Source organism: Cetorhinus maximus, chromosome 21 (genome assembly GCF_964194155.1).
Source record: "Cetorhinus maximus chromosome 21, sCetMax3.hap1.1, whole genome shotgun sequence".
NCBI classification, from domain to species: Eukaryota; Metazoa; Chordata; class Chondrichthyes; order Lamniformes; family Cetorhinidae; genus Cetorhinus; species Cetorhinus maximus.
In genome coordinates, this window is record NC_135899.1 from 69,404,093 (window position 1) to 69,651,735 (window position 247,643).

General features: G+C 43.4%; 2 protein-coding genes across 4 annotated transcripts; one reads left to right on the forward strand and one right to left on the reverse strand.

Annotated features, from left to right (window-relative positions):
* Positions 1 to 1,946: 1,946 nt before the first annotated feature.
* LOC144695970 (keratinocyte-associated protein 3-like) lies at positions 1,947 to 43,925 on the reverse strand. Its single transcript, XM_078567095.1, has 6 exons — positions 43,718 to 43,925; positions 23,998 to 24,182; positions 18,039 to 18,098; positions 17,325 to 17,516; positions 7,217 to 7,351; positions 1,947 to 3,361 (listed from the first exon to the last, which is right to left on the reverse strand). The coding sequence occupies exons 1-6, from the start codon at positions 43,728 to 43,730 to the stop codon at positions 3,275 to 3,277; spliced, it is 672 nt and encodes a 223-aa protein (XP_078423221.1). The 5' UTR covers positions 43,731 to 43,925; the 3' UTR covers positions 1,947 to 3,274.
* Positions 43,926 to 47,631: 3,706 nt separating this feature from the next.
* Positions 47,632 to 231,392, forward strand: LOC144695969 (calcipressin-2-like). Of its 3 annotated transcripts, XM_078567093.1 has the most exons (5): positions 47,632 to 47,705; positions 49,064 to 49,322; positions 164,888 to 165,061; positions 209,508 to 209,679; positions 222,969 to 231,392. In XM_078567093.1, exons 2-5 carry the CDS (start codon positions 49,107 to 49,109, stop codon positions 223,124 to 223,126), a joined length of 720 nt encoding a protein of 239 aa, XP_078423219.1. In that variant the 5' UTR covers positions 47,632 to 47,705; positions 49,064 to 49,106; the 3' UTR covers positions 223,127 to 231,392. The 3 variants fall into 3 exon arrangements, with proteins under 3 accessions (XP_078423219.1, XP_078423218.1, XP_078423220.1); XM_078567092.1 differs by lacking the exon at positions 47,632 to 47,705 and having other exon boundaries at positions 49,056 to 49,322; XM_078567094.1 differs by lacking the exons at positions 47,632 to 47,705; positions 49,064 to 49,322 and adding an exon at positions 107,978 to 109,083.
* Positions 231,393 to 247,643: the final 16,251 nt, after the last annotated feature.

Sequence of the window (247,643 nt, forward strand, 5' to 3'; positions counted from 1 at the left end):
TTTATTCCTTCTTGGGATGCCTGGGTTGTTGCCAAGGCCAGCATTTGTTGCCCATTCCTAATTGCCTTCAAGAAGGTGGTGGTGAGCCGTCGCCTTGAACTGCTGTAGTCCATTTGATGTAGGTACACCTAAAGTGTTGTTAGGGAGGGAGTTCCAGGATTTTGACCTGGCAAGAGTGAAGGAACAGCGTTATGTCCAAGTCAGGATGATGTGTGGCTTGGAGGTGAACTTGCAGGTGGTGGTGTTCTGATGCGTCTGCTACCCTTGTCCTTCTAGGTGGTAGAGGTCACAGGTTTGGCTGTCAAAGGAGGCTTGGCGAGTTATTGCAGTGCATCTTGCATATTATTTTTGTAAAGGCGGCCGAGTTGTATTATTAGTGATAGTGTTGATCTGTAGACACGTACTCAGCAGCAACTACACATGTGCTTTCAACTCCAACTCTAGCGCTACACTGACTGCTGAGGTAGCCCATGCTACTCTTCTATTGGTTACTACAGATCATGTGATCTCTCCTAACAAGTATTATTCTTAAAGGTACATTACACACTAAATAAAACCATAATTACTACAATGGTACACTGCTGCCACTGTCATTGGTGGTGGATGATGTGCCAATCAAGTGAGCTGCTGTGTCCTAGATGGTGTCCAGCTTCGAGTGTTGTTGGAGCTGAACTCATCCAGGCAAGTAGCGAGTATTCAATCACACACCTGACTTGTGCTTTTTAGATTGTGGGCAGACCTTGAGGAGTCAGGAAGTGAGTTGCTCGCCCTAGAATTCCCAGTCTTTGACCTACTGTTGTAGCCACAGTATTTATATGTCTTGTCCAGTTCAGTTTCTGGTCAATGGTAACTTCCAGGATGTTGGTGGTGGGGGATTGACCAATGGTAATGCCATCGATTGTCATGGGGAGTTGGTTAGATTTTCTCTTGTTGGAGATGGCTGTTTCCTGTCACTTGTGTGGCACTCATCAACCCAAGCTTGAATGTCACCCAGGTCCAGCTGCATAAGGATACGGACTGCTTCACTATCTGAGGAATCGTGAATGGTGCTGAACATTTTAAAATATCAGCGAACCTCCACACTTCTGACCTAATGATGGAAGGACAGTCATTGATGAAGCAGCTGAAGAAGGTGGGCCTAGGATACTAACCTGAGGAATTTCTGCTGCAATGTCCTGGGATTGAGATGACTGAACCGCAACAACCACAACCATCTTCCTTTGTGATAGGTATGGCTCCAACCTGTGGAGAGTTTCCCCTGATTCCCATTGACTTTATTTTGCTAGGGTTCCTTGATGCTACATTCAAGTCAAATGCTGCCTTGATGCCAAGGGCAGTCACTCTCACCTCACCTCAAGTTCAGCTCTTTTGTCCAAGTTTGGACCAAGGCTTTATTGAGGTCAGGGGCTGAAGTGGCCCTGTGGAACCCAAACTGAGCATCAGTGAGCAGGTTATGGCTGTGTATGTGACGCTTGATAGCACGGTCGATGACATCTTCCATCACTTTGCTGATAATCGAAGTAGACTTGATGGGGCAGTAATTGACCGTATTGGATTTGTCCTGCTTTTGCAAAAGCAGACAGAATCACAGAATGCATTCTACAAAACAACCAATTAAGACTACCAAGTGAAAAATGGAAATTGAATAATTTAGTTTCCAAATCCACTGACGAACCTTACATCATTTGCAAGTGACGTTATTGCCATGTGCAGACCTGCCCCTTCACGAATGGTGACTCACCCTTTTAACCGTTTGTACCACAAAATAGTGAGTTGTTTAGCATTACTGTACAAAGGCTTTGCTTCAGCATTTGTTTGGAATCAATTCTAATGCACTGATTGTAAACTTTGCTGCGGTAAAATACAATCCCCGTCAGCTTTGCAATCTGTTGGGCTCTGCAAAGTCCATTTTTCTGGATAATCAAATCATACAACAAAGAAGGAGGTAGTTCAACCAATAATGTTTATGCCAGTGTTATGGTACAGCGGATGGTAAATGCCGAGCTGCTCAAATCCCAGAGGGAAACGTGCAACTGCTGCCACAGCTGTTTTGCAGTTTGTATTTTATTTTTGAGTTGCGTGCCCTGAATTCAGAAGTGATAAGACTACCACGACCTCAGAGGTTTTAGAAAACTAAATAAAACATTTATTAACAAAAGTAAAGATTTTAAGCACATACATAGGTCTACAAATTACTACTATAATAACTCCTAAATAATCTGGCTTCTAGTTATACCTCCGTTAAAGCAACAATAAAAACAAATAGATTTAAACAGACCCAGGCAAAGCAACACAATACCCTAGACAATGATAATCAAAGTGAGTTTACTCAGCTTTGGTTCCTGTAGACGGCAACTTGATGCAGAGAGGCTGGAGGCTTTTCACACTTGTGTTAGATCTTAGAATTCCTTCTCCCCTTGCCCATAATCTCATCTCCTTTATACATGTTTCTCCCTTTTAATGCAAATTCCATTGTTCCTATATGTTTTTGCAACTTTATTTTTCTCATAAATCTTTTCATAGTACTAATTTTATTAGTAGCCTTTGGGAAAATTAAACACACTGGCTTGGCTTCTACTGGCTGGGTGTAACATCTTATCACCTCTTCGAAATGCCACTCTGATTTATCTAAAAACGCAAATTTTCCCCACACCTCACATTCTAAAACTGCAGCCATCTTTAAGTATTTAGCATTTCAAACCTAGTTTCTTTTTGATACATCAAAGCCCCAGACCAGCTGTCTCCAATTTGATTAAATCCCACACGCGCACACACACACACAATATCCAAACCCCATCATTAACCTACCTTTACAATAAATTACAATAATATTAAAATTATTATATTTTCATGACAGCCAGCTCTTCAAAAGAGCTACCCAATTAATCCCACTCTTGTCCCCAAAACCTTGCATTTTGTTTTTCAAGTCTTTATCCAATTCTCTTTTGGAAGTTACTATGGAATCTGCTTCCACCACCCTTTCAGGCAGTGCAATCCACATCACAACAATTTGCTGCATTAAAGTGTTTCATATTTCATGGAAAAATAATGTATAGATTAAAATTGAATATATCAAGAACAAATATGAGATTTAAAAATATCTCCACGTTCCGGTGAAATCTTTACCATTGTGCTTGTTGAGGCAGGCATAGAATGAATTTTAGAGAATATATTAGTGCCTGAAAATCCCAGCTGTCCTATGTTTGACCTATACTTCAGGAATGTGTGCTTTATCTTATCACAGCTGTTTATCAGTCAATCGGGTAGATTGTAGTTACACCCAGAATCTCACTGTAGTTTCTTCCAGAAGTTCACTGTCTTCATCCGCTTCCTGAATTTCTTCTAAAGTTTTTTGTCTGGCCTAAGAGAGACCAAAAAGACAAGCCCAGTAAGAAGTGATCCATGACAAGTTATCTGCATGGAACTCATAGGTTAAGCCCAACACAGTAACTTGAGTAAGATGTAGAACTGGGAATGATTACACATCTGGAAGGGTTTCCCACTTTCTTCAATGAGATATTTGCTTTATATTATATAAAATTCATTGAATTAAATATTAATACTAATTTATATTGTACATACAATATGCTAAAACGTAATTTAAGATTTTATTTTGCTTAGAGGGACGTACTGATGCATACCCAGCCATGTCTTGTGAAGGTTTATTTTCGTTAAGATTAGTGACACTCCTTTTTGAGGTTAAGGTGCCGCCTGGTGTGATTGAACAAATTGGCTTTATTTGAATATTTCTGTCACTGCATTTGTGGGATTGCCAGAGCCTGAAAATAAAATAGGGAGTGGACGTTGTTTTTAGGATACTGATATTTAAAGGAGACAGTGAGCCTATTTGTGCTCTGTTTGGTGCCTGATTGCTTTCTGAATTTGAAAACTGCTTTTAGCAAGTTTATATGTGGTCACTTTATTACCATGTATTTATAACATTTTTTTCAAACAAGAAATTTTATTATTAAAAATAAAAAAATATTTATTTATTAAACAAATAAACCAGAGTATCCTCAATCCAGATAATCATGTCATTGCCTCCTAGAAGCACTGGGACAGGAACAGCAGAGACAGCTTTCTCTTATGGTTATAGATTTGCATAGACATTTTGAATTTTTGAGTGTTATAAATTATTTCAATTACCACATTAACACGATGCATCTGAGATTACATCTCCAAAGAAAGGAACCTTTTAAATTGTACTGAAGTCTTTTAAACTGTTTTAATTTTCACACTTAAAATACCTTCGGGAGAAATTATTTTTTGCTTGAAGTGCAGAATTATAGTAAGTATCAAATCGCTGTTCTTGCGACTCTGACAGGCACTAATCAAAGAACAGTTCTCATCCGAATAGCACCACCTCCAATGATGCAGAGCTTCCTCAGCACTTCATTGGAATGTCAGCCTAGACTCTGTGTCCAGGTATTGGAGTGGGGCCCGAATTATTATCTGTAGTTGATATAATAGCACTAGCATGACCAGATGAGATGACAAGGTCAAGGGAAAGGCCATGAATATGGGATGGGGAGTTTACATAGAGGGAGAGATTTAGGGAGGATAAGAGGGCAGTGAACTCAGAGGAGAGAGAACATGATGAGTTGAGATGGAGGTTGAAATCACCGAGTATGAAAAGGATCATTCTCCGCCATTTCCACCAACTCCAGCATGATGCCACCACCAAACACATCTTCCCTTCACCCCCCTGGTTGCATTCCGTAGGGATTGTTCCCTCCGGGACACCCTGGTCCACTCCTCCATCACCCCCTACTCCTCAACCCCCACCTATGGCACCTCCCCATGCCCACGCAGAAGATGCAACACCTGCCCCTTCACTTCCTCTCTCCTCACTGTCCAAGGGCCCAAACACTCCTTTCAAGTGAAGCAGCATTTCACTTGCATTTCCCCTAACTTAGTCTACTGCATTCGTTGCTCCCAATGCGGTGTCCTCTACATTGGAGAGACCAAACACAAACTGGGCGACCGCTTTGCAGAACACCTGCGGTCTGTCCGCAAGAACGACCCAAACCTGTCGCTTGCCATTTTAACACTCCACCCTGCTCTCTTGCCTACATGTCTGTCCTTGGCTTGCTGCATTGTTCCAGTGAAGCCCAACGCAAACTGGAGGAACAGCACCTCATCTTCCGACTAGGCACTTTACAGCCTTCCGGGCTGAATATTGAATTCAACAACTTTAGATCTTAACTCCCTCCCCCACCCCCACCCCCTTTCCGTTTCTTCCCCCTCCCTTTTGTTTTTTCCAATAATTTATATAGATTTTTCTTTTCCCACCTATTTCCATCATTCTTAAATCTATAACTGTAATGCCCTGTCAGTCTTTCCACTCCACCCCCACTAGAGCTGTACCTCGAGTGTCCTGCCATCCATTCTTAATTAGCACATTCTCTTAGATAATATCACCACCTTTAACACCTCTTTGTTCCTTTTGTCTGTGACATCTTTTGATTATCTGCTCCTATCACTGCTTGCTTGTCCCTACAACCACCTCCCCCCCCAACTTCTCTCCCCCCACCTTAAACCAGCTTATATTTCACCCCTCTCCTAACTTGACTAGTTCTGCTGAAGGGTCATGAGGACTCAAAACGTCAACTCTTTTCTTCTCCGCCGATGCTGCCAGACCTGCTGAGTTTTTCCAGGTAATTCTGTTTTTGTGTTGAGTGTGAGAACTTGCTTAGTGCAGAGGCTGGGGAGGAAAGAAATAAGAACATTGGAGCAGGCGTAGGCCATTCAGCTCAACGAGCCTGCTCCACCATTCAACATAATCCTGGCTGATCACCCACTTCAATGAAGATTACTTGGTGAGAAATGTTTGATCATATTTGGGAAGGCAGAACAAAAGTATGGTTTTGAAAGAGAGGTAAGATGGGTGGAACAAGGTGAGATGCTCAAAGGAGGAGGAAGTGCCAGAGGAGTAGAGGGTCAGGAAAGGTGTGATCTGGCGATAAGCATCACACCACCACTGTGATGGTCTTGACGGGACAAGTAGTGAAAGATGTAGCCAGGTGAATGGACTTCAGTTAGGGGGAAGGTGTCATCACCCTTCAGCCGGGTTTCTGCTAAGGCCATGATGTCAATGCAATCATCTACAATAAGAGTTCATGGTGGTAAGGGCCATGTTCACCAGTGAACAGGCATTCTGGACAGAGATGGTTAGAAGTATGGTGAGAGCTGGTCCTCTGGCAGAGTCCACAGGGCCAGCAGTGGGAGAGGTGAGTTGGACAGGAAGATTAGCAAGGTTAGCTCGCAGTGGGTGGGCTGGGTGGATCGGTCGACGAAGAGTGGGATAGGGCAATTGGGGCTGCTGCTCGTAATGAGCCAGCGCCGAGTGCCTCGATGAACCCCATGGAAGATGCCAAGAGAGGCACAGAGAGATGCTGTATCAACTTATCTAATGGAGTCAAGCCTGAGATGGCAGCAGGAAAGCAGGAAGGTTGTGGAGTACTGAAGGGTTGGAGTCGGGAATTGGAAGGGCTAGAGTACCTGAGCGTGAGAAGTGAAAAAAGGCATGACAGTGCATGAGAATCTTGGAAAAGTAAAAGGGAGCGAAGTGAAAAGAAAAAAGAGCAAAATTGGAAATACATTAAAAAAAAGATAAAATAAAAAAGATAAACTGGGAGGAGTTTCCTTCCCCATAGGATATATAGTTGCAGATATAGCTTAGATTCTTATTTATGGCTTTGTTTATGAATGTTTAATACATTAATTTTTTTGGTCTTATTTAATTGAAGATTCCTTTAACTCAACATTAGCTATCTTTAGAATCATTTTATTAAGTATATTATAGAGGAGGCATTTTATTTCAGTTGACTCACATGATAGAACTCCAAGTAGGACGTGTCAGAAAAAAGGTCAGACATAAAGCAAACACACCCATCTGAAGGTGGAGGACTGTGCTCATTTATTTTGAACAATTAACTTAATTTAGCACTAAACAATTTTATGTTAATTCACCCCCAGATAATGGTGATCTAACCGAATTAAAACATTTAGTTCTACATAAATTTTTTAAAACTCTATACTATGTTAACATGTGCTAACCTTTTAACAACCACAGAACGATCAACACCAGGGAAGGAGCAGGATTTTTGATTCACAACAATCAAAGTATTGAAATGTACACAGCTGCTTTTCAAATCAAGTGAGGCTCACTCCAAATGAGTGAGACTGGAAGGACCTTACTGTTTGATTCTCTTACCTGTTTCCTGTCATATTTGAGTTGCTGCTTCTTGCCTCCCAGTAAGTTCATCGAGACAAAAAAACATCTAATAGACAGGAAAGCCTCCACACCAGACAGTACCAGACATGGAATCCACATCGCAAGTGTGGTATCCTGGGAGACAAAATATTAAATTAAATGTTGTCTCCTGTTAATATCTTAGCTGAATCGCAGCTACAAAATAAAATGTTGAGAGGTTGCAGTTGCACAAGTTAAGATTGACTGTGTAAGTGGTATCTGGCTTAATGTTGCTCTCTTTACTTCTATCTTTTTCTTTCCACTTGGGGCCTGTGTGTTCAACAGAAGGGAAAACTGAAACATAAGTGAGCTAGATGATAGTTTTTGCCCTCCCTCCACCCTGAACTCGCAGGATAGGAAGACCATATTTCCTTGCTGAGCTTAGTTTAAGTCTATGCTATCAGACAAATATACGCACCAACCCACATAAGGAGATATTAGGATGTGTGACCAAAAGCTTGGTTAAAGAGGTAGGCTTTCTGCAGCATCTTAAAGAACTAGAGAGGCAGAGAGGTTTAAGGAGGGAATTCCAGAGCTTAGGGCATAAACCTCTGATGGTCCAGTCACCAGTGTGGTATCAAGGTTCAGGGTTGAAAGGGTTAATGTGTGGGACTGGAGAAATAGTACCACCCACATGATGTAAGAGAGAGCCACATGACCAGGAGTCTAGAAGGAGAAAGCTTATGGCTCAGACTGAGTAATACCCATAGTCTTGTACATTTGTAAATAGTTGTGTTCCTACAATAAATCAGTTACTGTTCAGACATATCTATATCTCTGGAACCGTTCCTTAGCCAGTGACAACCAACATATAACATGGTGGTGGCAGTGCAGGGCCCCGAAAACTCCAAAAATCAACTTTTAAAAATGTTTGCAAGTCTGACAAGAGAACAGGCGCCAAAATTAAAGACTTTAGTAAGACAGTTGAAAAACCACCAAAAGAGCTCCATAGAAGAAGATGTGGAGGTTCAGCTGTTCAGCTTTACTAAGGGCCACATCATAGTACGTGGCGGCCTGTGAAAAATTCTGATCCAGCAGCAGAGTCAGGGAACCTGGTGATGATCAAGGAAGGATGAGCAAACCTTGAAAAAAGGTTTAAAAGCTTCAAATTAACGGTGCAGTAAGCAGGCAGCACTGGGAGAAATTCCATTTTAATGAGCGCAGGCTTCAACACAGCCTGCAGCCCGGGTCCGAGGTTGGCACCATTACACATGGCGACAGCATAGTATCGATTCAAACAAAAGAAAACACTGGCTGCTCAAAGCGATTCCGCAATGGGAGCAAAGCGGTGAACTGGGCTTCATCATTACTCCCAGCGACTAATTTCAAAATGCTGCGATGTTTGGGAATGGCTGCCAAAGAGGGTCAGTGACTGCAGCGGGTATCAGTAAAAGTCTGATCAGCACGGGAAAACTCCATCACTGCAACTGAAGTTTAAAAAATCCAGGCAAACCTCATACAAACTTAAAACAGCTATGGATTCCAAATTCACCTCGCCAGGCTCATGTGGGCACTTGGAAGGACCAGATCAAAGATCCAAGATATGCTTTCTGGAATGCAGACATTTGTGTCAATAGTCAGATCACTAATTTCAAACAGGATGCAGGAGCAAGTATCACAATCTTGTCCCATAAAGAAACACTGCTAGTAAAACAGTGCCTGCAGCCGTCTAGAGCCCAGTAATATGGCCCAGGAGGAATCATGCTCCAGGTCAGAGGTGCATTGCAAGCAACGCTCCAATATAAGAACAAACAGACACAAGAAACATATGTGCTTCACAATGAAGAATTTTCTCTTCTGAGTCCGAAAAGCCTGTGTCGACCTTAACCTCACCCAAAAGATCAAGGTGACCAACCAGCAAGGATCTGAGTTTGACTTCAAAAAGGATTTTCTAAAACAATTCACTGGGCTGGTTGACTGAAGACTGAATACAGCATAACGCTAAGAATAGATGCCAAACCTGTATGGTTTTTCACATCAAGAAAGATTTCACATCCATTCATGAAACATGTCCAACTGCAACTTGACAACATGACCAAGATGGGAATCACCTCTCCCCTCACTAATCCGATAGAATGGTGGTGCTCCAGGATGGTTCTGGCTCCTAATCCAAACAAATCCCTTTGCACCTGTGTCAACCTGGCTCAACTCAACAAATCATGGCGAGGGAAATCCACCCTATTGTTCCTAGTGGACAACAGCTTGACCAAGCTCTCCAAAAGTACAACTTTCTCAAAACTCAATGCTAACAGTGGTTTTTGGCAGGTACCGTTAGATAAAAAAATTTAAATTATTGACAACCGTTATTACCCCTTTTGGCAGATTTTGCTTTAATCATTTGCCATTTGGCATAATCTTGGCACATGAAATTTTCAGCCAATGTCCACTCTCTTGCAAGGCCTTAAAGGCGTAATCTGCCACATGGGTAATATCCTTGTCCGTGGAGCAACTGTCAAAGAACACAACCTGAGACTTAAAGCTGTCTTGAACTGCTTACAGGAAGCAGGACTGACACTTAATGATAAGTGTGAATTCTGTAAAACATCCATTCAATTGTAAGGCCACATTGTGAGCAGCAAAGGCATAATGGCAGACACACAAAAAACAAGGGCCATCAGTGAATTTCTGATCCCATCATCCATTCCAGGTCCTCAATGATTCGTGGGTATGGTAAACCAGCTGGCAAAATTCCTGCCAAATGTGGCACAAGTCATAGAGCCCTGGAGACACTTAAGAACAAAGAACAAGTACAGCACAGGAACAGGCCCTTCAGCCCTCCAAGCCTGCGCCGATCATATTGCCCGTCAACTAAAACATTTTGCACTTCCGAGGTCCGTATCCCTCTATTCCCATCCTATTCATGTATTTGTCAAGCTGCCTCTTAAACACCACTATCGTACCTGCTTCCACCACCTCCTCCGGCAGCGAATTCCAGACACTCACTACCCTCTGCGTAAAAAACTTGCCCCGCACATCACCTTTATAGTTTTCTCCTCTCACCTTAAATCTATGTCCCCTTGTAATTGACTCTTCCACCCTGGGAAAAAGCTTCTGACTATCTACTCTGTCCATGCCACTCATGATTTTGTAAACTTCTATCAAGTCGCCCCTCAATCTCTGTCACTCTAGTGAGAACAATCCGAGTTTCTCCAACCTCTCCTCATAGCTAATAACCTCCAGACCAGGCAGCATCCTGGTAAACCTCCTCTGCACCCTCTCCAACGCCTCCATATCCTTCTGGTAATGTGGTGACCAGAATTGCACGCAATATTCCAAGTGTGGCCTAACCAAGGTTCTATACAGCTGCAGCATGAGTTCCCAGCTTTTATACTCAATACCCCTGCCAATGAAGGCAAGCATGCCAGTGCCTTCCTGACTACCTTATTCACCTGCGTTGCCACTTTCAGTGACCTGTGGACCTGTACACCAAGATCCCTCTGCCCGTCGATGCACTTAAGGGTTCTGCCATTTACTGTATAATTCTTGCCTGTATTAGACCTTCCAAAATGCATTACCTCGCATTTGTCCGGATTAAACTCCATCTGCCATTTCTCTGCCCAAGTCTCCAACTGATCTATATCCCGTTGTATCCTTTGACAATCCTCTTCACTATCTGCAACTCCTCCAACCTTAGTGTCGTCTGCAAACTTACTAATTATCCCAGTTACATTTTCATCCAAATCATTTATGTATACCACGAACAGCAAAGGTCCCAGCACTGATCCCTGCGGAACTCCACTAGTCACAGCTCTCCATTCAGAAAAGCACCCTCCCACTGCTACCCTCTGTTTTCTATGACCAAGCCAATACTGTATCCATCCTGCCAGCTCACCTCTGATCCCGTACGACTTTACCTTCTGTACCATTCTGCCATGAGGGACCTTGTCAAAGGCTTTACTGAAATCCCTGTATATAACCTCCACTGCCCTTCCATCGTCGATCATCTTTGTCACTTCCTCGAAAAACTCAGTCAAGTTAGTGAGACATGACCTCCCCTTCACAAAACCTAGGGCCATCAGTGAATTTCTGATCCCATCATCCAGTCCAGATCCTCAACGATTCCTGGGTATGGTAAATCAGCTGGCAAAATTATTGAAGAAGGCCCAAGCATGATGCTGAGATGCACACCAGGAGCAAGCATTCTGACAGATTAAAGACATGCTGCTCTCACCAGATATCCTGGCTCACTACGACCCATTCTTACCGACCACAATCGCAGCAGATGCCTCATCTACAGGAATGGGGCACTCCTGTTTCAAGAGCAACTGAATAGGTGCCGTTGACCAGTCTATTACCAGTCTCGGGCGCTATCTGACACAGAAATGAGGTATGCAATTATCTTGTAGCCATGTATGCTTGTGAGAAATTCTCCAACTATATCACCTGATCTGCATTGGCTCTCCGAATGAGCATTTCACTTAGCGCCATTCTCCTGCCTTTCACCCTGCAATCCTACACATTGTTCTTTTCAAATAACAGTCTAATTCCCTTTTGAATACCTCGATTGAACCTGCCTCCACCACACTCTCAGACAGTGCATTCCAGAGCTTAACCATTCACTGTGTTGAGTGTTTTCTCATATCACTTTTGCTTCTTTTGCCAGTTACATTAAATCTGTGCCCTCTTGTTCTCGATCATTAAGAACATAAGACGTAGGAGCACAATTAGGCCATTTGACCCATCAAGTCTGCTCTGCCATTCAATGAGATCATGGCTGATCCGATAATCCTCAATTACACTTTCCTGCCTTTACCCCATAACCCTTTCATGAGGGGGAACAGTTTCTCCTTGTCTTCTCTGTCCAAATCCCTCATGATTTTGAATACCTCCATCAGATCTCCTCTCAGCTTCTTTTCTCCAAGGGAAACAGTCCTAACTTCTCCAATTTATCTTCAAAATTGAATTTCCTCATTCCTGGAACCATTCTGGTAAACCTTTTCTGCACTGTCTCCAATCCTTTCACACCCTTCTGAAGTGCGGCGCCCAGGACTATACACAGTACTCCAGCTGAAGCCAAATTAGTGTCTTATATAAGCTGAACATAACCTCCTTGCTCTTGTACTTTATGACCCTATTAAAAAAGCCTAGGAAACTGTAAGCTTTCTTAACTGCTCTCTCAACCTGTCCTGCCACCTTGAATGGCTTATGTGCATATACACCCAGGTCCCTCTGCTTCTGCACCCCCTTTAGATTTGTATCCTTTATTTTGTATTGTGTCTGCATGTTTTTCCTACCAAAATGAATGATCTCACATTTCCGCATTGAACTTCATCTGCCACTTGTCCGCCCATTCCACTAACTTGTCTATGTCTTTTTGAAGTTCTACACTATCTTCTCCACAGTTCACAATGCCTCCAAGTTTTGCATCATCCTCAAATTTTGAAATTGTGCCCTGTACACCAAGATCTATTTTTATACATCAGGAAGAGCAAAGGTCCCAGCACTGACCCCTCGAGAACTCCATTACAAACCTTCCGCCAGCCCAAAAAAAATCCACCAACCACTATTCTATTTTCTGTCACTCAGCCAATTACCTACCCATGTTGCTATTGTCCCTTTTATTCCAAAGCCTATAAATTTTTACATAAGTCTGTTGTTGGCATTGGATTCCAAACTGTTTTTTGGAAGTCCATATACACCACATCAACCCTCTCTGCTATCTCTTCAAAAATACATCAGCAAGTTAGTTAAACACAATTTTCACTTAACAAATCCATGCTGGCTTTCTTTAATAAACCCACATTTGTCCATGTGACTTAATTTTGTCCCGAATTATTGTTTCTAGAAGATCTCTCCCCCCCACCCCCCACGCCACCAAAGGTAAATTGACCAGCGTTTAGTGGCTGGGCTTATCTTCACACCTTTTTTTGAACAAGGGTGCAGCATTTGCAATTCTCCAGCCTTCTGGCACCATATAAGGAAGACTGAAAAATTATGGCCAGTGCCTCTGCGATTTCCACCTCTCACCTCTCTCAGTATCCTTGGATGCATCTCATCCGGTCCTGGTGCCTTATCAACTTTACGTACATATAGCCTATCCAATGCCACCTCCTTATCAAGTTTAAACCCTTCTGGTGTCTGAACTGCCTTCTCTTTCACCACGGCCTGAGTAGCATCTTCTTCCTTAGTAAAAAGAGATGCAAAGTATTCTGCCTCCATGTGTAAACCCCCTTTTTGGTCTAATTGGCCCTACTCCTCTTTTTGTTATTTATATGCCGATAGAAGACTTTGGGATTCCCTTTTATGTTACCTGCCAGTGCCTTTTCATACTTCCTCTTTGCTTCTCTTATTTGCTTTTTCACCTCCCCTCTGAACCCTCTATATATGACCTGGTTCTCAATTCTATTTTCTACTTGACATCGTTCATAAGCACACTTTTTCTTCTTTATCTTAATTTCTATCTCTTTTGTCATCCAGGAAGCTCTGGATTTGTTTGCCCTACCTTTCCCTTTCAAGGAATATGCCTTAATTGTGCCTGAACTCTCTCATTTTTGAAGGTAGCCTATTGTTCAGCTACTGTTTTTCCTGTTAACCTTTGATTCCAATTTATTCAGCCCAGGTTTGTCCTTACCCCACTGAAACCTGCTTTCCCCCCGTTATAATTTTTATTCTGAATTGTTCTTTGTCCTTTTCCATAGTCAGTCTAAGCCTTATGATACAATGATCACTGACCCTCAAACATTCTCCTACTGACACGTCACCTCCTTTCAGGAAGGCCCGCTGGTATTAAGTGCCACCATACTTAACTGGGCAGCAGTGGGCCTTCCCTGGGAGGTGGAGATCACGCCCGCCGCCCCCCCCCCCCCCTTCAAGAGCTGCCAGCCAATCAGAGACCGGCAACTGTGCATGGCTTGGCAGTGTCATTAGGAGTGGCGGATGCTGTAGGCAATGCACCCACCAGAGGCCCAGGATTGCCTAGCGACCCAGGCTACACACAGGTGGTGGTGGTGGTGGCAGGGGAGCGGGTGGGGGGGTGGGGCGGGGGGGGGGGGGGGGGGTGGGGGGGGGGGGGCGCGCACCGAGTGCCTTTGAACGGGGGATTTCCTGCCCATCCCGCTCCCCCACCCGGGAGCCCGTAAGCAACCTCGAGTGGGTTTGTATTTTGGGGTCCTTGCATGGTGAGTCGCCCGCCACTGGGTGAACGCCAGTGGCGGCAGGACAAGGTCCTTACTTGGACTCTAATTACCCATTAATGGCCTCGCTCGGTGGTGGGGCAGGAAGGCCGCCCACGAGCTTTCCCACTCTGCACTTAATCAGGGCAGAGGCAGGAAGGTGGCAGGGTTCCTATCCGCCACCCTCCCACCTGATTAAATGCCACCCCACTATCAAACACACCTCAGGGGAGGGCATTAAATTCTGCCCTATTTCTCAGCATCCCGTCACTGTGTCGGCTTGGAGTTGGAAGCAGGGTGGGACTTCCAGCAAGCTATTTTACAGTAAACAAACTCTATTTTACTGGGCAGAGTGTATTTTAACACCATGCTCCTGCAAGTAGTTTTTAAGGTCTACTTAAAAAAAAAGTTCTACAAACTAGAAACCAAAACTATTTCACCTGATATAAGCCTGGTGATTTCTCCATAAATTGCTGCGAGAGGAGGATAACATAAACAGAATGTGTAAAATCAACCCTAGTCATGGTGTCCAGGTCAATGTTCCCTTTAAAATTTGGTTGGTGTACCCAGCCAGTTTTCTCACATGTGGTCGCATGACATTTATTTTTGCGTGGCCGCGTGCATAGTATTTATAACGGAACATGTGCTGCGTGGTTAACTCCTGCTCTGCTGTACACCCATGTACCTTAGCAGCAACTAAGCTCCAAGTGTGATTGACAGGGGAATTCAAGCAATCGTCTCCAGGAACTGCATACAACCCCACAGCACATGGTGTTTGGTAACTTCTCGGGAACTCCTTGGGAAGTTTTACTACATTAAACAAATGCAATACAAATGGAAGTTGTTGTTGTGGTGGTGTATGAGGTTGAACAGCCCTTCTGATACTCACCACTCAAGTCCATGCACAAAGAATTGTTGCATTTTTGTGACCTACAGGAAAACCACTTTTGCTGACAATTAGGCATTTTCAGCCCTTGGAAAATGGAGGTAGATGGAGAAAATATGGAAAAGGGAAAAACGACATGACAGAAAGGAAAAACCAAGACAGAAAAGGAGTCACTGGTGTCAGCATTGAGCAACATAAGGTTGGATTATTGTTGGGTCCTCTCTGCATTCAGACATCGTTAACTGAAATGAATTACCTAAAATCATTGTCATTAATCGATTCTCAGTGGAGCAGGCAAGACAGGAAGATCAAACAGAATAGAAGCACAAACATGATGTGTGAGACAGGGAGAGAATCGAGCTACAACCGAACAGCACTTCACAACCAGCAGTGAGACAGATTCATTAACGATAAGGTACCTGGCAGCCTTAGAGAAGCTGTCTCCAAACAAAGCAGTGTTATTTGTTCCCATTCAGCTCTGACAATGTGTCACAGTCTCTCCCTTCGTGATTTTTTTCTTTGTTCTTTGCCAATTATTTTCTTCAACACCTCTGCTTCCCTCCCAGGATTAACTGCTAATTCTGAACATGTGTGTCAGTAGTCACCCTCCTTTGTCACCAGATCACTTTATGCAGGTTAACATCACCTGCTGGTCAGTTCAGACAGGTGAGTTTGAATAAAGGAGATTACTAAAACACAAACTGAATCCAATTTCTGCACAAGCAACAACAACAATTTGTATTTATATAGTGCCTTTCGGCTTTGTTAGCTGTCCCTCATTTCAAGGATGACATCTACTCAGGCTTGCAAGTTTCTGCCAGGGATCTTCATGCGACTGAGTAGACTGATTCTCAACTCTCAGATCTTTGGGCGCATGTGGCAGGATGTCCCATGAGGTAGTGGGATCTGGAGTTCAGGATTTGCATCCTTTTCTTTCTTCTCTGCCTCACCATTAAGACATTGCGACTCAAAGAATGATGCAGATTGATGGACAGGTGGTCGCCATTTTGAACAATTGGAGGCAAGCACCAGCCATTAATTTCAATGCTGCCGTTCTTCAAGGAGAGCTTCAGAATATCTTTGAAACTTTTTCTTTGTCCACCCACGAAATTTGAGAGTTGGAAAAACAGAACATGGCGGCGAGACACTTTGTGGCCACTGATTTTACAGGAGTTTTACCTGAATGCTTGGGGAGCTGGCTTCAAGGAGGACACTAGTGTTTGTTCTGGAGGATGCTACAGAGTTATTAATGTTAGAATTTTTCTAGCACTCTTATGTGTCACTAATATACAGTCCAGATCTCACTGCAGTACAGGAATGCGGTGACGACAACTGCTCTGTATATTAGGACTTTTGTTGACTTGCAGGGGCCGTTGTTGTCAAACACTTGTTACTGCAGTTTGTAGAAGGTTGGACTGGCACAGCTGATACAGTGTTGATCTCCTGGTCAATGGTGGCACTTTGAGAGAGGTGTTTGCCAAGCTATGGGAAGTACTCAACATATTCCAGAGTCTCTCCTTCAACATGGGTGGAAGGTATAAATATTTGGCTGACCAGGTGTGGACTGATACGAGTTTTGTTTTGGCAACATTCAAGGACAGGCCTTGTATAGAGAATTGAAGAGTTTGAGAGTGGCTTTCAAAATCTGTTGCAGAGTGGACAACTACACTGCATCTGCTTCAGTCCATTTATTACACAGTAAACTGCTGCTACACAATGTTGCATAAATATGAATACAATAGGAACATGAATGCATTTCCACAAAGTTTCACACTGCGAATCGCAACCAATGAAACTAACATGCCAATCCATTTTTAATTTGAAGTTGCTTTCACCAAATGATCTGTTCGGTTGAACTGAAATTGCAAACTCGCTGCCCGAGAACAATGAGCTCAGCATAGATCAAAACATGCCCTGTGCTGTTTTATTAAAGTTGTAGAATTCATAGTACTGGATAATTCCAATATTTTGAGCAAATTTGTTTTAAATGAATAGGAATAAATTGTAAATGGGTTCACATCAATTAGCAAATACACAGCAGGCATTCTTAGCATGTGTATTTTCAACTTACGTAGATTCTTGTTGGGTCAAATGGACATTCGTGTGTTACTTGTAAAACATCCTTAGTGGAGCTGAGATGACAAACTGTCAGCAACGTTCTTCCACCATTTCCAATGGTCACCACCACTGAGATTCCCAGACCAAGCATGCAGGCCATGGAGACGAAGGAATTGAACATACTACTTGTGAACACTATGTATTGCTGCATGATTAAACAAAAAGACATTCTTTAAACGTTTTTTGTTGCTGTACAGAGGAACGCGTTAAAAGTAAAAAAAAAAACACTTTCGCTTTTCTTCTTGAATCATCCTCATCTTTGTTTGCAAAGCCCTCTGCAGCAACATGCAATCTCATCTCCACAAATTTCTCCAATCTAATATCTCAGCTTTGATAGTCTGTACTCCTTGCTCCAGTCATCTCATTCCCTGTCCCTCTAATCTAGCATCAGTGGCACCATCTTCGCTCCTGCACTCTGGAATTCTCTTGTTAATATCCAGCACCTTGCTACTTTTCTTTCCGCCTGAAAAAAAAATCTCAAAAACTCTCTCTTTGTTCATCCTTTACTCCCCTCTTTTAATTTCTCTTGCCTGTTCAGTGTCCAATTCTCCCTTGTAAAGGGTTATTCCACTTTATTAAAGTTGCTGCATAAGTGTTAGCTGTTGTTGGAAAAGTGATATTAATACAGTACTAAATGAGACGCATAAAATGAACCAATTCTACTTACCAGTATTGTACGAGGCATGTTCCCCGATAATACAATCACTGCAATCCCACTACAAATAGTCTGAAATACAGATTTAGAAGTGAATTTACAGCCATCACCTGTTGGTTAGAACTCTGTGTTGGCAGCATTAAACAATTTCATGAATTGCAGAAAAGAAACCACTTAGACTGGTTAATTTGTAATGAGAACAATAATTGTGGAATACGATCAGGTGAGAGATGAAGCATCTGTTGAATCCATATCCTGGGGCAGAATTTTACCCTTGGCGAGCGGGCTCAGGCAGGGGGCAGTCGGAAAGCCGCCCGCCGCCCGCGACAGGCACGGCACCGCTATTTCACACCGGCGGGCCAATTAAGACCACCCAGCATGAAAGACGGCTGGGGAAGCTCTGAGAAGGGGCGGGTAGAGGTATGATGTCCACTGGGTCCAATGACGACCCAACGGTCGATTCAAAAGTGGCCCAGGCAGCCTCTGGAAGGCTGCCATGGAAGGACGCTGAAGTCCCGATGGATTCCAGTGCAGTTGGACGCGGCAGGTGAGAGGGCAGGTCGGCGGGGCGATTGGTCCCGAGTTTCTCTGATGAGTGCCTCGTTGCCCTTCTGGCAGTGGTGGGAGCCGGGAGGGAAGCCCTTGTCCCCAGAGGCAGGAGGAGGCCCCCGCACCTCACCAAAAAGGCCTGGGAGGAGGTGGCATCCAGGGTGAGCAGCCATGACTTGGTGAGGCGCACGTGGGTATAGTGCCGGAAGCGCTTCAACGATTTGCTGTGATCGGGAAGGGTGAGTACCATGTTGGCATAGGTTAGTGTGCAGAACAGTTAAGGGCTGGCCACCTCCCCCGTGGACCTGAGGGGCATTAGAGTGAGAGTGGTAACTGTCAATGACGCCGGAGCTGGCCATGAGGGTGAGTCCTGGCTTCTTGGACTGAGTGCCTTGCGGCTCAAGGGCCACGAATTGGCTGAGCCCTGCCAAGTGTTCCTCAGCTGGGGATGGCCAGGCTGCAATGGCGTTGCAGGTACAGGGTGCACTAATCAATGCTCCTTTATCCTTTCATGAGAAGACATCCCATAACAATATTGAGGGGTCGTGGACTGGCGGGGGCCCCCCACACCTCCTAATCCTGACAAGCTATGAGCAGGAGGCACTGGAGCTGGAGAGGCACCATGGTCAACCAGCCGCGGTGAGGTTGGGGTGCCAGACGAAGGTAAGAGTGCAGTGCACCAAGGTGAGAATGTCAGCTATTGCAAGCATTGTAGTGTTTTCTCTATATTGATGTGAGCCTCAAAACTGGAGTCCCCATTGATAATCAAAAGATGGGGGCACCATTATGCAGATATCTGCTGTCTTACCAGGGTGCCTGGCATGCACAGTGACAGCATCATGACTTAAACTAATGACATGTCCTTCTTCTCCTTTTTAAGGCTCACCAGCAGGCGGTCGCAATGAGGACCCTGAAGGCCCACCCCTGACCCCGGAGGACTACCATGCTGAGCACGCACCTGCATCACCCCCTCTCTGTCAAGCAGGCACCAGCGCAGATACCAGCACCTCGGTGAGCATAAGATCACCGTCTAGTATCTCAATGCACATTGGTGAGGGCACTTCACACTCGCTTGAGGTACAGGCAGAGGCAGAGGGTGCCCAGGGCGCTGGCAGTCGGAGGACTACTAGACACCAGGACAATGCTCAGTCGGTGGCTGATGATGGGCCTCTGGAGTCGTCCCTGAGGCAGCAGATCCTGGAGGTCCAGCAGGGTGTGTGGGAGGATCTGACGGAGATACATGAGGGAATGCGTGCCATGGCCTCCGTTTGGGAGGAGTCCCTGCAGAGCATGACCACTGCATTGACCCTCATGGCCGAGCATAGTGCCTCCTCCATGGAGAAGGTGGCGACTCTCATGGAGAGGCTACTCCAAGGACTCAATCAGGGATTCCTGGGGTTGCGCTCGGGTCTGCAAACTCTCACACCGGCAATGACCTCAGGTGGTCACTGTCAGCGTGGGTGATGGATGGGGCACCCAGTATCCTAGCTCGGTGCCCATCCATCAATGGTGAGCAGGGAGGTCCAAAGTGACCTCACGTTGGCGCACAAGCTGCCTGTCATCTCTGCGGGCTCCTCTCAGGGCACTCTGGATAATGACAGCAGATCCTCCGCCCCTCTGCTAGTCTGATGAGGCTGCGGCGACTGGGGAGATGCCAACCGTGGCACTGGCTGCTCCCTCCCAGGCTGGGCCTTCACAGGCTCCACTGGTCAGAGGACGACCGCCAAGGTCATCAAGGCCAACAAGACAGCAGAGTGAGCAGCCTGTCTCCAATGTTGCTGCCAGCGAGGGAGGAGCACCCCGATGTAGCACCCGTAAACATAAATGTAAAGCGCCTTAAGCACAAGAAAGCCTTAGCGTGGGTGATATATCGTTCCCTCATTGTGCTTTAACTTTTTTAATGGTGTGATTAAGAACACCGGTTAATGTTTCACATGCATAATTAAATGTTATTTTGTGATATTGGCCTCTGTATGCTTCATTTGTTCTGTAGGTGCAGGGTAAGCCATTATGTAATGATGGGCATGTGTAGCCTGAAACTTTATTGCACAGGCACAGAGTGCATGTTGTTGACCAAGGAGATGCTCCTCTCTGGGATCGAGTATGGAGCCTGCAGCCCTGGCATGTGTTGGCGGTTCTTATTTGGTAGGCTAACTGAAGGAGCTTTGGATCAAAGCATCCCAGGTATCCCTACCTCCCTGGAGGTTACCCAGGTCAGTGTCCATGCCCTCAGAGTTCTCCTAACTGTGCTCGTCCTCGGATTCACTACTGGACTCATCATCTGTGGCCTGCGCAGCTCTGTCAACATCCTCTTCCTCTACTGGGTCCTCCCTTGCCAATGCCAGATTGTGGAGAGTGCAGCATGCAACCACTATCAGTGACACACACTCTGGGGGGGTCCCATGAACAGTCCAGGCATCGGAAGTGCATCTCAAGAAGATCTATGGTTCTCTCTACAGCTGCCCTTGTGGAGGCGTGGCTTCTATTGTACCGCTGCTCGGCCTCTGTTCTTGGGTGGCCGAGAGGCTTCATGAGCCACCTTTTCAGGGAATAGCCCTTGTCACCCAGCAGCCATCCGTCCAGTCGGGCTGGAGCACTGAAGAGCCTCGGCACCTGGGAGTGTCTGAGGATGTAAGCATCATGGGAGCTGCCTGGGTACCTTGCACAGACTTGCAGAATATGCATCCTATGGTCACACACTATCTGCACGTTCATGGAGTGGAATCCCTTCCTGTTGACGAAGGCACCAGGCTCACCTGGTCTATGGCACCCTGGACACGGGGGAAGCCAGCAATTGCTGCAAAGCCTCTGGCTCACTCGGCCTGGCTGGCCTCATCCGTACGGTAACGAATGACAGTCAGTGCCCACCTGAACAGAGCTTCTATCGCCAGTGTGACACAGCTTTGGAGACTCCACACAGGAAGCCCACTGAGCCCTGGAAAGAGCTGGAGGCATATAGGTTGAGGGCCACTGTGACCTTCAGAGCTACTGGCATGGGGTGTCCACCCATACAGTTGACACAGAGCTCAGGGCCGATCGTCTGACAGATGGAGGTCACTGTCTCCCTTGAGAGACGGAGCCTCCTTCAGCATTGCACCTCGGACATTTTGAGGTAGCTGCATCGCTGCCTGTGAACCCTGGCAGCAGGATAGTGGCGTCTTCTGTGGCCCTTTCTGCCTTGCACAGTCAGCTGGCCCTGCCCCCCTTGTGCCTGCGCCTCTCCTCCCACAGGCCGTTCCCCAGGTAGCTGCACAGGGACACCTGGCCTCCTCTCCCTTCTGCCCCTCTCTTTCTCCTCAGAGAAGGTGCCTCCAGCGGAGACCCCAATCCCCATTACCAGGGTTATGGAAGGCTGTCTGACACCTGGAAGTGCACACACAGTGTGAATCCTCCAGGGGCCTGGAAGACACCAATGAGTCCTGAATTGAAGCCTAGAAATGCCCAGAATGCAGCTCTGAAGGAGATGGAGCTGTCCAGTTCACAAAATCAACCAGCAGCACATGATCTCCAAAACTCCTTACCACTCACATTGACAATGCTGCTGACCCTTCTTATCTTTCCCATGGAGGAGCTTTTGCAAATTGTGGCCTGTCCGTCTTGCCCATGCGACAGCTGAAAATTCGCACGGGCTACGTAAACTCGGAGACAATTGGTTATGTTAAGGGCCTTAACTGGCCTCTTAATTAATGGTGGGTGCGACTCCGTCTCCCTCGCACACCCACCTAGAGAAATATTGCGAGAGTGCACGTTGACATCAGCACACTCGGCCGACATCAACATGCGTCATTTTTTGCTGGAGTGGGTCAGGCACGCGCCCACCTGCCAAGCGAAAAATTCTGCCCCTGGAGCTTTTGAGCAATTGTCTAGAGGATTCAGGGTAAAATTTCAAGAGTTATTTTTGAGGAGATTCCCACTGTAGTTATTCACCACCTTCATCGATTTTAATGGTTTAATTTTGATGGCAAAAAAATACTAAAATTTAAAAATCTCAAACCCAACTCCAATTCATCCACTTCTGGTTTTCACTGAGTCAGGACAGGCGATGGGTAATCAAGCCACTCCCAGGAGTCAAGGTGGTTATTTAAATATGATGATGCCGAATGCCTCACATATAACAGTTTTAACCCTGGCCGGCCTGGTTTCGCACACCGTGGGAAACCTAGCAGCTGAAATGAGTCATGTTAGTAGCAAGAGAGTGATTTTGTATTCATAAACCACCAGTCACTGCATATTATTCTATTTAAATAATACATTCAAGAGAGATCTTATGGGACTCAATTACAGGTGTGGAGACTCATTAGGTGAGAGCGTGTTTACAGAGTGTAGTGTTATTGTCTTCTTGTTTCCCTCCATATTGTAGGTGGACATACAGCCTATAAATTTGAAGATAACGTGATGTAGTCCTAAACATTTTCTGGCGTCTGTTTGAGGCTGGAGGTTACAGAACAAGGTTGTAAAGCAAATCAGGACACAGAGGAAAATAAAAATTAGATCGGTTAGTCCATAGTGTCACTGCTGGAGTCATGTCCTGATTGCATTTTCTATCATCAAATTTGAAATACAACCAACATTTCTTTCAGGTGAACTTGAAACTCATGAATCACTGAAAGCCCTCCAGTGCTTGTCAATTGGAAGCATTGTCATGAAGAGATTATGTCCATAATGTTATTGGAAATTATTGTTTTTAAATTGAGTTTAGTGGTATCTGTCTATATGTGTGTATGTATTAATTGGATTATAGCCAGCTAGTCTGGATGCTTTGATGCATAGAAAGAAGTACGTTTAAAATGGTAATTAGATAAACATGGGGAGGTTTAAAAACATAGATGTTAAGGGGGTACATTTGCATTTGTTGAAAATTTACATTCAAAGGAGAAGCTAGGTATAAGCCGAAAGGAGTTTGTGTGTGTGTAAGGCAGAGGCATTTAAGGTCTAACCAGCCTGTGCGCCTGCAACTGTGTCTGCAAGGAACCTCATTTTGAATTCGTACGGTCAAATGTCCTTTGCCTGGAGTCTTTTTAAATCTATGAGTTTTATTGTTGCCTTAACAGGGTGTAACTGGGAGTCAGATTAATTAGGGGATTTTTGTAGTTACCATAGTGGTAATTTTGTAGACATATGTATGTGCTTACAATTTTTCTTATATTAATAAATGTTTAATTTAGTTTTATAAAAAACCACTGGAGACTCGGTGGTCCTATTACTAGTGAATTCAAAGCCTGCATCTCGAAACATACAAATTGCAAAAATGGATTATGACAGTTGTTTCAGGTTTCCTTCAGATTTGAACAACTCAGCCCTTACCATCGGCTGTCATAATAGCATATAGCATCATTCTAAAGCCTAAGCATATTCCTTCAAGTTTGAATAAAACACATCCAAATGTTTGAAAAGCTAGTTAATAGTACCAGTTAATAAGTACCAGTATTCCTGAGATTGCAGACATAATGGTGGTTACAGAATATTCAACAGAAATGCCGTCTCCTGGCAAAGTGACATGTCGCAGGACTGTGCCGTGGATAACTGCTCCCAGAATGAAGTTTAAATGTCCAGTTATAATTAAGGCGATTCCAACTTTCATCAACTGCTTTCTATCCAACAGATTATCTGAAACACAAAGAAATGGAAATACTTGTGAAATGTAAAAACGATGAGGAAATGTACGCACATTAGGCATTCCTCACTTTTGAAAAGCACTTGGATGCAGTGATGTGAGGAGCCAAACGACCTTTCTTATTCATATTCGTAAATGATCTTCTATCACACAATGCTGACCCACCTTCCGCCATAACATGGCTAAATGAAGAAGACCGTGTGTTACTTAATGAGAAGGTAAGTCTGGGGAGCAATGCTGAAATTTAATTTCATCAACTGCCTACACTCAGCTCCCAGACTGAAAAAAATATTTTACTTTGCAGCTTTCATCAACTGTGAGACTTTTTTTTTTTGCTATGTGTAGAGACAAGGCTGGCAAATTTCTCCTAGGGAGGAAAAATAAACTTCATTCAAAAACGATTACTTGATAGGAGATTATTGTTTAATATTTTCTATGTGGGATCACAAGGTGACTACAGAGGAGGAAGACCATTCATCCTATTATCCTTCAATCATCCAAGAGGAAGAGCAATGGGCAAACAAATGCTGGCCCACATTCCATGAAAGAATATAAAAAAACTCCACTTGTCACCCCATTCAACATGCTTTTGTATGACTTGCACCTCTGCTATGAAATGTTCTTGAAACTTTATTCCAAGTGTTCATTATTCTTTGGTTGAAGAAATCTTTTCCTGAACTAAGTGCTATGTTTGTCTTTCACCAGTTTGAATCTAATAAATGTGTACAAAGCATTGGTTAGGTCATCGTTAAGAGCACTGTATGCAGTTTTGGGTGATATATAGAAGGGATGTTAAAGCCCTAGAGACTACACACTGCAGATTAATCAGAATGGTCCCAGGATTGGGAAACTATAATTATGATAAGAGGTTTGAGTTACTGGGACTAATTCCACTACAGCAGAGAAGGCTAAGAGAAAATTTATTGAAGGATTTTAAAATCATCAAGGATTTTAGTATAGGGGACAGGGAGAAAGACCATTTCCTTCGGTTTGCGGTCAATGATGAGGGATCATCAATTTCAAATTCTGACTGTGAGGATAGAGGTTCTTTTTTTTTTTAACCTGGCTTGTGCTACATGTGTTTTATTGTTGCTAAGGTAGATTAATGGCCAAATTTTTGACTGTATACTAAACTCGCCTCCGGCTCTGACTGTACATGTGAAATCTTGAACATATCCCTTGCATGCCTAATTTCTCATTTGGAGTCAAATCTAATTCCTAAAAAAAAGTTTACATTGCCACAACCACCCTCATCACAGTGGAAAATGGAAAACTTTCGGCTGAGTGCTGACTCCACTTACCAATTTAACCCACCGACCAATCAGACAACAAACTTCGTATTATTATTTTAGATATTTTGAGAAAGATAAAGCATTCTCTAAGTGTCTAAGTGAAAAGCATGGTGCATTCTTTTCTGCCTGTGGCTGCAGTTTATGTCTAGTTTTCTGTTGCCCCCCTGTGTTTAAAAGTGAAGGTAATTTTCAAGTAAGTACCGCGAATGATAACCATTGTTGCATCCCATTTATCTAGTAATCTTTGTGAACTGGTGTGGTTTTTAAACATATCCATTTGCAAATGCCTGCAATGGAACACTGTACATTCTCCATCCCTGCAGTCAAAACAGTGCAGCAAGCATGCTGAGGTGATGCACACTGTCCAGATCCCTTTGGAGAAGGGCATTGATGCCTGGCTTTGGTATTAATATAATTGGTTAGTTTTCAGGTTGATGATGAGTCACCGTTTATTTATTTTTCTCAGCCTTGTGTTTTTTTCTTTGTTCAAACACATCAGGTGGCTGGCAGAGGCTCTTGCCCAGCAGGCAAATCAAGAATGTATAAGCCTCACCTTCATGGTAATAAGCAGGTTGAAAGGACAGAAAATACTGACATTTGAACCCACAGCAGTCCGACTGGAAAGCTTGGCTTCTCAATGCAAAAGAATTAAGCTGACAGAGCAAGATGGATAGAAATATTTGGTTCATTAAAATAGAAGCTTGCATAACAACTCGTTGGCTAAAAAAATAATACAGCAGGAAGTCTTACTGCTTCCTATCACACTATAGAGCCTTTATTCAATCATGGTCAGGTTAAAAAAAAGTAATTATTCTCACATTAAGACTTTATTGAGATGGTTGGAAATTCACCTTGGCAAGTTAAAATGTTCTCAGCTATCTTATTTGTTTCTGTCCTATACTATATCCCATGGATTAGACTGGAAGTGGGCGCTACCATGCGAGCTGAGAATCAGAGGGGCAGGCGTTTCTCTCCAGCCCTGTGGGAGTTACTTAGCCTTGACCCTGCACCTGTTCCTCATTGACAGGACAGGAACTTAGGTGGCAGTTTCCGATCACTTCGGAGGTGTCAGCTGTGGCTCAGTTCATTGCACCCTCGCCTTTGAATCAGAGGGTTGTGGGTTCATGTCCCACTCCCGGAAACCAAGAACTGTGATTGTACTCGAAAGAGTTGCAATTTGTGACTGTTGATAACTCGAAAGAGTTTCCGATCACCTTATGGCACATTTCATTGGGGCCCCACTGCCAAATGCCTTAAGATGTCTCTGAATGGTAAAGATGCTAGAACATGGATCAGTTGTTACTGGTGCTAACTTTTTTTTAAAACTTATTTTGGATTTATCTTATCCCTTGCCAAAATGTGATATAAACTTTATTAGTAATACTAATCAGTGCTTGGTGTGTTTTCTATGACAGTGCTGGTTACCTCACTGACCATATTTACTAAATAGTTTTGCCTAAAGACTTTAAAAACAGTAAAACATGATAAATAGATGTTTTGGTACAATCTAGATCATTAAAAAATTCTACATATTTTTATTGTCTATTTGTGTGATGTGGTTGATTACTTTACATGTGGTTATTCCAGTTTGTTTTTACAAATGCCGAACAAGGATACACATCACCGTCTTTATACAGAATGTCATTTCAAAAGTATTCCTATGCAAATCGGTTTCAAAGCAAGTAGAAGCCACTTAAACCACGATCTAAATGTAAAACAGTCTCCAAAAGTTTTTGCAATGTTTTGTACTAGTTAAGCGCTCGGATGAGGCCATTCACATCAGAATGCATCACAGCGTCACAAGAATTTTGCTGTATCGCTTACATGGCAGTTTGCAATGTATGGCTGCCCTCCCTCCCGAGGGATAACGATTTATTAGCATGGCTGCCTGCCACAGGTAGTTCTCTGATAACTGACTTCCAGTGTATGCTTGTGGGAGGAAAAAAATAACTAATCTTCCTATCACGAGATTATTGACATTTGGATGTGACAAAAACCGAAAGGTTTTAAACATTAACTCTCCCTCGTAAAACAGGGAAGTTATCAGTATGACCTCACTATCTCGTTAAACCTATCCAACAATAAACACGAACCACAGGCCTCAATTTTACCCTTGGTGGGTGCGCTCGATCGATGGGCCAGCCAGCATGAGAGGCGCACTGGAAAGCTCAGCACTGCCGGGGTGGGGGCAGGAAGAGGGCGGATGATGACGTTTCCGCGGGCGTGTGTGAGCTTTGTGAGAAAGCTCCCTGAAGGCAGGCAGAGGCCTCAGGGAGCTGCAGACCTGAAAACCTTCAAATAAAAACAAAAATACCTGGAAAAACTCAGCAGGTCTGGCGGCATCTGCGGAAAAGAACACAGTTAACGTTTCGAGTCTGCATGACTCTTCAACAGAACTAAGGAAAAATAGAAAAGGGGTGAAATATAAGCTGGTTTAAGGGTGGGGGGGGGGTGGGTGGGACAAGAAGAGCTGGATAGAGGGTGGAGATAACCAAAAGATGTTACAGACAAAAGGACAAAGAGGTGTTGAAGGTGTTATTATCTAAAGGAATGTGCTAATTAAGGGTAGAAAGCAGGTCGAGCAAGGTACAGATAGCCCTAGTGGGGGTGGGGTGGGGTGAAGGAATCAAAAAAGGCTAAAAGGTAGAGATAAAACAATGGATGGAAATACATTTAAAAAATAATGGAAATAGGTGGGAAAAGAAAAATCTATATAAATTATTGGAAAAAAACAAAAAGGAGGGGGAAAATCGGAAAGGGGATGGGGATGGAGGAGAGAGTTCATGACCTAAAATTGTTGAACACAATATTCAGTCCGGAAGGCTGTAAAGTGCCTAGTTGGAAGATGAGGTGCTGTTCCTCCAGTTTGCGTTGAGCTTCACTGGAACAATGCAGCAAGCCAAGGATGGACATGTGCGCATGAGAGCAGGGTGGAGTGTTGAAATGGCAAGCGACAGGGAGGTCTGGGTAATGCTTGCGGACAGACCAAAGGTGTTCTGCAAAGCGGTCACCCAGTTGGCGTTTGGTCTCTCCAATGTTGAGGAAACTGCATTGGGAGCAACGAATGCAGTAGACTAAGTTGAGGGAAGTGCAAGTGAAATGCTGCTTCACTTAAAATGAGTGTTTGGGCCCTTGGACGGTGAGGAGAGGGGAAGTAAAGGGGTAGGTGTTGCATCTTCTGCGGTTGCATGGGAAGGTGCCGTGGGAGGGGGTTTTAATCTTCAAATAAAGTTTTATAAATGTCCATGCATCACAATCAGGCACCCAAAAACATACCTGATAAATATGTCGTCCACAGATTTGTATTTTTTTTAATTTCACAACGGAAATCTCATCCTGCCCTTGGATGAGGCTTGATGATAAATGTAAAGGCCGCCTGGCTGATTCGCCCGTCCGCCAACCATAAGGGTGGACGGGCCACGAAAGAAACGAAGACAATTGCGCCATTAATGGGCTTAATTGCCTGCTTAATTGTTGGCGGGGGCGCTTCCGACTTTTGCGTGCGTTCGCTGAGCGAAATATCACGTGACTAAGCGATGACTTCAAGGCGCTCACTCGATGTCTTCATGCCCGATCAGGTTGGGCGCTCGCCTGCCCACGAGACATAAAACTCTGCCCACAGAGTCCAATTAAATACCAACTGTTAAATTTTATTGAATGAAATGCCAGTTCTGGCATCTTGACTAGAAGAGGATGGGAGTGGAATAGTGGGAGGTCTCACTAGGCTAATCAGTTCAGGAGTACCGTTTAAACCAAATAGGGGTTAATTTTGATTTAGTGCAATAGCGTTAAACAGGTGGCAGTAAAGTGGCAGCCTGTTTTACACCTCTCCTGAGAGAAGTAAATAAGGCTGCCAATTCGCTATCACTTATTTTACAATTGTTACACAGTCAAAATTACTCCCAGAGATACCAGTATTTATCTGTGCAAATGTTGAATGGTTGACACTCTGTAATAGAACCATCTGGACAAGTATGTTGTGTTGGAACTGTCCTTGTTGTGGCATCTTTATCACGTAAACTACTCAGTGCTATTATGATTGGCAAGACAGCCTCATGGTTAACTACTACAGATCTGAAATGTTCACATTAAATCCAAATATAACGGGCGAGCTATGCAGCATTAGAGCCCCAAATGAAAAATTACTAACTGGGCAAGTTTCTGGTGCCAATATGGAGGCAGGAATGGAGTCAGGCAGGGGTGGAATTTCCTGACTCCAATCAGCGTGCCGGTTCTCCATTGTCCACTGGGCCAGATCCCAGGCAACTTTCCTAGAAGCAGGGCCGGATGTGGATTGGCTATCCACTTGCAAGAGGCGGGCGGCTTGTTAACTCAATTCGCGAGCCAATTAATGCCGTTGACTGGATGACTGGAATTTTTCCGGTGGGAACTGCACCCTCCCCGCCCCGTGGCTGCCATGTCTACCTAGTTACAGCTGAGGTCACAGGCCAACCTGTGGAGGAGCTCCCACTCCAGAATGGTGGACTGGCAGCCGTGGCCATGGCTAGTCTTTCAATGGCCTCAATACGCCATTGACAGGTTGGCGGGCGCGCAGCTGACTTGGCTGCGCCCCCCGCTGACCTGAAAATGGAAATGATGCAGGGTGATGTCTGGAGTTCCACCCGACGTCATCCTGCGTCATTTTACGCATCAGCGAGCAGGCCTCGCCTCCACTCGCCAACGGGAAAATTCTTCCCGTGGTGTGGGGTTGGGACCCACACCGCAAAGGAAAATCCCGCTCAGCATTTTAATATTGGCACGCAGCAACAGAAATAAGATGCAAATACTGGAAAATACAGAAATCCTATGGATCGAAAGACAATATCCTTGTAGAAAAGTGGACCTTCTCTTGACCTCAGCTTTACACTCCATGATGGCTTAAAAAAAATACAAGTGAATCATTAGATTGTACAGGCCAGGTTTTCAAAGCACGGCTGGGAACTCGACGCCCAGATGAATTCCAGATGTCTACCCTGTGCCTGACCTGGATCAATCTCACAACACTATTGTTAGATTCAAATAACTTAATTGGCCAGGAGGCGAGCTCAGTGCCCAATTAGAGGGGCCTTGTGCCTCCAGGAGGCAGGAGCTGCCTAGTGCCAGCAGGCAGGCAGCAGCCATGTTGGCAGCTGCCATTGCCTTGCCATAGAGGGCAGGCAGCTCCTCATGGGCCAGCAGCATGGATGGGGCTGGAAAGGGGTCATGAAGGAAGAACACTTGAAGTGGTCCAAGTAGGTTCCGGAAAGAGAGGTTAAAAAAAAAAGCAAAGACAAATAAACTTTAACTGGCCCTAGACTTTAAATGACCCCCATGCACCAGACTGTTTAGGTTCGCAGGATTCATCGTTGAAAACCGTATTCTCCACTGGACAGGCTCCTTAACAAGCTTCCTCAGGAATTTAATGGGCTGTTAGTTGGCACTGAGCATGTTTCCTGTCCCCCCTCCCCCCCACCACTCGCCGGCTCTTTGAAAATTCCAAACAGTCCCGGAGATGTCAGGATCCTGGGATGACCTCCGAGACAGCAGTTTTGAAACAGCGCCTGCACCCAGTCCCGACCCCAGTGGCGTTTGAAAATCCTAGATCTCACTAAATTAGCCCCAACTTACATTTTTCACAGTTTGGAGATGCTAGGCATGAACTCTATGGCCGGAATTTTCAATTCCCGCTAGTGGCGGGAATCATAGTAGGCGGATGCGCTTAATTTAACAGGAGGCAAAAAATCTGTTTCCCGACACCGGGATAAACTGCAAATTTGTCCTCTCGACTTTCAAGGCGGGTTAAAGACGGGTCAAGTTTCCCCGACGAACGATATCAGGAACCCTATTTGCATTCATTAGTATCTCATGCATACTATTAAAAGGCCACCTCATCAGGATTAGGTTCATCTTCCAAATTAAATTCCCCGCTAGCGAGAATTTAGAACGTTCAGTTTTACAGTTATATATAAGTAGCGTGCACCTGACGAGCTTCACCTCTTCCACAACTTTGAAGTTTGTAGATGTTGCTTTCTCTTTCTTGGGGACCTCGCATAACTTTACTCGAGTGCCATCAGCAAACACTGCGCCCAAGGCTGGACAAGGGAGGCAAGCAAAGGCTGGAAAGGATGGATGGGGGGTAGGGTGAAAGGGTGGATCGAATGCTGGACAGGGGAGGCAGGCTTACATGGGAATGGTGCGGAAAGGGAGAATAAAAGGTGTTTGAGAGGGTGGGGTCAGTGCTGGGGTTGATGGTGTCGACGGTGGGGTTCTGGGGAGAGAACTCAGGGTACTGGTGATAGGAGGGAACGGTCACAGTCAGAGAGAGTAGTGGGATGCCACAGGGAGGCAGGTCCAGGTCGAGAGTCTGGTAAGTGAAGGTCTGATCAGGTGGGTCACAGAGGGGGACCAGACAGATGGCTCAGACAGGGTGGGGGCATGGGGGCAGGGTCAGGGTGGGCAGGGGGTGGGAATGGGTGTTAGCTCTGAGGGGAGGAAAGACATGTGGAGGTGGATCATGATAAGAGTCCAGGGTAACAGGGTGAGTTTCAAGGGTGACAGAGGGGAGAAGAATGGTGAAACTGAGCAGATCTAAGGGGACGATAAGAAGTTGGTGGGTGACAGCGAAAGTGTAGAAGGTAGTGGAGCGAGTCTGGAATGTAACGTGCACCATTGTTCCAAACTGAATAACTGCATGGTCAAGTTCAGTGAGTGAGATTCCTGGAGGGGGGAGGAGGGTCTTTGCATGTGGGTGTAGTTCAAGGGCAGCAAGAGTGGCTGTTTAAAGGAACATCCTAAAATTGAGGAACATCAAAGGTGCTCAGTTGTGTTCTTCTCTATGGTGAAGCCCACAATGCAGCAGGTTTGTTCTCAACTTATGGATTTTTTAACATCGAGCTCCCAGCAAGGTGTGGAGCTGTTGTTTATTCTGTGCCATTTAACATTGGCTGCAGTCAGAGGCAGGGGTGAAGGATAAGACGGAGGGAGGGAGATGGAATGCCTCCAAGGGCACGGCTGGTGGAGGGCAGTCAACTTGTGACTCCAAACCTTCCTCTTCCTGGGTGAAAGGTCCTGGCTGACAAGGGATCATCTGGCTAGTCTTTCTATGCTGCTAAGGCATTGGTCTCTCTATAGAGTTTCGAGAGTAGTGGAGACAAGCGGAAAAGTGTCTGAGTGAGGTTTCTTGCACATGGCTCTCATCACCCTGGTCAATGTCTCTATACACATTCATGTATGAACAGGAGGAACACCCATCTCTGGTCCTCCAGGATTTTCTTCACCTCGAAGGGGTATGGTAAGATGCCATGTCTAGACAGAGGCCAGGTGAATGGCTTGGCACTTGCCTGCTGGCTTTGGGATGGGAGGAAACTTGTAAAGGATATGCTCACTTAATGTTTCACTTCAATTCGTTCACAGATCCACTGGAGGAGCTGATGGTGCAGGCTGCAGGCAACCCTGCCTTCATAATGGTTCTCATCCAGTTGACACAGGACCATGAGGAGCATGGGCCCAAGCAGGAACAGGCAGTGGGGCCTCGACAAGGTCAAGATGCTGGCGAACAGAGGCCACTGCAACGGCGAGCATTGGCCCAAACACAGGTGCATCACTGGTGGTGCTCTTATCTAGAGATGTGCGAAAGGCAATGTTAGAGGTGGTTACTCACATTTGCAAACTTCTCCAGTACGAGCTGCGGCCACAAGGGCTCTGGAGGAGTAGTGCGGAGCTCCTGGCCTGCAGTGAATGAATATCTGTCCAGGTGCCATTTAAATATGGCGCCAGGACCTTTAACTCCATGAGGTAATGGCAGGGTGTGTGACTTCCTGCCCATTCCGCCACAAAATTCACCAAGCTCCTCGCAGATGTGTAATTAATAAGCTCAAAAGCGAAAGATCGCACGTATTCACTTGCCCCACCGCCCAGCGGGAATCACGCCAACTATCCCGTCCACCACTGGTCTCCACCATGGGAAATCCCGCCCTATAAGTTGCATTTGAAATCCATTTTATTACAAAATTCTGTCCCACAAATCTAATAGTTTATTCTAAATGTGACTCTGCTTGATGGAGTTGTTATTATTTGCTGTGATGAAGCTTGTAATGTATTTTAGGCCATTGAAGCAACGTGTGAAACATCAAAAGTTTTAATTTTCACAATACGCCTATCCCTACGGAATCCCTAGGCAACCCAGCCAAAGCGATAAATGAACATCACATGTTTTAGGAAATATGAACAGATCTACACATGCACATCCTTGGTAGTTACTCTTAAAGTACAATGATGGTGCATATTCTCTACGGGTTTTTAATTCAGTAAGTTTTTGGTAAAAGAATGTTGCATTTGGAAGACTTTTCCCTACATGATGGATTTACAATTTAGGTCTGAATGAGAAGGGAGTGTTTGCTGAAGTAAAAAATGTTATTGGTAGATCTGTGCATTTTTGTTCGTTGTGACAATTGCTAAGCATTTTAAAACCCTGAACCCTGAACAATGAAATAGTTTTCATTGCTTTAAATGTTATGTAAATAGTAATGGTTGCTGGCAGTCTTTAACTCATTTCAGTTAATTGATTTCAATTCCCTTTTATAATGCAGAGTCCATTACTGCAAGTGAACCATGATGTTTATTGCTTTTGTTTGTTTCTCCCAATTTCACATCTACACTACACACACTCGATACTATTCTTGTCCTCTATGGAGAAGGAATGAAGGCATGCGTGAGCGAGCGTATGTGTACAGGGATTGTTTATGTAATTTTGTAAAATGCAAGTGATGTACGTTTATGGGCACACATGATTTATTTACAGGGCATAAGGAAACTAACAGCTTTTAAAAAGTCCTGAAATCATCTGGTTTACCATGTGGTATAGCGCTGCACAAATACAATGATAATGACCCCCTCAAACATGTCAACTTTTTCTCCTAATTGTGTTCATTTAATCTTTGTCCCTGCTTTGCCCATTAATTTTGCATGCCAGCCAGCCTATCTCTACATTACGACATGTTGGGTTGATTCTATATAACTTAATGTGATATTCTTCTTTGTTTTTCAAATTCTGAAGCAGTAAAAAAAAACTCATAAAGTGATAAACACGTTTAAAACTTCAGGGGAGAATGTGCTGGGCAAAATTGTATTACAACAGAGTGTGAAACAGTTCACAACGTCGGAGCCCTTTTGAATCCTGAGCTGAGCTCCTGACTTCATATCCAGTCAATCACCAAGACCATCTACTTCTCCTTCCATCATACTGCCCATCTCTGACCCTACCTTGTCTACTGCTGAAACCCTCATCCATACTTCTGTTACCTCCAGACTCAACAATTCCACTGCTCTCCTGGCCAGTATTCCTCCCTCCAACTTTTATAAATTGAAGCTCAGCCAAAACTCTGTTGCACGTATTCTAAATTGCACCAAGTCCCACCCACCCATTACCCCCGTGCTTGCTGAGCCACCATGGCTCATGATCCACCAATGCCTCCATTTTAAAATGATCATCCTCCTTTTGAAATCGCTCTGCAGACCCTTGTTCTTTAAATTCCTTCAGTTCTAAAACCCTCCAAGAACTCTGTGTTTCTATGGCCTCTTATGCATCTCCTACTTCATTCTTGACACTATTGGCAGCTGTGCCAACATCTGTCTAAGCCCTAATCTCTGGAATTCGCTCCATAAACCCTCTCCATCTTTTTTACTTCCTTTTAAGATGCTCCTTAAAACCTACCTCTTTAGTCCAGCTTTGGGTTACCTGTCCTAATGTTTCCTTTTATGGTGAGATGAATCTTTTTTGTCCAATTATGGTCCAGTGAAGCATCTGGGATGTTTTACTATGTTAAAAGCCACTTGATAAATGCAAGTTGTTGTTGTTGTAACTAATGTAACAGCAGTCACCTCACAAAGTTGTACGTTCAGGTTCCAACACAACATAATTGAGCTGAATTCTGAAAGAGAATCATACTTGAAAGATTAACTCCATTTCTCTCTCCACAGATGCTGCCTGCACAGACCTGCTGAACTTTTACAGTATCTTTTGTTTTTTGTTTGTGATTGAACACATAATTTGGTTGACTTTTCAATATGATACTGAGGGAGTTCTACTGAAAAGACATTTATTATGATTCCTGTAGAGGTTGATAACTTTAAAAGAAATTTGAACTTCCAGTTAATAGCCGAAAGGATGACACAATTTGATGTTTTAAGACTTCTACTGTAACACCAACTAAAACACTATTGACTAAACACTATTTTTGTAGGCAACTTATACTTTAAAATAAACACAGAACTTCTCCCTTTTTAGCACACTGAAAAAACACACTTCATAGGAATACTTTATGATGTCCTTTAAGTAGACATTCAATTCTCACAGAATCAGTCCAAAATCAGTCTTAGCTCCTGAGGATTTACTTCCAATCTTTTCCTTTCCCAGACTGGAAACTTTTAACTCCAGAACTGCATCCCATCGTGCAAGTTCTCCTGCAGACTTCTTCCTCTAGCTAAAACTAGGCAAATCTTCCTGCCTCATTTTAACTCCTCATGAATCTAGTCTTTCTGATCTGAGCATCAGCTCCCACCCGCATTCCTGTGCAATGAATCACAATGTCTTGCTGCTTTTCGCTACTCTTCTACTCCTGGATCCTGGCAGATTAACCTGTCTGCGATAGTCAGTGATGTTTTAGGAAAGCCTCTAACCTGATATCACAATGGCTTCTTCTGCACATTTCCCACCTCAAAGCCTATCAATCATCATGACAAAGTGAATTACATGGGCCTTGTATCCAGGTATAGATGCTGATTAGCCATCCTTGAGACCCCAACTCTCTTTTATCTTGGAAGTAAATGGGCAGTTTAAAGCACAAGTGTTTACAACCCAACTTTCTCAACATTTTTCTGGAACCTTGGAGATCCACTGTTAGCACACAGGCCATAACCTCCAAATGTAAATACATTGCACCTTCTTCCCAGTAAAACACTCTGGGCCCCCTTTAATCTCTAACAATCAAATTACCCAGGCTTGCTGGCAGGCAGATTTCAGAACATTCATTTTACCTTAAATTAAAGACAGTCCTAAAACAAAACAATCTTATAAACCTCATAATTATAGATATTCTGTGCCTTTTTAGGTAGACTTTTTCCAAAGGATAGTTTGGAGTTCTCCTGGTATCCTGACCAACACTCATCCCATAACCAAAACAGATTAACTGCTCCTTTCTCTTGAGTGTGGAACTTTGTTTGTAAAAATTGACTGCTTCATTTGCCTTCAAAGTAACAGTGAATGTGCTTTAAAAGTAATTTGTTGGCTGTGAAATGCTTTAAGAAATGAAAGGCCCCACAAAGGCAAATACTTTAAGCCACAAATTAAAAGCAACTACTTAATAAAGAACATTTCAAGTAAGACACCGTCAATGCAGGTGGGAAGATATCCATCCTAAGGGTTTTTGGACTATGATAGGGTAGTGTTGTAATTTCTTTAGATGTGGAATGGTGAAAACATGTTTGTGTTTGCCACAACATGCAAAGGAAATGCAATGCTTCAATGGTGATGGCATGAAACAACTGCACACCAGGCAAGCTCAGGCTGCTACCACCAATGTTTTCCCACAATACATTCCTCAAATCAAATCCAGCTGACATAAACTGTCATCTACAAAATCAAGATGATCATTTAGCTGACTACTGCAATAATTTGGCCTAGTATAAGGCTGGCAATGCCAGTTCTTCTCCATGGAACTTTTTAACTCCTCCTCTGCTGACAAGAGCAGGGATAATTTCAACTTTTATTGTGGGGCAAAGAAATAGGTGATAGTGAATCAGATGCTTATTTTAAACCTGGCCTGATTTTCTTTTCCTGGCAAACATCAAACACCTAAACTGGAAAATCTGGTCATTTATGATGCTATGTGTGGGACCTTGCTGTGCGCAAACTGGCTGCCATGCTTCCTACATTAATTACAACTATGATAATACTTAAAAAATGCTTAATTGGTTGTGAAACATTTTGGATGTCTTGAGGTTGTGACAGAAACTATATTAATGCATATTTATTCTTCATTCATCTTGTCAGACACCTCCTAGAGCCGAACTTCATCTTTCAACTAGGAGAGCAGGATAGTGTTATCACTGATCCACTTTGGCTCCGCGTCAAGTAATATCATAATTTCAAAATTTTCATAATTGTTTTCAAATCCCTCCTCGGCCTCACACTCCCTTGTCTCTGTTATCTCCTCCAGCCCCACCATCCTCCGAGATCTTTCTGCTCGTCTAATTCTGGTCTCTCCAACTTGAGTCACTCCACCATTGGTGCCTTCCTTTGCCTAGGACCTAAGCTCTGCACTTCCCTCCCCACGCCCATCTGCCTCGCTACCTTGATTTCATCCTTTATGACATTCCTTAAATCCTACGTCTTTGAACAAGCATTTGGTCATCTGATCTTACATCTCCTTATGTGGTTCAGTGTCATGCTTTGCTTTATTACACACCTGTAAAGTGGACTGGGACATTTTATTATGTTAAAGGCATTATTGAATATAAGTTGCTGTTTTTCCTGGAAAAACTCAGCAGGTCTGGCAGCATCGGGGGAGAAGAGCACAGTTGACGTTTCGAGTCCTCATGACCCTTCAACAGAACTGCTGTTCTGTTGAAGGGTCATGAGGACTCGAAACGTCAACTGTGCTCTTCTCTGCCGATGCTGCCAGACCTGCTGAGTTTTTCCAGGTATTTCTGTTTCTGTTTTTGTTTTGGATTTCCAGCATCCGCAGTTTTTTGTTTATATATATTATTATTATTGCTGTTTTTCCTGTCTGACTTCTGCAAGACAGGTTCAATGCAATCACTTTTTCCCCTTCTGTTCCTTAAAATTGAGTTATGCTACATTAAGTTTCATTTAGAAATGGGAATGAGAACTGGTAAAACTTACCCCATGAAAATAAGCAAGAGTACTATTATGGTGGGTTAGGATTTGATAGCACAACCTTATGAAATAGCTTTAGTCAGAATTCTTAGGTAATTGAAAAAAATATACCTAAAATCTAAACCCAATCACAATAATAGATCAACAAAAGAAATTTGCTTGCAAAATCCCAGACTTCTATACCTTTGAATAAAGTTCATACCTTGAATAGTTGCAAATACACTTTCCCTGGATACCGATACAGCGGTAAATCAGTTAACATCATAGTGATGATTCTACTGTTGGTTTTTCATACTTTCTTAAGCACTCATCGAACATTGTCTGTTTTCTGTTAAACTAACACATGGAGTCCCAAATAGAATTAAGGTGAAGGACAGAAATATAGCCCTGATCTTGCTTCAGTTGAACCTCTGCTGGCAAAATGTTGAGCCCAGATTGTCCCATCCTCCAGACTGGAGGGCAATACACAACAAATAAAAGCAAAATATCTTTAAAAATCTAGATGAATTGGTAACTAATTAAGAAAGGGAATTGATTCTTCTGCACTGATCCCGATTATGATTATTATTCTGTCCTTGGAGAACACTAAAAAAATTCACACTGTCGTCCAGCCTGACACATTGCATTAGAACTTTTCCTTTCTCAAACCAGCCTTTCAGCATTTCACACATAGTAAAAGAGCTGTATTATTTCATTCAGTTTCACTGGATGATCAGGCTAAACAGCCTGAGTCCACAGTCTGACTTTGTTTCCCAGGTAAGCTAGTAAATGACCAAGGGGACTAAACCTTATGGCATAAAGCTTTAGAGTCAAGAAATTTTCTGTGTGTCAATAAAGGATTTTAGATGTTTGTGTAAAAGGTAAAAGAAGATAATTAGGAATATTCTATTATTTCTATCTCTTAATAATTATTCATCCCTGGGTAGGAATTCTTTTTATGGCTGTCCATTATGTATTTGCTAATTATTGGGGCTGTGACAATGTCTGAGTTCTACCACTTAGAAACAGTCTCAATAACAATAATCCAATGGTCATTTGGTAGCATAGAACTTGAGCATTGCTGAAAAAAAGAGACATGCCTAAGCTTTTCATCTTGCACTCATCAGGACACTCGCAAGAATACCAATATAAGGGGAAAACAACAATTTATACTGTATGTGAAGCTGCCAAGTGGTGTTGCCATGGAGAATGCACCCCTGATGGTCATAGAGTCATAGTCATAGAGGTCTACAGAACAGAAAAAAGCCTTTCGGCCCATCGAGTCTATGCCAGTCAAACAAGTACCTAACTATACTAATCCCATTTTCCAGCACTAGCCTTGTAAGCCATGGCATAGCAAGTGCACATCCAAATACTTCTTAAATGTTATGAGGGTTTCTGCCTCTACCACCATTCCAGGCAGTGAGTTCCAGATTCCCACCACCCTCTGGGTGAAAAAATTCTTCCTTACATCCCCACTAAACCTCCTGCCCCTTACCTTAAATCTACGCCCCCTGGTTATTGATCCCTCCACCAAGGGGAAAAGTTCCCTCCTGTCTACCCTATCTATGCCCCTCATAATTTCATACACCTCAATCATGTCCCCCCTTAATCTTCCTCTGCTCCAGGGAAAATAACCCCAGTCTATCACCCCTCAACCATCACCCTCTGCTTCAAGAGGGGAGGAAGGGCAATGGTGACTTCACATACAGTATAAATTGTTGTTTTCCCCCTTATAATGGCATTCTTGTGAGTGTCCTAGTGAGTGCAAGATGAAAAGTTTAGATATGTCTCTTTTTCAGCAAAAATCCATTAAACAAATCATTGATTTAAACAATTTTATTTGACTGAACAAAATTCAACTCTAAAGAGGTCAAAATATGACAATGTGCTGTAGGACAACAGATAATATCATGATTGTTATGACAGAATCATGAAATTGGACAATGATGCAACTAAAATAATCTAAAGGTCCTGAAAAATAGGGTGGAGCACATTGTACAGGACAGCTGAGATAGACCCCTGTTTGCCAGGGGATTTTTGGCTCTGGAGAGTGGACGTGATGCATAAGGTATCATAATTGTGTGCAACAGACTGGATGGAGCAGTAGGTCTTTTCCTTTTTGTAATTTTCTTATGTCAATGAAATGAAATAGTACTTAAATGGAGCTAGGGACCCTTGAGTTTAGGTCTTCCAATGCTGTACATTTTCTCTGAAGAATGAAAAATAATGTATTTGTACTACACATGTTGCACAAACTTTGGTTTTGCAGTAAACTAGTAAAAATAGCAAAGACCATCCTTATGGACCCATCTGTACCTAAACCAAATTACCACTATAGGTATATTGAAGTTTACATGAGGGCCAAACAGGGTCTGCAAGGATGTAATAGCTCTTAGCAGAAGAAGGAATAATAGAATATTGCTCATTTTTCCCCTTTGCATAAACACATTGTAAACATTGTGTCGATGTGCAAAAGACTTACATACTTTACTTGAGGATCTAATCATTTCTTTAAAACATATTTAGTTCTAGAAAGAAAATTCAGCTTTCTTTGAAGTTTTATAAAGAAACTTCCCATCTATTGTACCCTACTGACAATTACAGATGTTAAGCCCTACTGGAAGTCAAATTTCACGACCCGAAAGTTGTGTTACTTTGAGCTCAGGTTCTCTTCCTATAATAGCAATTATTTCAAAGTATAAATGAATATGAAGTTCCAGTTCACCAATTGATTGATTTTTATTCTTCCCTAAGCTATTCCATGAAAAGCTAACCAATCATTTGCAAAACAGAGGCTGCATTAACCGTTTGTATGAAACTGATTTGACTGATATTTGCAAAAAGAACTTTAAATAAAATGCAAATATGAAAAAAAAACTGTTGAATTTCTTTCCAAATCAAGAGCAAGTGGATGGCTTGGGTTACACAATGGTAAGTTGTCACAAATAACAAAGGAATATATGAAACAAAAACAGAATTACCTGGAAAAACTCAGCAGGTCTGGCAACATCGGCGGAGAAGAAGAGTTGACATTTCGAGTCCTCATGACCCTTCAACAGAACTGAGTAAAATTAGGAGAGGGGTGAAATATAAGCTGGTTTAAGGTGAGAGGGTGGGGGGGAGAGAAGTTGGGGGGTGGGGGGGTGGTTGTAGGGACTTTTGATTATCTGCTCCTATCACTGCTTGCTTGTCCCTACAACCACCTCCCCCCAACTTCTCTCCCCCCACCCTCCCACATTAAACCAGCTTATATTTCACCCCTCTCCTAATTTTACTCAGTTCTGTTGAAGGGTCATGAGGACTCGAAACGTCAACTCTTTTCTTCTCCGCTGATGCTGCCAGACCTGCTGAGTTTTTCCAGGTAATTCTGTTTTTGTTTTGGATTTCCAGCATCTGCAGTAGTTTTTTGTTTTTAAAGGAATATATGATCCAGCAGACTGGAGCTTTACGTTCAAGTAAAAGCTACTTTACTCCCAGATATCTGCACTCAGCTAATAGTGACCTCTTGAGCATCCCCAATTTTAATCATTCAACTACTGGTGGCCATGTCTTCTGTTGCCTAGCCCCTTAGTTCTGAAATTCCCTCCTTATGGGTGGAATTTAATGCCCTCCCCTGTGGCAAGTTTAGTGATGGGTCCACCGCCTTCTCACCTCCACCCCAATTAAGTCTGTGGTGGGACAGCCTGTGGATGGGCAATTAATGCCATTTAAGAGCCTCACTGGTATTAACCCAGTGTCTTGACATGCGGGAAGCACAACAAGGAAACTCACGAGGTGTTGCTTGCCAGCTCCCAGGGTGGTCCCTCATTCAAAGTCACTCAGTGTCTAAATCGAGGAACCTGACACTGGGAAGGGGCCACCCGCTGAGAGCCAACCCCCCCCAACCTTGCTGCTGATTCCCATCTCCTGTGATCCCAACCCACGATCTCCCTCCCTGGGAGGGGTGGGGTTGAGGGGCTGATGTCACAGGAGATGGGGTTCAGCAGCAAAGGCAGGGGGGTGACTCTGAGCGGGTGCCCCCTTCCCAACATCAGGACTCGCGATCAAACACTGAGTGCCTTTGATCGAGGGACCACATTGGGAGATGGCCCACATCTCTCAGCACGGTCCTTGATTCCAGGGAAGGCCCCTCAGTCAAGTGGCTCTTAATTCCATGGACCTTCCCTTAAAGGAGTGACACGGGGCTTCCACTGGCATCTTCACCAGCAGGGAGACCCCCATCATCTCCATTAAATACCACCCTATATCTTCTCTCTCCACCTTCCAACCTTGCTTTCCTCCTTTAAAATCTATCACTTTGACCAAGCTTTTGGTCATCTGACTTGGTATCTCCTTATGTCGCTCAGTATCTTATTTTACTTTATAATGCTCCTGTGAAGCACCTTGGGGTGTTTTATGTTAAAGATGCTATATAAATGCAAGTTGTTGTTATTTGCATAGCCTTAAATTTATTTAATATTTTCCTGTGTTATGTTAGTGCGTTTGACAAATTAACCCACACCTTTACCTTTGATTTTGCTGCTGAAATAGCTTATCATTAATGCAGCCCATCTACAATGAGCACCACCATTGCATCCACCTCACTATCTGGCTCCAAATGTCTTCTGGATGATGTGCCTTGACTCGATATTGCTTTCCACCCTTTGGCTAGAAAGTACAGCCAATATACTAAAAAGTACCGCCTGCTGTGGGCGTGATCTAAGTGTAGCCTGAGAAAATGAATGTTAGTTGCAAACAGCAAAAAGGCACAAGGTTCTTGCCAGATAGCATATACTTAAAACATCTTTGGATAATTTTGAACCTGCTGAGTGCAATCTTCATTCCTGCAGTAAGGTGTATTGGCAAATCAGACTTGAGGAATAGTTTAGTCAATCTGTCAATATAATCACTAACATTGTCCATCTGAATCTGAACGTAAAAATATAGATGATAACAAAAACTATACCTTACATAAAGATAGTGGGAGTGTTAGATTCACCAAAAGGCCTTACATTTAACCAACATTTGGTGTTGGGCAGTAACGTGCTGCAGTGTTCTAACTCTGGTAAGATCAGCGTGTTCGGCTGGAGTTTATTTGTTCAGGGTAATGTCCTCGTGGATCACTGTGCAGCACATTTTTCTGCCGGGGATTTTGTTAAATTTAACTGCGCATTTGTACATAGAGTACAACGAAGAAAAGATCAGATTTAACCAAGTTGCGGACCTCTTCGCTCTTTTGGAGCTAAGGGCGTTGGTTGCAAGTTTAGCTGCTCTGACTGAACATTTGCTTTGTTGGATCCTCCACTTTGCCTGCTGGTTTAGAAAACTTTGACACTTGCTTCACTCACTTCCTTAAATCCCTTTTTACTTGACGCTCACGAACCCCCGAAAGGAACCTTACCTATTCTGCACATCTTCAATCACAAGCCGCTGTGTTTCACTTCAATTGATTACCGGCTCCTTTCTTCAATGCCGAATAAAAAATCCATTGCGTTCCGGAGCCACATCAATTTCAGGGAATGCAGTCAAGCCACTCCCACTGTACTAACCCTTTCAGCACTGGCTGTTGAGAAATCCCAAAATAAGAATGCTAGATTTAGGTTTTATCTGTCCTTTCAGCTAAATAAAGAAGATTCTTTGGCACTCTCTGAAGAAGGGTGTTTTTCTTGTGTCCTGCTCAACATTTATCCTTCGACCAACACCTAAAAACAGATGATCTGGTCATTTATTTCATTGCTATTTGTGAGATTTTGCTGTGGGTGTAGTGGCTGCAACATTTCCTACATGACCAAAGGAGATCCTGTGGCACAATGGTAGTGTCCCTACCTCTGGGTGCAAGTCCCGTGCCAGCCACAAAGGGAACATTCATGACATGTTTTGATGGCTGAATACCAGCCCAGGAATCCTTTCAACACGGCCCCGCTATTCCCCAAAGGGAGAAGTGTGTGTGAAGATTTGCTCAAAAAAAGTGACCATGCTGCTAAAGTAGCTAATTGGCCGTAAGTGGACACCCTGAGATTGTGAAAGGTGCTGTATAAATACATCAAGTTGGATTTTGTGGGGCCAGGGGGGAACCTCATCAGTTCTGTAGGGGAGGCCTGACAGAATCCAGAGCCCTTAGGCCTCAATGGTGGAGAAGCCATCAATGCAAAATATAAGCCTGAAGTACTTGTAACAATCTTCAGCCAGAAGTGTCAAGTGGATGATCCACCTCGGCCTCCTCCGGAGGTCCCCAGCATCATAGATGCCAGACTTCAACTAATTTGATTCACTCCACAGCTGAAGGCACTGGATAGTGCAAAGGCTAAGGGCCCTGACAACATTCCGGCAATAGTACTGAAGACTGTGTTCCCTAACTTGCTGCGCTCCTAGCCAAGCTGTTCCAGTACAGCTACAACATTGGCATCTATCAGCTATGTGGAAAATTGCCCAGGTGTGTCCTGTACACAAAAAGCTGGACAAATCCAACCCGGCCAATTACTGCCCCATCAGTCTACTCTCCATCATCAGTAAAGTGATGGAAGAGGTCATCAACAGTGCTATCAAGCGGCACTTGCACAGCAATAGCCTGCTCACTGATGCCCAGTTTGGGTCCCACGAAGGTCACTCAGCTTCTGACCACATTACAGCCCTGGTTCAAACATGGACAAAAAAGCTGAACTCCTGAGGTGAGAATGACTGCCCTTGGCACCAAGGAGCCGAAGCAAAACTGAAGTCAATGGGAATCGGGGGAAAACTCTCCACTGGTTGGAGTCATACTTAGCACAAAGGAAGATAGTTGTGGTTATTAGAGGTCAATCATCTCAGCTCCAGGACATCATTGCAGGAGTAGTGTCCTAGGCCCAACCATCTTCAGCTGCTTCATCAATGACCTTCCTTCCATCATTTGGTCAGAAGTGGGGATGTTCACTGATGATTGCGCAATGTTCAGTATCATTAGCAACTCCTCAGATACTGAAGCAGTCCATGTCCAAATGCAGAAGACCTGGTCAACATCCAGCCTTGGACTGACAAGTGGCAAGTAACATTCGCGCCACACAAGTGCCAGGCAATGACCATCTCCAACAAGAGAAAATCTAACCATCGCCCCTTGACACTCAATGGTATTATCATCACTGAATCCACCCACACCCCCAATCAACATCCTGGAGGTTACGTTGACCAGAAACTGAACTGGACTAGACATATAAATACTGTGGCTACAAGAGCAGGTCAGAGGCTAGGAATCCTGTGATGAGTAACTTGTCTCCGGATTCCCAAAACCTGTCCACTATCTACAAGGCACAAGTCAGGAGTGTAATGGAATCCTCCCCACTTGCCTGGATGAGTGCACTCCCACGACACTCAAGAAGCTTGACACCCTCCAGCGCAAAGCAGCCTGCTTGATTGGCATCACATGCACAAACATTCATTCCCTCCACCACCACCACCACCAAACAGTGGCAACAGGGTGTACCATCTACGAGATGCACTGCAGAAACTCACCAAGGCTCCCTAGGTAGTACCTTCCAAACCCAGGACCACTACCATTTAGAAAGACTAGGACAGCAAATACATGGGAATGCCACCACCTGCAAGTTTCCCTCCAAGTCAGTCACCATCCTGACTTGGAAATATATCTCCGTTCCTTCACTGTCACGGAGTTAAAATTCTGGAATTCCCTCCTTAACAGCACTGTGGGTGTACCTACGCCACAGGGACTGTAGCAGTTCAAGAAGGCAGCTCACCATTACCTTCTCAAGGGCAATTAGGGATGGGCAATAAACGCTGGCCTAGCCACATCCCGTAAATGAATTTTAAAAATGGCCACTGTCGGGCCTCCCCCATGATTGAGGCCTCCTGCAGCAGGAGTCCTGCCCGCCAAGAGCTGCCAGCCCAGGAACGTTGTGGGGCCCCAGGACAAAAGTGAGAATAGGATTGAGGTCGCGAGACAGGAGGACAGGGGAGTCGGAGGCAAGGGCTTAAGAGAGACTTTCAGCAGCCCCCAATTCTGGGTACCCTGATCAGACACTGAGTGACTGATAAAGAGAGACCTCCTGGAAGGCCTGGTAGGGTAGCTGAGTGGCCTTCCGAGTGTGCGGAAAAGTCATACAGCTCCTGTTAAATCCTTGAGGCACCACTAAATTGTGGTACTCTCTGGGATAATGGGTGCCAATATGATTATTAATGAGCCTAATTGACATTCCACCACCAATGGCCAGGAATTCCACATCAGCCCCTCCCACCCTCCAACTTAATTAGGGAATGTCCTCCTGCCGACAGGGGACTGATGCGGGGTCTTCCCTGATTAAGTTGGCCCAGCTTCCATGTTTTCTGTTGGTGAAGGCTGCATTAAACCCAGCCCATAGCCTTTCATTTATGGAATATTTCAAATGCACTTGAGAGGGCAGGTAGCAACTCAATCTAACATCTCATCTGATATATGGTACCTCAAGCACTCAAGGCTGCATTATTTGGAGCGTCAGGGGATGCGCAGCTGTATTGTCACTGGGCTAGTAATCCGGAGGCCCAGGGTTATGCTCCGGGGACCGGGGTTCGAATCTCGCAGCAGCAGATGGTGGTATTGGAATTAATTAAAATCCGGAATTAAAAGCCTAATGATGACCATGAAGCCATTATCGATTGTTGTAGAAACCCATCTGGGAAGGAAATCTGTCGTCCTACATGTGACCCCAGACCCACAGCAATGTGGTTGGCTCTGCCCTCTGAAATGACCTAACAAGCGCACTCAGTTGTAATCAACCGCCAGAAAGTCACAAAAAAAAGGTACAGCACATTTGGGTGTACCTACACCAGGAGGGGACTACAGTGGTTCAAGAAGGCAGCTCACCAATGAATGCTGGCCCAGCCAGTGAAGCCCACATCCCATGGCTGAATAATAAAAAAAAATCAGGCCTACATGAAGTGCTCAAGTCCTGAACTCCCAACCTGTTGATTCAGAAAAAAAGTGCTACCATTGTGCCAGACTTCAATGTTTGTTCATGTTGCGCAGCAACTCGGTTACCATGCAAATGTTTCACACTGAAGGGGAAATGTAATCATGGCACATATTTTCAGTGGAGGCCATCACAACATAAGGGAGCAGCTCGAACTTCGCGGGACCATAGCCCAAGGAAGGAAAGTGACAGGAAAAGGAGGCTGAACCAACGGGGCAGCCGTTCAGGCAACGCAGAGAATGCTGCTGCTTCTCACCCGAACCTGCTACTTCCTGCTCCACCCCAGGGCCCTGATTCATCCGTGATGACATCATCAACACTACGTCCAACTTTCTCGCCCTTGGATTGGTTGAAAGTGTTGTCAATCAACTCACCAGTCACGTTAGGTTGTTCGCTAGCAACCAGAGCTGCGAAAGGTGCCGTGAGGGTGGTAACAAGTGGGAGCTGCTGCAGGTTTGTTTGTCTGGGGGTTAATTTGAAACCTTATACCTTCTGTTCCTTGTTTAATTTAATTGAAGAGTATCATTAGGAATGGGCAGTTGAGTTTAGTCCTAAAAAATGTATCTCCTATTTCCCCCCCCCCCTAATTTTTAGTTTAAACGTTTTAATTAATGTATGATTTCTGTCACAAATTGCATTTGAAATGCTGCACATGGGGCAAAAAGCATTTTTGTACTTTGCTTTTAAAAATACTTTTTTTTCTCAACCGTTATTTCAATTAGTTTCTGAGGGTTGTATGTGCTGTTCTGATAAGATCCAGAAATGGGTCCAACCGTTTTGAGTTATCCTCAAAAGAGACACTGCTGTCATGCACAATTCTTAAATTGTGTTGTAGTTTGCAACAGCTTCTGCATCAATCTGAAGGATGCATCCAACAATTCCTGTTAATAAATGTCCAGAGGTGTCAGCTGTGGCTCAGTTCATAGCACCCTCGCCTTTGAATCAGAGGGTTGTGGGTTCATGTCCCACTCCCGGAAACCAAGAACTGTGATTGTACTCGAAAGAGTTGCAATCTGTGACTGTTGATAACTCGAAAGAGTTTAATAAATGTCCACGGCACAGCTGTTGACCTTTTCAGGGCTGCAATAACTAATTGTTCCGAATAGTTTTACCTAGCTTTAATTGGTTTTAGAGTTTGTTTAATTTGCACAATGCTGTTTCACTTTTTTTTAAAAAAAATGATGCTACCTGGAGCCATGTGGATTGTGAATCATACAAGTGCACTGATGCATTTTGCCATGGAGTGCTACAACCTGTGCATTTTTGATCTCAGTATGAGCTTCCAGTAGAGACCAGGTGCTTTCTCTGAGGGAGAATGAGTTTGTGTCATAATAGTGATGTGCTTTAATCTTAGAAAATATCTTTACATGACCCAAATGGGGTGAGCTGTAATAGAGATTTGCAGCTATTATTAGACTAAAATCAATCAAATAAAATGCTTAGGTTGAAGTATGAATTTTGAATGTGCAAAATCTATTTCTTGATTTTGTGTTGTGTACCCATTTTTAATAGAAATGTTAAAAGAATTATCATAACTTCCTGCATGTTGATCTGTTTCATAGACACTTCCAAATACAATGTTAATTAGACATAATGTTGTTGTCACTGTGTTTAACTATATCGGAATTTAGGTTACATTGAATACTGTCTTATCTGACTTTTAATTTTGTTTTTGAAATAGCTTGGATAGAAATTGGTTTCTAATATAAAATTATTTGTGTAAGTGGGTTGCATAAAACACCTTCAATTTTAAGTAGGAAAAGGTTTGTCACAATTTTTACTCTTCTCTAAGTTGTGTTTTCTCTTTTTAGGTGGGTATTTTAAATTTGGTGCCTTCTTAATAAGGGTTTTTATATGAGAACAATTCAGCCAGTGACAATGATAAGAGAGAGTGCACAGATTTGGCCTGAGTCTTCAAACCACTCCAACCTTTGTGACAATGATCAAGAAGGTCTGATCTTTGAGAACTATGACAGTTTGGATTCCCAGGGTGTGGATTTGAGCAACCTTCCTACATCTCTGTTTGCTTGCTGTGTGCATGAAGCAGTCTATGAAGATGAAAAGCAGAAGGTAAGTCTGTAATATAGATTCAGTATATTATTTAATTGTAATCGTTCTTCAAGACCATGCCAAGAAAAGCATTACCAAAAGAGAATTAAAGACCCAGCAGTGGCCAGAAATTGGGGAGGGGTGTGAGGGGATGGGGATGGGGTTGGGAAGGAACATTCTGCTTATCTTAATAGTTTTCTCCTTTTTAAATTGCTCCTCTAAATATTAACCATCATACTCTTTCTTCAAATGTATGTATCTCATAGGCTAAAAGATTGTGTTTCATGCAATACAGGTATTAAGTTTTAATTTTATCAATTGCTCACATAAATAATTTTGTAACTCCCAATATTCTTTGCTTTTATTATTTAATCTCTTTCACTTCATCTAGATGGCTTGTAAATCTGAACTTCAGAATTATCTCAGTTGCTCCAAACTCACTTTCCATTACACCGATACCCTTGAAGCATGAAGGCAGTATTACCATTGTGGCCCATCAAAATAATTGTACAGGTTCAAAATTACATCCAAACTTGTAGATGTTATTCCATGTATGGCTTTAATACAGTTTAGCACTTCCTTGGTTTGACTGTCAAATACCTAGTTGCTTTAATATTGGTATCATTCTGCTCATTTCATGACCTGTACATTTTCACTCCAATATTCTTTTACATGTAAAAGATTCTTCCTTCCCAACATACCCATTTTGCACACCCAAGCAACCACCCAAAGAATAGGGTGTATCAGCAAATGTTTGACTGATGTACAGTGACATCACTGCCTGTAGTTATGTTGGAAACCAACTGTCCACCATGTTTTAAGAAAAGCAGTTGCTCATCAAGGATGTTGTTTTACAAAGGTGGCTGACACTCCATTCTGTTCATAGATGCATTAAGGTGACTTGGGGCTGTAACATGCAGTTGGTAACAACGGTAACTGCTGGGTCACTGGTTAGAATTCATATCATAATGCATTTTCTCATCAATTTATGCTTTTAATTTTTGGTGAACTGTCAGCCGTCAAAAATCCTTAGCCATCCATCCAACGAAACTGGTAAGTCTGGAATGAGTTGACTGTTCTAAGACAACAGCAACAGGCAGAGCTTTTCTGGCTCTAGGGTGGTGGGCTAGGAGGTGGGAATGGAGGAAAAATAGTGGGGAGCTATGCTGGAACACCTCCCTGACGCATTTCCGCTGTTGGGTAAGTCTCCTGAGGGCGGGGCATTGTGTGCATTGGCTTCCTGCTCAGTGAAGGTGGTAGCAAATTCAAATAATTGAAGCTCCAATCAGGGTGATTTTTCATAAAAGCAAAAAACTGCGGATGCTGGAAATCAAAAACAAAAACAAAAATACCTGGAAAAACTCAGCAGGTCTGGCAGCATCTGTGGAGAGGAACGCAGTTAATGTTTCGAGTCCGAATGACCCTTCAACAGAGCTAAGTAAAAATAGAAGAGAGGTGAAATATAAGCTGGTTTTAGGAGGGGGGGTGGGACAGGTAGAGCTGGATAGAGGGCCAGTGATAGGTGGAGATAGCCAAAAGATGTCACAGACAAAAGGACAAAGGTGTTGAAGGTGGTGATATCACCAGCTTCAACACCACCTTGTCGATTTGTCTGTGACCCACCACCTTCAACACCTCTTTGTCCTTTTGTCTGTGACCCACCACCTTCAACATCTCTTTGTCCTTTTGTCTGTGACCCACCACCTTCAACATCTCTTTGTCCTTTTGTCTGTGACCCACCACCTTCAACATCTCTTTGTCCTTTTTTCTGTGACATCTTTTGACTATCTCCACCTATCACCGGCCCTCTATCCAGCTCTACTTGTTCCACCCCACCCTTAAACCAGCTTATATTTCACCTCTCTTCTATTTTTACTTAGTTCTGTTGAAGGGTCTTTGGACTTGAAACGTTAACTGTGTTCCTCTCCGCAGATGCTGCCAGAGCTGTTGAGTTTTTCCAGGATGATTTTTCACACTTGCCTGCATTTCGTTAGCAGCGGAGCAGCCCCTTTCCTTACCCCACCCCCAGCCTGCGTAGCTTCATGGACGAGGCCTCCTATCAGCAGTTTGGAGGACCTTCGAGCCAAAGGTTCCGTTCTCCAAAGAGGGAACTGTGGGCAGGAAAGGCAGTGTCCATGACCCCAATGAGCCATCTAGAGGGGCACCTCCAGGAAAATGGCTCTGCTGGCCCGGCTCTTGACAAGAGCGGGCTGAAGCCCTTCATTGGTCCTGATGTCAGGATCTCAAAGCCTGCAGTACAATTTAGCCCACTGTTGCCATGACTGCTTCTGCCAATTACTTGTCTGCAGGTTTAAAATAAATTAATTGGGTTAATCCAGTTGAGACCCATAAAACACTTATGGTGAATTTAGTATCTTTATTGAAACAGTACTACTTTCCATTCCATCTTTCCCATGGCATCCCTCTCATGCCATATCCATCTGAATCCTTTCATCCCCCTCACATCATCCCCATCCCAGCCCTTCTTCTGATGCCTTCCCCTCCCCCGTTGCATACCTGCCATGCATTTTCCACCCTGCCCCCTGCCATGGTGTATAATGCTCCCCTGCTGGTGGGTTTAAAAGGAGCGGGGTGAGCACATTGTATTCAGTGGGTGCCTGCCCACCTACCAGCCTGCTCCTGTCTCTACCTCAGCTTTACCAGCGGTGGGAGTGGCATCAGGCAGCCTGCCTAACATAGGACAATTGAGGCCCTTAAGTGGATAAGTAATGCCCATTTAAATGGCTCATCCCCCACTGCAGTTAAACCAGTGGGGTGAGAGGCCCAAGCCAAGTGGGCAACCTAGGAGGATTCCCTGCGTGGGCATGGAGATGTCCCTCATTGTGGCCCCCTGGGCTCCTTGGTTGCCCCCCACCCCCCCGCAAGGTGTAATCTTCCCAGTGTCTCGTCTTCCCCCACCCCTCCCCTCCATGATTTCTAAAACCCCAGACCCCAGATACTTAAATGTTCCAATCCACTGCTGAATGTCGTCTCAAATTCTGAGTGCAGAACTGGCAGTGGCCACTGCTCATGGCAGCAGTACTTGAGAGCTGCTGGCTTCTGATTTGCCAGCAGCTCTCCGAAGCTAGATTCCTGTCCCTGAGGGGTGGCAATCCCACCTCCAGCCAATTGGCCATTAAAGGACTGCAGGACAGCTGTTCTTCCCAGGGCGTGGGGGAGCCAAGGTGCCTCATTTAATTCGGCCCCATGTGCACTGGTGTGCCTGATAAATCATTGAACTGTATTCTTTGAGCTGCCTGATCAAATGCCACACACAGTGGAAATGTCTGGTATCACCTTACTCTTTTCCAAATTACTCTATATTCACATTGTCTGTAGAATTAGGAATATCGGAACAGGGGTAAGCTATTTAGCCCCTCGAGCCTGTTCTGTCATTCATTGTGATCATGGCTGATTTATGACCTAACTCCATGAAGGGAATTTTCATGTTGGTGTGCGAGACATGAGTCAGGCCCTTTACCGACCTCCCGAACATACATCTGATTCTTCACTGACTTTGCCCAGGAATTTTGTGTTTTCATAACCTAAGAGATGGGATTTGGAGTATGCCAGTCAGCCTTTTGCACCTGCTCTGCCATTCAATAAGATCATGGCTGACTTAACTGTGGCCTTAACTCCACCTACTTGCCTGCACTCTTTCTCCTCTTCCCCCTCCTCCTCCTCCTCCTCCTCCTCCTCCTCCCCCCCCCATTACCTTTGGTTCCCTTGTCAATCAAAAATCTGTCTTCATTGCTTGTAGGAGAAGAGAATTCCAATGACCCGCTGAGAGAAGAAATTCCTCCTCATCTCTCTCAAATGGGAGACTCCTTATTTTGAAACTAGTTCTAGATTTCCCCCACGGGAGGAAGCATCCTCTCAGCATTGACTCTGTCAAGCGCCCTCAGAATCTTGTATGCTTCAATAAATTCAAGAGTACAGGCCTAACCTGCTCAACCTTTCTTCATGAGGCAAACCCTATATCTCAGAAATCAGCCTAGGGAACTTTATCTGAACTGATTACAATGCAAGTGTTTATCCCTCCTTAAATTAAGTTACCACTGTATTCTAGATGTGCCCTGTACAGTTGTAGCAGGACCTCCCTACTTTTATACTCCATTCCCTTTGCACTAAAGGCCATAATTTAATTTGCCTTTCTCATTACTTGTTGTACCTGTAAGATGACTTCTTGTGATTCATGTACAAAAACAGCCAGGTTGCTCTACCCGATGTTCTGCAGTCCCTCCCCGTTGAAGTAATATTCTGCTTTTGTATTCTTCCTGCCAAAATGGACAACATCACATTTTCTCACATTATTTGCCCCATCTGCCAATATCTTGCCCATTGACTTAACTCATCTATATACTTTTTGCAGACTCTTTGTATCCTCTTCACAACTTGTTCTCCTATCTTTGTATCATTAGCAAATTTGGCTACAATACATTTGATCCCTTCATCCAGGCCGTTGATATAGATTGTAAATAGTTGAGGTCCCAGCAGAGTTTAGGCTTGCAGCACCGTTTTTGAGCTGCAATGCAGCGCAAGGACAGTGTGGGTGCAGAGGCAGGCTAGCTGGAAGGCCCGCCTCAGTTCTCGGAGACAGCAGCCCAAAATTGTATCAATGCCTCCTAAATGTCACCCTCGCCTCCCACTGCCCACCCTTACCACTTCATACCTGCTCAGAACCCGCTTGCCCCTGCCCCCCCCCCCCCCCCCAGTACCCCCGGATATCGTACCTAGTCACTTACCGTTATCCACTCTGTACAGTGCTCAGGAGCCATACAATAACTATGTGAATTCTTTTAAATGCAGGTGTAAAAAAAAAATGAAACCTGTGACAATCTAATAAAACTCTCATTCAGAAATCTGTCATTGATACTGCAAAGAAAAATCTGTACTCCCACAGAAAAAGATTCATCCCCTTAATTGCATAAACAAACGGCCATGTACTCAATTGCACCAAAGGCAGAATGTTATTACAACCTCTTTAAACTGTCAGTCAATTCCTCTGAGTAGTTTTGTCAATAGTCCACCTGCTGAGCTGTGTTTGTAGCTTTTGAAACTCAGTCAAACATTCATAATGGGCAGAGCTATCAAAACAAACCATTACTGTCAAAAGACCCTGAAATTGAAAGAACAGATGGTGTTCCCTTTCCATTTTGAAACAGATTGTCTGACAATTAATGGGGAGCAGGTGCTTACTTTTTAAAGTTCAACAGCGGGCAGTGGTGGGGGTGGTGGTTTTCAAAGTCAGCTGTCTGTACATTTAAATCACAGAACCAAACATGACGGGAGGGTTTAACAACACATTTTTCCACATTCATGAATGCATTATGGCACTTTCTGCATTGAAAAAGTGCTCTAATGCATTGCAACACATGCACAATTCTGTAATGTAATGGTCAACTCACCTTTGTAGGACAGAGCCCTATGATGAGTCACTGCATTAAAAACACATCCACATTACAATACAACATCTCATAGTGACAATTTAAGATGTTAAAACATTTTATACTTACCTGCCAGCATATTCCTGACTCCTCAGCAGGCTTCCCTAGTAGTAACAATCTCTGCAAGGAGGTGCGTTTATTTTGGATGCACCAGGACATGAAAATAGTATGGGCAGGAAATACAATTTTTTTTGTGGCCCTCACAATGGGAACCTCTGAAGAGGTGCGTTTTACATTTTGCACCTGAGGCCTTCTCAACCTGCAAAAACACTACATGATAAGGGTGTGGGGTTGGGAAGGAATAGGAAAATTGCTTCTCCTGCAAAAGATAAAACTATATTCTGTGTTTTACGAGCCAATTCCTGTCTTTGAGGAGATGAAAATCCAACACATATCAACCTTTGTCTGATATGCCTTTAAGATGAACAAAAATGCCTCAATCTCAGACTTTAACTAACAATTGACCTAACATCAACTGCTGTTTGCAAAAGAGAGCTCTAAAGTTCTGTGTGTAGAGGAAAAGACCTTCGGTTAATTTTTAGACCTTGTCCTAGATTCACCAACCACCAGTAATTAGACATAAATACTATGACTGCAAGAGCAGGTCAAAGGGTGGGAATTCTATGATAAGTAACTCGCATCCTGACTCCCCAATGCCATTCCACCGCCTATAATGCACAAGCCTGGAGTGTGATGGAATACCCTCCACTTGCCTGCATGAGTGTAGCTCCAACAACACTCAAGAAGCTTGACACCGTCCAGGACAAAGCAGTCTGATTAATTGGCACCCCATGCGGCAGCTTAAACTTTCACTCCTGCCACCACTGGAGCACCATGTCTGCTTTGCATCATTTACAAGGTCTGCTGCAGCAACTTGCCAAGGCTTCTTCAGCAGAACTTCAAAAACCTGTGACCTCTGCCAACTAGAAGGCAGCAAGTGTACAGCAACATCACCTGCAAACCTCTCATTATCCTGACTTGGAAATATATTGCAATTCCTTCATTGTCACTGAGTAAAATCCTGGGACTCCCTATGAGCAGTGTGGGATTCACTACAAATACTGCGGCAATTCACCACTACCATTTCGAGGACAATTAGGGGCATTAAATGCTGATTTTTGTCAATGATGCTCACATCCTATGAAAGAATAACTTGCCTAAATCCATTTGCCATCGTTTTTTTTCTCCCATTCACTGCATCCATTAATATCTTTTTTTTTGTAATTCTATACCCATTGAGACTATTAGGAAAGCAAAGAATTGCCAAATGCCCCCCTTGTGTGCAGTAAACTTCAATTGTTTTCAGTCACAGAATCTGATGATTATTATTGTTTATCTGTTGCTATATAGTTTGAATAAGCTGTATTCTATTAATTGTTATTTCACAAATCTGAGAAAGCTAGTGGCCTATGCAGAATGCTAAGTAAAACCAGGATTTATGTTCAATCTGAGCTACATTTACATCAGTAGATAATAGTTACTTCAAATTACGCTGCCGTTTTAAGGAGTGGGTGGTTCTCATATGGGATAGTGTTTCGTGTTGAACTATCTAAGTAAATCCTCAAAACCATTTGAGAAGTTTGATAAATGTACGAATTTGGTGGGCAGAGGAATTTTACCCTCTGTATAAGGCATCTTGGGGGTTAAATGCAATACCTCCCAAAAATGGGCACAGGGATCATGATGTGTGATTAACCCACACCTGTTATTTGCCATGCAGGCAGCATGCTGCCAGTTCATTTCAATGATTTCAGCATTCAGCCAGTGCTTAACATGCTGTTGCTTGGCTGCGTGCATCAGCAGAGGACCAATATCATGAGTGGCTAGCACCATTTCGAGCCAGCCTGTACCTCTTAAAGGACAGGTAGGTATGTTATGAGTGCAGTAGGTGCTGACAGTCATTCAGGAAGTGAATTTGACATGGGAAACATTGAAGAATGGCACAATCACACGATTAAAATTTCCACTTTTATTTTGAGTATTATTAAGAATGGCACGATATGGGAGAGCTCAGGTTCCAAAGTTTTCTGTTTTATGTTCTTTCTCTAATTCAGGCTGTACTTCAGGCCTACTATCGTACTCATATCTGGCAGCAGCTGGTTTGTGCAGGGGTCCTTAAGTCAGCAAAGATTCCTTCTGCTTCTGCCGCACCACCCCCTGGAGACGCTTGGAACCTCAAACAACTGTACAAAGCACCAAACACTTGTGGGATTGAAGCAACAGCTAGAAAAAGAAATCAATTAGCAGCTACTTAGTTGATAACCCCTTTAAATAATGCTGGATGGGGTTCTCCCTGGCACTGAATACATGCTCAGCTGTGTGAGGTTGAGAGGTTGTCGGCTGGAGCAATGAGCTCCAAAATGACACAGTTGATGTCTCATCAGCTTTGCACGCTGATTGGCTGCTCTACATCTAGCAGAAGTTCACTGTGTGTAGTAATGCTCTCTCCAATATTGCATCTGCCGTGAACCATCCCACACGCCATGGATGCCATTTCACAGTCAATCCCAATTTCTCACCCCTTGTTTTTTTAAATAGTTTTCTACCTCATTGGAAGAGAATTTTGCCACTACTTCATTGTATGTGCTAAATGAGCATCCCACACGTTCTGTGCTCTAATAATTATGCTTTTATATTATTGGACATTATATTTTTCCAGCAGTAGCTCACCCATTGTCAGTGGAAGTTAGTTGTTGCAAAAGGTACTAAAGGGCATGAAAATTATAGTTTGTTTAAATTTTCTTCATGTAGATGTAGAACCTGGATCATAAAATGATATTTTTCTTGGCTCTGCCTTTCCCAACAAGATAATACTCCATCAAGATTAGAGATGGTAAACTGGAAATTTGAAACAAAAATTGAAAATACATAACTAACAACTGAAAGAAGGCTGGTTAGCGTATTGCATTGAGATTCTTCAGTTCTCTGTTTAGTGCAAGATATTTACCTGAATCTGCAGTGTGTCGAGCAGGCATTAAGCTCAATGAGTGGTAATGACTCGCATCAAAAAACAGAAGCTGGACCTTGCGTCTTTTAACTTAGTTGTCTATTGTTTCAAAATCCTGCAAAGCAATTAAAGGACAAATTGCCAATGGAAAACAAGTATAATTGGTGATTAGGATTTTTATGGGCATGATTTTTTTTTCCACATGCCCACTTAGAGTTTTGGGAATAGGCAGCAGTGCTTCAGTTTTTCATAATAGATATCAATGATTTAGATGAAGGACCAAGAGTTGTTTAAGTGTGTAGTTAATACTGAGTTAGGAGGCTTAGTAGTTTTATTAATAGGAGTTAGAAGTTACAAAGGGATATAGACAGATTAAGTGAATGGGCATAACTATGGCACATGAACATCAATGTGGGAAAGTGTTATTCAATTTCAGTTTGAGAAAGACAATTTGGAATGTTTTCCTAATGTTGAGTGACTGGAAGCTGGTACAAACAGTTCAATCCCATGGTACACTATGACTTTGATGGGTATGTGGCTAGATTAGTAACCCAGTAGCTGTGAGGTCAAATCCAACCACAGCACTTTATTATTTGAATTTGATAAAAATCTGTTGATTGTCATAAAAACACATCTGTACACAAGGTAATCGAAAGGCCAAGACCCCAATTGGCCTTATCTCAAGTAACTGGAATGCAAAAGTGAGGAAGTGAAGCTTCAGTTGTATAGAACCTTGCTCAGACATGAGTACTACAATCAGTACTGGGCACTGTAGCTCAGTGAAGATGTACTTGGCTTTGGAGGGGGTAGAGTACAAAGGATGATGGTTGCTGGAGGTCAATCATCTCAGGTCCAGAACATCACTGCAGGAGTTCCTCAGGGTAGTGTGCTAGGCCCAACCATCTTCAGCTGCTTCATCAATGACCTTCCTTCCATCATATGGTCAGAAGTGGGGATGTTCACTGATGATTGCAGTGTTCAGCACCATTCGAGACTCCTCAGATACTAAAGCAATCCATGTCCAATGCAGCAAGACCGGGACAAATATCCAGGCATGGGCTGACAAGTGGCAAGTAATATTTGCACCACACCAGTACCAGGCAATGACCATCTCCAACAAGGCAAAATCTAACCATCGCCCCTCGACACTCAATGGCATTACCATTGCTGAATTCCCCACTATCAACATCCTGGGGGTTACTATTGACCAGAAACTGAATTGGACTAGCCATATAAATACTGTGGTTTCAAGAGCAGGTGAGAGATGAATCCTGCAACGAGTAACTCATCTCCTGACTCCACAAAGCCTGTCCCACCATCTACAAGGCGCAAGTCAGGAGTGTGATGGAATACGCTCCACTTGCCTGGATTAGTGCAGCTCCAACAACACTCTAAGCTTGATACCATCCAGGGCAAAGCAGTCGCTTGACTGGCAGCCCATTCACTCCCTCCACCACCACCAAACAGCAACAGCAGTGTGTAACATCTACAAGATGCACTGCAGAAACTCGCCAAGGCTCCTTAGGCAGCACCTTCCAAGCCCATGACCGCTACTATCTAGAAGGACAAAGGCAGCAGATGCATGGGAACACCACCACCTGGAAGTTTCCCTCCAATTCTCTCGCCATCCTGATTTGGAAATATATTGTTGTTCCTTCACTGTTGCTGGGTCAAAATCCTGGAACTCCCTCCCTAACAGCATGGTGGTTGTACCTATACCACAGGGACTGCAGCAGTTTGAGAAGGCAGTTCACCACTACCTTCTCGAGGGCAAGTAGGGATTGGCAATAAATGCTGGCCTAACCAGCAATGCCCAAATCCTGTAAATGAATATTTAAAAAAATCACTAGAAAGATAGAATCATAGATCAGTACAGCACAGCAAGAGGCCATTCAGTCCATTGAGTGTGTGCCAGTGCAAGTAAGATTAATTCAGTTAATCCCACTCCCCCATTCTGTCCCCATATCCCTCCAGTTTTTTTTTCCTTCAAGCACTTATCGAATTACCTTTTGAGCATTACTATTGAACCTGCCTCCACCACCCTATCAGACAGTGCATTCCAAATCCTAACTACTCATTATGTCAAATAAGTTTTCCTTCATGTTGCCTCTGGTTCTTTTGCCAGTTGCCTTAAATCTGTGCCCTCTGGTTATTGCTCCTTCAGCCATGGGAAGCACATCTATCAAATCTCCTCTTGACTTTCGCTGCTTTAAGGGGAGCAACCCCAACTTCTCCAGTCTACCCATGCAACTAATCCCTCATCCCAGTGTCACAAAAGTATAATAATTCTCATAATGTTATTGTGATTTATTGTAAAAGTAGGTTAATAGTGGGGTTTGGATAGTTTGTGTGTGATTTTAATTGCATTTTGTAGCCAAGTAGACTGTAGGTTGAAGTTATCAAAAGAAGTAAGGTGTAGGAGTATCTTTAATATGTTAATGAGTAAACATGTTGGGGTCTTAGCATATAAAGGGAATTTACATTTGTAGATAGATGAAGGGGGATTTGGTTTTCAAAGGGATCTCAGAGTCTGTTGACAAACAGCCAAACAAGCAAGCTGAGGAATGTGTTTATTTTTCTCAAGGGTTATTGACAATATAGTCACAACATGAAAAAGATTTATATTATGAGAAACGTAAAGTTCCAAAGATATATGGGAACAATGGAATTTACATTAAAAGGGGAAAAACATATATAAAAGAAAATGAGGCTATGTGTCAGGTAAAGCATTGTAAGATCCACCAGAAGTTTGAGAAGCCTCCAGTATTTGTGCATTAATCCTGCTGTCTACAGAAACCGAAGCTGGGAAAAGCCACTTTAAATTCTACTCTCCAGGGTACTGTGTTAACTTGCTGGAATCGATTTAAAATCTATATATTTATTTTAACTGTTGCCTTAACGGGGGAGTAACTGGAAGCCAGATTAATTAGGGGCTTTAGGAGCTATTATAGTAGTAATTTGTAGATCTATGTGTGTGGTCGAGTCTTTTCTTTAGTTAATGTTTAATTTAGTTTTCTATAAAAAAAAAAATCTCTCGGTGGACTTATTACTTCTGAATTCAGGGCATGCATCTTGAAATAAATACAAATTGCAAAACTGGTATGATAACGTGGTCAAGTTTCCCTCGTGGATTTGATCTGCCTGGCACACATCTGCCGTGTCATAACACCGGTCAAGATTCTGGTAAATGATATTGGGGATTAAAGGGCTGCATGAACTTAGTTTTTATTTACTTATGTTAGATTTATTGAAGGATGGTCTAATTGCAGTGTTTTGAAATAATAATAGGATTTGGTAGTGGGGTAGTGGCATTGTCACTGGACTGGTATTCCAGAGACCCAGGGTAATGCTCTGGGGACCTGGATTCGAATCCCACCACGGCAGATGGTGAAATTTGAATTCAATAAAAATCTGGAATTGAAAGTCTGATATGACAATGAAACCATTGTCATAAAATCCCATATAGTTCACTGATATCCTTCAGGGAAAGAAATCTGGCCTACATGTGACTCTAGTGGTTGGCTCTTAAATGCTCTCTGGACAAGGGCAATTAGGGATGGACAATAATTCCCCTTTTGAGGGAATTCGGAACAAAGAGACATCATCTTACGATTGGAATTAGGCCAAATCAAATCAAAGCATTTTCTTTATACGATGGGCAGTGGAAATCTGGAACTCCTTTTTTCCCCCCAAAATATGTGAAAGCTAAGTCAACTGAATTTCTCAAGACTGTGATTAATGTATTCTTTGGTAACTGCATCAAGGGATTTGGAGCAAAGGATAGAATCGATCTATCAACAGATCAACCATTACCTAACCGAATAGCGGAACAGGTTCAAGGGCCTGTGTGGCCTATTTCTGTCCCTATATTCCCATGTTCCTACAATTACTGATTTTCATCCTTCCATTTATTGGTGTTGTATGGGTTGTTTTTGACCTGTATGAGGCTGTACTATTACTGATTACAGGCCAGCCACTTATAGTGGCAATGGCTATTTGAGACGATGAATAAGGGTTTCACGAAGGGAGTATATTGGTCCAGCATTGAAGTATATTGGCGTAAATGAAACTTTTTTTATTTTTTCCTCTCTGCATCTACGATCATAGTGATCATGGTCATATTGCAGTGCATAATTTTTACCATTGGAGGCCACTAGAACACTTCAATTGAGGGATGTGACTGAACGTTTGTTTCACTAGTTGGAGCTATTTTAGTAAAATTGAGAAGATCTGAAGTTTAGCAAAGCTAGTCTGAATATTGATATTTTTAAAACTATGCTTTTATAATGCTGAATGGAAAAAGTAAAATTTTATTTAAAAATAGCATGTAGTTTCAGCATTGACAGGTCAGTGGCTTTGATTTAAGTATAAAAAGAACTACATGTGTTAGACATGCAATGGCGTAGTGGTATTGTCGCTGGACTAAATCCAGAGACCCAGGGTAATGCTCTGGGGGTTCGAATCCTCCAGATGGTGGAATTTGAACTCAATAAAAATCTGGATTAATGATGACCATTGTTGTAAAAACCCATCTGGTTCACTAATGTCCTTTACCTACGTGTGACTCCAGACCCCACAGTAATATGGTTGACTTTTAAATGCTCTTGCTATGAAGTCTCAAAAAAGGAATGAAACAGGCGGACCACCCGGCATCGACTGGAAACGACAACGGCAATCTCAGCCCTGTTGACCCTGCAAGCCCCCCTTACTAACATCTGGGGGCTAGTGCCAAAATTGGCAGAGCTGTCTCTCAGACTAGTCAAGCAAGAGCCTGACAGTCATCCTCACGGAATCATATCTTACAGATAATGTCCCAGACACCACCATCCCACTGGAAGGACAGACCCAGCAGTGGTGGCGACTCAACATTGACTCCGGACCCCATGAAGTTTCAAACAATCGGGTCAAATATGGGCAAGGAAACCTCCTGCTGATTACCACGCACTGCCCTCACTCAGCTGATGAATCAGTGCTCCTCCATGTTGAACACGACTTGGAGGAAGTACTGAGGGTAGCAAGGGTGCAGGGGACTTGGGTGGGGGACTTCAACGTCCATCACAAAGGTGGCTGGGTGGCACCACTGGCCGAGCCCTAAATGACACAGCTGCTAGTCTGGGTCTGCAGCAGTGGTGAGGGAACCAACAAGAGGGAAAAACATACTTGACCTCCTCCTTACCAACCTGCCTGCCACAGATGCATCTGCCCATGACCGTATCGGTAGGAGTGAACACCGCGCAGTCGTTGTGGAGTCGAAGTCTTGCCTTCACATTGAGGATATCCTCCATCGTGTTGGGTGGCACTACCACCGTGCTAAATGGGATAGATTTCGAACAGATCTAGCATCTTGAGGCTGGGCATCCATGAGGTGCTGTGGGCCATCAGCAGTAGCAGAGTTGTACACAACCATAATCTGTAATCTCATGGCCTGGCATATCCCCCATTCTACTGTTACCATCAAGCCAGGGGATGAACCCTGGTTCAATGAAGGGTGCAGGAGGGCATGCCAGGAGCAGCACCAGGCCTACCTTAAAAAAATAAGATGTCAACCTGGTGAAGCTATGACACATGCTGCTTGGCACGCAAGTAGTCCTAAGCAGCAAGTGATAGACAGAGCTAAGCGATCCTACAATCAACAGGTCAGATCAAAGCTCTGCGGTCCTGTCACATCCAGTTGTAAATGGTGGTGGGCATTTAAGCAACTCTCTGGAGGAGGAGGCTTCACAAATATCCCCATCCTCATTGATGGGGAAGCCAAGCACATCAATGCAAAAGATGAGGCTGAAGTATTTTGCTACAATCTTTAGCCAGAAGTGCCAAGTGGATGATTCATCTCGGCCTCCTCCGGAGGTCCCCAGTATCACAGATGCCAGTCTTCAGCCAATTCGATTTACTCCATGTGATATCAAGAAACGGCTGAAGGCATTGGATAACTGCAAAGGCTATGGGCCCTGACAAAATTCCGACAACAGTACTGAAGACTTGTGTTTCAGAACTTGCTGTGCTCCTAGCCAAGCTGTTCCAGTACAACACTGGCAACTACCCAGCTATGTGGAAAATTGCCTATGTATGTCCTGTACACAAAACGCAGGACAAATCCAAGCAGGCCAATTAATGCCCCATCAGTTTACTCTCATCAGTAAAGTAACGGAAGGGATCATCAACAATGCTATCAGGTGGCACTTGCTTAGCAATAACCTCACTGACACCCAGTTTGGGTTCTGTCAGGGCCATTCAGCTCCTGATCTAATTACAACCTTGGTTCAAACATGGACAGAGGAGTTGAACTTGTGAGGTGAGAGTGACTGCCCTTGACATCAAGGTGGCATTTGATCGAATGTGGCATCAATGAGCCCTAGCAAAATTGGAGTTGATGGGAATCGGGGAAAGCTCTCTGCTGTTTTGAGTCATACCTAGCACAAAGGGGGATGGTTGTGGCTGTTGGAGGTCAGTAATTTCAGCTCCATGACATCACTGCAGGAGTTCCTCAGGGTAGTGTCTTTGGCCCAACCATCCTCAGCTGCTTCATCAATGACCTTCCTTCCATCATAAGGTCAGAAGTGGGGATGTTTGTTGATGATTGCACAATGTTCAGCACCGTTCGTGACTCCTCAGATACTGAAGCAGTCCATGTCCAAATGCAGCAAGACCTGGACAATATCCAGGCTTGGGCTGACAAATGGCAAGTAACATTTGTGCCACACAAGGGCCAGGCAATGACCATCTCAACAAGAGAGTATCCAAACATTGCCCCTTGATGTTTAATGGCATTACCATCACTGAATCCCCCACTATCAACATGCTGGAGGTTGCTATTGACCAGAAACTGAACTGGACTAGCCATATAAATACTGTGGCTACAAGAGCAGGTCAGAGGCTAGGAATCCTGCGACGAGTAGCTCATCTCTGACTCTCAAGCCTGTCCCACCATTTACAAGGCACAAGTCAAGAGTGTGATGGAATACTCTTCACTTTCCTGGATGAGTGCAGCTCCCACAACACTCAAGAAGCTTGACACCATCCAGGATAAAGCAGCCCACTTGAATGGCACCACAGCCACAAACATTCACTCCCACTACCACCAACGAATGGTAGCAGCAGTGTTTACAATCTACAAGATGCACTGCAGGAATTTACCAATGTTTCTTCGACAGCACCTTCCAAACCCACGACCACTACCATTTAGAAGGACAAAGGCAGCAGATGGAGGGGAACTTTCAGGTGGTGGTGTTCCCAACTAAGTCACTCACCATCCTCACTTGGAAATATATTACTGTTCTTTCATTGTCGCTGGGTCAAAATCCTGGAACTCTCTCCCTAACAGCACTGGGTGTACCTACACCACATGGACTGCAGCGGTTTAAGAAGGCAGCTTATCACTGCCACCACCACGACCTCAAGGGCAACTAGGGATGGGCAATAAATGCTGGCCCAGCCAGCAAAGCCCACACCTTGTGAATGAATGAATTAAAAACATACAAAATAATCAGAAAATACTAGAAATCCATGGGGCTGTTTGCAGTGGAAAAAGAACAGATGGGAAAGCAAATCAAGTGAAATCTCCATTACTTCTGTAGTTGGACCTGCTCCTTGTTTCTGATATTTTCTGTTAATTTTTTTTCTTGGGTGTTTTAGAAAATGCAGTATTGCACTTAAGGTATCTGCGCAATTGATCATGAAGCCTAAGCTTTTAGGGTTGGCATTCTTCAGCACGTCCACAGACCATTAGAATTCATTTATTGGAATAAACTATGCATTTGCATAGGCTAAAGCCATCAACGATCCTGTTTTGTGTGGGATAATTGACAGATTGGTACATCTATTACTGTCACTTACAGGGTACCATATACCCCAAACTATTTTAATTGTCACCACTTTCTCCACACTTTCCATCCATTGAATCTGAATTCACAGGTAGCAACAGTGATTAACTTCAATGACAGTGCCATGGCTCTGTTGCAGCTCAAGCCTATCAGTAGTGCAAGTACAACAATAGCTCAGATGACATCAGGAGTCTGTTTAGGATTGGGAACTCAAGTTAGTGTCCAGAGATTGGGCAGAAACTTACATAATTGAAGCTCTGGAAGAGGCGACGGCCACATAATAGGCTGTTCATAGGGGGATACACTAAAATTTGGTGTGTAAGGCAATATTGTGCATTAGTGTCAAGTGCTGTGAGGTGGAACAGTGCATGAAGCGTCATTGAGGTACAAGCTCTCTTCAGGGGACTGTGTGCAAAAGGCAACAAGTGTGTAAAATGCAAGATGAGCTACATGGGCATGCTTCACTGCAGCTAGATTAGCAGTTAAGAACTTAGCTGATAGCTTTTCCATCTTAGTTGGGTGCACTACTTAGAGGTGGGGGTGGGAGGAAGAGGTTGGGAAAGAGAAAAAAATAATGTCAAATTGAAGCATAATGTGAATGCAAAGAGTGTTGGACCATGAGTTGCATTGACTAGGTTGATATTCCCTTCTGTATAGAAGATTAAGAGTATTTTAAGGTGATAAAAGAATTTGGCAAGTTAGATAATGGGAAACTTTTTTTTTGTTTGGAATCTGGGCCAAAGGATGTTCGGGGTGATATCAGAAATAACGTCTTCATACAAAGGGTAGTGAAAATCTTAAACTCTTGTATTAAGGTGCGGTGAGTTGAAAATTTCATAGTTGAAATTGATGGACATTTGTAAGGGAATGATTTTTAAGGGTTACTGGAATCAAGATAGGTAGATGGAGATCAGTCAAGGCTCCTTCGATAGCACCTTATTAACCCAAGATCTCTACCACCTAGAAGAACAAGGTAACTGGCGCATGGGAATAGCACCTTTTTGCAAGTTCCCCTTCATGACACACACCATTCTGACTTGGAGCTATATCGTCATTCCTTCACTATTGCAGGGTCAAATTCCCAGAAGTCCCTCTCTAACAGCACTGAAAATGAAACTACACCACAAGGACTTCAAAGAAAGGCATCTCATCACCTTTTCAAAAGGCAGTTAGGGGTGGGCAATAACTGCTGGCCTTTCCAGCAATGCCCAAATGCCATGAACAAATTAAAAATAGCCGTGATGCAGCAGGCTTGAAGAGCTGAAGACCTACTCCTGTTCCTAGGACCGCAGCAACAGTATAAAGTAAACACAAAGCGAGCTAAATACTACCAGACTCTTACGACACTAGTTATCATTCTAACTTTAAGAAAAATTGCATGTCCCTCATAACTGCATCCCACTGGAACCAGGAAACCCTGTATAATGAATGGGTTAAATGCAGTGCGCTAGATACAGTGTGTGCACTTTGATTTATTCAAGTGGTTGTGCTGCAAATTCCTGTTGAGAGGAATTTTCACTCCAGATGAATACAAAGCAATCAGCAATTATGGGGAATGAACATAAGGCACTAGACTAGAAATATCACTGCATATAAATGGGTTCTAATGTAGATGCAGCATTTCCTTTAATGCTGCATAATGGGAGTGAGAATGTAACTCTGAAAACCATTCATTGTCAAAAAACAAAAATAGTAAAATATTTCAGTAATTTAGACTTCTTGTTCTCCATAAGAGTATACATCCATGTGAAAGATTTAAGTGATTGCACAGGTTAATTATTTCAATGTGCATTAATTGAAAATAAACTTAGGACCTGGGTTTTGCAGTCAGTGATGAAGGCCCGTGCTTGCCACTGACCTGGAAGAAAGCTTCCCACAAAGATTTTGTGAACTTTGTGGGATTAATTTTCCCCTCTTATGACATTAATTTAATTCTGGTGCCATCTCTCCTGGATCTACTGGTGTTCAGGAACAGTGGGTGGAATCTTCTGCTGCCGCTGGTGGCGAGCTTGAAGGTGGGAAGGGCGCCTAATTCGGCGGGATGGTAGCGTACCAGAACCTTGCTGCATCTGCCAGAGTTAGGTTCTGGGTGAGAAGGTCCACGGTCGACCTATTGAGGCCCTTAAGTGACCAGTTAGTGATCACTTACAGCCCTTATCCCGCCACTGGGTATTAATCCAGTGGCAGGCAGGCCTGTCGCCATGTGGCATGCACAGCAGCTAAAACCATGCAGCCAGCTTGTCATTTCCTGGTAGGGGGGTCCATTGATCAAAGGCACTCAGTGGGAGCTCCCACATTCTGCCCTTGCAACATATCTTTCCTACTATCTTTTATTGTGTTGATTAATTTATTTTCCAACTTAATTTATAATGTACCCTACTACTCCCAATCAACTTTACTACTACTACTAGTAAAGTTTACTAATTATAAAACATTACAGTTAATAATAAATTGCACAAATTTTCAAAGAAAAATAAGCAAAATACTCACCAATCAATCAGTTACCTGTTTCCACTCTCTCTCCCTCGCTCGCCACTCTCCCCTCTCGTGCCATTTTAAGTTTTAAGTGCCCGTCCTGACACCGAAACAAGATTCCACCCAGTGAAGTCATCAGGCAAGCTAAGCAGGGAATCGCATTGAATAATTCTCATAGATCACAAACCAAGATGTAAAGGGCACTGATTTATTATTCATTCTTTTAAACATTTTACAGAGTGAGATAAAGATTGGGGCACAAGAGATTAAAGCAGAAGATGAAATAGCATACATTAAAATAACTTTTATTTCTTTAAAAGATCTCTAATTTTTATTATGGAATGGAGGGATTGACACTGCAGACTTCTAAAATTAGTTTTCAGGGCCAGAGAGGTTATTCAAAAGTAACCAAGACTTAGTTTGCTGATTTTTAAAAACCCAGATACACCTCATTCAAAAAAGGTTTAACTTTTTTTTTAACAGCACAGAAAGTTGAATTCCACATAAAATCACTGAATTTTACACTGGGTGTATCTGTTCCCTACATAAAAGTCCGTGGCAAGCCCGTGTCAGCTTGGCCATCTTGCCCTGCAACCATTTTACAGCCGTTAGGCCTTTAAATGGTTTGAGGTGGGCCTTCTGCCCCAATAAGAAAGGAAGTCCTGATTCTGAGTGTTAACTCTCTTGCCTAGCACTGCTGGGAGCGGTGGCCACTGCTGGAACTTCAGGCAATCCTGAAGAGGAGATGCCGATGGAGACCAGACTTAAAGGTAACCTTGTAGGCAAATCTAACAATGTAGCTAAAATCCCTCCATCTCTGGAACCATTCTGGTAAATCTCTTCTGGACCCCCTCGAGGACTTTCACATCCTTTCTAAAATTTAGTCGTATAAAACATTTTCTACAGACTTTTAGCATTTGAGCTTTTCTTGACTTTATTCCAATGGTCGGACACCTGGCTCACTTTGGGATGTTCTTGCAGTCTTCAAGGTTATATCTGGAAACACCTGCTGTGTTTTATATTAACTTTTGTAAAGTTTCCTATGCTATTATATAGACATTAACTGCTAATATAATAATAAAGGGAGATAATTATTTCCTGGGGCTCTATATTTAATAGCACTAGCATTGCCATTGCATTTTAAATTGCACTTTGCAGGGTATTTTTCTCAGAAGTGTCATTGTGGCCCAGGATTCTCAAAATACATTAATGACTCTAATTTATTTTTAAATTTTCCAATTTGCATCAATTTTTTTCTATTATGTCTAAGATTGCCAAGAACAAAGATATAGAAATTGGAATGAAAGTAGATAAAATAAATTACTCACTTAAAGCATAAATTGCAAAAGACTTGTAAAATGGAAACCTAGGATTCATCTTTCAGCACCAACTGACTGCCAGAGCTCGGTATCTTCAATTTATGCACCAAGAAACTCCATAAGCCCCTGTGACCGATTCGTATTGAAAGAACTCGTTTGTCATTTATTTTTTTTTTCAAAAGAACAAGAATAGTTTTTTTTAAAGTCTTGTAAATGCTCAAATTATAGTTGGTTTTCCAGTACATTAAGAATCATTATCAATCAATATGATGAAACAAAAACTGTACAGGAGGAAAATAATCCCCAAAGTTCATATCTTTAATTGACAAAATTAATTAAAACTAATGCCAAGAAAGTGCATTTGAGAAAGTAAATGGTTTAGAATATTTTATCCTTTTAAGATTTTCATCTCACATGAAGCTCCTCTTAAGATCTGTCCAGATGGGATCAGAAAACAAGCTCAGCAAAAAATTCAAGAAATTATACCTTCAGGCCATTTAACTAATTTCTCTTGCTTCTGTCCCTCTTACTGAGCCTCATGTATAGTTGGTGATTGGAGTACTCCCAACTAGCAATTCTCCTGACTTCAAAGTAACACGTGCATCCTTTGGGGGCTTGGTGTCCTTGAGGCCTGTTCATCTTGCTGCTGCTTCCAATTTGTCATGAATTTTAAAATTGACCGCTTGTTGTCTCTCTCTTTTATTTAGAAGATGGAAATTGAACTCTTTCCAGATTCGTACTTAGTGGCCCGGGTTTTCACTAAGTCAGGATGACTTGGGAATCCTTTAAAAATGGCAGGGTGCTCCCGATTCCGGGATTCCCGACCAGATTCCTGGGTTGTTTGATTTTTGGGAGTGCCTTTTAAAGTGAGCGGGCTGGATTCTGTCAAAAGCCTGCACCTGGCACTCCCAACCTGCCTGGCTCCATTGCGGAGATAGGCATGTCCTACTCCTCCTCCACAGTTTTCATGGAGTTGGGCCAGGTTTTTAAAGAGCCGTGGTTCACGGTCTCTCAGAGGAGTCATGAACCCGAGTCTACGTGAGGCGACCTTGTAAAAAGGCAGATTCAAAAAGTCCTCCGCATGCCTTCTAGGCTAGGCTCTGCCATTCCCTTCATCCCCTATGGCCCCTCATGTCCACTATGCAAAGCTATGGCATGTCCATGCCAATTGACCCACTATACACTTCCTGGAACCAATGAACCTATATGTATGGTGATATGTCTTTAAAATAAAACTTTTTTATAAAAGTAATTAACTCATAACTTTCTCCTACGTTGAAAAGTCATTTCACTACAAGCTGATAAGTGTCAATCATCCAGATCCTTTAAAATATCAATAACAAAAACCACAAACCCTTTTTGTGTAAACAAATATTGTGAAATTGACAGCAGAGGTCAGAACCTGAGCTGTCAATTAACAATGTATTTTCTGGAGTGCAAGAAAGAGTTATTTTAGCGCTCTAATGGTTGTCTGGGCTCTCAGCCAAGCCTCATTATGTATGCTTGGCCATTTAACCATTTTGTCAACAAAGCTCATTGAAGAAAATAAAAGAAAGACTTGTATTTATACAACTTTCACAACAGCTCAAAGTGCTTTACAGCCGATACAGTGCTTTTTGAAGTGTAGATGCAATAATGTACATCAAACATTCAGATTTGGCAATCTGCTATTTGAAACTCACTTTCTGGCTCTTGCCAGCTGGTTAACAAGCTCCCACTTCGAAAATAGCAGCGCATCTTGGAGAGGTCTGCACACTGACATGACATTCGGAAGTGCTATTTTCAAAGCATGCCCACTCCTGTTCTCGTCCCCAGAGGCGATTGAAAGTCCAGCTTCCAGTGCCCACTTGCTGGCAAAATAGCTTGTTGCACTTTACAAGGTGATCCATTAAGCACATGGCAAAGCTTTGCTGCTTGCCTGACCAAGGGTTGCCACAGTCGATGAGCCCATCAGTCTACAGGGCAGCATGAAATTGCATACTATGAAAGTTCTGAATTTGAACCTGCAGGTGACGTGTGTAATTTCTATTGGTCAATGATGCCTTGCCATGGAATCGCAGCAGGAGAGAGCAAATCCCAGGACCTGTGACTGCAGGGAACCAATTCTGCATGACCCCAGCTGCAGCCGCCTCCCACCTGAATTCCCACTCCAGCCCACCAGCTAGGTAGCAGGTCTGGTGGGATTCCGGCAGGAGTCGCAGAATGTTTACGGAAATGAGGCCCAGCCATTCAGATTGGTCAGGCCTCCACACCCTGGACCACCCTACCTGTGGTGGCAACTTTTGAGGCTTGTGTGCACTGTACTGCTCCACCCTTAATTAAAATTAGACCATTGAATTGTATTAGTGATATTTTTACCTCTCAAAACCCAGGCATTTTCATAGAGGTAAAATTTGGCCCTATGACTCAGAAGCCATTTTGCTCATTATGCATGTGCTAGATCTCTAAACAGCTGTGCACTTAGTCTGAGATGTCTATACCTCCCATACCATTGAAGATTTTTCTTTATCTGATAATCTATAATCATTTTCTTTAAAAGATAATATTTCCACCACTGCTTCTGTTGGGGCATTCCATGTTCTAATGCCCCTTTTTTTTCCATACTGCTAAAGTGTCTTTTTTTTTGTCGTAAATGTACGGTATTTCATTGTCGACTCATTGGCCAGTGGAAATAGTTTTCCCCATTTACCACAAAGCTCTCATAATTTTGAACGCTATCAGATCTCTTGAGAGAAAATCTCTTGAGCCTGGGAAGAGCATCCTGCAGTCAGCATCGTGGTGAAGCAGCCTGGGAAGAGCGTCCTGCAGTCAGCATCATGGTGAGGCAGCCTGGGAAGAGTGTCCTGCAGTCAGCATCGTGGTGAAGCAGCCTGGGAAGAGTGTCCTGCAGTCAGCATCGTGGTGAAGCAGCCTGGGAAGAGTGTCCTGCAGTCAGCATCGTGGTGAAGCAGCCTGGGAAGAGTGTCCTGCAGTCAGCATCGTGGTGAAGCAGCCTGGGAAGAGCGTCCTGCAGTCAGCAACATGGTGAGGCAGCTTGGGAAGAGTGTCCTGCAGTTAGTTCTTGTTGAAAATAACAAGAGTGACATCACAAGATAGCACAAGAGAGCAGCGGAGATCAGAACCAGCGCGAGTGTGGCGAAGCTTCAAGAAGTAATGTCAGCACAAAGGTGAGAGCTGATTGGTGAGTAGTGGGTAAGTGTTTTTCTCCAGTTTAAAATAGATTAAGCTAAGGAAAAGTAAGAGTTCTAGTTTATATTTAAAGTGCATAAATAATTTAACTTTTTACTGTATTTAACTCAAAGTAAGGTGTTTTTTTCAAATAGAGGCATGGCAGGCCAGCTCAGTCCTGTTATGTACCGCCCCGGCTGCAACATGTGGGAAGTCTTAGATGCTCCTTGCACGCTGACCGACCACGTGTGCAGGAAGTGCCACCAGCTGCAGCTACTTGAGCTCCAAGTTTCGGAGCTTGAGCAGCAGCTGGAGGCACTGAGGTGCATCCACAAGGCTGAGAGTTTCCTGGATAGCACGTTTTAAGACGTGGTCACCCCACAGCTTACGGAACTGTAGACAGGGAATGGGTGACTATCGGTCAGAAGAAAGGTGTCAGGCAGTCAGGAAATCCCCAGGGGGCATTTCGCTCGAGGACTGTTTTTCCGTGTTGGAAAACAGTGAGAGTGACGGTTCCTCAGGGGAGTGCAGCCACGCTCATGGCTCTGTGAGTGGCTCAGCTGCACGTGAGGGTGGGGTTGAAGAAAAGAGGAGAAGAGCAATAGTGGTAGGAGACTCGATAGGGGAACAGACAGGCGTTTCTGCGGCAGTAGACGTGACTCCAGGATGGTATGTTGCCTCCCTGGTGCCAGGGTCAAGGATGTCACTGAACAGCTGCAGGGTGTTTTAAAGGGGGAGGGCAAACAGAGATTGTGGCACATATTGGTACCAACGACATGGGTAGAAAGAGGGATGATGTCCTGCAAGCAGAATTTAGGGAGCTAGGAAGCAGATTAAAAAACAGGACCTCAAAGGTTGTAATCCCTGGATTACTTCCGGTGCCACGTGCCAGTGAGTATAGAAATAGGAGGTTAGTCCAGATGAATGCGTGGCTGGAGAGATGGTGCGGGAGGGAGGGCTTTAGATTTCTGAGACATTGGGACTGTTTCTGGAGGCAGTGGGACTTGTACAAGGTGGACGGGTTGCACCTGAACCGGAATGGGACCAACATCCTTGTGGGGAGGTTTGCTAGTGCTGTTGGGGAAGGTTTAAACTAACTTGGTAGGGGAATGGGATCCTGAGAGGAGGTTCAGCAGGGGGAGATGCACAGCCAAAATTAGAAGAGAGGCAAGTGAGTCTGCAAGGCATAGAAATTATAGGCCAGTTAAGGCACAAGGGCGTTTGGCAAGGTTGGATGGTATTTATTTTAATGCAAGGAGTCTGACAAATAAGGAAGATGAGTTGAGGGCACAAATTAACACATAGAAGTATGATGTCATTGCTGTCACAGAGACATGGTTAAGAGAGGGGCAGGATTGGCAGCTCAACATTCCAAGATATAGGGTCTTCAGGCAAGACAGAGGAGGGGCTATCACCGTATTGATCAAGGAATCCATTACAGCAGGGATAACATCTTAGAAGGCTCCTCAAATGAAGCCATATGGGCAGAACTTAAAAACAAAAAAGGAGCAATCACATTGCTGAGAGTGTGCTATAGGCCCCCAGACAGTCAGAAAGAAATAGAAGAGCAGATATGTAGGCAAATTTCAGAGAAGTGTAAAAATAATAGAGAAATAACAGTGGGGGATTTCAACTTCCCCAACATTAACTGGGTTAGTTATAGTGTGATAGGCTTAGAGGGAGCAGAATTCTTAAAATGCATTCAGGAGAGCTTTTTAAGCCAGTAAGTAGAAGGTCCTACGAGAGAGGGGGCGGTCCCGGGCTTAATTTTAGGGAATGAAGTCGGACAAGTGGTAGAGGCATCAATGGGGGAGCATTTTGTAGACAGTGATCATAACTCTGTAAGATTCAAGGTTGTTATGGAAAAGGACAAGGATGAGCCAGAAAACAGAGTTCTAAACTAGGGGAAGGCTGATTTTAATAAGATCAGATATGATTTGGCCAGAGTGGACTGGGAGCAGCTACTTTTAGGTAAATCTGCATCAGAGCAATGGGACTCATTCAAGAAGGAAATAGGGAGAGTACAGGGCTAACATGTTCCAGTAAAGATAAAGGGTGGGACAAACAAATCCAGGGAACCCTGGATGTCGAGGGATATACAGGATTGGATAAAGAGAAAAAGGGAGGCTTATGGCAGATACTGAGGGCTTAAAACAGCGGAAGGCCTAGAGGAGTATAGAATGTATAGGAAAAGGAAATTAGGAGAGCAAAAAGGGGGCATGAAAAAGCATTGGCAGGTAAAATAAAGGAAAATCCAAAGTTATTTTACAAGTACGTTAAGAGCAAGAGGACAACTAGGGAAAGAGTAAGGTCCATCAAGGACCATAGTGGTAATTTGTGTGTGGAGCCGGAAGACGTAGGTAGGGTTCTAAATGAATACTTTGTGTCGGTGTTCACAAGTGAGAGGGATGACGTGGGTGTGGAAATCGGACAGAAGGACTGTGATATAATTAAAGAAATTAGCATAGAAAGGGAGGAGGTTCTAAGTGGTCTGGCAAGCTTAAAAGTAGATAATTCTCCAGGTCTGGATGAAATGTATCCCAAGCTGTTGAGTGAGGCAAGGGAGGAGATAGCAGGGGCGCTGGCAATAATTTTCAATACCTCTGGCCACAGGAGAGGGTCCAGAGGACTGGAGGACAGCCAATGTGGTACCATTATTCAAGAAGGGAGGAAGGGATAAACCAGTGAACTACAGGCCAGACAGTCTAACCTCAGTGGTGGGGAAACTATTGGAAGCAATTCTGAGGGACAGAATTAATCTACACTTGGAGAGGCAGGGATTAATCGAGGACAGTCAGCATGGCTTTGTTAAGGGGAGGTCATGTCTGACCAATTTGATTGAATTTTTCGTAGAGGTGACCAGGTGTGTAGATGAGAGCAATGCATTTGACGTAGTCTACTTGGACTTCAGCAAGGTTTTTGATAAGGTCCCTCATGGGAGACTGATAACGAAGGTAATAGCCCATGGGATCCAAGGCAATTTGGCAAGTTGGATCCAGAATTGGCTGAGTGACAGGAAGCAGAGGGTGATGGTCAAGGGATGTTTTTGTAACTGGATGCCTGTGTCCATTGGGGTTCCACAGGAATCGGTGTTGGGTCGCTTGCTGTTTGTGTTGTGTATATATAAACGATTTAGACTTGAATGTAGGAGGGTTCAACAGTAAGTTCGCGGATGACACAAAAATTGGTGGGGTGGTAAATAATGAGGAGGATAGCCTTAAATTACAGGAGGATTTGGAAAGGCTGGTCAGATGGGCTGATCAGTGGCAAATGGAACATAATCTGGATAAGTGTGAGGTGATGCACTTGGGCAGGACAAACAAGGCATAGGAATACATGATGAATTGTAGGACCCTAGGAAGTACAGAGGATCAGAGGGACCTTGGTGTATATGTCCACCAGTCCCTTAAGGTAGCGGGACAGGTGGATAAGGTGGCTAGGAAGGCTTATGGAATACTTGCCTTTATTAGCCGAGGCATAGACTATAAGAGTAGGGAGGTTATGCTGGAACTGTATAAAAAGCTGGTTAGGCCACAACTGAAGTGTTGCGTGCAGTTCTGGAATCTGCATTATAGGAAGGATGTGATTGCACTAGAGAGAGTACAGAGGAGATTAACCAGCATGTTGCCTAGGCTGGAGAGTTTTAGTTATGAGGAGAGATTGGATATATTGGGTTATATTCCTTGGAGCAGAGGCAATTGAGGGGGGACATGATTGAGGGGTGTAAAATTATGAGGGGGCATAGATAGGGTAGACAGGAAGGAACTTTTCCCCTTGGTGGAGGGATCAATAACCAGGGGGCATAGATTTAAGGTAAGGGGCAGGAGGTTTAGGGGGATGTGAGGAAGAATTTTTTCACCCAGAGGGTGGTGGGAATCTGGAACTCACTGCCTGAAAGGGTGGTAGAGGCAGAAACCCTCAATTCGGATGTGCACTTGCGATGCCATGGCATACAAGGATATGGGCCTAGTGCTGGAAAATGGGATTAGAGTAGTTAGGTACTTGTTTGGCTGACGTAGACTCGATGGGCCGAAGGGCCTTTTTTGTGATGTAGACCTCCATGACTCTGACTCTTAACCTCCTTTATTTCTGCCTGTCTCTGATCTGGCATAATGACTTCCTTTGATCTGTAAAATTACCCTAATAATTCCTTCTACTTCATCACTTTTCCTAAAGTGGGTGCCCAAAACTGGACATACTGGGCAGAATCTTCTTGATGTCAGGGGTCTTGCCTGCCGGCTACAGAGCCAGCAAGAGACCTGCGCTGCCTCTTTTCCAGAAGGCATGCCAAACCACAAGCCAATCGGGCAATGGCGAGGCCAGCAGCGGGGCTTCCTGCAATCAAGACGCCGGGGGTGGTTTTGCGGGCTGGGGGTTGTGGGGAGATGGGTGAAGGGGGTTGGCTCCGAAGCGCCCCCAGGCCCCCACCCCTTCCCAATGTCCAGTCCCTTGAACGGGCACTGAGTACCTTTTTGATTGATGGACCTCCCCGCCTGAAGGTGACAAGCAGTCCGTACAGATTTACCTGTTGTGCATAGGGACAGGCCCACCTGCAGCTGAGTTGATACCAGGGGCAGGCTGAGGCCCATAATTGGTTATTAATTGGCAGGACGGGAAGGTCGACCATGGGCCTTCTCGCCCAGAACTTAATTCGGGTGGAGACGGGAAAGCAGCAGGGTTTCGGTACACCACCATCCTGCCTAACTACATGCCTTTTCTGCCTCCAAGATCGGCACCAGCCAGAGCAAAATATTCCACCCACTATTTTAAGTGCAGCCCAACTAACAATTTCTTTAGAGGGAACATTACAAGTAAAATCCTTCTTTTTGTGCTCTTTTGCTTCTATTTATAAAATCCATGATCCTATACCTTTTTTCTCCAGTTTACTTGTCCTTCCACTTGTGAAGATTGGTACATCTGATTCCCTAAGTCTTTCTCCTTTTCTAATTCATGTAAAGCTTCACTGTTTACTTCCTATGCCCTATCCATTATTAACATTGCAAAATTTGTCACTTTACATTTTGCTCACATTAAGTTTCATCTGACATCTGGCTGACCTAACCTCTGCATGCCCTCCAAAATTACTTATAGTTCTCTTATGGTTAACCATGCTTCCTGATTGTGTTTTCAAATTTTGTTGTAGTTCATATACCCAAGTTTAGGTTGTTTTATGCAGGTATAAATGGAGAAATGCAATGGCACCAGTGTTGACCCAGAACAACAACACTCAGTCTGAAAATCATGCATTGATTAACCTCCTATTTTCTCACTTTAACTAACTTCCTATGCTGTCACATACATAAAACAGTGTTCCTTAATTTGTTACCTTCAAATAAGTTTCCTTTGCTGCATCTAACCAACGCTTCTTTGAAATGTTTTTGTTAAAATGTTTGTATTTCCTCACAGCATTCAATTCAGAATTTATTTTTATGAATCCATGTTCACTGTCTTTAATTGACCAATGTTTTTCTAGGTGGGTATGAGTTATTTCACTGAACTTTTGTTCCTGTCACTGTGGTGCATACATCTGTTTTCTGACAGATCTAACAGATGGTGACATCTTAGGAACAAACTCCTCCAGTTTAAGTTGTGGGTCATGAACCTATGTGTAATATTAACCCTTGATTTAAATATATGAAAAATAACACATGTAACTGTTACAGAGGAAGTCATTTAAAAGTCAAGTCTGTGCCGATTGGTATCCTGTCATCTTGAAGCAGTAGGTCTTGCTCTTATATACAATACACTTTTTTTTTTAACATTCTATATTGTAAATACTTCAGGAACAAGTTCTTTTTGTGTTTGACTTAAATTCTGTAACAGCCTTTGAGCTGACCAATTCTGTTCCTTTTGAGAGAATAGTCAAGATGCCATCAACCTTCTAAGGGTGTGATAGAATACTTTGTGTCCTCGTGGGAAGTTTTAAACAGCTTTCTTTGCTTACAATAGTCTCAATTATTAAAAATTAACTGTGATTATATAAGCAAAACACTGAGCATCTTGAGGTAAGAGAACACATCTCATTTGGGAGGGGTGCGTTGCAGGTGTTGGGTGTGATTGGGAAAACCCAGCAGTAATCCAAATAACAGTTTCAATTCTCTCTGACCAGCATAGATCATTACTTTATTGACTGATGAATGAATGGAGGAATGCAGGACGCTTTCAGGTACAATTTTTAAAGTTGTTAGAACAAAACCTTATTGATTATTGTTGTTTATCACCAACAACAACTTATAAGGCACGTTTAACATCATGAAACATCTTGAGGTGCTTCACAGGAGCATTATAAAACAAAATAAGACAGTGAGCCGCATTAGGAGATAAGGGGCCATAACTTCTGAGCTCCTCAGCGGCATATTTGGGGGGGGATACCCCAAAGATGCACTGTGGAATTCCCATCGGAGGTTCCCAGGCAATTGCCCAAAAGTGCAAACTTCTGCTGGGCAATTGCACTGTGCTGGGAACCATCCAAAAATGCAATTTAAATCGCAAACTTTGGATGGTTCCCAATGGGTTACACCAATAGTTACCCAGAAAAAGTTAGAAGGATCAAAGCCACTTCTAACTTCTGGGTAACTATAATACAGACCCAGACACCCCCCTCAAAATCCCCTGACTCTCTCCCCCCCCCAAACACCCACAGGGACTTCCTGCCAGGCCCAGCCCGAGACCCCACCCCCACAGGGGCCCAAGATCCGACACCCCCGACCACCCTCCCTGACCGCCTGTGACCTCTGAGATCTCACCCGCCAAATCCTATCCACTTACCTTCTCCCTGCCCTGTCAAGGACCTTAAAATTTCAATGAACCTTTTAACTTACCTGGCTTACGGCAGCTAGTGCCGTTAAAGATAAAGGGGGTCAAGGCCTCCTTCACTTCGATGGAGCTGGACTTTGACACAGGGCCCTGGGGATGTTCTGCACTATCTGTATCTCGCCCAGCCTGAGCCGGGAGGTCGGGCGAGATAGCATCAGAAAAATATTGACGTAAGTAATTGGGCACTCTTGAGGATGTTACAGCCCAATGGGTGAGATGAGCAAAAACGTGATGTAAGAGGTAGGTTTAAGGAGTGTCTTGAAGGAGGAAGGTGAGGCAGAGAAGCAGAGAGGTGTAGGCAGAGAATCTCCGAGCTTTGGGGCCTAGACAACTGAAGGCTGGCCACCAGTGGTGGAGTGATTTAAAATCAGGGTTGCATAAGAGGCCAGGTTTGGAGGATTTTGGGGCTGGAGGAGATTAGAGGTTGTGGGGTTTGGTGGGGGGGTGGGGGGAGGGGTGCGGCCACAGTGAGAACAAAGATGAGTATTTTAAAATCAAGATGTTGCTTGACTAGGACCCAATATAGGTCAATGAGTACAGGGGTGAGAGGGGACAGGACTAGGTGCGAGTTAAGATACAAGCAGCAGAGTTTTGGATGACCTCAAGTTTACAAAGATTTTATTCTATATATTGTACATTATTTCTCTTAAAACTTTGAAGTACTAGACTTCTGTATTGAGCAATGTCTTTATCAGCGTGTGCCACAGTAGTAGTAATATCTCGGCATCAAATATATATGTATTGTAGAATATGACTGGTTTATTAAAATGTAGGCTGGAAAATAGACATAACACAATGACATGTAGGTTCAGTATCTCAAACACTGCCCATTTATTTTTCTTTAAACTTGTATTTATATAGAAAATCTGGAAAATTAGCTTTATGACAGGTTCCCCTCTTTCCCCCTCCCCATTGACATACTGGTTGTATATTTTCTTAAGGTGCTTACTACTGTGGAAGCCAGTTGAGTGTACAGAATGGAAGCATGCAGTGTGACTGTTTTGCAGCAGTATGGACTGTATTCATGATGGTGGGAGGGGAAGAGTGATTGTTGGTAGGGTGGGGATTGGTTGGCTGATGTCATGGCAGGGTGGTCATGGCAGGTTCCCTTGAGGGGCTAGGGAGGTACTCCTGCATTTTATGGTCAACAAGCAGTGCTGGTAAACCACTTAGCTGCTGAATCTGACAATTCCCTCCTACCTTCAGCTGCCAGGTTTCCTGAACCCTGGGAAACAGGCTGGCAGCTGTTAAATGGAAATAAAATCTCCCAAAATCAGAGCCTCAATTAATTATGATAATTACCAGCCTGCCTCTGTAGAGCTCACTTTTTCAGATTTAGCTCTTGTCGCTCTCCCCCCTCTCTCTCTCTCTCTCTCTCCTATCTCTCTCGCTCTCCTATCTCACTCTCTCTCTCTCTCTCCTATCTCACTCTCTCTCTCTCTCTCTCTCTCTCCTATCTCACTCTCTCCTCGCGCTCGGCCCCCTCTCCCTTCCCTCGCACTCGGTCCCCTCTCCCTTCCCTCACGCTCGGCCCCCTCTCCCTTCCCTCCTTCATGTGGATCCTGCACTAATGCTTTGAAATAAAATGTATTAAACTGGCAAAACATTGGCTAGGATTTCCTGTACCGCTGGCATTGGGTGTGATTGGTGTGAACGGACAATATGGTGCAATCAGTTTCACAATGTGAAACGAGATCATAATCGTCTGCTCAGCCCACCAATGGCAGTCCGTGTTCTCTGCCAGCGGACATTGGGAACCTCACTGTAATACATCAGCATATCATTATTAGGCCTGCTCGCTGGAATTGTCCGTCCACATTGGCGGGAAAACATGCTGACATGTTTCACAACAGCACATAAGCAACGTGCATTTGGACTGCACTTTGCTCAGGACCTCGGTTTGTTTGCCTACCTTGTTTCAGTCAGCACTCGCAGTCGTCTGTGCCAGTCTTTACAGACAGCGCCACATCACTTTTAGGGGGGTTCACTTATCAAATCAGCCCTATGTGGGTGGCTTTTCAATGGCTGCAGGGCTAGGGCTCCCTTGGCATAGGGGGAGAAGTGGCCTCAGGCCAGGGAAGAGCCTGCAGGATGAGGGCTGTACTGGGGAAGGAGGGTAACTCAGGGGGTGTGTGGGGGCACATGTTGATCTATGCAAGTGGCCTCAAGATGGTGATGCCTGAGGAGGCAGTCTCCAGAGGAGATGAGGCCAAATGGACATGAGTGTATGTGTGTGGGAATGGGTGGTGATGTCCCTTGATCTGGCAGTGAGTGAGATGCCAATGAATGTGTGATGGGTTTGAGTGTGAGAGTTTAGAGTGATGAGAAGGTTGCCATACCCTGGCTGCACAGATGAGATCATTCAACCTCTATCTGCACTGGATGGCTAACCTGTTCTGTGCAGCATTGGCACTGAGCACCACTGTCATCGCCTACCAAGCCATAATGTTGTAGTAATGTTGCTGCCTCTCCTGTGGCCAGAGCGGGTCTAGAGGACATCACATGGCATGCAAAGGGTGCTTGAGAGCTGCAGTTGTCTTGTCTTTCGGGGCCATAACTTCTTTGCTGCAGTCCCGGGCTGGAAGCACTCAGCATGGCTGCACTTTAAACATGGTGCCTGGTGTGATGAAGCAGCGTGGTGACGGCATGCCAGGCGAATCAGCCTGCCTGCCTGCTATGGAAACAGCGTGTTTTCCGAGAATGCATTAATAATGTGGCGGGTTTGGGACAATGTGGTGTGAAAAGCCGCCATTGCGGCTGGCGGGTAAAAAGCCGTTTTACCCGCCCACTGACACACTTTGGGTAGAATCATGCCAGATTTGCACTTTCTCTCAAAAAATTACTTTAATAACAGTTGGTTTAGAATTCTGCATGTTTTCTCACTCTCCAGGAGCTTACTGTTTAGAATAACTCCCAATATAATGCACTCAATCCTTCTGTTTCTTAAACTGTTCTTTATACTTTCAACATCAAAATCGCAGAATGAGTTTTCATTTCTACCTTCTGAAGGTTTTCTACTCCATTGTTTCCAAGCACAATCAGCACTCTAGTTATAGTTCAATCATACTGGACTTTGGCCAAATCATCTCCTTTTTTAATTATAAAAAGCTATAGAAACACTGCAGAGGTATAAAACAGATGGCTGAGGACAAATTATCATAATGTATGTGGTCCCTTGTTGGTTTCAGCTTGTCACACATTGTACAATACACAACGAGCTTGAGATCATGCACACTGTTCTGCAGCTTCAGCCATCCGTTGTTCTTGAGCTGGTCCCTTTTTTTTATATCATAAAAGCAAAATACTGCAGATGCTGGAAATCTGAAACAAAAACAAAAATAGCTGGAAAAACTCAGCAGGTCTGACAGCATCTGCGGAGAGGAACACAGTTAACGTTTCAAGTCTGTGTGACTCTTCAGAACTAAAGAAATATAGTGAAACATAAGCCGGTAGAGGGGGGTGGGACAGGTAGAGCTGGATAGAGGGCCAGTGATAGGTGGAGACAAAGAAGAGATTGCCAAAGATGTCGTAGACAAAAGGACAAAGGGGTGTTGACGGTGGTGATATTATCTAAGGAATGTGCTAATGGTGACATTAAGGGTAAAAAGCAGGACAAACAAGTGGCAGATGGCCCTAGTGGGGGTGGGGTGGGGGGGGGAAGGGATCGGAATGGGCTAAAAGGTGGAGATAAAACGATAGATTTAAAAATAGGTGGGAAAAGAAAAATATATTTAAAAAATATAAATTATTGGAAAAAGGGGGATCGGAGAAGAGGTGGGGATGGAGGAGAGAGTTCATGATCTGAAGCTCTCTGGAGGAATAGCGCCTCATCTTCCGACTAGGCACTTTACAGCCTTCCGGACTTAACATTGAGTTCAACAACTTCAGATCATGAACTCTCCACTCCATCTCCACCCCCTTTCTGATCCCCCTTTTTCCAATAATTTATATCTTTAAAATATATTTTTCTTTTCCCACCTATTTCCATTATTTTTAATGTATTTCCACCCATTGTTTCATCTTCACCTTTTAGCCTATTTCGATCCCTTCCCCCACCCCACCCCCACTAGGGCTATCTGTTACTTGCTTCTCCTACCCTTAATGTCACCATTAGTACATTTCTTAGCTAACATCACCACCGTCAACAACCCTTTGTCCTTTTTGTCAATGACATCTTTGGCAATCTCTCCTTTGCCTCCAACTATCACTGGCTCTCTATCCAGCTCTATCTGTCCCACCCCCCTCAATCAGCTTATATTTCACCTCATTTCTATATTCCCTCAGTTCTGGTGAAGAGTCATACAGACTCGAAATGTAAACTGTATTCCTCTCCACAGATGCTGTGAGACCTACTGAGTTTTTCTAGCTATTTTTATTTTTGTTTCCAATTTTCAGCATCTGCAGTATTTTGCTTTTACCTTTTTTTTTATATCATCTGCCTTATTTATTAGACTGGGCTTTTAAATTATTGAAGATGTTTTGAGAAACAAATTAAAATAAAGGATATCAATTCATTGACTGCATAGTATCCCTGTAACAAAGTAATTGTTTCTAGGCCTGTACATTTCCTGTATTCATGAATGAGACTGGTGGTTTCCTAGAAATACACCACTAAAATTACTCAATGATATTACAGGCTAGGCTGAGAGATCTTTAATAGGCTTTAAGTGAGGGGTTTTATCCTAGTAAGTCACTGCTTTTTATCTTAAATTACCCAGATGTAGGTATATTTGAAATTGAGACCTGTTTAGAATTTATTAAAGTATATCTAATTGGTTCACAGCACTCTCTTCCTGTCCACACACTTGGGCTGATCTAGACTGTTCCCAACTTTGACATCCTGTTTGACTTGGAATTGATCTTCCCAACCAAAGCCACCTACTTCCGCCTTTGTAATAATGTTCATCCCCATCCCTGTTTCAGCCCATCTGCTGAAACTCGTCCATGGTTTTATTGCCTCCAGTCTAATCTATTCCATTAATCTCCTGGCCAGTTTCCCATCTTCCACCCTTTATAAAGTTATGCTCATCCTAACTATGCTGCCTTTTATCCCAACTCCCCTCAAGCCCCATCCACCCAATGTCCCAGGTTGTTCTGTATATGCTCCCGTGGAGTGTCTTGGGAACCTTTTACTTTGTTAAAGGGGTTGTCGGAGGTTAATCACACCAAGGCATCATTAATACGTAGAAACCCCATTTATTACTTGTGCACAAGGGAGACAGCACATAAAAGAACTACTGTACAGTCTCGTAGCAGAATACACACAGACCTGTTAAAAGCATTTTTACAGCCAATCAGTAAATTTGGCACAAACCTATCCGTTTATTTGCATAAGTTAACTGACCAATCCATATTTCAGTAAATTTTCATTCCCAGCACAACAGACATAGTGCTTACGCAAATGCTTATCACAATCCTGATTACATTGCCCTGAGAACAAAATGGAATGTCTCAGGGCTCATCCTACAACTGTGGTCAGACAAGATGGTATTGTTCTCAAGGTTGCAGTATTTTTCTCTTAGGCCTAGGCATATAATTCAACTTCTCCATTAACCCTTTTAGCACTAAATGGGTTCCCTATAGTTGCCTAGGCCACCACAGGGTTACATAAATACAAGTTGTTGTGATAGACAGACGATGTTGCATTTTATACTTAATCACATTTACGCAAGATATGACACATTAACTATTTGTTACCAAATGAAAAATACAAGAAGCTAAAGTTTATATTCTCTTGATGACCGAAGCCATTTTGTTTTCAGATTTTATCCAAAAAATACTTTGAGCCTCTTCCCTTCGGATATGTAATGTATTGTTAATTCTTGAAGCCTTTACGTCTAACAGGACGCCTATGAAAAATATTGGTTGCAAAATGGCCCATACAGACTGCCATGTTGTTAAAGACACTGGTGTGGCAGTTGCATGCAAGTGCATTGAAATGTGCATACCTTGTTGAGTAAGGGAGACTACACCTGAGTGAGTTGGAGACAGTGAGTACTTGGGAATTTGATTCAAAGTGGGAATTTTGCACGTAGGGTGTAAGAGGTGCTTTAGGTAAGTTACAAGAAGTAGAGCTTGCTGAGTTGGTAGTTTGGTGAAGGTGGGGGAGGAGGTGCTCCTTTCATATACTCTTTTTCAGCCTCCAGCATTTGATTTCCACTTTGGTGCAGCAGGAGGAGTAGGTTAATCAGTAGCTGGTAATTAACTGGAGAGGTCAGAGAGCTTAAAGCAGCAGAGCGAGGGAGAGAACTGCCAGTTTACAGATAAAATCTAAAAGTGATGTCACAGGAGTCCTGTAAGTTGATTGGTAAGTATAGGCGTCTCTGGACTCAGCACAGAGGAGATGATTTATGATTTGTTACATTGTACCATAGGGCAGAAATTTCCCCCCGTCGGGTGGGGCTGGGCGCGAACCCGAACCCGATCACCCCCAATTGGGCTTCCCTGAGTTGGGGTCTGCGCTCTTTCACGCATGCGTGCGAAAGAGCACCAAAATCTCCGTGAGGCACAGAAATGCCTCAGGGAGATTAGTTTAAGTTTTAAACATCTAAATAAAGAAATTAAAAATGTGTCCCCTCATGTGACAGTGTCACATGAGCTGGGACATGTCAATGAATTAAAAAAAAATTTTTTTTGAATTTTTAAACACTTTATGAAACCTTATCCCGCCCGTGGATGAGGTTCCATGCAAAATGCGAAGGCTGCCTGGGCTCTTCGCCTGCCTGTCAACCTTAAGGTTGGATGGGCAGCTTACTTTATTAGTTCAATTAGTTTATAAGCTGGCCTTAATAGGCCTTTGACAGTTCGGCTGCGTGCCCGCCAAACTTAAAATCTAAACGACATGCGGTGACGTCGGGACACTTGCCCGACATCTGCAGGAAGTGTCACCAGCTGCAGAAACTTGAGCTCTGGGGTTGCGGAACTCGAGCAGCGGCTGGAGTCACTGGTGCATCTGTAAGGCTGAGGATTACGTGGATAACATATTTAATGAGGTGGTCACACCGCAGCTAAGTAGTACACAGGCAGAGAGGGAATGGGTGATCTCCAGAGTATCTAAGAGAAGCAGGCAGGTAGGGCAGGAATTCCCTGAGGCTATCTCGCTCTCTAATCATTTTTCCATTTTGGACCCTGTGAGCGAGATGGTTCCTCACAGGACTGTAGCAAGAGCCAAGTTCGTGGCATTGTTTTGGGTGAGGGTGAACTGCCAGAGGTCGTGGTTCACATTGGGGCCAATGACATAACCAGGAAAATGGATGAGGCCCTGAAAGCAGACTTTAGGGAGTTAGAAAGGAAATTGAAAAGCAGGACCTCGAGCAGTAATCTCAGGATTACTCTCGGTGCCACATACTAGTGAGCATAAGAGTAGGAAGATTGAGCAGTTCAACACGTGGCTGGAGAAATGGAGTAGGAGTGGGGGCTTTAGATTTCTGCGACATTGGAACCAGTTCTGGGGCAAGTGGGACCTGTAAAAAAAGGATGGGTTACATGTTAACAGGACTGGGACTAATGTCTTGTGGGGAGGTTTGCTAGTGCTTTTGGGGAGGGTTTAAGCTAGATTTGCAGGGGGATGGAAACCAGAGGGGAAATTGAATGGAGAGGAGAAAAACTGGCCATGAGAAGAAAACTATTAACTGTTGAGGATATATCAGTAGTATCAAGGTAAATAGAATACTTGGAATGTTTGATAGAATTAGAGTAGGCAATAGTAAGTCACTAGATAGGATCAAAGTAAGGGGTAAAGTAGAAGAGCCTAAAGCAGGGCTAATGTGCACGTATGTGAATGCAGAGTGTGGTTAATAAGGTTGGTGAGCTACAGGCACAGTTGACAAATGGAATTAAGATATTATTGCTACAACAGAGACCTGGCTCAAAAAAGGGCAGGACTGGGTGTTAAAACACCATGTACCCAGGAATATTTAGGCAAGACAGGAAAGGACAGGAAAGGTGGTGATGGGGCGGGATGGAGGTGCAGTGGAAATGTATTGATTAAAGATAGCATTACAATACTGGAGAGGGAGGATGTTCCAGAGGGGTCAAGTTCAGAATCTCTGGCTAGGGGTAAGGAATGGAAAAGGTACAATAACGTTGAGTGGTATCGTGTACAGACCACCAACTAATGGAAGGGATGTAGAGAAATAAATTTGCAAAAACATTACAGAAATATGCAAGAATTATTGAGTAATTATAATGGGGATTTCAATTGTCCAGATATAGCCTGGGATAGGAATAGTGCAAAGGGACAAGAAGGGTGAGAGTTCCTGGAATGTGTTCAAGATCATTTTCTGCAGCAGTATGTTTCCGGTCTAACAAGAGGGCAGGCACTGACATGATTCTGGGGAATGAGTTGGCCCAAGTGGATCATATATCAGTGGGAGAGCATTTAGGGGACAGTGATCATTGTATCATAAGGTTTACTATGGAAAAGGACAAAGAACAATCCAGAACAGGGATAATTAATTGGGGGAAAGCCAACTTCGATGGGATGAGAATGCATCTGAGTCGTGTGAGTTGGAGTTAAATGTTGGCAGAAAAGAGCCACCTTCAAAGAAGTAGTATTGCAGGCAACATCAAGGTACATTCCCTTGAAGGGGAAAGATAGGACAAATAAATCAAGAGTGCCCTGGTTGACGAGAGAGATAGTGGTGAAGATGAAAAGGAAGAAGTGTGCGTATGATAGACGTTGGGTAGGAAATACGATGGAGAATCAGACTGAATATAGAAGGATCATAGAAACATAGAAAAATAGAAGCAGGAGTAGGTCATTTGGCCCTTCGAGCCTGATCCGCCATTCAATATGATCATGGCTGATCCTCTATCTCAACGCCATACTCCCGCTCTCCTCCCATACCCCTTCATGCCTTGAGTCTAGAAATCTATTTCCTCCTTAAATATATTCAGTGACTTGGCCCCCACAGCCCTCTATGATAGAGAATTCCACAGGTTCACCACCTGTGAAGAAGCTTCTCCTCATCTCAGTCCTAAATGGCCGACCCTGTATCCTGAGATTGTGGCCCCTTGTTCTAGACCCCCCAGTGAGAGGATGCCTCTTCCCTGCAACCAGTCTGTCCAACCCTGTCAGAATTTTATACATTTCAATGAAATACCCTCTCATCCTTCTAAACTCCAGTAAATACAGGCTTAGTCAGCCCAATCTCTCCTCATACAACAATCCTGCCATCCCAGGAATCAGTCTGGTGAGGCTTTGCTGCACTTCCTCTATGGCAAGACTATCCTTTCTTGGGTAAGGAGACCAAAGCTGCAGGTGTAGTCTCACCAAGGCCCTATATAGCTGCAGTAAGACATCCTTGCTCCTGTACTCGTGTCCTCTTGCAATGAAGGCCAACATACCATTTGCCGCCTTAACTGTGTGCTGCACTGCATGTTTGCCAACAGTGATTGGTGTACAAGGATATCCAGGTCCCTTTGTACATCAACATTTCCCAATCGATCACCATTTAAATAATACTCTGCCATTCTGTTTTTCCTATCAAATTGGGTAACTTCACACTTATCCACGTTATACTGCATCTGCCATGTATTTGCCCACTCACCCAACTTGTCTAAATCACCTTGAAGCCTCTTAACATCCTCCTCACCACTCACATTCCCACCTAGTTTTGTGTTGTCAGCAAACTTGGAAATATTACATTTTGGTTCCCTCATCCAAATCGTTGATGTGTATTGTGAATAGCTAGGGCCCAAGCACTGACCCCTGTGGTATCCCACCAGTCACTGCCTGCCATTCTGAAATTATGGCTTATTCCTACTCTTTCCTGTCAGCTAACCAGAGGGGAAGTGAAAAAACTAATAAGAAAAACAAGGGTAGAGCATGAAAAGAGACAGCTAACATAAAAGGGAACCCAAGGTTTTCTATAGGCATATGAATAAAAGGGTGGTAAAAGAAAGTGTAGGGCTGATTAGGAATAAAAAAGGGGACTTGCATGTGGAGGCAGGAGAAATAGCAGAGGTATTAAACAAGTACTTTACATCTGTCTTTACAAGAGAAGAAGATGCTACCCAGGCTGAGGTGAGAGAGGAGGTAACTGGTACACTAGAAGAATTTACAATTGAAGAGGAGGTGTTAGGCTATCTTTACTTAAAATTGATTAGGTACCAGCACCAGATGAGATGCACCTGAGGGTACTAAGGGAAGTGAGAGTGGAGTTTGCAGAGACACTAGTGATAATCTTCCAGTCTTCCTTGGACACAGGTCGTGCTAGAGGACTGGAGAATTGCGAATGTTACACCCTTGTTTAACAAGGATTTTATAACATTTGTTTACAGGATATGGGCTTTGGTGGCTAGGCCAACATTTATTGCCCATCTCTAAATGTCCTTGAGAAAGTGGTGGTGAACTGCCTTCTTGAACTGCTGCAGTCCATGTGCTGTAGGTACACCCACAGTGCTGTTAGGGAGGTTGTTCCAGAATTTTGACCCAGCGACAGTGAAGGAACGGTAATATATTTCCAAGTCAGGATGGTGAGTGGCTTGGAGGAGAACTTCCAGGTGGTGGTTTTCCCATGTGTCTGCTACCCTTCTCATTCTAGAAGGTAGTGGTCATGAGTTTGGAAGGTGCTGCCTAAGGAGCCTTGGTGAGTTTCTGCTGTGCATTGTGTAGACGGTACACATTGCTGCCACTGTTCGTCAGTGGTAGAGGGAGTGAATGTTTGTAGAAGGGGTGCCAATCAAGCAGGCTGCTTTGTCCTGGGTGCAGGGATAAAGCCTGCATCTACAGACCAGTCACTCTGACTTGAGTGGCCGGGAAACTTCTGGAAACTGTAGTTTGGGACAAAATCAATAGTCATTTAGACAAGTCCAGGATAATTAAGGAAAGCCAGCATGGATTCATGAAGGGGAAATCACGTTTTATTAACTTCCTGGAGTTTGTTGAGGAGACAACAGAGAAGTTTGATAAAGGAAACACTGTTGATGTGGTGTATATGGATTTTCAAAAGGCATTTAATACAGTGCCACACAACAGGCTTGAGAGCAAAATTCTAGCTCACAAAATAAAAGGGAAAGTAGGCACTTGGGTAAGAAATTGGCTGAGACACAGAAAACAGAGCAGTGATAAATGGTTTTTATTGGGTTGTTGGAAAGTTTGTAGGGGAGTTCCCCAGGGGTCAGTGTTGGGACCCTTGCTCTTCCGGACATATATTAATGATCTAGACTGTGGTGTTCAGGGCATGATTTCAAAATTTGCAAATGATACAAAGGTTGGAAACGTTGCCGACTGTGATGAGGATAGTCTTGAACTTCAAAAGGACACACGTGTGGTTGGGTTGGGCAGACTAGTGGTAGATGAAGCTCAGTGCAGAGAAGTGTGAAGTGATTCATTTTGGCAGGAAGAATATGGAGGGACAGCATAAAATAAAGGGAAAAATTCTAAAGGAGTTCCAGGGACAGCGGGACCTCTGTGCATACAGATAAATCCAGCAAGCAATGGTGTTGGACATGGGGTCAGTATCTGTGTCAGTGCTGGTATCTGAGTTTACCACTAGTCTTTGAGGCTACAATTGCAGTTCCCCTTGGGTTGCAGCATATAAGGGAGATGGAGCAGAGGCAGCAAAGAAGATGAGCTGCTTGGAGAGGAAGAAAGAGGGCTCTCAGCAGGAGGCCTTGCTCACCTAAAGTCTTTAGAGAGCATTTCCCTACTTGCACCCAAGCCAGGAGCAGTATGTTCAATGGCTGTGCTTCACCAAGGAGATGGTCACAGAACTTTGCCATTTCTTGGAGCCAAACCTTCAGCCTCAGAGCTGGACAGGACAACGTTGCCAGTGACTATCAGGACAGTGGCCCTGAATTTTTTTTTGCTAGTGGATCCTTCCAGGCTGGAACAGGAGATATAGCAAATATTTCGCAGTTCACCATCCATTGCTGCATTTGGGAGGTCACAAGCTCCACATACCAAGAGAAAGTTCAACAGCAACTTTGTATTCATTCACACTGCACAGAGGCACTGCTGCCCACCCCAGACTCCAGGCGGCACCTGAGCATTGCTATTACTCAGCTGTAGCAGGCTGCTGGACTACTGTGAGCCCTGCCTGTCCCTTTCAGAACAGGTGTCTGCAACCATGATGGCAGCAGTATGAGGCTGCATGGTGCTGAGTTGGACCTACATGGCAACAAGCTGAAATTTCATGATCTTAGCCTGAGCTTCCACGATAATGCACCATGATACAATAGATGCTAAGACATCAGCCATCAGATGCTACATCATGGTTGGGTCTGCAAGTGTTCTCATGAGCATAACTCCCCCACTGGACCAGCAGCCAAAGCACTGAAAATAGTGACATTTACAGAGCTGAATTTTACAGCTCTGCATGAAGCAGTGCTGTATTGAAACAAGACTCCTCCATGCTCCTTGACAGTGATGGTAGGCTCTCTGGTAGGCCTGCCTATGAACCAATCATTGCTGTGCGCATGTCCATCAGCCTTTTTTCTTTATGCCACCCCTCACCTGAATCCTCTGCAGCAGAACCAATGCTTCACAGAATCTTAGAATCACAGAATTTTAATGGCACAGAAGGAGGCCATTCGGCCGATCGTGTCTGCACCGGCTCTCCAAATGAACATTATGATCTAGTGCCATTGCCCTGCTTTTTCCCCGCACCCCTGTACATTGTTTCTGTTCAAATAATCATCTAATGCCCTCTTGAATGCCTTGATTGAACCTGCCTCCACCACACTTCCAGGCATTGCATTCCAGACCTGAGACACTCGTGTGAAAAAGCTTTTTCTCGCGTCAAATTTGCTTCTTTTGCAAATCACTTTAAATCTGTGCCCTCTCGTTCTTGATCGTTTTATGAGTAGGAACAGATTCTCCTTATCTACTGTCCAGCCCCTCATGATTTTGAACATCAATAGCAAATCATCTCTTCTCCTCTTCCTTTCCAAGGAGAACAGTCCCAAACTCTCCAATCTACCTTCATAACTGAAGTTTTTTATCCCTGGAACCATTCTTGTAAACATCTTCTGCACTCTCTCCAATGTGTTCACATCCTTCCTATAATGTGGCACCCAGAACTGTACATAATACTCCAGCTGAGGTCTAACAAGTGTCTAATATAAATTCAGCATAACCTCCTTGCTTTTGTATTCTACGCACCTATTAGCAAAAGCCCAGAATACTATGTGCTTTATTAACTGCTCTCTCTACCTGCCCTGCCACCTTCAATGATCTATGCACATCCATGCCAGGTCTTTCTGCTCCTGCACCCCCTTCAAAATTCCACCCCCTATTTTATATTGTCTGTCCATGTTCTTCCTACCAAAATGCATTACCTTGCACTTCTCTGCATTGAACTTTATCTGCCCACTCCACTAACTTGCCTATGTCCTTTTGAAGCTCTACACTGTCCCCCTCGCAGCTCACAACGCTCCCAAGTTTTGTATCATCCGTAAACTTTGAAATTGTCCCCTGCACAAGATCTAGATCATTAATATATATCAGGAAAAGCAAGGGTCCCAACACCATAGGAACTCCACCACAAACTTTCCTCTAGCCTGAAAAATAGCCATTGACCATTACCCTCTGCTTCATATATTTCAGCCAATTTGGTATCCAAGTTGCTACTGTCCCTTTTATTCCATGAGCAATAATTTTTTTCTCTCAAGTCTGCTGTGTGGCATTGTATTAAATGTCTTTTGAAAGTCCATGTACCCCACATCAACAGCATTACCCTCAACGACCTTTTCTGTTACCTCCTTCATAAAACTCCAGTAAGTTGGTAAACACTATTTTCCCTTTCGAAATCCATGCTGGCTCTTCCTTATCAACCCATATTTTTCCATGTGACCACTAATTCTATCCCAAATAATTGTTTCAAGAATCTTCCCCACCATTGAAGTTAAACTGACTGGTCTGTAATTGCTGGGCTTAACCTTGTAATCTTTTTTTGAAGAAGGGTGTAATGTTTGCAATTCTCCAGTCCTCTGGTATCTCCCCTGAGTCTAGAGAAGACTGAAAAATTATGGCCAGTACCCATGCAATTTCTATTCTCACTTTCTTCAATATCGTTGGATGCATCTCGTTCGGTCCCGGTGCCTTGTCAACTTCAAGCACTGACAGTCTATTCAACGCTTCCTTTTTATCAATTTTGAACCCTTCATCAATGACTTTCCTTCCATCATAAGGTCAGAAGTGGGGATGTTTGCTGATTGCGCAATGTTCAGCACCATTCGCAACTCCTAGATACTGAAGCAGTCCATGTTAAATGCAGCAAGAACTGGACAGTATCCAAGTTTGGGCTGACAAGTTGCAAGTAATATTTGCGCCACAAGTGCCAGGCAATGACCATCTCCAACAAGAGAGAATATAACCATCACTTCTTGACACTCAATGGCATTACCATCACTGAATCCCCCACAATCAACATCCGGGGGGGTTGCCATTGACTAGAAATCGAACTGGACTAGCCATATAAATTGTCGCGGAAATCGGAGTGAACACTCAGACCCAGGAGGTTTGTCTCGGAAGCCTTTATTAAATCGTGATATCATGGAGAGCCCAGCAGCATACAATGGAGCTAGCTGACACTCTGAGGAAGCATCAGAGCACACACGTATTTATAATAGAAGTTGTACATATCAAAGAGCTTGAAGGTGATAAGGCTGTCTAACTTTCAATGATCAATTACATTGAGAATCATTGTCACACAATTAGTCTATTCTAATTTATGACTATACAGGATATTGGGGGAAGCCCATCTGGTAATAAAAAAGTGAGACAGAGAATAGATAACCATGCTTGACCTTATCTTTAGTGCTAGGGGGTGTACACTCTAGAGAACAGATGACCATTGCTTGATCCTGTCTCTTTGTGTTGGGGGCAGACATCCTAGCCTTGTCTCAAGGATTCTAGGAAGCTTGTTTATGATACTCCTTTTCTCCTTTCCTGCTCAATTTGCTGGCAGCTGCAGGTGTACCTGCTAGAACAAAAGAGGGAACTGTGCTGTAGTATTCCACTATGGTTTTAACTGTTTAACCCTTAGTTGTCCTGTAGATGTATTTTATTCTTCCACATAAATACTGCGGCTTAAGAGCAGGTCAGAGGCTAGGAATCCTGAGCTGAATAACTCACCACCTGACTTGCCAAAGCCTGTCCACCATCTGCAAGACGCAAGTCAGGAGTGTGATGGAATATTCCCCACTGGCCTGGATGAGTACAACTTCAACAGCACTGAAGAAGCTTGATGCCATCCAAGACAAAGCAGCCTGCTTGATTGGTATCCAAAGAACAAAGAACAAGTACAGCACAGAAACAGGCCCTTCAGCCCTCCAAGCCTGCGCCGATCATATTGACCGTCAACTAAAACATTTTGCACTTCCGGGGTCCGTATCCCTCTATTCCCATCCTATTCATGTATTTGTCAAGCTGCCTCTTAAACACCACTATCGTACCTGCTTCCAACACCTTCTCTGGCAGCGAATTCCAGACACTCACTACCTTCTGCGTAAAAAAACTTGCCCCGCATCATCTCTATAGTTTTCTCCTCTCACCTTAAATCTATGTCCCCTAGTAATTGACTCTTCCACCCTGAGAAAAAGCTTCTGACTATCTACTCTGTCCATGCCACTCATAATTTTGTAAACTTCTATCAAGTCGCCCCTCAATCTCCGTCGCTCTAGTGAGAACAATCCGAGTTTCTCCAACCTCTCATCATAGCTAATAACCTCCAGACCAGCCAGCATCCTGGTAAACCTCCTCTGCATCCCCTCCAACGCCTCAATATCCTTCTGGTAATGTGGTGACCAGAATTGCACGCAATATTCCAAGTGTGGCCTAACCAAGGTTCTATACAGCTGCAGCATGACTTCCCAGCTTTTATACTCAATACCCCTGCCAATGAAGGCAAGCATGCCATATGCCTTCCTGACTACCTTATCCACCTGCATTGCCACTTTCAGTGACCTGTGGACCTGTCCACCCAGATCCCTCTGCCCGTCGATGCACTTAAGGGTTCTGCCATTTACTGTATAATTCCTGCCTGTATTAGACCTTCCAAAATGCATTACCTCGCATTTGTAAACATTCACTCCTTTCACCACAGACACACAATGACAGCAGTGTGTACCCATCTACAAGATGCACTGCAGGAACTCGCCAAGCCTCCTTAGACAGCACCTTCCAAACCCATGAGCACTACCATGTAGAAGGACGAGGGCAGCAGATACATGGGAACACCACCACCTGGAATTACCCCTCCAAGCCATTCACCACCCTGACTTGGAAATATATCGCCATTCCTTCACTGTCACTGGGTCAAAATCCTGGAACTTTCTAATAGCACTGTGGGTGTACCTACATTCTAGGAACTGTAGCAGTTCAAGAAGGCAGCTCACCACCACTTTCTCAACAGCAATTGAGATGGACAATAAATGCTGGTCTGGCCAGTGACGCCCATGTCCCATAAATAAATAAAAGAAAAAAGTCCTTTTCCCCTGGCCTGGCTGCAGCCCACTTACACCTGGTGACTCGCCATGTGTAAATCCCTCCTCTATGCTACTCTCTAAGGTTCACACAGTGCTGGTATTAGAGCTGCTGCCTGTGGGTGTCAGATCGAGTGATAATGTTTCGCTCCCCCTCTAGGCTTTCAGCCTCCCACACCACTGACTGGCCAGATGGTAGTTCAAGGGAATCTGAAAGCATAAATGCATAAGGGCAGGGTTGGTGTGAGACATGACAGGAAAGGAAGAAGTGTATGGTTACATCATCTGAAACTTGTACATCAAATCAGATTGCAGGATGAAGGTAAAATCTCAAGGGTGAAATGAGAGTGTGAATTAGGAACATACCTTCGTCCTCAATAACTTCAGCAACACCACTGGCTGTGGCCTCAGTGATGGCTGGCCCAGTTATTTCCAGCACCACCATCTCCGTGAGTCAGTACATGTGGCCGTGCCAGCTCCCTGCCAGTTAGCTGCTGCTGCTGTCTATTATGGGCCACCTTGTCCTGCAAAAGAGAGGGAAATATGTCAATGAGTGTGGTGCCATGTAGTTTACATAGGATTACATAGCATGTATAGCACAGAAACAGGCCATTCGGTTCAACCAGTCCATGCCGTTCATTATGCTCCACTTGAGCCTCTTCCCATCTTTCTTCGTCCAAATCTACTACCGTATTCCCTTCTCCCTCAAATGCATATAATGTAATGCTGCCCTTTAAATGCATCTATACGGTTCACGACAGGGAGTGATTGTAGTTGAGTTCCATGTTCGTACCATTCATTTGGGCGATGTGTCTGCTAAAGTGGAGTAGCTGGAAGTCGCAAGCTGTGAGATGAGTGTGTAGCTTGCGTGCTAAATGTCTAAGTTAAGGGCATATGAGTGTGAGGTTTGAATTGTGGTTGATGAGAGATTATTGGTAGGTGATTAGAGAGGGGGTGGTGTGATGAATGGAGCATTGTATGAGGCTAGTGGTGCAATTGATATGGTATGTAAGGATGCATTGACCATCCATTGTCTTTGCAGCACTTGACCGGAGAGCCTCCTGGCTCCCTGAAGAACAATAACCTCTTTTCTCTTGTCGACCTCCTGCACCAAGGACTCCACTGCAGCATCTGAAAATGCTGGGATATGAAAATTGGCTTGATGATCCATTTCTGTTCCTTCCTCCAGGTCTTCAAATCTTTTCCAAGCACTTTCAGCCCCTACTGCTGCCAAAATATACCCCAGCTTTAAGAGGTGTAGTCTGGTTTTAAGTAGTGCAGGCTAGCTTTAATGGGTGCTCATCTTGTGGGAAAAAAAAAGTGGGCCCCAGATGGAGGCGTGAGCCACTGAGCAACTCGTTCAAGACTGGGCTGCACGCCTCAATTATTATAATTAGCAGACAACAAAGTTTGCATTCTGCATGCAGCACTTTGAACGGCTGCATCCTGATCTCCTTGATTGTAAACTGGATGAGGAGGGCAGAGTTCACAAGAAAATGCAAAATTTGCAGGAAATAAAAATCTTATTAATGGTGCCATGTGTATTTACATTTGCAGAGACCTGGAGCAATCTGTGTATTTAGGTAACTGTGATACATACTTACCTAAGGAAAGCCAATTTTTTCATCAACTTCCCTCAAATAAACATTAGATGAGCATTTTCCTTGAGCTCATTTTATAGATGTTTTCTACTTTCTTGTTATCTTGAACATGTTACCATTTAATTGAATTTTGTGATTAATGTGCTCCAGGTTGACTGCTAATCTCATTGTTGGTGATACTACAGCAACACACCTCAAGACAGTGATGGATTGATTCTTCGTTTATTCAACTCACTTTCTAATATAAATATTGTACTCCTTTGGCTACTGTTTACAATCATTAATGCTGGAAGTCAAGGAAAGCTTTTTTGGATACCCACCGTGGTGGGGTTCTGAATCTGCAGTGATATGACTTCAGTTTTTCCATGGCTATACAGTAAATTGAGGACTGTAAGTGGCAACACCAATGAAAATACAGTCAACAATATCTAAAGCCATGTCATAGCTGCCTGTTTCAAGTTCTTCATTGTACCAGCAGTACAATTGTTTCACTGAATCTTTTCAGGACTGTTAGCTCTTTAGTAAACACTGTTTTCCCCATTCTGAAACAGTCCTTTGTTCACCCAGCATTGCCCAGTTAATAGCTGCTCTGGCATTCCCAGTGCAATTTCAGCTGTTTAAATGGATCATAATTGCATTTCACAGCTGATAGTCAGGATTATTGCTTCTTGCACTTCATTGGATGGCCCGTTTTGCTGGTGTTGCAGTGCATATTTTAGCAGAGCTACTGAATAATAAATTGGGACTCAACCAGCATGCTTAGTAACTCGAATTCTTAGCTCCTAGGTCTGATTTAAATAATATAGGACAGCCTCTCTCCTGAAATCAGAAGGACTGATATCTGGTTCAAAGTGGGCCGAGCGAGGTGTGTTGTGCAGGAAATTAGATTGGGAGCCCTGGATACAGGGAACCCAAAGGAACAGTCCTCGGCATTATCTGAGCACTGGGGAAGGGCTTTGGTGACTGATACCAGCTCTTAAGGGGAAAGGCAAGGCTGAGACTGGGAGGCCCAAGGATGCCACATAGGGGTCTCAGGAGAGCAGTATTGCACCTTCTGGCCCACAAGTATTTCTGACAAGGTATGTTTTAGAAAATGACTTTTAAGTCCCTCTGGCTGGTCAGTGCTTTTTGTCATGGTTTGGCTCTCTGGTTTTAAATCGGACTCCCCCCTACTTGTTGAAATCATGTTGCAGCACCAATCTTCAGGCTGCCATGTTTGAATTTAAGTCAGGCCCTCCCCTGTCTGTAATGAGAACCTTGGCCGACTTAAAAGTTGAAGATTAGAAACGAAGCGAACTGGGGCCGCTAAGTGGAAGCAGGCTAATAACCCCTCTCATGCACCATTCTCACCGCACAAGGGGGATTAAAATCGAGACTAAGATTATTGACATCATCAGCGATGCATTTCTGATTTTCGTCCATCAGTGGATAGCAGACTAGCTGACTGCAGATGTTCATGGTTCCAGATAAGAAGTAGCCATATGTGAAAAATTGAGAGTCATGGTGATTTTAGCAGTCATTGGCAGTGCTATATGGGTGTTGAATTTTGTTTGCAAGTCCTTTTGAGAAGACAACATAGATTTGTGATGGTCACGAAGCCAGGTTAGTGACACCTCTTCCATCATTCTCCAGTGTCTGCTTGACACGGTAAATATTTTGTGTGCCGGTCTGACCTGATGTGCATTTGTGTGTCCGTCTGACATCACGAGCTGCTATATTATGCCCTTATTACTGGTTCTCTGTCAAAAGCTGTGTTAGTGGAGTACTGAATCCAATCCCCATGGTACTTTAAAAAAAAATATAGATTTCATCTAAAATATGCAGCAGCTCATCTTCTAAAAACAGACTACAACCTGCGCAAAGTAGTCACGTGGCTTTGAAACCTTTAGCACTAGAATATGCTGCACTTTCCAAAAACCATCTATTATGTCAGCAATAATGTGAATCAGCTTCCCCAAACAAAAATATGCATGTAACAAACAGGTAGGAATTCTGTGGCCTACAGCAGTCCTAAAGTTACTGCTCATTTTCTGACAGCTAGTACAGATTTTGGCTTAATTCTAAAAGTAATTTCCTGACTTAAATTCCATATATTTTGTTTGTTTGTTTGTTTGTTTGTTTTAGTACAAGTTCAGTAAGGACTTTTAATCTTTCCAATCCTAATCTTTTAGCTCTGCATTTACCACCCTTGGTTGAGCACTTTCTGCTGCTGATATGATCTAGCTGTTGACTTTAAACAGTCTTGCTTCAGAAGTCTTGATCCACAAAATTACATTATGCTGCTGGCTTTTATTACATAATGAGATTTGAATTTTCTTTTGATGCACCATCCCATGAATGAATTAAAAAAAAAACAAAATGCAATGAACAAACAAAAATTAGGATCAAAGAGCAGTAGTGTACATTGAAGAGTATATTAATGGGGGAGGCATTGGCTGTGGATTTGGGATGGGGTGGCGTTAGTTGGGTGGTGGGGTGATCATAAGTTATTTACAATGTAAAAGTCCAAAGGCTTGGCTGCACTTGTGTTAATTAGCTCAGAATGCTGCTGCCAATAGCACAATAGGTAGTGACCCCCCCATTGTGAGTTTGGTAGCAAGGGACATTCAACCAGGTGGGACCCCACCGCTGTGCCGCCATTGCCCTGATGAAGTCACTGGTGGGAATGCCCGTAAACTGCCTGCCTACCCCGTCTCCCTTGAGGCCCTTAAGTGGGAAATTAATGGCCACTTAAGGGCCTCATCCCACTGCTACCGGTATTTGCCCAGTTGCAAGCAGGCACTCACCATGTGGGAAGCTCACATAGCAAAACCCTAGCTTGTTTGTTCACGGGCCTCTAGTGGGGTCCCTTGTTCCTCGTTCTCGGGTGCTTTGTGTCAGATCTAGGCACCCGATATCAGGAAGGGAGGGGCATGCCAAAGGCTACCCTCCTGCCCTTGCTGCCGTAGGCCCCCCCCCCCCCCCCCCCCCAACCGCCGGCCCTGCACCGACACCCCACCGGTGCCTGGGTGTATGGCGATCCTCAGCCTCAGGTGGGTGTAGTACCAGCAGTAATCACTGCAACCCCAGTGGAGATGCTGAGCAATGAAGAGCTTCCAGTCTCTGACCAGCATCTCTCGGCGGGTGGGACCTCCGCCCTCAGGGTGCTTGATCCTGGGGAAGGCAGATCTTCCTGTAAAGAAGTGGCACTGGGCTCTCACCAACTCTCCAGCCAGTAGACAAGACTTGTCGCCTCCATTAGGTACCATTGCGATGTTTTGTGTCAACACGTTGTAATTGCTATTTAAATAGAATCAGACCTTGTCTGAAAAGTGTTAATTCAAGATGCTGATCATGATACAGTAAAAAGCTTGTCAAATCTAGCTTTACATATTGAGGTGGTGGGTAAATTGGAGTTTTAAAGATTTTGGAGAAATAAGAGCCAATGCAGATGAACTGTAATGTTTATAAAGACTCTAATGAACACCAGGAATTTACTTACTCAAAAAAAATAGGCTGCACTGGATTAAAATAGAAATATTTGAGGATTTTATTTTATTTCGATACTTTTTGATCATTTTCGGAAGTAACACAACTGATTTGGGCAGAAGAGAACCATGGGTTCGTCTGTCCTTCAAAATGTCCCATCAAATTCCTTATTGTTTTTCTGGAATTAATTTTCTTGCATGCATTTTTATAATAGTAATTCATTCAGTTCTTTTTACAAGTCAGGCATTGTTGATATTCTTTTTCATCATCTGTTTCCAATACAATTTAATTCAAAACAAAACTCTTAGTTTAAATCTCTGTCCTCTAATCTTCAAACCCTGCACCTGACTGAAGAACTAGCATAGGTCCAGATTCCTCTCCGTGGAAGTTCTAACGGCCTCTGCTAAGTAACCCTTCCCGCCCTGAGAGTTCAGTTTCTGGAGCGACCATGGGAATAAAATTTGCCTTCGGTAGCAGTACAAAAGGTGCAATAGTGAATTGACAGTCCATATTACACCCAGTAGAAAAGAAAAATCTATTGGGCTGCTAAACAGCTGCCGATTTTGCTATTGCTCATTTTGTGTCTGTTTTGTTAGGTAAAAATACTCTGCCTTTTCTCCCCCCCTCTATAAATAGTCTCAGTGGACCAAAAATATTTTTCCCAACCATGCACATTCCATGTATTAAGTCACAATTGAGAATAATCATAAATGGTACTTTGGAAAATTCTTCTCTTCAGTTTGGCTTATTTCCTCCAGGTCCCGATAATGTCTTTGCAGGACCTCCATTCTGCACTTTTCTACATGTGTGGTACCCATGAGATCTGCAATCTCTGGTTCCTCCCTCTTGCTTGGTCAAGTTAAAATTATTCCTAAGGTTTGGAGAAGATACATATGTAGCTGCTGAATTTGCATGCACATTTTTCACATTACCTAGCAACCCAAGACACTTATTTTGGACAGGCAAATTGGTAACTAATTCACCATGTAGTAAAGATAGAAAATGTGATTTATGATGCCTCAATATTATCTGCACGACCCTAAAAAATGGACAGGCATTTCTCCCCAGTAGCTGGAAATGACTGTAGAAAATGGGCCCAGTACCAACATGGGTATATAGAATATGTTCCTATATACCCATGTTGAAATCGGAGGCCATTCAGTCCATTGAGCCTGTTCTGCCATTCAGCTAGATCAAGGTTGATCATCCATCTCTCTGCCATTTTTCCACACAATACCCATATCTCTTGATATCTTTAATATCTAGAAAAGTTCTAGTATCTAGTAGAGTTCTAGTGGAACAAATTTCAAGCCTACTTTTCAGTCCAGTCTACCCAACATACTGGCAAAACGTCTGCTGGTATGCTTCCTCGAACCACCAGCTACAAAGACTAAAATATAAGAACAATGCAAAACGAATGTCACTACTTGTGTAACAATTCTGATTGGATTTTATGACAATTTAATTTTTTACTAGATTGTGATTAATCAAAAAGAACATCTTCAGGTTTTCACATCGAGTCTGTAAAATACACTTTTCTTCACTCTTCCAAAGCTTTTCGGCAAATAAAGTATTGCTTTTAGCTCAAATGGATGGTTCAATTGAAAATTATTATTTAAACATTAGGCATATGATGTTGAGCCTGACAAAATATTAGGTACTTATTTTATAAAGATGAGAACTGAGTCGTTGTAGTAAGGAAGAGCTGCAATTATTTACCAAATCAGAAAAGTAAATAGCCTCTGGATATTTATAAACTGGAACTTTCGAGTGCCCTCTTGGTTAATATTACTTCATCCATACTTAGCTTTCTCTAATTGTATATTCATTTTAAGTGGGTGAACAGCTCTATTTAAAATAGAAAGAAGAATTTGATACAAGTGCAATAAATGTTTGTATGACAACATTTCTTTCAGTAATTTGTGAGCCACTTGAATAATAAATAAAAGACTACCCAGTACTCCAACTTCACCCTGTTTCAGGTAATTATCCCTTAGACAAAGGGCATTATCAAGAATAGTGAACAATGAACTTTTTTTTGATGGAGAAATTTCTTGATAATCTCTGTAGGAAGTACTCTATGCTCATTACAATGAACATATTTTAAAAGATTACCAAGTATATAGGGCAGAAAATGTTAAAACATAGTCCTTTTCTTTGTGTAAAATAGTACAAGTTTTTTCCTTGATCAATGCAATTGTCAATAATATATGATTATTGAAGGTCAAACTAATAATGCACTCCAGACCAAAAAACATCTTGTAAAAGATGCTGTTAGGGTTAGACAAAGTAGGATGGGAGGAGGCTCGTGTGGAGTGTAAACAATGGCAATAGGCCTGTTGGACCAAATGGCCTGTTTCTGGACTGTACTTTCTATGTCAAATAATTTGGACAATGTTTTTGAACCTCCCATCCTACTTACGTGAGCAAGTGTTAACTTTATCTGGTTAATGCAATAAGCTCCACATGTTAAAACTAATGGTACCATACAAACAAAGTATTTTCTTTATATATTTATATGACCTGTGATGTAGGTCTTGTTCACAATGAAATTAACCATTTTTCTCCCTACAATTTGGTTTATTTTTTTAATTACAATTACTTTTCCTCCCTTTTGACGGGCAGTTACTTATTTGGCAAAGGAAGAGATTGCACAATTCCTAGAACCAGGGTCATAGGTGCACATCAGTTCCAATTGAGAAAAAAAAAATGCAGGACAGAACACTTATCAGGTCAAAAGGCAACCAAGATGAGGAGAGACCAATGTGTGTAGAGGAGAAACATGAGTCAGGCTTCGAACAGAGAGATTAATCAGGATTCAGCCAAGAAGAGGAAGACTGGATAAAGGGAGAGATTGATGACCTGGAAATCAGCATTTTACAGTGGCCTACTGGATAAAGGTGCTGTCTGGAATAATACTAAGACTAACTAAGGATGTTAAGATTGTTAAAAGGTCAAAGGTTTGACTTGGTAAGCTATTTTAAAGTACTTTTTGAAAATGTATTTTGATTTATTGGCTCAACATATCATTCAGGAATTTAGAAAATGCAGTTTTGTTCATTGGTAAATTAGTTCATGCATTTTATTGTGAAGTTACTTAAATCTGGAAAAACAAAAATTAAACGTAATGAAATTTTTGTTTTACTTGTATCCCATTCACTGTCTTTGCTCCTTAGAGAATTGGGCTTGGATCTGCAAGATAAAGTTCTTGCTGATCATTTATGCAGTGCCTTTATTACAAACAGTTTCACATAACTTCTGCTCAGAGAGGGAGAGTGGGTAAACCAAGTAATTATAGAGCAGTCAACTAAACACCTAGTGGTTAAGATCCTGAATACCATAATATAGGACAAAATTAATACACCCCAAGAAAGATGTGAGAAGGTTAGCCAGCATGTATCAGTGAAAGACAAGACACATTTGACAAATTTAACAGAAGTTCTTTTGAGTGTATTAGTAAAGGAAATGCAATTGATGTTATGTATAATGGGTTTATAACAAGCATTTAAAAAGTTATTGCATAGGCATCAGCTTGACAGCAGTGCTCTCATCTTTGAGACAGAATGTCATGGATTGAAGCCCACTCCAGAGACTTGAGCATATTGTATTGTACTGAAATATCAGTCTATACTGAGTGTGTGAAAGGAAAATCAGATGGCCAATCCAATGTTGCCCGTTTTGCATTGTCACAACTCACTAGGGATAGTGCGCTGTAATATCAAGCCCCACTGTTCCCCGAGCTGCGACAAATGTGAAAGGTTTGACCAAACCACCAGATTGCCCCAATTCTACCTAACTGTTTAATTTAGGTTAACAGAATACAAGCACCAGGTTTGTAAACTTAATAAATAAGTAACTGTTTATTGAACAAACTGTCCTTAACCAGTGGCAAAGGAAAGAAATATGGACTAATTTCTAACTCTATAACCTAAACTCTACCCCTTAAATCCTTATACACACACATACAAGACACACAAAACATGGATATTAAGGGTGGGATAAATCAGTTCAACAGCACCAATTCCGGAGTACAGGATTCGATGGGTTGATTTTGATCAGTGTCTTCCAAATTCCTTTCACTTCTTATTGATGGCATAAGGTGGTCTTCCAGCACTTTCAGTACCTAGTTCACTGGTTGAGCACTTGCCTTTCAATGTCTCTAACAGTGATTTTCCCCTTTGCCTCTTGACAGGGGTTTTCAGAGAGAGAGCAGGTTATAGAGATATGAGGAGAAAAAGCCAGCTTGCTATTATCGGGGAATTACTGGAATCTTCCACACACAGGAGCAAGAAGTTTTGGGTCTTTTTCCTTTCAGGCTAGGAACTATTCTGCTGCACTGCCCTCACAACATCTGGTCAGGATCCAATTTAAAAAGTAGTTGCCAGGCAGCTCCCCTGGTCCAGAACTCCTTTCCGGCACCATCCTGTCTTTCCTGGCACACGCTGTTCCAGGACTGCAACATTGTGTATATATATCTCATCCTGTTACAGTGGACCTGTTCCAGTGGACATGTCTTTCAAACTGCAGCCATTGTAATTTTAATCCACAGTCTAACAGAAATAAAAAGATATGTTCCTTGCAGAATCCCCATCAAATTTCTGACATACGGGGCTGGATTTAATGCAGCCCATTGCGACAGGAACCATGGCGGCTGAGCCCACTTAATTGCCAGAGAGGCCCCATGTTACTCTCCCGGTGATGGGAGAACCTCCCCCGATTAAGTCAGAGGGCCAGAATGGGTTGACGAGGGATTCCCGGCCAGTGGCAGGATGTCAGTCAGGCTCATAAAGAGCCAATTGACATCCGTTATCCTTGAGCCCACTGCAATTTATTGGTGACTTGGGGATTAAATGGAGTCACATGGGCTTTCCTGTGCCACTGTTGAGCTTGCCAGCAGCCTTCCAGGGGACTCCACCATTATCAGGCACTCTGTCGCTGATCGAGGGACCTGTCTTCGGGAAGTAAAGTGGAGCTACCGAAAGCCAGCCCCCACCCTTGCCTCTGATCCATCTGCCCCTCTCTTTCCCCCCCCCACCCCCCAAGACCTTCGTTCCTCAATCTCCATTCTTCCTCACTCAACATCACCTGGGTCCTTCAGCGACCCTGAGTCTCTGGTGGCTGCATTGCTGGCAGCTGCCACCACTCACAATGGAACTGACAGTGAACAAGTGCCAACCTCTGGCTGGCAGCCCTTGGTGTGTGGGACTTCTGCCGAGGTCCTGAATCTCTGGGAAGGCCCGATGATGGTCAGTTAACTGAAGTACCCTTAAGTACCCTGTCTTGCCCATAGAACTGACAGGTTTTCCCCACTGGTTCCCAACCAGTGAAAGAGACCCCTGTTGGCCTGACTACTCCATATAGCTTTAGGAATCACGAGGGATGCTGGGTTCCAGACTTGAATTGAGAAAAGCTGCTGTGGCTCTGATGTACTTGGGGTTTTGATCACACTTGTAAAATAATACCATTGGCTTCATCACCACTGAGATATTGGGTCATGTTAACCTAATCCAACTGGTGGGAAGCTGATAGGCTTCCAGTCAGACATCTGCCTCTCTCTATTGACTTCAGTGGAGAGTTAAAACTGGGCACTAACCCATTTCTACCTGTTTCCTGCAAAGTGGGTTGGGTAAGATTACTGCCATTGTTTATGCATGAGGCACAACAGAAACCACAATGAATGAGCTATTTCAGTTGATTAGGATGGAGGGATGAGAGCTTTGCACATAAGTTATGCATGCATAGAACTAGGTTAAATCTAAGGAGGTTTATCTTTTTGCAGAGAGCTGTCAATCTTTGCAATCTTCCAACTAGGCACTTTACAGCCTTCCGGACTGAATATTGAGTTCAACAATTTTAGATCTTAAACTCCCTCCTCCATCCCCACCTCATTTCCGTTTCTTCCCCCTCCTTTTTGTTTTTTCCAATAATTTATATAGATTTTTCTTTTCCCACCTATTTCCATTATTTTTAATGTATTCCACCGATCATTTATCTATACCTTTTATGCCCTTTTAGTCTTATTTCACCCCACCCCCACTGGAGCTATCTGTACCTTGCTGGTCCTGCTATCCATTCTTAATTAGCACATTCATTTAGATAATATCACCACCTTCAACACCTCTTTGTTCTTTTGTCTGTGACATCTTTTGGTTATCTCCTCCTATCACTGCTTGCTTGTCCCAACAACCACCCCCCACCCACCCTTAAACCAGCTTATATTTCACACCTCTCCTATTTTTACTTAGTTCTGTTTAAGGGTCATGAGGACTCGAAACGTCAACTGTACTCTTCTCCGCCGATGCCGCCAGACCTGCTGAGTTTTTCCAGGTATTTTTTATTTTTTGTTTTGCAAGAAGTTGCTGGCTTGTGTAGAGTGTGTGAATTCACAGCAAGCATTCAAAAGAGAGAAGAACAGCTTCCTAACTGTGGCTGATAGGTGGAATATAGTGTGACATATCTGTGCTTTCCTGGAATGTTTTTGATCACCTTCTGTCATCAGAGAGGTAGATCCCAGATCATCATCTCTCTATTGGCTTGGGGTTTTTTTGTATGCTTTATTTTCTCTCTAAGGAATTACGTGGTGGATGCAATGGGATGTGGTTCATAGTGTTAAATTGTGCCATTTTGGTATGAGATAAATTTGATGAATCAACTGTTACTTGCCTGTCTGTCATTTTTATATTTGTAAATTGAAAACCTCTTTGATCAACTTGTATGTGACAGAGTGAAGCATCTCTTTGAAATGGATTATGCTGTTGACTTCTTTCTTGTTGGTGACTTCCACACATGGCTATAATTAGGTGCGCTTCAAGTAAATAGTCCAAGTTATTGATATGAACCAGCCCCAAAATCAAATCAGTTCTGATACATAACCTGTGAAGTGTTTTGCTGGTTGATTATTTTCAAAATGGGTTTTGCTATAATGTAATAATAGTTGCGACAGCAATCGGGCAAGGCAGGATAATTCCTTTCTAGAAAGGGGTTTAAGCCATCCAATTCAAGCACCAGTATCCTGTGGATTGTTTGCAATACATTTTTCATTGGCATCTAAGTTACATTTTAAATATATTTTGTTATAGCCTATCTTCAAAAGACTAAAAAATCTCTGGCTGACTTGTTCCATTTCAGCAGTCATTCTGAAGCCATCAGATGTGGGGACAATGCCAATAGATCAGCACCAAACTGCAGTGTTAGATGAATCCTGGACTTTGCTTCAGGTCCAGTTTCAAATTGAGTGTTAATGCAGATATGAATTTGTTGATTCCTATATCCCAAGGAGAAATAGTTAAGCCCATAATTGTTGTAAATCTATTGTCTACTCTTGCTACCATTCATTTATCTGTTTTAAAGTTCAATAAATCTGTTTGGTAGATCATAGCCTAAGCCATAGTCTGATGGAATGTTTATTCTGTTGCCTTGCATGTGATGTAGCCATAAGCTGAAATATAGTGACAAGGATTTTCTGTTCAACCCCTGAGCTCACTACAAATACCATATATTATACAAATAGAGGCAGACTCTGGTTTGTAGGAAGTAGAGCTTAAGAGGATGATTTGTCACACTGAACCTGAGAAAATTATCCAGTGCAAAAACCCAAATAATGGCAGCAGAAATTCCAAATCTCTTTACGATGTTCTAGAGACACTACACTGACTCAATTCTGCTTCCACTAAATTTGAATTGTATTTATTGGACTGGAATTTTATTCACTGGAAATGACTGCAAAATTATAAATGAGGAATATTTACCTTTCTAATTTCTGTGAAATCTTCATTTATTACAATTTTAATTTTCTTGGTTGCTTTTATAGTCTTTTTTCTGTATAATTTGACAGCATGTATAAATTGTAAAAAGGAAAACCAAGCTAATTAGCATGCCAGGTCAGTGCTGCAGTGATGTCACTGGCAGGACTAAATCCCTGTGTTCAGTTTTCAGTGCCTGCATTTATCTCCTGAAGGCAAATGGAGTGCAGTTCTGAGCTGGCTGTAAGCAGGATCATCACTTGCAGCTGATTTTAAAAAGCCTGTTTTTTTTTAATTTCTTTATATTGCGTTTTATAACATTTATTAGTAATGCTCAGAAGCATCAGCCAAACTGTGTTCTGGTAGAGGTCCTAAGTGCTGGATTTTCCTATGCTACAGACGGGGAGAGAGAGAGAAAGCGAGAGTGAAAAACTACAAAAATAGATTAAGCACGTTGAAGAATGCCAGCACAGAAGATGGAGTGGGAATTATTAGTGTTAGTTGCATGTGAAGTTAATGAGCAGATATTCACAAACCAAGAGGTTCAGGTATGGTATACGTTCATTTTTAATATTTTGGACCGCCCATGCTTTGGCATATTGTGAAGCTTGAACTGATCGAGCTGCAATCCTTGTTGGTGCAAAGCACATAATATGTGCAATATTATTTGAATAAAAGCAGGGTACAAATTCCAAATGGCTATCTACCTGTACAGCAAATGCATTTAAACTCTTCAGTAACCGTTGCATGTCTGGGATTGCACTTGATTTAGTATATGCCTGGGAAAATATTGGTAGTTAGCATAAAATATATCACTTAAATTTATTCTTACATCTATATATGTTTGGTACTTTATCCTAGGACTCATGACTTTGCAATTTTTTATATAGTTATTCAATAACAATGTTGGAAAGATGTATTTTGCAATGTAATTCAGCTTAAATCTATTTGTATTCGTCTAAGCAACTGCAGCTTCTCTTTTCCCTCACTCTCTTCCTCTGATAAGTGCATCTAATCTTTGTGTCCTATTGAATATTTGCATGTCTTTAGACACATAAACAATAGGACTTTCAAACCCTACATGAGGATTTTTTTTATTATTGAGGCATATAATTGTTGTTTATAAAGTGTTCTGTTTTAAAATACCTTCGGTCCCCTTCCCTCCAGCCAGCCGCATTGGGTGGATTGAAATGCTGAGGGAATGGAATGAAGGAAATGGTGGCAAATGTTCCACCTTTTTAGTTGCAGTCAGTAACACTCTCCTCCTGACAATCTGCAAGGTGACCTTGATCAATATCTGCAGTTGCCCGTGTTTTGTCTTGACCAAAATCCAGGGTGGGCAGTGTTGGAAAAAGAGAAAAGCATCAAAATAATAATTATTTCAAAGGCAATGTCTGGGCAATTTTGAGGTGGAGTGGATTAGGTTGGTGCCTCTGGGACATTGCTTTGTATTTAGTTCTGAGTGATTAGATTGAAACCTACTGTTTCTGATAGCTGTGTGGGTTTTATTAACTCATTATCAAAATGAGTTGTGCAGTCCAACACAATTCCTTATGGACGTGGGCCACATGCCATGTTTTGACACAATTTACATTAAATTGGCTATCACTTGGAGAGACCACAAGGATTAGTGATGTGCAGACGTGTACCTTAGTGCAATGGGTGAGGTTGAATTAAAGTATATTATTGGGACAGAAGTATACTTACTTGTGTGTGATCCAGTCTGGGACTCCTTGATGCCAGCACTGGATTGGCACAAAAACTCAACAAAAAATATAAACTTAGGGCAAAGTGGCTTCTTTCTCTTTTACTTTGTGCTAGCCTTATTTAGACTCTGGCATCAGAATTTAAGCATTTATGCTGCTGACTAATTTGTCTTCCTGAAAAGTTATTATGCATACTTGATGACAAGTGCCTCACATGTTAAAATGGGGATTGAATTACACAGGTGGGCTCTGGCCCGACTTGTACCTGAAGAGATTATTAACAAAATGAGAGTGCACAAATTTCAAAGCAATCTTGTTACATGGGTTAAAAATTGATTGGAAGGTTGGAGGCAGAAAGTATGACAAAAGGGGCCTAGTCTAATTGGTGGGATTTGTCTAAGGGTGTTGTTCCCAGGCAGGGTTCTGTACTGGGGCCTCAGCTTTTCACTTTTTATCAATGACTTGGGTCCAAGTTTGCAGCTAACAAAGTTAAGAGGCACAAAAAGTAATACAGTTGGGAAAAGGAAGTTACAAAAAGACATTCACTAATTGAATGAATGAGTAAAATTGTGGTAAATGGAGTTCAACGTAGAGGCCTATGAAATTGCCTACTTTGAGTTCAAGAAAGATAAATCTGAATGGGGGAATAACTTGTTTGTGTGAGTGGCACCAGGCAGACTTGTGCTGATTCCCTCTAGGCAGATAGCGGCAAGGGCCGCTACATGTGCAGCCTGCGTGGTGTTCTTCGTTGATATCATTGAAGGATGCCATTCAGTTAGAGGCCTGGGGTGCTGCCTGCCCAGTGAATCCACCAGTTACACGAACAAATTTCTCCCTCAGCCTGTTTTAAATGGTGAGAAACTAGGAAATGTTGAGCAGAGATTTGGGTGTCCACGTACACCTCACTAAAAGCGAGCAGGCAGGTATCAAAAAGCAATCAAGAAGGTTAATGATCTCAATCGGGCTGAAGTACAGAGGAGAGGATGTACTGCTTCAGTTGACACTACTTTGAGTCCTGCATTCAGTTCTTGACACTGCATCTCAGGAAGGGTATATTAGCCATGTAAGGGGTGCAGCACAGATGCACCAGAATGATACTGGGATCTAAATTGTGAGGACAAGTTGAATAAATGTGGCTTGTTTTCCTGTTGAATATGGAAAACTGAGAAGTGATCTAATTGATGTATTTAACATAAAATGATTTGTTAGGGTGATAAAGAAAATCTAATTCCTCTCGTGGAGGAATCCAGAGCAAGAAACAATAATAAAATTAAAGCTAGGCCATTTAGCAGTGTACTCAGCAAGAACTTCTTTACACCCACAGGGTAGTAGAAATCTGGAATATTCCTTTCCCCAAAAGGTGGTGGATGTTGCTTCAGTTGAAGCTTTCAAGACTGTGATTGATAGAACTATTTTAGGTAAGGGTAATGAGAGATGATGAGCAATGTTCCCACTAAGGTGTGTGGCCATGCACCAATCCGGAATATACCAGGCATGGAACAAACAGTTTGCGCATAACCAATGTTCCCTCCAAGATGTGTGCATTCATGGTCTCACGGCAATTTTAAAGGGACTGCACAATGCAATAAGCAGGTCGCACACAGAAAAGAGCAATTAAAGGGAATATTGAAGTGGAGCAAAGGGAATATTGAAATGGAGCAAAGGTGATTAAGTGGGGTTGTGGTACACATTAGCTATGATCTAATTAAATGGTGGAACAGGTTGGATGGGCTGATAGGCCTATTCCTGTTCCTGTGTTTAATCCCACTTCACCAGGAAGCTACAATTGGTCTGACTGCCCATATGCAATGTTATGAGATACTGACACTGTAGAGAAATGATTTTCCAAATAGTGCTTGGCATTGAGGATTGGAGGCTAAATTTTTTCTTGATACCATTTTGAATAATAGAACATCTGTCACTTAGGATTGTGAAGTATATAGACTTTATGTGCAACTTGCCAGCTGTTCAGATGTGTGAAGTGCTGCATTAAGACTCATAACAAATAAGGCACTTTTAAGTCCCCACTCAAATCTGCTTATAAACCATCTTTATTCACCTGCATTCTATTTTTAAAAAGCTGAAAAGTTATGGAACAATTAGTTCAAATATTAAGTAGTTGTGATTTTAAACTATTTAATGCCTTATTATTTAACATTGCTGTTTAATAAATCAAAAATCTCCTATTAATTAAGTTGCTGTTCTTTGACATCTCTAATTTGCCAAAGGGCTACTATTAGCTGTGGTATTTAATCCCTATTGAACTATATTAAAGATTTCAATTTTTAATTAAAGTGCTGCCAATAAAATAATATTGTGATTACCTCCACAAGAGCCTTTGAAAACTATCCACAAAAAGCAAGTTCTGGAAACATGGGGAAGGAAGAAGTGCTCATTTATTAAATAGATAGTCCTAAATAATATAATTTGTATCTGAGGCTATGGTACCAGCGTATCTTTATAATAGTTTAACTTATTACCGTGGAAGGGAAATTATACTACGTGGGCTTTATTTAATATGGGAAAGTTATCAGCCAGGGGTCATTGGCTCTCATTCATCATGATTAACCTATAATAAACCACACTGTAAACAACCTAAATGAGCATTTTCTATCTCTAAAGTTTGAAGGACACTAAGATTTTAAAATGTGGATTTAATGTAAGTTAATAGGAAAAATAATGGGACTTGGGATAGACAAAACTCAAAGATCAAATGCTTTCTTCTTCGGAGTATTAGAAGATATAGCTGAGGATATTGCATGTGTTTGTGTCTTAATTTTCCAAAGCTCCCTAGATTCATGAATTAAGGCTTTGGTTCGAAAAATTTCAAATGTCACTCCCATTTTTTCTAAGAAGGGAGGGAGAGCCCATTTATAGACCCATCAATTTCACAGTTACTGCAGTTACTGAAATCTAACATTTTTTTTAAAAAAAGCATGACTGAGTACCTCGACAGGTATGAACTGATCAAAGAGGATCCGTGTGGATTTGGGAAGAGTAGGCCATGTGTAACTAATGTAATTTCAGTTTTTGCAGAGATCACTAGCATGGTGTTTAGGGAATTATCTATGGATGTTGTCTACATGGGCTTTCAGAAGCCAATTGACAAAGTTCAGCAAAAGAGATTATAGCAAAAATGAAAACGCAGAATTGGAAGTAGCCTTCTGACATTAGTTGGGTGGCAGGAGGCAGAGATTGGGGATATATGCAATGTGCTTTGATTGCTGGGATGTCACAAAGGATCTGTTCTAGTGACTCAGATTTTAACCATAAATATTAATGAATTGAATGAAAGGATAAAGAGTTGTATTATCTAGGTTTATAGATTACACTAATTTAGGAGGTTGGGTAAGTTGTTTGGATGGGAGGAGCGAGTTACAATGGAGCATAGACAGACTAAGTGGGCGGAATCGTCCCAGGTGTGCACCAAGTGCAGTGGCGGGTATGAAAAATGGCATTTTACCTGCTGGCCACAATGGCGGATTTTCACGACGTATTGTCTGCTTTCTGCCTCATTAATTATGCAGCCACAGGACACATGCCATCTTGCTGGCGGGGCGGCCTCTGAATCACCTGCTGGGGTGTTACCTCACCATTTCTACACTCCAGGTGCCATATCTAAACTACAGTTGTGCACACAGTTTTCAGTACTTGCAGCCCAGGACTGCTCCAGTGAAAGCCGAGGAGAGTTCAGTAACCTGTCACTGGAATGTCTTTTGGAGGCCTAATGTAGTGTCTTCCACCCCCACTGTGGCCACAGAAGGCCCAGCATTCTCATCACTCCAGCTTAGGAGGTGGTGGAAGAGGTGGTCAGTGCCAATGCTGCACAGAAGCGGTTGGCCATACAGTGCAGAAAGAGGATGAATGATCTTAACTGTGCCACTAGGGTAAGGCAACCATCTCTTCACTCTAAGCTCTCACGCACACTCACAGGGCCATCACACATTCACTGGCATCCCACTCACTGCCAGCTCAAGGGACATCACCACTCTCTATCTCACACACACCCTCACATCTCCATCTGGCCTCATCCTCTGGAGACTGGCTCCTCAGCCCTCGCCATCTTGAGGCCACTTGCACAGATAAACATGTGTCCCCACACAGATCTTGGGATAATAACCCCCCTTCTCTGGTACAGCCCTATTCCTGCAGCCCCTTCCCTTGCCTGAGGCCACTTCTACCCCTTCCCCATGCAAGCCCTAGCCCTGCAACCGTTGAAAAGCCACCTCTGCCTTATGGCTGGCCTGTTAGGCATGGACCTGCTCGTGAGCCCCCTAAAAGTGATGTGGTGCTGCCTGTGAAACCTGGTGCTGGTAACAGCGAGTGCTGCCTGAAGCAAAGTAGGTAAACAAACCTCAAAGTCCCAAGTGAAGTGCAGCTCACCAGGTGCATGTCGCTTATGTACAGTTGTGAAACACGCCAACGTGCCCAGATGATCCAGTGCGGAGGGGGTGATTCCGGCGAGCAGGGCTTATAACGCGATTCTAAAGGATTGAAATTAGGTTCCTGACATGCGGTGGAGGGAAATGCAGTCTGCCGTTGATGGGTGGAGCGGACAATTGCAAACTGGTTTCGTGACCGCACAAAACCGATGATTGGCCTTCTCACTGTATTGCCCACTCATGCCCTCCACCAATGGGACCAGATGATTCTGCCCAGTGAGTGGTGGAAAAACAAAGGCTGATGGAGTTCAATGTGGGGAAGTTTGAGGTCATCTATTTTGGGTTCGAGAAAGACAAATTGGAATTTTTTTTTCATGTTGAAGACTAACTTGGGGGAGGGGAGGTGCATGTAAAATGTCGGGTGGCTAGCTCACCACCACCTCCTTCACCAAACCTGTTCCCGATGATATGGGGGTTTGGTAAGACACCCACTAGGCCACCTACTCTTAAGCCTATTCAGTCCCTTAACTGCCCAATTAAGGGCCTCAAATCACCCACACTGCCATAAAATGCTGCATAGGGGCAGGCGGGCCAGAGTGCAAAGGGCTTTTTTTGAAAAGGCAAGATTGAAGTGGGGGCAAATCAATTGAGGGGTTCCCTATGCACACCAGGGCACTGCCCCTTTACTCTTCTCCCCCCCACCCCCCCCAAACAACCCTTTGTTCCTCCCCACCTCCAAAACCCATATACTCTGTCCCCAAGGTGGCCGATTTCCTCCTGTCCCCAAGGTTTGGAACTTAATTCACTCGGGGATCCATTGTTGCTCTTTGTGGAGATGTTTGTAGTCCCTGCAGAGCCCGCGACTGATTTCTGACGCTGCTGCCACTGCTAGAGCACTGATTGGCTGGCAGTTCTCGAGAGCAGGACTTCCTATCCAGTGAAGGATGGAAGTCTGACCCTCAGCCTGTTTATACTGACCCAGCATATTACCGCTGCCAGGACAGGTTTTTTTAAATCAGTCCGTTCGGGACCAGCTTTTCTTCCGGGGGTTGGGGGTGGGGGTGGCAAGCAGTATGTCCCCCTATAAAATCCAGCCCCATACTATGTGTTGCATTCAGTTTTGGGCACTAAATCTCAGGGAAATTATGCTGACCTTGAGTGGGTACACTGTGATTCACCAGAATTGTAGCATGCTTAAGGATTAAATTCCAAGTACAGTTTTCATAAACTTGGTTTTTAGTCCCCTGAGCTTAGAATGTTTAGGGGTTCTCTAATTTAAAGGCTCAGAATGAAAAACATATTTGATAGTGTAGATACGGATGAAGTTTGGTGGTGGAATCCAGAGCAAGGAGACATTTGATGGAATTTTAAGGCCCCCCCAGAGAAGCGGATTGGCTAGCTGGGGGGGCTGTAAAATCAACTGCCATGGCTGTGGTGCCATGCCTGTTGCCTGCCCACTTCCTCTGCTACTTTACTGTGGCGGGTTAGGTGCAGGAATTGTACAAAGGCCATTTACATTTCTTAAGCCAGTTCTGGCCAGCAGAGATGACCTGCCCTTGAGCTAATTGTGGCTCTTAAGATACCAATTAATGGCCACTTAAGTGCTTCTTTCTGTCACTGCTGGTATTTTTACCAGAGGTGTGAGGTTTTGATAGTCTGTTTGCAGGCTGAGGGGTATGTCCCTCCTGTTCGGGCACCCTGTGCTTAATGGAGGCCTCCCAACCTTATCTCCAGGGCTTGCCAGCCTGGCCACATCGAAATCCAAGACTTAGCTAGGTGTCTGAATCCATGGCTCTTCTTCAGTGGAGACTGCCTGTTGTACCCGTAGTGATTGCCACTCCAGGTGGCACTGCTGGGACTAGAGAGCTGCCAGTTATTTGTTTGGACATCAGCTCTGGGGTGGGACTTCCTCCCCAATGGGGGCAGAAGCCTCTTCCTGAGCCTATTAATGATCCTCTGTTAAACCACTACAGAACAACCTTGCCAAACAGAGGTGGGCTCACCCTCTTCTTTCAGGCTGAGGTGGAGGAACAGGGCCACTGCCTCTGCATAAAGGTCTGGTCATTAAAACTAATGTCAGGGGGACTAAGTCTTTGCTCTTTAAAGCCTAGATTTTATGTATATAAAAAAAAATGACTGAAGCCATGGCTGACCATAACTCAAACAAAAGGAACATTCCAGCATTCAGAAGTTGACACCTCACTATCTCAAAAGAGATGCGATTGACCCCTGTGAATGGAGAGACACAATTCCCAGGGAATTGTACAAAGGCCATTTACATTTCTTAAGCCAGTTCTGGCCAGCAGAGATGACCAGTCTGCAAGGACAAAGGACCCTGAAACCTCTTTTGAAATCCTTAATGGTTGAAACATTACCAATCTCAAGAATCCAGACGAAGGAATGTACATCCATTGTCCAAACCAAATTGGAGAGGTGGGAGTCACGTGGCACACAACCCCCCCACCCCTGCATTCCCCCCCCTTCCACCACAAGCTGGTGGAACATGTAATATTGCCTTGTGGAGGCTGCCAAGCTTAGACTGCCAACTTCTATCTAGCAACCAGTAGTTCAGAAAAAGGGTTCTGTCCAGATTTGAATACCTACACTGCTTCTACTGGAAGTTCTGTATCATCACCTACAAAACTAATTCATCTCTGCATGCCCATCTCATTGTGGAAGGCCTGCTGACCTCTGTAGGAATACACCATTGGACTTTTTGATTCTGGAATCTGGACTCGCATCAAACCATAATTCTTTTCTCTGTTGTCTTTGCCCTGTACCTCTTTCTTTTCTTTGACCCTCAGTTAGTGTATGAATGAAAAATAGGTCAAGTTGTTACCCTCTTCTCACGTTTGTGCGTATGTAAATAGGATGAACTAAAAGGGTTAACTTATCTCGAGTTTGCTGTGCGATTTTAATAGAGAATTGGATCACACCAAAACTGAGGGGTTGGGAAAAAATACACCACCACTTATGAAGGGGGATATCAAAATCAAAACACCTTTCTATTTACGGATGGGTAGTGAGAGAAATCGGAGCTGTTAAATTAAACCCCTCCTGTCTGTAACACTAGGCCATTTAGAAGTGAAATTGAGGTGCATGTTTTCACCCCACAGTTAATGGAACTCTTGAATTCTCTCTTTCTCCAGAAACCCATGAATGCTGGGCTAGTTGAAAATTTCAGGCATGAGATTGATAGATTTTTTTTGTTAGGTAAGGACATCGAGGGTTATGGAGTTAATGTACAGATCTATTGTGATGTAGTGAGGGTCTGCATGGCCTATCCCTGTTCTTATATTATGTTCTTTGGCTCACGGATTTGATATTACATACAAACAGTGCAAATAGTATAGCTATATTGTACTGGCTCTTCCTACATGTGCACTGCAGAACCAGTCTCATTCCCTTAAGTTAGCATGTCTGATTTGGTGAGCGCACAGGAGGCAATATTGAGATGGAACATTTCAGTATCACTTCTACACAAATCACTACTTTTAAATGAATATGGCACATTATGTTAAAGCTGGAGTTTTTCCCTAAATAATTTAACTGCTTTTAGATTAGAATGCAATACTGCTGTTTAATAATGGCTGATTGTGAAGAGTAGTCTAGTGAATGTTGATGTTGCAAAGCTTGCCAGTGACTCAAACTTCTTAAAAAAAATAGTACTGTATTTGTAATTTGCAAGATACCTATTGTAGGTAAACACTTCTCCAATTGTTGTGTTTATTCCACATGGTTAAGATATGTTGAGGCCCCTATCTAGGGAACTCATAAATATCCCTGTACATTTCTGAGAATTTGTTTTTTGTTCATAAACCTGTGACATGTGACTTCAGCTTAACATGCTTTATCTAGCGCACCGTCCCTTTTCCTTTTTTGCTTGCTTCTTTATCTTCTTGCAGTGGCACCTGTTATGTTAACTTTACTTGTGAAAGCGGGCAAGAGAAATCGTTTCTCCTAAGTGTCAGGTCTGTTTTTGACTGAATTTTCCTGATACAACCACAAACTTATTCAAAATTATTTGCTGATGTTTCTGGAATTCAAATGTCTCTCCTTGTTGGCATCTAAGAATAAGAAACTGTATTAGTTTTCTGTTCTATTTGGCAAATATGGTTCCTGGTACCATGTGTCAGGTTGGACATCCTTTGATATCCCCCTATTTAGACAATTAATGTCTTTAATGTTAATGTATTTTCTCCCTTCCCTTCAAATATCTATAAGAATGCTCTATCTCAAAAAATGATTCCCTCATAGCTCAAGAAATATTCATTTTAGAGAGAAATCTATATATTTGTAAGTAATTGGATTGTCTTGAGGTTTTATGCCTGAAGAAAACTTCTCTAAATATTATATGTACTAAACTCTTGGAACTGAATGAATTTTCCTCCTGTGGCATCATACTTTGTTGTTTAGCTCAAAGCAGAAAAATAGCAAGTTGAAGAAACTAGGAACATAGAAATCAGAAGTAAGGAAAGCGGTTGGAAAACTATCAATGAACAACTGCTAAGAATTTGCAAAAACATTTATAAATGACCAATATAAGATATGCTAGAATTTGTTTTAACTAATTAAGTGACTTTTTAAAAAATTCATCCAACAATTTTGTACTGCAACTGAAACTTTTGATGTCCAAAGTACAATTTGAATCAAAGCATAAAAATAATACAAATTAGATTTACATGATTAAATTTAACTGTAAAGCTGTCTTTTATGCTCTTTAATACCCTTGTTATTGTTTATACTTGAAGGGCTCAGTCCCTTCTAAAAGCCTGGGCATGGACTTCAATTTTTTACCCAGAATTGTGTCTCTGTTAGCTGAAGGTCTCCAGGTGGCATTTATTGCCTAATCATAGTTGCTTTAAGAAGGAGCTTGCCTCCTTAAACCATTTTCTCTTTGTAGTGGTTTAATATAATTAAGTCATTTGCTACACCACTTCAGAGCGCAGTTAAGAGACAACATGGTTGTGTGGAACCAGAGTCACGTATAGGTTTCCTTCCATAGAGGACAGTTGTGTAATCATTGGGTTTTAGGATAATCCAGTAGTTTCACGGTCACTTTTATTTTACCGATAACAGCTTTCTTTTCCTTTCCAGATGTTTTCTTCATAAATTCAAATTCTCAAACTGGGATTTTACCTTGTTCTCTGCATTGTTAGTCAAATTATATAATAAATACACTACCGTATTCTCATTCCACATTCCTTACTTTTGGTTTGTATGTTCTTTGTTTCTTTATGCTCATTAGGAAAGGGCTGTGATGACGCGAAGAACCCTCTATTTGTTTGTTACATATTAGAATGCTCCTGTTAGTATAAAACATGTTTGCTCCCATTTCCAATATAAGCAATACTAATATCTATTAGTATCGCATCATAATAAGACTATTTTACTTCAGATTTATTTGGCAGTTTATTATACAATAGAAAACTATGAAATGCAATTGTTGATCTCCTGTGGCATTGCACAAAGGGAATCCATATCAAGTGTGGTCTTCGGATAACGTGGCGTTAAAGGCCAAGTGATAGTTGGATCATGGCAAGGGGACATAATTCATTCCCCATTTTAAAGTTGTATATTATTTGCTTGTTTTGATATCACAGTAATTTCGCACATCCACATTTATAATGGAAGCTATGTGCTTTATTATTACATATCTTGTAAGTTGTTAAGTGAGAGCAGACTGGAATGGGCATTGCATCTCATGAAATTTGCCCCAGTTTGCACATTCTAAATGGTTCCAAGATGAGCTCAACCCTCAGATTGCCATGGATAAAGCACCTGCTCAGTGTAGTATTTAATCCAACACAAATTTGTAAGTGCTCTAGCCAACACGATGTGATTCCAAGCCAGCATGCCTCGGCAGGATTTCTCCACAGCCATGTTATTTCCAGGTGTTACCATTGACTTTTACATAGCATGTATTCAAATTTTCCACAGAGACCATCGTAACACTGAGGTATTGAAGACATTCCATGTTTCACTCTCCGACTTGTGAAAGTAGACAATGGTTATTGCAAAGAGGCCATGTCGAGATCCCTGCTAATTTAATCTGCAACATTTTGTACAAATGGCAAAGTTAAGTTTCAGTAGAGTAGTCGTCTCAATAAAAGCATTAAATATGGCCTAGTGGTGAAATCAAAATAAAATATGACATTTATTCTGATCTAGTTATAAAGTGATTTAGAATATTGTGCCTGGAGTGGTGCGACAAACTATCACGTGGTTCTGTTATCTTTCAACCTGTTAAATTATTTTTTTTTTAGTGTGAATCATAAGTTGTCACTTTTACTGTGAGTACTACTGACTGAATTATTCAGCATGAATCATCAGGGGCTGATCTACTTGCAGCAAGGAGTCATATTCCTGCTCTCATTCAGGCATGTCAGAGAATTCAGAGCCAAGGAGTAACAGCATAGCTGATACTAGATTTTTGTATCACAGAGGGATAATTGTGATGATTAGGTGCTAAATACAGCAACCATTGCAATGAGCTGATGTAGGAGTCTCCACATATTATGTAATTGCCTAGTGACTAATTCACAGCAAGTGATCTTATTGTGAATAATTATTAAAGAGAGTTCCTAGAGCCTGTGGTAGTAGAGCATCAGACATAGTTCTGTTGAAGACACTGGTTCCTCCACACCAACTTTTCAACATGGAGAGTTTCCAATCTTTCTTGGGCTACCTGGGGAGATGTGGTGAGTGGGGGAAAAACCTGAGGCAAGGAGGAGATAATCAAATAATATAGGTATTTGACAGAAGTTGGGGGAGTAATTGCCTGTTGGCCATCTTGGCTGGCTAATACCTCTTAACCATTCCTGTGAAGCGCCTTGGGACATTTCTATTACGTTGAATAAAAGTTGTTGGAACACCAGCTCCTGGCAGCCTTAACAGTCTGTTGTGTTGCTGAGTAGAGCTTTGCCAGGGGGAACGGGAAAGAATTACTCCTACCAACTTTTCTTGTCTGTGTAGTATATTGTAATGGGTCAAATGGGATTGCTAAATTACTACCAACAGTGCTAAATAATTTGGAAAATTTGTTTACTGACCTTCTGTTCATTGGGCACAAGGTTAAAACAGTCAAAACTGTTTTAATGCAGGACCCTTTAATGTGAGTAATGAAGGTCTAATCTTGAGCTGACTTCAAGCACATACTTAGTGGACAGGCATTTAATCCATGACAAACCTTCTGTCTCTTTTCAATGTCACTATTTAAGTAAACTGTTGCTCACTTAACTGTAAGTCTTTGGATACTTGGGAATCACATTGTAATTGAGCTGATAACTCTGATGTTCACAAGCTGCCTGTCTGCTGCTTGTAGCAAGAACCGTTCCACATTCTTTGTTATGAGGCACTAAACTTCTCAGTGGCAGCTAATATCTTTTTGTGAGCCATATCATGATACAAGGACATTGCAGCTTGCCTGCCTCTTAATTTTCTCCTCTGTTAAAATTTGGTTGACTTCTGCAGAAGGATCAACTCATGAGCAGAAGTAATCCTCTAGTAGCTTATTGAAGTAAACACTCTTCGGGCTAAATTTTATCAACCCTCTAGGGATATGCCAAGAGTTGGAGAGGGGCCCCTGAGATGGCAAGGAAGGAAGTGATGGAGTGCCTGTCATCTAACCTCCACCATGTCATCTTGCTTGTAGCAGTGAAGGTGGCAGATGGCTCTCCTGCACAGAGGCCAATTATGCCACATAGGTAATCTCCTACTTGGGCAATCATTGGCCCATACGGACAATGGCTGATCTTGTGGCAACAGGCCTGCTTTCACCCACCACCAACCACCCCCCACTTCGCCAGAGTCTGCCTGATGGGTCCAGCGCCCCCAAACCCCATTCACTTGGTTTGTTGGGCAGTGTCCTTCCGTGGCATCCTGTTCTTCCAGGTGCAGTCCCAGCAGCAGCCAGCTGGCAGTTCTGCTGTCCCTCCGATTAAGTCGGCAGTTCCTGCGGGTGGATCGCTGTCCTTAATAGGGATGGCCACCCTGAGATCCACCAATTCATTTTATGTGACCCTGGAGCGCCAAAGTGGGGCACACCCCACTCCCTCACACTTCTGGGTCTGTCGGTGACACCTTCGCCACAATAACGAAATTCCGGCAGTCGTGTGTGTGCATAAACCTGGACATAAATGCTGCCAGGTTGTTCAAATGCAAACATTGGATTAGACACTGCATTTTCATCTCTGGAACCCAGTCCAAGCTAGACTGTTGAATGAAAAATGACTGGTGGCTGTAAGGGTCCAAAACTAAATTAATTCGGGCAGTCTTAATGCAGTTTTATTGCTGACAAAGGCCGTAGCTCTGAAACATTAACCCTTCTTTCCTTCAACAGTGTTCTCAGTGTTTTCTGTCAATTCAATACCTCTTTCTTAGGCATAAGGCTATACCACAAAATTTCTCTAATTAGCAAACTTGCTCAAAGGCCACATGATAATGGGTGCGAGAGATGAAAACAGTGTCAGTGTTGCAATAGGGATGATTTTTTGAGGGTGGTATTGACAAATGCTGGGGCAGAATAGACAGTTTTATTCTGCTTCTGGCAGTGCAGTACCTGACCTGAATGTCTTTGTCTTTGATTTTTAACACAGGGGGCAGGATTTTCTTCTTCAAGTCAGGAAGTGAGAGATGGTCCATTTCTTGACATAGCGTCCCTGACTTTGAAAGTCAGCCCATCCGCATGGAATTTTTCATCTTCCAGACTCTGGGCTGGCTGGAGTCATAGCTGTTGCTTCCTGATGCAGGCCCCACATGAAAATGAAGGTGGGCAAATACTGATGTGGCAGGTTAGAAGGCCTGCCTCTGTTCGCTGGGACATTGGCCTCTACATGGTGCTTAGGTCGCCTAACCCTCAGCCTTTACCCCCACATGCCCCCATATTCCCTTCATGCCCCCATGCATCCTCTACACCTCTTCCATACTCCTATGCCCACTCACCCAGTATCTACTATGTATAGCACTCATGAGCCCTGTAACTCCGGGAAGTCTTTGCAATCCTCATGCAATTTTTTTTAAAACACAGTAATTCAAACTCCAGTTGAAAAGAATCATCCCCTTTAGCTCATAAACTGTCAGTCAAACACGCAGCCGTTGAAGCTTCCCTGGAAAAAAAACACTTTCCCTCTCAAGTGTTCATTAATCTGTCAAAATAAACAGCAATTCAAAACCTCTTAAATGTTTAATCCTATTACCTGTTCATAAAACTCTCAATCACAAAGCACACTGTCCCCTCCACTGCTTTGTCGACAACATCTGCTGAACTAGATTCATTAGTGGAGCTTCGAACTCAGCCATATATTCATAATTGGATTACACTGCATAGCCGAATATACAAACACTACAGAGCTCAAACAATAGCATTTGAGGTTGCCTATCCAAATGTCAAGCCATTTGCTCCTTTTTTAAAGGTGCAATGCAATTTTAATCAAAGAAGTCTAGCATCTATTCAATTTTTGTTTTCAAATCTCAACAGATCTCTGGACTTTAAATCAATGTAAACCCAAAGCACAGTGTCCAAAAGATCCATTTAAATCAGATTCCCAATACTGTTGAATGTATTCACTAGATAAAGTACTCGAATATATGTGAACACTTTTACACAATGCTGGTCAATTTAATGATCACTTACCTATGATCAATTATTGCATTGAAAACCTTTTAAATCATCATACACCATTACATTATGGTATTTGAAGTTGGCAAGACTTTTTAAACTTATCTGTCAAAAGGATTCTGACTCCAGAGCAGGCTTCCCCAAGGTTCATGAATTGACTCACCCGGTGTGGTTCACACAGTCTTCAGAATCCCATCCACCCTGACGAAAATACCAATGCCGTGGAAAATTGCATTTGCCACAGGCTTTTAAATGGCGACCCCGGTGTCACTTTGAGTGTCAGGTCATGACTCGCCATGTTTCCTGTCCCAGGGAAAATGTTGTCCATCAGTAAAGACATGGTAATTATAAAATTGCGGCCCTATGTGCCTTCAGTTTGGGCCTCCCGAAATGGGTTCTTTCAGCGTCAGGAGGGGAAAATCCAGCCCAGAGCGGTTGACATGGGAAGCTTCCCAATACAGAAAATATGCTGATCACAACCTTGCTCAGGAGATAGCTGAATAAGAGTTCTTAGTTTATGGTGTTCTTATTTCTCCCCACTGATATTTTTTAAATGATTGACTCTCAAGATGTGAGTGTTGTTGGCACTTATGTCAATGACAACATGTGTGTCAGATGTGGCTCTGCATTGGAGAGTTTTACCCTAATCCCCACTGACTTCAGTTTTGCTCAGACTCTTTGAATTTATGTGCCTTAATGTCATAGGCATTCTCCCATCAACTCTGAAAGTCAGCTCCTCTATCTATGGCTGGACTAAGGCTGTAATGAAATCTGAAGCTGGGCAGTTCTGGAAGAACCCAAACTGTGACTTTAATAGTAATGTTGGTGACTCCTTTCATTACTTTGCTGAAAACTGGAAGTAGGCTAATGGAACTGGGTTGGATTTTCTTATTCTTTGCAGGCATTATATACCTGGGCAATTGGATGGGTTGGACTTGTACCTGGGCAATTTTCCACATGGTCTGGTAGATGCCTATGCTTGCAGCGCTGTTCTAACAGCTTGTTTAGGGGCTCTACTCTTGCTGAAGATGGTTGCAAATGTTCATGTCTGGTCTTTTGTACTCATATGCTCAGCTTTGCAATTGTTAAAGATGGGATAGACATGGGCCACCCTCCTCTCATTTGCCTAATTCTCCTCCTCCATTCATGACTAGATGCGGCGGAGCTTTAACCTGACCTGTTGGTTGTGGGATTCCTTAGCTTTGACTTCAGCATGCTGCTTTCGGTGTTTAACATACATGTGGTCCTGTTTTGTAGCTTTGCTAAGTTGACATCTCATTGTCAGTTATGCCTGGTCCAGTTTCATTCTTGTTATTCTTCGTAGTGCTTTGGTATAACTGAGTGGTTGCTAGGTCGCTTCAGTGAGCAGTTAAGAGTTGAGCATTTTGGAGTGGATCAGCAGTCGCCTATATAGCCCATTTCATTTTTAGATTTCTTTTTAGCTGAATTCAAATTGTCAAACTGCTATGGTGGGATCTGAATTCTGTTCTCTGAATTATTCATCCTGGCCTCTGGATGACTAATCTACTAACGTCACCACTACGTTACCATACTCTCATCGTTGCTACCCTAGCTGAGGTTAGAATGTTTGTAGATAAACTAGGTAATTAGTCAAAGGCAATACAATGTACTGCTCAGATACCATTTGGATTACAGTGGATAATTCTGATTGCCGTATCACAATACACATGTACGTACATTGCAAAGGGTTTAGAGCAGAGCAATGAGATTGATGTCAAATATAGAGGTTGAGTTTTGAAGAATTATTCGGGGGAAAAACTGGAATTGTACACCCATCTAGCTGGTTAACAAAAGTTGGATCGTTTACTAGCATTAAAATCATTAGCTTTAATACAAACCTTGAACGCTGCCAATTTTTTTTTTCCTGCCAATTTGCTTTTAAATTCTCTCTTCACCCCACTCCTCAAGCTTGCAACCTGACTGGAATCCTGTTCCCTTATCTTTGTAGTGAAGGAGCCATACTGCGTATAGACAATGGCCAGGATTTTGTGAGGAACCCCTGTCGGTTCCATGGAGGCCTGACTGAATAGAGTGCTCTTCAGGCACCTCCTAGGCCGCCATCGAGCCTTCCCCGTAGTTGAGGTCCCTGGTGGCAGAAGTCCTGCCCACCGAGGGAGTTGCCAGCCAATCAGAGGTTGGCAGTTTGTTATTACCACAAGCACCAGCAGGAGTAGTGGCTGCTGGTGGCACTGCACCCACCAGAGGCCCAATGTCACAGAAGGACCTCAGACCACAGGCAAGTGAAGGTGGGATGGGGGTCACTGGGGTGGGGTTTGGGGAGGGGGCGTTGGAGGCAAGGGCAGGGGGTGGCTTTAAGTGCCCCCCACCCATCCCGCCCCGTCCCGCCCCCAAGTTTCCTGGTGCCAGGTCCCTTGATCAGGTACAGAGACCTATGCGGCCTCCATTTAATCCCTGAGTTGCCACTAAATTGCAGTGGGATCAGGGATAATGAGTGTCACTTGGTACATTAATGACCCTAATTGACATCCAGCCGCTGGTGGTGGGAAATCCCACATCAGTCCCTTGTGCCCTCTGACTTAACCAGGGGAGGTTTTCCCACCACTGGGAGGCTGACGCTGGCCCCCTCCCACAATTAAGTGGGCCTGGCTGCCATTTTTTCCATCACAATGTTTTTCACCATAGTGACTACAGTGTGCACCTTCTGCTGGATTCAATGCAGCAACTCATTAAAGTTTGCTTCAACAATGCCTCCCAGCTCCACAACCAATAACAATACTAGAGTTAAGGATAAGAGCAAAAATATCAATGGAACCTTCAAGTGTCTCAATATTCTGAATTGGCCAGATATAACTGTTATTTCATTGTGCTAAAATTCTGGAATTCCATGCCTGAACCCTGTATTGGGAGAATTTGTTCAAGGAGTAGAAATAGCAACACTTCTTCTCGAGGGCACTGAGAGATGCGAAATGTGGCCTTGCTTGTGTCGGATGCTCATGTACTGAAGTAAGTTTTTTGCTTTGTTTGTACAGTACTGGTATCAGCTACTACTTTTGGCACATGTAAGTGAACTGCCTGTTTGCATCGCTATCCCTAAAGCGGAAGCCTATGCAAATATACTTACAGCAGTCCAACTGCTTATGGAATTTATCACCGCATACAAAATTAACAAACGGGAAGAGACTGGCCCATCTCACACAGATGTGATGCTTTGTGATTCAATATAGACACTCCATATCTACCTGGAGCCATGTAATCTTCTGGAAGACGCAAAAAACAGGGAAAGTCTAAGACCAATCAGGAGCAAAATATTCTGAAAAGTTTCTATACGACTCCTACCGGCAATCAAAATTAGTTCAGGAGACCACATTGACCCTGACTTACATTAAATAAGTACAAGTTGTTATGTTAGCCCTTCAACAACATGAAATGGCCCAAGGCACTTAATTCAAAGAGCCATGATAAAATTGAGCCACTTAAGGAAATATTAGGGCAGATGGCCAAAGGCTTGGTCAGAGGTAGGTTTTAAAGAGTGTCTTAAAGGAGAAAAGTGAGGTAGGAAGGTGAAGTTTAAGGAAGGAATTCCAGTGCTGGGGCCTAGGCAGCTGAAGACACAGCCATCAGTGATGGAGCGATGAAGATTGAGGATGCTCAAGAGGCCAAAATTAAAGGAGCGCAGATGTCAGAGGATTGCTGGGCTGGAGGAGATTGCTGAGATATCTAGGGGTAAAGAAGGCTATGGAGGGATCTGAAATCAAGGATGAAAACTTTAAAATTGAGGTGCTGTTTAACCAGGAGCCAGTCTAGGTCAGTGAGCACAGGATGATTGGTAAATGACATTTGGTGCAATTGAGGACATGGCAGCAGTATTTTGGATGACCTCAAGGTTTCAGGGGGTAGAATGTGGAAGGCCAACACCAATGCATTAGAATGGTCAAGTCTGAAGGTAACAAAGGCATGGATGATGCTTTCAGCAGCAGAAGAGTTGAGACAGGGGCGGAGACAGGTGATGTTATGGAAGCAGAGATATATTGTCTTAGTGATGGCACGGAACGGATTTGTGATTGAATGCTCACCTCGGGATCAAGTGTGACTCCAAGATTGCGAATTGTCTGGTTCAGCCTCAGACAGTCCCCAAGGAGAGGGGTGGAATTGGTGGCAACCTATAGGCACCTCTTGTACAACATCATCTCCTCCCCAACCAAAACTAATTCAGTTTTCTCCTGTAGGCGTACAGTGAATCAGCGTTCAGCTATTGTCTATTTATATTCAACATCAGTTGTGTCCCTGCCCAGTCTGGTTGACCAATTGATCTGTTTCAAGTTTTGTACCATTTTATTAAAGTTAGCACTTTTAAAATCCAGAATTAACTGTAGATTCTCATACATGTAGTTTTGGCAGGGGAGTGGGACTAGTTAAATTGTTCTTGCAGAGAGCTGGCACAGACTTGACTAAAAATAGTTGCATTGGCTGAGGTGCCAGTTTCCCTTCGCCATTCCTGCTATCTAACTTCTCCTTAAATGCATCTGTGCTATCCATCTCAGCTAATCCATGCGATAGTGAGTCCTATGTTCTAATTACTCTGTGGTTAAAGAAGCTTCTCCTGAATTCACCGTTGGAGATTAGTGACTATCTTACATTTATGGTCCCTAGTTCTGGTCTTGCATGCAAGTGGAAACTTAAACTAATTTGAGCACAGTAATATAGTTAAAAATCATTAACCTTTTATAACCTTCCCAGCCATTAAGGGCCATTGATGAGCAGTGACCTTCATCAACAAATGGACTTTTTAGCTACAGGCACAATAGTGCTTGGTTAGATTGTTAAATGATTGATCTGGACTAAATCCATTTATAACTCCTGTTTATCAAGAGTCTAAACCAGACTGGAAATACCAGTTTAAATTTCAAATTATTCAAAATTGAAGCATTTCCTTTCCTTCTGCCTTGAGAAGAGGAGCTTTGAGATTAGCTAATACATTAGTTTGAATAATCCGGATTGGTTGATGGCCAATGATACAGAAAACCAAACTGACAGGCCTTTGCACTAGGCACCTCTTTTATCATTCTGTGGACTTTTATAGTTGAATAAAGCCTGGTAGTACAAAATAAGATGATAACCTTTTTTTATTTGAACTGGGTGGAGTGGGGGAGGTAAACCACAACCTTGGGAGGCTACAAATCAGGTCTGGAGTTGAGGGGAGGTCATCAACCGTATCAGGGGCTAGAGATATGTTGAGACCAGCAGAAGAGAGGCTGAAGGCCTCCTTGCAGAGCCTGGGAAGAGAGAACCCTTCCTTCCCGCCCACAAGCAGTGCTGTAAAATGCTTCCTTTGCCTTTGGGAAACCCAGTTGGCAGAAATTAAATTTAAGTTGGGATCTTAATTGCACTGAGACCTGGGGAAGAATTTTACCCCAATTGGGGAGGGGGGCCGGGGTGGGTGGGTGCAGGAGTGGGTGTGTGCAGGTGTGCCCCCAATCCGGGGGGGGGGGAGCGCGCCGCCATTTTATGTGGCCGGGCCAATTAAGGCCCGCCCAGCATGATGTCCGCCAGGAAGCGCTATGTGCACCCTGTGCAGGCGGGAGGGATTCCCTAAGCCGGGAGTGTGCTAGAGCGCATTCATCTCCCTGAGGCTAAGTGCTGCTTCAGGGAGATTGACGCCCAACTTAAAAATGGTCAGTGGAGAAAAATAAAATTTCCCTGACATGTCTCCTCATGTGACACTGTCACATGAGTTGAGACATGTCCATCACTTTTATTCAAACTTTTATTAAATTTTTAAAAACCCTCATGAAACCTCATTCCCCCCCACCCGTGGATGAGGTTTCATGCTTTTTCTGAAGCCTGCCAGGGCTCCTGGCCTGCCCGCCAACCTTAAGGTTGGACAGGCAGGTCCATTAATTACTTCAATTAGTTTTTAAATGCCCTCAATAGGCCGTTGACAGGTCGGCGGGCGCACAGCTGATTCAGCTGCGCCCCCGTTGACCTGAAAATTGAAATGTTGAGGGGTCATTTTATGCATCGGCGAGCGGGCCCCGCCCCCAGCTTGCCGACCTCAATATCCTGGCCCTGGTTTCAATATGTTTGTGAAATGTACCACCTCTCCAAGATAGATTATGAACTGTGTGAGGTCCTATCACCATAAAAAAAACGCAGCAGGTTGAGGATGCTTTCCCCATTTCTTTTTCTAGGGTTTATATACCCTGCCCCCCCACCCCTCATTCCATCTCCCATCTTGCATTGGAGTTTAATAGAGAGGCCTTGCAGTCTGAGTGTTTTGCATGTCTGTAAGTTGTCAGCATTGTGTTCTAATAGTCTTAAAAAAAAAAGCAACGTTGAACATTGTGGTTAGACTGCTTGAAAGGGCTTGCTAATAATCTGGCACCAGTGTTCAATAGTTCCTAAGAGTCCATAAATTTTATTGTATTTGATTGTGGTATGAGATATAATGTGGGACATTTTGATCTGAAGCGATGTTCTTTTAAGGTGTTAGTCAAAGAGCATTGAACTTGATTGGAATTAGCATTCCAGAACTGGTTTGGGTATATTTAATGCTGTACTTAATGGAAGTGATTTTTGCATAACACCTCACTGGATTTCAAACAAAGCCCTGAGGGGAAAATGATCAAAGTTGGTCTAAAGTGGACTCTGTTCTAGTTTGACTGGAACTAACTGAAAGATCTAAGTTTAAACATCTTTTTGTTGCTGATCAAATGACTTTCTGTAAAACGTATTTCTGTTTTCATCTTGGCTAAATAAATATAAAATATGTGTACAATTTTAGACCGAGTACAGGAACAGAAAGGCCAGGGACTTTACATGCACATATCTTTGAAGGTGGGAGGACAACTTGTTAAGACAGTTTAAAAAACACACGAGGCATAGATTAGACAACAAATAAATTATGCTAGGCCTTAATGAATCACTGTTAAACCGTTGTTGGGAGTTCTGTTGAAGGGTCATGAGGACTCGAAACGTCAACTGTGTTCTTCTCCGCCGATGCTGCCAGACCTGCTGAGTTTTTCCAGGTATTTCTATTTCTGTTTTTGTTTTGGGAGTCTTGTGTCCAATCTGGGCACCACACATTAGGGAGCATGTCAATGCCTTGGAGAAGATATAGCGATTTACTAGAATGATAGGGCGGAAAGACCAGAAAAGTTATTTCCCTTTCGGTGAGAAAGTAAGCTGTGAGGAAAATGCAAAGAAGCTGCAAAGAGATAGAGACCAGTTAAGTGATTGGGCAAGGAGATGGCGGATGGGAAAGTGTGAAATTATCCACTTTGTAGGAAGAATGAAAAAGCGCAATGCTTTTTTTTTAAAAAAGGTGAGAGACTAAAATGTTGGTATTCATAGGGGTTTAGATGTCCTCATACATTAATTACAAAGTTAGCATACTGTTACAGCAAGTAATTAGGAAGGCAAGCGGTATATTAGCCTTTATTGCAAGGAAATTGGAGAATAAGAGAAAGGAAGTCTTGCTGCAATTATAAAGGGCTTTGGTGAGACCACACCTGGAGCGCCATGTACTGTTTTGATTGCCTTACCTGAAGAAAGATATACTTGCCTTAGAGGGAGTGCAACAAAGGCTCACTAGATAATTTCCCAGGGTGTGTGTGTTATCCTATGAGGAGAGATGGAGTAGAATGGGCTCTCTGGAATTTAGATGAATGAGAAGTGATCCCTTTGAAACCTAGGGCATTCTTAAGGGATTTGATAGGTAGATCCTGAGGGGCTGCCTCTCCTTCCTGTAGAATCTAGAACAAGGTGTCAGGATAAGAGGGCAGTCATTTAGGACTAAGTACTCTAATGCATCTGAACACTTGCACAATGTTGGTCAATTTAATGGTCACTTACCTTTTAAGGTTAGAGCCCTATCATGAATCATTCCATTAAAACATGTTTAACTTATCCTACAGCATCTAATTATGACATTTGAAGTTGGCAAGACCCCTTAAACCACCCAGTCAGAGGTTCCTGACTCCACGACAGGCTTCCGCCAAGGTTCATGAGTTGATTGACCTGACGTGTTTTGCACACCCTTCAGGAACCTACCCAGCTCACTGAAGATCTCAAACTCTATGAAATTGAAAATTGAGGCATACATTTGAAAGGCTCAACCCGACGTCACTGTGAGTGACAGTCAAATTGGCGGCCAGTGGAAATCATGTGGAAGATTTGAATTTATGGTCTCTCCCTCCCTCCCTCACCCACCCACCCCCCTCCCCCAATCCCACACGCACTTGCCCAGCGTTGGGGCAGAAAAATGTGCCCCAACATGTTGATTTGATATTCTGGCCTCTTTAAGGCACTGCAGCATTTTTTTTCCCTTAATCATTAGAAAGAACCACAATTAAACTGATTTAGTTATATTTTTCTGTTTCCCTGTATAAATGTTGAAAACTAATGGCATCACTTCAGAGCTAGAACAATGACTCGGGCTGCTAATGGAAGAGCTGAACTAATAACAGTGGATGTTGTCATTGACCTTGACTGTGTCAGCGATGCTCTAAGTACAATCGCATAACCTAATGCGGTTCCCTTAAATTGCAGGCTCGATGGCTATTCTTAACCATCCACCTCTGACTCTGAATCAGAACCAAAAAAATTTTAAATGTCTTGGCTGCAAAAATAAGCTATGTTAAAGGTAATCCTAACTCTTAACTTTTTCAAGTAATATTCTGATAGAAAGAACTCCCTCTTTCAAGTTGGATCAAAATGAGCCAGGTTTACTGTCCCTTTTGGCATTAGAGTGAAACTGCCTTGATTTCGTAGCATTTTATATCAAAATGTGCCATATAACTGGAGTAAGAGCAACGAGATGGAATTCTGCCAAACCCGCCACCAAACTGCAACATAAATATCACTGTAACAAAATGAACTTTATAGAGTTCCTAGCCAACCAACTATGTAAACTTCGCTTTTAACCTTTTTTTAATTTGGCAAACTGCCTCATCAGCTTTTTGCAAACATTAAGAAAACTACAAATATTCATACACCAGTGAGTGAAGTTCTGCAGGTATAAGCTTCCAAGAGCTTTGCTTCCTTGGCCAGCAAGCTTTGTGGAATTGGAGCTGCAGGTTCCCCATCCATTCCAATTAACTGGTACTAGTCCCAAACTGGTACCCACAATAAAACTGTCTCATAACCAAAGGCTTTATGCTTAAAACAATGCCTTTGATAGGTTTGACCTTTTTGAGGGTAAAATTAATATTTAGACATTCTACTCATTATTGAAATAACTGAATATTCAAGAATGGAGGCACACTCAATGTAACCATTTACTTCGAAAGATTAAATACAGTTTATCTAGAAATTGGAACAACACTTAACTGCTGATTTTATTTTGAATCTGTATACTAAAGATCATGTTGATGTGAAATTGAAGTGTGTCTATGTATGTTTAAGCACATCTTGTTTATTACCAATCTCAATCATTCTGTGAAACATCTTTGTTTCCCAATAGCTAGCTTCAGAAAGGCACCAGCAGCAGAGGTTTTGGAGCTGTTTGCCCACCTTTTTGAGGGTTGTTGCAAGGCAAGGGGAGGTTTGAGAAAAGAGGCTTAACAATTACTTGATCGAGTATTGCTGAAAAAGACATTTTGTCAAAGCTTTTCATCTTGCACTCATCAGGACAATCACAGGAATACCAATGCCAGGGGAATCAACAAGTTTATATTGTATGATTGGTTGGCACGTGGACTCTGATTGGTAGAGGCTTTATAGTCTACTTGGCAACCAATCAGCACACTCTTCTCATACAGTATAAAGTTGTTGCTTCCCCTGATGTTGGTATTCTTGCGATTGTCCTGACGAGTACAAGATGAAAAGCTTTGACAAAATGATTTTTCTCAGCAATACTCAAGTTCTGTACTACCAAATGACTAATTACTTGATCATATTTATTTCCTTTTCTGATACTTTTTCTTTTTAAAAGGCGCAATTTTTTGCTCTTTTTTGATAGACATTAATTCTTGCAGAAGGGGAGTTAATGCTGAGCATTTAAACTGAAAAGTATAAACTTTTGAAATTTTGAACTATACTAGAAAATTGCATTTTTGTATGGATTAAACATTATTACAGAACATTACAAAATTACAAATTAAATAGTTTTGCAAATCTATTTAATTCCAGTTTGGAATTATTGTAGCTGCAGTCATCTTAATATTAGTGCAGTAGTACTCAGTTGTTACTGAGTTTAAATAATGTAGATTTCTCTGGATATTTGGAGTTTTATGTGGAGCTGCTCCTTGAGGCATATGTAACTCAGATCATCATTGCAGCTCCCTAGTGCTTTGGGACCTTAAGTGTGAATGTTGTGATGGTGGAGTTAAAGAGCTCATGAGCAATTTGCAGCTGAAAGAAGAATGAGGTTTTTGTTAACCACACCAGGTATTGTTAGATCTATCTGCAATTGCACGACTCAGAACTCAGTCACGGCAAGAGACTCCCAGGAGGGACAGCTTTAATAATGTCCTCAAGGCATCCCTGAAGAGATCAAACATCCCTCCCCACTCATGGGAGCCCATGGCTTGTGACCAACCAAAATGGAGAAAGCTCATTCGTAAGGGCACCGGATACATCGAGAGATGTCGTTGGGAACATGCAGAGGCCAAGTTGAGGCATTGGAGAGAGTATAAAAACCTCAATACCTCATCTACCTGACCCTTCAAGCACCACCTGCCCCTGATGTGGCTGAGTGTGCAAATCATGCATTAGACTTATTAGTCATGTCCGAATCCATCGAACTGAAATGGAAACGAGTCATCTTTCATACCAAGGGACTGCCTAAAAAAGGTGTTCGATCTATCATGCTGTCTTTAACCAACTCATCACTGCCTAAGCACATAGATCTTGTTAATAAGACAATTGAAATCAGTTTTATTGCAAAAAACCATCACTTTTACTGAAGTTGTTGTATGAGTAGTTAGTACCAGACTGTAGCAGTGTTTTACTTCATAGCTCCCACAAAGTCCTAGTTAAAGGGCAGTTTCTTACTTTTATCAGATCAGCTGTTTCTTTCAAAACCTATCATTTTTCCCAGTAACTGCAGTAATGACTGGAGGTGGCTGCCAAACCCAGCTGCATGATTCTACTTGATAAAATTAGAAACCATTTTGAACTGTGATGCCTAAGACTGCTAGCTATTTATCAAGGTGATGAGAAGGACAGATATGTATCGGCCCCTGCTGGTGCATGGACAAATAGGATTATCTCAACCACAAGGTTGACTTCTGTACTGGACATGCATTCATCCTCTCCTTGCCAAACTGGCAGTAGGATGAATGACTGAAGGATGAGGCAAGGTCAAGCCTGACCATACCCTAACTAATTCTCAATTGCTTATTGTTGCTATTTAAATCACAAACAATACTTTATTTAAATATTATTTCCCGAACCCTAAGCAGTTTGTAACCTACTCTCTGTGCTGCAGTGACGTATCCTGAATGAATTTTTGCTGTAATTCACTACTGGTTTTTACTAATACCATAAATTTGCCAGAGTAACTTGATACAATTTATTTTTTTAGATTTATTGCTGAGTTTTATGTGCATGATCATCACCCCAAACCAAAAACTCTATGGGTTTTGCATCTCCAGTTTAATAATTAAACCTTTGTGTACTGGAGATAATAGGGACCCTGTTTAATCATTTGTTTTATATAAAAAATATAACCCCCTTGCACCACCTGCTAATCACTAGATGAGGGCCAAATGAACAGTTCGCTTCCAGACGTCTGCCAATAAATTTCTGCTCCCTTCTGTAGTAAATGATTTGGCATCAACTTAACTGCTGTCCATCATCCCCCAGTTGAATCGATATGTTGCTGTATCATTCTGCATGTCTGAGCCTCTCTCTGTAAAAAGCAGCTGTTCTGGGGTAAATTTGAGTGAATTTATGCTTGCAGGTGTGTGCTTTACAATTGGCAGATGATGCAGCCAGTGCAATGAGCACAGCACACCACATGTTGACATGTAAATGTATGCAATAGAGTAGTAGTTTTCAGTTCACTCCTGAGTGTTTCCGATTTCTATCATGCTGTTACGTGGGCTGCCAACCAAGCCCCGTAGAGGGAAAGGGAATGAAAACGTGTTGTATTCAGAACCAAAACTGCTTATTTATTCAGCTTATTTAACTTCCTGTGTCTTCTGTGGGCCATGGCAGCACCATCCTAGATCAGTGTCTTTTTTCCCATATTCCCAATAATCTTATTTCCCAAGTATCAATCTCCCCTTAAACATCTCCATTTATTATGCATCTGGGTCCTCCACATTTTCATACCCCTTTGTGTGAGGGAGGATTTTTCCCACTCTGCATTCAGTTTTAACTGGTTTAATCCAAGTTTTAAGATTATCAAAATAATTGATCAAAGTAAAATAAAATTTCAGCTCTGCAATGATATTGAGGCCCAGATCTTCACTCCCACATTGTGTGCACTTAGGAGAATTCCCAGCTCCGCAAACCCGACCTCTTTAAAAAAAAATATATATATATATATATATGTCTGCCCAAACTTCTAGTTTTTGGCCTGGGGTTGGGAGGTGCAGGCTAAAATTAGGAGTCGGGGCAAATGACCCCAGATGTGTGGTTGGAAGCAGAACCGGCACGGGTAGGAGCATAGGACGTAGGAGTGGTCGTAGGCCATTTGGCCCTTTGAGCCTGCTCTGCCATTCAATAAGATCATGGCTGATCTGGTTGTGGTCTCATCTGCACTTTCTTCACTGCCTCCAATAACCCTTGACTTCCTTGTCTATCAAAAATCTGTCTAACTCTGCCTTGAGTAAATTCAATGGCCCAGCCTGGACTTCTTTCAGGGGGAAAGAACTCCACATACTAATGACCCTCTGAGAAAAAAAATCCTCATCTCAGTCTTAAAAGGGAGACCTCTCATAAACTGTATCCCCTAGTTCCACACTCCCCCCACAAGTGGAAACATCCTCCTGGTATCTACCTTGTCAAGTCCCCTCAGGATCTTTATATGTTTCAATAAGATCACCTCTCATTCTACTAAACTCCAGTGGGTACAAGCCCAACCTGTTAAACTTTTCTTCATAGAATAAGCCCATCATCCCAGGAATGAATCAAGTGAACATTCCCTGTACTGCTAACGCAATTATATCTTTATTTCAAATATGTGGATCAAAACTGTACACGGTGCTCCAACTGTGATCTCACCAATAGCCTGTACAGCTTCAGTAAAACTCCCTGACTTTTATATTCCATTTCCCCTGCAATAAACACCGACATTCCATTTGCCTTCCTAATCACTTGCTGAATCTGCATACTAACTTTTTGTGATTCATACACCAGGACACCCAGATCTCTCTGTACCACTGAGTTCTGCAATCTCTCTTCATTTAAATAGTATACTGTTTTTCCATTCTTCCTGCCAAAATGGACAAGTTCACATTACCCCATATTAGACTCCATCTGCCAGAACTTTTGCCTGCTCACTTAATCTATCTTTATCCCTTTGCAGACTCTCTACCTCATCTTGATACTTGCTTTCCTACCTGTCTTGGTGTCATCGTCAAATTTAGCTCCCATATATTCGGTCCCTACATCCAAATCATTGATAAGGATTATAAATAGCTGAGGCCCCAGCGCTGATCCTTTTGCATTCCACTAGTTACGGCTTGCCAACCGAAAAAGACCTGTTTATCCCAACTTGGGCCAGCAACTTGAGCACAGATCAAAAGCAGACCTCCTGAAGGGCCCATTTTGAGAGGTAGGTCATCAATGGTGAAGTCCCTGTGCCTTGGAGGTGACGTCATTGCCTTGTCACTGTTCAAGCTGTAAATGTTATCCAACTCTAGGATTACCTGACCTTGGAACAGCATTGGCTTTCCCAATGGGAGAATTATCATTGCTGCCTGATCAATGTGTACACTTCTTAACCACTGAAAGCATGGAGTGGGTTCATATGACACAGCCATGGGGATGGCATTGTCTTGCCACCACTACCTGGCACAGATATTATGCAGTCATGTAGGCAGCTGCCAAGACTGGGAGGGTGGATGAATGTATGATGGACAGGGCCATGGTCATTATCCTATCCACTTGCCCCCTTGCCTCCCATGTATCAGGATGTTCCCACACTGTTGAGCCTTGACCTGGTCCCTCACAGCTGCACACTGTCACAGCATGACCGTGTGACTAAGAGGGAGTAAACCAGTAGGGCTGTCAGTGGTCGCAGAGCCCATCATGCTACCCTGGAGTCCCAGCTGCATCATATCAAGCACCAAGCATTTGCACAGAGCGATTTTGCCCCCCCCAACTTTACAAGTAATCATTGATGATATGCTGAAAATGGTTAGTGCATGTAATTGCACAAAAGTGAATGAGAACATTGAGATCTGAATGCCTCACAACCCTTTTCGCCTTACATTTTGATTCATAGAATGTAGCACAAAGGAGATATGGGGGAAAGGGATGGGTCCAGCTGCCCATGGATTTGCTGACCAGGACCTTCACATTTTGATGGAAGAGATCCAGAAGAGGAGAGCAGTTACCCTGCTGGCCACTGTAATGCCCCTGCAACAGTCAAGAAGGTCTGGATTCAAATTATGGCTGTGGTGAGCGCAGCAGGAGACCATCAGTGCTTATGGATTCAGTGCAGGAAAGATTCAATGACCTTCATTCTGGCAAGGTGAGTAGCTTGGTTCATCTACACAGAGCCCCGAGTGAAGGGTCACATTTGCACGCTGCAGTTTAAGTGCGAGGCATAGCACATACCCCTGCTTCAGCATTGAGGTTTCTATAATCTTAAGAATGATCAACCTAACTGGAGTTGGTGTATTTGGTGACTGTTTCCATGCCTTCAGAGACAGCGTGTTTGGCCAGTTCCCCATGGAGCATGAGGTGGACGGCGCTCTGGATCTCTCTGGCCGAGATGGTGTGATCCTTGTAGTGAATGAGACCTGAAGCCTCCGAGGCGATGCACTCAAATGTCGACAATGAAGGAATTCATAACACTCATGGCCTTGGACGAGATCCTGGTGGAAGGGTGGACCTGGGTCAGCCCCCTGTACATGTACGTGGAATAGCTCTGCTTGTGAGATTTCCTCCACTTCTTGGTGACATTAGTTAGTGACTGCTTCAAAGCCTTGCACCGCCCTTAGCTGCAGCCACCACCTCAGGCATTCCACTTGACTTCGACTAACTCAAGTCAGCTCATTGAGGCTTTTATGTGAACACAGTTCAAGTAGGTGTACACAGAACACGAGTGATCCGTGATGCACAGACGCAGTGAAGAGCAATATCCCTCCATGCACTATGTATCAGACTAGTATAAAATCATGTTGTTGCAGTCAAAAGGGGCAAAGAACGCTAAAGAGATGGCCCAGACTAGGGGTGGGTCAACCTGGCTGAGAATAATTCATTTGATTGAACAGGTAGCCATGGAGATTGCCAGGGTGCTTGAACAGCTGTCTGGTAATGATGAATTGCTGTTGGCAAGTGATAAAGGCAGTGTTTAAATCACCTTGGCACATGGTGATAATGGTGGTGGTCAGGATGTCAGTTTACGGAGCACAAGAGGATTGTGACATGAGAGGGAGTACAACAATGGGGTTGCATCATAAGAGAACACGAGCATGGTTAAACACAATGGCATGTATCAGAGCGTGCTTTCACAATGAGAAGGGTTATATCTAAATAACTCCTTTTGTGTCTTACACAGATCACAGCTCTGCTCCCTTACCCCATCATGTCAGATCATCCCTTGGGCATCAAGAGGCAGAAGAGATGTCTGAGGAGGTAGTGTCATGTCTGATTATCCCACACTCTGCTCAGATACAAGCACTTCGGAGGGATGTAGCCTGTGTAGTCAGTGGCACAAGATGAAAGTCACCGCAGCAGAGTGCAGGAGGAGATGTCAGGATCCGAGACATATGTGCAATCCCTCTTGGAAAAGGGAGAAAAGTCACGGTGATGCTCCAGTGGGCATGGAGCCTCAGAGGGCACATTTTGGGGCACAATATTTAGACAATCAGCAGCAGTGTGGACATCTAGTGGAATTCCCTGAGGCAATGGGAGTTTGAGAACTGCGAATGGAGGAGTCCATCGTTGTCATGAGTTTCACGTTGTCCTGGGGCTTCAACTACACGAGCTTAGACCATGAAAGATTGACCAATCTCATGTAAAGACACATGCAGTAGCACTTGGAGTGGTTACAAGAGCAGCATCTCAGCCAGGAAAGGGTGCAAGCCTCCCTCAGAGGCCTGGGTCAGTCCGCTAAGAGTATGGGGGTGCTGACAGCAATGGAATATGTGAGTTGTGTGACCGTAACAGAATGGTCACACTGTTAGCACAGCAGTTGCTGGAATGAACGACTCCTGAGCACCAGCAGCCAGCCCCACCTGAAGGCCAACCCAGGGCTTTGCAGGTCACTGAGGGGGGGTGAAGGTACCGAGACCTCCTCAGCCCCCTCATCTTCCTCCACATCCCCAGCCCCTCCACCAGAGCCCTCGTCTGCTGCACATGTTACAACTGGTGAGGACATGTCATGAGTCTGCCTTTCTTTCTACCTGTCAGAGCCGAAGTGTGATGTCACAGGAAAACAGGTAGGTGATTGGTGGGTATCTCTTCCCTGTCTCTTTTGATTGGCCAAGTGGTTTAAATCAGGAGATGTTATTACAACTTCCGGTGTGTTTTTTCCCGGGTTGGGTTTGCGGAGCCGGGAAATGTCCCAATTGGCAGTGAAAATCCAGGCCTATGTTTAGGCAGCTTAAGTTGCAGGTGGCATTTTCTAAATAAAAAGTAAATCTCTAATTTAGAATTATTACTGATAACTGAATACGTGTCCATAACATGTAACATTTTTCTGCAAATGATCAAGTTCTACAAAATGAAATGATTTGGAATTCAGAATTCTGTGCCATATTGATTTTACTAAGTTTATTGATGCAGTTGAGGTCAGTCATTGACTATTTTATGTTCGCTGGAGTCTTCAACAAGAAATATCAGCGTAGTTCAAAATAGAGAGATTGATCTAGGAAATTCTGGCCCATAGGCACACTCAGACTGCCCTTTCCTTTACACGCATTGCATGTTTTGTCAAGAGCTGTTATGGGAACACTGTTCCTTTTTTAAGTCAGCTGAGTAATTTGCTATTTTCTCTCCCTGCAGCAGTTAGTACTACTATTCCCAGTCCTACAGCTACTAACCCTAAAAGGCATCTGGTTCACTAATGTCCTTTAGGGAAGAAAACCTGCTGTTCCTTATCCAACCTGACCTATACGTGGCTCTAGACCCACAGCAGTGTGGTTGGCACTTAACTGTCCTCTGAAATGGCCTACCAAATCACCTTCTTGAGCAATTAGGAATGGACAGTAAATGCTGGCCTTGCCATCAATGCCCACACCCTGTGAATTAAATTTTAATCTCCTGCTAAGTGTATTTCTAGAACTTCATGGACTGCCCTAGATTGTACTTTTAAACATTCAATGACCAATACTTTTTTTTGTGAAAGAAGCTGCTATTATCTTTGTAATTTCTGTAACTAAAACATAAAATGCTGGAGATATGTCGGTGAGTCAGGCAATACCTGTAAAGGAAGGGAAGAAATTAACATTCTGGGTGGAGCCCTTTCATTAGATCTGGTAAATATTAAAACGTTTCCTCCCACCGCCCCATTCTCCACAGGGCTGCCTGGCCTGAGTATTTCTATATTTTCCCCTTGGTTTTAAATTTCCTATATCATCTGCAGTATTCTGCTTCCTGTAAATTCTGTGCTTAGTACATATTTACCCTGTAGTTAGGTAAATTGTGAACTGTGTTTATAATGGGTGCTCTAAAAGAAACTGTAAACGTCTTTGCTCATAATTCTGATGAAGATTCCCACCAGAAATGTTTTTCAGTCATTGCCTTGTAGTGTCAGCTGTGGCTCAATTGATAGCACTGCCTCTGAGTTAAAAGGTCCTGAGTTCAAATCCCACTCCAGGACCTGAGCACAAAACTCACGACTGACATTTCAGTGCAGTACCAAGGAAGTGCTGCACTATCTTTTTGGATGAAATGTTAAACAGTCTGCCCCCTCAGCTGGGCGTAAAAGATTCAGTGCCGCTATTTTGCAGGAGAGTTACCCCTGGTATCCTGGCTATAATCTATCCCTCAATCAACATCACAAAAACAGATTATCTGGTCATAATCAGATTGCTGTTTGTGGGAATTTGCTGTGTGCAAACTGACTGCTGCATTTCCAACATTACAACAGTGACTACTCTTCAAAAATACATAATTGGCTGTAAAGTGTTTTGAGATGCCCTGTGGTTGTGAAAGGTGCTGTATAAAGGCAAATATTTTGCTGTTTTACTTGTTTTTTTTCTAGCAGTTTCAATTTTTGGGTTTCCAGTATTTGTAGTTTTTCATTTTATCATTGTGTATAGTTTAGTTGTTCAAATTGATAAGATGGTTACAAGTGAAAGGGGCAATTGGACCATGTTTCAAGTATTTAAAGTTGCATTTCTCCTCATGGTATTATCGGATTGTCTCTCAAATAAGCCTAAGGCTTTTATCTCCTCTTCTACCCAGAAGCTAATTACAAGCAGTTTCTGACATTTGTCCTAATATTACTTTCACCAGTTTTAGTTTATTTGATTTTAGTGTTTGGCATATATTGAAAACTTCTAGATTAATCCCTTTTATGTTCTTAATATCTCACCTTATATACTTGTTCTTTGAGATTCCTCCTTTCAAGATTGAGTTCCAATTTCTCCCAAATTTCCCAGTAACCCAGTTCTTGGATTTAAGGGCTCAGCCTTTTTTGGCTTTTTCTAAACTGCCACAATGACTTGAATGTTTTCCTCACATCTTGGTGACCAAAACCAAACACACTACTTAAGCTGAGGTCTGATCAAAGCACTGTACATTGTAACATGATGTCTTCCAACTTTTCCTTAACTAACCTTGCAGCAATGCAATTGAGCATTCTTTTTGTTTTGTTTTATTTATTACTGTGTAGCCATTTAATGTTAAACCCTGAATCAAACATCCCCTCCAGATCTCTTCCCACTTTGTCTTTAATATGTGCGGCTGTACTGTTTCCAGTTCTCTGGGAAGCAGGTTGTGATGATTGGTCATCAACCTGAAACATTAACTTTGTTTCTCTCCCCATAGATGTTGCCTGACCTGTTGAGTGAATCCAACATTTGCTGTTTTTATTCCAGTTCCTTCTTTGTTCCTCTGAATAAACTTCCGACCTTCTCCTGAAAGTTTCATGTCACTCTACTGTAATTGGCTTTGAACAAGTGTACACTTGAATATTTCTCCCTAGGCAGTGTTGAATCCCAAATCATATTGAATGTATGCTTGTGTTGTTGGCCACATGCACATCATTTGTTATATCTGACCTACTTTGAACCAGCGCATTAAGTTGGGTAACCTTCTGTGATGACTCACTTTAAGATCAGTTCGACTGATAGGATACGTGTCAAGAACACTATCAGTAGCAGAAAGAGGTTATTTACAAATAGAAAAAGAGGGCCTATCATTCGGCGTCAAAAAGTTCCATCAATATTGTTCGCCCAACCTTATATCTAACTTGAATCTGTGTTGTTCTGTTGGGGATAAAACTCCAATCTGTCAAGCCTTTCTTCATAATTGTATTTTCTCATACCAACAGCATCCTAATGAACCTGCATCATAATGAACCCCATCATAGGCTACATACATCCTGATGGATAAATGAGGTTTCCTACCATTCTAGCCCATGAGCAAAGAACTGGTAGACACCCACCCCACCCCCTGCCTCCAAGGACTGGAAATCAACGGATGAGAGCCGAGTCTGACATGATTAATCAGGTGGAATTAACAACTGTAATTCACTTGCGTCAGTTCCTGGAGCTCGAAGCTATCACTCAGCCTGAATAATGCGCACCAGTTGATTCTCTGAAATTAAGCAGCGAGTAAACACCCTCCCAAAGTCTTCAACTCCCACTCGGGAGGGAAGCAGCAAGTGGGAAGGTCAAGGAGGGAGATGGTGAGCGGGAGGATCGAGGAGGGAGGTGGTGAGAGGGAGGGTTGAGGAGGGAAGCTGCAAACAGGAGTGTTGAGGAGGAAAATGACACATGCTAGAAGCAGCGACCAACAGGGAAGTAGCAGGTAGGGATGTCAGGGAGGGAAGTGGTGTGTGGGAGTGTCAGGGAAGGAAGTGGTGTGCTGGAGGGAAACAGCGAGCGGGTGTGTCGGCGAGCGGGAGGGTCAGCGAGCAGGGGGGTCAGAGAGGTGGCAAGAAGGAGCTAAGTTGAAAGAGTTGTAAGTTATTAAGAGTTGCTAAGAGAATTTTTAGGCCAGTTAATACCACTGATCTAGTCATTCTGCTGCAGATGGTTTTGGAGAATCATTAAAGCAAGATTGATCCCAAAGACATTCGACACATTAAAAGGGCATTTCTAGGGAGTTTGTAATAATATTTGGATTCCTACCCCAGATATCCGAATAATAATGCAAAGGTTTTTGTCAGGTTATCTCATGGGATATTTTAAACTGTCTGTACTTCCAAATGCTAACTCTCCCCAATTCACTTTCTTATGCATTGTGGGAGATAGTTTAAGAATGGCAAATCGGTTTATTACTTCACAATTCATAGATATTTAATCTTACTATGTTTAAAAAGTAATCTCTCTACAAGGCAATAAAAGTGTCAATCATCCAGACCCCCTTAAAGTATCAGTAACAGAAACCACAAACCCTTGTGCTTGACTGAGAGCCCAGACATACATTACTCTTGTTGAAACAGCTGTGCCCCAGAGAAAACATTGCTTGATTGACAGCTCTGGCTCCCTGTGAAATTGACCACAGATATCAATGTTTATTTACGCAAAGTTAAGTGGCTTCAAGGGCTTATGGTTTCTGTTACTGATACTTTAAAGGCTCTGGATGATTGACACTTTAATTGCCTTGTAGTGAAATGACTTTTTTAATGTAGTGGAAAGTAATGAATGAATGACTTTTTTTACACATCCTACTGTCACTGGGGCTCATTGGTTTTATACAGTGCATAGTGGGTCAATGCACCTGGTAATGCCACATCTTGCCATTGGGGTATGAGGGGCCATGGGGGTGGAGTATTATAGCTTGGCAAAGGGGGCATGAAGGGCCATGGGGGGGATGGGTGGAGTGCCTGACCTTGCCATAGGGGCATGAGGAGGATCTTTTGAACTTAACTTTTAAAACATCCCCTCATCCAGACTGGGGCTCACAACTCTTCTGAGGTACTGTGAACCCTGGCTGTTTAAAAACCTGGCCCAACTCAATGAAAATTGTGGAGGAGTAGGGCATGCCTACCTCCGCAATGAAGCCGGTCAGGTCAGGAATGCCGGATGTGGGCTTTTGACAGGAACCAGCCTGCACCCTTTAAAAGCACTCCTGAAAATCAGACAGCCAGGGAATGGGGTTAGGAATCCTGGAATTGGGACCCACCCACAATTTTTAAGGGCTCCTGAGTCACCCTGACACGGTGAAAATTCAGCCTATGGTGTCTCGCTGACCCTTACCCTCCATTTCTCGAGAACCAAATCTCCAAACTCAGACACTTCACCTCTACCTGATTGTGTTTATTGATGTGAAGAAATTACTGAACTATTTTTCTCACTATTCGTAGCAATTTTAAGTAAAGAAAACACTCAATAAGCTGAAAAAGTTGGCTTTTCCACATTTTCTGTCAATTGAAAATGCAAGTCTCCTTAGTTCTTTGTATTTTGAGCTTGTCAAATTGAAACAAAAGACCTTTGTCTTGACTTGAGCCATCAATAATTCAGCTTCTGTCAAATGACTAAAATACAAGCTACAATAGAAAAACTAAAAAAATGACACTCTCGTGTATGATAGTGTAATGGTTATGGTACTAAACTTAAAACTTAGAGATCGTGAGTTCAAATGCCACCATGGCAAATTTCAAATTGAATTCCGTAAATCTGGTAACTTGTGGACTAGCATGTTACTGGGTCAGTGGCTGGGGGTGGTATTTTTCTGTATCTATGGTAACTTTTAATATATATAGGCTTTTTTATTTCCACTGGTGGCTCACATTATGTGCATCCATATCAAGGCACAATTCATTCTGCACGTGGATGGAAAAAATTAGAGGTAGCATTGTTCCCCACCTTCCCACCCAATTAAATGCCAACACTCCATCTCCCCCGCCACAAAACTCGCCTTGGGCATTAAATTCCACCTACTGGGTTTGTTAACTTAAAGATCAGAGTGTCCTTTAGATCAAATAGGCCAAATTCCTTATAATTACACCTGTTATTCATTGATGCAGCAGAAATGGGCTTTTGTATTTCAACTTTTAACGTGAAAACGAGAAATGGACCGTTTTACATGGTTATTTCTTGATTTTTTTGTGTATTTACTATCTCCCATGAGAATTGCATATGCAGTATAGTGAAGTGTCAATTGTAACATCTAAAGGGTTGAAAACTGGTTATTTATAACACTTCAGGAGTTCTTTAGGAATTCTTGATTGACCATACAAAAGACTAACTTTGAACTCCTAGCTTTAGGTAGATGATTGGATGTACTGTCACAAAGTTTTATAAGAAGAAAAAAATTGACAATTGTTTTAGTTTCTGTAATTGGCAAAATAAACCAGGGTGACATAAGAAAGACATCTTTTACACAGCGAGTTGTGATCTGGAATGAATCGCCTGAATGGATGGGGGAAATGGATTCAATAGTGACTTTCAAAAGGGAATTGGGGAAATACTTGAAGGAAGAGAACTTACAGGGCTGTGGGGAAAGATCAGGTGACTGCGACTAATTAGATAGCTCTTTCAAAAGGACTGAACAGATACAATGGGCCAAATAGCCTCATGCAATGCTGTATAATTTTGATTCTATATCAAGGGCGCATCATACTTTAGCATGAGATTACATTGGGATTTATTTTAAATGGAACGATGATCTGTTAGTTATGTGCCCGTGAACAAATGCAATACAGAAAAGGTACATCTCCTAGATCATGGGGTGGAAGTTTAACTTCCAGGAATTGCTGTTTAATTCATCCAGAGAGAAGACTTCTATAAAAATCCAATTTGTAATGGACATGAGAAAGGACACTCGAGGGGGAAAAATTGGTTTTGCCTAACATTGCTTCAAGTGGCACGACGCAGATTTGCATCAATTCCCTGGGGGCAGATCCTGGCATTCTTCAATATTCTAATTAAGAATGCTGTACAGACCATGCAGTTAGTGGCCTGTGAAGCTGTATGCCCTCAGGCAATCGACCTAAGTCTGCGTAGAGCTGCTTGAAACAAGGCTACATGAACGATTTTTTTCCCCCTGAGTTTCCAAAAGGCAGTGGCGATTCGGAAGTTTCTGAGAAGGTAGTGAGACCAAGAATGTCAATACACAAATGTGGTAGCTGTTGGTTGGAATTGAGACATTGGACAGGATTTAATGTTTGAGGCAGGGTTCATATCCACTGGTTGCAAAACTGGTTGGAACCCTGCATTAAACATTTTCAGGAGGCCCGATGCTATTTCAAGGCAACCCGGCACGTACCTGGGCAACATTGTGGCCCGTAACTTCCGTGCTCCCCAGTGCCGGATTTGGGGGGTACCCCAAATATGTACTGGGGAATCCCTCTGGCAAGTTCCCAGGCAAGGGTTTGCACGGCAATTGCCCAGAAGTGCTAACTTCCTTCGGACAATTGCGCTGCACTGGGAACCATCCGAAAATGCGATTTTAATTGCAAACTTCGATTGTTCTGCCAGGGTTACACCAATAGCTACCCAGAAAAAGTTAGAATTAAACCCCTTTCCTGACCTCTGACAACATCATCTACCCCCGGCCTCTGGAACCCCCCCCCCACTCAAATTCTGGACCCCCCAACCTCCACCACCACCTACACCCTGGATCTCAGGCACCCTGACCTCCGGACAACCACACCAGCATCCCCCCACCACCCCCCCGCACCTGACCTCAGACCCTCCGACCTCCAGACACCCCAAACCCCCAAATCCTACCTACATACCTTAGATGCTTACCTTTCTGTGGGCCAGCACTTTCTGACACTAGTCGGCGGTTACGACCATGTCTCTGTCAAATTGCGCCCCAAGCATGGTGAAATCCAATTAGAGACTGGCAGCTCTTATGCGAAATAAGGTAAATGAGCTTGTGGCGCAGATTGAAATTGGCAGGTATGATGTGGTGGGCATCATGGAGACATGGCTGCAAGGGGATCAGGACTGGGAGCTAAATATCCAAGGATATACATCCTATCGAAAAGATAGGCAAGTTGACAGAGAGGGTGGGGTTGCTTTGTTAGTAAGAAATGAAATTAAACCAATAGCAAGAAATGACGTAGGGTCAGATGATGTAGAATCTGTGAGGGTAGAGTTGAGGAACCGCAAAGGTAAAATAACCATAATAGGAGTTATGTACAGGCCTCCGACCAGTAGTCAGGATGTGGGGCACAAGATACACCAGGAGATAGAAAAGGCGTGTAGGAAAGGCAAGGTTACAGTGATCATGGGGGATTTCAATATGCAGGTAGACTGGGAAAATCAGGTTGGTAGTGGATCCCAAGAAAAGGAAATTGTAGAATGTCTATGAGATGGCTTTTTGGAGCAGCTTGTGGTGGAGCCCACTAGGGAACAGGCAATTCTAGATTTAGTGATGTGTAATGAGGCAAATTTGATAATGGAGCTTAAGGTGAAGGGACCCTTAGGAGGAAGTGACCATAATATGATAGAATTTATCCTGCAATTTGAGAGGAAAAAGCTGGAATCAGATGTAACGGTATTACAGTTGAATAAAGGCAACTGCAGAGGCATGAGGGAGGGGCTGGCCAGAATTGACTGGGAGATGAGCCTAGCAGGAAAGACAGTGGAACAGCATTGGCAGGAGTTTCTGGGAGTAATTTGGGAGACACAGCAAAAATTCCCTAGGAAGAAGAATCCTGCTAAAGGGAGGACGAGGCAACCATGGCTGACAAGGGAAGTCAGGGACAGCATAAAAGCTAAAGAGAAAGCATACAATGCGGCGAAGAGCAGTGGGAAGCCAGGGGATTGGAAAGCCTACAAAGACCAACAGAGGACAACTAAAAAAGAAATAAGGAGGGAGAAGATTAAATATGAGGGTAAACTAGCCAGTAATATAAAAGAAGATTGCACAAGTTTAGATATATAAAGTGTAAGAGAGAGGCAAAAGTGGACATTGGGCCGCTGGAAAAGTAGTAGTGGGGAACAAAGAAATGGCAGAGGAACTGAATAGGTACTTTGCGTCAGTCTTCACGGTGGAAGACACGAGTAACATCCCCAAAGTTCAGGAGAGTCGGGGGGCAGAGGTGAGTATGGTGGCCATTACCAAGGAGAAGGTGTTAGGAAAACTGAAAGGTCTGAAGGTGGATAAATCACCTGGACCGAATGGATTACACCCCAGAGTTCTGAAGGCGATAGCTGAAGGCGTTAGTAGTAATCTTTCAGGAATCGCTGGAGTCAGGGAGGGTCCCAGAGGACTGGAAAATCGCTAATGTAACCCCCCTGTTTAAGAAAGGAGTGAGGCAAAAGGTGGGAAATTACAGGCCAATTAGCCTTACCTCAGTCGTTGGTAAGATTTTAGAGTCCATTATTAAGGATGAGATTTCAGAATACTTGGAAGTGCATGGTAAAATCGGGCAAAGTCAGCATGGTTTCATCAAGGGGAGGTCATGCCTGACAAATCTGTTAGAATTCTTTGAGGAGGCAACGAGTAGGTTAGACAAAGGAGAGCCAATGGATGTTATCTACTTGGACTTCCAGAAGGCCTTTGACAAGGTGCCACACAGGAGGCTGCTCAGTAAGATAAGAGCCCATGGTGTTAGAGGCAAGGTACTAGCATGGATAGAAGATTGGCTGTCTGGTAGGAGGCAGAGAGTGGGGATAAGGGGGTCCTTCTCAGGATGGCGGCCGGTGACTAGTGGAGTTCCACAGGGGTCAGTGTTGGGACCACAACTTTTCATTTTATACATTAATGATCTAGATGAAGGAACTGAGGGCATCCTGGCTAAGTTTGCAGATGATACAAAGATAGGTGGAGGGACAGGTAGTATTGAGGAGGCGGGGAGGCTGCAGAAGGATTTGGACAGGTTAGGAGAATGGGCAAAGAAGTGGCAGATGGAATACAATGTGGGGAAGTGTGAAGTCCTGCACTTTGGTAGGAAGAATAGAAGCATAGACTATTTTCTAAATGGGGAGAGAATCAGAAGTCTGGAATGCAAAGGGACTTGGGAGTCCTAGTCCAGGATTCTCTTAAGGTTAACTTGCAAGTTGAGTCGGTAGTTAGGAAGGCAAATGCAATGTTGGCATTTATTTCGACAGGGCTAGAATATAAAAGCAGGGATGTGCTGCTGAGGCTTTATAAGGCTCTGGTCAGACCATATTTAGAATATTGTGAGCAATTTTGGGCCCCGTATCTCAGGAAGGATGTGCTGGCCCTGGAGAGGGTCCAGAGGAGGTTCACGAGAACTATCCCAGGAATGAAAGGCTTAACATATGAGGAAGGTTTGAGGACTCTGGGTCTATACTCGATGGAGTTTAGAAGGATGAGGGGGGATCTGATTGAAACTTACAGAATACTGAAAGGCCTGGATAGAGTGGACGTGGGGAAGATGTTTCCATTAGTAGGAGAGACTAGGACCCGAGGGCACAGCCTCAGAGTAAAGGGAAGACCTTTTAGAACAGAGATGAGGAGAAACTTCTTTAGCCAGAGAGTGGTGAATTTATGAAATTCATTGCCAGAGAAGGCTGTGGAGGCCAGGTTATTGAGTGTATTTAAGACCGAGGTAGATAGGTTCTTGATTGGTAAGGGGATCAAAGGTTACGGGGAGAAGGCGGGAGAATGGGGTTGAGAAACTTATCAGCCATGATTGAATGGCGGAGCAGACTCGATGAGCCGAATGGCCTAATTTTTGCTCCTATGTCTTATGGTCTTATGGTCTCTTCAGTGCCAGGAACAGTGCCCCAGTGCTGGTATTGCACTGAGTCCTTCACCTCTGCTTTGAGCCCCCGCCATGTCCTGCCTGCCCCACCATCTCCACCCCACCATTTCCCTGAAAGGCCGCAGAGAAACCTGAGAGCTTTGCTGAAATAAAAACAAAGTGCTGGAAATACTCGGTGTAAAGGGTTAACTCTAATAATAGCTTCTTACGTACATACTCAGTAGCTACGTCATAGTGTTGTCACTCATAGAAAAGATGAGTGAGAAGCACCTTAGAGAGGAGCTGTAGCTATATCCTAATGCTCTATAACTTGTGAATGGTTAGTGATGTAAATAAACAAAAGTGAACAAAAATGACCAGATCTCCCTGAGAGTAAGAAACCGAGGAATCCTGACACAAACCCAGAATAACAGACTCAGCAGATTATTGAGAGAGAAGCAGAATTGACGTTTTGAGTTGAATATGACTCTTCTTCAGATCAGTGTTTGCTGGGCAACTTTCCCATTCAGCACTAGTAGAATTTGAGCAGCAATGGGATGAAGCCCTTAAGTGGCTCAATTGGCCTCTGGACAGGAAAGCTGCCCTCCACCCTTCCCACCTTGAGCTTGATCAGGGAGGCGGCGGGATCTCCTCCCTGCACCTTCCCGTCCAATCAAATGGCACCCCTCTCCTCTAAGCTCGCCTCTGGGAGGGCATTAAATCCTGCCCATTATCTTAGAATAAAGGACATTCATATCTGGAATAATCAGTCATTATCTGAGAATTTAGAGAAGTTGGACCTTTTTTTTGCAGCAGGGGCAGTGAAGTTTATTTCAAGATCTTGAAGGCAAAATTACAAAGCATTTCTTCGTAGAAAGTAAGGTGAAATTTATTTGCCTACTGGTATGATTATGGTTGACAATTGTAGAAATAGAGTGTGTGTATTCTACCCTGCTGTGTAATTTGTGGTCATGTTTCTAAATATCAGAACAAAATCACACAACGACCAGTCAAGACAGAAAGACACATCATTTGGAAGAGATTGCTGCTGGTATTGAACAACAATTCTTTCTTTCTTCATTTTATAACATGCAGTTGATCTCTTGACATTTTGATGCTCTGCTCTCAGTAGAGATAAATATTTTTGTGTCGGATAAGTATCTAGCAGTAAGTTCATGTCAACTGCTTGTATTTGAAATGATTTGGATCATTTGAGTTGTTCAGGATGACTGAACAGGCTGGGATTCATTTCTCTGATTTTAAAAAAAAAAAGGCACAAAGGCTGAGAGCCAACCTGATGGGAGGTCTTTAAAATAATGGAGTTCGATAAGGTAGATGTAGAGATGATCCCGCTTACGGGGAGTCCAAAACTAGCGAACATAAAAGGAATTCAGGAGAAACTTATTTACCCACAGAATGGTTAGAATGTGGAACTCAAAACCACAAGGAGTACTTGAGGTTAATAGCATGAGTGTTTTACAGGGGAATGTTGCTGATAAGTCCATGAGAGAAAGGAATAAAAGAATATATTGATGGAGTGGGAGGTGGCTCGTGTGGAACGTGAACAATAGCATAGACCATTTGGACTGAATGGTCTGCTTCTGTGCTGTAAAGTACTATGCTGTGCCTTTTGCAATGAAGTCCAGCATCTCTTTAGCTTTTTAATTGCCTTTTGCACCTTCAACATAGCTTTAAATGTGTATCCAAACCCCTAAAGTACTGTTAATTTGCCCTCCTTTGGCCGCTTCCTTATTTACCCTCCATCTGCCATGGGAGTTTTTTTTTTGGAATTGGCTCCAAGTTCAGTTTGGCAGAAACTTTGGGAGCAGGTCAATACCCACCCTCTTGTTTTGTGTTTTTTTGGTATCAAAACCCAAAAAGGAGGATATAAGAGAGCAAAAAAAAAAATCTGATACAATTGATGATCAGGGCCTAGAAATTGGTCAGCTGCTCAGGCTGCCAAAACCTCAATATGGCAGTAAGGAAGCCTTTGTACACATCTTCAGCTGGAACTGTGCCTTCTGCCACATGAGTTAAGGGCAAACAAGTGGCATCCTTTAGCCATGTAAATAAGGTTTCTAATGTAGAACAATGGGTTAATTGTTATGGTGATGAGATAGTGATGTATAACATGATGTTACAATGACATCAGACATGTGCAAGAGACTCTGAAAGATGGAATAGCCCGTACATGAGAGAGAGAGAGGTGTACTTACCTAGAAGCTTATTAAGTATCGAGTGTAAATAAAGTAGTTTTTGAAGAAACCTACCTGAGTTGGACCTAAGTCACTCATGAGTAGAAGGAAACTTTCCCAATGTAGATTAGGCCACAAGTTATCGGAAGAGAGATCCAAATGCTACACATCATAGAAACCAGACCACAAACCATGGCAGCAGTGACACCAATCCTAACAGCAATTTGGTGCCATCGACAGGATAACCATGGGGAGAAATTAGAAAACTTCTTCAAAAGTAGAATCAGAAGACTTATCTTGGTGAGAGGCGCACTGAGAATTGGTAGTGATATTGGCACCAGTTGAGCAGTCTCTGCCCTTCCATTCGAAAACCTCGAAGGTACAAAGAGAGGCCAGGGCGTTGTGGAAAAAACACTTCCTGAGATATCAAGCAGCGGCAGGTTGTATACCAAAGAGCAGAAGCACCAGGTTAGTTTGTTCCTCTATGCAGTGGAGTCTGTTGTCAACAATGTCCCTCTGAGATGGGAATTGAAGAGACCTCTGCAAATTTTGAAATGTCCTAAGAGCATTCGATGCATACTTCAGCTCAAAAGGGAACCTCATAATTGAGTGAGCGCAATTCAACCTGAGATCCAAAGGCCAGGGGAATCAATTGAATTGTTCCTTACAGACCTGTATAGGCTATCCAGTTGTTGCGATATGGTGCATTGAAAGAAGAACTTATTCGAGACTGCATTGTCGTCAGAGTATGCAATGAAAAGCTGTCAGATTTTTTACAGAAAGATGATGACCTAATACTTTAACAAGCAGTTCAGTATGCTAGGCAGGCCAAACTTGGGGGGGGAATAAAATTGGGCTATACTCCGTGGGAATACCATGGCTTCAGACAAGTCGGTTAGTTGAGTAGGCTCAAAGGTGGCAGCCAAGACCAATCAAAAGCCTGCCAAAACAGGTGAAAGGGCTGGAAACCCTATTGCAGCCATCTTGAGATGCCCATACTGCAGCACTAAGAAACAGCAGTGAAGGCAGGATTGCCCAGTAGAGGGTGCAGAGCGTTTCCAGTGCGCAAAGACAGGACACTTAAAGCAGCTCTGTAAATCTAAAAATGCCATTAAAGGAAGAAAGCAAGAGAATGCCTGTGAAATGCAGACAATTCAGGAAATTGGGAATAAGCAAAGAAATGAGAATACAGATTTCCTAGGAGAAGTAAAGGATCAAGAACAGAAATTTTAGTCAGTTACGTTAGAAACTAAAGGCTGGGATGTTCTGGCCCGGGCATGGTGGATCCTGCCGCAGCGAATGCGGCGAGCCGGCCAGAAGTCCATTGACTTCAGTGGGACTGGAAGATCCTGCCAGTGGGTGGGGACGGGGCCGTAAAATGTGGCGAGCCATTCTAAATTCCATTGACTTCAGCGGGACCGTAAAATCCCACTGTCATAAAACTCCACCCAAGGGCTTTAAAACTGACTTTGAGCTTGATACTGGGACTGGCATGACAGTACTGGCTGATCATTTGGAACTTCTCAAAGCAATAGACATCCAGCCATGGATCTTCATGTAAATGGTCTGATAACTACCACCCATCGCCACAAGGGACAACGGATTACAAAGACCCTCTATATCTTGCACAATCAAAGCATGTCTTTACTGAGCGGCTGTGTATTAATATACTTGGGCCTTCTGGAAAAAGTAGGCAGAGTCCTACAACAAGTCAAAGGGACAGAATTCCCACCACTCTTTCAGGGGCTTGGTAAGCTCAAGCATGAATAAATTACATTGCTTCAAGATGCTAAGCCTGTATGTCTATCCACTCCCAGGAGGGTACCACACTCAATGCTGGCAAAAGTTAGAGGAACTCAACGGAAAGTTAATAGAGGTGTCATATCACCCATCACGGAGCCAATTCGGGGCTTATAACAGCTCCTAAGTCGAATGGTCAGCTCAGGCTTTGCATAGACCTCATGCAATTACACCAAAGCCATCCAGAGAGAAATCCATCCTATGTCCTCTGTGGATGACAGCTTGCCAACAGTGTGCTCCTCATCAAACTTAGCGCTAATAACAGCAAATACATCTCGGCCAGGAGTCCAGGCTGTCGTCAACATTTATTACGTCTTTTGGGCGATTCTGCTCTAACCGCCTGCCCTTCGGAATATCATCGGCTACGGAGATATTCCAGTGAACCAAGCCAAACATTCTGGAAGAAAAAAAGAGAGTAATTTGTCATATGGATGACATGGTTATCCATGGAGCCACAAGACAGGAGCATGATCACTGAGTTCATGAAGTTCTGAAAGCATTACAAGAGGCACGTCTCACCTTAAACGAAAAATGTGAATTTTTGGAAACTACCATTAAATTCTTGGGGCACCCCATACAACGAAAGGGTATAATGGTAGGCCCTCAAAAAACGAAAGCCATCAGCGACTTTCCACAACTAAAGTGTGTTACTGATGTCCAGAGATTCCTCAGAATAGTCAATCAGGTTTGTAAATTCGTTCCAAATTTAGCTACAATCACAACCTTTTTGAGAGACCTTTTACAAAGAAAACCAACAGTGGTTTTGAGGTATTGAACAAACCAACGCAGTTCAGAAAATAAAGGAAAGGCTCATCTCTTCAGATGTGCTGGTGCATTATAATCCCAGATTGCTCACAGTGGTGTCCGCCGATGCATCCTCAACAGGTCTTGGAGCTGTACTCATTCAGGTCCGGTAGGATGGTAATACAAAGCCAGTCTACTTTGCTTCCAGGCCATTAACTGAAATGGAACAATGCTATGTGACTGTAGAGAAAGAAGCATTGGCAGTAACCTGGGCATCAGAGATTCTCATTGTTTGATGGGATTACATTTCAAATCACGATGGACCATAAACCAGTGGTCATCCTTCTGAACTCCAGAGATGGTCAAAATGCCTCTCCGCATGCTACAATTCAGACTCGGGCTAATGTGTTATCATCATACGGCTGTCAATGTGCCAGGCCACAGCAGACAGATTATCTAGAGCTACGGTTGATCAAGCAGTAACCCAAAGACTTCGTGCTTATTTCAGAGCTGGAAGCATTTTCAACAGTCGTAACAAACTCTCTACCAGCCTCAGGAAGGTAAAAAAACTACAAGCAATCAAGAAAGGACAAAAGGAGAAAGATGTGGAGTGTACCCAGGTTAAAAAATTTTGCCAAGAAGGTTGGTCAAAATACATAGTCCAAACAGCCAGCTTGTACCATGAACAGAGGAAACATCTACTGATAGTGGATGATGATCTAGTATTCAATCATAGACTAGTAACACCCAAGGCTATGAGGGAGGAGATTCTTCATCGAACCCATGGTGGTCACTTGGGAACAGCCAAGTGCAGAGTTCGTGTACATCAATTTGTCCGATGACCAGGCATTTCGGAAGCAATTTAAGACGTCGTATTCTCATGTTATACTTAGGCAATTAATAGCCAAACACCCACAAAACCTTTATTACCATCTAGTTTTCCAGACAGGCCTTGAGAAAAGTTTGGGACTAGATCCCTTCGACTTGAGGAAAAGCGTACTTCTACACAGTGGATTATTATTCAAGGTGGTTAGAAGGTACCAGACTCCACACGACAACGGCTGAGACTGTGATAAGGGCGTTAAAGAATTTATTTTCAATGCATGGGTTTCCGGACAAAATTATTTAAGACAATGGGCTACAGTTCATGAACGAATATTTAAAGAAATTTACAAAAGACTGTGGAATCTTTATGGTACTAGTTAGCCTCTTCACCCAGAGGCCAATGGCAAGGCTGAAAGAGCAGTGGAAACCATTAAAATGCTTATGACTAAGAATAGCGATTGGAATTTGGCCTTGCCAAATTATAGAGCTGCACCCTTAAGTAGCGGAGCTGCTCATAGGTCAATGGTTGAAAGCACACATTTCTTTGTTGAATGAGAACTTAAAAACAAATGTTACATGAGACGACCATAAAAGAGTGAGGAGTATAGAGAATGGTCAACGAAAAAACAGAAGAACACAAACTCCAGGCCTAGAATAAAGACTTTAGCAACATTAGTACCAGATCAGAAAGTATGGATTTGAGATTGAAAGTCTGAAGGCACAGTTCTTAAACAAGCAGAACAACCACGTTCCTATCTCATTTGGCATGTTCAAGAGAAACAAAGTAGCTTTAATCTTAGAGGCTTCAAGAACAAATGAGTTTGCTTGTCACAAGCTCTGGGATGATGATACGAAGACTACATCAACCGCCGTGCAGAATGGTGACCCAGCCAGTGAACAGGTTCAAGACCATCACCCTCGCACAATGGTGACAAGAACAAGGTCAGAGAGAGTTGTGAAGGCACCTCAAAGACTTAACCTGTGCAGTTCGGACTTTGGGGGAGATGATAGTACAAAAGTAATGTAAATAGTTTAAGGTTGTTGTTTTAAAAAAAAGTTATGATTATACTTGGGGGGTGGGGTGGGAGGATACGTAGAATAATGGGTTAATCATTGTTAATGAAGATAGTGATGTGTATCATGACGTAACAGTGACATCAGTCATGTGCAAGAGACTCTGAAGAAACATGGAATAGTCTGTACACAAGAGAGATGTACTTAACTAAAAGTTTATCATGTATATGTAAATAAAGTAGTTGTTGAAGAAAGCTGCCTGAGTTAGACCTAAGTCACTCATGAGTAGAGGGAAACCTTCCCAATATAGGTTAGGCTACAAGTTCCCTGAAGAGAGATCCAAATACTAATTAACATGGAAACCAGACCACAATCCACCTAACAATTATTTGAAGCCCCCTAGTTTGCCCTGAGGCAACCATCACCACCATGGGCTGCAGTGAGGAAACCAGCCCCAGGGATTGCCTGCAACAAAGAAGGTAAGTAAATTACCTGCATGTGGAGCCAAGAGAAGCAAGAGTTCTTCTTCCTAGCCCACATTAAAGAACCCAATCACCGCTTCCAACTTCCCACCATTACCACCCATTGCCACTGCGATGTTATCAGTGACCCAAACTTGGAGTCCTCTTCACCAGTGGACAGTTCATTGGGAGCAGTGGAATGAGGCCAGGCTGCATCATTCAGGTATGATGGACTTGAACTAGGTTGCAAAAAACAGTTATCCACTAATTTCTAGGCCCTTCATTTTCACCCATAACAGGTATTTCATGCAGCAGAAAATGTAATGTTTTTCTTCCCATCCCATTTAATTTTTGAAACAAAAATTGTCAAATTTAATGTAAAAACTGCGAGTCACTGATATAACTGAGGAGTTGCATCGAGCTGAGCCTATTCAGTGTGCATTCTTAATTATGTTACATAACATAAAAACATAAGAAATAGGAGCAGGAGTAGGCCATATGGCCCATCAAGCCTGCTGTGCCATTTAATACGATTATAATTGATCTTGGGCTTCAACTCCTTCTTTTCCTGCCAGCTCCCCATATCCTTTGATTCCTTGAGAGACCGAAAATCTGTCTTTTCCAGCCTTGAATGTATTCAGCGATTGGAGAATCCACAATCTTCTGGGGTAGAGAATTCCAAAGATTCACAACCCTTTAAGTGAAATAGTTTCTCCTCATCTCCGTCCTAAATGATTGGCCCCTTATTCTGAGACTGTGCCGTCATGTTTTAGGTTCCCTGACCAGAAACAATCTCTCAGCATCTACCCTATCAAACCCCCTCAGAATTTTGTAGGTTTCAATGGGATCACTTCTTCTCATTCTTCTGAACTCTGGAGAATATAAGCCCAATTTACTCAGCCTCTCATCATAGTACAGCCACCCTCATCCCAGGAAACAATTTAGTCAACCTTCAATGATTTAAAAGCTAAGCTCATGGTGATATTTTCTTGGAAATTACTTTTATGAAATCTCTGTCCTTCATCTTGAGGTAGATCTTGTCTTTGTGTGTTTTATAATTTCATTGCCTTCAGTGGAAATAAAAAAATCATTGAATACGTAAAATGGGCTGGACTCTGTATTGCCTGTTTTACACAATCTCACAAAGCCAAGATCTACCCCCTTTGAGTTAAACTCACTGGAGCAATTTTGAAAATACATTAAAAATTCTATTGTAATCTCCTAGAGTCAGTGTATTTATTTCTATATTGAAATATGAGCATCTTCCTTTTCATGAAGGTCAGCAATTTGATGGGCTGATATTTTAATGCATTTACTGATGGGCTTGTAATTTTTTCTGGCTGGTTGGTAACACAGTGGCTGTCCACTAATTTAGTCCTAATCCCATTGAGTGAGAATGGCCAATGCAAACCTGCATTGTCTTCATTTCAGCAGGCCTGTCAGAAACCACTCACTGCTGTCATCAGTGCTTCACTTAACCGCCTTCAACCTTGTGTATTCATCATTGTTTTGCAGGAAATAAAGATTCTGAATCCAATGACTAATCTGGATGCACCCATTAAATTTAATTTGAGCTGTTGAGGCTGAAAGCACCATTAAATAAAACACATTAATTTAGTGAGTAATGCACCTTTTTTTTCATGTCACCTCAACCTACAATAGTGCATTTCATCAGCCTACTCTCTAACATTGTTCTATTAGCCATATGCTGTTTTTTCTGTTAAAATTCACCTTTTAATACTACACCAGGGAATTGCCATTACTTCTCCATCAGCCAGCCTCTGTTACGTTGAGTTTTTATGGCACAAGAACATAAAACCAAAAATGATTTCTACTACTGCAGCAGCCTATTAGAGAAAAAGCAGGGCTAATTTGATAAAAACAGGCAAAAAAAAATTGGAATTGAGTAGGGGGAAAGCAAAATGAATGATATTTTGTTTCTCTGAAGGGCCAAACACATCAAATATTATGGCTTTGCAGCATAATTGAAAATGTTGCAACATGATTTTACTCCTCTGTTTTTAAGAAGTCTATTTTACATGAATCAAAATAAACTGAGTGAAGCTGTATATTAAAACTATAGGCTAAATCTTTTTATTATCTGGAATATGTTAGCTGAGGAGGAAGCAAATTTGTGTTACCAGACCAATTTTTGAACAAACCAGATCATTGAATCTTGTCACTGTTCAATGCTTTAAATGGTAAAAAATCTCATCTTTCCTGGAACTCCATGTTTAATCCCTCTAATCAGGTTTCGGCCTCGCCACGTTACTGAACCAGATCTTATCCAAGTAACAGATTACATCCTATGTGACTGTGACAAAAGTAAGCTTTCCCTCCTCATCCTTCTCGACCTGTCTGCAGTGTTTGACATGGTAGATAACACCTTCCTCCTCCAATGCCTCAATGATGTTGTCCAGCTGTGTAGGGCTGCTCTCCTATGGTTCCATTCTTAGCTATCTAATCATAGCCAGAGAGTCGCTTCCAATGGCTCCTTTTCCTGCTCCCGCACCATTACCTGCGGTGTCTCCAAGGACTTATCCTTGACCCCCTCCTATTTTTCATGCTGCCCCTTGGTGACATCATCCTCCGGCATAGCATTAATTTTCACATGCTGATGACACCCAGCTCTACCTCACCACCACCTCTCTCAACTCCACTGTTGCTAAGTCATCAGACTGCTTAGCTGACATTCAGTACTGGATGAGCAAAAATTTCCTTCAGTTAAATATTGGGAAGATTAAATCCATTGTTTTCAGTCCCTATTCCAGACCCTGTTCTCTAGCTATTGTCTCCATCTCCCTGGCAGCAGTCTTGAGGTTAAGCCAGTCTATTCAGAATCTTGGTGTTAGATCTGATCCCGAGATGAGTTTCCAACCTCACATTCATGCCATCATTAAGACCATCCAATTGCACCTTCATAACATTGCTCGTCTTCATCCCTGTCTCAGCTCATCACTGAAACCTTTCATCTATGCCTTAGTTACCTATGGACTCAGTATTCCAACACACACACCTGGCTAATTTCCCACATTCTACTCTGCATCAACTTGAGGTCATGCAAAATTCTGCTGCCCGTGTTTTAATTCACAGCAAGCCCTATTTCCCTTGTGCTCGCTGACCTACATGAGCTCCTGGTCAAGCAAAGTCTTGATTTTAAAATTTTCATCCTTGTTTTCAAATCCCTCCATGGCTTTTCCCCCACTACCTTTGTAACCACCTCCAGCCACACAACCCTCCCAAGATATTTGCACTTCTCTAATTCTGGCCTCTTTTGCAACCCCAATTTTAATTGCTCCACCATTCGTGACCTTGCCTTCTGTTGCCTAGGCTTCAAGCTCTGGAATACCTTCCCTACAACTCTGCCTCTCTCCTGCACTCATCTCCTTTAAGACACTTCTTAAATCCTACCTCTTTGACAAAGCTTTAGTCACCTGACCTAATATCTCCTTTGTGGTTCGGTGTCATACTTTGTTTTATAATGTTCCTGTAAAGTGCCTTGGGCTGTTTTATTATATTAAAGGTACTATATCAATACAAGTTGTTGTTGAATGCTTCTGATGATTCAATTGCCTGAGAACATTCCTCATTTGGGATCACCCATTTTAAAAGTAATCACTTGGATGAGATGCCGAAAATAACTGGCAGCAAGGAACCGCAGCAAAAGTCAGTTATAGACAGCACCAACAATTTGCATTTGTACAGCACCTTTAACATAGAACATCCCAAGGCACTTCATAGGAATGAAACAAACAAAGCTTGACAGCAAGCTACATAAGTAGATACTAGGTCAAAAGAAATAGGATTTAAGGATCATCTTAAAGGAGGAGAGAGAGATGAACAGGTATAGGAAGGGAATTACAGAATTTAGGGCCTAGTCGGCTGAAAGTGCTGCCCTGGTTGTGGGGTGGTGAAAATCGCTAACGTGCAGAGGATCAAAGTTAGAGGAGTGCAGAGATCTCAGAGGGTTGCGGGGCCAGATAGGGAGAGGCGTGGCTATGAGAGATTTGAAAATGAGTGAGAATTTTAAAATTGATGTGTTGCTGCACTGGGAGTCACTTTGGCTGTTAGGGTTTGCAAAGTGTCAAATTTATGGAGAGGATAAATGGCCAGGAGAACATTGGAGTAGTTGGGCTCGGAAGTAGTGAAGTCATGGATGAAAATGGAAGGAAGAAAATTGGCAACAAAACCATGAAAAAGATGAGCAAGTCTTCCTAAACAAAAATAAAAATACCTGGAAAAACTCAGCAAGTCTGATAGCATCTGCGGAGAGGAACACAGTTAACGTTTCGAGTCCGCATGACTCTTCAACAGAACTAAGGAAAAATAGAAAAGAGGTGAAATATAAGCTGGTTTTAGGAGGGGGGTGGGACAGGTAGAGCTGGATAGAGGGCTAGTGATAGGTGGAGATATCCAAAAGATGTCATAGACAAAAGGTGTTGTCGTGGTGATATTATCTAAGGAATGTGCTAATAGGTGACATTAAGGGTAGAAAGCAGGACGAGCAAGGTACAGATAGCCCTAGTGGGGGTAGGGGGAAGGGATCGAAATAGGCTAAAAGGTAAAGATAAAACAATGGATGGAAATACATTTAAAAATAATGGAAATAGGTGAGAAAAGAAAAATCTATATAAATTATTGGAAAAAAGGGGGATCGGAAAGGGGGTGGGGATGGAGGGGAGAGTTTATGAGCTAAAGTTGTTGAACTCAATATTCAGTCCGGAAGGCTGTAAAACGCCTAGTCGGAAGATGAGGTGCTGTTCCTCCAGTTTGCGTTGAGCTTCACTGGAACAATGCAGCAGGCCAAGGACAGACATGTGGGCATGAGAGCAGGGTGGAGTGTTGAAATGGCAAGCAACAGGGAGGTCTGGGTCATGCTTGTGGACAGACCAAAGGTGTTCCGCAAAGCAGTCACCCAGTCTGCGTTTGGGGTCTCCAATGTAGAGGAAACCGCATTGGGAGCAGTGAATGCAGTAGACTAAATTGAGGGAAGTGCAAGTGAAATGTTGCTTCACTTGAAAGGAGTGTTTGGGCCCTTGGACGGTGAGGAGAGGGGAAGTAAAGGGGCAGGTGTTGCACCTTCTGCGGTTGCATGGGAAGGTGCCGTGGGAGGGGGTTGAGGTGTAGGGGGTGATGGAGGAGTGGACCAAGGTGTCCCGGAGGGAACGATCCCTGCGGAATGCTGCTGGGGGGGGGTGAAGGGAAGATGTGTTTGGTGGTGGCATCATGCTGGAGTTGGCGGAAATGGCGGAGGATGATCCTTTGAATGCAGAGGCTGGTGGGGTGATAAGTGAGGACAAGGGGGACCCTATCACGGTTCTGGGAGGGAGAGGAAGGTGTGAGGGCGGATGCGCGGGAGATGGGCCGGACATGGTTGAGGACCCTGTCAACCACCGTGGGTGGAAAACCTTGGTTAAGGAAGAAGGAAGACATGTCAGAGGAACTGTTTTTGAAAGTGGCATAATCAGAACAGATGCGACGGAGGCGAAGGAACTGAGAGAATGGGATGGAGCCCTTACAGGAAGTGGGGTGTGAGGAGCTGTAGTCGAGGTAGCTGTGGGAGTCGGTAGGCTTGTAATGTCTTCCTCTCTTTCTCTGCAGCTATTAAGCCAAATGTTGTATGTGTTGAATCAAATGAAATGTTTGGAGGTTCAAAAAGAAATATCATTGTTCTCTTGATTTTTGCAGCACGTTAATAAACCTGGTTTGTAAGTAGCCCTCTAGAATAGGAATTGACCTTATAGATTGATAAATAATGAAAGTGAGATTTTTCTTGCAAGTGCCAGGCAGTGACCATCTCCAACAAGAGAGAATATAACCACCGCCCCTTGATGTTCAATGGCATTACCATCCCTGAATCCCCCACTATCAACATCCTGGGGGGTTACCATTGACCAGAAACTGAACTGGACTAGCCATATACATACTGTGGCTACAAGAGCAGGTCAGAGGCTAGGAATCCTGCAATGAGTAACTCACTTCCTGACTCCCCAAAGCCTGTCCACCATCTGTAAGGCACAAGTCAGGAGAATGATGGAATACTCCCCACTTGCCTGGATGAGCACAGCTCCCACAACACTCCATGAAGCTAAACATTGTCTAGGACAAAGCAGCCCACTTGATCGGCACCACATCCACAAACATTCACTCCCTCCACCACTGATACACAGTAGCAGCAGTGTGGACCATCTACAAGAAGCACTGCAGGAATTCACCAACGCTCCTTCAACAGCACCTTCCAAATCCACTACCGTCTAGAAGGACAAGGGCAGCAGATAGATGGGAACCCCACCACCTGGAAGTTCCCCTCCAAGTTGGAAATATATCGCTGTTCCTTCACTGTTGCTGGATCAAAATCCTGAAACTCCTTTCCTAACAGCACTGTGGGTGCAGCAATGCATCAGTTTTAAAATTCTCACCCTTGTTTGCAAATCTCTTATCGCCTACACCTCATGGATTGCAGCAGTTCAAGAAGGCAGCTCACCACCATCTTCTCAAGGGTAACTAGGGATGGTCAATAAATGCTGGAGTAGCCAGTGAAGCCCACATCCCGTGAATGAATATAAAAAGGGGAAACATTTATAAGACTGTAATGTTCGATGCAGAGCAACTATATTAATCCCAAATCAGTAAACAGTGGAAGCTTGGCAAAAGTTTACTTGCATATTATAACTGTTGTACTCCATTTCAGAACTGTGGTAATGCAGTTTATCTTTCTTATTCAGGAACGGTTTGAAGCCCTCTTCCGTGTTTATGATGAACGGGCCACATTCCAATTATTCCGAAGTTTTCAGAGAGTACGGATAAACTTCAGCAATCAAGAGGCAGCTGCACGGGCCCGAATAGAACTCCATGAATCCGACTTTAATGGCTCCAAACTCAAACTTTATTTTGCACAGGTGCAGTATCATGATCTCTCAAAACTTACTTGTGTTTTTTTATCAGATCATTATAAAAGAAACTCTGCACTGTGAATAATTCATGGTATTCCTAGCTATCAATACTTTAGTCACCTATTTAACACCTTTGATAAATCGCATTTTGTCCAGTCGATACCCATGTGTTTTGCTGGAATTAGACAATGTGACTATGTATACCACTTTACCATGGCCACCTTTTCAGCTTTGTAATCAATTGTTTGGCATGCCAGGTTTTTGCTATTAGACATGTAAGCAAACTATATATCTAGCAATTGTTATACTGAATAATTGGGGAGGAAATATTTTCAACACTGGGGTCGGACACCTTAGTTTGTGGAAATGTTCTATGATCTCAGGGTGGCACTGTATTTTGTGCAGTCATATCTTCTTAGTTGATTTCTGTCAACATACACATTTGAAAGGTGAGAGTAAAAACACTGTCCCACTCTGGGAGAACTATACTGTATTTAGAAAGATGATAACAGAAATGCTTGAAAAATTTGACTCTATAATGAACTGAAAAGCTTGAAGTTAATACAGTGCTTGAAATATAAAAATAGTTAAATCATGCCAATTAAATTATTAATTGCCACAGAAGATGAGAACTTTGTGTAAGTGGTGTAGTACAGCCAGAAGAAGGCCATTTGGCCTGTGTAGTCCATGCCAGCACTTTGAAAGAGCAATCTCAGTTAGTTCCACTACACTGCTCTTTCCTAATGCCCCTCCAATTTTTTTCCTTCAAGCATTTATCCAATTCCCTTTTGAAAGTTATAATTGAATCTCTGTCTGCCACCCTACTGGGCAATGAATTCCAAATTCTAGTCACTCCTTGTATTTAAAAGGTCTTTCTATTTTCCCTCTGGTTCTTTCGCGAACCACCTTAAGCTGTGCCCTCCAGTTACCACCCCTTTAGCCATTGGAAACTTTATTTTACTCTGTCTAAACTCATCATGATTTTAAATATCCATAGTCATATTATTTTATTTTGGTATCGCAACACAGTTTTTTTTAGCAGACAAACATAGATTATTGTTCATATGGGATCCTTCATCCAGTGAAACACCTGACCAAACATTACGCTCAGTCTCTTTCAGAAGTGATATTATCTATTCACTTCTAGTATTTTCAATTTTAATTCCAACATTTGAGTGTTTTTCTGTTTTATCTTTGTTTTACCAAATCCTAGTGTTTAAAATTTAGAATTTACGACTTAACTTTTACCAGTTATGTTTCCTCTTCCCTCATGCCCACTGGACGGGGAATGGGTTGAACAGTAACAGCAGGGCCGCAATTCAAGCCATGATGTCATTTATAGAACAGGACATTGTCAATAGGGGGAGTCACATATATTTGGCAATAAACCTAAGTATGCATTTCTAGAACTTAGGAATTTAGAATACCATTATCAGGTAGATTTTAAATATTTAGTTCTGGAGGTTTAGTCTCATGGTTTATTTAAGTCCACATACTGCACTGTGCTGTCTTTTTGTGTTGACTGTGTACAGCAGCAACACTTGTGCTGTAATCTGACTTCTGGAAATAAAGTACAGTTTGAAAATTCAAAAACTATTGAATTACTATCAACTGTGTTCAAATTGAACCAATTTTGTTGTCTGGATTTGCCGCTATTAAAACAACTGACAGCTTCATTTAAAGGCGTTAAATTTAAGTTATTAAGACATCCACCTAAATCCTGCTTTGCTGCTGTCGCAGATTTGTATTGTTGCATGATGTGAGCTAAGTTCTCTTGAGATGCACAATTTTCATCAACAATGCTGAAGTAGTGGTAATTACTTATAGCAGGAACATTGATAGGAATTCCAGAACACTTAAGGAAGGAAGAAAGGAAGATTGGTGGTTGGGAATGAGTTGACAAAGGAGCAGTGCTTTTGAACAGGAAAGGAATTGGGAACAGTACTTTGGAAGGTTGGAAAGTGAAAAGCATAGCGTTGCCAATGAGGGGAGGGTAAAAGGAAAAAGTATGGGAGCACTACTTTGAATGTAAAGAGGGAAAAAGACGAGAGGTGGAGGAAGAAAGATGTGCCAGCTTTAACTGACTGGGCTGAAGTAGACTACCAGCATAAACTGGAAGGATGGAGGGCATTAGCAGCTTAAAGAGAGGGAGAGAAGAATTTCTTCTTGGGCAAGAAAGGGAAATGAAGGAATATCCGGCTGAATTAAGGAAGACAAGGAGGAATAATGCCAATATGAGCTTGAAATGTGTGGGGACAGAGGAGAAAAGAGTGCCATTTTGAATCAACAGGAGTTCATGGGTCCAAAAGGCCTTTGAATTTGGAGGGGGAAGTTGGAGATGGGTGAATAAATGTTCAAATAGATTTTAGGAAAGTGATGGCTTGCTAAATTTGTTAAAAATCCAAATGTCAGATTGTTAATCTTTAAAAAAATCAATTGTCTGAAAGTGTTTAAAATTAACCAGATGCACCATTTTAATGTTAAAAATTCAAACTGCTTTAGAAATGCACCATCCATTGGTATTCCCAGACCTCCTAGAACATAAACCTATGCTTTTGGCGTGTGTCTTACTCCAGGCTTCATGTGCTTATGCATTACTCCAATTCAACTGACAAAATGTTAGATATATGTTTAGTTTAAGTTATATGCATTTGTCCCACTGCACTTTCAGTGTAATTTCTTATTTTCACATTATCAGCTTATAGAAGAGTTGCTTTTTGAGTTGTCTGCTTTGTCACATTTTCTGGGTTGACATGTATGCCTTGTTCCATAGAAAGGGAATAATGATCCTCGGGCCATCCAAAGGACTTTGCAGACAATTTTTGTAGAGTAGTCACTTATTTGGTAAACATGCAAACCGGTTTGAACACAGCATGGTCTCGTACGAAAAGCATGGAGATATACAATGAGATCATTTGTTTTAGGACAGTTGATCAAGGAATAAATATTGTGCCTACTTGAATAGGCAAGTAGGGTTTCACTTCAAAGGGCAGTATTTGATGGAGGTGACGGGGGTCTCGCTGGCTGGCGAGCCGATGAATGCACCATGTTTTATTTTAGGGAAGGCCTGCCGCCTTAAGTGCCACTCAGGCACTTACTTGGACAGCGCAGGCCTTCTCTGGGATCAAGGACACCGGGGGTGAAAGTCCCATCTGCTGAGAGCTGCCGGTGAATCAGAGGCTGCCAGCTCTATTGAACAGCAATGCCGCCAGGGAGGCCGTGGCTTAAGCCGCCTAAGGTCTAGGATTGCCATGGGCCCAGGCCCCAGGTGTGTGATGGCGGCAGGAAGGGGTCCTGATTCTCATTTGTGATTTCTCATTACATAAACATCCCTTCCAAGGTCTGACCCAGAAAAAATACATTTAACCTGGCAACCAGCACTGCAGAAAAATAGAAAAAGCTGAAAAATACAAAATAAGTATTAAAAGGCATTAAAACATTTTTCTTCTTCCCTCCTTTTTAAATTGGAACTTTAAACTGTTACCCTTTCCACTCATCAAATGTCAACGAGGCTGCTGAGCCTGAATGTTTGGATATAAATAATAACACAAGCTTACAGTCAGTGCCCCTCTAATTTCAAAACAGAAAGTGCTGGAAATACTCAGGTCTGGCAGCACCTGTGTAGAGAGGAACAGAATTAACTTTTCAAGTCGAATATGACTCTTCAGGTCAGAATCCCACCTGTTTTCCCTTTGATGTGTGTGGCCACTTCATGAAAGTGTATGGTACCTTTAAATTCTTCTGCACAGCCATGTATGTGCAGTATCTTAAAGCAAATGGCTTGTGCACTGCGAGTCCCAGGTTGCTGCAGGATCATACAGATTAGAGGGAACATTGCCTACAGCCCAAAATAATGGGCATCTTTTTATCAGTAATAGGTAGGAGCATTCGCCTCCAATTTCATGGTACCACATGTCTGACTTGTGCAAGTAGTAGCAACCCAGTGCATGGAAAATCCACCACTGGTCTAAATGTAACTCCCGCTCCTAACTTAATGTTATCAATATAATTACTTACATGTGCCAGATGTCATGAAAGTGACATGAACTATGATTGTGTGGTGATATCACTTGGCATTATCACTGATTGGATGAAAAAGATATTTGTAACCCAAATTTGGATAAGCTAGTGTTGCACAGGTGTAATGGGCAGCATTTCATCCACAGAGAAAAAGGTAGACTGGACAACAGTGAAGAAAATTATTTGCTAGCTTTTTAAAAACAAATCACGGGGAATGGAGTAATGCAGGGGGAGGGGGTGAATGTATGAATCACAAGGGAAGCTGTTTAGAAGCAAATGTGGGGCAAAGGACCAAAGAAAGAAAAAAGAAATAATGAGCAAAAAGGTAAATGGTACTTTTTTTTCATAACTGCAACTTCTATTTAAAAAGCACCTTTAATGTGGTAAAATATGAACAAATGTTAGGAGTACATAAAGCAAGTTTGTGGAATGAGAAAGATGCGTGTTGAATCTAATTCAGCGTAAAAGAGATAATCCAGACCAGTTGAAATGGGTCATTGGTTATAACATTAAAATACCAGGCTATAGAGCCCATAGGTCCTGCACTACAGATCACCTAGACAAGTGATGATATATGTAAGAGTAGCTGCTGCAGTCATAGAAAAAGCTATTATAAATATTTTGGTTAATGCATCTGAGACTGTATTTTGAGATCCGGAATCGGAAAAGAAATATGTTAATTTATTGGTAGTTGTTGTCGATCACACAGGCAAAGGAGACAGAATCTTAGAATTTACAGCACGGAAGGCCATTCGGCCCAATGTGCCTGTGCCTGTGCCAGTTCTCTGAAAGAGCTACCCATTTAGGAACATAGGAAATAGGAGCAGGAGTAGGCCATTTTGCCTCTTGAGCCTGCACCACCTTTCAACTAGATTATGGCTGATCTTCTACCTCGATGCCATTTTCCTGCACTGTCACCACATCCCTTGATACCTTTAATATCTAGAAATCTATCAGCATCTGTCTTGAACATACTTAATAACTGAACTTCCACAGCCCTCTGCGGTAGAGAATTTCCAAAGATTCATCACCCGCTGAGTAAAGAAATTCCTCATCTGAGTCCTAAATGGCCTACCCCTTATTCGGAGTCTGTCCCCTGGTTCTAGACCCCTCAGCCAGGGCAAACATCCTTCCTGTATCTACCCTGTAAGAATTTCATATGCTTCAATGAGAATTTGCAAGTAGTAATCCAGTGCAGGGAAAATGCACCACTGATCCATATGTAACCCCTGCTCCTAACCTAATGCTATCAGGTGTAGAATTGTTGCCTTGCTCGGTTTGTCTAACTGCTAACATAATTGGCCCCTGTTTTGGATTTAATCTATGATGATCCATGTATGGTACACAGGCATCTAGGTTCTTGAGATCATGTCTTTAGTGTACACAAAAATGTTAGACTTTAAAAGAGCAGATTTCAAAGTCTTTCACAGAAACATAGAAATGTGTCCAAGAGTCTACAAGCAAAACTAATTCTAGCCAAGTCACCAAATAAAACGGCAACAGAGACCAATATGGTTAACTGTAGAATCATTGTGTTATAGAATACAGACAGGTCATTCAGTTGTTGAACTGTAATGATGTTTTTTTTGAGAGTCAAAACCTGCTCATGTTCTTTTTCTCCATTGTCTTTAATATTCTTCTTTTTCTGTCAACTATCTAGTTCCCTTTTAAAATAATTTATGGGCAGTTTGTGGCAGACAATTCCACTTTTTTTAGACATTTGCTTTCTAGAAAGCATTTTGTAACCTTTGCCCTTGCATGACAATATCCAATTTACTACCCCTCATTAGTAATGATGAGAAACATATGTCCACCCTGACACAAGTTGCAAGTTGCACACCCTGATTTCTAAAGAACAACTCCCAAATCAGCTTCGTGATCATATTTGTTGAGTGCAAGCAGTATGTGATGGGTCTGAAATCTCACCATTGTGTTTGCTTTTGGATAATAAAACTCGTCTACAATTTTTGATGGAAACAAACAGGGTAGAAATTGAACAATAGACACTTGTCTATTGGCGTTAAGTCAATGTTGCGGGAGCACCAGGTTTGAATTACATTCCCTCGTGGTCAAAGTCCCCAAGTGCGCAGACTACCAAGTTGGAAGATGGCACCTTAATGGTGTGATGGCTTGAAACAGGCATTAGATGCTCTACATATGTAAATTCAAGCACTAATGCCAGTTGCAGGACAACAACCAAAATTGGCCTATAAATGGATGGAGCATGTGTCCTAGCAAGCCCTGTCTACTTGGTCCAAGTCCTAAGGGCCTAACCAACAATCTTTTGAGTTGGAGGCCACTCACAAAGGTAAGAAAACTGTTTAGTACTTTTATTTCTGTGGAGACAGAAGGAGCACTCCGCTGGCCTCCTCCCTGGGCCCAACCTCCTCCACTTACCTTACCCTACCCCCACACAATCAACCTGCAGGCCAGTTCAGAGCTGGCTGGAATTGGTCAGGCCCTGACCAATGAGCTACATCAGTAAGTCTGACTGGGGTCTGCGGCTTGTGAAGACTCATTTTCAATCTGGCCTCAGACTTTGGGTGCACCTATTTTGTGTTATAAATTGCCATGAACTTTTATCGAAACATATTAAATTCTTCGAGGACTTGATAGGGTAGACTCTGAGATTATTTCCCCTCATAGGAACGTCTAGAACAAGGGGGGGGGCACGGTTTCAGAATAAGAGATCTTCAATTTAAGATGGAGATGAGGAAGAATTTCCTCTTACAGAGGATCAATAAGTTCTGGAATTCTCTGGGTGGTATCGTCCCAGATTTGCACTGTGTGGTAGTGGGCGGCTAAAACGACGTTTTACCCGCCGGCTGCATGGCGGCTTCTCATGCCGTATTGTCCCAAACCTGCCGTATTAATGATACATTCCTGGGAAAGAGACCATTTCAATGACGGACAGCCTCTGATTTGCCCACCACAGCGTCACCTCGCTGCTTCTTCACGCCAGGTGCCACATTTAAAGTACAGCCGCACCCACCCCTCTGTACTTCCAGCCCAGGACTGCTACGAATAAGACATGGCCCCGAAAGGCAAGAAGACTGCAGCCGCCAGGTTTAGTAACGTATCCCTCGAGCGCCTTTTGGATGCTGTGGAGGCCCGCCTTGATGTCGTGTATCCCAGCTCTGGCCACAGGAGGGGCAGCAACATTACCACTCCGGTTTGGTAGGCGCTGGCAGTGGTGATCAGTGCCAATGCTGCACAGAAGAGGCCACCCAATGCAGATAGAGGATGAATGATGCCATCCATGCTGCCAGGATAAGGCAATCATCTCTTCACTCTAAACTCTCACACTCAAGCCCATCACACATTCACTGGCATCTCACTGCCAGCTCAAGGGACATCACTAGTTACTCTTTCACACACACCCTCACATCTCCATCTGGCCTCATCTGCTCTGGAGATTGCCTCCTCAGCCCAACTTGTTTCCCCACACACACACCCTGGGATATCCCCCTTTCTCAGTACAGCCCTCACCCTGCAGCATCTTCCATGGCCTGAGGCCTCTTCTTCCCCCTTCCCTAAGCAAGCCCTAGCCCTGCAGTCGTACAAAGCCACCCCCGCCTTATGGCTGGTCTGGTAGGTAGAGACCCTGCCCATGAGCCCCCTTAAAAGTGATGTGGCGCTGCCTGCGAAGCCCGGCACTGATGACTTTGAGTACTGGCTGAAGCAAAATAGGTAAACTAACCTCGAAGTCCCAAGCGAAGTGCAGCTTGACGGGTGCATGTCACTTAGTGCAGTTGTGAACGCTGACGTGGGCGGACTATCCAGCGTGCGGGCATGAATCGGCGGGCTAGCCTTGTATTGATATGCAGATGTATTACAGTGAGGTTCCCGATGTCCGATGGCACGAAACGTGGCCCGCCATCGACTGATTGAGCGGACAATCGCAAACTGGTTTCACGCCGTTATAAAACCAAACAAATTTTTGGCTTTCTCGCCGTATTGTCTACTCATGTCGCCGAGCGGACGTCAGCGGGCGCGGACAATTCCGCCCCTATGACAGAAAGCAGTGTAGGCTGGGTTATTAAATATATTCAAGGCTGTGTTAGACAGATTTTTGATTCACAAGTGCATCAAGACTTGTGGGGGACAGGCAGGAAAGTGGAGTTAAGGCCACAATGAGATCAGCCATGATCTTATTAAATGGTGGAGCAGACTCCAGGGGCCAAGTGGCCTACTGCTGCTCCTATTTCTCATTTTCTTATGCTGTTATGTTCAACCCCAGCGCGAACCTGAAGAACATGTCTGTGTGCTGATGCAGTTCATTAACTTTGTGGAAGCTAAGGCCAGCAAAGGCTGAAATAAAATTAAGTTCAGTAGAACACATAGGTTCAAAGACTTTTGACAATAACTTGTCTCAAACCAAATTTAAATCCAATAATCTGGCGAACAAAGTGTTACATTTTTCATATATCTTGCATTAAGTGAAATGCCGTAGACCCTTAGTTGTTTCACCTGCTGAAGGGGGAGAACAGATGGAATTAGCAGCAATTTTGGTACTGTATGAGCTTGGCAACTCTTTGATGGAGTAACACTTGCTGATAAGATATAATTGATACATCATTGCTTCACAGTGGGTTTTTAAAAAAATGATCTTGATCCAAGTATGCAGAATGTTGCTTCTTAATGTTGTACACTTTCAATGTGGAAGCCATGCACCTTGGATGCTGAAACCCCCTTAGGCTAACCAACTCAGAAGCCAAACCATCAGTTAGAGGCTCTGAAGATTCATTTTGCCAGACTAATAGTCTGTCAGGTAATTATTCCTGCATAAAATCTTGATAAACCGATTGATGCTGATAAGTCATGGCTGAAGAATCTAATTTTTCTCGGTCATAAATAGATATCAATCCAATACTGCTCCAGCCAATTAGGAACCTGTTCCTTTCTTCAAAGGACACAAAGGTCCAAGTTTCGTTTCCGTGACAGGTATGCAAGTCAGGAAATTTCCCGGCTCGCCACACCTGCCTGGGGCGAAACTCCCCCTGAATGGCAGGATCTTCGTCCGGGGGTGGTGGGGGTGCAGGTGCAGGGTGGAGTCAGGCCTGTCACCCTCGGTGCAGATCGGAGGTGGCCACATGGGCTGCCAAGTGCTGAGGTGAGGGCCTGCCTCGGTTCTCTGGGACTTTGTTGCAGTAGTTTGCTCATACCTTAGGCCTTCTAGACCTCATCTCTCACACCTTCTCACCCTCCCACCCATTCCCCATACCCCATCATGCCAACTCATGTCCCTACTCAACCCCAGTGGCCCCTCATACCCTCCATACCAGCTCATGCACCCCCACCCCCATACACCCTCATACCCTCCATGCCAGGTCATGCCCATGGGCTGTCATGCCAACCCATATTCCCCACCCACCCCCATAGCCCCTTATTACCCCCAGTGCCAACTTAAGGTGAACTCATGCCAACTCACCCAGTATCCACAATGTGCAGACCTCAAGAGCCATGTTGAGATGAAGTTTTAAATACCTATTACAGCCTTTACTATATTTAAAAAAACACTCCTATTCGTGAAAGTCCATTCAAAACTTTAAAACCCGCTCATGTACTTAATCCTTCATAAAAACAGACTTGTATTCATAACCCCACCTCAAAGACAGCTAATCTTTTAATAACCTCTTTGAGCTGTCAATCAAACTGTGAAGTAAGGATCTCCTCCTAGGATAATTACATGCTGTGGAAATTAGCCAAGACTTAAAGGCATAATGATAGGCCTTAGGGTAATGTCAAGAAACGAGCTATTGTAAACTCCCCCTCCCCCCATCCCCACCCCGTTTCTCCCCCCTCCCTTTCTTTTCAATAATTTATATAGATTCTTCTTTTCCCACCTATTTCCATTATTTTTAAATCTAAAACTAAAACTTTGTTAGTCTTTCCACCCCACCCCCACTAGAGCTGTACCTTGAGTATCCTGCCATCCATTCTTAATTAGCACTTTTCTTAGACAATATCAGCACCTTCAACACCTCTTTGATCCTTTTGTCTGTGACATCTTTTGATTATCTGCTCCTATCACTGCTTGCTTATCTCCACAATCACCACACCCTCAACTTCTCTCTCCCCCCGCCCCCTACCTTAAACCAGCTTATATTTCACCTTTCTCCTAACTATGCTTCAGTTCTGCCGAAGGGTCATGAAGACTCGAAACGTTAACTGATTTCTTCTCCGCCGATGCTGCCGGAGCTGCTGAGTTTTTCCAGGTAATTCTGTTTTTGTTTTGGATTTCCAGCATCCGCAGTAGCTTTTAGCTTTTTGTTTTTAAGCTATTGTAACTGTTAGACAAGATTTCATTTAGCTCTCAATGATGCAGACAGTGTTTTTTTTATTTTTAAAGGGCTGAGGATTTAAATAACTTCACAGCTTGACAGCTCTATAGATCTTCCTCTCCCCTCAAGAATACTTACATCTAGTCTAAAAATTCATAATTCCCACATTGGGGATTAAGGCCTTTACTACAATGAAAATGGGGTCAGTTTGAACTTAGCACTGAGTTCAAATGACCCTGCTGAGTTTGGGTTTCCCTCGTGTGAGCTACACCCTGTTCCCTTTTCCCTACCAGCAAAATGGAACCTGGCAGAAATGGTGGGGGGAAACCTCTGGATCTGGGTCCCGCCGCCATTTTAGAAGATCTGCAGAGTCTCCATGATGCCACATGGACATAACCTGGGTCAAGGTATTGTTAATCATAATCACTACCCCACACTGGAACCTACCTCTTGAACTGTTTATAGAAAGTTTACCTTGGATGATTTAATTAAACTGGAATGCCTATCAATTTTGAATGGAAACAAAACATTCATTGCCTTGGGTGTTTGTCAATGGATGGGACCATCCCAGATAACTGAGACTTCCTATTGTTTCCTCTTCCATCAAATTTATGCATGCAATATTGATAACCTGGACTGATGTGATCATCTAGCCCTTGAGAAACTTGGAATCTAACACTATGCATGTTGATCCAAGCAGTGCAGAAGTATTAAATGTTTGAAAGATACAGCACCAGCAAAAATCCGTTTTGTCACAGCCCTATTTATTGGGGATATTAAAGGGAAGTACTGGGGATCCAAGGAAGCAGGTGAACAGGATATTTAGGTGACTTCTAAAGACAACTGGAATAAAGATAAGGTAAATTCCAAAAGAAATGTAAAATACATGATTACTGAGAACAAGTATGTGTGTGTTTCAATGAAAGAAAATATTGTTCCACTTAAAATTGATAAAGAAAGCTGGAATCTTGAGAGACTGAAGTAACAGAGTTACTAAATACATCTGTCTTTGCCCAGGAAAGAAAGGAAAATGTTGACAAGTCAGTTAGTAAATTGCCAGAAACAGCAGAGAAGGCGAATGACCATAAGAACCTAAAAAAGGTAAAAGAAAGGCTTGTATTTATATAGCTTCTTCTAATTACTTCAAAGTTATTCACATACAACGGAGTAGAAATTGGACCTTGTTGCATTGATCTTAAAAGTCATAAAACAGCTGCAGCAAGAGCCAATTTTGGGGACCAGCGGACCTTGCACAACTATGACTGAAGCCGGTTTTTTTTTCAAGCATCCTGGTGGCCAGATAAAACAGGTGTTAGACCCTTACATCATGCCTGTTTTGGGCAGTTGCCAGGAATGCTTGGAAAAACTCCACCCAATTCCAGATCAAATACCTTAAGACCCTTTACCAAAATTGGATAGAGCTGAGCAGAGCAGGCACTGAATTCCACGCAGTAATCTTGGGAAGTGGGTAAGTTTTGTTTTAAATGTAAAAGTTGTTGTTGTGGAGGAGGAGTGCTTCCCCCAACCACAGTACTCCCAATCATGCCCTACCACTGATCCATTCTCTCCTAGGACTTGCCTTCAGGCCACTACCGATGCAAGCATCTATACTCATTTTCCTAACATCGGATGAGCTACCAGTAGAGGTGCAAAGGGCTTATCCAGATAATATTATTGAGGCCCAATTTTGTTCTTCCCCCAGGCTTCCCAGTTATTGATGCACGCTTTGTGCAAGTCAGCCTCAAAGATGGGCTTAGAGATTTCCAACTCAACAAATTACTTCTAAAAGGTAATGACTGTAATGCAGAAGCCAATTTCAGTAAAATGGCCAGCTTTTGATCCCACAAGCAGGAATGAAATAAATGATCAATCAAACTATGTTCTTGGTGGTACAGGTTGGGGAGAGCTGGGGAGGACTTCAAGATAATTCTCTTCTTCTTTGAGTAGTTCTATAACACTAGAACATGTGACCAGGACCTTTGTTTAAATGTTTTTCTTGTCTGAAAGATTGCATCTCAGACAAAGTAGCATTGATTTCATTCCTGGATTATGTGTGCAAGTTCTGCAGCAGAGCTGCCACAGCCTTCTGTTTCAGTTAGGTAAAGCTGACACACTTATATATATTTTTTAAATGCATTTTTATGTGGGTGACCTTGAAGTAAACAGGAACTGGTTTAGGCCGCTTATACTCACAAATTTTAAAGAAGACATGAGCTGAAATTGGTGAAATTTTAACTGACATTCCTGGAAGTTCACTACATTCAGAAGAGATTCTCTGATCTTTGAAATTGGCCAATATAACTATCCATGTTTTTAGAAAATACACCTGGTGCCTATGGATTAGTTTGCTCAAGATATGTTCTGGAATAGTCTTTGAAACAGACTTCAGAGGTCTGATAGGTGAGAAGTTGGAAACATGTAAATTGTTTAAGGAAAATCAGCTGATTAGGAAAGTCATGCTTTACTGATCTGCTAGTTTTTCAGAGATGATAACATATTTGGCGATTCTCCCTGCATAAGACTTTGATAGATTAGTTGACATAGGTCCAGGAATCAGTTTTCTCAACCAAGAATAAAGCAGGAGGGTGACCATTTTCTCCTGCCAAATCTTGTGAATTGTACATGTTATAATGAGAAATAGTAGAAAGATGCACTTGAAATCTTCTTGATCAGAGATCATTGGACTGTTGTGTTGAACCCGACATCTGAATTTCAGCAATTCAGCAAACTTTTGTTCAAGAACCTAGATTGTGTCTCTGTATGGATAGCTCTGTCATAATACTTGTGTCTTTATGCTACATATTCTTTGACCATATCATCACTGCTCACTCACATAAGCATGCTTCCATTCTCTATGATCTGGAAAGTACTTTTTTGTTATTCATTCATGGGATATGAGCTTCACTGGCTGGGCCAGCATTTAGTTGCTCTTGAGAAGGTGGTGGTGGGCTCCTTCTTGAATCGCTGCAGTCCATGTGGTGTAGGTACACCCACAGCGCTGTTAGGAAGGGAGTTCCAGGATTTTGACCCAATGACAGTGAAGGAATGGCGATATATTTCCAAGTCAGGATGGTGAGTGACTTGGAGGGGAACTTCCAGGTTGTGGTGTTCCCATCTATTCGCTGCCCTTGTCCTTCTAGATGGTAGTGGTCATGGGTTTGGAAGGTGCTGTCTAAGGAGCCTTGGTGAATCCCTGCAGTGCATCTTGTAGATGGTACACACAGCTGCTACTGTGCATTGGTGGTGGAGGGAATTAGTGCTTGTGGATGTGGTGCCAATCAAGTGGGCTGCTTTGTCCTGGACAGTGTCAAGCTTCTTGAGTGTTGTGGAAGCTACACTCATCCAGGCAAGTGGGGAGCATTCCATCACACTCCTGACTTGTGCCTTGTAGATGGCGGACAGGCTTTGGGGAGTCAGAAGGTGAGTTACTCGTTGCAGGATTCCTAGCCTCTGACCTGCTCTTGTAGACACAGTATTTATATGGCTAGCCCAGTTCAGTTTCTGGTCAATGGTAACTCCCAGGATGTTGATATAGAGGAATTTAGTGATGGTAATGCCATTGAACATCAAGGGGCGATGGTTGAATTCTCTCTTGTTGGAGATGGTAATTTCCTGGCACTTGTGTGGTGCAAATTTTACTTGCCACTTGTCAGCCCAGGCCTGGATATTGTCAGGCCTTGCTGCAGTTGGACATGAACTGCTTCAGTATCTGAGGAGTCGCAAATGGTGCTGAACATTGTGCAATCATCAACAAATATCCCCACTTCTGACCTTATGATGGAAGGAAGGTCATCGATGAAGCAGCTGAAGATGGTTGGGCCGAGGACACCACCCTGAGGAACTCCTGCAGTGATGTCCTGGAACTGAGATGACTGACCTCCAACAACCACAACCATCTTCCTTTGTGCTAGGTATGACTCCAACCAGTGGAGAGTTTTCCCCATGATTCCCATTGACTCCAGTTTTGCTAGGGCTCCTTGATGCCACACTCGGTCAAATGCGGCCTTGATGTCAAGGGCAGTCACTCTCTCCTTACCTCAGGAGTTCAGCTCTTTTATCCATGTTTGAACCAAGGCTGTAATGAGACCAGGAGCTGAGTGCCCTGGCAGAACCCAAACTGGGTGTCAGTGAACAAGTTATTGCTAAGTAAGTGCCGCTTGATAGCACTGTTGATGACCCCTTCCATTACTTTACTGATGGTCAAGAGTAGACTGATAGGGCGGTCATTGGCCAGATTGGATTTGTCCTGCTTTTTGTGTACAGGACATACCTGGGCAATTTCCCACATAGCCAGGTAGATGCCAGTGTTGTAGTTGTATTAGAACAGCTTGGCTAGGAGCATTGCAAGTTCTGGAGCACAAGTCTTCAGTACTATTGCTGGAATATTGTCAGGGTCCATAGCCTTTGCAGTATCCCATGCCTTCAGCCGATTCTTGACATCATGTGGAGTGAATCGAATTGGCTGAAGGCTGGCACCTGTGATGCTGGGGACCTCATCGTAATGGTAGAGTGGGGGATATGCCGGGCCATGAGGTTACAGATTGTGGTTATGTACAATTTTGCTGCTGCTGATGGCCCACAGCACCTCGTGGATGCCCAGTCTTGAATTGCTAGATCTGTTTGAAATCTATCCCATTTAGCATGGAGGTAGTGCCACACAACACAATGGAGGGTATCATCAATGTGAAGTTGGGACTTCGTCTCTACAACGACTGTGCGATGGTCACTCCTACCGATCCTGTTGTGGACAAATGCATCTGTGGCAGGCAGGTTGGTGAGGATGAGGTCAAGTATGTTTTTCCCTCTTGTTGGTTCCCTCACCAACTGTCGCAGGCCCAGCCCAGCAGCTATGTCCTTTAGTAGTGGTGCTACCGAGCCACTCATGGTAATGGACACTGAAGTCCCCCACCCGGACTATATTTTGCAGCCTTGCCACCCTCAGTGTTTCATCCAAGTGGTGTTCAACATGGAGGAGCACAGATTCATCAGCTGAGGGAGGGCAGTAATCAGCAGGAGGTTTCCTTGCCCATGTTTGACCTGATGCCATGAGACTTCATGGGGTCCGGAGTCGATGTTGTGGACTCCCAGGGCAACTCCCTCCTGACTGTATACCACTGTGCCGCCACCTCTGCTGGGTCTGTCCTGCCGGTGGGACAGGACATTACCCAGGGATAGTGATGGTGGTGTCTGGGACATTATCTGTAAGATATGATTCCGTGAGGATGACTATGTCAGGCTGTTGCTTGACCAGTCTGTGAAACAGCTCTCCCAATTTTGGCACTAGCCCCCAGATGTTAGTTAAGAGGACTTTGCAGGGTCGACAAGACTGAGTTAGCCCGTGGTCCATCCGGTTTCATTCCTTTTCTGAGACTTTTTGTAGCGGTTTGATACAACTGCTAGGCCATTTCAGAGCAAGCCACATTGCTGTGCATCTGGAGTCACACGTAGGCCAGACCAAGTAAGGACGGCAGATTTCCTTCCCTAAAGGACATTAGTGAACCAGATCGGTTCTTACAACAATTGGCAATGGTTTCATGGTCATCGTTGAACTTTTTAATTCCAGATTTTTTATTGAATTCAAATTCCACTATCTGCCGTGACGGGATTCAAACCCGGGTCCCCAGAGCATTACCCTGGGTCTCTGGATTACTAGTCCAGTGAAAATACAACTATCACTACAATACTACTACACCATTGCATATGTTCAGTCAAACAATAATAAGGAATCATACTCTATAAACCAACTTTAATGTATCATCCACCACCACGTTAATTCTGAATTACCTGGAAAAACTCAGCAGGTCTGGCAGCATCGGCGGAGAAGAAAAGAGTTGACGCTTCGAGTCCTCATGACCCTTCAACAGAACTGAGTAATATTAGGAGAGGGGTGAAATATAAGCTGGTTTAATATAATATATAAATATAATATAAAATATATATTTAATATAAATATAACCAGCTTATATTTCACCCCTCTCCTAATATTACTCAGTTCTGTTGAAGGGTCATGAGGACTCGAAACGTCAACTTTATTCTTCTCCGCCGATGCTGCCAGACCTGCTGAGTTTTTCCAGGTAATTCTGTTTTTGTTTTGGATTTCCAGCATCCGCAGTTTTTTGTTTTTACCACATTAATTCTGTTTGCACACGGTGCTCTCATGCAGAAGGATTCTGCACTGAGACCAGACACAGGTTTTGAACCAAAAAAGTGGCTTGTTCATACATTGTATATAAATGGCATTGTTTGCACAGTGAAACATGCATTTATTTCCTTGTTGTACTCATTGTATGAACACTATAAGTATGCAACCTATGTTTTCTAAACATATTATACAATGGAGTACCATTTGCTTTACTTAAAATGTCAAGATTAAACTGTCTCAGGCTTTAAAACGCAGGCAGCCTTTTGTGTGCATTTGGACCACATGTTGTTTGGACTGGATTTCTAATTGGTCCCCTTGGGGGACAAGACACAGCCTGTTTGTCTGGAGTATGTAACATAATCTTATCTGTTGTAGATTAATTCAAGGTCTCTCTTGTGTAATTTGATCCAGTCATTGTTGAGCAGCCTTCGAAGCTTACAGTGTTAACACTTTCAGATCAGAGCACTCGCTGTCGTGTTCAGAAAATGCACAGTGCTTACATTACTGATTTCAGAGATCACACTGCTCTCACACTGCTGAGTTCAGAGAATGCAGAGTGCTCAAACTATTGTTTTTAGAGAATGCGTAAAGCTTGCGCTACGGATCTTGGAGAACATGCAGCACTCATACCAAGTTTAGACAGGAAGAGGTGAAGGATAGAGGGATTTCAAGATGAGAAGAAGCCTGTAATTGAGGTGTTGCTGAATCAGGAACCAATGTAGGCCAACAAGCATAGGGAGGTGACAGATGCACGGGACTTGTGAGTTAGGATATGTGCACAGATTTTGAGGTGAGCTCAAGTTCATTGAGAGTTGAAGATGGAAGGCTGACCAGGAGAACATTGATTATTTGAATCTGGCAATTAACATAATGTAATGATATGGATGTTGGGAGGAACACAGAATACACATTTATATAGAGATATGCCCTAGTTTTTCTAGTCTCTCCACATAATTGAAGTCTTTTATCCTTGGTACATTCTAATAAATTTCCTTTGTACCCTCTCTATCTTGACATCCTTCCTAAAGCATGGTGCCCAAAATTAGCCACAGTACCCCAACTGAAGCCTAGCCAGTGTTTATAAAGGTTTAATAAAACTTCCTTACTCATGTACTCTATGCTTCTGTTGATAAAGTCAAGGATCCTGTTAGCCTTTTAACAGCCTTTGTTACTGTCATGTCACCTTCAGAGGCTGGTTTACATATGTTCACAGGTCTCTCTGTTCCCTTTTCAAATTGTACCATTTAGTTTATACTGCACTTTTTAAATTTTTCCAAACTTTCTGTCTCTTTCCCCCACCAGAATTTCGGATTTTCTCCTCCGTCCCCCACACCGAGTTCCTGGCCACCTCTCTCTCTTCCTGGCATGCTGGCAATTAATCATTCCAACGAAGGTCATAGAAGCTGTGTGAATGCCTCTGTCTTTGAGAACTGTCCATTCAATCTATGAAATGAAGTCTCTTCCCCACCAAGCTATCAAACTTGGAGGGCTCCAACCAACAAAGAAAACTGACCCTTTCTTCAATGGATACTAAAAACTATTAAACAGTTAATATCCCACCCTTGGAACTTTTTATGGAAAAAATACTTTGCATGATTTAATTAAACCAAAATGTCCATCAATAACGGAAACGAGCAACCTTAATAGCCTAGGATGCTTGTTAATGAATGTGACAATTACAGCTGATTTGTGAGCATTGCCTGTTTGTTCCTAGTTTCATCAGCTCTACACATCTATACAACATTGATGAACATAGGAGTCGGAATAGGCCATGAACTGGACTGATGCGATCCTTACACTTTGAGGAAGCTTGGGAGACAGTGCTGTAACACTGTGCAGGTTGAGAAAGAGTCTCACCCCCTCTGCACGTTGCCCTCGAGGTGGCTGTGGTGGGGAAGAGACCGTTGTTCACCTCCTTGTGGATTGTGCCTTTGCAAAGAAGGTCTGGAGAGAGATGCAGTGGTTTCTGTCGAGGTTCATCCCGAGCAGTTCTGTGACACAGGACTCTGTGCTCTACGGGCTGTTCCCAGGGACACACACCGAGACAAACATCAACTGCAGCTGGAGGATCATCAACTCGGTGAAAGACGCGCTTTGGTCTGCCCGAAACTTGTTGGTCTTCCAGCACAAAGAGTTGTCCCCGACCGATTGTTGCGGACTGGCACAATCCAAAGTCCAGGACTACGTGCTGAGGGACGCACTAAAGCTTGGGGCAGCTGCCGCAAAGGCGCAATGGGGAAGGGTCGCTGTCTAAGACCTTTCTACCACAGCGCACCGAGAGACTGGGAACTGTTTAGAGCCCCTCGGGCTGTACAGATCAAAATGAAAGGCTGTAAATGACTGTAATATTGTTTGTACTGATGCACCTGGTGATACATTTTGTAAAAGTTTAACCTGGATTGTACCCTTGTAATGTTGTTTTTGAAATGGTTTTGAATGTGATTGAAGATTTTTATGAATAAAGTATATTTTTACAAAAAAAAAAAAAAAAAAAAAAGTTGAGAAAGAGAGAAATATTACAGCTATAAAAAATACAACACAGGCAGAAATCATGGCAGAAAAGTAATAAAAGTAAGCAGAAGTCTTTCAGAAGATTCAAGGAATCTTCTGAATAATTTGGTAAATTCTAAACATAGGTAAAGTACATATGTCTGAACAGTAACTAGTTTATCGTATGAACATAACTATTTACAGATATACATGACTACAGATATTACTCAATCTAAGCCATGAGCTTCCTCCCGCTAGACTCCTAATACGAACATACAAATTAGGAGCAGGAGTAGGCCACTCGGCCCCTCAAGCCTGCTCTGCCATTCAATAAATTCATGGCTGATCTGAATGTAATCTCAACCCCACATTCCTGCCTACCCCGATAACCTTTCACCTACTTGTTAACCAAGAATCTGTCTAGCTCTGCCTTAAAAATATTCAAAGACTCTGCTTCCACCACCTTTTGAGGTAAAGAATTCCAAAGACACTCAACCCCCTGAAAGAAGACATTTCTCCTCATCTGTCTTAAATGAGTGACCCCTTATTTTAAGCAGTGACCCTTCGTTCTAGATTCTCCCACATGGGGAAACATCCTCTCTACATCCACCCTGTCAAGACCCCTCAGGATTTTAAAGGTTTCAATTAAGTCACCTCTTACTCTTCTAAATTCCAGTGGATACAAGCTTAACTTGTCCTGCCTTTCCTCAAGACAACCCGCCCATCCCTGATATTAGTCTAGTAAACCTTCTCTGAACTGCTTCCAACGTATTTTCAGCTTTCTTCAAATAAGGAGACCAGTACTGTACACACTACTCCAGATGTGGTCTCACCAATGCCCTGTACAACTGAAGCATAACCTCCCTATTTTTCTAATCAATTCTCCTCACAAATCATGTGACTCCTCTTACACTATCATGTGGACAGTACTGTTTCTCCAGTCCCACACATTAATCCTTTCAGCCCTGAACACCTGAATACTACATCTCCCTCTAAGTCTTTGTACAAATATATTTTACATTTATATTTACATAATGCCCCTTCTCCCTCCACGTCTCTGACCTCAGAGGCTTAATCTGTCTGAAGCTCTCCCTGATCGTGTCCTTGTAAAGCTTGGAAGATCATCTCCCTTTGGACTTCTCTGCTTTAACTTGGTTGGTCTTCGGTAAGAGCTGCAGTATCTGGGACATTGTCAGTTTGACTCTCAACATCTGGTTCTCACAAATGTACAATGGAAGGCTCTCTTGAGCAATGAGGATAAGATTTCTCCTGTTCTTTCTTATTCTGCCTTCTGGGGTATGTATCAAGTAAGAACGTTGTAGATCATCACCCCTTTGGACAATGACGTCTTCGCTGCCTAGGTCACTTATCAAAAACTTGTCTCCTTTGTTCAGCCTGGGCAAGTTTCTGGTACGGCGCCTCCTATTGTAAGTGGAAGTTTGTTTTCCGTAGGACTGTTCTCGGTCCTGAACCTTCTGATAGCCCCAAAATGCTAACCCTGGGGTTAATCTCTTGGGCAGCATGGGAAGTTGCATATGAAACTTCCTGCCCATCAGCAGTTCAATTGGTGCCAATCCACATTGCAGTGGAGTTAAAAGTGCCACTGGAAAATCCTTGTTCTTCTTCAAGGGGGTTTTCATTGTGCAGGCACCCCTTTCTGCCTCGCCATTAGATTGGGAAACCTCGGGGAGCTGGTGAAGTATGGGAATCTGTAGTTCTCAGCAAAATGGGTGAAGTAGTTGTTAGTGAATTGCAGGCTGTTGTCGAACACCACCTAGTCTGGAATGCCATGTATTGTAAAGGCGTCTTTCAACGACCTAACGACTGATTCTGTGGTCATTGTGTGAGAATGCTTCACCTCGATCCAATTGGAGAAGTTGTCGACAATGGTGAGGAAGAATTTGCCATTGTACATAACTTGATCCACTCCTAGCCGTTCCCACGGTCTGAAAGGAAACTGGGTGGGGATGAGGGGCTCCCTTTGCTCTGGTTCGTGCACTACGCACACCTGGCACTGTGAAATCATCTCTTCTATCGCTCTGATATTCCCGGCTACCACACTACAGACTGGGCTCGTGCTCTGCATTTTGTGATGCCCAAGTGCCCTTGGTGGATTCTTTGCAGAATCTCTGGTCAGAGATGGGAATTACCAACCATTCATCATACAGCAGCAGATCATCAATTATTGTGATGTGTTTCTATTGTTTGAAGTATGTTTTCATAACCTTTCCGTGGCAACACTGCTGTTGCCAAGCTCACAGGCAGCACTGATGGATGTGGATGCAGTCCTTATCCATCACCTGCTCTGGGCAGGTTTGTTGTAGGCTTTTGGAGCTTGTAGTCAATTGTGTTGCCGCAGACTGGAATATGTCTTGACCTCATTGACCAGATTAATATCTTCTGTTGCCAGATGGTCAACTCTAGCCCTGGACGATGTGCCTGCGGTCATGTGTCACTAGCCATACACTGTCCCATAAGCGCATGAGTCGTAAGTGGAATCTCTGGATTCTCGGGGTGGGGGGGGCATCCCGGCGAGTTGCTTTTTGTCCAGCGATAAGACTAATGTGGTCGGAATCAATGACTACTTTTAGCCCAATGATATAGTCGAAGAATTTCTCACAAGCCACATGACTGCGAGAGCAGCCTCCTCTACAATTGCATATCTCAGTTCTGTGTTGGATAGCGCCCAAGATACATATTAGACTGGTTGGTGGCACCTATTCAGTTGCTTTTGAAACAGGTCTGCCCCAGTCCTGTAGATGAGCTGCCCACTGCGATTGTGGTCAGTAAGAATGGGTCATAGTGAGCCAGGATATCTGGTGAGAGCAGCATGTCTTTAATCTGTCAGAATGCTTGCTCCTGGTTTGCATCTCAGCACCATGCTTGGGCCTTCTTCAATGTCTCCAGGGCTCTATGACTTGTGTCACATTTGGCAGGAATTTTGCCAGCTGTTTTACCATACCTAGGAATCGTTGAGATCTGGGATGGATGATGGGATCAGAAATTCACTGATGGCCCTTGTTTTTTGTGTGTCTGCCATTATGCCTTTGCTGCTCATAATGTGGCCTAAAAATTGAATGGATGTTTTAGAGAATTCACACTTATCGTTAAGTGTCAGTCCTGCTTCCTGTAAGCCTCAGGCTGTGTCCTTTGACAGGTGCTCCACGGACAAGGATGTCATGCATGTGGCAGATTACGCCTTTAAAGCCTTGCAAGAGAGTAAACATTGTTCGCTGAAAAGTTCGGGTGCCGAAGTTGTACCAAAGAACAAATGATTAAAGCAAAATCTGGCAAAAGGGGGTAATAAAGGTTGTCAATAACTTAGACTTTTTATCTAACAGTATCTGTCAAAAGCTGCTGTTAGCACTGAGTTTCAAGAACATTGTACTTTTGGAGAGCTTGGTCAAGCTGTCGTTCACTGGGGACATCATGTGGATTTTCTTCACTATAGCCTTGTTGAGTTGAGCCAGGCCGAGACGGATGCAAAGGGATCCATTTGGATTAGGAACCGGAACCATTCCAGAGCACCATTCTATTGGCTTAGTGAGGGGGAGATGACTCCCATCTTGGTCATCTTGTCAAGTTGCAGTTGGACCTGTTTCATGAGTGGATGCAGGATCTTCCTCTGTGTGAAAAGACACAGATGTTTAACATCTTTTCTTAGCATTATGCTGTATCCAGTTACTCCAGCCCAGTGAACAGTTTTGGAAAATGCTTTTTGAAGTGAAACCCTGATCCTTGCCGGTTAGTTTACCACAGCACCCACTCGACAGTTGAATTCCAAAGGCTTTTCTCCAGCTTTAGTTACTGGACACAGCAGACTTTTGAAAACATGGCTGGAGGCTTCCCCAAGGCTGTTTTACACACTCCTTTTAGTTCGTATATCACCCCCCAACATCACTTTCCTTCCTTCCTTTATATATGTTCCTCTCCCTTCAGTCTGTAAATTCCATTGTTCTATATGTCTTTGGAAATGTACTTTTCCCACAGTATAAAAATCTTTCATGTTGCCAATATGGTCAGTACCTTTGGGGAAAAATAAACCTAATAACCATGCCCTATTTAACTTGTTAGTTGTAAACATCCTGCCATCCCTTTGAAACCCAAACAACTTCACTTATCTAAAAATGCAAATTTCGTTCACACCCTACATGCGGAGACCTCATCCATGTTTACTCATTAGCATTTCAAATGCCTTTTACCCCTAATTTCTTTTGATAATTTCAAGCTTGCAGTCTACCTGACTCTAATTTAATTAAATCACACAGACAGACCCATCTACACTCACATCCATAAACCTACTTTACAATAAACCACAATGATATTATGAAAATTATTATAGTTTCGTGACGAGATTAAGGTCGACACAGGCTTTTTGACTCAGCAGAGTGAATTCTTGGTTGTGAAGCGCATATAATGTTTCCCATATCTGTTTGTTCTTATATTAGAATGTTGCTTGCAACATCCTTTGACCTGCAGTTTGATTCCTCCTGAGCCATATAACTGGGTTGTGGATGGCTTCAGGCGTTGTTTATCTAGCCACAGTTCTTTATCTGACAAAACTGCTTTTGTATCCAATTTGAAATTAGTGATGTGGCCATTGACACAAATGCCCTCATCCCTGGAAGTGTATCTTGGATCTTTGATCTCGCCTAAGAAACATTGTTGTTCCTGTTCTTGCTGAGATTTCTCTATTTAATTAATTATCTTGCGTGTGAAGATTCTCTCATGATCCTCTGTGTATCTAGAGGTTTTAGTTCTGCACATCTCTTCAAAGTGTCCAAAACATTTACAGTGAAAGCGTTCTGCAGTGCTTTCAGGACATGCTTTGTGCCTGTGGGGCTTTTTGGCGGCACAGCGTTGACCTGGTTTAATGGCATCTCGAACTTTTGTTCCATAAGGGTTCTTTTTCCATGGAGTGTCTTTGACACTCTCTTGTTTAATAAGTTATACGTCAATGGCAGGGGGGGGGGGGGGTGTTTCTGGACTGTGGTTTGTCTTCCCCTCTTAGTGTGACTCTACTTTGCTAAAGGACATATGATTGTTTGACTAACTATATCGCCTTCTGCAAAATTAAATCGTCTCTTTGGATTGTAGTAGGTCAGAAAGGGTGTCATTGGTTACCCCAACTATGATGCGGCATTGTATCAGCTCAGATTTAAGATCACCATATTCGCAACCTTCAACCGGTCAATACAGGTGATTGATAGAGGTTTCAACTGGTTCACCGCTATTTTTGGACCCTTTTGTTAAACTTGGCTCTTTCTAATATCTTGTTAGTTTGTAGATTAAAATGATTATCAAAGGCCTTTAAGACCTCTTTGAATTTTATCTGATGTTTAATTAATGCCTTGTCTTCCTAGCACATCATCAGCAATTGCTCCAGTAGAGTACAATAATGTATTGACTTATTGTTCAATCCAGGTGCAACTCTGAATCTTAAAAACCTCTTCCTCCGTAATGCCCAATTCTGTGTTTGGTCTGGCCCTTCCATATGCCTAAATCGGTTTCGCAAGGTGAATTTAGAATCCATAGCTGTTTGAAGCTCTTAGGAGGTTTGCCTTGATTTTTTAAACTTCTGTTACAGTAATGGAGTTTTCCCATACTGATCTGCCTTTCACTGATACCTGCTGCGGTCGCTGATCTCCTTTGCTAATCTTGCCTAAATTCTGCAGAGTTTTTAAAATAATTGCTGGAAGTTCCCTGGTCACTGTTTTCCTCCTGATGGGGAATCATGTTTAAGAAGCCAATTTTACTTTTTGTCAATTGCTGCCACGCAGTCGCCACCTGTAATGACGCCGACCATGGACCCAAGCTGCGGGGTGCTCGCTTAGAATGGAATTTTTCCCAGTGCTGTCTGTTTATTGCGCCGTTAATTTGAAGATTTTGAGCCTTTTTCATGCTTTGCTCACCCTCAATCATCGCCAGATTCTTTGACACTACTGCTGGATCGGGATTTCTCACGAACCACCACATGCTATGGTGTTAGTAAGCTGAGCAATTGATTTTTTTCCCTGTCCCTCAGCCTCCACATCTTCTCTAGAGCTCTTTTGGCAATTTTCAACTGTCTTACAGAAGTCTTCAGTTTTGGTGCCTTTTTTTCAGATCAGATTTGCAAACTTTTTAAAAGTTGATTTTTGGAAATTTTGGGGTCCTTCACTGCTGATTTTTGTAAAGTTGATTTTCAGAGATTTTAGGGTCCTTCATGCTACTACCATGTTGTATGTCGGTTGTAACTGGCTAAGGAATGGTTGCAGAGACATAGATATGTCTGAACAATGACTGGTTTATTGTATGAATGTAACTATTTGCAGATATACAAGACTACAGGTCCTACTCCATCTAAGCCATGAGCTTTCTCCCACTGGACTCCTAATCATGTGACTCCTCTTACATTATCACGTGGCGGTACTGTTTCTCCAGTCCCACACATTAACCCTTTCAGCCCTAATACTATAGAAATATGAAGTGCAAGATTACTGAGAACAACATAAGAGATGTATGACTGTGTCTAAATGAAAGAAAATACTCTTCCTTTTAAAATTTATAAAGGAAGCTGGAATCTAGGGAGACTTAAGCAGCAGAGTTATTAAATAGTGACTTTACATCTGTCTTTGCCCAGACAAGAAAGGAAAATGTTCACAAGTCAGATAAAATGTCAGAATCAGCAGAAAAGGAGCAAGATGCTATCAGTCTAAACAAGGTAAAAGAAAGACTTGTGTTTATATAGTGTCATGTCTATCAGAGATATTTTAAAGCTCTTCAACAGGGTAGAAATTGGACCTCACTGCACCGATTTTAAAATGTAAAATAATTGAAATAAGGGTCAAGTTGGAGCACCAATGGTCCTCTGCCAAGCTATAACATCCAGTTGGCTATTGGGTGAAGCCGTTTCTCAGGCATCCTGGTGGCCGCATGAATCAGGTGCAGACCCCTTAGGTGATACCTCTTCCTTTACGCAGCTGTCAGGGTTACCTGAAAAACCCAAGCCAATATCTGGTTGATTGTCTTGGTCCCCTTGTCAAAATTGGATGGAGCTGAGCGTAGCACAACTGAAATTTTGCTCAGTGTTTTTGAGTGGCTCATAAAGCTTTTTGTTTTTAAATGTGAAAGTTTTTGCTGTGGAGCTAGCAGGAAGCAGGAGTGGTTCCTTCCCGATCGTACTCCCAGTTGTGCCCTACCACTCACCCCTCTTCTTGGGATCTGCCTTCGAGGCAGTACAAGTAAAGCAAGCATCCACGGGGTGAGCTGCCAATGGAGACGCAATGAACTTACCCAAATTATAATGATATCTATTTCAGGCTAACCTCTGGCTCCCCAGTTATGGACACGCTTTCTGTGTTTGGCACCCTTTTCAGGCCCGCAAAAGGGCCTTGAGGAATTTCTACTCCAACAAATTACCTTTGAACTGTAATGATCAGTGTGTTGATTAATGTACCAGCCAATCTTCAGTCAGATGGCCATCTTTCGGTGGGGATGAAATGTTGGCCAAGTCTTCAGGAGAATTCTCTGCTCCTTGAATAGTTCTTTAAATAGATCCTAGTAACAGGTGGCTAGGATCTATGTTTAATGCTTTTTCTGAAAGATTGCATCTCAGGCCATGTGGCATTGGAATGTCAACCTAGATTATGCAGTCCTCCAACTGAGTTGATCCCACTATCTTCTGACTCATTGAGCAAAGCTGGCATTAACTGCTTTAAAATGGTTTTTTAAAAAATTATTGGGTGGTCTTGAAGTAAACAAATATCTAGTTTAGGCAGCTTTTGGGCTGAGAATTAAAGAAAAAAAAGTATTGCATTTATATAGTGCTTTCCATGACCACTGGACATCTCAAAGCACTTTACATCGTTGAGGTTCTTTTGAAGTGTAGGTACAATTGCAATTTAGGAAATGAGCCACTCGTTTTGCACACAGCAAGTCCCCACATATAGCAATGTGATAATGACTGACAGTCTGGTGAAGTTTTAAATCACATTCTGTAAATCCACTATATCCAGAAGGGATTCTCAGATCTTTAAAAGCAGCAAATTTAACTATCTTTAAAAAAAGAGAAACAACTGCAGCCAAATTTTCATTACTGGGAATCCAGTTAGAATGGAGGCGGGTGACAAAGAATGACACCAACATCATGTGTCACACCATCCTGCTGATTATCGTGAGGGTGGGGGGAGGGCGGGAAAGTGAAGCTGTCCACATCGTTAATTGACTGCATTTAGATAATTAAGCTGTTCCTTCAGAACTCCCCTTCTAAAGTTCCGAAAAGCTGAACAGCTCCAGCCTGTCGGAAGCAGGTCAGCAACATGGATGATGTTTTATTTGATTGAAAAAAGTGGTAGTTTTGAAGAAAATCTATCCGACAGCATTGAAATTTTAATAAAATGAACATCTCCTTACCCTATCCTGGGTTCAAGTTCTCCTTCTGCCCTGGCCAATTTGAAGATTCAGATGCTTTCATTTTTTAAACCATGCACAAACGGCAGCCACAGGAATGAGTCAGGCCAGACTGTGGCCCATTTCTACGGTGTCCCACCCACCTCAAAGCCAATAGTTGGCTGCCACTCCCAACCTCTCACCAATTGACCCCTCACCTCTACCAAAACCAGAAGTTTTGTCTGCTCCCTGTCAAGGACAGGTTCACAACCCAAAAAACGCACCTGCCTTCTGAGTCCTATCTCCACAGCCAAAATCTGGCCCCTGGTAGTTATAAATAGGTTTGCCTGTTTTAGGGAAACAGGTAGGGAATAGGACCTGTTTTAGGGAAGTCCTTGACACAATTCTTAGAGATTTAGCATGTGAGAGGTTGGAAATAGGTAACTTTGTTGAGGGCAGTCCGCTAGATTGAAAAAGAGATGCTATACTACATTAATCTGATGTAATTTTTCGACGTGTAACGGACTTCCCTACCGAAAATTTTGACATCGTTTTTGTGTTAGAATGCATTCAAAAATGACCAGAGATCAAATGTTCTCATTTGGAATGAGCTTTTCACGCAGTCAGCAGCACTTTGCCATCTATGACGCTAAATGCAATCAAAGGCAAAAGGCGCTTGAAGCTATCAAAGGGCCAGAATTTTATGTTGAACGTGCAGACGCGTGCCAGGAATTGCGTGAGGAGACGTCAGGCGCACATCCCGACTTCATGGCGCTTGCGCACAACATTACAGTTAGCAGGTGCGTGCTGGAGTCAGAAGCGCGCCCACCAACAATTAAGCCCATTAAGGAGCCAGTTGTCAGTGATTTTACGTGGCCCGTCCACTTTTATAGTTGGCGGACGGGCCAATCGGCTAGGTGAACGGGCCAGACGGCCTTTACGCTTTCGCTACAAACTCCTTCCAGGGTGGGATAAAATGTCCAGGGTTAAATAAAATAAAAGGCATTTGAGGAATGATCTGCTATGTGGTCTGCTGTCAGGTGCTTGAATGTGCAGTATTGACAGTTTGTAGCAGTTTATTGATCTCATTTCTTTCTTACAGTACTGCAGCTCCACAGCAGCTGTCTGCCTTCGGGGAGCGCCCACCCACACCCTCACTTTTCTCGGCGTCCACCCTCTTTCCGCATTCCCCAGCAGCGCTGAGCCTATCTCAGTGCGCGTTGCGTGCTGGCTGTCAGTTAATTGGCCAGCCAGCATGGAATTGTGGTTGGGGGCAGATTGCATCTGCTTCTGAGCCCGCCAATCGCACACACCCGACAAGCGCAAGATTCAAGCCAAGGAAGTTAATTACTTAAATAATATCTGAATTTATTTCATTTTTTTCATTTAGTCCAAAAAATCTTTCCACTCTACATCTTGAGAGCACCACCAGATCCCCATCAGTACTTAATTCATTCATTAGTCGCCATCCTGGGAACAAAACATGCAAAACGTGGGGGGATCAGCCTGAGTGTCGGTGTCCCTGGTGCCTCTTTTCCCCCCCCCCCACCCCTCAGCGTTCCCTCGTGGTTCCCTTTCACGCGCCTCCCGCCCCCTCCCCAAATCTTCCAGCGGCCCAGTCAATCCCTCAACTCCTTTCTGGTGACTTTCTCTTCTCCCCCCAGGGCTTGCATCACGTCCTCCTCCTCCCCCACCCCCACACCCCCCCCCTCCCACCACCCCCATCTCGAGGCCTAAACTCCACCCACCCTCCATCAGTCTGGGGCCCTACATTTATTTCCCCCATGTCTGGGGGCCTATAGATCTCCACCATGCCCTCCCCTGCCCAACCCCAGGTCTCACCAGCAAACTCCCAGGCCGCTTCATTGCCGAACTCTTGGCCCCCCACCAGCTGACTCTCTCCATCTTCTCCACCGACCCCTGACTTAATTTCTTGAACCCAATACTTACCTCTTTCCTGCCACCATTGCTGATCCCATGCCAGCTGGAGATAAGTGGGAAGAGGGGGAGAAGAAGAGAGAGGGGGGAGAAAAGGGGGGGGAGAGGAGAGGGGGAAAGGGGGCAAGTTGGGGGAGGAGAGTGAGTAAAGAGAGGGGGGAAGGGGAAGTGGGGGAAGAGAGGGGGAAAATGGGAGGGGGAAGATGGAAGAAGTAAACTGCTGTACTCTGGGAAGAGATGGGGTTGTTCAGGGGTGGAAGATAATTGCTTGGAGTAGGTGATGGGAGCAAACTGCTGCAATCCTGGGGTTTTGGGGGGCGTGAGGTTATGGGGAGCAGGGAAGGGGTGTGCTGCACTAATCATGGAGAAAAGCATGTAACTAGCTTATCAGAACATATGTTAAAATAGATTCTGCATTTTCTAAAGTTAGTTCAGTGTTAGGATGTTTGAAGCTATTGAAATTCAGAAATATGGAGAATGAAGTCATATGATTGTATTTGGTGGCAGAATGCTGAAGGTAAGTGATTTTGTTAATCACAATGTTTGAGCGCTGCAGTTTGCGGCAATTGATGGCAATGATGTCAGTTACGCCACTTGCAATGTTAAATGATAGTTAATTGCTTTTGAGTGCAAATGGTATCAAATTATAGCTAAATGATTGCATTTGAGCATGATTGATGTCAAATGAGTGGAAATAAACTCTGCTGGACGCAAATGATGTCAACATTTTCGGTTGGGTTGGTGGTCAAGGAAAATGTAGCCTAGATTGCACAACTAGATTTTAATGAATTCCTGACCAGCTTCCATTGGCAACATGTAAATTCATAGCTAAGGTTACGAGGTGATGCTAATGCTGGAAGGGAAATTCAACTGTATACTGAAAAAAAGGAGGGTCACGAATAAAAATTTGGCAGATTTATAAGAGGGTCAGAAGTAGAAACATTTTTAGGATCAGTGCTCTTTTTAATATATTAATGAGTTGGAGAAAATCTCAAAATATGAGCTATGGCAAATAATAAACAGCAATCGAACAAACGTTTGGTGGATATACTCTAGATCTTTTATGTAACTCAGAGTAAAGAATCAAAAGAGAGAGTATGTGTTAAATGAAGTGATAATACAGCATGTCATCACAAACAAACACAACTTATATTCATGTATGTATAAAACATCCCAAGGCCTGTCACAGGAGTGTTGGCAAAGTTGGACACCGAGCCACATAAGGAGATATTAGAGAAGGTGACCAAAAGCTTGGTCAAAGAGGCTTTAATTAGAGGAGTGCTCTAATTCGCCCGCCCGCCATCACCTCGCCGCTTCTTCACGTGGACGCCATATTTAAAGTGCAGCCACACACACCACATCTCAGTGCTTTCTTCCCACAACTGCTGCAAGGAAAGACAAAAAGACTGCAGCCCCCAGGTTTAGCGACGTGTCACTGGAACGTCTTTGGATGCCATGGAGTCCCGCTGGGATGTCCTCTACCCCCGCTCTGGCAGCAGGATGGGCAACAGCGTGACCAACCAGGCTTGGAAGGCAGTGGCAGCAGCCGTCAGTGCCAATGCCCTTCAAAAGAGGACAGCTACCCAGTTCCACAAGAGGATGAATGATAATCTCCATTCTGCCAGGATAAGTCACTCTTCTAATCATTCTCAACTCTCACACTTACAAACCCATCACACATCCACAGGGATCTCACTCACAGCTGGTTCAAAGGACATCATCATTCACACTCACACTCACCTTCATTGTCCTCATCCCGTCCATGGGACCACTCAACACCCACACATGCCAGGCATACTTATCCGGCCTGGCAGGCATCCTGCTTACACTTTCTCCATCTATATTCATGCAGGACAAGCCGGCACACATGGAGAGAGAGAGGTCGCAGATTGGTGGAGCAATGCCTGAAATCAAGATCCTCATGGACTTTGAAAACAGAGCCATCCAGCTGACCGGCGACGATCTGGACTGTACCTGTGCTGACAGTGAGGTCGGCGGTGTTCTACCAAATGAGGGTGCACCAGTGCAACATCCATCAGACAACGGTGATGTGTCCTGTTTCACAGGCCACTGCCATGCACTAATTATCTCTCCTTGCTCTCGCAGGCACATCTGCCAAACAGCTGACAGAGTCCATGACCCAGGGCCTCCAATCAAGCCCTGAAGAAACCTCTGAAGAGGAATCTGAAGGCACCCTCCTTGAAGTCCCATCACAGCGCTAACCCACACCCTCCACAAGCACAGAGACACACACCTCGATGGGACCTAGCCATAGAGTAGCCTCGGGATCACAATCTGGTGAGCACATCACACTGTCTGATCCGCAGGAGGTGGCAGCAGGGACTTGCAGGTATCCGGCACTCAGAGGACTGCTGGAGGCCAGACATTTGCTGAATCTGAGTCAGATGACAAGCTTTTGGAATCTGTCATGTCACAGATGCTGGAGCTGCAAAGGCAAGCTTGGGAACATCAGGAAAGGATGTCTGCTGCACTCCTCAGATTGCAATATATGATGGAGGAGTCCGTCCACCTTCACTCTGAGGTGATGGTGATAGCGCCGGCATGCCAATGCATCGAGGTCAAGACTGGTTGGATGGCGGCCACCACGGAGACCTTGGTCTAGGACGTCGCTCTTGCGCGGGCTCAACTCCATTGCCGATGCCATAATTGGCCTCCAACAGTACATGAAAGGGGTGCTGGGAAGCTCAATCTCACTCCAGCTACCCCTTCTCCTCAGAGTCAGCCTGGGGCCCTTGGCACCAATAAGGAGGAGGATCAGCAGGTGCACACTCCGGGGCCATCCATCCAGATGACTCCGAGTGTGTTCGGCCCAACCAAATCCCCTCTTCCTGTGACCTCAGCAGCTCCAGCTCCACTGGACAGGGAGTGTGCCACTGCCACACAGTAAGACCCCAAAAGTGGGCCGGGGCCCTCCAGAGGATGCCCGCCAAAGTCATCACAGACAGGGCATCACAGTCGGCAGGCGGCCTCCACCTCCGCTGTGGATGTCCGGGCAGCACCAAGACAGGGTTAGGAAAGTTAAGAAGAATTAGTTGCACAACCTGGGCACAGGTGTTAATCACTTGTATATACTGTTCACTATTGTCAATAAACTCCCAAGAGTGTCTCCCTGTCCATGGCTCTTTGTTCTGATGAGCAGTGTTCATGTCACTCAGATGTGAAACCTTTCCGCATAAGATAAAGGCAGGTGACTCAGTCCAAGGCCTCTTCCCTGTGCTTTGTGCAGTCTTCACACCAAAGTGTTGGTCTGGCCTCACACTCCCTGGAAACATTACTGATGTCTGCACCTCAACAGTGCTTATTATTGTTACCAGAATGTAGTGGGCAGGCACCACAGAGTTCCTCTGTGTGCTCTTAGCACCTTTAAGGTGGAGCTGGCTCCCATCTCTTCAGCATCTACAGCCTCTGTGGGTAGCCTTTGTCCCCGAGGAGCCATCCCTGCAGCTTCTGTAGACCCTGGAAGACATCAGGGATCTGTGACTGATTGAGGAAGTAGGAGTACTGCACACTCCCTGGAAACCATGCTCACACCTGTACGATGCATTTCTGGTGGTCCCACACCAGCTGCACATTCAGTGAATGGAATCCCTTGCAGTTGATGTAGTTGACTGCATGTTGCAACAAAGACCTGAGCACCACAAGAGTGCAGTCGATCACACACTGCACCTGTGGGAAACCTGAGATCCAAACGCTCTTGCATCCTGGCTGTCCTGGTCCCGGGCGAAATGCATAAAGTTGTGTGCCCTCGCAAAGATGGCATCCGTGTCCTCATAGATACATTTGTGGGTGGAGGCTTGTGAGATCCCACAGAGATTACCTGTGGAGCCCTGAAAGGAGCACTGGTGTAGAAATTGAGTGCCATGGTCATTTTCATGGCCACAGGCAGTGGATGTCCTCCATGTCCCCGTGACACCAAATCCTGCACCAGGTGGCAGATGTGACCAACCGGTTCCCTAGACATGAGCATTCTTTGGCGACACTGGTTCTCGGTCATCTGCAGGAATGAAAGGTGGTTTCTATAGACCTTGGCTGTTGATAGGCACCGACCAGTGACAGCTCATTATGGCTCTTCGGCAGCGTGTGTGGGAGCCCCTTCTTCCAGAGGGTGCTACTCCTCCCTTTGTACAGCCAGTGTTAATATGGCAATCATCTTGTTAAAACCAACTGGTAGTTAAAACAGTTGATGGGCATTAATTATCCCAACTGAATAGAATAAAAAGGTACAGCTGGAACACTTTGTGTGGCAGCTACTAGGACGTTAGTAGCACTGAAGAATTGTCTTGGAAATAAACCAGCTTTAACCAAGAGACCAGCCTGGATTAATTCTCCCACCACAACCTCTTATTGTGAGTAACATGGTAGCAGAGAATGAACTTTAAGCTCTGCTGATTGATTGTTGTATATGAAGCTTTCTGTCTCAGTCCTCTGAGGGAAAAGAAGTGTGCTGTTGCTGACAATTTAAGTTACGGAGTGACAAAGGACGGTGCAAAATTGCAAACGTTGACTATCCACCAATTTTTTTCTGATTCTGAACCTTGTCAACAATGAAAGGCTGAAGTTGAAATGTGGACCTGGGTTACTGCTATACCCCGGAAGAAGCAGGGTATGGCTTTGGCGTTATTATTACCAGCCAAAAGTAAGATGAGGGGTAAAGTATTTTCAGAGTGGAAAGTGGATGATTTGGATCATGAAGAGGGATTAAACCGTCTGATACAATTTTTGGATAAGTTACAAAAAGGATGAGTTATTGGAAGTGTATGAAGCTTGGACAATCTTTGATAGGTTTAGGAAATCAGATGATCAGTCCATGGAAGAATATATCATGGATTTTGATAAATGGTACAGGGGACTTCAGAGATTTGAACTTGAAATTCTAGAATCGGTATTGGCATTTAAATTACTGGATTGTGCTCGCATTTCCCATGTTGATCGTCTTTTAGTACTAACAGGTGTTCAGTTCCGGAGGAAAGAACCTCTCTCAGATCAAATGGCTGCTGCCCTAAATAAGATTTCTGGGGGAACATTCGTTCCCTGCCACTTTTGTAGCAAATGTGAACAACTACACTGTAAAACAAAGGATAAAGGATTCAGTGGTGACCAAATTTCACAGTCGATCAAATATTAGATGAAGATTCCAATACAGAGATGGGGTTAATAACAAGAGGTCTGAAAGTGGTCGTAACCCTAACCAATTTGAGAATCAGGACAAAAGGCGTGTCTGGGATGGTGACCATACACGTTTAAACCCAAAAAATGCACGGGAAATGGTTAATCAGTGTTTTCAATCTAATTCCCAGTACCATTACGCAATTAACTGCCCACAGCAAAGGAATCGTGTTTTTGAAGTGATCCACGTGACGGATTCATCTGAAAATGATGGTGACTGCCATGATGGAATGGTATTGATCACTGAGAGTTTGAAGCTGGTGATGAGTATCTTGATGGTAGATTCCTTCAACTGTGCAATTCTGGACAGTGGTTGCACTTCTACGACGTGCGGCATGGATTGGCTTGACTGCTTACTGGAGTCTCTCAATGAGGCAGACCGGCAGAAGGTCAAGGAGTATGAAAGCTCTACCTGCTTCAGGTTTGGAGATGACAATACATTAACATGCTCCAAACGGGTGGTCCTCCCTTGTAAGATAGCAGGGATCAATCTGTTTATCAGTACTGATGTGGCTTCTAGCGAGATACTGCTATTGTTGAGTCGATCTGTGATGAAGAAGGCTCAGATGACACTAGATGTGAAGAAAGTTAGAGCAGTCATGTTTGGGAAAAATGTGGATCTCTATTTTACTTAGTCAGGGCATTACTGCTTTCCACAAAGGAAGCCAGAGATTTCTCATCAAAAAGTTCAAAGTTTTGTTAACTGCTGAGAATGAGAATTTGGTGGACAAAAGGATGATTTGGAAATTACATAGACAGTTGCATCTCCGGTGCCACAGAAATTGAAGACTCTGCTTCGAGATGCGGGAGTGGTCAATAAAGGATATGATGATCTTATTGAACGAGTCACTGCTCAGTGTGAAATTTGCCTTAAATATCGCAAGACACCACTGCGACCTGTTGTGAGCTTGCCACTAGCCAGGGAATTTAACGATGCAGTGGCAATGGACTTGAAAGTTTGGGATAAGGGTAGGGGTATTTTTTTACTACACTTCATAGATATGGCAACCAGATTTAGCCTATCCACTGTGATGCATAGTAAAGACAAAAGGACCATTGTCGATAAGGTCATGGAGAAATGGGTAGGAACAGGATTAGGAACACCAATGAAGTTCCTCACAGATAATGGTGGGGAATTCGCCAATGAGGAATGTCGAGATATGTGCAAAAATTTAAACATCATAGTTATGCACACTGCAGCTGAGAGCCAGTTTAGTAATGGTCTATGTGAAAGAAACCATGGAGTAATAGATGACATGTTGCATAAAATATTAGCTGATCAACCAGGTTGTAAACTGCAAACGGTGCTAGCATGGGTAGTACATGCAAAGAACTCTCTGCAAACGGTTGGGGGGTACAGTCCGTACCAGCTGGTGTAGGGAAGAAATCCAAAGTGGCCTTCGGTGTTGTCAGATGCTTTTCCTGCTCTGGAAGGGACTAGCATTAACTCCACTTTTTCTGCTCATCTGAACGCTTTGCATGCGGGCAGAAAAGCTTTCATTAAAGCTGAGATTTCGGAGAAAATTCAGCGGGGCTGTACGACACCATGACCATCGGGAATACAGTTTAGACAAGGAGATATATATTATAAAAGGGAAGGCCAGAAAGAGTGGAAAGGACCTGGCAAGGTTATAGGGAGTGATGGGAAAGTAGCAATTGTGCAACACGGTAATCAAACTGTTAGGGTATATTCTTTGTGGTTAATTGGTACTGACTATACATTTACAGGTTCTGAACAGGACATAGAACGCGAGGAGGCACCATGCACTTCACATACACACACACTGGGTAGTTATGAGGAGCAGATGACGGCAGATACAGGGTTGACTGACTATGAACAAAGTAATACTGAGCTACAGGAAAACGCTATTCGTCCAAAAGGGCAACTACCCAAAGTAGGAACAAAGGTAACATACATGTCAGAAGGGACCAGTGTATGGAGGGATGCCACCATCATAGGGAGAGCAGGAAAGGCCACTGGTAGATACAAACATTGGCTAAATGAGCAGGATTAAGGACAGGAGACAAGACCTATCGATTGGCAAACCGTGGTAAAGATGTGGAAACCCAGAAAGCGCAGTGAGTTCTGACAGTGGACCAGAAATTGGTTGTGACCCTAGAAAAAAATCACGGACTTGCGAACGGAGTTCTGTTCACATGGAAGGATGATCATATAGTAGCAGTCCAGAAAAGGAGAGGAATGTGAGTAGAGGCCGTAGCTTAACAAGGAAGAATAGAGAACAAGCTAGCAAACTCAACAGAAGTAGAAGTCCTTATGACAGAGAGATTCTAGTAGCTGTCAATAAATTGAAAAATAAGCTGATAAAGGAAGCCAAACAGAAAGAGTTAGAAAGTTGGAAGGAATTTGGGATATATTCTGAATTAACTGACAGAGGACAGCCAGCTTTATCTCACAGATGGATCTGTACAGAAAAGGTACTCCCAGATGGCACATATAAAGCCAAATTGAGATTAGTAGCCCGAGGCTTTGAAGAGAGACTAGGAGATCAGGATGTCAGAGTGGACTCGCCTGCTGTGGGGAAAGCGAGGTTGAAGATTTTTTTTAGCTATTTTGAATCCTATTCCTGGGAGTGCAAATCAATTGATATAAAGGCTGCGTTTTTACAGAAGTTTCCAAGGGAAGTTTTTTTGAAACCGCCCAAAGAAACCGGGGATGCAGAAGGAAAGCTATGGAAATTGAATAAGTGTGTTTATGGGTTGAATGATGCATCAAGAGTTTGGTATTTTTCGGCGAGGTCGGTCTTGTTGAAAATAGGTTGCATTCAGTTAAAGGCAGACCCCGCGATGTTCTCCTGGTATCATAAGGAGAAACTAGCTGGGATCTTTGTCATGCATGTTGATGATTTCTTGTGGGGAGGATCTGTAGAATTTGAACAATGGATAATCGAGAAGATAAAGAAGGAATTCCAGGTCAGAAGTCAGGCTTCTGGGGCCTTTAAATATATAGGTTTAGACATTAAGCAGAGCAAGTTAGGAGTGACATTGAATCAACAATCTTATCTAGAAAATGTTAGTTATATCCCAATAACTCATGGTAGATCCTCTCAAAAAGAGGATCCTGCTGCCAATGAAGAAATGGAACAGTTGAGAAGTTTGATTGGGCAGGTGAACTGGTTGTGCACTCAGACTAGGCCTGACGTTAGTTATGAAATGTTGCAGCATGATGAAACATGCTACAGTTGAGCAAGTTCTGAGAGCAAATAAAACATTTAAATTCTGAGAGATGTGTGCTTAAGTTTCCAGCCTCAGGTGATCCAGAAGATATGAGGTTGGTCATTTTTAGCAATGCTTCACAAGCCAATTTTCCAGATGGTTACCCTAGCACATCAGGGTTTATAATATTCTTGGTAGGAAAGAATGATAAATGTTGCCTGCTGGCTTGGGAGGCCAAGAAAATAAAAAGGGTAGTGATAAGCACCTTAGCTGGTGAAATGTTAGCCTTAGTAGAGGCATTAGATATGGGGTTTTACTTGTCCAATATATTGACAGAAATATTATATAAGGAGCAATGTAGGAAAAGCTTGCCCATAGAATGTTATGTTGATAACCGGTCTCTTTGGGACACCGTTCATTCCACGAAAAGTGTCACGGAAAAAACTACGAATAGACCTAACCAGAGAAAGGAAATGTTAGAAAGAAAAGGGATCTCTAATGGTAGTTTAAGGAAAGAGGGGAATCTGTTAGTATGGCAATCATCTTGTTGAATCCAGTTGGCAGTTAAACAGGTGATGGGCATTAATTATCCCAACTGAATAGAATAAAAAGGTACAGCTGGAACACTTTATGTGGAAGCTACCAGGAAGTTAGCACTGAGGAGTTGTCTTGGAAATAAACCAGCTTTAACCAAGAGACCTGCCTCGATTAATTCTTCCACTACAACCTCTTATTGTGAGTAACAGCCAGGATCCTCAGTCGCTCTCTCCTCCATTGCCTTCACTCTCTGTAGGCCATCAGGCATACAGCTAATTCACCAGGCTCCATGTTCCTGATGTTGTACTCCTGCAGGATGAAAGAGAGAGACACGTGGGTTAACATGGGTGTACTAAGAACTTGTCCTGGTTAAGTCTGAAGGCTCCTTAACATTTCCTGCAGTGCTGGCCACCATTTGGATGGCCAGAGATTACTGCGTTGCATGGCTGCCCGAAACCACACCCACCTCCACTCCACTCTACCTGACTGATTGGCTGCAGCTTTGCCCACTGGACTGCATGCTGTGCTCTCAGCTCAGGCACAGGCATTCTCCTAATCCACACTGCAAGGCTCAGGGAGATTGGTCCAAACCGGGACGCTGACATTGCAAGGGGCTGTGAGCGCCTCCACCAGTGAAATGCTGCATGGCCAGCTTTAGCAAGGAGATTGTCCACCGTGTGCAGTCATACAACTGTTCTGCAGTCTACTAAATGCTCATAGCTTTGCAGTCTGTGCCGGAGGGGTGGGGTGCGGTGAAAAGCTCTGGAACACTTGGTGGTGCTTTGCCTCTGCGTTGCTTGGGTAGGCAGATAAGCTAGAAGCCCCACTCCAATCATTTCAATGGCTGCGCTTGAACTGTCTCAGTTGCAGACGAATGGTCACTTTCAATAAGGTATCCCTAATGCGTGGCCTCTTCCCTTGCCCACTCTACACCCCCTCCCCTAATGCTTGTGTGCTATATTCAACTGCAAGGCAGCCCTTGCCGCCCCCCCCCACCCCCCGCCACGACTCGATAAGTTGCCTCAACAGCAGGGCTGACCTTGGGCCGCCCCCCCCCCCCACCCCCCCCAACCCTCCCTCATAAAGGCGGGCTGGCCTAATGATGAAATGCAGATGTATTACAATGAGTTTCCCAACATCCGATGGCTGGAAGTGTGGCCTCGGTCGATCGCAAACTGGGGTAGAGTTTTCCCGTTGGTGTACAGGGGCGGGACCCACACGCCAACGTATAAAATGAAGCGCAGTGACAGCGGGCGAGCTTCCCAACATCACCGTGCGCCATCGCAATATTTCAGTGGGCAGGCGCGCGATGATCTCCGATGTGCACCCGCCATTAATTAGCGGACCACTTAAGGCCCTTGAGGCGCCAATTGACAGCGATTTTTTTCAGTACCTGTGCGATCTTCAGGTCATCGCATGGGCGCAACGGGCAGGCGGGTAGGAGACATTTGTATAAACCTCATCCACGGGCGGGATAAGAGGGCTCAGTGGGGTTGTGAGTGTGCTCTGTCAAATATTTAATTTGCGAAGTAACTGATACTTGCCTGTGTGAGCAGCAATACTTCAAAATGCATACCAGCTGCTTGGACTGGACTCACAACCTTCAGGTCAGCACTCTGCAATGAAGAATCGTTTTTGGGCTTGCGGGTTTCAGGAAGCCTCCGCTTAGCCTGGGAATGGGAGCTGAACTCTCCTCTGGAAGCACCTCCTCTGAGGAGGAAGGGAGGGCTAGTAGGGGGAGGAGGCCAGGAGTGCACATTCAGCCTCCAGGGGAGCCACCTTTGGGAGGAGAGGCGCAGGCATAAGGGGTGCAGGGCCAAGAGGTAGTCCAAGGTGAAAGATGCTGTCAGGGTATACAGGCGGCGAAGCAGCTACCTCAATATGTCTGAGATGCAGTGCCGAAGGAGGCTCCGTGTCTCAAGGGAGATAATCAACTATATCTGTCAGATGATTGGGCCTGAGATCTCCGCTAACTGTGTGGGTGGACACCCCATGTCAGTGGTTCTAAAGGTCACAGTTGCCCTCCACTTCTATGCCTCTGGCTCCTTCCAGGGGCCGGCGGATGATCTTTGTGGTGTCTCCCAATCAGCTGTCCACACTTGTGTCAAACAGTTTATAGACGTTCTGTTCAGACGGGCATTGACCTTCATCCACTTCCGCTGTGACCAGGCAAGTCAGGCACAGCGAGCCAGAGGCTTCGCGGCTATTGCTGGCTTCCCCTGCGTCCAGGGTGCTATAGACTGTACACACGTGGCCATCAAGGCGCCAGCAGGTGAGCCCGGTGCCTTCATCAACAGGAAGGGCTTCCACTCCATGAACGTGCAGATAGTGTGTGATCACAGGATGCAGATTCTGCAAGTCTGTGCAAGGTACCCAGGCAGCTCCCACGACAACTACATCCTCAGACACTCCCAAGTGCTCAGTGCTCCAGCCCGGCTAGGTGGATGGCTATCCCCTCAGAAGGTGGCTCATGATGTCTCTCCACCGTCCAAGAACAAGCTGAGCCACGCCTCTAAAAGGGCTGTGGTGGAGAGAGCCATTGGTCTTCTCAAAATGCGCTTCCGATGCCTGGACCGTTCAGTGGGCGCACTCCAGTACCCCCCAGATCGTGTGTCGCTGATAGTGGTTGCATGCTGCGCTCTCCACAATCTTGCGCTGGAAAGGGGGGACGCTTTGGACGAAGAAGATGTAGACGCAGTGGCTGCGGCTGCACACGATGAGTCCAGCAGTGAGTCCGAGGATGAGCATGCACAGGGAAATGCTGAGGGGATAGACGCTGACCTGGGCATACTCCAGGGAGGCAGGGACACCCGGGAGGCTTTAATCCAACGAACCTTCAGCTCTCATACCACAAATGGACCTCCAAGACAATCCTGGGCTGCAGGCTCCATACTCGATACCTGAGTGCAAAATCTGCCTGGATAGGAACATTAACTAGGGGCCTTGTCAATAAAGCTGAATGTCCCACAAATCACTCATAACATTATTGATAGCCATCCACCTGCAGAAGAAAAGAGGCACCTTCAGCCATGATGACATGTCTGAATTTAATGGTATAACAAAAGGAACTTGAGAACAAAATGACAAAGGTGTTTAACATCACACCAACTCATGAAGACCTCATTGCGGGCCAACACAAAAGCACCAGTGATAAACCCATGGTGTGCCTAAGGTGCCTTATGTTTACATTTTCGGGTGCTACGTCTTGGTGCTGCCCCCTCGCTGGGACTGGCATCTGAGACAGCCTGCTCACTCTGCTGTCCTGTTGGCCTTGATGACCCTGGCGGCCATCCTCTGGCCCATGGAGCCTGTGCTGGCCCCGCCTGGGAGGGAGCTGCCAGTGCCACAGCTGGCATCTCCCCAGTTGTTGCAGCCTCACTCGATGCAATGGTCACTGGCAGAGGGGTGGAGGAGCTGCCGCCCTCATTTGGAGCGCCCTGAGAGGAGCTCACAGAGACAACAGGCAGCTGCTGTGCCGATGTGAGGTCGGTTCAGACCTCCCTGCTCCCCATGGATGGATGGGCACCGAGCTGGGAAACTTGGTGCCCAGACCATCTCCCACACTGGCACTGACCAACTGAGGTCAGTGCTGATGTGAGGGCTTGCTGGTCTGAGCGCATCCCAAGGAAGCCCTGATTGTTCTCCTGGAGGAGCCCCTCCACGAAAGTCGCCACTCTTTCCATGGAGGACACATGGCGCTCAACCATGAGGCACGTTGCATTGGCAATGGTCCGTGTAGCCTCCTCCGCCATGGACACCAAGCCAAGCATAGCTTCATGTATCTCCACCAGATGCTCCCGCACAACCAGCCGTGTTTGCTGCATCGCGACGACTCCAGAGGCACATCATCAGCCACCGACTGAGCATGTGCCTGGTCCCCTGCAGTCCTCCAGCTGCTGGTGCCATGGACACTCTCTGTCTCCATCAGCTCCTCCAGCGACTGTGAAGTGCCCTCACCGCTGTGCCCCAGGACATTAGCCGATGATCTAATTCCCACTGAGGTGCTAATATCTGTGTTGGTGCCTGCCTGGCAGAGATGGTGTGACACTGATGAGTCTGAGGCTTTAGGGCCCTCAGGTGTGAGAGGGGGCCCCTGCTGCTCCTCCTCCCGGCCCTGCTCCACTGATGCTGAAAGGAAGAACAAGGACATTTGATTAGTTAATGTGGAGACAATGTCAATGTGCATCCCTGTCCCCCGGATCATTATGCGCTCATCCTTCCCTAAGCAATGGTCAAGCCATGTTGCAAACTTCAATCACTGAACATTCAGCACTACCATGGGCTGTTGGGAGAACAATGGTGACCTCGGTGCTGGGCAAACATACCTGTCTGTGGCATCCCAGCCTCACCGATACTGGGGGACCTGGGCGCATGGCGCCTCTCCAGATCTAGGGCCTCCTGCTCGGCTAAGCATCGCCACCTGGGCCAGTCCTCAGCCGCTCGGCGGTATTATGAGCATTCTTCTGCTGAAAAGGAGAGAAGAGCGTCGATTAGTGCTACTTGTACCTGGATTCTCTTCACAGACGGCCCACCCCAACCAGAGTGAGACATTGCAGGGCTCCAGTGCCTCCTCACTCCGCTGCTGCTGAACACTCACATGAAGATGCCAGGCCTGCTCCCCGCCCCCCCCCCTCCCATCTCTGCCCCTCCGTCCCCGCCCCCCACCCCTTGGCCAAATGCTGCCTACATCACATTAGGCACCACGCGGTCTAACCTTCCATAGCAAGGAGGCACAAGCACGTGGAGCACAGAGGGCAGCAGATCAATCGGTACCATGCCACCTTGAAGCTTCCCTCCCAGCATATCATCACCCTGACTTTGACATGTCCTGGAGTTCCAGCACTGCACCTAGGTGCAGATCCTCCAGGTTGCCCCCAAAACAGTAATGCGGGTCTCAGTGTACCACATGCTGCAGGGGCAGAACCCATCTCTTCACCACCCTCTCAGGTGACCTCGGCATGGGCAATATCTGCTGGTCTACCCAGCAAAGGACATATGCCGTCAATGACTCAATGCAGTCACTACACTCAGACTTGGTTGGCAGGGGGTTGCCAGGAGGGAAAGCTTACCTGCTGGTTTAAGTGACCAATGCCAACATGGTACTCACCCTTCCCAAGTACAAGAGGTTGTTGAAGCGCATGCGGCAGTGGATCCACGCGCGTCGCACCATGTCGTGGGAGCTCATGACCGCTGCAACCTCCTCCCAGGCACGCTTGGTCATGTTAGGGGGCCTCCTCCTCCTGTCCTAGGGTATAAGGACCTCCCGCCGTGCTGCCACCTCCTTGAGGAGGACAGCAAGGCAGTCGTCTGAAAAACAAGGGGCACAGTGCCCCCCCCCCCCCCCCCCCCCGCCCTACCCTCCGGCCTGGCCTGCTCACCAGCAGCGCTCTGGGGAGCCCTTCCTTTGAAAGGCGGCAGCAGCTTTTTAAAACAGGCGCCAGGCCGCCATTGGACCCGGCAGTCGTTGCAGTCCCACCACCGCCCGCCCACTCCCGCTGTCCTCAGAAGCCACGATTCATGCTGGATGTGCCTCAATTGGCCCGCCCGCTCCCACTCCGCCCGCTTGCCAGCCAGAAAATCCTGCCCCTGGTTTCATGCCGTCGTGAACCCGATTGCGTTTTATTGTCTGCTCGTGCCACCAAATACTCCCAACACCAGCAGGCACGGAAAATCCCAGCCTAGGTCAATTGAAAATTTCAAGACTGAATTTGGTAGATTTTTGTTAGATAAGGGTATTAAGGGTTAAGGAAGTAAGGTGGGTTGATGGAGTTAAGGCACAGATCAGCCATGACCTAACTGCATGGCAGAACAGGTTCAAGAGATTTGGCGCCTACTTCAGGTTAGAGGAGACTCAGGCTAAAAACGAAAAGTTATAAGTTAGTTGGAAAGAGGAAACTCAGCTAGAACTTCTTCGCCCAAAGTATATTGAACTTAACCCTTATTCAATATTAGGCAAGCTATTGAACCAGGCAAGTGGAGACACTTAAATGTCATTTCAGGAGAGAGAAAAATCTGAGGGATCCGATGTAAACATGGCTAAGTATGGCTGACCTGTGAAAATGTGACGAGTGTTTTTTCGTTTGAGTCCTATGGCCTTTACTGGTCCAAAATTTCTAAACAATGAGTACATGGCGTGCATAGAGGAACAAGAAACAGTTAAGAAACCTTCACAGCTACAGAATGAAAGAAGTGGTGATGTAATTAAAAAGAAAAGCCTTGACATTTCTGCTATGGCAACTTTAACCATCGTAATTTATCAAGCTACTTTGGTAACCAGAGTTTCCATGTATTAATGGGTTTTATTTTTCAGGTCCAGAACAGCAAAGATGAGGTCAATAACATGTACTTGAGCCCGCCTCCACCCGTGAAACAGTTTCTCATCTCCCCTCCAGCCTCTCCTCCAGTTGGATGGCATCCGATTGAAGATGCTACTCCCACCATTAATTATGACCTTCTACGTGCAATTGCTACTCTTGGTCCAGGTGGGATATAGCATTATGAATAAAGAAAAATTGAGTGATTATGTAGATTTAGTGTGCATGTGCTCTAAGCTTGGTTTTTTAAAAAAAAATCAAATCTGGTGTAGAAAGGCAGTAAATTGATCATAATCCCATAGTTAAGTATGGTGAAACAATTGGTGTCAGTTTTTACTTACTGCTGAGATGAAGAATCTCTCCTTTAGAGAATTACATTCACTCGACATTGGTAAGAATGTTCTCGGCCCACAAAGTCAAGGTCAATCAGCAGATAGCATTGAAGTGCAAATGTGTATGAGAATTGAGCATTTCTGTTTAAGTAGCCCAGAGTGTATTGTCTTAAATATTTGTTGGCTGTAGCAATTTTGCAATAATAGGTTATACTTTTGATTAATGGATAGACAAAGTTGTAAATGGTATGTTTTGCAGTGATCCATGAGCATTGCCTTTTACCGTGTAGAAGAAAGATTACTCTCCATCCCAGAGGATGGACATTTCCTTATGGTTTTGCCTGTTAGAGATCTTTCAACATCAAGGTTTCACTCTTTCAAAATGTATTTTTAAAATCTATTGATTAGGAACAATCCGCAGTGAAACCATTGTTCCATAAAGAAGCACTCTTAAGACGGATTAGACCTGAGGTGCATTTAGCTGACATCTGTTATGGGTTTAGTTACTAAGCACCTGCTATTGGATGTTGACCTGACCTTGCTATTAATTCCTATGCTCAGGTATAAGCTGTAAACATTTGCTTGAGTCTTTTCACAAAAATATGCAGGCAAAATATTTACAGTCACCTGGATAGAATTAAAGCAATGAAGTAAAAGAATACCAAACGTAAAATATTTGAACAACGTATAACTTTTCAGGTTTCAGTGCCCTCTGCTGGTCTATAGCAGCAGATATTTTGAACATTCTGTGTTTTGAAAGAGCATTTTCACTTTTAATAAATGATGTAAAAGCGAAATACTGAGGTACAAATCAGATTTGATGCTATAAGTTTATTTTTTTTAAATCAAAATTAAAAATGTGAAGATTGTATGTTGCAATGCATAGTTTGCAAAGTAATTTGCTCTGCATGTGAGTTGCCCAGTGTCATGACTCACTGGGGATAGTGCGCAGTAATATCAAGCCCCACTGTTCCCTGAGATGTGACAAATGTATAAGGTTTCACCAAACATTCTACCTAATTGTTTAATTTAGGTTAACAGAATACGAGCACCAGGTCTGTAAACTTAATAAGTAAATAAGTGTTTATTGAACAAACTGTCGTTAACCAGTAGGAAAAGAAAGGAATATGAACTGCTAACTTCTAACACTATAACTTAAACTCGACCCTCTTCTTAAATCCACACACACACACACACACACACACACACACATATGAACGGCACCCAAAACATGGATATTAAGGGTGGGATAAAACAGTTCAACAGCACCAATTCCGGTGTACAGGATTCGATGGGTTGATTTTGATCGATGTCTTCCAAATTCCTTTCACTTCTTGTTGATGATACAAGGTGGTCTTTCAGTATTTAGCTCACCGGTTGTGCACTTGCCTTTCAATGTCTCTAACAGTGATATTTCCCTTTACCTCTGGACAGGGGTCTTCAGAGAGAGAGAGCAGGTTATAGAGATATAAGGAGAAAAAGCCAGCTAGCTATTGTGGAGTTACTGGAATCTTCCACACACAGGAGAAAGAGGTTTTAGGTCTTAAAAGCAAAAAACTGCGGGTGCTGGCAATCCAAAACAAAAACAAAAATACCTGGAAAAACTCAGCGGGTCTGGCAGCATCTGCGGAGAGGAGCACAGTTAACATTTTGAGTCCGTACGACTCTTCAACAGAACTAAGTAAAAATAGAAGAGCGGTGAAATATAAGCTGGTTTAAGGGGGGGGGAAGGTGGGACAAGTAGAGCTGGATAGAGGGCCAGTGATAGGTGGAGATAGCCAAAAGATGTCATAGACAAAAGGTCAAAGAGGTGTTGAAGGTGGTGATATTATCTAAAGGAATGTGCTAATTAAGGGTAGAAAGCAGGACGAGCAAGGTACAGACAGCCCTAGTGGGGGTGGGGTGGGGTGAAGGAATCGAAAAAGGCTAAAATGTAGAGATAAAACAATGGATGGAAATACATTTAAAAATAATGGAATTGGGAAAAGAAAAATCTATATAAATTATTGGAAAAAACAAAAAGGAGGGGGAAAATCGGAAAGGGGGTGGGGATGGAGGAAAGAGAGTTCATGATCTAAAATTGTTGAACTCAATATTCAGTCTGGAAGACTGTAAAGTGCCTAGTCGGAAGATGAGGTGCTGTTCCTCCAGTTTGCGTTGAGCTTCACTGGAACAATGCAGCAAGCCAAGGCTGGACATGTGGGCATGAGAGCAGGGTGGAGTGTTGAAATGGCAAGCGACAGGGAGATCTGGGTCATGCTTGCGGACAGACCGAAGGTGTTCTGCAAAGCGGTCAACCAGTCTGCGTTTGGTCTCTCCAGTGTAGAGGAAACCGCATTGGGAGCAACGAATGCAGTAGACTAAGTTGAGGGAAGTGCAAGTGAAATGCTGCTTCATTTGAAAGGAGTGTTTGGACGCTTGGAAGTAAAGGGGCAGGTGTTACACCTTATGCGGTTGCATGGGAAGGTGGCGTGGGAGGGGGTTGAGGTGTAGGGGTGATGGAGGAGTAGACCAGGGTGTCCCGGAGGGAACAATCCCTGCGGAATGCCGCCGGGGGGGCGGTGAAGGGAAGATGTGTTTGGTGGTGGCATCATGCTGAAGTTGGCGGAAATGGCGGAGGATGATCCTTTGAATGCGGAGGCTGGTGCGGTGATAAGTGAGGACAAGGGGGTCCCTATCATATTTCTGGGAGGGAGAAGAAGATGTGAGGGCGGATGTGCAGGAGATGGGCCGGACACGGTTGAGGTCCCTGTCAACCACTGTGGGTGGAAAACCTCGGTAAAGGAAGAAGGAGGACATGTCAAAGGAACTGATTTTGAAAGTGGCATCATCAGAACAGATACAACGGAGGCGAAGGAACTGAGAGAATGGGATGGAGTCCTTACAGGAAGTGGGGTGTGAGGAGCTGCAGTCGAGGTAGCTGTGGGAGTCGGTAGGCTTGTAATGGATATTGGTGGACAGTCTATCACCAGAAATTGAGACAGAGAGGTCAAGGAAGGTAAAGGAAGTGTCAGAGATAGACCATGTGAAAATGATGGAGGGGTGGAAATTGGAAGCAAAATTACTAAATTTTTCCAGGTCCCAACGAGAGCATGAAGCAGCACCGAAGTAATCATCGATGTACCGGAGAAAGAGTTGTGGGAGGGGGCTGGAGTAGGACTGGAACAAGGAATGTTCCACATACCCCATAAAGAGACAGGCGTAGCTGGGGCCCATGCGGGTACCCATAGCCACACCTTTTATTTGGAGGAAGTAAGAGGAGTTTAAGGAGAAATTGTTCAGTGTGAGAATAAGTTCAGCCAGACGGAGGAGAGTAGTGGTGGATGGGGATTGTTCAGGCCTCTGTTCGAGGAAGAAGCTGAGAGCCATTAGACCATCCTGGTGGGGGATGGAGGTGTAGAGGGATTGGACATCCATGGTGAGGAGGAGGCGGTTGGGGCCAGGGAACTGGAAATTTTTGATATGATGTAGGGTGTCAGAGGAATCACAGATGTAGATGAGAAGGGACTGGACAAGGGGAGAGAGAATGGAGTCAAGATAGCAAGAAATGAGTTCCGTGGGAAGGTTTTAGGTCTTGTTCCTTTTAGGCTAGGAACTATTTAGCTGCTCTGCTCTTCACATAATTCTAATCCACAGTCCAACAGAAAATAAAAAGAAATGCTCCTTACACCAGGAAGGGCATTTTTTGATGTTTTGGGCCTAATTTCTGTCTGAAGGCATGTTTCAGTGCACAAATGGTCACAGTTTGAATTTTCTTTTTGGAGGAAATCCAATTTTCCTCTGCATTCCCATCCCCACGACATTATCTCGGGCGTTTTTGTGGGTTGGGAATGCCTAGTCTGCAAAAGCGCACACCCACCTCCGCTGAGGTTTTAAATGAGGAATAAAAATTGGATTTCTTCCTGCGCACCATTTTCACCTGGTGGTGTTTTGGAAGCCCGTTAAAAGCACACCGAGTTTGAGAAAATAGCTCAGAATCTCCCAGTCGGCGTGCGGGAGCGGGCCCTGCACGCTGACGTATAAAATGACAAGTGGTGACGCAGGGCGTGCGTCCCGACGTCACCGCGCATCATTCCGATTTTCAGTTCGCCAGGCACACAGCGGATTCGGCTACACGCCCGCCGAACTGTCAAAGGCCTGTTAAGGCCATTAAGTACCTAATTAAACTAATTGCCTGGGCTGCCCGTCCAACCTTAAGATTGCCATGCAGGTGAAGAGCCCAGGCGGCCTTTGCATTTTTCATGGACCCTCATCCACCGGTGGGATGAGGTTTCGTGAAGGATTTATAACTTTAATAAAATTTTTAAATAAAATTCATAGATATGCCCTAGCTCATGTGACACTTTCAACTGAGGGGATCTGTCTGAATGATTTTTTTAAATATTTTTTTTTTCAGTTTTCCACAATCAAATTAATCTCCCTGAGGCACGGAGCTGCCTCGGAGATTTCTGCACTCTTTCGCATACATGTGCAAAAGAGCACAGGCCCCGACTCTCCCTCCTTCCCCCGCCCGCACAGGGAGCGCTGAGCACTTCAGAACGTGCGTAACGCTGGGCGGGCTGAATTGGCCCACCCACATAAAATGGCGGCGCTCAGCCGATCGTGGGCAGCAATCGGCTGCGTGCCCACCCAGCCTGCGCAACGGGGAGAAAATTCTCCCCATAGAGTCGGGACCATTCTGAAAGGTGTGTAAAATGTTTTCACACTTCAAATGTCACAATTAGGTACTATATTCTAACGTAGATTAATCATAGGGATCTGTCCTGCAAAGGGTTAAGTTGATCTATACATTGACCTGTTGTGTAATTGTTCACGTGCATTACAGTACTTTTCCAATGGAAAAAATAACCTGATGCAGTGAGAAATGTTACAAAATACCCTGTCAACCTGTAGTGTTACATTTTGTAGTATGATTTAAATGGAGTGAGAGCTCTGGCAGAACTAAAAAATAGCTGCTTTTGACACTAGAAAAAAATCTAACCACCTGCTCCCTTCCATTCATTCACAAGCACTCTGCTTTGAAATTGAAATGAGCACCTCCTGTTCTTTCCATCTCAGAGTACTCTATTGTTTGGACAGCTTTGACCATTATGAATGCTATGCTTTGTTTCAAGTTTCAAGGGTTTCAGCACAGTCGGTGTTCCATTTATCTGAGAATGAATGACAGATTTCAGAGGTTGTAATAACAGATTAAGCCTTTGATGTGATTTCTGGTTTGTTGACAAGCTATAGGATTACAAGCGTTAAAAGGTTTTTTTACAGGGCAGAATGCATTTTTTTCTTAGTGTCAATGATGGTATGGAAAATGGAGGCTTTTTTTGGATGGTGAGAGATTATTTTCCCAAGGAATATTAATATTTTCCATTGATATTGTATGGAATCTGAGAACAGTACACAATGGATACTGGGTGAGTGGCTATGAAAGAGACATGTGGGTGTATGGAGAGGGCATGGGGGTGGCAGAAGGTGTGGGTGGAGGGAGTGGGGGCCTTTAGACAGGAGTCTTGCTACTGTTGCCAGTGATGGACGTGGGCCTTCTCACCAGCCAACCTCCACACTGCACTCCTCTTACACTAGTTCGTGGCTCATAAACTGCACTGCGAACCTGAACCCTACAAGAAAAGACAATTTTTTTTAAAAAAAACCTCTGAGACCCATTAGAATTGTGGTTGAAAATTTTGCATTTTAACTGACCAGAGTAGGAAGAGAACTCAATATTTTAAGTCCAGCTTGTGGCTTCAGCCAGTTGGAAAAATTGAGAAAACCACAAGTCAAACCCAATCTTATTGTAAAGCAGTATAGGTTGAGTTACGACCATGTAAAGAGCGGTAAAATGACTCCCCAATTCTCCCCTTCCGGGGGCTTGAATTTTATGTGCCCCCAACAGACATGTTTCCCACAGGAAAGTGCACGTAAAATAGGGTGGGCACCCATCCCACCACCTTCCCGCCCACCCCGAGCTCTCCCCCCATAATATGCAGGGCAGACGGGGCACCAAAATCGGCATTCCACCTGCCATATTTAAATGAATAAACAAGGGTCAATTAGACTTGTTATCAAGCCAATGACAACACACTGCCCACGCAATAAAATATTTGGCGTGGGCAGCAAGGCGGGAGTGGGAAGCCCGATTTTTTTTTAATTCAAGGGCTTGAAGAGCGGGAATGGTGGGTGGGGAGGGTCACTCTCTTCAGGGCCAACATGCTCCATGCTAACATTGTTTCCGTGGGGGGGGCATACCGTCCACGCCCACCCCTCCCTCCCCGGTGCTATTCAGCCCAGGCCTGACTGTACAGAGTTGTTTTGTGAATTTATAGGGGACGTGCTTCGCCAGAACTGCAGGAGTCCCACTATTTGTGCTTTCAGTTTGTAAAGAATTAGACAGGTTTTCTTAGGTTAAACAAAGAACAGGACAAGCTTATTGAAACTATATCCTGAATTTAAAAAAAACTAGGTAAAATGTGACCACCATTCACACATTCGCCTGGGCCCAGACACATGCACACAAGTACAGATAACAGTATAAGATGATAGACTTGAGAAATCTTTACAGTTCATGAAGAAGATACAAAGGAGTGCATGGTTAGCTGGTCTCGATGTGGCGATGCCACGTTGTGGCCATTTTGTTCAGTTGTCTTCCTAGGTGTTGTGAACGGAGCAGATTTTCACATTTTATTCCCAAAAGATCTCGATTTTCAGTAGATTCCTCTTCTCAAGATGGTTACTTTGCAAATCTGGGGACAATACTTCTGAGAGAGACAAAGAGGATAAATACCTTCAGCTGCCTGGTTCAGTACAGCATTGTCTTGATCTCTCTCCTGCTTGATTAAAAAGTCTCTTAATGTATTCCGCTGGCTTTATATTCCAGCCAAATTCTATTAGTCCATGTCTGCTGCAGTCATTGTTTTAGAACAGGTAATTGCATTTTGATGCCTCATCTCAGAAACATTTGCGAAGTTTCAGGATAGTGTAAAGCCAACAGGAGATGGGGTCTTTCACACTCGCGGTGGGTGGGGGGTGGGGGGGGGTGCTGATTGTCTTTTTTTTACATCCCACTTGGTGGAATGCAAGCTGTATATTGTAGCCATCCGGGCAGTCTCCATTGTCTTTAGAGGGTTTCAGTTTTTTTAAATCCAGCCAGAAAAGGAAAAATTAGAAATTGTATCTTTATAATAAACACACCCTTGTAACAGCTGCAGTCCTGACTCACGGACAATTTAAAAGCTCTGAAATCCTGGAATTTATAGCTTCTGCATTTTAATCTTGACTAAGTGATGCAGTACAAACACACAAAACAATTGGAACAGCCCTTGAAGCCTATTGAAGTTTTCTTTGTAGTTTTTTGCAAATGACATTTTTACATGATGACAATGGCTGGTGCCAATTACAGACTTGGTTTTAAAATTAAAGAAATGGAAGGAGAAAAGGTTTGACTAGTTCAGATATTTACCAGATTATTACTGATGGCCACTCTATGAGCATGCTTTCCAACATGGAGTACTAAACGTACTGCACTTATAAGAACAAGTGAACATCTCATTCGTAAGTTGCAATTGAGTCCAACTCCAAAGGTGAAGAAGAGCAAACCCGATTTGATAGTGATGTTGGCTAGAAAAGTGAATATGCTGAGGTCAGGATATTGGTTAGAAATCTTGATTGGTTTTGTTTTCTCCTTTGGAAAAATCAATTTTACAAATATGCCAGAGAGGAATACTGTACGAACAAGAACAAAGTGGAATTCTGGATTAACCGGTGCAGTGGGGCAGCCTTCATTCTGTGCTGGTATGCAATCCGGTTCTAAAGATCTCCATTCTGAACAGTATTACAGATTAAAAATGCTCTTCAGCATGGTTCTTCTGAGAATCGCAGAATAGCTGCATTCAACCAGTCCAGGCACCTTTGCCAGGATTTTACGGCCCCTCCCACCCGATACGATGATACGGTCCCGCCAAACTGAATGGAGATTTAAGTGGCTCGCCGCGTCCATCGGGGGTGGGACACGCCGCGGCCGGGCCGTAAAATCCTGGCCCTCATCTTGAGGAGTTGGCATCAGCCAAGGTTTCTGATTAGCCAGTTGAATGCCCTGAATCTTCCTGTTGGCAAGCTCTTGCTTCAATCATTAAAAATAGTCGACTGCAGTATCTCCAGAAAGCAGTTGTTTGTTGTGCTGATGATATTTTTGTAATCCAAGCAACTGCTATCATGAAAATGCGTTTTGTTGGTGGAGCTGTTGGTGAAAAAGACTTTCTGTGCGACTCTGAATGCAACTGACTGTGACAACATCAGCAGTTACTGCACCCATCACCGAGTCAAACAAAAGCTGCAGATGATGATTTGTTGTTGGTGAACTATTCATTGGTAAATCCTGGGTTATTGAACGTTTGTGGTAGAGTTTACTCACACCTTACTGCTTTCAGTCCACAGGCAAAATTGTAGGAATTTTCTCCCACACTGGACATGCCAGTGAGAAGAAAGCAGCACTGGAATCCTCTAATTGACCATGACCTATAATCAGGAGCTAGCCAAGCACATGAAATAGCACTGTGAAAACAAGGTAGCTGATCACTAGCCAAGTTGTCATAGATTTGGATGTTAATGACTGAGATATAAACAATTTAGCTGGCCAGGAACTACCAGTCTTATCTGTAAGCTTCTTCTAAGAGAGAAGGCAGACAGAGACTGAGGCCCCTCGAAATGTCTGATGCACTAGAAAAAGGAGTGGGTGCCTTGAAGCAAGCAACGTGACAGTCAGCCACTACAAAAATAAAAATACCTGGAAAAACTCAGCAGGTCTGGCAGCATCTGCGGAGAGGAACACCGTTAACGTTTCGAGTCCGCATGACTCATCAACAGAACTGTTCTGGTTTTTCCAGGTATTTTTATTTTTGTTTTGGATTTCCAGCATCTGCAGTTTTTTGCTTTTATGTCAGCCACTACAGCCTTACAAGGGTGTGCTTGTTATAAAGATACAATTTCTAATTTTTCCTTTTCTGGCTGGATTTTAAAAAACTGGAGACTGCCCAGACGGCTACTATATACAGCTTGCATTCCATACTGTAGGATGTAAAAAAAGACAATCAACCCCCTGGGGAATGTGAAAGATCCCATCTCCTGTTGGCTTCACACTATCCTGAAATTTTGCAAATGTTTCTGAGATGAGATCAAAATGCAATTACCTGTTCTAAAACAATGACTGCAGCAGACATGAACTAATAGAATTTCGCTGGAATATAAAGCAAGTGGGGTACATTAAGAGACTTTTTATCCAAAACAAAAACAGAATTACCTGGAAAAACTCAGCAGGTCTGGCAGCATCGGTGGAGAAGAAAAGAGTTGACGTTTCGAGTCCTCATGACCCTTCGGCAGAACTGAAGTATAGTTAGGAGAGAGGTGAAATATAAGCTGGTCTAAGGTGGGGGGCGGGGGGAGAGAGAAGTTGAGGGTGGGATGGTTGTGGGGACAAGCAAGCAGTGATAGGAGCAGATAATCAAAAGATGTCACAGACAAAAGGATCAAAGAGGTGTTGAAGGTGGTGATATTATCTAAGAAAAGTGCTAATTAAGAATGGATGGCAGGATACTCAAGGTACAGCTCTAGTGGGGGTGCGGTGGAAAGACTAACAAGGTATTAGTTGTAGATTTAAAAATAATGGAAATAGGTGGGAAAAGAAGAATCTATATAAATTATTGAAAAAAAAAGGGAGGGGGAAGAAACGGGGTGGGGATGAGGGGAGGGGGAGTTTAAGATCTAAAGTGGTTGAATTCAATATTCAGCCCGGAAGGCTGTAAAGTGCCTAGTCGGAAGATGAGGTGCTGTTCCTCCAGTTTGCGTTGGGCTTCACTGGAACAATGCAGCAAGCCAAGGACAGACATGTGGGCAAGAGAGCAGGGTGGAGTGTTAAAATGGCAAGCGACAGGGAGGTTTGGGTCTTTCTTGCGGACAGACCGCAGGTGTTCTGCAAAGTGGTCGCCCAGTTTGCGTTTGGTCTCTCCAATGTAGAGGAGACCGCATTGGGAGCAACGAATGCAGTAGACTAAGTTGGGGGAAATGCAAGTGAAATGCTGCTTCACTTGCCACATGTCTGTCCTTGGCTTGCTGCATTGTTCCAGTGAAGCCCAACGCAAACTGGAGGAACAGCACATCATCTTCCGACTAGGCACTTTACAGCCTTCCGGGCTGAATATTGAATTCAACAACTTTAGATCTTAAACTCCCCCTCCCCGCATCCCCACCCCGTTTCTTCCCCCTCCCTTTTTTTTTTCTTTTTTTTTCAATAATTTATATAGATTCTTTTCCCACCTATTTCCATTATTTTTAAATCTACAACTAATACCTTGTTTGTCTTTCCACCGCACCCCCACTAGAGCTGTACCTTGAGTATCCTGCCATCCATTCTTAATTAGAACTTTTCTTAGATAATATCACCACCTTCAACACCTCTTTGATCCTTTTGTCTGTGACATCTTTTGATTATCTGCTCCTATCACTGCTTGCTTGTCCCCACAACCACCCCACCCTCAACTTCTCTCTCCCCCCGCCCCCCACCTTAGACCAGCTTATATTTCACCTCTCTCCTAACTATACTTCAGTTCTGCCGAAGGGTCATGAGGACTCGAAACGTCAACTCTTTTCTTCTCCACTGATGCTGCCAGACCTGCTGAGTTTTTCCAGGTAATTCTGTTTTTGTTTTGGATTTCCAGCATCCGCAGTAGCTTTTAGCTTTGACTTTTTATCAAGCTGCAGAGAGATCAAGACAATGCTGTATTGAAACAGGCAGCTGAAGCTGTTTACCCTCTTTGTCTCTCTCTCTGAAGTATTGCGATGGGTTTTATACTATTGAAGAGAGGGGTTGGAGGAGGTGGAGCCAAATATCAATAAATTAAAAATCTTGCATCTGGGTGCATCTTCTGCCTGCACAATTTGACTGCTTGTTATCACATTTTTCATATCAACTTCCTATTATAAATTCCTGTGTCCACATTTACATTGACTTTTACCTATGTAAACCTGTTATTCTGGAATTACATTATCTGCCTAATCTGTGAATAGCTTCACAAAGCTGAAAATTTACAGAGCCTGTATCTGCCATTGTGTTTTCAACTAGTAACTTCTTATTTGAAATGCTAGGTTAAATTAAAAAAACGTTTCTAGCATTTTCCTGATGGACATTATTTCTGGCCCCCAGTTTCCTCCAAGAGTGCTAAAACCTAAACGTAAAAGTGGAAAAGGAAAACTTTTCAAACAATATTTTTGGGATTAAGGTTCCCCTCCCACATTATTCCCACCGCAATAAGCAACATTGAGAACATAGCCCCATCGAGCAACATTTCTAACATTTGAATCCTCTGGTTTGACTGGAAAAGTGAAACTACAGTGTGACAAGTTTGCATGGTTAATCTGAGCCTAGTTATTTTAGGATGTGCTGAGTCTGAATTATGTCAGCTGAAGCAAGTCACACACAGCTGGCCACACAGAAATCATGATGCCATTTTCTTTAATGTTCAGTTCAAAAGTGTGATCCATCTTAAAGCCTTTAATTGTCTATTTATTGCCAAGTATTAGTCGACCCCGAAAACAGTTCCTTAAGGCAAATAATTATCCCTGTTATAATATCAAATAAAAAACAGAAAATGCTGAAAAACTCAGCAGGTCTGGCAGCATCTGTGGAGAGAGAAACAGAGTTAACATTTTGAATCCATATGACTTCTTCAGGACTGAAGAGAGGTAGAAATGTGATAGGTTTTATACTGTTGGAGAGAGTGGGTGGAGGTGGTGGAGCCAAATAGAAGGTCAGTGGTAGGTGGGAGCTCGGGGGAGATTTGACAAAGATGTCATGGACACAAGACAAAGGGAGTGTTAATGATAGTGCTAATAGCAGCATAAAGATCAGATTGCAGAATGCATTAATAGCAGAACAAGGGTCAGTGCTCTCTGAAAGCAAAACATAAGTTACAGTCTGACCCTGTGGGGTGGGGGGTGGGGGGCAGAGGGTTTGAGGAAAAATAAATATAAAAATGAAGGACAGAGTTCATGTTTTGAAGTTGTTGAACTCAATGTTAAGTCCAGAAGGCTGTAATGTACCTAATCAGAAAATGAGGTGCTGTTCCTCCAGCTTGCATTGGGCTTCACTGGAACATTGCAGCAGGCTGAGGACAGACATGTGAGCATAACAGCAAGGTGGTGAATTGAAATGGCAAGCAACAGGAAGGTTTGGGTCATGCTTGTGTGGTGAGCAAATGAGTTCTGCAAAGCGGTCACCCAGTCTGTGTTTAGTCTCCCCCATGAAGCGGAGGCTGCATTGTGAGCAGCGTATGCAATAGACCAAATTGAAAGAAGTGCAAGCGAATCACTGCTTCACCTGGAAGGAGTGTTTGGTGCCTTGGACAGTGAGGAGGAAGGATGTAAAGGGGCAGGTGTTATACCTCCTGTGATTGCATGGGAAGGAAATGACATGTTGCGAGTGTTAGAGGAGTGGATCAGGGTGTCTCAAAAGAACAGTCCCTACGGAATGCTGACAGGGGAGGTGAGGGGGTTTGGTGGTCGCATCATTCTGGAATTGGCGGAAATAGCAGAGGATGATCCTTTGAAGGCGGAGGCTGGTGGGGTGAAAAGTGATGACAAGGGGAACCCTATCATGGTTCTGGGAGGGAGGGGAAGGGGTGAGGGCAGAAGTGCAGGAGATGTGTTGGACACGGTTGAGGGATCTATCAACCAGAGTGGGGGTGATCCCAGTTCCCAATTTTGGAATACAACAGGTATCTAGGGTCTTAAAACTTACAATCCCAACACGGAAATTAATATATTCAAAAATGCTATTTTTTTTCAAATGTAGGAATAGTTTGAAGTAAATGTTGTGAATTGTATAACAGACGATCTCAGGTTTTGTTGGTGACTCGTTACAGCCGTTCTGTCTCATTTATAGACATGTTAGTGCATGCATGTTCATGTACCCAGAATGTGAAAGGCATTGCCATGTTACACTTTTTAACACTCAATTATAAGAGGTGGAACATGCATTCATTTATTTCAGAAAGAGAAGGGACAATCCCCTCATCTAATTGTAGTGATTTGCTGTTATTTGCCAAAATGTGAAGCCATTGCTGCATTTCCTTCTTTGTACTGTAGGTGACAAATACGAAGTTCATACAGGAACAGAAGGCACTCCAAGTGTTGTGGTTCATATCTGTGAGAGCGAAAATGAAGAAGAAGGTGCAGTTAAACTGCCAAAACAGAAAATCGTTCAAACAAAACGACCAGATAATGCACCAACAATGAACAAATGAAGCTTCTGTCTACCTGCCTCCTGTAACCATATCATTTACTGCAGCTTCAATTCCAACAGCTGTCTCTTCTTCTTTTCTTAAGGACTGTTTATTCATCGTTATATAAAAAAGTAGTAATTTAGGTGATTGCCTAATAAAAGAACAACTGTAAGGACTCCTTTTTTGTGGTTTTGAAGCTTTATTCCATCTTCACTCAGATTGTTCAGACCTCACCAGGCACTAAGTGACATTGGCTGACAGATGAACAATATAACAGGATGGTTTGTGTATTGCTGTCCCCTTCTCCAAAAGCTTCAAATCCATAAAATTGTTATGCAGCTTCAGTGTTCAATCAAAGCTTTATTTCAGCCCTTTTCAGATGTGTGATATGTAACTGTCGCTATTGTCTCTTTTGCAATGTTATCGCAGTTGTTGTGTGTTTACCTGTTTTGAATGTCGTTCTGAACAAATATTGACCACATAAGAACGAAGCGAAAACTCTGGCATGTATATGCTTATGACACTTCTAACTATGTTCCGAGAGAGAGACCAAGCAGTTATGAAGTATTTTTCATCAACATTTTTCCCCACACCTCCCCATTCTCGATCTTCTCCCGCCTCCCCTTCCCCCCAACCCTGAGCAGTGGTGAGCTGAAATATATGATGCAGTAGTGCAGCTTATTTTTGCAGTTGAAGAAATTCCAGACACTGCTGTTTGTGCTTGATATCTTTTGTCTTGATCTTTTATAAAGTCAGTTCATTGGCTGAAACGAAACTGAAGGATCTAGAAAGGCCCAGAAGCAAGTCATTCGGCATCTGAACAGAGAACATTCATTGTTTCGGGTCTGTACCCTTCTTCAAAACTTAGTTTAAAACTCTTCTTCAAAACTTAGCAGGGTGAACTAAGTTAGTGCCACTCTGTAAATGAGGGGGGAACCAGTGAATTTTCATCCAATTCAATCATGTTTGCTGACCAGTAAAGATTTAAGCCAAGTACTTTGTCACGGTGTGACATCCTACTGCAAATTCCACCAATTCTGCAGTTCTTCGTGAGACTTGATTTGCAATTTTTCACAGAAACTCTTGAGCTAATGAACAAACCTGGATGATAAATTATTTGCCAAAACAAAACACATGCTTTAGCAATGATTTAAATAAAGAGAAGCATATGCTTGCTGCTGGGTAGTTTCTACTGAATTATCTTCAATTATGTCTGATAGATATTGCATTAAAATGAATTAATCATTAATTTGAATTAAGTAACATAAATAACACAGCAAGGTAAATTTATTCTTAAAAATTGGAATTAGTAGATAAAATTTGTATTAAGCAATTTTGAATTAAGGGTAGACTATAGCATATTTGCTTAGTAACATTCAAGCTCCCTATACAGTTTACAAAACTTGCAATCTGCGGACTTTGAGGCTAAAATATTTTGATTTGAAATTAGGAGAATGCGATCTATAGAACAAAGATTATACTATATTCTGATAAATTACAGTCTGTTACAGTATTTGTGTAGCTGTAATATTAGTATTTCTACAAATGCAAGTCCTTTTTATTATAGCCAATAAGGTTTAAGTAAACCCCTTTGTTACTGAATTGAGTTGAGTTAGATAGATAGCAGGTTTATGCCTTAAAACTAATTGCAACAGCAATTTTTAAATTATCATTGTTTGTCTAAAGGTTACTGCATTATCTAGACCAAAATTCTTGTACCACATCCAGTAACCCTGAAAAATGTCTGGTCATGGTATAACCGGAGGCAAAGGGCGCACCAAGGCCAAGACATGCTCCTCTAGAGCTGGTCTCCAGTTCCCTGTCGGCCGTATCCTCTGGCTGTTGTGCAAGGGTCACTATGCCAAGCGTGTCAGGGCCAAAGCCCCCGTCTACCTGCCGCTGTCCTCAAGTACTTGACGGCCGAAATCCTCGAGCTGGCCGGCAACATGGCCTGGGACAACAAGAAGACCCGCATCATCCCCCACCACCTGCAGCTCACCATCCGCAATAAAAAAGAGCTCAACAAGCTGCTGGGAGGGGTCACCATAGCCCAGGGTGGAGTCCTGCCCAACATCCAGGCTGCGCTGCTGCCCAAGAAAACCAGGCACCCCAGTAAGGTTTATGCCTGAAGGGGCGAGATCAGCAAAGATCCAGTAATGGCCTAACCCGCAAGTGCGGAAGATTAAACAGCTGTTCTGAATTTTAAACCACTGTTAAAGCTCTTGGGTTTGATGGTGACAACGAATGAATATTTAAACCATTCAGAGCCAGTTTGCACAAACCTACACAAGTTACATTGTTAGATGTTCAGTACCAGGCCCCTAAGGGCATGTAAAGCAGCCTCTAGTTTTCTCTGAAGCTCCTTATTTGTTCAATCGGTCCTGCTAACTTGCCCCACTGTTCATAGGAATCTTCTGCCCAACAATTGCAATCTCATGACTTTAATTAAGGGCCTGGCTCTGGCAGAAGAGAAGTGCTTCGTTCTTGGTTGCATTTGCTTTCTTCATGCCTCTGTCACCTCACCTGTAGGGAGCATGTGTGTACAGAAAATTCATCATAGGAGGATCACAGTGGTTTCAACTCAACCAGACGATCAGGGCAGCACAGCAGCAATAAAGGAAATGCCAGCACTAAAGAAAAACTTGAAGATGACACACATTTGAAGGACTAGCCATTTTCTGTTTGAAGAAAGAAATTTTTTTAAAGGACCGTGTCATTCCGGTCTTGCATGGACTGTTTGCTTGACAGTGTGGCGCACAGCACAGGGGAGGGACAGTACTTTTCCCTGAAAAGAGAGCATAGTGGCAGCTGAGCACATCACCGCAGTTCACTGTGGCAGCTTCCCCTCCAACAACCCCCACCTCCCCCACCCAACCATAATCAAGTAGTTGAACTGTTGCTATTAACAACTCCAATTCTATTAACAAAAAGTAAGTTTACTATTGTCTTGTCTAAAATTATTTTAGAAAAGTGCCATTCTTTTGTGGAATATAAAATATTTTTCTGTGTTCCTAGGTTTTGCAGCAAATCTACCTTGCATCCCCAGAAAATCTGCCTTTACCATCAGGAAAATTGACTTGGTACCAGAACTGATCACCTGTAAATAAATTATTTGAATTTTAAAAGTGAAATGAGATAATGTGATCTGCAGTTATCAGTTAAGTACATTGGCCAGCACATCTCCATTTTGGCCAGTTACTTTACCTAAATAGATTGTCATTAAAAACAATATTGCTGGGAAAAGTGTAGATTCAGGGTGGTATTTAATGTAAACGACAGTGCTCCAGCCGGCGAGAGCCGCACCCTGCATCTTTTCAAGAAAGCCAGCCAAATTGGGTGCCAATCAAGCACTTACCTGGGAAAAGTCCCATCCGCCAATAGCTTCCAACCAATCAGAGGCCCGTAGCTCTTCATTGTTTGACAGCGGACCAGGGAGGCGTTGACTGTTGCCAGTAATGTACTCGCCTGAGGCCCAAAATCACCAAGGGACCCAGGCCGCAGGTGAGTGATAGTGGGAGGTGGTTGGCAGCAAGGACATGGGTGACTCTCAGCGGCCCTCCCTGATGCCAGGTCCCTCAATCAGGCACTGAGTGCCTTTGAAAGGGGAACCCTTCTGAAAGCCCTCCTATTTGGGTGAGCAATTCCAGACTCTCAGCAATTCGGCTGACTCTTAGCTGCCCTCTGAAAATAACCTACCAAGCCACTTGGTTCAAGGACAGTTAGGGATTGGCAACAAATGCTGGCTTTGCCAGCACATCCCATGAAAGAAGAAAAATACACAGCAGCATGGAGAGTGAATACCAGCGATGATAGATGAGGCCCTTAAGTAGGCATTAATTACCCTCTTAGGGGCTTCCACTGGCAGTGGGGCAAGAAGGCTGTCAACGAACCTTCCCACCTCGGACTTGATCGGGGCAGAGGCAGGAAGGTGGCGGAGTCCCCAACTGCCACCCTCCCATCTGATTAAATAACCCTGCCACCAAACTCACCACGGGAGGGAATTAAATTCCATCCAAAGAATTGTTCAAAGTAAATATCTGAACAAACTGGGGACCAAACCTCATGCACCTTAAATAATGCATTGCATTTTTCCATGCCTTGGCCTCGCCCTAAGTCATTGGGTGACCAACTGTCAGAGAGATACTGCTTTGGCGCTGGCTGTGAGGAGGTGCGCATCAGCAACTTGGAGTGATATTGGCACTTGCTTTGCCTTTACCTCTCAAAGAACAAGGCTAAGATCAGCAGCTTAAGATGTGGATGATTACAGGCCAATGAACTGCAATACATTGTGCTACTGATTTATCACAAATTTCCAAATTACTAAATATGATGTAATTTGCAGCAGATTACAAGGACAAATTACATGATGTATATTGATTTATCTCTGAAACTGGGAAAGGTTAATGTCCTTTGCAGCTTGGAAAGTGGCGTACCCTGAAATAAAAATCTAGGGAATAATTGGCAACTAAAAATGTTAAACGCTATTGTAAAAACTTTAGTATTTTGTTTTTCTCTTGGTTCTTTCCTACAGGATTCTATCCTGTTTGAAAGAATGTGACAATGTATACAGGAGGGTGCCAGGAGTCACCCTTAAGTGGTGCAGGATGGAACTCATTCCATTTACAGACTTGATAATAATGGAAAAACGTAAGGATTGTCACAAATCGCAACGTTGTGAGATCCTGGATATTGCAATGTAAAATCATAAGAACACATCCTATACACGTTTATTTATTTGCATCAGAGCAAAAGCAAAAGGTACAAAACAGTACCTGACCAAGGTGACAATTTTCAGAATAAAGGTATCTCAAACATAATCCCATTGTTTATAAGTCCATAACATTAATTGGGTTCTCAGAAGATCGATGTGATCTTACTTTCTTCCCAAACTAGGCAAGTAGAGCATTTTTTTTCCAGTACTGCTGTAATGGCAAGATTTATTTTCAGACATGTGCCACATTGTCTGACTGCATGGAGATGGCAGGAAGGAGGAGAATATGTGATCATTTATGTTTGGTATAAAACTAGGGGAGGGGGAGAATAAATTCTAAAAATTATCAGGCACTACTTAAACAATACACCAAAAATTTGTTTTATTTTAATTAACTATTCCATAGAAAATGCAGTAATGGGAATTGATGTACTTGTGTAACAGTAGAGGGCAGTGTATTAATGCATCTAAGTAAACTTTCATGGGCAGAATTTTACATTTGGCGTGTGGGCGCATGCCCGACATGCCCAAACGTAATATGACATCGGGCATGTGTCCAGAGTAGGGCACACGCCGGAGTCGGCTGCGCGCCCACCGATAATTGAAAGGCCTATTAAGGCCATTAATAAGCTAATTAAAATCAAATTAACACTGCCCGTCTAACCTTACAGTTGGCGGGCAGGCGAAAAGGCCAAGCAGCCTTTGCATTTTTTCAGGAAACCTCATCCACGAGCGGGATGAGGTTTCCTAAAGCAAATAAACATTAACTAAAAACTTCATTTTTTATTAAAAACATGTCCCAGCTCATGTGACAGAGTCATATGAGGGGACATGTTTTTTTTAAATTTTTACTGCGTCAATGTTTTTTTAAAAAGCGCTTCAATCTCCCATGAGGCACGGTGCTGCCTCGGGGAGATTGAAGCGCTCTTTTGCGCACGTGCGTGAACTGCATGCCAGGCCCGCTCTCCCTTCTCTCCACCCCCCCCCCCCCAGCCCGCACAGGTAGCGCTACCGCTCATGATCCACTCGTGGGGCCTTAATTGGCCCGCCCACGTGAAATCGCAGAGCAAAGCCAATCGCAGGCGGCTTCCCGACCACTCCCACCGAGCCCGCCCGATGAGAAAATAATTCAGGCCCATATGTGTAATTACTGCCCTATTTTGAGGAGGAACAAAAAAAAACACTTCTGCTACATGCTAGGTAAATCTAATTCACCAAATTTTCTGTAAACCACAAATATCTTTAAATTACATCTCTATTTTTCAAATAACCTTGTAATTATTGTACCACTAGAGTGGTTTGGAATTTCATGGACCAAATTATGTTTGGTCCTCAGCCTCAGTTTTATTCTCTGTCCCAAAATATTATGGTCTTGGAGTCTACATTCTGGCTCAAATTTTCAAATAGAATGGAATTCCAATACAGAGTACTGTGAGAAAACAAAAATGTGAAGGAGGAAGAGAATGAGAAAAACGTCATTAATTTCATCACATCAAATTCAGAGCCAACCTCCTTATCTGTTTCTATATGACTTCTCTGATGTTGTACCATGTGATTACCATGCATTTTTCAAAATATAACTGGTCATAAAATATAGATTGGATGTACTAAAACACATATTAGGTAGAACAAATTCTTAGAAATCTGAGCAAAACCGGAGCATAGAGAGAGGAGTACTAACTGATAACAGGCCTTAAAATATTAAATGACTTGGCAGTTTTTGATGTGTGAACTACCATTTCCCAAATCCTGTCCGAACTTGAAATAAAATGTTTAATCATGTAAAAGCATGCTGTGAATATAATTGTTAAGCAGCAGATATAAAATATTAATTATACATTCCACTTATACCAATCATGTTTAGAAATGTCACAGTTTCATTACGGTCTGATAATTGCTTAATAAGTTAAAATATCTCCTCGAGATTGCCATTATATAAATTTTATAAAGTGCACCTTGATATAATGACAAAAATACTTAATTTTTCTGAATCCTTTCTCCATTGTTATAACATAAATTCACAATTATTATGACCATAATTGATTGTAATGCATGGATTTTTATCATTATGATCTACCTTTAATTCTGCTCAGTAATTCCATGCATTCACTGTTGTTTCCAATCGTCAGCCAATTAAGCTGATAGATGGCACAGTTTTAGATTTATAATAAGTTGTATTTTTCATGCATGAGTGCATGTCTGTTAAATAAAATTAAGTGTTTGGAAGTAATCATTAGTGCTGTCGCTAAGCAGTATAATAGTGTTGCTGCTGTCACAACACAAGCTCTAACCACCTTGACTGTCTAACCAAATGGATGCAATACATTTAAGGAAGAAAATCTAAACAAATTAATGAAGCTATAATAAATATTGATGCAATTTTATGGCTGTAACTGGCAAAGTACTGCTTATTTTTTTCAGAAGTGCATGCAAGTGTGTAATTATGCCATCTTTTGAGTATTTTGATGCTTAAGCCACTTCCATAATCTTTGGAATAATCAGTCATTTGCTGCAGTATATTCCTGGCTGTATTGGTGAAAAACACAATACATGTATGTGAATTATATAATCATCTATAGTTTGCCTGGAATTAGGAATCATTCCTTCATGTATCCTCCAGTGTTCTCGAAAGCAGGAGCCATTTAGCCGAATTGACATTGTAGTTTAGCTTTATAATTAATTGTGTGTGTCATATATGGAATGCATGAATAAAAGGAAAATCTCAGGTGAGAGAGTTCCTGGTATGAGTAGATAAAATAGTCATGTCTATTAAAATTGCAGTGCTCATAAGTTCTTTCATCTTTCACCAACACCACAAACTTGCCATCACTGCCATGAGTTCCTCCTATTTACTTTAGATAACTTTTTTTTCCTATACAGGTCTCACACACACACACGTTTAATAGATACTAGGTATTTCTTGTACCTTTTTAAAAAATATATAAAGTGCACCTTGATCACTGTTATTAAGTTGTAGGCATTTTGGGACATACTGTGCATACTTTGGATTTAGCACAATTCTATATGAAATGGACAATCTTATATGCGCACCAATTCCAACCTAGTTTTTCCATATATACCACCAGGAAGGAGGTAAAACTGGGCCGAGGTGAGGCCAATAGTTGCGAATTATTAACAGACTAGAAGCAATTGTAAGTACAATAGGTATCTGTATTGGATTTGAACAAGCTACACAGGAAACACAGGTGCAGATCCAGTATAGCTATTCCAAATGTGATCTTGAGATTGTAACATAATCATTATTGTTCAAGTTTGGATTTGCCCTTTTGACAAGACCTGTGCTGTCGGGTATTGTGTAAAACATAAACTGGTATAACTGAACTGGTACATTTTGGTACCGGTCAATCTCCACTGCTATTCATTGCTATTTCTGTGATATTTTGTTCAAGAGATTATCATGTAATAAAGAAAACAATTGTTATTGTGATATGCCTACATGTTCCACAATAAGACTACAAAGCCTGTCTTGTCAACACTAATCTGTTTGTGCACTGATTACAGACTTCTCATCAAATAAATCTGATCAGCATGCTGCTGTAGATCAATAAATTATCACTAATGTTATCAGTACGTATTCACTGCTTAAAAAAAAAATTTTCATTTCAGCAATACATGTCTTCGTACAAAAGCTAGCCTATTCCTATCAAAGAGATGTTGATTCCTTGTTGCAGCAATGTTTTTACTTGGCTTTCATGAACGTAGCTGTTGACATTTAAACTTGTACACAAAGAAAACATTTCTCAGTGAAAATTTAGACACATGACCGAAAAGACGGAAGAGGAACTCAAACCTGTCATGTTGAAAACAGTACAAGTTTGACCAGCCTAAGTCAGCACAGTGGTAAGATAATAAAATGTTTCTTTAGGATTGACCTAAATTTCTAGGACAGGCACTGGCTTTTAGAATCAAATCGGTTCTCTCCTTAGACAAGCCACAAAAAGACATTTTCAAAAGGCTAGCTTTAAATAAAGCCTTTTTTCTAAGCTTCCACAGCTACCCACCCCCAAAGTAAAATAAACTATCAACTTGCCATGAAAGTCCCAGATTCAAACTACAATTTGCATCAAGTTGGTTGATCTCTACTAGAGTAGTGTATAAATAGGCACACTTGGGCTCCAGGAAGACTTAGACAAAAAGAGACCAGATTCCTGTTTCTGATTCAATTACATTGATGCTTGATGATCTGTGTGTGTGGATATTGAGAGAAAAGATCAGGATGCTCTCAGCAGGCTCGTACCCTGCCAAAACTATCTTGCTTCACACGAGAAATGGCCAATTAGGTGATGAATCAGGGTCTGCCAGTGCCTAGAATCATCATAAAGTGGCTCAGCACAATAGGAGACCATTCAACCCATCAACTGAGCTAACTTTCAAAGAGCAATCTATTTAGTCTCACTCTGCTGTTTTTTTTTCCATATCCTTGCATTTTTTTTCTCTTTCAAGGACTTATCCTTGAAGGCTACTATTGAATCTGTGTACACCAACCTAACATACAGTATAATCCAAATCCTATCCACTCATGGCATTAAAAGTTTTTCCTCATGTCACCTCTGATCATTTTGCCAATCACCTAGAATATGTGCCCTCTTGTTATTGACTCTTCTGCCATTGGAAATTGTTTCTCTTTACCTAAACCTAATCCTCCTAGCCTTCTTTACTTCAAGGAGAACAACCCCAGCTTCTTTAGTGAATCTCATCCCTGAAACCATTCCAGTAACACTCTTCTGTACCCTCTCCAAAATCTCATGTCCTTAAAGTGTTATGTCCAGAACTGAACACATTACTCTGGTTGGGGCCAAACTTGTTTTATGTAGGGTTAGCATAATTTCCTGGCTTTTATACTCTCTGCCTCTATTTACGAAGCCAAGGATCCCATATGCTTTATTAACTGCTTTGTTAAGCTGTCCTTCTACCTTCTGAGAATTGTGCACAAACACCCCCCTAATATCTATCTTGTTGCACCCCACTGCCTTTAAAATCAAACCATTTAGCATGTACTGCTTCATTTTTTCTACCAAACTGTAGCACCTCACACTTTTCTGAGTGGCATTTTATCTGCCATTTGTGTACTGTTTCCACCAGCGAACATACCAGCAAGGGTGAAGTCGGAGGGAGATGGAAAAACTGAAAAATTTTCTCATCGTTTAACCACTTCATAATTAATTAGAGACACTTTCATTTTATTTTATTGCAGCAAAGATGGGGAATTTATGGTTATTTTGTCTTATGGTAAGATACGGCAAATATGACAAAAGTCATCACGAGTAATCAGCTTAGACTGTTCACGATTTGCATTCCTGGAAGCAAGATCATTGAAAGGTTTTATTATCTTAATTTGACATCTCCTATCAGCATTCCCTTATGAAATTTTCTGTTTGTAGCAGGTAATATACTATTGTTCTTTATAAAGCTGAGGTACGTAAGAATTCAAGTATGATTGTTAGGCAATAATCTTATGCATGTTGTCTATAATCCCTCAAATCAAAAGACCGTCTCACGACAAGCCTGGAAACTAAAACTATAGGATGTTTATGGTGGATAGGCACAAATCTATAGCCAACCGAAAAGAGAAATAGCACAATATTGCTCTTTTGGATTTCTTCAGTAACCCAAGAATGCTCTTCAAAAACAAACACATCACTGATGCAATTTCTTTTAAAATGGATTGGAAACCAAGAAAGCATAAAATGTATAATTTATATGAGGACAAAGTTTTGTGATTGATGAATGAAAAGCTGTGGGCTTATTGGGGAGATTAACAAGCGGATTGTTTGGTATGAGGAGTAGTTGAAAACAAATGGAATGCTGAAATGCAGATAAATACATACTTGTTCATTATTATTGCAGGTTTTTCCCCACATCTGCTTAAAAAAAAAGTCTGCTAATGGAGAATGGGGGATGAACTCCCAAGCTAGCCTGAATTGATTTGCAATTACAATTATCATTGATGTCCATGTGGCTGTATGAGAGCTGAAGTGATTCAGTGCGTAGATCTTGTGCCTCTGAGATGGAAGGCCCTGGGTTCAAGTCTCACTCCAGAGACTTGTTGGCCATGAAAGAATCCAGCCACTGGTGCAAGCAAGCCAGCATGTATCAATTCTGCTCCCCAGTCTGGATAAATGGGAAGGGTTAGAAGGCAGAAGCGTATCTAGATGTAAAGCCTGCCAAATCCAAAACTGATGATTGGTATAAAGGAGTGATCAACGAGCATTGTGGTGATCCTAAGGCCTGGGAGAGGTGGGTGCAAATGGTGCCAGGGCCCAGGGCATGATCCCATGTAATATGTCAAAAGGAAAGGTCAATGTGCCGAACAGTTTTTTTTATTCTCTTCCCTTTTTATAAGTTATCTTATTGCCCATTAGGTTTTAGGTGCTACATACCAATCACAAATTGAGGAGCCAAATAGACAATCACTTTTTAGTCACAGTAAATTGGTTATTCAGAGATTCAGAAGAGAAATGCAACTTAACTTGATCTCCTCTGGGAAACTGTTCACCCTGCAATGTGAATGAAACCAAGTAACTCCTTGGGCAGAATTTTGCCCTTGGTTGGGAAGCCAACCGCCACCCATGATCGGCAGCGCACCACAATTTCACGCTGGCGGGCCGATTAAGGCCCACCCAGCATGAAAGGTGGCTGGAGAATCTGCGAGAAGGGGTGGGCGGGAGCATGATGTCCGCCGGGCCCAATGGCAACCTGGCGACTGATTCAAAACCGGCCCAGGTAGCCCCTGGAAGGCTGCCACAGAAGGACACTGAAGTCTCTTTGGGTCCTGTTGTGGTTGGACACTGCAGGCGGGAGGGCAAGTCGGCGGGCAGTCGGTCCCGCGTTTCTCGGATGAGTGCCTCGCAGCCATCCTGGAGGAGGTTGCAGCCAGGAGGGAAACCCTTGTCCCCAGAGACGGGAGGAAGAGGCCCCCACAGTGCTTCAATGATCTGCTGCGATCGGGAAGGGTGAGTACTGTGTTGGCATGAGTCAGTGTGCAGAACAGTTAAAAACTGGTCATCACCCCCGTGGACCTCAAAGGTGTTAGAGTGTGAGTGGCAAATGTCAATGAGGCAGGAGCTGGCCAAGTGGGTGAGCCCTGGCTGCTTGGACTGAGTGTCTTGCGGCTCTAGGATCCCGAATTGGCTGAGCCTGTTCCTCAAGTAGAGTTGGCCATAGTGCAATGGTGCTGCAGTTTGAGAGTGGACTAATCAATGCTCCTCTATCCTTTCAGAAGACATCCCATAACAATGCCAAGAGGTTGCGGACTGGCAGGGGACCCCTACACCTCCTAATCCTCATGCATTATGAGCAGGAGGCTCTGGAGCTGGAGAGGCAACATGCAGCTCGGTCAACCGGCCACGGTGAGGTTGAGGTGCCAGATGAAGGTAAGAGCTGAGAATGTGGGTTGTTGAAACTATTCTAGTGTAGTCTCTGTATTGATGTAATCAAAAGACGAGGGCACCATGATGCATATCTGTCTCACTAGAGTGCCTGGTTGCACAGTGACAGTGTCATGACTTAAACTAATGACATGTCCTTCTTGTCCCTTTTAGGCACACCAACAGTTTGTTATGAGGAGACTGAAGGCCCACCCCTGATCCTGGAGGACCCGCATGCTGAGCACACACCTGCGTCACACCCTCTCTGTCAAGCAGGCACCAGTGCAGATACCAGCATCTTGGTTGGGCATAAGATCACCGTCTAGTATCTCGGTGCACGTTGGTGAGGGCACTTCACACTCGCTTGAGGTGCGGCGGAGGCAGAGAGTGCCCAGAGTGCTGGCAGTCGGAGGACTGCTGGGGACTAGGACAATGCTCAGACGATGGCTGATGATGGGCCTCCAGAGTCGTCCATTAGGCAGCAGATGATGACGGAGACACATGAGGGAATGCGTGCCATGGTCTCCGTTATGGAGGAGTCCTTGCGGAGTATGACCACTGTGTTGATCCTCATGGCCAAGCGCTATGCCTCCTCCATGGAGAGAGTGGCGACTCTCATGGAGAGGCTGCTCCTGGGACACAGTCAGTGGTCTCTGGGGTTGCGCTCAGACCTGCAAACCCACACACCGGCAATGACCTCAGCTGGTCAGTGTCAGTGTGGGAGATGGATTGAGCACCCAATATCCCAGCTAGGAGCCCGTCCATCAATGGTGAGCAGGGAGGTGCAATGCGACCTCACATTGGCGCATGATTTGCCTGTCGTCTCTGAGGGCTCCTCCCAGGGCATTCCAGATGTCGGCAGCAGCTCCTCCACCCCTCTGCCAGTAACCGTGGCATCTGCTGAGGCAGCAGTGACTGGGGAGGTACCAGCTGTGACACTGGCTGTTCCCTCCCAGTCTGGGCCTTCACAGGCTCCACGGGCCAGAGGATGGCCGCCAAGGTCATCAAGGCCAATGAGACAGCAGAGTCAGCAGGCTGTCTCAGATGCCAGTCCCAGCGAGGTAGGTGCACCCCAACATAGCACCCGCAAATGTAAATGTAAAGCACCTTAAGCACAAGACGGCCTTATCACGGGTTATATTTTGTCCCCCCATTTTGCTTTACATTTTTTCATGGTGTGATTAAAAACACCGGCTAACATTTATTTCAGCTATGCTTCACATTCACAATTAAATGAGATTAATATGCTATAAATGTGCTATTGGCCTCTGTATGCTTCATTTGTTCTGTAGGTGCAGGGTAGGCCATGATGTTATGATGGACGTGTGTCTCTTGGAACTTTATTGCACAGGCATAGTGTCTATGTTGCTGGCCAAGGAAATGGTCCTGTCAGTGATCGAGTATGGAGCCTGCAGCCCTGGCATGTGGTGGTGCTTCTTATTTGGTAGACTAGCTGAAGGAGTGTTGGATCAAAGCGTCCCAGGTGACCCTGCCTCCCTGGAGGTTACCCAGGTCAGCGTCCATGCCCTCAGCGTTGTCCTCACTGTGCTTGTCCTCAGACTCATTACTGGACTCCTCATCTGTGGCCTGTGCAGCTGCATCAAGATCCTCTTCCTCCAATGGGTCCCCCCTTGCCAGTGCCAGCTTGTGTAGAGCGCAGCATGCAACCAATATCAGTGACATACGGTCTGGGGGCTATTGCAGTGCGCCCCCTGAACGGTCCAGGCATCGGAAGCATATCTTGAGAAGGTCTATGGTTCTCTCTACCACCGCCCTTGTGGAGGCATGGCTCCTATTGTACCGCTGCTCGGCCTCTGTTCTTGGGTGGCAGAGAGGCGTCATGAGGCACCTTTTGAGGGGATAGCCCTTGTCACCCAGCAGACATCCATCAAGCCGGGCTGGAGCACTGAAGAGCCCTGGCTCCTGGGAGTGTCTCAGGATGTAAGCATCATCGGAGCTGCCAGGGTACCTAACACACTTGCAGAATCTGCATCTTGTAATCACACACTATCTGCACGTTCCTGAAGTGGAATCCCTTCCTGTTGATAAAGGCACCCGGCTTACCCGCTGGCACCTTAATTGCCACATGCATGCAGTCGATGGCACCCGATGGGAACCCAGCAATCCTGTAAAGCCTCTGGCTTGCTCAGTCTGGCTGGCCGCGTCCATACGGTAATGAATGAAAGTCAATACCCACCTGAACAGAGCTTCTGTCAACAGTTTGATGCAACTGTGGACAGCTGATTGGGACACTCCACACAGATCCCCCACTGAGGCCTGGAAAGACCCGGAGGCATAGAAGTTGAGGGCCACTGTGACCTTCAGCACCACAGGCATGGGGTGTCCACCCACACAGTTGGAGCTGATCTCAGGCCCAATCCTCTGACAGATCGAGGTCACTGTCTCTCTTGAGAGATGGAGCCTCCTTCGGCACTGCACCTCAGATATATTGAGGTAGCTGCTTCGCCGTCTGTAAACCCTAGCAGTAGGATAGTGGTGTCTTCTGTGACCCCTTCCACCTTGGACTTCCTATTGGCCCTGCCCCCCTTGTGCCTGCGCCGCTCCTCCCACAGGTTGCTCCCCTGGAGGCTGCATTGGGATATCTGGCCTTCACTCCCTTCTGCCCCTCCCTCCTCAGAGGAGGTGCCTCCAGCAGAGACCCCAATCCCTAGTACCAGGGTTATGGAAGGCTGTCTGATACCTAGAAAGGCCCACACAGTGTGAATCCTCAGGGGGCCTGGAAGACACCAATGAATCCTGAAATGAGGCCTAGAAATGCTCAGAATGCAGCTCTGAAGTGAGATGAAGCTGTCCAGTTCTCAGAAGGAACCAACAGCAAGTTATATCCAAAACTCCTCACTGCTCGCATTGACAATGCCACTGACCCTTCTTATCCCACCCATGGATGAGCTTTTCCTAATTGTGGCCTGCCCGTTTTGCGACGGCTGAATCACACATGATCCGTAAAGTTGGAAACAATTGGTGTGTCAAGGACCCTAACTGGCTTCTTAATTAATAGCGGGTCCACGTCTGACTCCATCGTGTGCCCACCTAGTCAAATATCGCGAGAGTGCGTGTTGACATCGACACATTCATTGCGCGTCATTTCATGCTCGAGCGGGTCAGGTGCGGGCCCACCAAGCGAAAAATTCTGCCCCTCATGTTTTCTTTCATTAGGTAAGGAATTATAGGGAAGATCCTGCATCCCATTGATCCATGCAGTGTACTAATGCTGTACTACTAGGTCACCTTGATATCTCCTTCCAAATTGGCCTCTGACTTTTCTCTTCTACGCTTCATCTTGTTGCTGGAAAACAGGTACTTGGGTAAGCGCCTAGTACATAAGGCAAGTAACAGTTCTCATTGTGTGTTGACCGTATGAGTCAATGGAATATTCAGTAATTAGGGTAGCAATCGGGAGTAGAAACCATTGCCTGTTTCTTTTTTTAGCTCCCTCACCTAGAGGTGGAAAAGCCATTTTTGCACCATGACTGCCATCCCATCTGATTGGTTAATGCAAAGCATAGGTCAAAAGTCAAGACCAAGACCACCTTGGTCTGCATGGCTCAATACTACCTGACATGGTGTGTTTATGCACAGCAAGGGACTTACACCATTGAAGTTTTAAGAATTATTATTATAAAATGTTTATTCCTGGTGAGTCAAAACTCAATTCGGCTGAACAGCCACTTTAAATTTTAGTACAGAAACATTACCAAGGAAATAAATCATATCAATATTGTACTGTGATCACCGTTAATGATCCCGTCCACCTCCAAGCTCACCCCAATAATACGCGATTGAGCGGGCATCAAAATCAGCAGCCATATTTAAATGAATAATCAAGGATCAATTAGGCTTGTTATCAAGCCAATTGACCCTGATAAGATGCTGCCCATGCCATAAAATGTTTGCCGTGGGCAGCCGCGCGGGAGCGGATGGTCCGATTTTTATTTTTCACTTACATGTTTCAAGGACGGGAAGGAAGGGGCTGCCCTTTGTCGATTGTGGGGGCCCCCCCGCCCACCCCCAATGTCTAAACCCCCCCCCACCCCTTTCTTCCTACCCACTCGCTGCCTTAAACCCACCACCTGCCCCTCTCCCTAACCTACCCAAACAATCCCAGTCCAGGACCTCGGACTTCCCTGCTCCAGGAATCCATGGGCCTTGGTCGTCATCTTCTGCAGTCCTGGCACTGGCCACTGACGCCGTCCTGGCACTACTGGGGCTGATAGAGCTGCCGGCCAATCCGATTGGATCCGATCAAAGGGCAGGACCTCCTCCCCTGTGAGAGGCAGAAGTCCTACTCGGCCCTTTTTAATCCTCCCTGCAGCGCTTTTTGGCTACAGGGCAGGTCAGTGTGGAACATGTTGGCTCCATGCCAACTTTGTTCCGGGGGGGGGCATGCTGTCTCTGCCACCCCCTCCCCCCCAACCACCACTACCATATTATTCTGCCCAGAGATGAGGTGGGATTTCGACTCTTAGAAAATCATTAGTCTTTGGAATTCTCATTTCTAGTAAGCAATGGAAGCTGGATCATTCGATATATTCAAGGCTGAGTTAGACCGACCTTTGATGAAGTCAACAGTTAGTGGGGGGACAGGCAGGAAGGTGGAGTTAAGGCCACAATTAAATCAGCCATGAATTATGGAATGGTGGAGCAGACTCAATGGGCTGAATGGCCTACTTCTGCTACTATTTCTTATAATTAATGAAACTGGGCCTAAATCCCAGAGAACTAAGGCGGGCCTTAGCACTCACACTCTGTCATGGCTGCCTCCAAACTTCTTCCGGGGTCAAAGGACCCAACTCAAGCCGTGCCTGCCTCCCCAGAGGGAAAATACTGTGCCGGGGACCATTTACATGGAGAGGGGTCTGCGAGTCGGGAAATTTCCTAACTCAAGCTTCCTGCCTTATTAGCGAAAATCCAACCCAGTGCGTTTCTGTACGGTAGTATTAGTTTCAGGACTGATCCATGTTGAGCATTTATACACTCAGCACAGGAAAGATACAAGCAGGGTATTGAGAAGAATTATTATAGGAAAGAGTTTATATAATCATCCAGTCACTTTGAATGATAGTACAGAAGTATTACTAAAGAAAATCAGCACTGAATAAATCCAATAAATTTCATCAATGATATATGAAGCCTTTTTTAAAACAAAAGATTTGCCTACCTCTTATCCTCCTCAATACCATTTTTTTCTGAGACAGCCATTAAGAGAGGTATGTTAGTACTGTCCTTCTGCCACACATCTGATTGATTCATTGATCCTCCCCAAGCTGCCAAGTCAGCCTGGAACCTGGTCTTGTCCTTTAACCAGTCCTAGTTATTCTTATCATTGCTAACATTGCTGAGAGACATTCCACATACAGATAACTATTTGGCTAATGTCACAGTTGTAGTATCGCAGTTTGAGCAGTAGGAGTCATGCTGCCCAAAATTCTGCAACAGATTATGTTCCTATCTGACCATATTTTTGAGCCATTCTCCATTGCACTGAACACCTGGAGCGGGTGCATTATGGGGCTTTACCTACATTTAAGTAAAACTGCAAGGGTCTTAATAAGTCTTCTTTACACTTGGGACTCTTGGCACATATTGACATATATTACACACATCAGACTTCCACAGCTTCCAATTTGCTTCATTACTGCCGAATCTGTAACAACCCTCTGTTCCTTCTTATCTCTTCCCCGCTTTAACCTTGAATGTTCCTGTAAGAAATGCCCTACTTTTGAAACCCTTTTCATAATTAGAACTCCTCATTCCTGATATAAATCTAATGAATCTCCAATGCATTCTTTCCATGGTTCTAACATTCATCCTATAATGATTGACCAGAACTGTATCCAATCCTCTAACTGTAGCTTAACTAGCATTTTCAATATTATTTTTATATTTAAAGTTCGATTGTATAAAACACAGAATTGCATTTCCATTTTATAATCTTTTCTATCCTCTTAAGATCCTTAATTTGAGTTGAGTGGCTTGACCCAGACCCGGTTCCAAACATAGTGAATATCCTGTTGAGAATCCAACATAGATACAAACGTACGAATTAGGAGCAGGGGTAGGTCACTCGGCCCCTCAAGCCTGCTCCATCATTCAATAAGATCATGGCTGATCTGGTTGCAACCTCAGCTTCACATTTCCACCTACCCCCGCTTTCACTGCCTTTTGTGGAAGGGAGTTCCAAAGACTCTCAACCCTTTGAGAGAAAAAAATTATCCTCATCTCTATCTTAAATGAGTGACCCCTTATTTTTAAACAGTGACCTCTAGTTCTAGATTTCTACACAAGAGGAAACATCCTCTTCACATCCACCCTGTCAAGACCCCTCAAGATCTTAAAGGTTTCAATCAAGTCGCCACTTACTCTTTTAAACTCCATTGGATACAAGCCTAGCCTGTCCAACTTTCCTCATAAGACAACCCATCCATTCCTGGTATTAGTCTACTAAACCTTCTCTGAACTGCTCCTGATGCATTTACATCCTTCCTTAAATAAGGAGACTTTAAATATGCACAATACTCCAGATGTGGTCTCATCACTGCACTGTACAACTGAAACAACCTCCCTACTTTTGTATTCAATTCCCCTTTGCAATAAACAATAACATTCTATTTGCTTTCCTAATTACTTTCTGTACCAACATATTAGCCTTTTGTGGTTTATGCACTAGGGCACCCAGATCCCTCTGAATCTCAGAGCTCTGCAATCTATCTCCATTTAGAAAATATGCTTTTTTTATTCTTCTTGCCAAAATGGACAATTTCACATTTGACCACATTATACTCCATTTTCCAGATCTTTGCCCACTCACTTAACCTATCCACGTCTCTTTGTAGCCGCCGTACATCCTCTTCACAATTTACTTTACTACCTGTCTTTGTGTCATAAGCAAATTTAGCAATCATACCTTCGGTCCCTTCATCCAAGTCATTTATAGAAATTGTAAACCCAAGGACAATGAATGACAAAAATTGAGATCTTACCTGGGCTATGTTACATTTCTGCCTTGTCCTTAATATTCTCTGCAGCTTGCAGAAAGAGTTAGCAGCAACCACTCTTAAGGTTAAGTGTATTGGGACCAACAAGGAAAAAGCTAATAAATAATCCACCGCAGACAACAGTGTCTCATTTTTGTCATAGTTACAGAAAGATTCAATTAGTGAAGCTGGTTTTCAGCTCCTTTTTATTTGCAAATTTTATGTACCTATTAGCTGCAGGTCGAACAAGTCAAAAATGTATATCCCTGAAATAGCTATTTCACAAAATTGCACCTTACAGAAGATTAAATACCAAAATGAAAAATGTTAAGTTCTCAATCTGATCTTCAGTTTTTTTATTCAGATGTGTATGCCAGTATTATATATCACTTAACAACAACCCTGTCATTGTATAATTGCCTGATAACTTAGATCTTTAATTTCCTGGTCCCAGCTAAACTCAATTGTTTCTGAACAAACACCCTCTTAACATGGCCAAGTTTTATTCGAGTGAAATATAAGTCTCTTATATTTGTGCTCTCGACCATATTCAAGGGAACGAAGTGTGATATGTTAAGTGTTATCCCTTATTTCCACTATTTGTTTTATTTCCCAGAATATGTGCATCTAGAATCTGTTACTTTAATCTGCACATTCCCTACTCTATACTCTTATTCCGCATGATTAAATGAAGTTAGGCTTGGTTGTTGAGCTTCAAGTAGAAATTTATGTTCCATTCGGAATTGTTGAAGACGTATTCGCTGTCATACGAACTAGGAGCAGGAGTAGGCCACTCGGCCCCTCGAGCATGCTCCGCCATTCAATAAGATCATGGCTAATCCAATTTTAGCCTCAACTCCACATTCTTGCCTATCCCGATAAACTTTCACCCCCTTGCTTGTCAAGAATCTATCTAGCTCTGCCTTAAAAATATTCAAAGCCTGCTTCCACCGCCTTTCAAGGAAGAGAGCTCCAAAGTCTCATGATCGTCTGAGTGAAAAATTTCTCCTCATCTCTGTCTTAAATGGGCGACCCATTATTTTTAAACTGTGACCCCTAGTTCTAGATTCTCACAAATGAGGAATCATCCTTTCCACATCCTGTCAATATCCCTCAGGATCTTGTGTTTCAATCAAGTTGCCTCTTACTCTTCTAAATTCCAGTGGATATAAGCCTAACCTGACCAACCTTTCCTCAAAAGACAACCCGTCCATTCCAGGTATTAATCTAGTAAACTATCTCTGAACTGCTTCCAACGCATTTACAGTTTTCTTTAAATTAGGGGGGCAATACTGTACACAGTACACCTTACCAATGAGTGGTCTCTCCAATGCCCTGTATAACCTCCCTACTCTTGTATTCAATTCCCCTCGCAATAAACAATAACATTCTATTAGCTTTGTTAATTATTTGCTGTACCTGCATACTAACCTTTTGAAATTCATGCACTAGGACACCCAGATCTCTCTGCATCTCTGAGTTCTGCAATCTCTCACCATTTAGATAATATGCTTCATTTTTATTCTTTATGCCAAAATGGACAACCTCACATGTTCCCACAATATACTCCATTTGCTAGATCTTTGCCCACTCACCGAACCTATCTATATCCTTTTGTAGCCTCGTGGCCCTCTGCACAACTTACTTTCCTACTTATCTTTATGTCATAATCATATTTAGCAACCATACCATTGGTCCCTTCATCCAAATCATTTAAATAAATTATAAAGAGTTGAAGCCCTAGCACTGATCCCCGTAGCATACCACAAACATTCTGCCCACCAGAAAATGACCCATTTATGCCTACTCTGTTTCCTGTTAGCTAGACAATCTTCTAGCCATGCCAATGTGGTACCCCTGCTTTTATTTTCCACAATAACCTTTGATGTGACACCTTATCAAATGCCTTCTGAAAATTTAAGTACATTACATCCACCGGTTCCCCTTTATCTGCAGCACATGTTACTTCTTCAAAGAACTCCAATAAATTGGTTAAACGTGATTTCCCTCTCACAAAACCATGTTGAATTTGCATAATTACCTTGAATTTATCTAAGTGCCCTGATGTAATGTCTTCAATAATAGCTTCTACCATTTTCCCCATGACAGATGGGGAACTGGCCTATAGTTTCCTGCTTTCTGTCTCCCTCCCTTTTTGAATAAAGGAGTTAGCTAATAGCTATTTTCCGATCTAATAGGTCCTTCCCTGCATCTAGTGATGTTTGGAAAATTAAAACCAACGCATTGAATATCTCACTAGCCACTTCTTTTAAGACCCTAGGATGAAATCCATCAGGACCCGGGGACTTGTCAACCTGCAGTTCCAACAATTTGTTAAGCACCACTTCCCTGATGATTGTAATTTTCTAGAGTTCCTCCCTCCCCTTCAATTCCTGATTTACAGCTATTACTGGGATGTTACTTGTATCCTCTATAGCGAAGACCGATGCAAAATATTGGTTCAATTCATGACTTCTATAGTAAGGCATTGTTCATGAACTCTGGACAATAAAGATAATCAATTTTAGCCCTATGAATTTCATCTATATAGCAATAGCAGGTGTCAAAAACAAGATCAAAGTTTTTCCTGGTTGTAAAATAATATGTTAACAGAAGGAAATGAACATTCTGACACTGGTTTTACAAGAATCCTGTGCACGCATTCCTTTGTCTGTGATTGGGGAGGCTGTGATGTAGTGGTATTGTCACTGGCTAGTAATCCAGAGACCTAGGGTAATGCCCTGGGGACCTGGGTTTGAATCCCATCACAGCAGATGATGGAATTTGAATTCAATTTTAAAAAAATCTGGAATTAGAAGTCTAATGATGACCATGAAACCATTGTCGATTGTTGTAAAAACCTATCTGGTTCACTAATGTCCTTTTAGGGAAGGAAATCTGCTGTCCTTACCTGGTCTGGCCTACATATGTCTCCAGACCCACAGCAATGTGGTTGACTCTTAACTGCCCTCTGAAATTTCTCTCAAGGACAATTAGGGATGGGCAATAAATGCTGGCCTAGCCAGTGATGCCCCCAACCCATGAACAAATTTAAAAAATGATTCTAATAAAAAATAGTCAATCTTGTTCATTTTCTTTATTCTTTCATGGGATGTGGGCATGCTGGCAGGGGCCAGCATTTGTTGCTCATCCCCAATTGCACCTGAACTGAGTGGCTTGCCGAGTCATTTCAGGGGACAGTTAAGAGTCAACCACATTGCTGTGGGTCTGGAGTCACATGTCAGCCAGACCAGGTAAAGGTGGCAGATTTCTTTCCCTACAGAGCATTAGTGAACCTGATGGGTTTTTACAACAATCAATGATAGTTTCATGGTTACCATTATTGAGACTAGCTTTCAATTCCAGATTTATTAATTGAATTTAAATTCCACCAACTGCCGTGATGGAATTTGAACCCATGGCTCCAGAATGTTAGCCTGGGCCTCTGGGTTACTAGGCCAATGACATTACCACTGCACCACCATTTCCCCTTGTAAGGTAGATACACCATTGTATCGCTTCCAGTTTACACCAGCTCATAAGGTCATAAGAAATAGGAGCAGTAATAGGCCGTTCAGCCCATTGAGCCTGCTTTGTCATTCAATAAGATCATGGCTGATCTGATTGTGGCCTTAATTCCACTTTCCTGCCTGTCCCCTATAATACTTGACTCCCTTGTCACTCAAAAATCTGTCTAACTCAGCCTTGAATATATTCAGTGTCCCAGGCTTCATTGCTGTCTGTGGAAGAGAAATTCAAAGATTAACAAGCCTCTGAGAAAGGAACTTCCTCCTCATCTCTATCTTAAATGGTAGACCCCTTATTTTCAAACTGTGTCCCCTAGTCCTAGACTCCTCCAGAAGAAGAAACATTCTCTCAGCAACTACCCTCTCGAGCCCCTCCATATAACTGCAATCATGTGTTAAACTGCAGTTCAAAACTTCCTAGGTTTCTGTTGGATTTCTTAAAACTTTGAATGGAGTGTTTTTAATGTGCTGGGGTAACAAAGGACCTGGCTAATTCACTCCTAACATTAAACCTTGCTAATGGGTGAAAGAGCTTTGAACCCACATTCACAGAACTTTGTTGATGCTGGTCTGACTCAGGTCACTGGGTACACTTTAATAAGGATTTACCAAGTGTCCATTACAGCCAGCAGTTGTTGCTCTTAGGCTACCTGCAATGTGACTGAAGCCTATGTTCCATGTCATCCAGTTAATATGATACCAGCTTGGCTCTGCACCTGCTTCAGTCTAACTGCAATCAATTAACAAACCAGACAGGGCCATGGAGCCGGAAGTATAATTTTAGTGTTATTGATTCATACCATTAGAAAGCATGTGGCAGTTTCAAATTTTGACCTGGAGTATATAATTCCACAATGTGAATGGTATTAAAATATATATATATTTTAAACTATGATGAAAAGTGACCTTTTGCACTTGGCAATAAACCTGCAGCATGTTTTCAAAAGGTTCTGTTTTCTGCAACATAAATGCTTGTTCAGGTCCCCTTGAGTTATAATGATACCAAACTCTACTGCAACCAAGTTAGAACAAGAATTAAATAAATGAGCATTTTATTAAATTGTTGCATCATTGCAATTTTTAAATAATATCCAGGCTATTAGATTACAAATGCTGATAGCCACTGGAAAACACATACAAGCTGTTCAGACCAATAATAAATTGCAGATGAAGTTATATTGTCTTTTCCTCTGGTTAATTGCTGTACCTGCATTGTACCCTCTTTCTTGCCTAAACATGCTTCTTATGGTGTGGAGCCGAAAATTATACACAGTATTCAAACTGTGGTCTTTTTAAGATTTTCAATTTACTAGTATATCTCGATTTTTATATCCTACACCTTGTGCTGTAAAACCCATTAGTTTTTTTTAGGCCGTATCCACCAGAACTCCAAATTCTTCTCATCTTTCACCACAACCAGTTTTCCCAAAAAGTGTGATTAACCCTTTCAACCAAAATGTATCACCTCGTACTTACCGATATTGAATTCTATTTGCCACTTTTTTTCCCATTACACTATCTTATCACTACCCCCAGGAGCTTCCACTGGCCCTCAGAATTAATTACGATATCCTCTATTTTAGTATCATATGCAAATTTCATACCACTCCCTCTAGCCCTACATCCAAATCATTCATCTAAACAGTGAACAGAGGTGGTCCCTGAACAGAACCGTGTGGAGCACCAATAAACTTCCATTCTGAAAAACTGTCTTTAACTTCTATCCCCTGTTTCCTTCCTATAACTGACTTCTAAAAATGTATTTATCTTTTTTAAATATTGTTTCTGTTGTGCATTTGTCATATTATATCCTCCGATATCACCACATCTAAAAGAATGCCCTTCATGAGGTCACATACCAATATGACAAAAAACAGTGATTGGCTGTAGTGCAGACTTAGCAGTTTAATCAACAAT

What these genes read in the sequence shown, in the direction of transcription:
- LOC144695970 (XM_078567095.1), bottom strand. An exon ending in TTGACCCAACAAGAATCTAC is followed by an intron (nt 7,352 to 17,324) that starts GTAAGTTGAAAA and finishes TTTGTCTCCCAG; the next exon opens with GATACCACACTTGCGATGTG. An exon ending in TCAAATATGACAGGAAACAG is followed by an intron (nt 3,362 to 7,216) that starts GTAAGAGAATCA and finishes GGTCTCTCTTAG; the next exon opens with GCCAGACAAAAAACTTTAGA.
- LOC144695969 (XM_078567093.1), top strand. Translation starts at nt 49,107, where the DNA reads ATGAGAACAATTCAGCCAGTGACAATGATAAGAGAGAGTGCACAGATT. An exon ending in TCAAACTTTATTTTGCACAG is followed by an intron (nt 165,062 to 209,507) that starts GTGCAGTATCAT and finishes TTTATTTTTCAG; the next exon opens with GTCCAGAACAGCAAAGATGA. An exon ending in AATTGCTACTCTTGGTCCAG is followed by an intron (nt 209,680 to 222,968) that starts GTGGGATATAGC and finishes TTTGTACTGTAG; the next exon opens with GTGACAAATACGAAGTTCAT.